The sequence below is a fragment of the Bufo bufo genome, chromosome 1 (genome assembly GCF_905171765.1).
Source record: "Bufo bufo chromosome 1, aBufBuf1.1, whole genome shotgun sequence".
NCBI classification, from domain to species: Eukaryota; Metazoa; Chordata; class Amphibia; order Anura; family Bufonidae; genus Bufo; species Bufo bufo.
Window position 1 is genome coordinate 612752345 of NC_053389.1, and position 288358 is coordinate 613040702.

General features: G+C 42.8%; 1 protein-coding gene across 1 annotated transcript; it reads right to left on the minus strand.

Moving 5' to 3' along the window:
* Positions 1–7623: 7623 nt before the first annotated feature.
* On the minus strand, positions 7624–228092 carry HCN4 (hyperpolarization activated cyclic nucleotide gated potassium channel 4). The gene is made up of 8 exons (XM_040413696.1): positions 227105–228092; positions 79431–79854; positions 79059–79220; positions 63117–63335; positions 48177–48323; positions 36145–36385; positions 15715–15879; positions 7624–10748 (listed from the first exon to the last, which is right to left on the minus strand). Exons 1-8 carry the CDS (start codon positions 227779–227781, stop codon positions 9652–9654), a joined length of 3132 nt encoding a protein of 1043 aa, XP_040269630.1. The 5' UTR covers positions 227782–228092; the 3' UTR covers positions 7624–9651.
* Between the last annotated feature and the right edge of the window lie 60266 nt (positions 228093–288358).

The following is a 288358-nucleotide window of genomic DNA, read 5'->3' on the forward strand; positions in this document are numbered from 1 at the left end:
TCTGCAGCACGCAAATCCTACTCTAGAATACAGGGAGTGCAGAATTATTAAGCAAGTTGTATTTTTGAGGATTAATTTTATTATTGAACAACAACCATGTTCTCAATGAACCCAAAAAACTAATTAATATCAAAGCTGAATATTTTTGGAAGTAGTTTTTAGTTTGTTTTTAGTTTTAGCTATTTTAGGGGGATATCTGTGTGTGCAGGTGACTATTACTGTGCATAATTATTAGGCAACTTAACAAAAAACTAATAAATACCCATTTCAATTATTTATTTTTACCAGTGAAACCAATATAACATCTCAACATTCACAAATATACATTTCTGACATTCAAAAACAAAACAAAAACAAATCAGTGACCAATATAGCCACCTTTCTTTGCAAGGACACTCAAAAGCCTGCCATCCATGGATTCTGTCAGTGTTTTGATCTGTTCACCATCAACATTGCGTGCAGCAGCAACCACAGCCTCCCAGACACTGTTCAGTGAGGTGTACTGTTTTCCCTCCTTGTAAATCTCACATTTGATGATGGACCACAGGTTCTCAATGGGGTTCAGATCAGGTGAACAAGGAGGCCATGTCATTAGATTTTCTTCTTTTATACCCTTTCTTGCCAGCCACGCTGTGGAGTACTTGGACGCGTGTGATGGAGCATTGTCCTGCATGAAAATCATGTTTTTCTTGAAGGATGCAGACTTCTTCCTGTACCACTGCTTGGTAGGTGTCTTCCAGAAACTGGCAGTAGGACTGGGAGTTGAGCTTGACTCCATCCTCAACCCGAAAAGGCCCCACAAGCTCATCTTTGATGATACCAGCCCAAACCAGTACTCCACCTCCACCTTGCTGGCATCTGAGTCGGACTGGAGCTCTCTGCCCTTTACCAATCCAGCCAAGGGCCCATCCATCTGGCCCATCAAGACTCACTCTCATTTCATCAGTCCATAAAACCTTAGAAAAATCAGTCTTGAGATATTTCTTGGCCCAGTCTTGACGTTTCAGCTTGTGTGTCAGCCTTTCTTACCTTGGACATGTCTCTGAGTATTGCACACCTTGTGCTTTTGGGCACTCCAGTGATGTTGCAGCTCTGAAATATGGCCAAACTGGTGGCAAGTGGCATCTTGGCAGCTGCACGCTTGACTGTTCTCAGTTCATGGGCAGTTATTTTGCGCCTTGGTTTTTCCACACGCTTCTTGCGACCCTGTTGACTATTTTGAATGAAACGCTTGATTGTTCGATGATCACGCTTCAGAAGCTTTGCAATTTTAAGAGTGCTGCATCCCTCTGCAAGATATCTCACTATTTTTGACTTTTCTGAGCCTGTCAAGTCCTTCTTTTGACCCATTTTGCCAAAGGAAAGGAAGTTGCCTAATAATTATGCACACCTGATATAGGGTGTTGATGTCATTAGACCACACCCCTTCTCATTACAGAAATGCACATCACCTAATATGCTTAATTGGTAGTAGGCTTTCGAGCCTATACAGCTTGGAGTAAGACAACATGCATAAAGAGGATGATGTGGTCAAAATACTCATTTGCCTAATAATTCTGCACGCAGTGTAGACTTATTTTTAGTCAGGAGATCTGTGATAAACAATGCCCTATCCTCCACTATAGGGACTATTTCGTGGTCCGACCATGCTCCAATCCTTCTGTCACTATTAGAGGCGCACATGAGCCGGCCATTCACCCCATGGCGTAATAATACTTTTCTGATAGAACACCCTGGGTTCTCCTTAGAATTGTCCTCTGCCCTAAAGGAGTATTTTCAGAACAATGAGGGTTCAGCGTCTGACCCCCTCTCACTTTGGTGTGCACATAAAGCCTATATAAGAGGTATATTTATCAAATTAGGTAGTAGAAATAAGAACAAGAGAAACAAAAAAGTAGACGATATTCTAAAAGAAATAAAGACCTTAGAAACATTAAACAAAAATGACATTTCCCAATCACATGTAGACAGACTGAAAACCCTGCGTTTCCAATTGCGGGAATGTCTGATGTATAAACACGAACGTCACTTGAAAGCCATTAAAGCCAATTATTGCTCCCAAGATAATAAAGCGGGGCAATTACTAGCACAACAGTTAAAACAACGGGCAGCTAAGGCGACTTGACACATCCGGTCACTAGCTCCAAAGTTTTGTCTCCACAAGATAAAGCAAACACCTTTGGGGATTTCTATACCGCCTTGTATAATTTAGCTCCCAGCACAAGGTAACCCCCCCTTCTCAAGAGGATATCACTAGTTTTATGAGCAACCTCGATCTAGCCAAAATCTCTGAATCCCATCTACATATTCTTAAAGGGTTTCTACCACCAGAAATACTGTTATGTAGCTGACTGACATTAGCAATGCGCTAATGTCAGCCCTACATAACAGTATGTTTCTAACATTAGTCCCTGCAGCCGTTTTTGTAAAAAAAGCACTTTTGTTATATGCTAATGAGCCTCTAGGTGCTATGTGGGCGTAAAATCAGCACCTAGAGGCTCAGTCTACTCACGCTTTATCCCGCCCTGATCCCCTGTTCTGCCCGGCCAGCTCCTCTTGATTGATGCCACGGTCCACCGCATCGTTGCTGAAATCCTGCGCCTGTGCCGTTCACTTCTGTCTTCGGCGCAGTGAGTGAAGGCCGCTCTCCTGATGCAGGCTTCCTTTCTGTGACGTAGTCGGCGCAGGCGCAGTGAGGAATCTGGCACTAGGAGCGCATCATTCACTCACTGCGCTTGCACTGAAGACAGACGTGAACGGCGCAGGCACAGGATTTCGTCAACGATGCGGTGGACCGTGGCATCAATCAAGAGGAGCTGGGCGGGCAGAACAGGGGACCTAGGCGGGATAAAGCGTGAGTGGACGGAGCTTCTATGGGCTGATTTTACGCCCACATAGCACCTAGAGGCTCATTAGCATATAATAAAAGTGCTTTTTTTACAAAAACGGCTGCAGGGTCTAATGTTAGAAACATACTGTTATGTAGTGCTGACATTAGCGCATGGCTAATATCAGTCAGCTACATAACAGTATTTCTGGTGGTAGAAGCCCTTTAATGCTCCCTTCACAGTCAAGGAGATAGAATCTGTCATTAAATCACTTCCATGTCATAAAGTCCCTGGCCCGCACAGCCATTCAAATATGTACTATAAAACCTTCGCCCACCATCTCTCCCAACACCGGGTACGGACCTTCTAATCCTCAAGGACAACAGGGGCTTTCCCGAAAGAGATGCTGGAAGCAACTATTGTAACAATCCCCAAACCAAGTAAACCCACAGACGACCCTAAAAACTACCGCCCAATCTCCCTTCTAAACACTGACATTAAAATATTTGCAAAGGTCCTAGGTAATAGAATGGCCCCTCTGATCCCCCTTTTAATAGATAAAGACCAGGTAGGCTTTGTAAAGGGTCGACAGATTCAAGAGAACTCGAGTCCTAAACATTCTGGCTCACCTGCAAAGGGTTTGTGTCCCGGCGGTGTTTGTAACCTTGGATGCGGAGAAGGCCTTCGACCGCATCAACTGGTCGTTTGCCTTCTCATTCCTCTCCCAGATGGGGCTGGCCAGACCCATTCTCTCCTCTATCAAGGCACTATATGCAGGCCCGTCTGCAAGGGTGTGGGTGAATGTGGCCTTGTCCCAACCCTTTCAGATAACAAACGGCACCAGACAGGGCTGCCCTTTTTCGCCTTTTATGTTCATCCTGTCGATAGACCCCCTTAGCCCAAGCGATTAGACTGAGCAAAAAAATAACAGCAGTTAGGATAGGAGACCATACTCACTCTTTAAGCCTTTATGCTGATGTTGTGATCCTCACACTCACAAACCCGGAAGACTCCTTAATCTCTGCGTTAAAAACCATCTAAAATTTTGGCCTACTATCCTATTACAAACAAAATACTGCCGAATCCCAAGCCCTACCTATTAACCTAGACTCCCAAGGAGTAAGGATACTAATAGAGTCGTTTAACCTGGATTGGCAAACTGAGGAGGTTAAATACTTGGGCGTGAATCTTAAACCCCTGTAACTTACCTATACAAGGCCGTATCTTCCGCTTTTGACATCTGTTGAGGGGTAACTGGATAACTTAGCTAAGTTTGAGATTTCATGGCTGGGACGCCTAGCTTCCTTTCAAATGTTTGCACTTCCTAAGCTTTACCTGTTCAGAATCCTCCCTATCAAACCTTCCAATTCCTTTTTTAATAAGTGCACCAAACTGTTAAATTCCTTCATCTGGAAGAAAGGAAAACCTAGAATAGCGACAAAATTGCTTCAAACTAGAAGACAGGCGAGAGGGATTGGTCTTCCAGATATCCTTGATTATTATTTGGTGACTCAGGTAGCCCAATTAGAAAGCTGGTGGAAAAGTGACCTCTCTAAGCATTGGGTGCATATGGATTCTAGGGAGGTACCTGCTAATGACCTCAGGACGCGTCTCTGGTTCCTTCATTTAAGAGCCCAGATTTTCCTTAAAACAGCCCTTAATAACTGGATACATTTTCATGGGTCCTGCAATCAGACTGTTTACTCAGCGTGGGTTATTGCTCCTCTGGCCACACTGGAACACCTTGCCCCTGATCTTGGGGTGGGGGGGGGGGGTGGAGAGAGAGGGGGTTAAATATGGTACAGAAATTGTTTCATGGGAAAAAACTACTCTCCTTTGAGCATCACATATAACATATAACATCCCCAACTCAGATTTCTATAAATATCTGAGGATACGACATCTACTGTCCACTGACCCCATACAGGTTAAAGCGAATATTTAACTTTTTGAGCTATGGTACAGGCCCACCAATATCCCGCCCCTTACGCCCTTTATACATAATGCTTAACAATAAGAACACTTTTGTCAAGACTGCCCCTTTAAATTCTTGGGAAAGTGAACTCAATAAAACGTGTACTCCAATACAATGGCGGGGAGCTCTGAGTTTCATGGCAAAACACATTACTTGTGTGACTCATTACGAGTCATTCATGAAAATGACTTTAAGATGGTACTTCACTCCAGAGAGGCTGAGTCACATGTTCCCTGGGGTCTCATATCTATGCTGGAGGGCCTGCGGTCAAAGAGGAAGTCTCACCCACATCTTATGGAACTGCTCGTTAGTTCGACTCTGTGGACAGAGATTTTTTTCTCTGATCTCGGAATTCTTGCGGAATACTATAAATCCATCTCCTGAATTAGCTATCTTCTTAATTGGTATTGATGACATTCCCCTTGGATTCCGGGTAATCATCGCCAATATCCTCCTCTCCACTAAAATTGCTATTACTTCTAAATGGAAGAGTGCGGATGTTCCTTCAAAGGCGGACATGGGGTCCAGGGTGAACCTAGCATGTCTCTTTGAACGTACACTAGCCTTAACTAATCATTCCTATCCCAAGTATGAGAAGCTCTGGAGCGCATGGAGGACCTCCAAATATACACTGCGTGCAGAATTATTAGGCAAATGAGTATTTTGACCACATCATCCTCTTTATGCATGTTGTCTTACTCCAAGCTGTATAGGCTCGAAAGCCTACTACCAATTAAGCATATTAGGTGATGTGCATCTCTGTAATGAGAAGGGGTGTGGTCTAATGACATCAACACCCTATATCAGGTGTGCATATTTATTAGGCAACTTCCTTTCCTTTGGCAAAATGGGTCAAAAGAAGGACTTGACAGGCTCAGAAAAGTCAAAAATAGTGAGATATCTTGCAGAGGGATGCAGCACTCTTAAAATTGCAAAGCTTCTGAAGCGTGATCATCGAACAATCAAGCGTTTCATTCAAAATAGTCAACAGGGTCGCAAGAAGCGTGTGGAAAAACCAAGGCGCAAAATAACTGCCCATGAACTGAGAAAAGTCAAGCGTGCAGCTGCCAAGATGCCACTTGCCACCAATTTGGCCATATTTCAGAGCTGCAACATCACTGGAGTGCCCAAAAGCACAAGGTGTGCAATACTCAGAGACATGGCCAAGGTAAGAAAGGCTGAAAGACGACCACCACTGAACAAGACACACAAGCTGAAACGTCAGGACTGGGCCAAGAAATATCTCAAGACTGATTTTTCTAAGGTTTTATGGACTGATGAAATGAGAGTGAGTCTTGATGGGCCAGATGGATGGGCCCGTGGCTGGATTGGTAAAGGGCAGAGAGCTCCAGTCCGACTCAGACGCCAGCAAGGTGGAGGTGGAGTACTGCTTTGGGCTGGTGTCATCAAAGATGAGCTTGTGGGGCCTTTTCGGGTTGAGGATGTAGTCAAGCTCAACTCCCAGTCCTACTGCCAGTTTCTGGAAGACACCTTCTTCAAGCAGTGGTACAGGAAGAAGTCTGCATCCTTCAAGAAAAACATGATTTTCATGCAGGACAATGCTCCATCACACGCGTCCAAGTACTCCACAGCGTGGCTGGCAAGAAAGGGTATAAAAGAAGAAAATCTAATGACATGGCCTCCTTGTTCACCTGATCTGAACCCCATTGAGAACCTGTGGTCCATCATCAAATGTGAGATTTACAAGGAGGGAAAACAGTAAACCTCTCTGAACAGTGTCTGGGAGGCTGTGGTTGCTGCTGCACACAATGTTGATGGTGAACAGATCAAAACACTGACAGAATCCATGGATGGCAGGCTTTTGAGTGTCCTTGCAAAGAAAGGTGGCTATATTGGTCACTGATTTGTTTTTGTTTTGTTTTTGAATGTCAGAAATGTATATTTGTGAATGTTGAGATGTTATATTGGTTTCACTGGTAAAAATAAATAATTGAAATGGGTATATATTTGTTTTTTGTTAAGTTGCCTAATAATTATGCACAGTAATAGTCACCTGCACACACAGATATCCCCCTAAAATAGCTAAAACTAAAAACAATCTAAAATCTACTTCCAAAAATATTCAGCTTTGATATTAATGAGTTTTTTGGGTTCATTGAGAACATGGTTGTTGTTCAATAATAAAATTAATCCTCAAAAATACAACTTGCCTAATAATTCTGCACTCCCTGTATGATCCCTTCTGCTTGATTTTTATATAGGGTTTATGCTTTATACCCTAAGAGGAAATCCATGTTAGTTTTATTTCTATGTTCTGCTTTATTTGTCAAATCATTGGCAATACTGGAAACTGTTGATGTTGTTTTTGCTTTTCTGAAGACAATAAAAACTATTGATTAAAAAAAAGTTAATAACCAGAAGATGTACAGGACACTGGATGCTCTAGTAGGAGAAGGAGTAGCTGGTAAAAAGAAATATTTGTAATTTACACGTTTTTTACCATTAATAAAATATGCATTTTCAATGTGATGCATATGCCAATGTGATACAATGCTTTTCCTGTTAATATTTGCACAAAATCAACCATATTCCACACATTTTATTCATGAAAATTTATTGAAATCCAGAAATTGTGTGTATATTTATATATATATATAATTATATATATATTAAATAATTTTTTCTTTAAATACTTTAATTAATTTTTACTTATAAAAAAAACAAAGCAGAAACCCCTTTAAAACAAAGAGGTTATTGGCAAATACACGAGAAGTGATGCTTATAGAGAGTTATTTTTCTTTGTAAAGAGCTACCTGCTGCTATAACTGTATGATAATAATCTATTATAAACCATTTATTACTTTTTCTTTATTTTTATTTTTTTTAAACCAAGATATCCTTTAACCTTTTTACTGCCAGAAGAGCGCACAAATAATTTGTCTTCAAGGATTTTTATATCTTCTAGTTACACATGGAAACAAGGAGTTGAAGAGATGCCGTTTTCTGTTTATGATGGAATATAAATATTTTGCTATGAAAACATTGAGAAATAGCCCATATATTCCTCTGTCTAAATGGTTTCTTCTATGTACCTGATTTAGCAAATACAATGTTGCAAAATTTAGTCCAATGGCTAATCAATATTAATAGAGAAGATGCTGGCTTCATTATACTGCAAGTTTTTTCTGGTTTTGAATGGTGAGCAGGAAGGGACCTGGGAGAAGAATGCTGGAGGTAAAATAGTAACAGAGTTTGAAGGAGTACTAGGAAGAAAGGCACGTTTGACCACAACAGAAGATAGGTACAATGACTCCCTAATAGCACAGGATTATAAGGTTATTGTCAAAAAAGCTTATGATTTATGGCAAAAGTAGAGCATTTGACAAAAGACTGGAGATTGGGGAAAGGAGGTAGAAGAGAAGACAAACACAATGATTAAATAGTTCATCCTACTTGAAATTCTTTAACAGTTCCACTGTAGTTAGTCAAGATCTTAGAATCCAAAAGGCTCCTTTGACTTTATCAGTTTAATACGCAAATCCAATAAACTCCTTGCTGCAGCTACAGATTTACAAAGAGAGACAGACCTCTGGCAGAGAAACGGTGAGCAAAGCTTAACTCCTCAATTCCATGTAAATGTAAAAGAAAGTAATGGCTCCAGCATGACAAGTCCCATCCAGTCACATTGCTCCCTGGATTAGGAGCACCACTTGGTGAAGTATAGAGTGCCTGTGCACATAGGAATAAAGCAAAATGCTAGCTGGAAATCACACCGCTGATCTGTAATTCAGCAGCAATAAGGCACTCTCCAATACGAGTGTCTGCATCGCACAACCCATGCCAAGGCAGTGCCTTATTGCAACAAGGAAAGCGCAGATTCTGAAATTGGCATGAGGCTGCAGTTATGGCATTCCCCATGTCACAGATGCCTTTTCTTAGCGGACAGTATGGGGTTCCCCAAGGGTCATACCTGTTCTACTGACTCCATTGGGGAAGTGAAGGCACAAGGACAAAATGTTACATAATATTGCTTATGCAGGCAAGCACTAGGGTACTTGCCTTGATGTCCCTCTAGCTAACCACACAAAACACACACACCAGGTGCAATGAAAGGTGTATACCAATGAATCATGTGCTTTCAAACTCGTGACAAAAACTAGAGAGATCAGACCTCTTGCAGATATCTCTAGTAAATATTGTCTGCGTCCCTGGCAATGACAAGAGGTCACATAGAGTAAGGGACTCTAGCCACGTGCATTTGTCTTCAGCACATAATATTTGATCAAGGCAGAATACTGATGAGAATGGTGTCCAGATAAAGTAGGTGCCTTATTGCAAGGGGCAGGTCATTCCCACCATTAAAAGAGGACACTTGACTTCTACATCTTAAGCACTGTTTATGCCAACTAATACATTCCAGTAACTTAAATCCTTATTTATTGCTAAAAGATCTGCAACGCTGTTTTAATTATAATTTTTTTGCCAAAGTCAAGAGCCTAAGACTAGAGGAATTTGTAGATTGTTGTCAGCTAGAGAAGCATACAGCAGTGTCTTGAATACACACATTTAGCAATTTGAAATCTCCACAGAAAGGCAATATACATTTGCAACCTCATGATGAATTACAGTTAGCTATTTAGTCCTGTAACAGCTTGAGAAACCATATGTTTTGATCATATAGGTGTTGTAATGATCTGAATCATTTGCATTGATTGCACCGATGTTATTAGAATGTGCTGTACAAATGCCAATGACCAAGTCATTGGTGGCAAAATACATATTCAGCCTGCCAGCTACCTTTTCACTGCAGTATACAACCTCAAAAAATATTCTACATGTCTCTTGTTGGGGATTAATTGTTCTGCAGATCTCTAGCAATAGAAAAGGTCAGAGGTTACACTGGAGTTTTGAGTGAAAGGGTAGGTCCTCTACAGCAGCAACACTTGTTCCAAATGAAAATTCTGCAGACCCTTTTTGTGGCAATGTGGTATGGTCTTTTGGATCTGGGCTTCCTTCTCTAGGAAATAAAGTAAAGTCTGGAGTAAACTGCTGGGGAAAGTGTGGTGAGCCTGGTGCTGGCTGAGGCAAAGAAGGCTGGGAAACAGAAATGGGCCGACCATCTTGCCTAAGTCTGTTAAGGGGCAGAGCTATGCAGCTGCTTGGGTGAGACACAATGGGAGCTGTTTGAGGAAGGAGAAGAGACCTGGAAGAACCACAAACCTGAGTGGTTCGGTTTAGACCTGGACTTAGTCTTGAGGCTGAACTCCCAGGAGAGTCTGCTCTCTGAAGTGGAGGTGGTAACACCCATAATGGCTCTGAAGATCCAGGTAAAGGCTGACCCGGTGACTGGGTTTTTAAGCCTTGAGATTGTCTAGAAGAGGGAGTTGGGAGTTGCTGGTCAGATTTTGATAGTCTTGGTTGACAAGAGGAGACTTCTAGTCCTGGAGACCACTGTGATGTGTCAAAAGCAGCAGGGGTTGAACTAGTAGGAAATGGCTGTTGTTTTGGACCCTTGTCAAAGCATGGTATATTAGATGGTGGTCTAGGGCTCACACAAGCTGCTGCAGAGAAACCTGCCAGTTGATGTACATGGTAAGAGGACTGCTGTGACAACTGTGCCTCAGGTCCTGCTATGTGTGAAGAAAAAGTTTGTCTCTGCCTGTATTGGAATTGCCGAGCTGTTATCCCTAATGCAGAATTTGGAGGTCTGAAGATGTTGGCTGGCAGCCGCTGGTGAGTTAAAGGTATGGCAACTGATGTCGTAGCAGCTGCTGCTTGTAATGGTGCTTGAACTAATGGTGTCCATATTACAGGAGTTGGAGGTGTTGGGGCAGAGTCTGTCTCAGAATTTGTGCAGCGGGGTCCCTGGGCCATTTCACGGTCATGCTGCACAATCTGCTGAATAATCTCATTTTCCTGGTAGTTAAGCACCCCTGACTGGAGGTCATGCTGCACCTTATGAAGAAGGATGGAATTCTTTTTACCTGAAAAAACAAAAAACAAAGTTCTATCAATTACTGTTACCAAAATACTATAGACTGGGACCTAGTAGCACTTGTGTTCTGAGTTCACATATAACCAAGGTTCAAAATTGCACAGAGCTTTATACAATGTCTGTAGAGCTCTGCATATGTTGGTGCTATATAGGTACCATAAGATAAAGAAGAAATAACTAACTTTCAGTCGTTCCTCTCTCATTCTCTTCTATTGATTATTGGCAGCACGTCCCTGATTATACAGGTAGATGTGCTGCCAAAATAAGATATCTTTCAGCAGCCGACAAACCTATGAAAGCATTCCGGACTTTTTTCCCATCTAAAATAACAGATCTCAGATAGAAATGGCTAAAATGGATGCAAAATGTGCATAACTGAGCATAATGGATGCTTAAAATACAGCATCCGTTTTTTTGTTTATTTTTCTATTCTTCTTATGGATCAAAAGAACAGAAAACTAAATTGTGATGTTAATCCTATAAAAGGCTTTTAATTCTATTTTCCGAATCACACCTCACCAACTGCATTCACAACCCACTCCCATTGTGCCTCATGCCTCCACCCCCCCCCCCTCCCCCCGCCAAGACCAGACACATCTTCCATTTTTTAGTACATGCATTTTTAAAAGCAATAACTTTTTTTGTCTTTTTTTTGTAAAACATGGGGTTTTATTTTTGCCATTCTTATTTTAGTATTTTTTGTTTTTATTTTTTTATAAAAAGGAATACTGTAAAAAAAAAGGTGGAAATAGCCAGTGTTTAACAGTTTTTTATTTGTTTTTTGTTTATAGCACAACATGTAGCTAAAATATTTTTTTTATTAATTCCCCTTTCCATAATGGTCATTTTGATATACAGTGCTGGCCATAATTATTCATACCCCAGGCAAATTTTGACTTAAAGTTACTTTTATTCAACCAGCAAGTAATTTTTGACGGGAAATCACATAGGTGTCTCCCAAAAGATAATAAGACGATGTACAAGAGGCATTATTGTGGGGAAAAAAAACATTTCTCAGCTTTTATTTACATTTAACCCCTTAAGGACTCGGCCCTATTTCACCTTACGGACTTGGCCATTTTTTGCAAATCTGACCAGTGTCACTTTAAGTGCTGATAACTTTAAAACGCTTTGACTTATCCAGGCCATTCTGAGATAGTTTTTTCGTCACATATTGTACTTCATGACACTGGTAAAATGGAGTAAAAAAAAATTCATTTTTATTTATAAAAAAAATACCAAATTTACCAAAAAATTTTAAACAATTGCAAATTTCCAAGTTTCAATTTCTCTACTTCTATAATACATAGTAATACCTCCAAAAATAGTTATTACTTTACATTCCCCATATGTCTACTTCATGTTTGGATCATTTTGGGAATGATATTTTAATTTTTGGGGATGTTACAAGGCTTAGAAGTTTAATCTTGAAATGTTTCAGAAATTTTCAAAAACCCAATTTTTAGGGACCAGTTCAGGTCTGAAGTCACTTTGCGAGGCTTACATAATAGAAACCACCCAAAAATGACCCCATTCTATAAACTACCCCCTCAAGGTATTCAAAACTGATTTTACAAACCTTGTTAGCCCTTGGAAGGCAGATTTTGCTGGACTGTTTTTTTTGACACCATGTCCCATTTGAAGCCCCCCTGATGCACCCCTAGAGTAGAAACTCCCAAAAAGTGGCCCCATTTTAGAAACTACGGGATAGGGTGGAAGTATTGTTGGTACTAGTTTAGGGTACATATGATTTTTAGTTGCTCTATATTACACATTTTGTGAGGCAAGATAACAAGAAATAGCTGTTTTGGCACCGTTTTTATTTTTTGTTATTTACAATATTCATCTGACAGGTTAGATCATGTGATATTTTTATAGACCAGGTTGTCACGGATGCGGCGATATTTATTTACATTTTATTTATGTATGTTTTACACAATGATTTCTTTTTTGAAGCAAAAAAAAAATCATGTTTTAGTGTTTCCATAGTCTGAGAGCCATAATTTTTTCAGTTTTCGGGCGATTACCTTGGGTAAGGTATGATTTTTGCGGGGTGAGATGACGGTTTTATTGGCACTATTTTGGGGTGCGTGTGACTTTTTGATCGCTTGCTATTACAATTTTTGTGATGTAAGGTGACAAAAAATGGTTATTTAGCACAGTTTTTATTTTAAATTTTTTACGGTGTTCATCTGAGGGGTTAGGTCATGTGATATTTTTATAGAGCCGGTCGATACGGACGCGGAGATACCTAATATGTATGCATTTTTTTTATTTATGCAAGTTTTACACAATAATATCATTTTTGAAAGAAAAAAAAAAAATCATGTTTTAGTGTCTCCATATTCTGAGAGCCATAGTTTTTTTTAGTTTTTGGGCGATTATCTTAGGTAGGGTCTCATTTTTTGCAGGATGAGATTATGGTTTGATTAGCACTATTTTGGGGTGCATATGACTTTTTTTTTCACTTTATTTTTTGTCCCACTTTGGGACTTGAACTTTTGGGGGTCTAATCCTTTACAATGCATTCCAATACTTCTGTATTGGAATGCATTGGCTGTATGAGTAATACTGTGTGTATTACTCATACAGCTTCCGGCCTGTGAGATCCAGGGGGCTGGATCTCACAGGCTCGTCACCGGAAGACAGCGCGATGGCTTCCTTAGACATCGCGCTGCCTTCCATGCCATTTTACGCCAAATGAAGGAAACATCAATGTGACCAAACAAATAAATTTTTGTTTCATCTGACTATAACACAGAAGAGCAGAAGTCGTCTTCTTTGTCCAGATGAGCTTTTGCAAAGGCCAAGCAAGCTTTTGCGTGCCTTATCTGGAGAAGTGGCGTCCTCCTTGGTCTGCATTGTTCAGTGTCCGTTGGCTTGTCTGCCTTGAGACATTGCCACCAGCAGAGCCCAGATTCACCAGGATGGCCTTGGTGATGATCCTTGTATTCTTTTTCACCTCTCTAACTATCCTCCTGGCCAGCACAGGTGTCACTTTTGGCTTCCGACCATGTCCTCTGAGATTTTCCACAGTGCGCAACATCTTTTATTTTTTGCTCAAATGTAAATAAAAGCTGAGAAATGTTTTTTCTCAGCTTTTGGGAGACACCTATGTCATTTCCCGTCAAAAAATTACTTGCTGGTTGAATAAAAGTAACTAAGTCAAAATTTGCCAGGGGTATGAATAATTATGGGCAGCACTGTATAAGATATATGCGTTATGGTGGGTGGGGGAGGGGCTAAAAGCTGTGTTGTTGCCTGTGGTGGCATTTTTTAAATTTATTTATTATAATTTTTTACACTTTGTACCTTATAATGTCATACAAGACCCTAGAGGTTCATTTAAATGTATATATTTCTTATTGCTGTTTTTACCTGTAATATTAGCCCCACTTACTGGGTGAATACAGCCCCCAGAGAGGTTATACAGTGCTGTACAACCTCTCTGCAGAGCTGATCTGGGTCTGCTATGACCTTTGGGACTGGAGCAGGAAGCGGCATTGCTGCTTCCTGATCTCTATATACAGTGCTTATTCAGCGCTGTGTATAGAGCGATGGGGAAGGTGGGGACGGTGAAAAACCATACCTGCCTTCTTTATGGGTAGCTGTTCTGTCACTGACAGCGGACTACCTGCTCCTGCAGCGTGCAGCTACAATCTCTGCACAAATTTTATAAGATCTGTACTCTGCATATTGAGCAGATACAAACCAAATATGCAGAGGGCTCTGTGAAGCACTGCTACACCATCAATGCTTTCAGTAAAGGTTTAGGTCCCCCTCTACAAAAAAGTGATTTAAACAATAGGTTATTTTCTGGTGACACATTACCTTTTATAACAGTGTGCCTCCCAGTTCTAATCTATCTCCTCAATCCCATCACTAACTACCAGTGGCCTCCAATAGGCCCACAACCTTGTTCATATAAACAAAAATCCTTCATTATACACAGAAAACCAAAAATCCCATAATTAAAGGGGTTTTCCGGGTTCAGAGCTGAAACTGGACACCAAGGCAGCCCCCTGATATGAGCATCGGAGCATTTCAGAGCATAATTTGCTTCCTAAAACTAAACATTGAAAAAAACAAATTCAGTATTTTCCCTGTCCAATTCATCCCCTTATTATCAGTCAGAATTAATGGCCCCAATTAGATCCAACTCTCAAGTCCACTTCAATTTCTCCCTGTCTCTAAGACCACATATCCAAACCTCTACCAAACATTTTTGGAACCCACTCAACCTCAAGTTACAAAAAATGAATAAGGAAATGTGAAACTATGAATTCTGATTCAAACTTCTGTTAGGGGAGGTGGACAATCATTAATTTAGTTTTGTCCATGTTGAGTTTTAAGGAAGTGGGAGAGGAACTAATTGGTGTAAATGGCGTAAAAGTAGGTTAATATATACATTAATAAAAAGAAAAGCTTGGGTAGATTAAACATCAGCATAACTAGTCTTGAATTAAAGGGGATGTCTCATCTAAGACATTGGTGGCATATAGCTAGGACCCGCACCTATCTCCAGAATGGGACCCCCGAAGGGAGCGGAGAGCAGCTCTGCATGCATGGCTGCCCTCCATTCATTTCTATGAGAATGTTTAAATTGCCAAGTGCTGGCTTGGCTATCTCTGGCAATCCCACAGCAGTGATTAAAGCGGTGGCTGCACTTACGAGGTGCACTCCAGATAAATTTCTATGGGACTTCCGAAAATAGCCGTGTGCACTGGTTTGGCTACTTTGTAACTCCCATTGAAATGAAGGGAAAGCGGGCTGGGCATGCGCAATGCGCTCTCCTTCACTTTTGGGGGCCATTCTGGAGATAGGTGTGAGTCCCAGAGGTGGGACCTGCACCTATCTCACACTGGTGGCATATCTTAGCCATATGCCCACATTGTCTCAGATGAGACAACCCCTTTAAGAAATATACATAATTAATGTAAAATGGAAAATCATACCAATTCGGTCTAAACGGTCTAGTGCAACACTTTCAAATGCCCGCCTCATCATTGGATACTCTTCAAGAACTTCATTGAAGTGATCTACACTCAGTGTGTACAATCGACAGTACGTGTCAGCTCTTACACTTGCAGTTCTTCTTCCTCGTGTCAGCAGACAGATTTCTGAAATATAGGTTTTAAGGTATATCAGTTAGTTTTGTTTATAGCCTCTATTACTAAACTAAATTGTAACCTTTATTGGTAAGCATAAAAACGCATTCATTTTTTGGAGTAATTCGCCTAGCATTACAAACATTAAAGATAAGAACACTACAGTCCGTGGTTGTGGTGTAGGAGGACCTACTGTCAAATTGTTAGGATTGCCAGGGTGGATTCAGGGAAAGAACAAGACCACCATTTTTTACAATAGGTCCTTCCTTACCATGGTCCGGGTTGCTTGATTGCTTTTTGTTTAGCAGGTTGTTTTGCTAAAACAAATCAGTGAGATGTTATACTTACCAACAGGGTACACATATTGGCCAAGTTTCTAGCCTAATGGCAGAACAAGAAAAATTGGAGTACACAAAAGACACAATTTTGTTGCCTTAGTTGGCCATTTTGTACACCTCCTGTCATAACTGGTAAATTGATTGTACTTAAAGGTGCTGTCTGAGATAATTAAAAATGTAATAGTCTAACATAAGTGAACGTCAGTGCTGCAAAGTACGGCTCTAGGGAAAGAGGGAGTATAAGATGATTTTTTATTTTAGGCTATTGCAAGGCTTGTCTGAGATTTTAAATTTTCTAGGACAACCCCTTTAAACAGGTTTTCCAGGACCCAGAAAGTCCCAGAAATCCCTTTAACCCCTTAAGGACTCAACCCTATTTCACCTTAAGGACTGCAAATCTGACCAGTGTCACTTTAAGTGCTGATAACTTTAAAACGCTTTGACTTATCCAGGCCATTCTGAGACTGTTTTTTCGTCGCATATTGTACTTCATGACACTGGTAAAATGGTAAAAAGACCCCATTTTAGAAACTACGGGATAGGGTGGCAGTATTGTTGGTACTAGTTTAGGGTACATATGATTTTTGGTTGCTCTATATTACACTTTTTGTGAGGCAAGGTAACAAGAAATAGCTTTTTTGGCACCGTTTTTATTTTTTGTTATTTACAACTATCGTCTGACTGGTTATGTCATGTGATATTTTTATAGACCAGGTTGTCACGGATGCTGCGATACCTAATATGTATACTTTTTTTTTATTTATGTAAGTTTTACACAATGATTTCATTTTTGAAGCAAAAAAAATCATGTTTTAGTGTTTCCATAGTCTGAGAGCCATAATTTTTTCAGTTTTTGGGCGATTACCTTGGGTAGGGTATGATTTTTGCGGGATGAGATGACGGTTTTATTGGCACTATTTTGGGGTGCGTGTGACTTTCTGATCGCTTGCTATTACACTTTTGGTGATGTAAGGTGACAAAAAATTGCTTTTTTAACACAGTTTTTATTTTTATTTTTTTACGGTATTCACCTGAGGGGTTAGGTCATGTGATATTTTTATAGAGCAAGTTATTACGGACGCTGCGATACCTAATATGTATACTTTCTGTTTATTTATGTAAGTTTTACACAATGATTTCATTTTTGAAGCAAAAAAAATCATGTTTTAGTGTTTCCATAATCTGAGAGCCATAATTTTTTTAGTTTTTGGGAGATTACCTTGGGTAGCATATGATTTTTGCGGGATGAGATTACGGTTTTATTGGCACTTTTTTGGGGTGCGTGTGACTTTTTGATCGCTTGCTATTTCACTTTTTGTGATGTAAGGTGACAAAAAATGGTTTATTTAGCACAGTTTTAATTTTTTATTTTTTACAGTGTTCATCTGAGGGGTTAGGTCATGTGATATTTTTATAGAGCCGGTCGATGCGGACGCGGCGATACCTAATATGTATACTTTTTTTTTTTATGTAAGTTTTACACAATAACAGCTTTTTTAAAACCAAAAAAATGATGTTTTAGTGTCTCCATATTCTGAGCCATAGTTCTTATATTTTTTGGGCGATTGACTCAGGTCGGGGCTCATTGTTTGCGGGATGAGGTGACGGTTAGATTAGTACTATTTTGGTGGGCAAACGCCTTTTTGATCGCTTGCTGTTGTACTTTTTGTGATGTAAGGTTACAAAAAAATTGTTTATTTAGCACAGTTTGTTTTTTGTTTTTTTACGGTGTTCATCTGAGTGGTTAGGTCATGTGATATGTTTATAGAGCCGGTCAATACGGACACGGCGATACCTAATATGTATACTTTCCCCCCCCCCTATTTTTTACCAATTTTTTTTAACTTTATTTGGGGAAAATTACGTTTTTGTTTATTTTTACTTGAAACTTTTAATTTTTTGGGCGGAAAACTTAATTTTTTAAACTTTTTTTTCACTTTATTTTTTTGTCCCACTTTGGGACTTGAACTTTTGGGGGTCTAATCCCCTTTACAATGCATTCCAATACTTCTGTATTGGAATGCATTGGCTGTATGACTAATACTGTGTGTATTACTCATACAGCTTCCGGCCTGTGAGATCCAGGGGGCTGGATCTCACAGGCTCGTCACCGGAAGGCAGCGCTGATGCCTAAGGAAGGCATCGCGCTGCCTTCCATGCCATCGGGTCCCCCCTACAGCCGCATGGGGACCCGATGGCCGCCGCAAGGTAAAGCCGCAAACCGCAGGTCTGAATTGACCTGCGGTTTGCTGTGATCGCCGATGCGGGGGGGGGTCACATGACCTCCCCCGGCATTGTGACAGGATGCCCGCTGAATGATTTCAGCGGACATCCTGTTCCGATTAACCCCCGCCGCGCCGCAATGTTGTTTTAAAGTTAGGACGTACCGGTACGTCCTGGGTCCTTAAGGACTCGGCAAACATGGCGTACCGGTACATCCTAAGTCCTTAAGGGGTTAAATAAATTACAAATGTTGTTTGAGCTAACATTCTTGTATCTATCTATCTATCTATCTATCTATCTATCTATCTATCTATCTATCTATCTATCTATCGTGATGTGCAGCATATACTGTACTTCACAGCAGGGGAAGACTTGCCATAGACCCTACAGGGAAATTTTCTGGTGGGCCAATGCCCAGGGGGCCACCCAATCCCTCCACATGGCCGCTGGCTGGGTACATATTGATCTGATGCTCTCAGCAATAATTAATGCTAAAAGCATCAGGTACTTATGCCCCTGGCAAGCAGCCGCAGGTGCTTTCCTGAATTCAACTGTATCAATGTCCTCCGTATGGTCATAGGGCAGTATTTTCTTTTCTTTTTAATTTTCTTTTTATTTTAGTGTAACAATTGTCAGATAAAAGACAATACAAGGCATTACATTGAGAGGCAGTATAGTACAATCAACATTGTTTGAATGAGTATCATATAGCGAACATTCAGTCCATTAGCTTTAGTGGACTATAAGTGTAATATTGTAGTCCCGGATTGAATGACGGATTCCAAAGGGCGTTGACTCGTGTAGTCTGAGATGAGTCTTGTTTGCTCTTGTCCTGTATTAGCAGAATTCAGAAGGGCAACCATAGTAACAAAATGAACTGCCTTGTATGCATAAGAGAACAAGTAAAGGAACTTGTACAATAAAAAAAATCATAAATGTGTAATACATATACACTGAGCAAAAATATAAACGCAATACTTTTGGTTTTGCTCCCATTTTTCATGAGCTATACTCAAAGATCTGAAACATTTTGTACATACACAAAAGACCCATTACTCTCAAATATTGTTAACAAATCTGTGAGGCCGGTTGGATGTACTGCCAAACTCTCTTAAACGTCTTTGGAGACGGCTTATGGTATAGAAATGAACATTCATTGCACAGGCAACAGCTCTGGTAGACATTCCTGTAGTCAACATGCCAATTGCATACTCCCTCAAACATTGTGACATCTGTGGCATTGTGCTGTGTGATCAAACTGCACATTTCAAAGTGGACTTTTATTGTGGGAAGTCTAACGCACACCCGTGCAATATTCAGGCTGTGTAATCAGCACCTTGATATGCCACACCTGAATTTTCCAAGTGCTGATTTTATAAGTGCATTGGAGATATTCAGGAGATACTCAGGAGGTAATCTGGAGGTGGATACAATCTAAACAAGTAAGATTTGTTTGTTTCAAATCTTTCCCCTCTTTACAATGGCAGACCTGGTTCTGTGCAGGAATTGTTGTGCTTTTATTTCAGGTTCCACTCTTTGGAGGTTTGGATACGGTCTGATCTGTAGACAGCTCTCCATAATGCAGCAGGAAACAGCCTTTTTGAAATATGAGATTTGTAAATTAACCGTTAAACAAACTCAGGCTGAGAACGTTGCAATGCCACTGCCACAGAGGCCCCCTAGAAATGGAAGATGGGTTACTGCAGGTTCTGGTAGACTGAGAGTTGTGGATAGAAGACATATCCCACAGTCTGTGGCTCTCCATAATTCATTTGCAGCACTTTCAGAGTGCAAGAGCAACATGGAGGATGGCTCAAGCACAGTGGGTGAGGAACAATCATCTCCCATGCCTAAAGTATGCAAGACTACAGCCAAAGACAAAAAGGAAAAGGTGAGGACTGATAGTAAGCAGCTGTGGGTGGGCGATTCCATCATAAGAGGTGTGAAGTTTGAGGAGAATGGTGTTGTGAGATGTCTCCCTGGTGCTACCGCTAGCAGGGATAGATGACGAATCCTTAATATTGTTAGGCAAGCAAAGCAGGAAAGGAAGGTGGATGTTATTGTCCATCTTGGGACAAATGATCTGGCTTGCAATGAGGTTTCAAAGGGGAAAGAAGCTTTTCACACACTTGGAAAGGATATACGGGAGGTTGCATCAACTGTTTCATTCTCTGCAGTTTTGCCTGTGCATAACCTTCAGCATGACAGTAAGATGCGCATTAAGGAATTCAATGTATGGCTTGGTGAATGGTGTCTGCACCAAGGGTTTGGCTTTGTGTCTCATATTAGCTCTTGTTGGAATGGAAAAGAACTGTACAAGAAAGATGGTTTGCATCTTTCTCTCAAGAGAACGAATGTCCTTGGTGAACAATTCCAAGTATTTGCTAAGAAGCATTTAAACTAAGAAATGGGGGCAAAAGAGTGATATTCCAGCAGTCCAACTGCCCCCGGAACAGTGCCAGAAGATGCTAGTAGCACAAAGGTTAAGAAATGACAAGCTCAGATTCTTGTCTACAAATGCTCACAGTTTAGGGAATAAGATCAATGAACTTGAGGCTATAATGGCATCTGAGAATATAGATGTAGTGGCTGTTACTGAGACGTGGTTCAATGGGAGTAATGACTGGGATATAACAATACCAGGGTTCTCTTTATACAGGAAAGACAGAGAAGGCAAGAAGGGGGAGGGGTGGCCCTGTATGTGAAAGATAGCATAAAATCTAATTTGATACAAGTTAGCGAGAACAATTTAGAGTCAGTTTGGGTTACCTTGCAGCTTGATAATCATAAGGTAACTCGTGTAGGTGTGATATATAGACCACCTAGCCAAGTCAAAGAATTAGATGATCTACTAGTTGAGGAAATAGCTAAAATGACATTAAAGGGGGAAGTTATCATTATGGGAGACTTCAATCTTCCTGATGTAAACTGGAAAACCAAAATAGCTAGTTCTGCCTGTTTGTATATATGTGTATATATATCATTCCTTTTCAGGAATATTCCTGAAAAGGAATGATATATATACACATATATACAAACAGTGGACTAATTTGATATTTGTCATTCACAAGAAAGGCACATGTTTGACTGCATTTCTACATTGTGTTACTGATTGATGTGGTTTTAATACTTTGTGTGCAGATATTTTATTATTTTAGTATTTTAGGGATTGCAAATTGTTTTTGTTGTTATTCTGCAGTGAAGATATAAAATTTAATATAATATAACCAAATCACATGGTCCATGTGTGATCCCTTATGTAGAGAGTGCCCCTCTTAATTTTATACACATTGTTCTTTCTACACAGGCCTGGGGTGAGGCCTCTAGAGGTGAGCACCTCGTTCCAAAACCGATAGGTGGGTGTAGCCGCTGTTTGCTACGATATATACAAAAACCATTAACAGATTTATTTAACCAATCACTGGCAACAGGAGTCGTCCCAGAAGATTGGAAATTAGCAAATGTTGTGCCCATTCACAAGAAAAGTAGTAGGGAGGAATCTGGCAACTATAGGCCAGTAAGCCTGACATCAATAGTGGGGAAATTAATGGAAACTATACTTAAGGAGAGGATTGTGAAACATCAAAAATCCCATGGATTGAAAGATGAAAACAGCATGGGTTTACTTCAGGGAGATCATGTCAAACTAATCCTATTGATTTTTTTGATTGGGTGACTAAAATAATAGATGGCGGAGGTGCAGTATATCGCTTATCTAGACTTTAGTAAGGCTTTTGATACTGTCCCACATAGAAGGCTTATCAATAAATTGCAGTCTTTGGGCTTGGACGCCCATATTGTTGAATGGATTAGGCAGTGGTGAGGGACAGACAACAGAGGGTTGTAGTCAATGGAGTATATTCAGACAATGGTCTTGTTACCAGTGGGGTACCTCAGGGATCTGTTCTGGGACCCATATTGTTTAATATCTTTATCAGCGAAATTGCAGAAGGCCTCGATGGCAAGGTGTGTCTTTTTGCTGATGACACGAAGATTTGTAACAGGGTTGATGTTCCTGGAGGGATACACCAAATGGAAAAGGATTTAGGAAAACTAGAGGAATGGTCAAAAATCTGGCAACTAAAATTTAATGTTAATAAGTGCAAGATAATGCACCTGGGGAGTAAAAACCCAAGAGCAGAATATAAAATCAGTGATACAGTCCTAACCTCAGTATCTGAGGAAAGGGATTTAGGGGTCATTATTTCAGAAGACTTAAAGGTAGGCAGACAATGTCATAGAGCAGCAGGAAATGCTAGCAGAATGCTTGGGTGCATAGGGAGAGGAATTACCAGTAGAAAGAGGGAGGTGCTCATGCCGCTCTACAGAGCACTAGTGAGACCTCATTTGGAGTATTGTGCTCAGTACTGGAGACCATATCTCCAGAAGGATATTTATACTTTGGAGAGAGTTCAGAGAAGAGCTACTAAACTGGTACATGGATTGCAGGATTAAACTTACCAGGAAAGATTAAAGGACCTTAACATGTATAGCTTGGAAGAAAGACGAGACAGAGGGGATATGATAAGAAACTTTCAAATACATAAAGGGAATCAATAAGGTAAAAGAGGAGAGAATATTTAAAAGAAGAAAAACTGCTACAAGAGGACATAGTTTTAAATTAGAGGGGCAAAGGTTTAAAAGTAATATCAGGAAGTATTACTTTACTGAGAGAGTAGTGGATGCATGGAATAGCCTTCCTGCAGAAGTGGTAGCTGCAAATACAGTGAAGGAGTTTAAGCATGGCATGGGATAGGCATAAGGCCATCCTTCATATAAGATAGGGCCAGGGGCTATTCATAGTATTCAGTATATTGGGCAGACTAGATGGGCCAAATGGTTCTTATCTGCCGACACATTCTATGTTTCTATGATTATCTCGGCAAAGGAGAAGTGCTCACTAACACAGATTTAGACAGATTTGTGAACAATATTTGAGAGTAATGGGTCTTTTGTGTATGTAGAAAATGTTTCAGATCTTTGAGTTCAGCTCGTTCAAATTGGGAGCAAAACCGAAAGTGTTGTGTTTATATTTTTGCTCAGTGTATATATGAGGGAATGGAACAAAGAGGAGAAAGGAGTGTGGGAGGGGGTGGAGTGTAATCCCGAGACCATTGTCCAATATACGCGGAGGTGTAGAAAGTGAGAGTGTTGCCACTATTGGTTATTTCGTCTCATATACTTCTCATAGCATCCATTTGAGGGTTGATTTTTTTCTGAAATGTGGTTGAGGAAAGGAGTTTAATTGCGATAGGTTACCCATGGGGCCCAAAGTGTCCCAAATCTACTCTTTGTATGTTGAGTTAACCTGATATTCTCTTCAATACCGTATATCTGGTTCACTTTATGTAACCATTGAGGTATTGTGGGGCAAGATGACGTTCTCCACAACGGGGGGATTAGAAGTTTAGCGTCTGCTAGCAGGAATTAAAGTAGGGACTTATTCTGCACATTTTGTCTCTCTTCATTCCAACCCAAGAATATCAAGGTAGGAGAAGGTATAGATTTCAATGAACAGATGTTCTTGATAATCTCTAGGACAGAGCTACAGAACATTGTTAGTATTGAGCAGGACCACCAAATGTGCAAGTATGTCCCTCTTTCTGAGTTACATCTGCAGCAAGTGTCAGGGATAGATGGGTACCAATTATTAGTTTTAACCGGGGTTATATACCATCGCGTCAGTATCTTGTATGAACTTTTTTGTATTCTTATACAAGAGGATGGCCCGTGGGAGCATTTATAAATGTTGGAGATTGCGGTGGGTGATAGATTAATTCCTAAATCTCTTTCCCAGAGGCCTATATAGGCTCACTTTAGTGGAACGGATCTAATTAGTAAAAGGTTATAGAGTTTTGATAGCACCTTGACCGGTGTGTTATTTTGTGCCAGTAGGGTTTCTAGTTGTGTCAGATGTCTGTCGAATTGTCCATGTGATATATAGGAGTGAAGTGCCATTTTGATTTTTTTAAAGTCTAGGAAATTTAGTGGTTTCTCTCTTGTTAAGTTATTTATGTCGGTGAGAGATTTCACTGTTCCATTTTCCATTATGTTTTCTAGTGGTATGTCTTTGGTGTGTAGGTGGTCTGGGAAATCCAGGTGTCGTTGTGCAGTGTATAGCTTCGGTAGGTCCTTCACTGTAGCTAGCGGGGAGGGGCCGGTAGGAGGTGTGTTGCCTGTGCTTTCCACAGGTGTGCTACTTCTTGAGTTAGGGGGTTCTTAAAGGTTATTGTGTCTAAGTAGTCAATTGGCGCCACTAGTAGTGTCTTGAGAGGCATCGGGGAGGAAAATTCCTCTAGTGCTACATGTAATTTTCGCTGTAGCGGGTCTAATCCAGTGTATTATTCTAATGAGCACCGCTGCTGTATGATATAAGGATAGATCTGGTACTCCCAGGCCTCCTAGTTGTTTGGATAGTGTTAGTGTTGAGAAACCTAGTCTGGGTCGTTTATTTTTCCAGATGTATTTAGAAAAAAGTGATCTGGATTTTATAAAAAAAGGTCATGGGTATCTTAATCATTAGCATCTGGAACAGGTAAATTAATTTGGGGAGGATGAGTCCTTTTAGTAAGTTTTTCCTTCCTATCCAGGATATGAAGGGAGCTGTCCAGGATTTTTTTTAAAGAGTTTTGTAGTAGGGGTAGGTAGTTGAGTTTGGTCAAATCTTTCCAATGTGCGCTAAGTTTAATTCCTAAGTATGTTAGGCTACTTTCACACTTGCGGTAGAGTGATCCGACAAGCAGTTCCGTCAATCTGCATGCAAACGGACAGCATTTGTAGATGGATCCAGATCCGTCTTACAAATGCATTGTAAAAACGGATCAGTTTTTACCGGTCTTCAGCCAAAAGAAAGAAATTAGCTGAACAACTTGCTGTCAAGAGAGCAGAAATTGAAATGAAAGCTGCCATCGACGCGCAGCGCCAACTGATGGCTGAAAAGGAAGCTGAAAAGGATGCACAACGCCATCAGATGGAAGCTGAAATCGAGGCACAGCGCCAACAGATGAAAAGTCATTCTAAAGGCAGAAAGAAGTTAAGATCATAGAAGCCAGACTCAGAGTACATGAGGAGGATATGAGTCAGAGTAGTCATAGGTTCAAATCTGTACTAAGTGAAGAAACAGACTCCTACTTTCCTTCATATGCCCAGGAGAATGGAAGGAAATCTCCAGCATGCAGTGAAGAAATAAGTTATTATCCTTCCATCCCTGCTAATAAAAACAAAGAGAGGCCTAGTCCAGTGTTAGGAAAAAGGTGTGTGAATTTACCCTCTATCTCTACCGGAAAAGATGAAGAAAAGGACTCATCTAATTCAGAAGTAAGTGAGAAAATAGAACCGGATGATTCTATTCCTAGATGCCATGGCAATGCTCAGGAGAGTGTTACAACCATTGTCCCAGCAAGACCACAGATTACAGTCCTAGCTAGACTTCTCGTTCCAGAACCCACTGTATTTTCAGGAGATGTACTGAAGTTTATAGAGTGGAAGGCAAGTTTTGAAATGATCATTGAGCATCATTGCTTCAGTCCAGTTGACAAGTTATTCTACCTTCAGAGATATGTTGGTGGAGAAGCCAAGGAAGTTCTTGAAGGTAACTTCTATAGAAAAGACAAAGAAGCCTACAGACAAGCTTGGGAAAACTTGAATGCAAGATATAGTCATTCTTTCTTAGTACAAAGAGCCTTTAGAGAGAAACTGAATAACTGGCCTAAAATAGGTCCTAAAAGAACACTTCAGACTCCAAAAGTATGGTGACTTCCTGCAAGCATACAGCAATGCCATCCCACATGTTCAAGGACTGGAAGCTACCTGAAGAAGTGGCTTCTAGATGGAATTGCTATGTGACTAAACAGATCTAGGTAAGACCTTCCCAAGTTTTAAAGAGTTCTCTGAGTTTGTCAATGAGGAAGCACGGATAGCATGTAATCCAGTAACATCATCTTACCTTAAAATCCTTAGAATAAAGGCCTGCAAGAGAGATAAGACGTGCAAGAGCATCTAGCTTTGCAACAAACACAGCAGCTAAATGTCCAGATACCTACGAGAGCGAGTTGAAAGTCACTACTGAGATCAGTAGAGAGACAGAACTGACAAATCTTCAGACTACCTTCAAGTGTATGTTCTGTGGAGAGAACCACTCCATACACAAGTGCCAACAATTGAAGGAGAAGTCCCCAGATGAAAAGAAAAAATTTGTACCGGATAACCAACTGTGTTTCGGATGCCTAAGAAAAGGCCATGTTACTAAGGAGTGTAAGAAAAAGGCCACATGCAGCATTTGCAAAGGACACCATCCTACACCACTACATGAAGAACGTCCAAAGAAAGATAAATCCTCAATAGCTAAAGATACTGAGGAAAGAAAGAAAGTATCGGTATTCTCTTGCAGAGTGAGGCAAGGAGAAAGCAACTGCACATCAATGGTTGTACCAGTGTGCATTTCAAATCCTAAAAGGAGGAACAAGAAGGTATATGCCTAGATGGGAAGAGATCCCAAATTCAAGCAGGATTATTTGAAATTCATCATGGAAGGCATCCTTGAAGAAGGACATGCAGAGAAAATTAATAACCAACCTAAAGAAGGAGAAGTGTGGTACATCCCACATCAAGGTGTTTACTATCGGGACAATAAATGGCACTGAGGTGGGGGATGGGGGTATAAAATTTTTATTAATGCTTGGTGGTGGGTTTGAAATTATGAAGGGGGAGAGGAGGGGGGTGAGCGGAAAAGGGTTTTTCCTATGACTGTGTGTTTATATCTTTTTTCATCTGTTTATGAAAAAATGAAAGATGAAAAAAGATATAAACACACATTAGTCATGAGACAAACCCTTTTCCGCTCACATCCCCCCCCCTCTCTCCCCCTTCATAATTTCAGACCCACCACCAAGCATTAATCAAATTTCTAAACCCCCATCCCCCACCTCATTGCCATTTATTGTCCCGATAATAGTTATTTCTGTTGCGTACGTAGAAAGAGATTGAGATAAGTCGAGAAATGCGTTTCACAACGATATGTTCCACGCTTATTCTGTATAGATATGTATATATGTATTTTCTACAGAGTATGTTATATATTTATATATGAGCTCTTATATATACTTTTATATATTTATATATAATTCTTTTTTATATATACTTTTTATATCAATTGCCCATTTTTTTATACACATCTCATTTTTTATAAATCTGACTCTTACTTTATCTATTATGTCATTTTATGCTGATAATGCACATTTTTATATATATATCTACTAGCGAACGCTTGGACAAATCATCTAATGATAATCTTGAACCCAATCCTATGGGCTGTGCCTCCCGATTATTAGCATCTCTGCTGCCAGGACAATGGATCATGTGACCGCACAGATGCGATCACGTGATATCCTACTTCACTTACTGCAGCCGTCGGCCCTGAACAGACAGTGGAGCATGCGCCCATCTACAAGTATAGTATCGTGGTGCCTGGCCTCTCCCCCTGTCTTTTTTTCACATGGGGAGGACGGCGATCACTAGAGGATGCTCCTGCTTCCGGTTCCCCGAGTCATGTGACCGCTTATTCTTGCGATCACATGACCGGGAGTTTCATACACAATTAAGAAGATACTATCTGTAATAATGCTCGTTTTTTAATAAATCCAGAATCGATCTTGTGTCCAAGTGATAAGAATAGTTATACATTTATAATACTGTTTGGTTTGAAGAACTCAGGCTGCAATCTGGATGACACCTAAGGGTGGCCCCTCCTCCAGGGGGCGTCACCTAGGTGCATCCTTTTGGAATTTTTTTTGGTATGCTTTATCTATAAATACTGATTTATATACTATATTTATTGTATCATTGTGAAACCTGATGAAGGGGAGACTCTGATCCCCGAAACGCGTTGTTTCTATTAAACAAGAAGAATTCATCCATTAAGACCATCTTCACCAGTTATTTCGCGCCGAGCAGAGCCTCTTTTCTTCCACTAATGTCTCATGAGGTGTCCCCACTGAAGGAGTTTGGGGTTGGACTGTTGATGGGTTAAGATTGGCCTGAGGCCTTGGTGCTGCGAAGGGTGATCACAGGAGGAAGGGGTGAACCCTATGCTGTTTAAGCTGATCTAGGATGGGGTGTTGTAAGCAAGTTTCTGAGAGAAGAATTGGAATTGAAAATAGATGAAGAATATTTTTGGACAGACTCACAAGTTGTCCTAGGATACATAAACAACGAAGCTTGAAGATTCCATATCTTTGTCGCCAACAGAGTTGAGAAAATTCGGGAAATAAATCCAGAACATTGGCATCACATTGACACAAAGCATAACCCAGCAGATCATGCTTCAAGAGGCCTGAATGTAACTGAATTGAAAAATTCTAATTGGTTCACAGGTCCAAAGTTCCTTTGGGAAAAGGAAATCACGCCCAGTCTAGGTTACACAAAATTGTCTATGGGTGATCCAGAAGTAAAAGTTGTACAAACATTGAGCACTGCTGCCAATTGTCAAGATGACATACTTGAAAGACTAGCCAGATGTTCAAAATGGAATACAGTCATAAACGTAGTGGCTCGAATTCAACGTTTGGCAAAGGGAATCAGAAAGAAGGAATTATTGAATGTAGAAGAAAGAATGAAAGCTGAAGAAACAGTCATAAGACTAATTCAACAGAGATTCTACAGTGAAGAGTTGAAGAGACTTAGTCAAGAACCTAAAAGGCTTCCACACAACCACCCAACCACCCATTGTACAAGCTTAATCTTGTTCTGCAGGATGGTATACTGAACGTGGGAGACTGGAAAATGCATTGTTACCTAGCAGAGTGAAGCATCCAGCAATTCTACCCAAAAATTATACCTTCAAAAGATTGATTATTGATCACTACCACAACAAATCCTTGCATCAAGGAAGAAGCTTTACCTAAAGCTGTTTGAGAGAAGGTGGTTACTGGATTGTGAAAGGAAGCAAAGTTATAGCAAAGTATATAAGTAAATGTGCAGTCTGCAGAAAGGCACGTAGACCTACAGAAGAACAAAGAATTGCAGATTTACCGGCAGATCATGTAAACCCATCACCACCATTTCTTTATAGTGGAATGGATTGTTTTGGCCCATTCATCACAAAAGAGAACCGCAAGGAGTACAAGAGATATGGACTAATATTTACATGTCTAAGCTCCAGAGCAATTCAGCACAAAATGTTAGAAGATATGTCAAGTGAAGCATTCATCAATGCCTTAAGATGTTTCATAGCCATTAGAGGTACGGTCAGAGAGCTCAAATCTGACCAAGGATATAATTTTGTCGGAGCAAAGAACGAATTGAAGAAAGCGCTAAAACAGATTGATAAAGAAAAAGTAACTGAGTATTTGTTAGAGAAACAGTGTGATTTTCTCATGAATGCTCCACATGCAAGCCATACAGGAGGAGTTTGGGAAAGACAAATCAGAACTGTGAGAAATGTGTTAAGTTCAGTGTTAAAAAAAAGAACGCCGGAAGAATGGATGATGCTTCACTTAGGACCCTATTCTATGAAGTAATGTCTATTGTTAACAGTCATCCACTTACAGTTAATAACATCAACGATCCAACAAGTGTGGACCCTTTAACTCCCAACCATCTACTTTACCTTAAGTCAAATTGCATACAGCCACCGCCTGGCAAGTTCACCAAAAAGGATTTATATGCTAAAAGGAGATGGCGAAGAGTTCAATATCTATCAGAACAGTTTTGGAATAGATGGAGGAAAGAGTACTTATCCAATCTTATGCTAAGAAGTAAATGGCAAATATTCAGAAGAAATGACCAAGTTGGTAACATAGTGTTAGTAAAAGAACAAGATTTACCTAGAAGTCAATGGAAATTGGCCAAAGTTCTAAAAGTTCAAAAGGATGAAGACAAACTAGCAAGAAGAGTGTTGTTACAAATAGGAGACTCAAAACTTGACAAAAAACGGAAACCGTCTTACTACTCCACTCAAGTTAGAAGTCCTATACAGAAGTTAGTTGTTCTACTTGAGAGTGATAAAAGACACTTGGAAGTTGAGAACCTGATGGAAAATTCCTCAAATTCATGTTCAAGTCCTACCACTAAGAACATAGAATTATAGGTAATTTTGGTGGGAGTGTAGCTGGCCAGCTAAGACCTGTCCTAGGTTGATAATATAGCTTATATGTGTATTCAGCTAGACCTGCCAATAGCCTTATTACAGTTCCTATGTTTATGTGTTAAAGACAAAAGCAGAGTTATTTACTGTGATATCATGTTTTGGATGTTATATAACTGTTATATTCTGTGTTCACAGAAGCAGAAAAAGATAATATGCCTTTAAGATTCATTTTGTAATGTAAGGTAAGCTCAGTGACACAGCAGAAACATCAGAAAGCATAGTGTTATTCTGTTGTTGCTGGGCAGAAGTCTAGACCAATCACAGCCAGCTTCTCACACAGCCTGTCTGGGAATTTCCCCTAGCAGGAGCTGCTGGAATCATTACTCACCAGAGAGAGGAGCTGAACACACAAAGATCCAGCCAGAGTTCAGTTTTATGGAAGCAAAGAGGCCAAAATAGGTATTTAATACAGTTAAATAGTTAGTAGTGTGATTAGAGCTGTATACTGAACTGGTTATATGTGTTTACTTGAAGTTCCACCAATTGCAAATTACAAATAGCAATCCATGCAAATTGCATACAGATCAGTAGAACTATCGGTCAAATCTCAGATATACCTCTCAGAGAGATCATAAAGTGACATTACAGATACTCAAGAGGGAAAGATAGCCACCATTTTATGTTGAATGACAAGATTGAACAGTTGAACCACCATCTTAATCATACCGCCATTTTGTGATATCTTTTCAGCATGTGTTATGTACATGGACTATCTGCTGCGGAGGCAGCAGTATTATATACCGTCCTGATCAAAAGTTTAAGACCACTTGAAAAATTGCAAAAAATCATATTTATCATGGCTGGATCTTAACAAGGTTCCAAGTAGAGCTTCAACATGCAACAAGAAAAAATGGGAGTGAGACAAAACATTTTTTGAGCATTCAATTTAATGAAAACAACGAATAAACTGAAACAGGCTGTTTTTCAGCTGATCAAAAGTTTAGGACCACACCTCCACAAAAAACCTAAACCCCCCAAAACAGAAATCCAACTTCCAAACATGAACTCAGTAATGAGTAGCTCCGCCGTTATTGTTTATCACTTCCAAAATTCGTTTCGGCATGCTTGATGCAAGTGTTTCCATGAGGTGAGTGGGAACATTTCTCCAAGTGGTGAAGACGGCCGCATGAAGGCCACCTACTGTCTGGAACTGTTGTCCATTTTTGTAATCTTCCCTTGCCATCCATCCCCAAAGGTTCTCAATTGTATTTAGATCAGGGGAACACACAGGATGGGCCAAAAGAGTGATGTTATTCTCCTGGAAGAAGTCCCTTGTCCTGCGGGCATTATGTACTGTAGCGTTGTCCTGTTGAAAAACCCAGTCGTTACCACACAGACGAAGGCCCTAAGTCATGAGGAATGCTCTCTGCAACATCTGGACATAGCCAGCGGCCGTTTGACGCCCCTGCACTTCCTGAAGCTCCATTGTTCCACTGAAGGAAAAAGCACCCCAGACCATTATGGTGCCCCCTCCACTGTGGCGTGTAGAAAACATCTTGGGTGGGATCTGCTTGTCATGCCAGTAACGTTGGAAACCATAATTTTTTTCTCATCAGAGAATAAAACTTTCTTCCACCTTTGAATGTCCCATGTTTGGTGCTCTCTTGCAAAGTCCAAACAAGCAGTTCTGTGGCGTTCAACGAGACGAGGTCTTTGAAGACGTTTTTTGTTTTTGAAGCCCTTCAGTCTCAGGTGCCATCTGATGGTTATGGGGCTGCAGTCAGCACCAGTAAGGGCCTTAATTTGGGTCGAGGATCGTCCAGTGTTTTGACGGACAGCCAATTGGATCCTCCGGCTCAGTGCTGAATGATGAATTTTTTTTGGGTCTTCCATTTGACTTTTTTGTTCCATAACCCTCAGGATCATTTAAGAAATTCCAAATGACTGTCTTACTGCGTCCCACCTCAGCAGCGATGGCGCGCTGTGAGAGACCCTGCTTATGCAGTTCAACAACCCGACCACGTTCAAAAAGGGAGAGTTTTTTGACCTTTGCCATCACAACGTGTGACTACCTGACAGAAAATGACAATGAATCCACATCTTTGCACAGATTTGGCTTTTTAAAGGCATGTGGTCCTAAAATTTGGATCAGCTGAAAAACAGCCTGTTTCAGTCGTTATTTTCAATTAATTGAAAGCTCAAAAAATGTTTTGTCTCACTCTCATTTCTTCTTGTTGCATGTTGAAGCTCTACTTAGAACCTTGTTAAGATCCAACAATGTAAAATATGATTTTTTTGCCATTTTTTAAGTGTTCTTAAACTTTTGATCAGGACTGTATGAAGAAAGGTTGAAGTTAATAAAGAAGTTATTTGAAGCGTTTGGTGTGCTCTTTAAATCTACTGTTTCCATAGAACAGCGCTAGAGGAATTACAGAGTAATAGACAGTCTGGTTAGACTAAAAGTCAGAGATATCAAAATTCTTCTAATGCCACAGCGCAAAAGGCACTTCATAGTGCTGTGCCTGCCACAGACGGATCCGGCATTGCTGTATTTTTAATGCCGGACTAATACATTTCAAAGTAAATTAATGCTGGATCCGGCATTCCGGTAAATGATCCGGAATTTTGGATGGAGATTATACCACAGCATGCTGCGGTATTTCCTTTGTCCAAAGCGCCGTTCAGTGACTGAACTGAAGACATCCTGATACAGTACAGACCAAAAGTTTGGACACACCTTCTCATTCAAAGAGTTTTTTTTATTTTCATGACTATGAAGGCATCAAAACTATGAATTAACACATGTGGAATTATATACATAACAAACAAGTGTGAAACAACTGAAAATATGTCATATTCTAGGGTCTTCAAAGTAGCCACCTTTTGCTTTGATTACTGCTTTGCATACTCTTGGCATTCTCTTGATGAGCTTCAAGAGGTAGTCCCCTGAAATGGTCCTCCAACAGTCTTGAAGGAGTTCCCAGAGATGCTTAGCACTTGTTGGCCCTTTTGCCTTCACTCTGCGGTCCAGCTCACCCCAAACCATCTCGATTGGGTTCAGGTCCGGTGACTGTGGAGGCCAGGTCATCTGGCGCAGCACCCCATCACTTTCCTTCATGGTCAAATAGCCCTTACTTTCAAAGTTTTCCCAATTTTTCAGCTGACTGACTGACCTTCATTTCTTAAAGTAATGATGGCCACTCGTTTTTCTTTACTTAGCTGCTTTTTTCTTGCCATAATACAAATTCTAACAGTCTATTTAGTAGGACTATCAGCTGTGTATCCACCTGACTTCTCCTCAACGCAATTGATGGTCCCAACCCCATTTATAAGGCAAGAAATCCCACTTATTAAACCTGACAGGGCACACCTGTGAAGTGAAAACCATTTCAGGGGACTACCTCTTGAAGCTCATCAAGAGAATGCCAAGAGTGTGCAAAGCAGTAATCAAAGCAAAAGGTGGCTACTTTGAAGAACCTAGAATATGACATATTTTCAGTTGTTTCACACTTATTTGTTATGTATATAATTATTCCACATGTGTTAATTCATAGTTTTGATGCCTTCATAGTCATGAAAATTAATAAAACTCTTTGAATGAGAAGGTGTGTCCAAACTTTTGGTCTGTACTGTACATCCTGAACGGATTTTATCCCCATGCATTCTGAATGCTAAAACTGATCAGTTCTTTTCCGGTATTGAGCCCCTATGATAGAACTCAGTGCCGGAAAAGAAAAACGCTAGTGTGAAAGCTCCCTTATATAACTTTTTGGCCATTTAAATGAAAATTGCCTTTCAAGCTTGTTCTTTAGTTTTTGAGAAATATTTATGCCTAGTGCTTCTGATTTTTCAAGGTTTATTTTGAAGTTTGAAAGGGAACCAAATCTGGTGAATGTGTCTAGTACCACTGGTAGCTCTTTTATAAGGTCTGTGAGAATCAAAAGAAGATGGTCAGCGAAGGCTGCCGCTTTATGCTCTACTGCATTGACCTTATATCCTGCTATAGCTGTCTGACGCTTTGAATCAGAGTCTCCATCACTAGGATGAATAGCGAGGAGGACAGAGGGCAGCCTTGCCGAGTACCGTTTAGGATATCAAACAGGTCTGACAGTAGACCATTAACCAGAATTCGTGCATATGGGCGAGAGTATAGCTGGGAGATGGCTTTAATAAAGGGGTCGGGAAAGTGGAAATGTCTTAGGGTTTCAGTCATGAAGGTCCAGTCCACCCTGTCGAACGCTTTCTCTGCATCCATACCTAGGAGGACCAACGGAGAGCGGGATATATTAGCGTGTTGCATGAGATGCAGTAGCCTGATGGAATTGTCCCTGCCTTCTCTACCTTTTACAAAGCCGACTTGTTTAGGGGAGACTAGACTCGGTAACAAGGGGCTTAAACGTTGCTCTACAAGGCCAGCATATATTTTTAGGTCGTTATTAAGAAGGGATATTGGTCTGTAATTACTGCATAGTTCTGGATCTTTCCCTTCTTTGTGTATGAGGGAGATGTGTGCTTCAAGTGCTTGTCTCGGTAGTGCAGAGCCCTGTAGTATAGCGTTACAAAAGCGCAGGAAGAGTGGTTGTAGAGTTTCTCGTAGGGATTTGTAATATGAGACAGGTAGACCTTCAGGGTCAGGGCTCTTTGACAGGATGGACTGGGCCGCCTCCAGTAGAGTAAACGGTTTGTTGATCTCTTTTTGCTGATCCACCGACAATGTTGGGAGACGAAGAGAAGAGAGAAAGTCTTTGATATCTTCCGGTCTCTTTGTTGTTTGAACGTTAGTGTCTTGTGCTCTTAGTTGATATAGGTATTTATAATAATGGCAAAATGCATCGGATATACCTTTGGCATCCATGACACGTGGGCCTAAATGGTGCTTTGTTGAGAGTATGTAGATTCGTGCTTTGCATTTCTTAATGAAGGACATCATTAATTTGGATATTTTGTCTCCATGTATGAAAAGTCTGTTTTTCCATGACATGTAAAATTTAGCTGATTGTACGTTTAGTATGTCTCTCAGTTGTTGTCTTTTGGACACTAGTGTTCGGAGGGTATCCCTAGAGTTAGTCGATTTATGTGTGAGTTCTAGTTGTTGTATCTCACTATATAGTTTCTTTACCGTTTCTTGTCTAGATTTATTGAGGTGTGAAGCTATTGAGATAAATTCACCTCGAATGACTGCTCTATGGGCTTCCCAAATTGTAGTAAAGGGTAGTGTGTCATCTATGTTCCACTGAAAATAGTCTGTTAGGGCGTTTTCTATGCGGCTTTGATATTGTTGGTTGGAGAGGATGGATTCATTCAATCTCCAAGTCATCGAGGATTTTGCAATGTTGCCAAGTGAAGTGCGTAACAGAATGGAGTGGTCTGAATGCATACTGGGTTTCATAGGGCAGTATTTTATGCTGCACTATGGTATTTGGTTTTGATAGGGCAGTATTTTGTGCTGCATTACAGCACTGCTGGACCCACCTACTACTGTTGTCCCTGACTACATTTGGCTTGTTTTGCTTCGCCTTCTGTCAATTTGGACTTGCCTACAACATGGGGCCACTTTTATTATTTTTTTCCAGGGCCACTTTAAGTTCCCAATCCGCCCCTGCTATACATACAGCATCTAAATGTACTTACCACCAAAATAGGATCCATCGGCGAGTTTGGTCTCTTTACTGCCTTTGCTCAAGATACTGACAACACCATGCTGTATAAAGAACATCTTCTTGCCCACAGTTCCCTCTCGAATAAGATAGTCTCCTGGTTGAAATACTTCAAACCGTAGCTTTGTAAGCATTGAAGTTACAAAATTTGGGTCTGCATTGGCAAAAAGTGGCATAGAGGCTACGAGCTTGCGGCAGTTAAAATTAATGATCTCCTATTGAAATAAAAAAAGGTAAAACAGGTAAGGTAAAGTACAATTCATGATAAGCTTTGAAACAGAAATTAAGGCATATTGTTGCTGGTACTGAAAATGTAGCTCAATTATGTTATAATATCAGTAACTGTTATGAGGCGCCTATTTGCTTATGAAAAAGAGGTTCAGCAGCAGCTGTGTATATTATCAGAAATAATTTAGCCCCACTTTACACAATAAAATAACTGGTGATTTGTAATATTCTTATAATTTACAAAAGGAGGTACATTAACCCAGGTATAATTTACTTTATAAATTCTGCAACATATCTTTCAATAGCTTTATTGAAAAGACACAAAACATCATTATTTATGCAGCAGATTATTATTCTGCAGCAGAACACTGGGCAGGGATTGATACTTTTCCACCCCATAGGATTAGATTGGGGAAGACTTTATACAGCGTATTTCTAGCAGATTTTTATGCCATGAGTCCACTTTCCGATCTCCCATCCTGTCCACTTTACAATGTTGAGTGTCATACTGAAATTTCAAACTACAGAGATCCACGGCACAGAGGTCCTCCACACATAATCGAGTGGTGCATGCATGAACAGACTCCAACCTTCAGAGCCTCAAAGGAGCAAGGAACGGTAAAATACAGCGCTCACATGCAATGTGGAAAATAAGTAGAAAACTATATTCTACTAAAACATGTCACATTTCAATCCATAGACAGATCTTTATTCTGTCAACCACCTATAGTTTGCATTGTTGAACACTTCTGTGAATACAGTCTTCCACTTTAATCAAAATTGAAATTCTTGTAGTAAGAGTTTTTTTTTTTTTACAAATTATTTAGTTGAAGATAGTTAATAAAGGAAATTCAATAAACCACAGCATGCATCTTCCACAAGATTCCACTTCAGCAGCACAAAGCACCCACTCTATAAAAGAGCTAACATTTACAAATCCAAGCAAAATCTAGTTTACTGAAATCACCAGTTTACCCTCAGATACAATTGTTCTGCGTCATCTATTTTCCTATTTTTTTTTTATGATGACCTATGAATTTAATGCATTGGGAGTATATAGGAGGATAAATGTCCTCCACAAGTGTGAGTGGCAATCTCTTGTAAAAGCAATGGAACATAGCGAACTTGCTTTCTCATTCCCCTAATGACACAAATTCCATGTACAATTCCATTGAGGGAGGTGAAATAGATATGCGTTTAGGTAATTTATGTACCTTGAGAAATGATGATAGAAGTCAAAGAAAAATCCTCTTTCCAGCTATGTGATGCATGTATGACAAACAGGAGAAGATGGTAGGACACAGGATATGGGCTCACAGAAATGTGTAAAAGGATGAGTGACATAATTAAATATAAAATAAATATGGAAAATGTCGCACTAGAATGAGATGGGGATCCAGCAGAGGTGCACCCACTAACAGACACCACCCGGTCTGATAGTGATAAAGTATATAAACAAATAGAAGTGGGGCACACTCTTAAGTATAGGGATCTTTATTGACACAATAATAATATCACAGTAAATAACAATATATAAAACCGACACAATGTAAGTAAGAAATCAATATATATCAATATATAAACTGACACAATATAATAGCAGTAAAAGAGCAGAATAATGGATAAGATCAGTGGATATTTTGAAAAAACAAGCAATAAATAAGCGAACAATAAAAATAGAATTAAATACACAGTAATGATAGAATGGCAATATAAATAAGATCCCAATAGGTGTATGGGTTTTCGTGGAGAATAATTCAATACTGCTCCTCCATACACTGAAGTCCACTCCGGTACCAGTCCTAATAGCAAATATTTGAAAGAAATTGTAGTTCCAAGTGCATGCCGCAATACAGATTGAGTTGTATAATAGATCGGCAAGTAATGCGAACAGCGGCGTCCCGCTGTATTGGTAAAAAGTGATCACTTTGGATGAATATATGCAGGTCTTACCCGAGGATGCTTGATACTGGACGCTGGCCCCTCGACTCGGCTTGTAGATAATGTCTCCGGTTTCAAGGGGTAATAGCCAGATTTAAATTTCGCGCCTATAGGATTGTTTGGTACACGTGGTAATGTCCGTCTCACGTGGAGTAGCGTCCTAATATAGCGGCGGTTCTCTGGCGGTAAAAAAGTCTTCCAGGCTTCCTCGGAGTTGCAGACCCTCTTCTGTGGATGGGTATCTCCCCATCCACAGAAGAGGGTCTGCAACTCCGAGGAAGCCTGGAAGACTTTTTTACCGCCAGAGAACCGCCGCTATATTAGGACGCTACTCCACGTGAGACGGACATTACCACGTGTACCAAACAATCCTATAGGCGCGAAATTTAAATCTGGCTATTACCCCTTGAGACCGGAGACATTATCTACAAGCCGAGTCGAGGGGCCACCGTCCAGTATCAAGCATCCTCGGGTAAGACCTGCATATATTCATCCAAAGTGATCACTTTTTACCAATACAGCGGGACGCCGCTGTTTGCATTACTTGCCGATCTATTATACAACTCAATCTGTATTGCGGCATGCACTTGGAACTACAATTTCTTTCAAATATTTGCTATTAGGACTGGTACCGGAGTGGACTTCAGTGTATGGAGGAGCAGTATTGAATTATTCTCCACGAAAACCCATACACCTATTGGGATCTTATTTATATTGCCATTCTATCATTACTGTGTATTTAATTCTATTTTTATTGTTCGCTTATTTATTGCTTGTTTTTTCAAAATATCCACTGATCTTATCCATTATTCTGCTCTTTTACTGCTATTATATTGTGTCAGTTTATATATTGATATATATTGATTTCTTACTTACATTGTGTCGGTTTTATATATTGTTATTTACTGTGATATTATTATTGTGTCAATAAAGATCCCTATACTTAAGAGTGTGCCCCACTTCTATTTGTTTATATAATTAAATATAAGCATAGATAACTTCACAAAGCCTAATATAACAATTTGAACTAGATGGCTGCAAAGTATAGTGGTTAAAGGGCCTCTGTCAGCATTATCAACCCTATTAAACCAGGAATATTGCCTGGTAGAATTGATCATGCTGATCAAAACTATTTATGTCTTCTGACGCCTGCATTGTTGAGCATAAATTGAGGAGGTTAGAGAGCCTTTCTTTTGCTTCATAATGTTGAGATTATAGGTTAAAGTGGGTCGTGCAACCAATTTTGAGCAAGTTTTAAAGAAGTTAACTTCAGATGGTTTGTGGCTTTTATATAGGCATACATTGCCCACAATTATCCAGCCTAAATAAAGTCTCTGTGTGTATGAGGCATCGTCTGAACCACTAGGTGCCTTAAGTGGGGATGATGATGTGCAGCTTCTTGAGTAGGCTTTTTTTTAATCTTTCATGCAGTATCTAGTTACATTCAATTAACATTGGTAAGAGTATATGACTATTTCCCTTGATTGAAGAAACAACGTACGCAGTGGGCCTTTTGCCGAAAGTCTCTACAAGACCAGAGCAAGTGTTGAGGGTATATGGTATTGTTTGCCCATTTATATCAAAGATTTTAAAGAATTTAGGTTTTGATAAAGAACTGTTGCTTTGTTCAACTATAATGGCATACATTTTGGTGGCTTTCTCAGGTTGCTCTTCTGGGTAGACTTTGACCTGACACACCTTAGCGCAGCATTTTGGACAAGTCTTTTTCCCACATACTTCCATGCATTAAGAGGAGAAAGTAATTGTAGTTGAATCTTGAACTTGTGGTTTAGTCTCTGGAGGATCTGCTTGCTTGATGCTGGAAGTAACCACTGATAGATCATAATATCTGTTGCTGTGTGGGTAGATCAATGTGGTAGTTCAGAAGTGGCGCTAGCATGTGCAACTTGGAAGTTTTTGTTTTTAACGTAACATCAATGTAGCTAGTAGGTGGCATAGGTAATGATTGCTTTGGGCAGTAATCAGTATAATTAGCTGGATCTTTCAGTTATCCTGGGATGAAGCAGTCCAGATCAGTATCTTGGTGTAATGCTTCTTTGAGAACTTTAAGTGTAGCTAAGGCAGCTGTTTCTTCTTTTTCCATTTGGAGAAATTCTAATTCCCTTACGTCCTACCAGCAGCACAGATGGGGGGGGTTAACTGCCCCTGTGGACTGGTAGGACCGGCGGAATTTTAATGAGCCCAAGAACCAATAAACGATCTTCAGCTCCCTGAAAGGGAGGAGATCACCCCCCAGCCCACCGTGTTTTTTTCTGTCCTCTGGACAGGTGGACTGGCGTGTCGCTCCCTCTCAGGGAGCTGAAGAGTGCTTAGGGGCTCTTTTCCTCCTTAAGCTTAGCTCGCCTTTTCTATGGATCTCAGTGCCTTTATTTTAGGCCTGATCACGGCGATTTCTGTCTGGGGTACCGTCGGGGAGGGGGGTGTCCCCTCCCCTCTTCTTTCATCTCTGTATACGGTGCTTTGTCCCTCCGTTACCGCATGTGTGCGGCGCTATGGGCGCCGCCATTTTCCGGAAGTGACGCGCTCTAGGTGCGCTACGTCACTTACGGTTTTCCGGAGCGATGCGGTGAGGTATAAAAACTCACCATTTCTTTTAAGCTAGCTCCCTATAAAGACATCCTGGACTCAGGATTAATCTGGGGAGACATTTTAGAATAAGTAGAGCCAGTATAGGCTCTGGTTTTTCTTTGGGCTAATTACGTTTCAGGACCCGCCCAGTGGGTGGGGCTTCCTCCTTTTAAGCGCCCAGAGCCCATCAGTCTGTGCTCTGGTTGCGTTGCTTTCACAAGTTAGCTCCAGAGCTCCCTGTATTTTGTGATATTCTTGCAGTATTGCTTTGCTTGGGTTTTGTTGTTCCTCTTCTTTCAGCTCTATTTCTTCTAGTGCTGGTGGGCCCCCTTAAGGTCTGTTTTTCTCCACCTCCTGATATTGTAGGTGTTATGACCTGTTTTGTTTCTTTTCATTACAGACTATGGCTTCCCCTAAGGAACTGGATCAGCGGAAGGCTGGGGCCAAGAGGAAGCATTTGGCATGTTACGAATGTAACACACCCTTAGATGACAGCTGTCCTTACTCCAGATGTGAGAGTTGTCGCACGGCATCCACGGAACCCACGATGCAGGAAATGTTCCAGTGGACAAAGACATACGTGGATGATTCCATTAAGGGAGTAGTTCGGCTGCTTAATGAGAGGTTACCAGGTCCCTCTCAGACTCCCATGGAGGTGGTTGCACCGGTCGAAAGACCTACCCCCTGTTCTGTGGGGTCTTCTTCTGAGGAAGAAGAATCTACTTCTTGCTTTTTCCCTCCAGAAAAGACGCAGAAGTTACTCAAGTCCATCAGGTCGGGGGACCAGGATGTTGACATGGGGGAGTCCTCTGATCCCGCCGGTCGGACACAGCGTGTCTTTAGAGCGGATGAGACCCTCCTCTCTGTGATGCGCACAGAGTGGAAAAAGCCTGAGAAGGGTCCAGTGCTCACCAGAAAATTCAGACTCATGTACCCGATGGCTAAACCCTTGGTGGAATCGTGGGGTTCCGTTCCCAAGGTGGACATGGCTATAGCCAAGTTGTTCCGGCGCACTCTAGTCCCTGCAGACGATGGGTCTAGTCTGCAGGACCCTCTAGACCGGAGGGCAGAGTGCACCCTTAGGAGGAGTTATGCGGCGGCCGCTGCCTCCGCATCAACTTCAATTGCGGCCACAGAGGTAGCCGCCTATCTACGCTCCAAGCTCAATCAAATCCAGACGGACGTGGATCAGAGCGTATCAAGAGACGACATCCTGGCAGCCTTCAAGTCAGCCAATCTGGCTATGGACTTTCTAGTCGATTCCTCCCAGATGCAGCTGAAGCTGGCCGCCAAGACTATGGCCCTAGTTTCAGCTGCCCGCAGACCACTTTGGCTGAAACCGTGGATCGCGGATAACGCATCCAAGTTTAACCTTTGTGGGCTCCCCTTCGAACCGGATAGGCTATTCGGGTCCGAATTGGACAAGATAATGGAGGGGCTCTCCGATAAAAAGGGGAAGAGCCTCCCCCAGCAGCCCTTTCGGGGACGCCCCAGGCAGGAGAAGAAGGGCGGAGGTCGTCCAGGGCAGCAGTCTAGGCGCAGAGATTGGGGGGGACCGTCTCGTAAATATTCGAGACGCTCCCGCAAACCCACCAGGGAGGCAAAACCCTCCTGACTATGGGCCTCTTCGAGGCTCTTGGATAAGCCCTGCTGCCCCTGCAGTATCCTCCCTAGTTTTTCCCGTACCCCTCCCCCAGATTCCCGTGGGGGGTCGTCTTACCCATTTCAAAGACTCTTGGAGCCGGTTGATTGCAGACCCCTGGGTCCAGGACATAGTTTCCGTCGGGTACCGGGTAGATCTTATCTCTCTCCCCCCAGAGAGATTCATCGCCACACGAAACTTCGGGTCTGCCAAACAAATGGTCCTAGAATCTTACATTCAGGACTATATTTCCAAGGGAGCCCTAGAGGAGGTGCCGGCAGGGGAGAGGGGCCTAGGGATTTATTCACCAGTGTTCCTGGTTCCCAAAAAGACGGGAGATCTCCGGATGATCATCGACTTGAGATTTCTCAATCGATTTATAAGGAAAACAAGGTTTCGCATGGAAACCATAAGGTCAGTCAGCCATATCCTCAACCCTGGGGACGTCATGGCTACCCTGGACCTCAAGGATGCGTATTTTCACATTCCGATCCATTCCACGTCCCGGAAACTCCTCAGGATCGAGGTCCAGATTTCAGGGGTTTGCAGGCACTTTCAGTTCGCCGCGCTTCCCTTCGGAATCTCTTCTGCCCCCCTTATCTTCACCAAGGTGGTGGTGTCGGTGGTGGCAGCTTTGAGACTTCAAGGACTGACTATTATTCCTTATCTGGACGATTGGCTTTTCATAGCCTCTTCAGTTCCGATCCTTACCCACCATCTCCAGGTCGCAATCTCTTTTCTCTTCCGCCTAGGCTGGATTATCAACTGGCAGAAGTCAAATGTGAGCCCATCGACTTCAATCCATTACTTAGGATTCGTGGTCGACTCTGTGGAGATGTCCCTCCGGTTGACTCCAGAAAGGAGAGCGCGGATTCAGGACCTGGCAAAGGTCCTTTATGTCCCTCGTCGAGTCTCTATCCGGACTCTCATGAAGATGCTGGGGCTCATGTCAGCGGCTGCGGATGCAGTCCCTTGGGCGCTATGGCACCTCCGTCCTCTTCAGTCGGAGGTCTTACACCTATGGAACGGCAGCCCTGCGGGGCTAGATTCCCTGTGCTCCCTGTCCGGTCAAACCCGGAATTCCCTCAGATGGTGGTTTCAGCTACCACCAGGGAAGTCTATGACCCAACCAGCTTGGGTCATATTGACTACAGAAGCGTCCCTTGTAGGCTGGGGCGCTCACCTGGACGGATCCCCAATTCAGGGATCTTGGTCTCCTCTGGAGCGGCGTCTTTCCTCCAATCTTCGCGAGATGCGAGCTATCCGGCTAGCCCTCCTTCACTTTGCCCCTCAGATCCGGGGCAAAGCAGTGAAAGTCCAGTCAGACAATATGACTGCAGTTCTCTATATAAACAAACAGGGAGGCACAAGATCACTGCCCCTTCTGTCAGAGATCGGGGTAATTCTTCGGTGGGCAGAGACGAACCTTTCCCATCTATCTGCCGTTCATATTCGAGGCTCCCTCAATATGATAGCGGACCGCTTAAGTCGAGGATTACCGACGATGGAGTGGTCTCTGCATCCGGAGATCTTCAGGCAGCTAGCTCACAGATGGGGTATGCCAGAAGTGGATCTCATGGCAACCAGGTTCAACGCCAAGGTGCTGAGGTTCTGTTCCCTCTACAGGGAAGACAACCCCCTGGCGATAGATGCTCTGTCAATACCGTGGAGGTTCAGGCTGGCTTACATCTTTCCTCCGTTTTCCATGATACCGAGGGTATTGATGAAAATCCGTCAGGATCAGGCCTCGGTAATAGCCATCATACCGTTTTGGCCCAGAAGATCCTGGTTTACCCAGCTCATTCAGATGAGTCAGGACCAATACTGGAGACTCCCCCCGGAGCAGACCCTGGTGTCGTGGGACACTCACCTCTGCCCAGATCTGCACAGGTTCAACCTGACAGCCTGGAGGTTGATCAGTCCCTTCCCAACATAGAAGGGCTTTCCGAGTCGGTCCTGAGAACTTTGTCGCATTCCTGAGCAGAGTCTACAAAGAAGGCCTACTCCAGGATCATGAGAATCTTCGTGGCATGGTGTGATTCCAGACAGGTGGCGTCCGCAGATCCGCCCCTTCCTGCGATACTTCAATTTCTTCAAGATGGATTAGATAGAGGCCTATCTCCAGCTTCCTTGAAGGTACAGGTTTATGCCATCTCGGCCTGTCTCAACAGGCCACATTCTCGGGACCCACTCATTAAACGCTTCCTGAAGGGAGCTGAAAGACTAAAGCCTACTATACTGAAACCTATCCCCAGTGGGATCTTTCAGTAGTGCTCAGGGGGCTAGCATCTCCCCCCTTCGAGCCCTTGGAGGAGGTAAATTTCAAATTTTTGACTCTAAAGATGGTCTTTCTTCTGGCTATAGCTTCAGCCAAAAGAATTTCTGAATTGCAGGCTTTCTCTGCAATTCACCCGTACATTATTTTCCTACAGGATAGAGTACTCCTGAAGTTTTTACCCTACTTCAGGCCTAAGGTGCCTACTTTCCAGAATATCAATCAGGTAATCTCTTTACCAGTTTTGTTTACAGCCTCCTCCTCTGATACTCCAGCTAGAGACCCGCTGGATATTTCAAGATGCCTCCAGATCTATGTGGATAGATCTAGAGAGTTCAGGATAGATGAGAATCTTCTTATCCTGTTTGCCGGTAAGTCTAAAGGCCGTAAAGCGTCTAAAGCCACCATTAGTCGCTGGATCAAGGAGGCCATTATGGAAGCTTTCGTCTCCCAATCCTTAGATCCTCCTGAGTTTGTGAGAGCCCATTCTACTAGGGCGGTCTCCACCTCGGTTGCGGAGAGAAGACTCCTCCCCTTAGAGTTGATCTGTAAGGCGGCCTCCTGGAGCTCTGAGTCAACCTTCATCTCCCATTATAGGATAGATGCTAGGATGGCAGAGTTTTCGGCTTTTGGGCAGACTGTTCTGCCAGGCATGAGGACCCTCCCTAGGGGATTCTTCTTGCTATCTCCCCATCTGTGCTGCTGGTAGGACGTAAGGGAATCGTTAATTTCTAACGATAATTTGTTTTCCCTTAGTCCTAACAGCAGCACACAAATATCCCACCCTAGATACATTATGCTTGTTAAAAACACGGTGGGCTGGGGGGTGATCTCCTCCCTTTCAGGGAGCTGAAGATCGTTTATTGGTTCTTGGGCTCATTAAAATTCCGCCGGTCCTACCAGTCCACAGGGGAAGTTAACCCCCCCATCTGTGCTGCTGTTAGGACTAAGGGAAAACAAATTATCGTTAGAAATTAACGATTAGACTTTCCTTTTGTCTTCTTTCTGTGCCATATTTGCTCTCTATGCTTCTTCCTGTGCCATTTTTCCCCTAATCTCTGCTTTCTTCCTAGCTAAGGAGCTTCTAACATTAGTTTCTTCTGCATTTTCACAGAATTCTATTAGTTTGTCACAATGCTGACCATCTGGAAGATGGAGATGTAAATTTGGCTGCAAATGTGCGATGTGGAGTTCTGACTTATCCTTGCCATCTTGTGTTAAAGCATCCTTTCTTTCGAGTTTTTATTTTAGCTACCTCTGCTGAGGCATCATCAATATCAGAATTACTCAGGAATGTGATGTACTTTGCAGACAGTCGCTGATAGTGATCATAGGCAGCAGATCGACAATTCAAGAAAGATACTGTCTCTTTAACCTAGAACTGCAGCTTGCTCACAGGTATAGAACTATGGTTAGTATATGTCCGTGATCTTTCACAAAGATTATGGACAGCTCTAAGCTTATTGCAGACTATGCGTATGCATGCAGACGGTGTAAACTTAGGCTTCCTGACTATGACAATACTTCCTTGACTATACTGTCACCAACGAATGTGAAACAAGTCTCTGTTGAGTGGCCATCTTTGGTAGAAGCAATGGAAGATAGTGAACTTGTTATTACGCCTAGTGACACCAGTTCCATGTAGAACTCCAGTAAATGCAATAGATATGCCTTTAGGTAGTTTATTGACTGTACCTTGAGAAATGATGATACAGGTAAAAAGAAAATCCTCTCTCCTGCTCTATAATGTATGTCTGACAAACAGGAAAAGACTGAAGGGAAATAGGATGTGGGCTCATAAAAGAGGAGAAGTAACAGAATGAATCACATAATGAAATACAATACAACCAAAGATGACTTTGCAAAACTAAATATAAAAATGGGCACTAGATAGCAGTAAAGTAAAAAAGTTAAAGGGTTACTGTCACCTGAAAAATGGGTATCAAGCTGGATGACATTAGCGATGTGCTAATGTCAGCTGAACATAACTATATTAGTGCCATCTCACTGCCTAAAGCCTTTATTGAGAAAAACAATATGCTAATTAGCCTCTAAGAGCAGAGGGGGGCGTTGAACCTGCTCCTAGAGACTCAGTTTGCCCACCTCTTTTTACGCCCTTCTTGACAGGGCCAGGGAAGCACTGCTCTCCTCCCGCCGGCCGTGTCTGCAGTGTAAATCTCGTGCCGTTCAGTATTCGGCGCAGGCGCAGTGAGGGAAGGATGCTCGGCGGCTGCTGGCTTCCTCACTGCACCTGTGCCAAATACTGAACGGTGCGAGATTTACACTGCAGACACGGCCGGCGGGAGGAGAGCAGTGCTGCCCTGGCCCTGTCAATCAAAAGAAGGGAGTGAAAAGAGGTGGGCAAACGGAGCCTCTACGAGCAGGTTCAACGCCCCCCCCCCCCCCCCCCCCCTGCTCCTAGAGTCCTAGGGACAGTGTGAGATTGAGAAACAGCTCTCATTGTTTGAACACTGTTTCTTAAGCATGGATAATAGACTGCAGCTATTTTAATATTCAAAGGAGGTGGGGTTTGAGTACTTGCTAGAAGAAGCAGCAGCCATCTTAGAAGCTAGATGAGACTGACGAACTGTGTGTGAGCAAAGCATCTAATAGATCCAGGTGTGACAGGACCCCTCAGTGACCACAGCTGCAGCTGAGTGAAGCTGATCGTTGTCCAAGACCCAGATCCTGTCCAGGGGAAGGAGGATTGTTTCTAGGAAGGCTGATAAGAGCTGAGGAACAAATCTGCATACCCTGCGGGACCTCATGTTTGCTGGAGAGACTGTTTGTTCGGTTCAGAGTCATTAGGGGATAAAGAGCAGACCCGGGTTGGTAAGATCGTGCACGCACCTCACTGCAGTGTTGGCGCCTAGAGACTGAGACCAGGCCTGTAGTTAGCTAGTTAGGGTCTCTGCTTTGTGTCAGGCCTAAAGTGTTGCTACTGTTACTACAAGGACTCCATTACTTAAAGGGACATTGCACATTTCAGAGCTGATAAACACACCCACAAACTCAATTCAGTTCAGTGTTTTGCTCAGCAGTAAAACTCAAGCACGTGCTAACGGACTAGTTATGGGAACTCCTGTGGAGCCCACCCCGATACACGTCTTATAGCAAGTCAAATGCTTGTTAGCCCAAAGTGTATGGTCAGCTTTAATGATTGCTCACTGCTATATGATTTTTCAGGCTCAGTAGAAAGATGATATAAAATCATCCTCTAGGGAGGAATTCTACTAGTACAGAAGTCTTTTATTTACACCACATTCCTAATTTAAGATTTTGTAAATGTAGATATCATACAGAATTCTGATGTTATATCTGCACGTCTCACCTCCTTCAAAGGTTCACTCAACTCGCCAAGAATACTTTCTTCATCAAACATTTTTCCTTGGTAGCGATGTTCATAGTAGTCATGGATCCGCTGACGCATATCAGCCGGGAGTTTATGAAACGACATGTATTGCTCCACTTGTTTGTACTGAAAATAAAGGGAAAATACATGTATATATGGTACTAGGTAGAAGATTCCCCTTTTCACAGATTTCTAAATTCATCAGTAATATTTCAATATATTCAAAGGCAACCTTCATTTCTGTTAGTAGCGCATATTTATTTTAGGTAGTTCCTGATGAAAACAAGAAGAGAGACCCCTGGGTTTTGGAATGTGTTAGGCAAAGGATATCAAGACAAGTATTCTAGAACAAAAGCATTATCCTTTAAATGCCATTAAAATACAGTATAATGTAATGTTAACCTATGAAATAATTCTCAAGTACAACCAATCAAGAAATATTTTCTCAGACAACACAACCGTGACACAGTGGTCTAGTTAGCGCTGTAAATATCATCTCCTTGTGCCAGCTGTCTAGATAATGATATTTTAAATAAATGGTATTTCTAGTAAGAATTTTACAATAGCAGGAACAATAAATAGTAGGTTACATCTATTAACATCAGTAGGTTTATAAGAAAGAGTGCCGTGGCTATGCACTTACAAGACTTTCTTGCTGACATGGCTCATAAAACAATAGCGTATACAATAGTGTTGGTCGAGCACCAAAGTGCTTGTGTGCTCCAGTAGAACACTTCCCGATGCTCGGGTGCTCTACAGAGCACCCGAGCACAATCGAAGTCAATGGGAGAACCCGAGCATTAAACCAGGCCCTCCCTGCTCTGAAGAGGGGAGGGTGTCGGGACTCTAGTTTGGCTTAGGAGTCCCTGCTCTGACTCCATATATAGCTCTGTCCATATATGGAGTCAGTGCTTGGGGACTCCCAGTGTATTTAAATCTAATTTAGCCTCTATTTCTGAAAGGTTTCTGGTGGGATTCAAACTCACAATCTTCTACATTACAGCTAAGAATCTTATCCACTACACTATAGAGCTGCAGTATAGGAATACTTACTACTAGTAAGAAACTTTTCAGAAATAGAAGCTAAATTTAATTTAAATATATATATTCGTTTTTAGCCATAATATATTTACATATATTATTATATATTTAGAATATATAATTATTATAAATATATGTAAATATATTATGGCTAAAACATCAGTAGTAGTTTCCCACATATTATGCATTCATATATATCAGAAGTTATATATATATATATATACTTGAAAATGGTCCCAGCAAGTGGACCGAAACATTGCACGCATGGGTGAATAAAAGGATCCCACTATTTTCACCTATTGGAAGTGCTGCAGTGTGTTTATTTTTATCAATTTATCACTTTGGTTAAGTGAGATACCACTGGCACCCCTTTAACTGATTATCTTACTAGGTGTGCTGCCCTGAATTTTTGTATCTCTCTCTCTCTCTCTCTCTCTCTCTCTCTCTCTCTCTCTCTCTCTCTCTCTATATATATATATATATATATATTTATATATTAGTAATTGCACATTTTTTACAATTACAAAAAAATATAAAATCTATAAATTAAATTTAGCCTCTATTTCTAAAATGTTTCTGGCAGGATTTTAACTCACAACCTTCTACATCACAGCCAAAAACCTTAACCACTACACTATAGTGTTGATTGCAAATATTCTAATTGCACATTTTTATTGCGAATATTGGCACTTCGAGATTTAGCAAAGATGTAGAATATAGTGCTATCTATACATTTGCAATTGCAAATATTCTAGATTTTTTTTCCATCAGTGCCCTCCCTTCATGCCTGTGGGCTAATGAGAAGGCTGCAATATCTTTGTTAGAGCTTAGCAATATCCCTAGCAACCAATAGGAAAGTTGCCTACCCCTTACTATATAAGAAACTCCCCAGCAGCCATCTTCTGAGAGAGCAGTGACATTGCTGTGCTCTGTGCTTTTATTTGGATCCTATTACTTATCCAATTACATTAGCTAGTTAGTTAGCTCATATATATATAATACAGATAGTTAGTGGGAGATACTCAGTGTAAGTTAGATAGGGATATAGTGTAGCTGATAGGTTCCAGTGCAGGGTGTTAGGTAGTGTGATAGGAATTACTATTTCTCTGCTGTCCATACATACATGCTACAGACATAGTGCTGTGATGTCACAACAATACTTAGTGCACCAATCAGTAATATCTACTCAGACCTGATAAAATGTAAAGTTGCAAATAATGATGAGATTACGAATGCTAGAATTTGCAAATTTATTGCGAATATTATGCGAAAAATTCCCAAAATATCGTGAAAAAGAATATTGCCTATGCCTTTCATCACTACTACACTATAGCGCTGCATGGCCAGTTACTAAAAAAAAAAATTCAATATGAGACTTCTGTTGTATAGGAATACTTACTACTAGTAAGTATTCCTATACAGCAGAAGTCTGATATTTTATTATTATTATTTTTTTGTTAGAGGTTAAATTTGATTTAAATACACTGACTTGAGCACATGCGATATTCGGCCGAGCATAGCGATGCTCGAGCCGAACTTGTGTTCGGCCGAGCATGCTTGCCCGACACCAGTATACAACAGTTGTTTTTCTGTTCACTCACATATAGTAGGTGAGTTAAAGGCAGAATGAACATAAAATAGGAATGAGTTCAGGGTCAAAGAGGAGAAGTTGACAGAGAATATGAAGACCTAGGGTGTCTATGGTCTCATCATGCAGAGAAGGCAATCTAGAGTATTTTGCAAAAAAGTTGAGAATGCCCACAAACATACAGTGGATATAAAAAGTCTACACACCCTTATTAAAATGTCAGGTCTCTGTGATGTAAAAAAAAATGAGACAAAGATAAATCATTTCAGAACTTTTTCCACCTTTAATGTGACCTATAAACTCTACAACTCAATTGAAAAACAAACTGAAATCTTTTAGGTAGAGGGAAGAAAAAAAATAAAAATAAAATAATATGGTTGCATAAGTGTGCACACCCTTAAACTAATACTTTGTTGAAGTACCTTTTGATTTTATTACAGCACTCAGTCTTTTTGGGTATGAGTCTATCAGCATGGCACATTTTGACTTGGCAAGATTTACCCACTCTTCTTTGCAAAAACACTCCAAATCTGTCAGATTGTGAGGGCATCTCCTGTGCACAGCCCGCTTCAGATCACCCCACAGATTTTCAATCGGATTCAGGTCTGGGCTCTGGCTGGACCATTCAAAAACTTTAATCTTCTTCTGGTGAAGCCATTCCTTTGTTGATTTGGATGTATGCTTTGGGTCGTTGTCATGCTGAAAGATCAGCTTTCTAGCAGAAGTCTGAAGGTTTTGTGCCCATATTGACTGGTATTTGGAACTGTTCATAATTCCCTCTAGCTTAACTAAGGCCCCAGTTCCAGCTGAAGAAAAACAGCCCCTTGGTATGATGCTGCCACCACCATGCTTCACTGTGGGTATGGTGTTCTTTTGGTGATGTGCAGTGTTGTTTTTGCACCAAACATATCTTTTGGAATTATGGCCAAAAAGTTCAACTTTGGTTTCATCAGACCATAACACCTTTTCCCACATGCTTTTGGGAGACTTCAGATGCGTTTTTGCAAAATGTAGCATGGCTTGGATGTTTTTCTCCTTAAGAAAAGGCATTCGTCTTGCCACTCTACTCCATAGCCCAGACATATGAAGAATACGGGAGAGTGCTGACACATGTACAACACAGCCAGTACTTGCCAGATAATCCTGCAGCTCCTTTAATGTTGCTGCAGGCCTCTTGGTAGCCTCCCAGACCAATTTTCTTCTCGTCTTTTCATCAATTTTGGAGGGATGTCCAGTTCTTGGTAATGTCACTGTTGTGCCATATTTTCTCCACTTGATGATGACTGTCTTCACTGTGTTCCATCTAATGCCTTGGAAATTCTTTTGTACCCTTCTCCTGGCTGATACCTTTTAACAATGAGATCCCTCTGATGCTTTGGAAGCTCTCTGTGAACCATGGATTTTGCTGTGGGATGCGACTAAGAAAATTTCAGGAAAGACCAACTAGAGCAGCAGAACTTTATTTAGGATTAATCAGAGGCACTTTAAATGATGGCAGGTGTATGCCGACTCCTATTTAACATGATTTTGAATGTGATTGCTAAATTCTGAACACAGCTACATCCCCAGTTATAAGAGGGTAATGCAACAACATTATTTTAGGTTTTTTTTTTTTCTCCCCTCCACCTAAAAGATTTCAGTTTGTTTTTTTGTTGAGTGGTACAGTTTATAGGTCACATTAAAGGTGGAAAAAATTCTGAAATGATTTATCTTTGTCTCATGTTTTTACAGCACAGAAACTTGACATTTTAACAGGGGTGTGTAGACTTTTTATATCCACTGTATATAACATAGGTCAGCGAGGATGCAATGGTTTGATAGGCATATATTTCAGATCTAGTTTAAGAGTTCTTGAGTAGTTCCATCGATTTTATGTCTGCAAGGTGCTGATTAAGGGTGGAATATTGGTCTTTCTCCAAAAAAGAAGTATGCAAGTAGTGGCAGTATTGTATTCAATACCTGATTAATCAGGCATTAAACTGGGGTCCATTAGGAGCATCCCCAAATTATATGGGAAAGTGAACCATCCACGGAGCCATAGGTGGAGGAGGGTTGCATGCGGTGAAGTATGGTCAATACATTAAAGAGAATCTGTCACTAGCGACCTCCCTATCCAACTGTTTGCATAGACACATAGCTGTGGTTCACCTGATTAATACACTGTTATTCTTTTATTAATCCGAGACTCTGTTCCCGAGTTATGATACTTTTTCCTTAATATGCAAATTAAGCCTTTGGTGCAATTAGGGTGTTGCCATTGCTCTTGTTGCACCCAAGCTGCATTCATTTCTGTGACCAGCATCTCTCTCACTGCTTTGATTGACAGGGCCAAGCAGTAGTAAAGCTGCAAGGGAAGGGCTGGCCACAGAAGGGCTTGGTCCACTGGTGACAGATTTCCTTCATGGATCATCTCACATTACAAATACAGATGCATTTTGTAGATTCTATGGGACCTAATAAAAGATCTGAGTACTGGAGGAGTTTAAACGTTCATAAAAAGGAATTTGGATGGAAAGGAGCTATCCACAACTTCTCTATCTCAATTTATTTGCTATATGCATGGTGGGAGGCGCATGATACCAAGTATCAAAGTTACTCTTCTTGATAATGATATCTGGCAGTGAAATACAGCCGTGGGAACCATGAGCAAATAACTGAGATTTAGGCATATAGTAATGTTGGATGTCCAGATAAACTTTGATAAAAAATGCTGGAACTTCAATAAGGCTTTGCGTGGAATTGAGAAAGTGTCTCAAAAGATATAGGAAATTTGGTTGCGCCATCATTTTATATAGGTTGTTTAAGATAACTAAAAATCCAGCCCTTCAATAGCCTAAAGTAAAAAAATAAATAAAAAATCATCTTATATTCACCTCTTTCTCCAGTGCCATTCATTGCAGTGCTGATCCTGTTCTCCTGCTGCTGCTTGTTTACAAACTGCTGTGGTGATGTGCTGGTATATGGCATATATCTGCTGCAGCCAATCACTGTCCTTAGTGGTCTAACACTGAGAACAGTGATTGGCTGCAGCAGTCATGTGTCATACACCTGAACATCACCTACACTGTGACGTGTACAGTGACATACAGGTGTACAGAACATCTCCACTGCAGCCTATCACCGTCCTTAGCCTTAGATTTCTGAGGACAATGATTGGCTGCAGCAGCCACCTGCGTAAACAAAATGCAATATACAGTAACAATCAGATGAGCCTACCTATACCCTGCATTACCAAACACTGTCAGTTCACATGGAAATGTCAGATACGCAGCTGAAGGCATATATGTTGGTCCCATGTTCATACAGTATGTGCCCACATTGCTGAGAAAAATGAAGTTTTAATATATGCAAATGAGTCTCCAGGAGCAACAGGGGCATTGGCGTTACTCTTAGAGCCTCAGCTTTCTCTGGAACTGCCGCACCCTCTCCATTTTGATTGACAGGGCCATCCAGTGTAAACGACATCACTCCTGGTCCTGTCAATCAAAGTGCAGAGGGTGCGGTAGTTGCAGAGAGATCTGAGCCTCTAGATGTAACAGCAACTCCACATTACTCCTAGAGGCTCATTTACATATATTACAACTTTATCTTTCTCAGCAATGTGGTCACATATGAACATGGGACCAACACAGATGTCTTCAGCTGCCAAGCGCACATGTAACAGGTCAGCCAGTCATAGGTACAAGTCTGCTGACAGATGCTCTTTTACAATAACATATTAACCTTGATTGGTCTTCTAGGTAAAAAGAAAAAGAAAAACAGAAATGTATGGTGACACCTCAAATTAAAAGCTATATCCAGAAATTGGCACTGTCCCACAAGTTTCAGGGTACATACAGTAGAAAAGTATGACGGTCTGTCTGCTGTGCATGTCTGCCCTATGAGCTGACAGTGGTGTAGCGGGTGTAGTGTGTCTGCAGTGCGTGCTCCCTTCGGTGTGGTGTATGAGAAGCCAACAGTCAGAACTACATTTTTGTACAAGTTGAAAGAATGTCCAGTTACTCCACTGATGCTGAGTGGTTGTAGAAGAATAGACTGATTGGAACTGGTAGATTGTGACCATACCCTGGTTTGCAACTTTTCAAATACCTGTGCCCTTAAATTTAGGTGTACGACCCGTTTCTGTACCAGTTTCGCTGTGTAAATGAGGATTGAAATCTACTCTAGCTAGGGGCTGGAGTGCATTTCAATATAGGCGCACGGCCTGAGCTTCGTCATATATTAAGCACATCCTCCAGCAGCCCAGCGGGGATCAAAAAACATTGTTAAACACTGGTCTTTGATACATGACCCCCAATATATGTGGTAGAACTAATATATTGATACATTTTGCTACCTACAGTATATCCCTATTCTGTGCCACACTATGATGTTGGAATGATAAGCTATACAGCTACCAACATACATATTATTATTAAGTAAAGTTATACTGTATAGAACTTTTCTGCCATCTGCTTGCATCCTCACAAGCTGTGTGGGTGTGTGAGGTTATACAGACTCACCAGGAGGGTACCCTGCAGTTCCCACAAGCAGTCACTGGGTGGTGGTATGGGATTTGTGAAAGTATTTCCTTCTAGCTAAAGATGGTTGTAGAGCGGCAGTTCTTAGATGCAGTTCTCTATGCATCTATTTATGTATTCCCCCCCCCCCCCTTTCCTTCTAATGACTTACTGCTCATATGGCCTTTTTACCATGATCCAGCAATGTAGTCTTACTTGACACCTACTAGCCATGTTCAGGACATGTCTTTGCAGTGTTAACCATGTGTCATCCTGTTCTTTCACTCTCCTCACTAAGGGTTCATCAGATCCGCGGATCCGCAAAACACGGACAGCGGCAATGTGCATTCCGCATTTTGCGGACCGCACATCGCCGGCACTTAATAGAAAATACCTAATCTGGTATGGACATGCTCTATTTTTTTCGGGAACGGAATTGCGGACCCGGAAGTGCTGATCCGCAATTCTGGATCCGGGCAGCTTATCGTGTGGCCCCATAGAAATGAATGGGTCCGCAATTCCGTTCCGCAAAATGCGGAACAGAATTGCTGACGTGTGAATGGACCCTAAGGCTGTCCCCAGTAATGGATGTCATCGGTCAGAGCCCTGTCAGGTTAGGCCAGGTTCACATCACCGTTATGCATTCCGTTATTGTTTTCCGTTATAAAATGGTTATACAATGCGTTTCTGGGACAGACCAACCCCTTGTCAGGTAAGTACAACAATCTTTTTTTAATCTTAATTTATGAATGTTTATCTTTGTTTAACCCCCTAGTGACTGGCCCACTTTAGTGCCTTAAAGGGGTTGTCCAGATATTTCATATAGATGTTCTATCCATGGGATAAACCATCTGTATCAGATTGTGTAGCAAGAAGTCAGTGCCACAACTACATAGCTCCGTCCACTCTGTAGAGAACGGATCTGGTAACTGCAGCACTGATCCAAGTCACTTCAGTATGAGTGGTGCTGCAGCTACCAGCTCCGTCCACTACATACTGTAATGGATGGAGGTCTGTAGTTCAGGTGCTGAGTGCTGGGTGTCCCCCTCCGATCTGATATTGATAGTCTATCCTGAGGACAAGCCATGAATTTTAAAATCCTGGGAAACCCCCCTCTAATGATAAAGCATTTTATTTATTGCCACATTCTAAGGCTACATTCACACGACCGTATAAATGAGTCCGCATCCATTCCGCAATTTTGTGGAACAGGTGCGGACCCATTCATTTCTATGGGGCTGCAAAAGATGAGGACAGCACACCATGTGCTGTCCGCATCCGTAGTTCCGTGCCGTGGCCCCGCAAAAAAAAAAATAGAACATGTCCTATTCTTGTGAGAAATTGCGGACAAGAATAGGCATTTTCTATGATAGCCGTGGCATGTGCGGTCTGCAAATTGTGGAAAGCAATGGGCCTGTGTCCATGTTTTGCGGATCCGCAAAACACCACATTCGTGTAAATGTAGCCTAAGAGCTATAGTTTTTTTATTTTCCTATTGATCTAGCTTGTTTTTTTTATTTTTTGTGGATGAGTTGTATTTTTAATGGCTTCATTTTGTAATACATCTAGCTATTACATTTTGGGGGTGGGATGGGAAAAATACAGAAAATCTACATTTATTATTTTATTTTGGCTTTTGTTGATATGGCATTTACCATGTTGTATAAATGAGATGTTTCATTTTTGGGTTAATACAATTAACAATTATGGCAATATTCAATTTATGCAGTGTTTGTTGTGTATTACTACTTTTGCAACAATTTCTTTTACCAAGAGCCATACCTGTTTCATTCTCAGCCATACCAGTCGACAGAGCTGTATAAGTGCTCATTTTAGTCCATACAATTTGATTGCTTTCTTCATTTTTTGGGAGGCAGATATAAAAGAGCAATTCTGGCATTGTTTTTTACTTTGTTTACCTTGTTGAATATTTTACATAATAATTTTATAGTTCTAGTCCTTATGACCCAGGAGGTCATTGTTAGTCCTCCAGTTGCTACAACAACCACTGGCACCCTGAACCAAGGAGGTCCTTCCCTTTGAAACTACTGTTATGCCATAGGGATCAAATCATCAAGATCGTGGGATCCTAGCCATTAGTGCTGGAGCTGAGCACATGTTCCACTGGCACAGGAAACCCATGCCTTGCAGAACTTGCAGTGCTGTAAAAAGCATATATTGCAGGTTTAAAGGGGCTGTGCACCTGTGCGGGAGGGGGTTTGACAGCCCCCCTCTTGGGCAGACCTGTGAAGCCTGCTTCCTGTCACTGGCTCCCCACTCCTTCTCTCCGTGGCTTTAATTGCTCTGCTGTGCTCCCAGGATGTCAAATTGCATTTTGATGTAGCTGCAGCCAATCGCTGGCTACAGCGGTGACCTGCTGCCCTTGCATCATGTCAAATGGTCACGTCATGCAAGGCAAGCAGGTCACTGTTGTGTACTGCAGCAACTGGCCACAGCAGCATCAGAATGGACGTTGACATCCTGGGAGTACAGCAGATCAGCAAAGGCCAGGGAGAGAAGAAGAGGGATGCCAGTGCAGAGAAGCAGGTAAGTAGACTTTCCTTCGCAGGTCTGCCTAAGAGGGAGCTTTGCCAACTCCCCCCTCCCACCCAAAGTGCAAGAAGTTAACAGATGTGGACTGGAAGCCCAGTGAAGACAGCCCGGGAGCCAGAACCGAGCAGCAGGGACCACTTGTGTATCAATTTATCCACATGTCCCACTGGACGAGGGGGGAAGGGGGAGATTAAAAAAAGGGGGTTGTCTGGTTTTCTCATATTGATGACCTATCCCTGCCGATCAGCTGTTTGAAGATAGCACGGTGCTCATACGTTCTCTTCACTGTTTATCTCCTCACCGTCCCATGCAGTATAATTATATCTGCTCCGTCCCATTCACTTCAGCACTAGAGCAGTTGTAGTTACACTCCTTTGAATGGGAAGGAGCAGCAGTAATTACACTCTTCAATCAGCTGATCAGCCTGGGTGCTGGGAGTCATACCCCTGCAGTTCTGATATTGATGACCTATCCTAAAAATAAATTATCAATATTAGAAAACCGGACAACCTTTTTAAGTAAATTCACTCTTTGGTGCAATCACACATAGTATCAAATATATTACAAAGACTGTGTTTGTAGTTCCAAACTTAGGCGGTTTGAAACATGTATATAAAGTAGCAAACAGCGGCTACACCCACCAATCGGTTTTGGATAAGAGGTGCTCACCTCTAGAGGCCTCACCCCAGGCCTATATAGAGAGAGAATATTTGTATGGAAATAAGAGGGGCACTCTCTACATACGGGATCACACACAGTCTGTATATTATAAGATTCGATATTTATTATCCTCACTATAATTAATTAAAATGGTAAACTGTTACCCAACCATAAAACACTTCAATTAATCATAAAATACAATTCTAAAATTAATCCACTATACACAACTCCTCCTTAGATTCAAGGAAAGTAAGTCCTTAGATTTGCAGCACTATATTTCTCTGGAAGGGCTATTCAATATATAGCATAATGATACAATTCTCATTTGAGGTGCAATAGTGTAATCAGTTGATGAGAGCAGTCCATACAGCTTTGTGTATCTTATTCCTGTTGTGTTCCGATATCACCATACAGTCAATTCAACCTTGCTGCTCAGTTGAGCTGCGCTAGGTGTATCAGCCAGACGGCTATGTATTGTTTAGTCCGGAGCTACAAGTAAATGTCTCTTACCAGACTCTCGATGTGCCACTCGCCCGCCTCCCAGTAGTCGGTCGTCTCTTACCGGCCTCCCGCTTCACGGCGTTCTCCTCTGCCCTGCTCCTCCTCACCCTTCACACGGCGTCCCGCGTGGTGGTGAAGCAAGCGTCGGCGCAGCGTCTCACGTGATGCGGAAGAGGCGTTCCTTACCGGTCAGCTGGTTATGCTTGCCGGAGGTCCTGGTCGGGCTGAGGCAATTCCTAGACAGGCCTGTCGTTATTGGTCAAGTGTCCTTTGCGTGCACATCAGTTGATTAAGCTCACTTGCTGGGACCAAACGCGTTTCGGGGACAACCCCTTCCTCAGTGGATATCAGTAGTGAGCTTTAATGCTTCTCTTTTATAGGCAGATGCCTGTCAATCAACTTTACTGGTGGTTCATATCCAAAATCCGGACTGGAATCCTTATTGATAGTCTTTCTTATATAGTGCTCAATGTTGTATATGCATACTATCCTCCTCACATATTACAATTATAAAATAGAAAATCAGATCTGTTAAAACATTATGATAATACATAAATAGTTAAAATGCAAATCCTGTTACTAAAATATACAGACAAGTCATTGGGGCAACTCATTATTTGTGGCTAATAAAACGATATAAATGACAATCTACTTATTGGGATAGGAAAGTTTGGTGGGGGGTGTTATTGTTATTCCACTTCTTAGGTGATATTCATACATATATCTCATATCAAGACATGGAGTTAGTGTATCTAAGTCCAGGAAAAGGCTCGAGTGTCGAGTGGGGTGTAGATGGAATAGGAGAAGGGGGCATGCAGGGAGAGGAGATCGGGGTGTCAATAACAAGACCATACTCCGATGTCCCATCCCCAACAGGCCCCCCCCCCCCCTCACAAAATTTGGCTTTTTGTGAGGGGGGGGGGGGGGGGGCCTGTTGGGGATGGGACATCGGAGTATGGTCTTGTTATTGACACCCCGATCTCCTCTCCCTGCATGCCCCCTTCTCCTATTCCATCTACACCCCACTCGACACTCGAGCCTTTTCCTGGACTTAGATACACTAACTCCATGTCTTGATATGAGATATATGTATGAATATCACCTAAGAAGTGGAATAACAATAACACCCCCCACCAAACTTTCCTATCCCAATAAGTAGATTGTCATTTATATCGTTTTATTAGCCACAAATAATGAGTTGCCCCAATGACTTGTCTGTATATTTTAGTAACAGGATTTGCATTTTAACTATTTATGTATTATCATAATGTTTTAACAGATCTGATTTTCTATTTTATAATTGTAATATGTGAGGAGGATAGTATGCATATACAACATTGAGCACTATATAAGAAAGACTATCAATAAGGATTCCAGTCCGGATTTTGGATATGAACCACCAGTAAAGTTGATTGACAGGCATCTGCCTATAAAAGAGAAGCATTAAAGCTCACTACTGATATCCACTGAGGAAGGGGTTGTCCCCGAAACGCGTTTGGTCCCAGCAAGTGAGCTTAATCAACTGATGTGCACGCAAAGGACACTTGACCAATAACGACAGGCCTGTCTAGGAATTGCCTCAGCCCGACCAGGACCTCCGGCAAGCATAACCAGCTGACCGGTAAGGAACGCCTCTTCCGCATCACGTGAGACGCTGCGCCGACGCTTGCTTCACCACCACGCGGGACGCCGTGTGAAGGGTGAGGAGGAGCAGGGCAGAGGAGAACGCCGTGAAGCGGGAGGCCGGTAAGAGACGACCGACTACTGGGAGGCGGGCGAGTGGCACATCGAGAGTCTGGTAAGAGACATTTACTTGTAGCTCCGGACTAAACAATACATAGCCGTCTGGCTGATACACCTAGCGCAGCTCAACTGAGCAGCAAGGTTGAATTGACTGTATGGTGATATCGGAACACAACAGGAATAAGATACACAAAGCTGTATGGACTGCTCTCATCAACTGATTACACTATTGCACCTCAAATGAGAATTGTATCATTATGCTATATATTGAATAGCCCTTCCAGAGAAATATAGTGCTGCAAATCTAAGGACTTACTTTCCTTGAATCTAAGGAGGAGTTGTGTATAGTGGATTAATTTTAGAATTGTATTTTATGATTAATTGAAGTGTTTTATGGTTGGGTAACAGTTTACCATTTTAATTAATTATAGTGAGGATAATAAATATCGAATCTTATAATATACAGACTGTGTGTGATCCCGTATGTAGAGAGTGCCCCTCTTATTTCCATACAAATATTCTCTCTCTCTATAGGTTTGAAACATGTATGTACTAATTCTGCATGTAGTACAGGCACTAGAAAATTCAGGAACACCGTATAAACATTTTTGCTTTTTTTTTTTCTGCGTTCACGTCTATTTTGGAGATCCAACTGCCTGATCCAGTGCAAATGCCAGCTGTTGGCAAGACAAAAAAACATTTCATGCAATGCTTTTTTTTGTCCAGCCGAAACCTGCCATTTATGCTGGGAATCCACTGGATCACAGCTGGACCTCATTGCAGTCAATAGGGATCTGGCTGTGAAGTAGAGGATCTGGTAGGCTGCTCTGTGCCAGGACAGCCTGCTGGATCTCCAAACAGAGATGTGAACAAAGCCTAACCAGATAATGAAACCTATTCCTTTTTCTAATCTGTTTTTATTCCGTTTCTTGCCTGAGCTGTTGTTAACAGCATTTAGTCCAGGCATCCTCAAACTGCGGCCCTCCAGCTGTTGTAAAACTACAACTCCCACAATGCCCTGCTGTAGGCTGATACCTGTAGGCTGTTCGGGCATGCTGGGAGTTGAAGTTTTGCAACAGTTGGAGGGCCGCAGTTTGAGGATGCCTGATTTAGATATACGCTGTACAGCAGCCACATGGACCATAGGCACAATAGAAAGGAGATGTTCATTGACTTCTATGGGAGAGCTTTCTAGGCATGCTTTGGGACCTGTGCAAAAGTCATTGAACAAGGAGGGGGGAGTAGGTAAGTTTTGACAATCACCAATTGTGAATGGTGTTATGTTGCGTTATCTACTAATATATATATATATATATATATATATATATATATATTTATATATTAGGTGTTATCTGGCATTGTAATGCTGCCTGTGATGAGAATGATTGCTGAAAAGTGATCTCAACAGAGCAGGTATTATCAGGGTATTGTAGGATATTTTAAATTCAGATAATGAGATGGCAAATTAAAAATAACGTATCCAGAAATTCTTAAAAATATATTTAACAAAAAAACTTTAAATAGGTCATTTTCTGAGGACACATTTCCTTTTATTCCCACATATCCTAAAATAGCTGTATGTGGGGAAAAAAGAAGGGCATTCTTATAATAAAGCAATTTTGAGGCTGCTAGCTTCAGCAGCGACTGCTGTGTGTTGTGAATAATTAATACATAAATATCTTATGACTATAATTTGTGTACAATATTTCAGTTTCTACCTAAGGCTGCAAAATGGCTAAGCAAACGACTGCAGTAATTAAAGTGCATATCGTATCAGTGATGTGGGCATTTTTTTTTTTTACTTCAAAGTTATTTTAAAATGATATGATACATACACAAGCTTCTCTAAATTCAAAATGCATTTATTCATTGATATATCTTTCTAAATACCGCTCAGTACATACTAAGGGCTCATGCACACAAACGTATTTTCTTTCCATGTCCGTTAAATTTTTTTGGCGGACTGTGTGAGGAACCATTCATTTCAATGGGTCCGCAAAAAAAATTATTATTAGTTATATGTCCGTATTTCCGTTCTGCAAAAAAATCGAACATGTCCTATAATTGTCCGCACAATGGACAAAGATAGGACTGTTCTATTAGGGGCCAGCTGTTCCGTTTCGCAAAATACGGAATGCACATGGGCATCATCTGTATTTTTTGCGGATCTGTGTTTTGCAGATCGCAAAATACATACAATTGTGTGCATGAGCCCTAAAAGTTACATTCTGAATTGATCTATTTGTTCCTTATTGAACAACAGTTTAAAACAATTATAATGGGTCACAAAAAATAAGAGTTATTTTGAGTGAGTGAACATTTAAATCCATGTACCTTTTCCTGATATTGACGCCGTGATGAATCTAGAGATTGAATAAGTGCAGTAGCATGACCAATGAACATGGCATAGCAAGTGGCACCGACAATCATGCTCAGCATAGTAAGCCAGACATCTGACATGCCCACTGGTGCCTGTTGCCCATACCCGATGCACAACATGTGACTCATGGCTTTGAAAAGAGCATAGGAGTATTGCTTTCCCCAAGAGGCATTCTGTAATAGAGAGAAAAGAAAACTGTTTTCCACTTGTAACATCACAAACTAATTAGCTTGTGTAATTCATCATAGTACCATTGTCATGTGGTGAAAGAGTTCATGCACGATCAGATATAGAAGTTGTTTCATTGTCTTGTAGCAACTGGAATAAATGGTCTAATCAAAAACACAGTTTTAATTTTAGCCACAAAATGCATTGATGGTATTTTGATGGTATTCACTGAGGATCTGGAAGCAGCTAATACAAGGCAATCCTTTCTTCATGAGGGTTACTCATAGGTGGTTTGACCTTGTTTGAGCTCTTGTTTGTCTACTTTGGAGTGGTGTACACATGTGTTCTACTTGCTTCCTATTTCATCCCATTTTTTTCATCTTTTCTCTAAATTCCTCTTCCCTAGAGTCGCCACATCTCCCATTTTTTGCTCTTTCTTCTCTTTTCTCTATTTTCTCTAGTCAATGTAGGTACTTTTATGCCTTTTGATTGCCATTCTTTTTAATTTCTGTTTGCTCTTTTGGGGTACCTTTCCTATTAGTTAAAGGGAACCTTTCATCACTTTTATGCTGCTCTCACTCAGAGCAGCATAAATTAGTGACAGAAATGCTGATTTCAGTGGTGTGCCACTCATGAGATGAAAGTAAGTGTTGCCATATTGGGTATGGAGTGCAGGAGATTATGAATAACCATGACTGTTCTCAGGTAGATTTTACTCTTTTCAAGGCCTGGGCTGCAATGATTGTGATACCGGTTCTTGGCAGCCACTTACTATTCGCTCATGAGTGACACACCGCTGACATCAGTGTGTCTGTCACTACTATAGTCTGCTCTGAGTGAGGGCAGCATAAAAGTGATGACAGGTTCCTTTTAAGGTCCCTCACCAACTTGTTTTATCATCCTAGGGGGCGTTGTGGGATCGGATATATTGTTTAATACCTTATCCCTTAGTTTACTTTTATGGTTGTATTATTCATATTCGTTATATAGAGATGTTTGTTTGGCCAGACCTGCATACCAGAGTGGATTTGTTTATACTTATACCCATTTTTTGTTACATCTGTTAAAGAAAAAACTTTACGTAAAGAATGTCCGTGGATCCGCAAAACACACACGGACGTGTGAATGGACCCTAAATTGTATAGCACCAACAAGCAGATTTACACATAAAGCTCCAGGCAAACTCTACACCTCTGTCCAAAACTTAGGTAACTGGGTCGCTCTTAGGGTGCCTTCACATGCAGCAGATTTTGGGACAGAAAACTCCACGTCTGAAAATCAGTTCCATTCACCTTAATGGGTTTTGTAGAAATCAATGTGCTTGTTGCCCCATTCAAATGAATGGAACAGATTTTCAGTCGCCAAATTTTCTGCCACAAAATCTGCCACAAAATCTGCCACGTGTGAAGGCACCCTTATGGACTAAATTCCTTGTTGTCTGTGGGAAATAATCTCCTGAGCTTGGCTAAAAAACTGCTATAGTGCTAAGGGGTACTAAGACCTGATGAATGCAATGTAGAGATCTGCCTCAGAGGCTGACTCCTTCGATTAATAAATAGAAAAAATTGTTTAAAACTATTTTCGGGATTTGGAAAGTTGAAGGATTTTCAGATGGAGGTTGACAATGGCCCTCATGTAAAGTCTTTTACATAGCCAAGACACCAATGCACGCCTCCTGAACAATTAAATCTTTACATTATTAAACCAGTGGATCTGTGTGTATATGAGATGTACTAATGAAACTAAGCTTGGAGAACAGCGAACAATACCTAGTTGTCACAGCCACTATCTCTGGCTGTGACCTTCCGTCCTTGCTCATTCGGCGCTCCTCGCTGAAGTTTTGTTTCTGTGTGTTATTTGTGGTTCTGTATGGGTTAACTCCCCTGTGTTCCTATTAGGAGTTAATCCTCTGTCTGCTCCATGGGTGTGGTCTCTCTGCTGCACCCATGGAACCTGTATATAAGGCTGGGGTTTCCTCAGTTCTGTGTCAGCTCTCCTGGTGTGTGTTGTCTTGTCCTGTCCTGCTCCTGGTTTGTACTCTCTCTCCCATGCTGCTGACCCATGGGATCCGTGTCTGTCTGTCTGTGCTCTGTGGGTTTCCCTACTTGTTCATTGACGTCCTCTTTCCCGTCCTCTTTGATGTCCTCTTTCCTGTGTTTCTGTTATCTGTTCTGTCAGTTATGTTTTAGTTACCTTGTGTGTATTCATGTCTCGGTTCAGCAAGCCCATGCTGCAGCGCGCCTAGCTGCAGAGTGCTATGCGCAAGGCCACGCAGTATACCACTGGTGGAGCAAGTCCTTCTCTACTCATTGTCACTCCTGTTTCCTTGCGATGTACCTCTGCTTGTGTTATTAGTTGCCCTGTTTTGTTTTTGCCTGTCTGTTATGTTTGCCTATGTGCCGTCGGTACCTTCTGGTACCTGTTGTCCATTCGTTCCTGCTGTCACTGTCTAGTTCACGCTCCAGAGTGGACCCTGGCAACTTCCTGCGGCAAAGCCTAACCCTACCTTCTGGGGCCCTAGTGAATACCAGGAGTTGCTTAGTCATGCCCCTCTGGAGTATTACTAGACAGTGGCGCAGTGGGGGTTTTCTCCCACTGTGCTGACGGTACATAGAGCTCATGTTTAGTCTGTACTGCCTTCCCTGGTTTTTGTTTGTGCAATAAACTCTTGTGTGTCTGTACCTGATTTCCGTTTGTTTATTGCTTGACGACGCGGTGGTCTCTCCAGGGACCTCCAACTCGTGACACTAGTATTGAAGATGTTCTGCATGATATTAATGGGGCAACTGTTTTCAGTAAATTGGGTTTGAAATAAGGCTATCCTCAAATTGAAATGCCCCCAGCAAGGGTCATTACATATGAATGCCATTAAGGTCTTTTCAGATGTAAGAGACTGATTTTTGGAGTATTCTCAACATGTGGTTCAGCAAGAGATATTTTGGATTATATTTTTTTGGGGGGTCAAGCACGCATGAGCATAATGGATGACATTGTACAGTACTTGAACACCTAAAGGGGAAAGGTTTGATGCTGAATAAGAAATAATAAATTTTTTTAAATTACTTTCATGTGCGATGATCTGTTACACAAAAGTATTGGTCCATAGGACAGTAAAATCAAAGCTACCTCTGAAGCCATAAATCCTGAAAACCGAGAACAAGTGTACAGTTTTCTTGGGTTAGTGTTTCGGGCAGTGGGTGTGTAACTACCTAATCAACTGACTGGATTTGGGCTAATCCTAAGGGTGTTGTCCTGGCAGTCCCCTGATATTTACCCTTTAACCCCTATACAGGGATCTGGACTTTGCTGAAGGAAATCCACCAGGTTGCTACCTCTTGAAGTACTCCCAGTGTGGCTGACACCTGAGCCACAGAGGTCAGAGACACAGATGCGAGGAAACGATGGATCAGGCAAAAATTGTAGTCAGCAATAGGCCGAGGTCGGGGCAGGCAGAATTTGTGCAAATCCATGAAACTTGTCCAAAGGTCAGGGCAGGCAGCACAGGGTCTGTACGGTGATCAGGCACAAGTCAGGTCAGGTGGCAAAGGGTTAGAATCTGGGAATCAGGCAGAAGTCGGTACATACGCAAACAAGCAGATTATATCACCCTTGCAGGATCTATCAATAGAAAATTAATAAACCTATTGGCCAAGCACCCTCCCACTGGGGAAGGTACCCGAAATACCTGCGTTACCAGCCACTGGCTGGTACAGATTGGGATGCACGTGCTGGCTCTTTAAGAGATGTAAGGAGTGCATGCCCTAATGAGAGGCCTTTCTAGAATGGAGGGATGGCAACCTATCTAGGAAGACAGGCCAGAAGGCTCTCGTGGCTAACCCACTGCAAAGAAGCTGCGAGTAGACGGCAAATCCTGGCTACCTGGAGAACAGCAGCAATGAGGTGAGTAAAGTGGCACCCGTGCCGGCCCCGGATAGCGGAACAGTTAGTAAATCACTGTGTGTAATTCTTTCCAGTGGCAACTGTCAGTGAACTGCTGGGACAATTAACTTGCCTAACAGTTTCATGGAGGAGGGATCCTGCTGAACAGGGTGCATTTAATGAACTAAAGAGACAAATCTGGCCTATTTTGATCCTACTGCACCAACTACTGCACCAACTAAAACTTATTGCTGATGCCAGCCCTGCAGGGTTAGGTGCCATTCTAGTTCAGGGGCAACATACGGCTGACTATGGACTTGTTCAGTATGAAACAAATCTCTTCCTGATGTTGACAGACGTTATTGTTAGACTAAGAAAGAAGCTTTAGCTCTTGTATGGGTATATGAATGATTTCCATACCTTTCCATACCTTTATAGATTTGATTTTGAAATTATAACAGAACCTCCATTGGGGGTCCTTCGATCAAAACTATCGACCAGAATAAAAGATGGGTTCTCTATCTTTTAAAGTATGGGTTTAAAGTGAAATACAGACCTTGGCCTATAGGTGCAGCAGATGCACTTTCATGATTGGCCCATTCTTTAGCACCATCTCATACCTATCGGAGTAGTATAATCACTTTGCTGCTGCTACAGCTATAACCCATGCATTGACTCCGGGTGAGGTTGAGGAATGTTCATCAGCGGATTCAGAAATCTCACAGTTCTGACCATTTATATGGCAAGGGATATGGAGTCATTGCAATCCAGGGTATAAAAAAGTTAAACAAAAGATTTGTATTGCAGGGAAATTCATTCTGCATTAAAAACGAATCTTGATACCTCAGAAATTACAAAAGAAAAACTCTGCATTTGGCCCATGACAAACATCAAGGTATTGTTTGTATCAAACGAGGTAGATGACAAGGTTTGGTGGCCAGGAATTGACATTGATGTGAACCATATGGTATCCTCATGTTAGCTGATGGGCAGCAAACCAGAATTAGTAATTGTGACCAATGTTATATTTTTGGACACATTTATTCCTGGGGACCTGTGAATTTTATAAGTAGACGAAATGTCCTTTGAAGTGATTGCAAAAATTTCTGAAAATGCTGCAGAGACTTTTGTGTTTACAAAGGTGGAAAAAAAAGGTATTCTTCAAGAAGCAGACATTGCTGGTCATTTAGCAAAGCTAAAGAAAGCATTAAGAACTCCTGCACACAACCGTATGGCTTTTTCAGTGTTTTGCATTTCCGGATGTGTTCCGTTTTTTTTTTTGCGGACCTATTGACTTGAATAGAGCCACGGAACGTGATTTGCGGGCAATAATAGGACATGTTCTATCTTTCAACGGAACGGAAAAACGGAAATACGGAAACGGAATGCATACGGAGTACATTCCATTTTTTTTGCAAAACCATTGAAATTAATGGTTCCGTATACGGACCATATACGGAACGCAAAAAAAGGCCCGTAAACTGAAAAAAATAAAACGGTCGTGTGAAAGAGGCCTAAGGTTGATAATTTTCGTAAACTTAAACACCTTAAGAAAAGAGAGGCTAGTTTGATGCTACATGCCTCCACGTTGACTGAATATGTTAAAGTTAAACGATTACTGAGAAGATTGCATAGTCCTTTGTCTTCTATGGTTTTAAAACATGATGTGAATTATCTCCAAAAGTGGTATGCATTATGTAACAGACATTTGCTTGATCTTATGTTGATGATGATTCAACATTTGCAAATGGCCATTAAGAATCTACAGAAAGCGATAGAGGTGTGTGTCACACGTGTTCAGAATGATTTAAATGAACAAAATTGATAAGCTTAAAACTACTATTTTACAAGAGAAAATAAAGAAATTCAATAGAGAAACCCAATATTATTTAAATAACACAGTTTATATGTGGACAGAAGAATGTAGTAGGGACAGAGTGCTGTGTAAGAGTTATTCTAATTTGGCTGAATCTTCTCCAGTGATAAGAGGTTGGGAAATCCAACCGTACGACATTGTGATCGTCAACTAAAAAGGGTAACACCTATGTTTTTTTAGGAGAGGGAGTTGTCACGGACATACCGAGACACACGCACGTTCCCCCGCCAGGTGGCAGGAGATCTGTGAGACTGGCAACACGTGGTTTGATCTGACATGTTTTCCTTTTGGATCAAATGACTACTGTGTTGTTTCTGGTGCTTGCCACACCTTCTCTCCCCAGGTGTGGCTATTGTGGTCATTTAACCTTCTCTATTTATTTTTGTTTCTCCCACTATGCTATGCGGTTTATAGCAGCTGTTGGACTTGTGGTTAGCTTGTGTTTGGTTCTCGGCTGAGTTCCTGGTGCTACCAAAGCTTCATTAAAGATAAGTGTTTCCTTTCCCTTTCGTATTTTGTTTATATATATATGTGTGTGTTGCCTTTCCCTGTTGTTTGTCATTAGGCCTGAGGGAGACTCCTGTTCGTCCTTCCCTTTGGAGGAACAGGTAGACTCAGTCCTGACATTAGTTCCAGGGTCTTATAGGGTGAGATAGGATTCTGGGTATCCGGTGTATGAACTTGCCTTCCTTTGGGGCCTGTTCATACTGGTAGTCAGTTAGGACTGGAGATAAGGATTTCTCTAGGAGGTGTCCATCTTCCTTCTCTAGTTTCCAGGCCTTCTCCCAGTATCCCATTTCCCTCCTATGCTCGGTGTGGTGTTTTCCTCCCACACACGAGCGTGACAGGAGTTTTGTCTGAGGAGGAGGACAGAAAAAACAAAAGGAGCAAAACGGAAGTCTCGCAACCTGAAATTGAATTAAGCAGGCTATCAGTAAACATATCTTCCAGATCTCTTTCTGAGAATGAGCTGGCAATTTTGGATAAAAGACTTGTTTTCATGTTTTCATCCCTATGTATACACAACAGAGGTTTGATTTCTTGGTGAACTTTCACAGATTTTGCCACAATCTCCGAGTTAGGATGCATTTGTTTTATGTCAATAGCTGGAGACATGCCAATGCCACAGAGGTCGCTGTAAGGTTACAAACCCACAGTCTGTTTGATCCCGACGTGGATTCACTTATTATTATTTATTATTAAAGCGCCATTCATTCCATAGCGCTGTACATATGAAAAGGGGTATACATACATACAATACAGACAGTTGCACTAAGCATAAACAAGACGAGTTACAAACTGGTCCAGAAGGAGAGAGGGCCCTGCCCGTGAGGGCTTACAATCTACATGGTATGGGAGAAGGACACAGTAGGAGAGGGTAAAGTTGATCATGGCGGTACAGAGGCAGCAGGGTCACTGGTTGTAGACTTGTCTGAAGAGGTGGGTTTTTAGGTTTCTTTTGAAGGATTCCACTGTAGGTGAGAGTCTGATATGTTGGGGTAGCAAGTTCCAGAGTGTGGGGGATGCGCAGGAGAAATCTTAGAGGTGATTGTGGGAAGAGGCGATAAGAGGAGAAGAGAGAAGGAGGTCTTGTGAGGATCGGAGGTTGCGTGTGGGAATGTATCGGGAAAGTAGCTCAGAGATGTAGGAAGGGGACAGGTTGTGGTTGGCCTTGTATGTATTTGTTAGTATTTTGAACTGAATTCGCTGGGCAATGGGGAGCCAGTGAATGCCACTTATGTTACAATCTTTTCAAAAGTTGATATTAATTAAGTTACTTATAAATGGGACAAAAACTGCTGCATGGTTGTCTAATCTGGTGCGAAGAGAATGGATGCTTTAGAGCCTGAATCATAATGACTCAATAATAATTAAAAAGCTGACAGAGGCAGGACTACCGTCATAATGGACAGGTGTCATTATATAGTAGCGGCTGAATCTCATTTAGCCAATCAGCGGGTGTATCATAAATTGAACAGTGACCCTAGAAGAGCGTTTAAAAAGTAGGTTGATCAACTTCTGTATGATGTATTCAGGGAGTATTATTAGTGACACTGATTTATCAATTCCTTCTGGTCCCCATATTGTATCTATTACCTGAGGTGCACAAAAGTCTGGAGAATCCCGCAGGACATCCTATTGTCTCTGGGTTTAATTTGTTATTACATCCTGTGGCTATTTCTGTGGATAGTTATTTACAGTAATTTATCATAAAAAAGTTGTCTTTTTGTCTAAAAAGTTGTCTAATTGTCTCAAGGACACAAGTGACCTTTTACATAGGACAATGGATATTGATTTGTCAAATGTTACGTGGTTGTGCTCTCTAGACATCAAAAGTTTATCCACTAATTCCTTGGGAAGAAGCAATGGCTGCTTTGCATGAGAAACTTAGTGAAAATCTAGGGTTGTCTAAATCCCACATTGGATTTTTGATGTTGCTTGACGTCATTCTGACTAAAAATTACTTTAGATTTGATTCTGACTTTAATGGGGTCCCCTGAAGCCCCAGGTTTTGCAAATATTTTCATGGCTTCTTTTGAGTCCATCCACGTAACTGCTTGTCTCCATGCCTACCACATAAGTTTGTGGTAGAGGTGTGTGGACAGTTTCATGCTTTGGATGGGCTCTGAGAGACAATTGCTCGAATTCATGCTTTACCTAAATGGACAACTGAATTATTGGAGTTTACTTTGATGAAGGATACTGTAAAATTGCATTATTTAGATGGTAGGTAAGATCAATAGAGTAGGGCAGAAACAAATTACTACCTTGTATGCTAAACCGCCGGAGAAAATAACTTAGACCAGAGTTTTCACGTCCTTAGATCTTTAAGGGAATTCCTAGATCTTTAAGGGAATTCCAAAGAGTTAAATGATTACGGTGAGACACATGTTAAGTGAGGAAGATGAATATCAGAAGAATATGGAGAATATGAATTATTAGTAGAGAAGTAGAACAAGTTAGAAAGTGGCATAAATGATGATAAATCTGCCTCACCATGCCACGATTTTGAAAATTGGCAAAGGCAGTGTAGAGATGCCAATTGTGACTAAATTGACAATTGGGCATACTGAAATCCAACATATCCGACCCTTCTTTCCCCTGATATCTGCTGCCAGGGGACAGGGCCGTCTTTAATATTGATTGGACCCTGGGCAAAAATTTACTTGGGCCCCCTGGATCCCGCCTTCCCACACCTTAGCAGGCAATCACGCCCTCCACCACAACACACACACAAAAAATCCACACATCTGGTAGAGTACAGTGAATGACTGTAAATACTTCCAGTTCTGAAGACTCCAGCGGCTCAGGATCAGTGCTCTGGGCAGCTGGTCTCAGGCTGGAAGTGGGCACCGCTCTGCAGGAAGGAGACCAGGGCTCGGCTCACCCTAGAGTTACAGTGCACCCCAGCACCCCACAGTATGCAGTATAGCACCCTATAGTATACAGAACCACACAGTATGCAGTATAGCACCCCACACTATACAGTACCCCACAGTATATAGTAGAGCAGTATAGCAGCCCACAGTATACAGCACCCCACAGTATACAACACCTCACAGTATAGCACCTCACCGTATACAGGATACAGCTCCCCACACTATACAGCCCCCCACAGTATACAGTACAGCAGTATAGCACTCCACAATATACAGCACCCACAGTATACAGTATACAGCCCCCCACACTATACAGGCCCCCACACTATACAGTAGTTTACAGTATATTAGCATAACAGCCCCTGTCACCTTTTTCTGATGTAATCTTCACAAAAAAAGCTCCACAGTTAAGGCAAACTTCTACAGCAACACTCTTGGTAGAAAGGACCTTGATGACCTCATAGCCATGTGACCAGTAATATTGCTAGGTTACTGGTCACATGGTGATGATGTCATCTAAGGTCCTAGAGAATCACAGCTCTCACAGTACGCTGCCTGGAGTGCCGGCAGGCATGGCAGCACCCCCTGTGTAGCTGACAGCCTGACACCTGGGGCAGTGGCTAGCAGGGCTCAAGAGGCAGCTGCCTTGGGCCCCCCAGGAGAAACTGGGCCCAGGGCAGCTGCCCCTTTTGCCCCTTGTTAAAGATGGCCCTGCCAGGGGAGAGTCTAAACAATCCTATACACATTATATGGTCAGCCAAAATCCACGGACTTGGCTAACATTGACCTAATATGTATGGCCACCAATAGAGGCACAGATGAATTGTGGGCCGCTAGCTGTGGAGACTGGTTCAAGAAAGCCCTTGCTTACAGTGTGTCAGGTATTGGTCAGAATGGATTATTTTAACGACTGACAACTTATTGCAACTGAATCTAATTTCCGTGAAACATATATCTCACCAGGGAAATAGAAGGGTTTCTACAACACATTACACTCAAGGTTGTCACAGAGGACTTTTACAATATGGCATCATCAGCATACATCTGATATTAACCCTTTCATGATCGGCCGGGCCTAAAAAAAGGCCTGAATGACCATGCAATTGTTTTTGATTTTGTGCACGTGGTGGTTTAGTGACCCTAACTTTTTTATTAGTTTGACTAGAAAAATCATTTTTGCTATGTTTTTTACTTGACACTTAGGACTTTTTATTAGTATGTTATTTTTGGAGATTTTTTCCCCTTAAATATTAAAACTGACACAAAATTAATTATTGCAATGGGTTCCCTATTTTGTGATGATTGTTTTGATATATAACAAGTATAGGTTTCAGTGAACGGGGGGACTATGGTGACAGTTTCCGTTAGCGAAGGCATTTAAAAAAAGAAAAATTTACATTATTTTTACATTATTTTTTTCACTGTTTCCACTGTAACTGGGGAATCCACATGAGCCCCAGTTACAGGGGAAAACAGCCCTCTGTGGGTGCATTACACACAGGCAGAGCTGTTCAGGGTCTCCTTAGACCCTGCAGTTTTGCTTTTGCCCTGAAACACCCGGTGGTCATGTGACCACCGGTACTAACAGAGGAAAGCGGCTCGGCCGCTTCCTACTTTCCCTCCCTGCATTCCTGCATCAATCTCCTGCCGCCACAGGAGAAGGCAGAAGCGGTAATAAACCACTTCTGTCTTCTTCTCAGGGTCCCTGCTGTGTCTCACAGGCAGGACCCGACCTGCTTCTGCTAGATTGCAGAAGCAGGAGCTTTAAAGCCCTGCCTGACCGTTTATATATGTGCTGCCTGCATGGGGTATGTGCAGATAGGACGTATATAGCCAGTGGGCAGTCGGGAAGGGGTTAAGGACCAAACCTGCTCATTATGTCATTAAGGGGAAACTGCAACAGAGAATCCTGATCAAATCAACTGCTAGAACACGCAATTGTATATTTAAGGAAGTATTGCCTCCAAATGAAGTTTGGGAAGCTTTGTGTGGTAACTTCAATAACTGGACTCCAGTCTCACAGGTATTACATTTTGAATGTATTCATATTGGATGTATTTCTTAAAGTATTTTTGATGCACATTATTTCTGCTTTAAGCTGTATTGTAGATAGTAGAAATCATAGTTGACATCTTCCCAAAATTACTGCAAATATACCCTGACTGCCATCTGGTTACATGTCAAAATCTGATCAAACCCTTACAACTTTTATGTGAAGTGGTTACTGCTCTCTTTTTTAAATTATGCTTTGAGACTGATCAATGTTTTGCTCTCTTCTTTTAGGCATTTACTAGTGAAGCATATTTTTGTCACTCCTTGATCACTGAAGCCTGTAGCAAATAATGACAATTTTGTCTACCACAAGACAGTGAATGTTTCTTGGAAAGTAAGAGATTCATACAGATATTATAATTAACTTGGCAGGACATTTGACAGAACCTTGGAGAATTTGACAGGCTGAATGGAACACATCTGAAATGGAAATGAGAATTTCTTGAGAACTTCAAAACTATGTCTCCTATTACAATATGTAAATACTCAAATCTGCGAATACTACCCATACTATGCTGAACTTGAAATGTGATGAGAAAACACATTCATGGTTTCAATTTTGTGACAAATTTGGTTCAGCACTTCAATTAGTATGAATTGAGATTGTCTTTATGCCATGAGATACTAGAAGAGTATACGAACCACATCTCAATATATTTCATAAGGCCACTAAGGACTCTAGTCTTTTACATGTTGTTGTATACCGCTCTTAGTGTGCACGCACATCAGAGGAGTAAAACAATTTCCAAAGAGGATGAAACATACAAGCAAAATACAATGAAACAGAACAGTTTATAGTTTAAATTTACATTTATACTGCAGCAGAACAACAACCAAAATAAGGCCAATGTCATTAAGATATATTTTCAGAGTACACTCAAAGAGTCCTGGAAGTGATGATACGGCTCCTGCAGACCCCTTAACTCAACTTTATCGAGTCTGCCTGGGATTACATGGAGAAATAAAGATTTCAGCAAGCCTACATTCACATAAAATCTGTGGTAAGGTCTCCAAGATATTTGGAACAACCTCCCTGCCACGTTCCTTCAAAAACTGTCTGCAAGTTTACCTAGAGAAATTGATGCTGTTTTGAAGGTGAATGGGTGGTCCCAGCAAATATTGTTTTTATTTAGATTCCTCTTTTGTTCATTCACTTTGCACTTTTTTAACTGACAAAAGTAAACTATTAACACTTCTATTTTTTTTAAGCATTCTTACTTTGCAGCATTTTCCCACATCTGCCTTAAACTTTTACACAGTACTGTATATCTAGATTTTAGTAAGGCTTTTGACACTGTCCCACATAGAAGACTTATCAATAAACTGCAGTCATTGAGCATGGACTCCCATATTGTTGAGTGGATTAGGCAGTGGCTGAGTGACAGACAACAGAGGGTTGTAGTCAATGGAGAACATTCAAAACAAGGTAATGTTACCAGTGGGGTTCCACAGGGATCTGTACTGGGACCGATTTTGTTTAATATCTTCATAAGTGATATTGCAAAAGGCCTCGCTGGTAAGGTTTGTCTTTTTGCTGATGACACAAAGATATGTAACAGGGTTGATGTTCCTGGAGGGAAACGCCAAATGGAAAAGGATTTAGGAAAACTAGAAGAATGGTCAGAACTCTGGAAACTGAAATTTAATGTGGATAAGTGCAAGATAATGCACCTGGGGCGTAAAAACCCAAGGGCAGAATATAGAATATTTGACACAGTCCTGACCTCAGTATCTGAGGAAAGGGATTTAGGAGTAATTATTTCAGAAGACTTAAAGGTGGGAAGACAATGTAATAGAGCAGCACGAAATGCCAGCAGAATGCTTGGATGTATAGGGAGAGGTATAAGCAGTAGAAAGAGTGAAGTGCTTATGCCGCTGTACAGAACACTGGTGAGACCTCACTTGGAGTATTGTGCGCAGTACTGGAGGCCATATCTCCAGAAGGATATAGATACTCTAGAGAGAGTTCAGAGAAGAGCTACTAAACTAGTACATGGATTGCAGGATAAAACTTACCAGGAAAGGTTAAAGGACCTTAATATGTATAGCTTGGAAGAAAGAAGAGACAGAGGGGATATGATAGAAACTTTTAAATACATAAAGGGAATCAACTCGGTAAAGGAAGAGAGCATATTTAAAAGAAGAAAAACTACCACAAGAGGACACAGTTTTAAATTAGAGGGGCAAAGGTTTAAAAGTAATATAAGGAAGTATTACTTTACTGAGAGAGTAGTGGATGCATGGAATAGCCTTCCTGCAGAAGTGGTAGCTGCAAATACAGTGAAGGGGTTTAAGCATGCATGGGATAGGCATAAGGCCATCCTTCATATAAGTTAGGGCCGGGGGCTATCCATAGTATTCAGTATATTGGGCAGACTAGATGGGCCAAATGGTTCTTATCTGCCGACACATTCTATGTTTCTATGTTTCTATGTTTCTATGTTTCTATATTGAGAAATTTATCAGCATATAATTTTCTATTTGCAGAATAATAAAAAAATTATAAAAAATAGTTCCCTAGGGTGGACAGTAACATCAAACATACAGTGAGCAGTCATAACATAAAAACGATCTACCTCAGTCCCACTAGTGCTGCCAGAGCAGCTCTGATCTGTCAAGGCATGGACTCCACTAGACCTCCTAAGGTGTCCTGTGGTATTTGCTACCAAAACGTTTGCAGCAGATCCTTTCAGTCCTGTAAATTGAGAGGTGAGGCCTCCATGGTTTGGACTTTGTTTTGCAGCCCACAGATGCTCGATTAGATTGAGAACATGGGAATTTGGAAGCGAAGTCAACATCTTGAATTCTTTTATCAAACAGGATAACATTACCCAAAGCATCAAACTATCTCCTCTAAGTTGTGTTCTTCCCATAGTACATCTTGATTAAATTCCTTACACAGGTAAATGAACCACACCCGCCCATCCACATGATGTAAAGGAAAATGTAACTTATCAGATCAGGCCACCTTCTACTGTTGCTGCTTGGTCCAGTTCTGATGCTAATGTGCCCACTGTAGGCACTTTTGGGTGATGCACAGGTCAGAAGCTATGCAGCCCCATATACAGCAATCTGCTATACATTGTGTTCTGACAGCTTTATATCATAGCCAGCATTAACTTGTTTCAGCAATTTGTGCTACAGTAGCTCTTCCCTGGGATCAGACCAAACAGGGTGGTCTATGATCCCCACGCACATCACCTTAGGCGCCATGACCATGCTGTTGATTCACTGGTTATCTTTCCTTGGACCATGTTTGGTAGGTACTAACTAGAGATGAGCGAATTTCCACTTATGAAATTCATTCACACTTCGTTTGTTGGTGAAAGGTGAATTGCGTTATGGATTCCGTTACCACGGACTATAACACAAATCTATGACGGAATGCATAACGGAATGCCTTTAGAGGCATTCCGTTATTCATTCCGTCATAATAGAAGTCTATGGGCTGCAAAACGGATCCGTCCTGTTTCCGTTATGCAGGGTAGGACTCATCTCTAGTACTAACTTCTACATATAGGGAGCACCCCACAAGGCCTGCCATTTTGGAGATGCTCTGTCCTAAAATACCTATGGCAAAAATGACAATATGGAAAAATTGTAATAGAAAAATGAGTCAGACACAGAAGTATTCCTGTCGGGGCACTCGGCTACTTCTGGCAGTCCCATAGAGTTGAATGGAATGTCAGCGGAAATGTGTGTCATCCACTGCATATAATAAAAAGAACATAGGACCCCCATTTTCATGATTGTTGTGATGATGATAAGACCACCACTGATCAGATACTAATTTCCTATCTGGTGGGAAAGTCCCATCAAGTGAGAAAAATTAGGGTTTGCATGATTGTTTGAGCTTATTGTCAATGGAGACAAACATGCTATATGGACATAATTGGCTACACGTGGGCAACTTAAAACTACCTATGGACATTAGGCCTTCCAATAATTCCTTAAAGTAGATTTAAAAGAAAATGCATTATTGGATTTTTACAAGAATGATACTCCAAGCTTCTTTCAGAAGTACATGCCTTCTTTACTATTATATAAGCATTCAGATTTGGTTGCTTTGCACAAGACACCAGTTAGCACTCACAAGAAAACGATATTATTGTAAGTAGATAGTAGAATTATATATCTACCAGTACCTTCCTTACTCAAAAGTAGAAGTAGAAGTCTATGCTGCTATACCGTATATGGTTTCTTATAGTGGAAATCTGTCCCTTTGATTAGAAACACTTAACAATTTATGCTTTTAAACTTGTCTTAATCCTATATGGTAAATGTTACAATGATAGTGATTGCTAATATTCAATATAAATTTATATAAAATAATGTAAAAATATGATATTTTCCACATTATAAAACATCTTCCATTGGGTAAATTGTTGGAATAAATTATTGTATATAATCTTTCCCATTGTAAAATATCAGAATGCATGTCAGAGTCTTTATGTCTAGGGCCAGCTTTACTGTCAAAATCACGATCAAGAAAACTGTAAATGTAGAAAAAAATCCAACAGTTGCTTTAGTATTATACTCACCTGCATACGGTTCAAAGAAACCCAGCATTTTTCAGGAAATTCCTGCAACATGGGCACTAAAAACTGCAAGCAGCCATCCCAGTGGCAAAGAAGTAACATCATGCCAATTAGATTTACAATGCGTACTACAGCACTTGCCAGGTCATACGTCATGTGAAAGATCTGAAGAGGAAAGTATAAGAATAAAAAAATGGACACCAAGTTAGGATCATAGCATTAATCATAGGTAATATCTTAACAGTACAATTTTTATAACTTTTTAAAGACATTATTAACACCACTGCATTGTTTTAGGCCACATTCTCCAAAGCCAATATTGTAGCAACACTATACTTAAAAATAAAGAGATAATATAGAAATACTTGAACCTACTTCCTCCCACTGGTGAATATAACGGATAAGCCTGGAAAGTCTCAGGAGTCGAAGCAAGCTGAGCACTTTAGTGAAGCGTACAATTCGTAAGGCTCTGGCAGTCTTATAAACCTCTGAGTCAATTCGTGTTTCAACAATAAGAAAAATGTAGTCCACAGGAATAGATGATACAAAGTCCACAAGAAACCAACTTTTTAGATAGCGAATCTTTATACGTTGTGGCTCTAGGATAATTTCTGTGTTGTCCTCTACAACAATCCCTGTGCGAAAATTCAGCACCAGATCCACAAGGAAGAAAGTGTCAGAGACAACATTAAAAACAATCCATGCGGGGGTATTCTCCTCCTTAAAGAAAGTGATGCCCACTGGAATGATAATGAGATTCCCTACCATCAACAGTAACATTGTTAGGTCCCAGTAAAACCTGTAAATGAAAGAATGTAATATTTTAGATTAGTAAGACCAACTTGATAAAGTCTTTTATAATGAATATTGTGAGCATGTCATACAGTTTATAACCAAGTTTCCATGTTTATTCTCATGAGAGTTGTGGTAGACACAGATGATTATCCTTGGTATTCCTTTCCAGTGTGTCCTTCACTTTCAAGGCAAAGACACAAGTGAAGGACACATCAGTTTAAAAGTGTGAGAGCAACATATTAATCATTGAAGAAAACAGAAATCAGAGCATCTGGATTAATAAGCGAGGTCAATAGTTATATAATTGCCTGTATAATACTGAGGGGTTATTTCAAGACAGAAAAATAGGATTTTGCTAACTTTATAAAGCATAAGGATATGCAATGTTTTTTTCCACACCAAAATCTGGTGGAATCCACTTAAAATCTGCCTCCTATTATTTTCAATCTGAGTTGCAGAAAAATAAAACAGCTGTATGGGATTAGCCCCATTGAATATTGCTAATTGCAACTTTGTGGATTCCAACCCTCTTGGCATGTCCTTACCAAGGCTCATTCCCCTCATTATAAGAGTGGCAAATCCCAAATCCTTATCTTTTTCTCACTGATGGTTTAGTAATATGCTCTTTACAATAATCTAGTCTTGTTGCAGGGGAAGTCAGCTCTCTACACACTGACTTCCTGGGGAGCCTGTGTTAGACTTGGGTTTATACACAGCAGCCAATCTGAGGAGGCAGAGCTGTGAAGAGAAGGACAAGAGCAGCAACATAGACCAATGATGAGACAGAAGGCATGTCTAAGACTACCTCAGACTGTGCAGACATTGCAGTTAAGCTGTAGAGTTGGACATAAATTAATGGAGATGAGCAAAAATGCAGCCAAGTAGCAAGCACCAAGGAAAATAAATAGCAGGTGCACATTACTTATGGATACTGCAAATGAATACATATAAACCATTTCCAGTGGTGGGCACTATACCTTACTGGCCACATGCATAACAAAGCCAATCATATACAGTATTGTGCAAAAGTTGTATGCAGGTATGCAGATGTGTAAAAAATGCTGCAAAGTAAGAATGCGTAAGAATGCTTTCAGAACAAGACGTGTTTATAGTTTTATTTTTTATCAATTAACAAAATATAAAGTGAATGAACCAAAGAGAAATGTAAATCAAATCAATATTTGGGGTGAGTACCTTTTGCCTTCAAAACAGCATCAATTCTTCTAGGTACACTTGCACAATGTTTTTGAAGGATCTTGGTAGGTAGGTTGTTCCAAACATCTTGCACAACTAACCACATGTCTTCTGTGAAAAGAAGGCTTGCTGAAATCCTTCTGTCTCTCCATGTAATACCAGAAGAACTCTATGATGTTGAGATCTGAGCTTTATGGGGGGCCAAATCATCACTTCCAGGACTTGTTCTTCTTTACATGGAAGATAGTTCTTAAAGACATTGGTTGTATGCTTTGGGGTCGTTGTCCTGCTTCAGAGTAAATCTGGAGCCAATTGAACCCCTCCCTGATGGTATTGCATGATGGATAAATATCTGCCAGTATTTCTCAGCATTCAGGACACCATTAATCCTCCAACAAGCAACATGTCGTGTATAGACACTTGTTATTGTACCACTCTCCAGGTTTTCAGCAAACAAACTGCCTTCTGTTACAGCCAAATATTTAATTTTTTATTCATTAGTCCAGAGTACCTGCTGCCATTTTTTCCATGCTCGGAAATGCAGGCAGATACTTATCCATCATGCAGTATCAGGAAGGCATCTGACTGGCTCCAAATTTATGCTGTAGCAGGAAGATGACACCAAACATACAGTCAATGTCATTAAGAACTATCTTCAGCGAAAAGAAGCACAAGGAGTCCCAGAAGTGATGATATGGTCACCACAGATCCCTGATCTCAACATTATTGAGTCTATCTGGAAATAAATGAAGAGACCGAAGCATTTGAGCAAGCCTACATCCACAGAAAATCTATTTTTAGTTCTCCAAGATATTTGGAACAACCTCCCTGTCGAGTTTCTTCAAAAACTGAATTGATCCTGTTTTCAAAGCAAAGTGTGGTCACACCAAATATTGACTTGATTTACATTTCTCTTTTGTTTATTCACTTTGCATAGGTTAACTTCTATTTTTGAAAGCATTCTTTCTTTAAAGAATTTTTCCACACATGTCTAACACTTTTGCACAGTACTGTAATGGCAGGTTTACGTAGCTCAATTGTTCCATTGATTATTGGGATCAAACTTTCATATGAATGCTCATTCCAGATAATTGGCCCGTGTAAGGCTACTTTCACACTAGCGTTCGGGGCTCCGCTTGTGAGTTCCGTTTGAAGGGGCTCACAAGCGGCCCCGAACGGATCCGTCCAGCCCTAATGCATTCTGAATGGATGCGGATCCGCTCAGAATGCATCAGTCTGGCTCCGTTTGTCCTCCGCTCCGCTCAGCAGGCGGACACCTGAACGCAGCTTGCAGCGTTCAGGTGTCCGCCTGGCCGTGCGGAGGCAAACGGATCCGTCCAGACTTACAATGTAAGTCAATGGGGACGGATCCGTTTGAAGTTGACACAGTATGGCTCAATTTTCAAACGGATCCGTCTCCCATTGACTTTCAATGTAAAGTCAAAACGGATCCGTTTGCATTATCATGAACAAAAAAAAAAAAAAATTTTTTTTTTTTTTTTTTTTTTGTTCATGGTAATGCAAACGGATCCGTTCTGAACGGATCTAAACGTTTGCATTATAGGTGCGGATCCGTCTGGGCACATACCAGACGGATCCGACCTAAACGCAGGTGTGAAAGTAGCCTAAAGGTGCCACAGATCACCCAATAAACAAGCAAAATGCTGTAGAATCCTGTGTATATGTCACACACAAAGAATAAGTGATATGTATTTGTATTTATGCTTTGAGACAAAAATCACTTGTTTCATATAATGACACATTCAGCTCCTAAAATAACATTCTCAAGCAGTTGACATTTATATAAAGAAACAAAACTAATAAACACAAAATGAAAGGGAAATCATCAATTCCCAAGAAACATGTTGGCTCATGATGCCAGATAATGTTGATTTCTTTAATTAAGACATTTTTAATTAAGACTGAAGCTTGAGTGTAGACAGATTTTAGTATGTGCAAATGAGGACTATTGTTTATACAGCACAGAAACTGCCTTTTTAGCATGACATAACTTGTCTTTTTAGCACTACATGGCAATACAGGTCATCGTGTGCTCCCATATTGTCCTTGTTTTTGTGCTTATGCATAAAAATTATAGATGCGCGAGTCTCTCAAAATATGATTTATGTTCGATTCAGCCAAACTGATTGACTGATTCGATTGGGGCCAAATCAAATTTACCCAATTTGAAAGTACTCCAATTTCCCTGAAAATTTGTGGATAATACTCTGAGGTCTCCTACAACATTTTTCCTCTCCCTTTAACTTCCACCTCCTCTCTCTCCCATATCTGGCAGTCCAAGCACAAGAAATTCAAATCTATGCCAGGTATCAGCTGGTGTAGATTAAAACTGTAATTTACTCCAGTAGCTGGCATAAACTGTAGTAAATCTGGCAGGGCACAGCTGACACCCTCTTTCTCCTGAGCCTCATCCTTTTTCTTGCCACTTTTCAAAATTGGCTAGAAGAGCAAAAAGTCACAAATCATGCCGCAAATATGGTATGTGCCATAATTTGCAACTCCTCAGTGGAGTAAATAATTCAATCTGCCCCACTGTTTATTAAAGTGACCCTCCGGTTAAAGAAACAAAATTCACAATAATCAGAGAACAGATAGAATACTTTACTTGGTAACCTCCATGTTATCTTTTTACTTGCAGATCCACTAAATCTAGGCTTCCTCTTCTGCCATCCAATATGGCCGCACTGGTTCTCAGACTATGTGATGACAGTTTCTACTTGTCCACCCCTACGCTTGGATTGGCCAGCACTGTTCAAGTGAGCAGTGTTGGCCAATTCGATGGCAGCAGGAAGCGTCTTTAGGTACCAAATACACAGTATATAATACTGTGCAAAAGTTTAGGCAGGTGTGGAAAAAAAGGCTGCCAAGTAAAAAAGGCTTTCAAAAATAGAAGTGTTCCTTTTTTTTATCAGTTTACAAAATGCAAAGTTAATGAACAAAAGAGAAATCTAAATCAAATCAGTGGTGTGACCGCACTTTTCCTTCAAGACAACATCAGTTCTTCTAGGTACACTTGCACACAGTTTTTGACGGAACTTAGCAGCAAGGCTATTCCAAAGATCTTGGAGAACTAACCAAATATTTGTGGATTTAGGCTTGCTCAGATCCTTTTGTCTCTTCATGTAATCCCAGACAGACTCTATGATGTTGAGATCAGGGCTCTGTGGGGCCATATTATTACTTCCAGAACTCCTTGTTCTTTTTTACGGTGTGGCTAATGCTTAATGAGATTGGTTGTACGTTTGGGGCTGTTGTCCTGCTTCAGAATAAATTTGTAGCCTATCAGATGCCTCCCAGATGGTACTGCATGATGGATTAATATTTGCTTGTACTTCTCTACATTCAGGACACCATTAATCCTGACTAAATCCCCAGCTCCATTTGCTGAAATGCAGTCCCAAACTTGGAAGGAACTTCCACCATACTTCACTGTTTCCTGCAGGCACTCATTATTGTACCGCTCTCCAGCACTTCAGTAAACAAACTGCCTTCCGTTACAGCCAAATATTTCAAATTTTGACTCATCAGTCCAGAGCATCTGCTGCCATTTTTCTGCACCTATGTTCCTATGTTTTCAAGCAGAGTTTTCATGTCTTAAGTAACTTTTTGGCCCACACTTCTCCAAACAGTAGATGGGTGTACCTGGTTTCCACTACTTTATGCCAGTTCTGAGCCAATGGCACTGTGGAACATCTTCTGATTTCAAAGGGAAGTAAGTAACAGAAGGAAGTTTGTTTGCTGAAGGGCTAGAGATAGCAAAATGCATTTTGAAAGCATTCTTTCTTTGCAACATTTTTTCCACACCTGCCTAAACTTTTGCACCAGAGACTGGTGCACTGAACCATTCGAGACAAGAGACATAAAATTGTTGGGCACATAACTAATTATTATTTTCTGGTCAAACTTTTCATAGCTGAAAGATGGACCAGAATTATGTCGATATTAGGTGAAATATTTCCCCACTTTACCATCACATTTGGGAGGCATCAAACTTAATTCATGAACAATGCTCACTAATAAACCACAAGAAACTGATTCTTGGTCATGCTTCTTTTAGAGATAAACCTATTTTTGCATAACACCCTTTAGTAAACTTCTAGTTTATCATATGGCTCTAGCAGGAGTGTACAGAGATATCAGAGGACCCCACAGCAAAATGTACTATGGGAAACCCCGTCCCACACAGTTTCTCAATAAGCATGCGTCAATCACTCCCAGACAACTCAGAACAAAAGCCACAATGCCCCACTTCTTTGACACATATACATTTTTCTTTTCTTTTAATTTTTTAATTAAATTTTAATTAAAAAATATTGTAATTAAAAACATTGCCCTCCACCTCACCCACTTAATCCAAGATAAAGTGGAACAGGTGCTTCACAACTAATGCTGTTTATTCTGAGCACCAGATATATACATAGGGAGAGACTGATAAAACTGCTTCTCCTCTATTACAAAGCTGTTAGGAATTTATGTACTTGCCATTGATCTCTTTGCACTCTGTGTCTGGTCCCCCCTCCCCCTAGCCCCTTAACAGTTGCATGGTCTGCCTACATTGAAGGTAAGCCACTGGGCTCTAGTATTAGTGCTATAATACTCAATAAAGTTTATCAGCTCACCTGCTGCTAGCAAAAGACGTGCACGGAGCTCCCGGACCAGTAAACTTGCAATAAGAAAAAGAAAAATCCTCCGGCACGGTTGTCCGCTATTAAAATCCAAGTTTTATTCGGAATACATTAATAGTACAGGAACACAAGCCATAACAGGTTGACGCGTTTCGACATCAATTAGTCATAAAGATTTGATATATGTTAATTTTTACATTTACACGGATAAGGACAAGAGGACACAATACATGGTAAGGTCATAACTAGCCCCTTCCTTATGTTACATTTAGGAAACTACTGAGTTGTGGCCTTGTACTTTCATGAGATCACTGATATTGACAAATTCTATCAATAAAATATGCAAGTCTCAAGGATAGTGAATGTGTTCAATAATGTTTACATTGCTAGTGTCAATTCTACCTTGCAGATGTTTAAGCCTGGAAAACAAAAATTCCTTTATTACTAATTTACTATAAAGAAACATATAATAGCCATACAGGTTTTAACCCTTTCTGACGCAGCAATTTTCAGTTTTTGTGTTTTCATTTTCCCATCCCTGTCTTCCCAAAGTCATAACTTTTTTATTTTTCCGATACCCATAATGTTATTTTTTTAATTTTTAATTCTGGTTTTGGGGAAAGGGGGTGTAGTGAATTTTCATATTTTTTTTTTTATATTTTTCAACCTTTTTTAAAAACTTTATTAGGTCCCAAGCATCAGATTGCACAGATTGTACAGAATAATAACCCCATGGACGGGCACCATCCGTGAGGTTGTCTGCATCCAGAGGCACCAAGAGAAATCCCATGGGAGCACACCATAGGGCTTACGTGGGGTTCTATGCCTCCGTTCTGCACTGCTCCTTCCAGATTGCGGACCTATTCAAGTGAATGGGTCCGTATCCATGATACGGTGTGCACAAGGCCGGTGCCCATATATTGCGGACCTGCTGTTTGCAGGTACGGCCTGGCAAAGGCCGTGTGCATGAGCCCCTATTCTGTACAGAAATCACTATATCCCAGTTCATTGCTGCCACCTGCTGACCTGAACTGGAATGTAAAAAAATTTTGCCTGTAAGCCTACTACAGGCTCTGGCTCATTATTAGAACAGGGCTCTTTCCTCGATCTCCGATGGATCAAAGTGCGCCTAACCCGGAAGCGTGTGCTTCTGGGTTTTAGCCCTCTCAGACTCCATAGTCACATTTGACCGTGGCATTGGAGGGTTTAATTGTCCGCAGTCGACATTACTGCTGATCGCGGACATTAGCTGCGGGTTCATGCTGTATGAAACAGCAGGCACCTGGTGGCTATGGCACTCGCTCCAGAGCAGACGCCATCTTCAAAGACCAAACATCCACCATACATATACGGCAGATGTTGGGAAGGAGTTAATACAATATTAAATGGAAAAGGACAGCAGCTTTGTTTTAAGAATTGCTGCCTTTTAACAATTACCTTAAAGGGGTTGTTGAAAAATATTCTAAAGTTTTCAAACCAACACCTGTATCTGAATATCTTTGTATTTGCATGTAATTAAACATTTAGCATAGTCACTGAGTTATATAATAAAATGTATCTGTATAGCACCACCTGCTGTTTGTTTTTATTTCTTTGTCCAGCTCACTGAGATGGCCACAAATGCTCAGTTTCATTCTTCTACTGCGTCCAGAGTTGTGATAGGGCGAGAGCTGCCATAGAATGAACACGCCCCCTTAGCCGCAGCAGAAAAGACACTCCCCTTGAGCTGGCAGCTTGATATAAACCTAGCAGAGCAATGAATGGGGAGATCTCTGGATCCATGTGAGGTATGGGTTTAGCTTTGGTTCTAGCTTTGATAGAAATAGATTGTCATGTACTATAAGATGTCTGGTTTTGATTTTTTACATTAACCCCTTTAATTCTGACTGGATGCAAACCATGAAACTGCTATGGAGCTTGGGGGAGCCCATAGCTGAACTCTATTTTACTCTTTCCAATGTAAAAAAATAAAGAAAAATATTTTCAAGCAGCCACCACTAGGGGGAGATCAGTGTAAACAGATGATTACAGTAACTGTATACGTTCCTATTAGAGTACCCACTATTGGTGGCTGCAGGCAGACAGCTTTGTAATAGAAGGGAAGCAGGAGATTTACAATTTATGTTATTAAAATGTCTGCTGCTTCATAAAAAAAACTAAATTCATCAGAAATCCGGGGTGTTGTGCCTTGCATTCTGCACTGCATGGCAGTTATTCACTCACACCTAAGGGTATTTTCACACTAGCGTTTTTCTTTTCCGGTGCCGAGTTCCGTCCTAGGGGCTCAAATCCGGAAAAGAACTGATCAGTTTTATCCTAATGCATTCTGAATGGAGAGTAATCCATTCAGGATGCATCAGGATGTCTTCAGTTCAGTCTTTTTGACTGATCAGGCTTTTCATAAAACCGTAGCATGTTGTATTTTTACCTCCCGCCAAAAATCCTGAACACTTTGACTGAACACCGGATCCAGTCTTTTTCCCATTGACTTGCATTAACGCCGGATCCGGCGCCGTGTGTTCAGTCAAACCGGATCCGGCTTTTGCATGTTAAACCCGAAAAATGTGAAAAAAAAGTCCATAAATGGCGGATCCGTTTTTTCCAATGCATTTTTTCATTGTGATCAAAATCCTGATCAGGATTCAAATGTAATCCGTTTTCACACGTTTTTCCGGATCCGGCGGGCAGTTCCGGTGTCAGAATTGAACGCCGGATTTAAACAACGCCAGTGTGAAAGTAGCCTAATAGGATACTGGGTGGGGCAGGGGAGCTCATACAAAGTTTTGCTATGGGGCCCTATGAGATATGTGTATGCCCCTGCTGAACAGATAATATCTGCATAGAGATTACCTGTTTTCCCCCTTCATGTATTCTAGTTTCCTGCAACAGCATATTGTCGCTGGCTATAAATCTGGGACAAAAGAGTCTGTGTGCTGTGGCCCCCTCATTGATGTGAACTGTATGTGCAGCGTACTCAAGTTGTGCGTAGTAGGTGTTTCTGGGTGTAGTAGTGCAATATACACTAACCTGGTACAGCTGACTCTCTGCAAGGGCAGGTATAGGTAGGAATAGTTCGTGACGCCAGTGCCAAGTAAACGGTGGCACGCCGTTTGCGGATGCAGGAAATAATTTGAGGAAACGCGGTGTTAAACAGAACTTCAACTTTAGTAGGTTGCAGGCAGAGACAATATTGGAAACGCAGTTCCTCAGCATACAGTCGATTTTGCAATTCGGTCGATGCAGGCAATTCAGTACAGCAGGGTAATTACAGAGTGTTAAACACAGGATTTGCAGCAAAGGAGATTGCACTCTAACTCTGTCTGATCCTGGAATGTAGCAATTCTTCACCAAGGCCCATTAACCTAAGTCTGGCTTTATATCCTTGATTATGGCTTTCATAAATACCTCCTCTGTTTCCTCAATACCTCTGGCTCCTCTGATATTTGCCTCAGTCTCTCCTAGCTTCTGAATGGTTCCTCAGGCTAAGGTATTCCTGCTTCTGCATGTAGGAATTCAGGAGGGAATCTTCTCCTGAACAGCAGGCTTCAGGCCTGGACTTGTCTCAGACATTATCTAATCTCCATCTGTAGATTACAGACACTAGACTCCGTCTGCCTTGCACTTCCCTGTCTGGCCTTATATAAACTAGGGCTCTCTAGCTCCCTCTATGGACTAGAACCTGTAATAACACCCCTAGCAGGCCTGTGCATGCAAGCTTCAGTGACAGGGAAATACACACATTACATTGCATTTTACAAAACTGACATACAACAACTTTCCATAATTAAGAAGGGACAACAGCACACCAAGTGACCTTTGGTAGTAACGGGTATTACAACTCCCGTATACTACATACCCCACTGCTTTAAGCTGAGTACGCCCTCGTACTCCATCATGGGTCGCCCAACTGGAATCTCTACCTGAAATAGAAAAAGACACATGCAGGCATACATATATGCAATTCAACTGCATTTACATCAGGTCCAATTGGCAAAGGTGCAGGGCAGTGACAAGGGGCGTCGTTCTCTTCTCTCAGGATAATGAATGGAACGGGGGCGCTGACCTGGCACAGCGTAACATTAGAACCAGGATAGTCCATGACAATGAATAAGTCCATGATAAAACAGTAGAAAACGGTATAAAAGTTCTTGGAGGCTCAAATAACAAACATGAGTCCGTACCCAGGTTATTTCTTATTAAATCACAGTGGCATATTGTAGCTACTTGGCTCTGCAGGGAGGTATCTTCTGTAGTATTCCTCTACAGGAGGATGGGCCCACATGACTGTATCAGGGGGTAGCTGCAGGGTAAAGGGGCCCCTAATAGGTATTGGCCCCATAGGCCTAGGGGTGAACCCTCTGGTGGGCCGTGCCGGCCCTGGCATGATCACTGCAGGGTGTGACATACTTGGTACCGCCGCAGCAAGCGGTCCGGTGCTCTGGGTGCAGCAATTCACAGCAATCGCGGGTCCGGTCTGGGGCACTGACGGAGCGGTGACAACAGAAGGCGGTCGGCGGGTGGTGACAGGCACCCTTACCTCATCCTTCCTCGGCGGCGTCTGGATCCTGGCGGTGTAGGTCTTACGCAACTCCCGCAACTTCTCCTCCAGCCGGACGATCTGCTCACCGATACTCTCGGTGTCGGAGTCGCTGTTCTCTGCTGGCGCCGCCGGCGCAGGTACAGTCACCGCTGATGCAGACTCGGCCTCTTCAGGTTCTGGACTTGCCTCAGGTCTCCGTCCCATCCGGATGTTCTGGAAGGTAGCACTCAATCCTCTTTGCTGCTCCAGCTCAGATAGTGTCTTCTCCCGACGTGGCAGCTCGGGGGAAGGGTAGGGGCTCACCCATTTCTCCAACACGGTTGGCTGCCAGAAGACGTTCGGCCCAATGAAGGAGCTCCGCTCCTGAAAGGCGTGATGGGCCGGCTCTGGAGAGCGTTCCGGTTCTCGCTCGCAGCCAGAGTAGTCTTCTCCTTCTTCTGCCTCCCAATCCTCAAGTCCTCGTTTGGGACGGGTCACAGCAGTCGCATAAGGGCCTCGCAGGCTCTCGGCAGGGGTGTACTCCACTTCCTCTCCCTCGCGGAGGCTGTGCTGGTACGAAGGGAGGTAGTCTCTCTTGACAGACCTGCGATTCACATAGAGGTCTCTGCCAGTAAGATAGTCCTGAATAAACCCGTAGCCACGGGATTTGTCAAACGACAGCACCACTCCCTTTCTCCTTTCCAGGCGGGGTTGGGTGTGCGTATGTCTTTCATGTATGGTCTTGGTTAGCTCCTCATACACGATCTTAGTCTTGGTATTCCGCTTGATAGCGGCCTCCCGAATCTCCGCCATCAGGGAAGACCATTTAAACGATGGCTGAAAAAAGTCCCTCCATGAGCCATAGTAGGGCTCGGGTTCTTTCTCCCTGGTGCGGCAGGCAGGTTGCTCCGGTCCCGGAGCGTAGGCCGGTGGAGCCTCCTCTGGCTCTACACCGGTGTCGGTCATTTTTCCAATCATAGGTGCGGACGCTGCAGCAACACTCTGCTCACAATCCAACATGCTCGATCCTACTGAGGAGAGCGATAGGGACGCGTCAATTAAAGTAGTCAGCTCCTCCCATTGCACTGGGAGGCCGCCCCCCAGGTATCTCAATATAGGGAAGGCGGTGTCCATGCTGGCAGACATGCAAATGTCCAGATAAGCCGTGGCGCCTGCCCTTGACCTTCTTCCCGCCTTTTCCTCAGAAAGGCGCCAATTTTTCCCGCCTTTTCGGGATGAAGGTGACGCAGCAGTAAATTCAGCCAGCTCAGCGGCCATCTTTAGGTACAAACGCTGTCTGTTCACTGACAGCAAGCAGGAATGTTTAAAGTCCACAAAACCACAATCCAATGCGGCGATTTTCTTCCTCTGGGTAGCGCAACCCTGCACAGCGCTTTTTAGAGGTTTTTGGAACACTTTGGGTACGATCTTCAGTCCACAAAGTCCACTTGAAATAAACAGGCAAATTTGTCACTTTGGTCACAGGGCAACGGTATAAGGCACAAAGTTCACGCTTCTTGCACTATAAAGCGTGCGTATCCTGTTCGTGACGCCAAAAGAGAAGTGCAGCGTACTCAAGTTGTGCGTAGTAGGTGTTTCTGGGTGTAGTAGTGCAATATACACTAACCTGGTACAGCTGACTCTCTGCAAGGGCAGGTATAGGTAGGAATAGTTCGTGACGCCAGTGCCAAGTAAACGGTGGCACGCCGTTTGCGGATGCAGGAAATAATTTGAGGAAACGCGGTGTTAAACAGAACTTCAACTTTAGTAGGTTGCAGGCAGAGACAATATTGGAAACGCAGTTCCTCAGCATACAGTCGATTTTGCAATTCGGTCGATGCAGGCAATTCAGTACAGCAGGGTAATTACAGAGTGTTAAACACAGGATTTGCAGCAAAGGAGATTGCACTCTAACTCTGTCTGATCCTGGAATGTAGCAATTCTTCACCAAGGCCCATTAACCTAAGTCTGGCTTTATATCCTTGATTATGGCTTTCATAAATACCTCCTCTGTTTCCTCAATACCTCTGGCTCCTCTGATATTTGCCTCAGTCTCTCCTAGCTTCTGAATGGTTCCTCAGGCTAAGGTATTCCTGCTTCTGCATGTAGGAATTCAGGAGGGAATCTTCTCCTGAACAGCAGGCTTCAGGCCTGGACTTGTCTCAGACATTATCTAATCTCCATCTGTAGATTACAGACACTAGACTCCGTCTGCCTTGCACTTCCCTGTCTGGCCTTATATAAACTAGGGCTCTCTAGCTCCCTCTATGGACTAGAACCTGTAATAACACCCCTAGCAGGCCTGTGCATGCAAGCTTCAGTGACAGGGAAATACACACATTACATTGCATTTTACAAAACTGACATACAACAACTTTCCATAATTAAGAAGGGACAACAGCACACCAAGTGACCTTTGGTAGTAACGGGTATTACAACTCCCGTATACTACATATGCAGTTCTGTAGATGACAGCATTCAATATAGACTAGTTATTCAACATCTGTAATTCTACGTACTTTTTATACTCTTCTATAAACAATCCTTTCAGCACTCAAGGGGTTACCCATTATTTACCAGTTGTATTATCCATTCCCTGTATTCCCTAGGGCTTTTGGCAAGGCTTAAAGGCTATGTACACCTTTGGGCACAATTTTTTTATGATTGCACTTTACCAATTTGAGGCAAAAAAAAAATAATCACTTTTTCAATTGGTCTTTCTTAAAAATATTAAGCTGTTCTGTCACACAGGGTTAGGCTACTTTCACACTAGCGTTCGGAGCGGATCCGTCTGATGTTTCATCAGACGGATCCGCTCCGATAATGCAGACGTTCGCATCCGTTCAGAACGGATGCGTCTGCATTAAAACTTAGAAAATTTTCTAAGTGTGAAAGTAGCCTGAGCGGATCCGTTCAGACTTTACATTGAAAGTCAATGGGGAACTGATCCGCTTGAAGATTGAGCCATATTGTGTCATCTTCAAGCGGATCCGTCCTCATTGACTTCCATTATAAGTCTGGACGGATCCGCTCGCCTCCGCACGGCCAGGCGGACACCCGAACGCTGCAAGCAGCATTCAGGTGTCCGCTCACTGAGCGGAGCGGAGGCTGAACGCTGGCAGGCGGATGCATTCTCAGTGGATCCGCCTCCACTGAGAATGCATTGGGGCCAGACGGATGCGTTCGGGGCCGCTCGTGAGCCCCTTCAAACGGTGCGCACGAGCGGACACCCGAACGCTAGTGTAAAAGTAGCCTTACCTGTTTTTCTGTGTGACTGGTAGTTTCACTTTGTGCCAGTCATCTAATAAACCTTATCTCTAAGCTACTAAGAGGTCATAAAAACTTATTTAAGCCACATAAGATAAGAACTGAGCTATAATATGTATGTATATATATATATATATATATATATATATATATGTATTTGTTATATCAGAGAGCAGAGATAAGGAGCCAGTCAGATCCCCAACTGACAGAAAAGACAGAAATCCAGAGGCTGCTACTAGAGCATCTCAGCTATGTACTTTACACTAAAAAGGATTCCATTTTTTTTTATAAAGACCAATTTCAAAAATGTTTTTTTTTAACTCATAATGAGTACAATGCACTAATAAAAAAATGTAGCCTTTAATACCCAAATTAAACATTGTTTTATGTTTCAAAAAATACCTAGTTGTTTTTAGAACTACTGTCCTCAATGTTCTTACTATCTAAGTATTCGACAGTATGTTGTGTGTTTACGTCTGTATACTAGACATCCAGTATCAATTAGTGAAAATAAAACATTAATTACTTATACACGCCATGGTTGGCAACTAGCTGTAAAGCCTAGGACTGTGTCAAAATAGGAGACTCGACAAAGTGTTTGTAATAGATAATGTGTCTGCGATTATTTTGAAGCCAAAACCAGAAGTGAATAAGAATAGAGAAGTTGTATGTTTGCTGTATACAATCTCTCCTTGATCCACTAGAAACCTGACCATATGGTCGTAATCCTTAGGCCCCTTTCACACGAGCGAGTATTCCGCGCGGATGCGTTGCGGGAGGTGAACGCATTGCACCCGCACTGCATTCTGACCCATTCATTTCTATGGGGCTGTGCACACGAGCGGTGATTTTCACGCATCACTTGTGCGTTGCGTGAAAATCGCAGCATGCTCCTCTTTGTGCGTTTTTCACGCAACGCAGGCCCCATAGAAGTGAATGGGGTTGCGTGAAAATCGCAAGCATCCGCAAGCAAGTGCGGATGCGGTGCGATTTTCACGCATGGTTGCTAAGTGACAGTCTATAAACTGTATTATTTTCCCTTATAACATGGTTATAAGGGAAAATAATAACATTCTGAATACAGAATGCTTAGTAGGTGATCAATTGAGGGTTAAAAAATAAATAAAAAATTAACTCACCTTCTCCTCTTGTTCGCGTAGCTCCCGGTCTCTTCTTTACTTCTCAAAAGATGAACTATCGGCTAAAGGACCTTTGGTGACGTCAGATCACATGCTCCAATCACATGGTCCATCACCGTGGTGATGGACCATGTGATTGGAGCATGTGATCTGACGTCACCACAGGTCCTAGCCGATAGTTCATCTTTTGAGAAGTAAAGAATAGACCGGGAGCTACGCGAACAAGAGGAGAAGGTGAGTTTATTTTTTTTTAACCCTCAATTGATCATCTACTATGCATTCTGTAATCAGAATGCTATTATTTTCCCGTATAACCATGTTAGAAAGGTAAAATAATAAAATCTACACAACACCTAACCGAAGCCCGAACTTCTGTAAAGAAGTTTGGGTTAGGGTACCAAACATGCGTGATTTTTCTCACGCGAGTGCAAAACGCATTACAATGTTTTGCACTCGCGCGTAAAAATCGCGGGTGTTCCCGCAACGCACCCGCACATTTTCCCGCAACGCCCGTGTGAAAGGGGCCTTAGAGTTTAAGGCCAAAAGGGCGTAAGGCCATACATGGTGGTGAGGCAACCGAAAACCGCAGTGACAAACACGACTGCTGTGGTTTTCAAATTCATAGCTAAGTGTAGATGCTTCAGTTTACCAATGAAACAGCTGCTTCATGGCAAACTGAAGCATCCAGTCAACATTTAATATGAAAACTGCAGTAGCCCCATCATGTTGTGGTCTCTGGCTTTACAGCAGCACCAGGGCCATCCTGTTGGGCCTTAACCTTGGCATGACCACCACTGCTGGATTGCAGGGTGGTCGTAACCATGGAAACGAGCAGATTATAATGTGATGGAAAATTTAATCGAGCCAGCAAAGGAGGCAATATGGACAATCACAATACATTAGCAAGTGCTTTGTATTAACTTCATCTACAAAATAAATGCTAATTGCTGAGGTGAGACAACCCTTTTAATGCTGCAAATATGTTCATATTAATAATATGCGATACAGACAACTATTGTTTACAATCTGTGGGTAAAGACATAGGCTGACTTTTTTTTTTTTTGTTAACCAGTAAAAGCAATGCAAAAGGTTGCCCACTCTGACCCAAATACTAGTGTAATTTTTTTTTTTTTTATAAAGATGACCTTTCACCATAAAATGCTGTACAATCTGCAAGCAGCATGTTATAGTAAAACTTGTAATTTATACATTTGAACTTCATTTTTTTTTCTAATTTTAGACCACCCCTGTGAACAGCTTGCACTACACGCAGGAGGTGTTATCAGTGATTGATAGCATCCTCTGTGTAAGTGTGTATACAGAGATAGCTGTCAGTCACTGATAGATCTACACAGGGCAGGTGTTATCAGTGATTGATAGCATTCTCTGTGTAAGTGTGTATACAGAGATAGCTGTCAGTCACTGACAGCTATACACAGGGGAGGTGTTATCAGTGATTGATAGCATTCTCTGTGTAAGTGTGTATACAGAGATAGCTGTCAGTCACCAACAGCTGTACACAGGGGGGTGCTATCAGTGATTGATAGCATTCTCTGTGTAAGTGTGTATACAGACATAGCTGTCAGTCCCTGACAGCTGTACACACACAGGGGAGGTGTTATCAGTGATTGATAGCATTCTCTGTGTAAGTGTGTATACAGAGATAGCTGTCAGTCAATGTCAGCTATACGCAGGGGAAGTGTTTCTCAGTGATTGGTATCATTCTCTGTGTAAGTGTGTATACAGAGATAGCTGTCAGTCACCAACAGCTGTACACAGGGGGGTGCTATCAGTGATTGATAGCATTCTCTGTGTAAGTGTGTATACAGAGATAGCTGTCAGTCTCTGATAGCTATACACAGAGGAGGTGTTATCAGTGACTGATAATATTCTCTGTGTAAGTGTGTATACAGAGATAGCTATCACTCACTGATAGTTATGTGGTGGCTGTCAGTGGTGGAATCAGCCATATTCTATGGTGTGGTTTGTTCAGGGAGCAGCTTACTGTATCTGTGGCTGAGAGACAGAGATTAGATATGCTCATTAAGAAGGCCAGCTCTGTCCTATGTTGTCCACTTGATCTATTGCAGGAGGTGGGTGACAGAAGAACTTTAGCAAAATTAACATAATTGTTAGACAATGTCTCCCACCCCATGCATGAAGATGGAGAGCTCCTTCAGTGACAGACTGCTGCATCCTAGGTGCACGAAGGAATGTTATCGGAGGACCTTCTTCCCAGCAGCGGTTAGGATTTATAACCACCACTGTTCCCAGAAACCCATTAGTGAATTTTTTTTAAGTAAATTCTGTGTTATGTTTTTCTTGTATTTGACTCTTTAATTTCTAATTACTCTTATTTTGCTCTTGTTGTGAATGTGATTGCTGCTATGCCAAAATTTCCCCACTGAGCGACAATGAAGGGATTTTCTTCTTCTTCTTATACATGGGAGGTGTTATCAGTGATAGCATTCCCTGTGTGTGTATACAGAGATAGCTGTCAGTCACTGATAGATGTACACGGAGGAGGTGTTATAAGTGATTGATAGCATTCTCTGTGTGTAATTGTGTATACAGAGATAGCTGTCAGTCACTGAAAACTGTATAAGGGAATGTGTTATCAGTGATTAATAGCATTCTCTGTGTAAGTGTGCATACATAGCTGTCAGTCACTGATAGCTGTACACAGGGGGGTGTTATCAGTGATTTATAGCATTCTCTGTGTGTAATTGTGTATACAGAGATAGCTGTCAGTCACTGATAACTGTATAAGGGAAGGTGTTATTAGTGATTTATTGCATTCTATGTGTAAGTGTGCATACATAGCTGTCAGTCACTGATAGCTGTACACGGATGAGGTGTTATCAGTGATTAATAGCATTCTTTGTGTAAGTGTGTATTCAGAGATAGCTGTCAGTCACTGATAGCTGTACAAAGGAGAGGTGTTATTAGTGATTTATTGCATTCTCTGTGTAAGTGTGTATACAGAGAAAGCTGTCAGTCACTGATAGCTGTATACATGGGAGGTGTTATCAGTGAATCTGTCAGGAGTTCCCATATCACATCACTGCTCTACCTGCCACCAATCTGCTAAAGCCTCAAATATTATGGATTTTACCAGGTTGCTGCCAGAGGTGATGGGTCAAACACTTCTAGAGGTTCTGGTCACAGACTTAGACATATTAGGTGTTTGGTCTAAAAATACTTTTAGACCCATGTATACCAGCCAGGGTTTAGAAAAGCAGGGCTGGTACAGGCAGTAGCAGCGATGCTCCGGCCTGTACAGCACTCAGCGTGGCCAGAGGGAAATCTGTACTCTAAAACACAGTAGTGTATGATAGTACGGATTCTCTAGCACAATGAGCACCTGCACTTCATGCACCGATTCTGGTAAGAAAAGGAAAAAAAAAATAAAAAAATGTACACTACAAAAATAATTTCCATCACGATTACAACAGGTTTTAATAAGGTGTGTATTAAGGTTTAGGTACACTTTAACCTAACTTTTTAGTAATACCAAATGGACATCAGATTTGTAGTTCTTATTAGAGCACAGATCTTACCAGTTTTATTAGTGTTTTTGGGATAACAAGATTTAATTGGGGATAAGATAGAGATACTGGTTATAGTGTATTTAGTCACTGCAGACAGGCAGTGGAATTTTCTATGTCAGAAGAGAAGCCTCACTTAGTTTTCAATTACAATTCAGGCATCCGCTACTGCTCCCAAGAAGGCACAGCTGAAAGTCTGTTTTATCAGATGGAATTCTATTTGATAAACCTTATTGAATGGAATGACCTAGTTTTCTGCACATCACATTGTACAAAGTAAAAGGATACAAGGTGCATTATGCTATGGACTGTAAATAATAGTATTTTAATATATAAATATCATACAATGTAGCATTCATACAGCAAATATGATATAACAGTAATGTCATTAACAATTCATTGGTAGATGGGGTGCTTTGAAACAGGAATAAGCACAATACCCCACTAGAAATCACCAAGAAAGTTTGTTTCTAAAAATATAAATGGAAGCTTCACTTCTAGTTACCACTGACCCTAGAGTGAGCATTGTTTTGAGATATACACAGTCAAATCATATTATTATGACCACCAGCTAATATCCAGAGTAACCGTGGTGTTCAGCACAGACAGCAGCTGGACGGGCTGGTAGGTATCTGGAGCCATGCTGACTGCAGTGCATCCCACAGCTGCTGGAGGGCCCATGATAGAAACATAGAATGTGTCGGCAGATAAGAACCATTTGGCCCATCTAGTCTAGTCTATCACACACCTTATATACCTACCCAGCCAGCTCACGACACGTGACTTCCTTTATGCGCTACGTGCTGCAGACATGGGCAAGTAGGAAGTAGTCATAATAATGTGTATATATTACCTGTTTAGGACGTTTCCTGTTCACTTTTTTATTTATATCATTATGGGTTACTTGTATAATTGTATCCAGAATTATTGCAAACAAAAACCTTGGTCATTAACACATTCATTTTCAGTGATTATTAACAAATGAGCATTCAAGTCGAGTAGTTTGTAGTATGTATGTACATTATTAAGCAGGTCTGCACAGAGTATTAAAGTGGTTATCTCATGATTATTGTAAAAAAATAAAAATCAGACATCATATAGTACATGATAATGTCTTTCTAGCATAGCTAAAATCAGCCCTGTACCTCACATGGATCCAGAGGTCCATTTATTAAAATTGCTCTGCTAGATTTATTTCAGGCTGGCATCTCAGGAAGTGTGCCCTTTCTCAGGGAGCATGCCCTTTCTGCTACAGCTCTCTCCCTATAACAGTTCAGGGTTGTGTCCTTTCGGCTGCAACTCTCTCGCGTCTAACAGTATATCCAGCTAGTGGAAGTTAAAGGATCGAACTGAGCATGTGCAACCACCTCAGCGATGTTACTGAGGTAGACAGAGAAAAGAACAAACAGCAGGAGGCGCTATACAGATACATTTTAATGAATAACTGATTGGCTATACAACATTTTTAATTACATGCAATTACAAAAGTATTCAGTTCCAAGTGCTGGTTTTAAAAATGTTGAATATTTTTGTAAGACAACTCTTTTAAGTGACCCATATATTTTATTTCCTTATAAATTAAGGGGCATAAGAGAACTAGGAGTCGATGCCAACTTCATGGAGTCTACTGATGCTATTATTATAAGACATTATCACAGTCTAGTGCATAGAGGTACCGTGTGAGGGTTATGATATCATCTGAGTGTCACCACCTACTCCAGTGTAGACCACTGGTAATAAAAGAGTGCTGGGCCCAATATTTTTTAGTTTGCTTTACATGTGCTTATTAATTTATAAGTCATTCAGAACTACAGCCTGCCGTTCCTGCAGTGATGAGTAGAAATCGGAGTCTCACTTCCTTCTGGGATTCACATCCCCACCTATCCCTTGGTTGAAATCGATGGACTTATGTATTTTTTCAACCATAGTAACTATGTTACTATGATGTTAATGATTGGCTGCAGTGGTCATTTGAATGTTATACATGATGTCCTCAATGCATTACAGGAAGGGACCAAAGTGGCATGGTCCAGAGTGGTAGCACTAGAGTAGCAAGGGGTTAAATGGGTTAGTATAGGGTATTTCTTTATTTTATTTCATTGTGTACTGTTAGCCAGACTTTTGAAATTCCCAGAATATTTCTTTAAACAGACACATAATAGCAATTAGAATTTTACATCAATAGCAGCTTGCTGATGGTTTCCAGATAGCAGAATATTTATTTTTAACATGTACAGAGTAAACTCAAACTGAAAAAGAATTGAAATTAAATCTAAATTAGCCTATGTGTTACATTTTATTCAGGTAATGTTCATCAAAGATGGAGCTTCACAATAAACATGTCTTGCTACTGCCAGGTCTTCAGTGTCTGTATGAGGGTTCTGTGTGTGCTAAAGTCTTACAATGAAATTAAAAATGATTTTAACAGTCTGCCAAATGACTTGAACGGCCTCTTCCCTCCCCATCTCTTGCCTTTCATCCCCCTCTCCCCTTCATGTACACCAGAAGTTATAATGTAATTAATGCTGCATATATACATAGTATGTTCTTTCTCACAGACCTTCCTTCAAAGGCTGGATACAAATCAGTTTAACAACTTTCTGTTTAAGGGACCTTTTATATTGACAGCAGCTGCAACTAAGATATCATCACAAATGGCTATTTAGAATTAGTGGTGTAAGTACATTGCATAAAATGGTATATCATACAAAGATATGTTATATATATATATATATATATATATCATAGCAATAGAAAATTAAAAAATAAATTGATGCAACCTAATTCCTGGTAAAATCAATCATCTAAACCATAAACAGGATATAAGGTTACTTAATTTGTTATATTCTCCTTCGATCTTGCACCCAAGCCACAAGTTTACCGAATCGGAATCACGTTTGTCATTGTGACTTCCCCTTCGAGCTGACTCACAGCTGTTCATTCCTACCTAGAAATTTGTTTCAATAAAATACTATTGATACAAAGTACATGGATTCATCTTACTACGCAAAAAGGAGCAAGGTGAAACCATGAAGCACAGATGTGTGGAAACAAAGAATACCAATGCGAGAACCATAGCTGCAGCTATCCCATTGGTAAGCAGTGGGTTAAAGAGCAATAGTGAAATACCTCCAGTCAATGGGGAGGGGGAGCTTTATGAGATAGAGCGGTTGGGGGATGGGAAATATGAAGTAGATTGGGAGCTGTGGATGAGGATTTTCAGAGGGGCTTGAAGGTGCGTTGTGTAACAAGAGGTTACAGCGGAACGATATTTATAGATCTATCACACAGCATTGCATAAAATGTGCAGTAGCGCTATCTCATTTCACTAGATATCATGCAGGTAAACATGTCACATCCGATATTTCAGTTTTCGTAGAAATATGAAGAACTTTTAATTTCTGGATCACAATGTATGTTGCAAATTAGACCTCAGTTTCTATTATATGCACAGGCATTTCAAAAATAAATGGTGCAAAACCACATCATCGATATTTCTGGAATGCAACAGAGACTCGGATGCATTTGGTGCTATGGACAGGATTAACGCTGACAGCTTTTAACTGTCTGCCCCATTCTGCAATATTCTTGAAATGTATGGAGTGTATGGTGAACAGGCTGGGATCCAGTCATCTAGGAGAGAAATGCAATGGTGTCTGCAGTAAAAGCAATTCTTCTAAGGATGGCAAGCCGACATATCTCAGAGTTGCTTCTGCAGTGAGCTGTGCCTGTCAGAGCCCAGCTGTTACCCCTCCCTTACATTTCAGCTGACACAATGCTTGATGAGCAATGCTGGTGGGTGACAATGACATGCAGGACATATGTGTACCATCATGTCCGCATCACACATTGCCCAGTGCTGACCAACTGATGGTTTTTAAGCAGAAGCTCAAAATGTGCAGATATTATAAATGCATTATGTTCAGGACATTACCCACCCATCAGGTACAAACAATGGTTTTGACAGACGCCCTCACCCCAGGATACATTTGTAGTATTTTATATGTCCACCTTTGATCAATGATTTCTATATTTCATCCCAAAAAATCTGGATTGTTCCATTCTTTTATATTCAGATAAATCTGTGTTTACATCCATCATTTGGATGTTTAGCAACGGGAATATATATTGCAATGCAGAATGGGGTTAAATGGGCTGCAGCAGCTGTTATTGCTATTATTTCCATTGCTAACAGCATACAGTCTGCCTTTCTGGTCTTTACACCTATTCCATGGTACATGTACTTTGAAGGTTCAAGGCATCTGCACAAGCAGAGACAATTCACGAGGACTTTCATACCGCTAGTGTCTGCTCAATCTTAACTGTACAATACAGACAGTGAATGTGACTGGTCCCCTGATTACCTATGTGCCAGGCACTACACCAAGCACAGCCCTAAAAGTGACAAACATCACAATGAGGCTATGTTCACACACTGAGCATTCTGCTGACAATGCTCATGAAAGGGGCATCTAATACCTTGTTCTTGCCTTACATACATTTTTCAACTATTGCATACCTTCCACTTTTAGAAGTATACCTATAAGCAGCAATAAACCTTATACCTGTGCTACTAACACATGCCTTATATGAAATCCTATAATATAGACTATTGTAGACCCATCATTATGTGCTCATTATTGTTCATGAGCTAGAATGACCTTGTAACCACAATATTAATCTGGCATAGCTCAGAGTCACCAGGAAAATCTTAAGCAGCAGCAGAATCGCAAAGTAATCTGAAATACCACTGGGGAATACTCAGTATTAGAAGAGCATCCCTAGAGAACAGTACCAGGTTAATCCTAGGCAGTGTTTTATGTGTTAATTATATAATTACCACAGTGACAGGATGTAAGGATTTCATTAGAAAATTATTGTTTTGTAGTTAGCGATCTTTAATTTGCTCACTGTGCTCAATCCTGACGCAGAAATGTATTATGAATAGATGTATTTGTGCTTATTAGGCAGCTGTGTACTGAGAATAGATTGTAACGACTGAATAACCAATATACAGTTGTGTTCAAAATAATAGCAGTCAGACATCACTAACCTAATCAATCACTGTTTTAGGTAGAAAGGATATTTATACATGGCAAATAATTTACTAGTAGGTGTAGTAGAGTAATAGAAATCCAAGAGGTCAGTATGGACCCTTGGTCTATAAAGTCAGTATAGACCCCATGGTCGGTATGTATGCCTACATTGCACAATTATTCAAACAATGCTTACCATTGAAGCAGTGTATATTCCTCCTCCATATACGGGAGAGGTACTGAAGCATGTATTTACCTTTATGGCTGCGTCGCCAAGCGCCCCCACACTTATTGTTGGAGATTTCAACATGATTCTTGACCATAACATGGATAAATTTCACGAGGCTGCTACTTCTGATGAGGTATCATTGTTGAGAAGGCAAAAGTTCTCATGGAGACAGTGTTGCTAGATGTCTGGAGGTTTCATAATCCTAATGTCAGACAATTCTCCTGATATTCTAGTTCCCATAACTCATTGTCTCGAATTGGCCTGGCGGTGGGTAATCAACAGATATTGCAGTTTGTCCATACAGTTGAATATATGCTTTGAAGTATCTCTGATCACTCCTCTATCAGGGTCAAGCTAAGCTTGAACCTCAACTCTGTGAGAAATAGGGGTCTGTGGAAGTTAAATCCTTTATGGCTAACACTACTTAAAGACTCGATGAGTATAATGAAAGAGCTGCAGGAGTTTGTCATTTAATATCGGATCTGCATTATGGATGCTAGTTTGGGATACCTTTACAGCTTTTGTTAGAGGGATATTCATAAAAAATATTCACTGCCACTAAGCCAAAAGCAGGGAACTATTGCAGGCGCTGCAGTCCAGAGTCACTGACACCGAATGCAAATACATAGAAAGCCCCACCGAAGTGAATCGGTCTAATTGGACCGAGGCGCAACAGATCTACAGGGACCATCTATTAGAGGTAGCAGAAGGCAAAAGGCTTTTCTGGAAACAGAAATACTTTGAGGATGGGGGAAAGTGCAGGTCATATGCTGGCCACCATTATAAAAGCCCAACAAGGCCCTTCCTATATAGGGTGTATGCGAGACTTGGAGGGCGGTTTGGTAACGGAAAACCTGGACATCCTTAGGATATTTAGTCATTACTATATATGACTATTGCTCTAGGTTACAGCATAGTGAAGGAGAAATTCAGAGTTTTCTTGCCTCTATACAGCTGTCAGTACTGACGGCAGAACAGAGAGCATGTCTTGAGGAACCTTTGAGTTTAGAAGAACTAGAGGAAGCTGAGAAGGAGCTCCCAAATGAGAAGGCTCCTGGGCGGATGGCCTACCAGGACTTTTGCTTCCTCAACTTCTGGCAGTCTTTGAACAGGCGGAATTGTTGGGCAGACTACCTAACTCCATGGAAGAGGCTATAATAATAGTGTTGCCAAAGCCTGGTAAGGACCCTAAGAGTCGGGACTCCTACTGCCCCATCTCATTATGTACGGATATTAAACTCCTGGCCAAAGTACTGGCTAACAGGTTGTTGAAGTTCATCCTCAGGCGGGTTCACGGTGACCAGACTGGCTTTATGCCGGGCAAGTCCACTGCAATTAACATTAGGAGATTATATCTTAATCTGCAGATGTCTGGGACTGAGGTGGGGGAGCTGTCCTTTCACTCAAAGCTGCAAAAGCTTTTGACAGCGTCGAGTGGAAGTTCTTGTGAGAGGTGCTTGCAGCTTTGAGTTTTGCCCCAGATTTACATCCTGGGTACAACTAGTATTGCTAACCGATGGCCCGTATACGGACAAACGGGCTGCCCGATGCCTTTGCTTTGGAGAGGGACACATGCCAGGGATACCCCTTATCACCCCTGCTCTTTGCATTGGCTATAGAGCCCCTGTCTCAGATTATACGCATGGATATGGGTGTGGTTGGACTAAAATACGGATGCATAGAGGAAAAAAATCGCGCTTTACGCGGAAGTTTTATTTTTGGGTAAGGTAGGACAATGTCTGCCTTATGTCATGAAGCTAATTGAGGATTTTGGTACCTACTCTGGTTTGACCATCAATTGGGATAAATCGTGATGCTACCTCTAGACCCTATGACAGCATTCTTTATGGATAAGATTGCCCCCCTGCAAATGGCTACTACATTCAAATTCTTAGGGGTGCAGGTGTCTTCTAGCCCGCAGGATTACATTAATCTAAATTTGCTCCCCCGACTTGATAAGAGTACTAGGATGTTGACCAGCTGGTGCAAGCTACTACTTTAAGTTATTGGAAGAGCCAACTTAGTAAAGATGGTGTTGATGCCACAGTTTCTTTATATGCTACACAATAGCCCCATATGGATACCAATGTGCCACTTTTATAAAATCCAGGGTTTGTTTCCAGGGCTGTCTTTGCCGCAGGGCAAAAGGGGCAGCTGCCCCGAGCCCAGTTGCTCCTGGGGGCCCAAGGGAGCTCCGTTTCCCGATTCACTATGCAGTCTTCTTCACAACAACTTACAAGCAAGCACGTCGTTGGCGCAGTCACATGGTTGGTAAAGGGTGTGTGTGGAGAGTGGCGCCGCGGCGGAGGAGCCATCAGCAGGGACTAAGTCTCCGCCTCCGGAGCTAAAGGGATTGGGTGGTGAGTCACGGACTCACGTGACCACCAGTGACTCACTCACCTTACACAGGCAGACCTGCCACTGCCGCGCCAAGAGGAGGAGAAGATAGGTAGAGGCTAGAGCTGCACGCATATTGACTTTATTTATATTAGAAATTTAGACCGGTCAGTCGATCAGGTCACCGAATTATTAATTAATAGAAAAAAGGGGTAAGGGAGGACTCACACTATGGCGTCCTGTGCAATTCTTATTAAAATATATTAAAATGGTGATAGCATAGATGATAACACTAGCAACAATAAATAATAGCAGCAATGCAGTAACAATAGCAACGGTAGGAGGTTACCTAAATCTTCCTGGTATGTTAATATAAATAAATATCGACCACTGAGGAAGGGGTGTGGAATCATCCCAAAACGCGTCTGGTAAAAATACATCGAAAATATCTTTGCAATACCTCCATAAAAATCAATGAAAAAGCATGGCCATGCAATCCTAAGGCTATAAGATCCGAATATTGAACTTAATTGCCAAGACCACCGCTGTCTATCAACATTGGGTATACGCCATAAAAGAGAAATCGAAAGTCTTATCTGATCCATCGCGAGACTTGGTTGTTGCCAGTTGGAGACACGTGGAGTGAGACGCTACGGCGTTTCCTGCACCACTCGCACCATCCACCTCCTGGGACCATTCGAAAATAGCCCATTCTGAAAAAACACATACAGAAGGAGGTAAGATTGATCAACCATATTTGATCATTTATAGTCTGAGTCGACTATTGAGTGGGTTGGAGCGCTGATATGTGGCTGCTGCCTTTGCAACTGTATATACTATTTATCAAGTGACACGTGCAGTTAGACGCCACAGCGGCTTCCACAGTTCCCATACCATCCACCTTCTGGGACAGTTTGAAAGTTACCTACTCTGCAATATACAGAAGTAAGATACATAAATTTATTAACTTACACTAAACTGTGTAAAGTAATTAACACTGAAGAGGACAGTATACTACTACAGAGGGATCTGGATAGATTGCAGGCTTGGGCAGATAAGTGGCAGATGAGGTTTAACACTGACAAATGTAAAGTTATGCACATGGGAAGGAATAATGCAAGTCACCCGTACATACTAAATGGTAAAACACTCGGTAACACTGACATGGAACAGGATCTAGGAATTTTAATAAACAGCAAACTAAGCTGCAAAAAACTGTGTCAGGCAGCTGCTGCCAAGGCCAATATAAGATAATGGGTTGCATCCAAAGGGGCATAGATGCCCGTGATGAGAACATATTGCTACTACTTTACAAATCATTAGTCAGACCACAAATGGAGTACTGTGTACAGTTCTGGGCTCCAGTGAACAAGGCAGACATAGCAGAGCTGTAGATGGTCCAAAGGGGGGCAACTAAAGTAATAACTGGAATGGGGCAACTACAGTACCCTTAAAGATTATCAAAATTAGGGTTATTCACGTTAGAAAAAAGACGACAGAGGGGAGACCTAATAACTATGTATAAATATAACAGGGGTCAGTAAAGAGATCTATCCCATCATCTATTTATCCCCAGGACTGTGACTGTGACGAGGGGACATCCTCTGTGTCTGGAGGAAAGAAGGTTTGTACACAAACATAGAAGAGGATTCTTTACGGTAAGAGCAGTGAGACTATGGAACTCTCTGCCTGAGGAGGTGGTGATGGTGAGTACAATAAAGGAATTCAAGAGGGGCCTGGATGTATTTCTGGAGTATAATAATATTACAGGGTATAGCTACTAGAGAAGGGGTCGTTGATCCAGGGAGATATTCTGATTGCCTGATTGGAGTCGGGAAGGAATTTTTTATTCCACCAAAGTGAGGAAAATTGGCTTCTACCTCACAGGGTTTTTTTGCCTTCCTCTGGATCAACTTGCAGGATGACAGGCCGAACTGGATGGACAAATGTCTTTTTTCGGCCTTATGTACTATGTTACTATGTTACTATGTTACAATTCAAAGCCATCAATTAAGAGCCACACTGCACGTTGGGATATGAAGATATAACCGCCACCTTGTGACTGTATACATCAATACATACACTAAATGTACTGGATAATAACTATCAAGCATCAATTCGATTTTTAGATATTTTTACACTAATCACGTGTGACCAGGATCATTGTTGGTATTTTAGAGAATCGCACATCCAATTGTGTTGGAGTCTTTTCACATTTTTATGATTTTTATTTTCATTTTTACATTTTTTGGATTTATATTCACATTTTTTCACTTTTATTTGTTCACCTTTGTACTCTTGGGACTATTAATACTACTTGTCACATTTATCTGATCGATATTTATTTATATTAACATACCAGGAAGATTTAGGCAACCTCCTACAGTTGCTATTGTTACTGCATTGCTGCTATTATTTAATGTTGCTAGTGTTATCATCTATGCTATCACCATTTTAATATACTTTAATAAGATATCTATATCATTATTTTATTAATAAACCAATTGCACAGGACGCCATAGTGTGAGTGCTCGCTTACCCCTTTTTTCTAATAATAATACTTTTTGATTGAGGTAGGGTGTCCTCAAATACAGCTAGTAGCACCTTACCATAACAAATTGGAAGTGAGCCACTCCTGCAAGCATCATTTGAATTATTAATTAACCCTTACCCCATTCATAAATTAGTGGGGGATTATTATAGAGACGGCCCCAACCCCAGGAGACATAAGGGGTTGGGTTCTCTCTGTCTGCTGCTGAACTGTGGCCTGGGGCCACCCGGCCACATTTACTAATCTTCGCTCAGGGCAGGGGGGCCCTCATGGTGTGGTGTGGACTGGTCATTTTTACTAAGGAATATAGTTTAACCATTTATGTGCAAAAGAGAAAATCAGAAGTCAGCTCCAATCAGATATCTGCACATAGACCAAGAGTCTTGGTCTATGTGCAGATATCTGATTGGAGCTGACTTAGTGACTTCTTTTTTTCTCTTTTGGACATAAACGGTTAAACTATATTCCTTAGTAAAAATGACCACTCCACACCACACCATGATGGCCCCCCTGAGCAAAGGGTGACACCAGCTATAGCAACGCCACTGCTTCTATCTGTAAGTCGCTGGTGTGCACGGCAGGCTCGCTTTTCTGAAGGAAGTGGAACTGTGAACTGTCTGAACGGCTGTACAGTCAGTAGTGGCATGTGGCAATAATAATGTGTCTGCTGGCCTGCAGCCTGGTAAAGACCTGTGTCATGTGATGTGCATCCCAATTATGCCATACAAACGTGTGCAGATACTGGTCCTGTGAGGCTGCAAGGCAGGGGTGTGGTGTGGACCACTCCTGAGACTGCATGTGCTTAGGCCTCATGCACACGGCCGTTGTTTCCGCATCCGAGCCGCTGTTTTGGCGGCTCGGATGCGGACCTATTGACTGTGTGTTGTGTGTTGTGGTGGAGGGCGTGATTGCATGCTAGGGTGTGTGAAGGCGGGATCCAGGGGGCCCAAGTAAATTCTTGCCCAGGGTCCAATCAATATTAAAGACGGCCCTGTTTGTTTCTGTCTCTAATATGGAACAAGCAGTCTCCGAGAATCCATCTGGAAACCCTACAAAGGGACAAGGATAGTGGGGGTTTGGCGATACCTAACCCGTGGCTGTATTTTCTGGCTGCATAGGCTGAACAATGTAAAACCTGGGGTCCTATGGATAATATGGGTCTGGTGGGCGCTCTGGTGTCCCACTTGATGGGTGGGAAGCCTCCAGGGTATATACTGGAGCTTGGTTCAGTTATTCGTCCCCCAGACAATGCCCCGAGTGTACGTCTATTTTGCAAAGTCTGGCAGAAGCTGAAGGACATTACTAAACTTTCAGGATGCAGCTCCCTTACCCCACTTTGGAACAATCACAAATTGCCAGAGCTAAAGGGATTATCTGGTTATGGAACATGGGAACGTAAGGGCGTGTACTGGGTGTCACAGTTGTATACCAACGGGACACTTTGAACAACTGAAGGCAGAGTTTGGCCTTCCAAATTCTCTCTTCTACCAGTATTTACAACTTCAACATGCCCTGGTAGCACAGGGCAAGACATTTGATATTACTATACCTACCTCTATGGTGGCGGAGCAGATTAGGAGTGGGGAAGGGATTAAAGGGGTGATTTCTGTTTTTTATAGATTATTGCTCTCATTTTATCAGGAACATTTTCCATTGTCAGTACTGGCGAGCAGTATTAGATGTTATTTTTGCCACTCTACCACATAGCCCAGACATATGAAGAATACGGGAGATTGTTGTCACATGTACCACACAGCCAGTACTTGCCAGATATTCCTGCAGCTCCTTTAATGTTGCTGTAGGCCTCTTGGTAGCCTCCCAAACCAGTTTTCTTCTCATCTTTTCATACATTTTTGAGGGACGTCCAGTTCTTGGTAATGTCACTGTTGTGCCATATTTTCTCCACTTGATGACGTGTCTTCACTGTGTTCCATGGTATATCTAATGCCTTGGAAATGCTTTTGTACCCTTCTCCTGACTGATACCTTTTAACAATGAGATCTCTCTGTGGACCATGGCTTTTGCTGTGGGATGCGACTAAGAAAATTTCAGGAAAGGCCAACTAGAGCAGCTGAACTTTATTTGGGGTTAATCAGAGCCACTTTAAATGATGGCAGGTGTATGCTGACTCCTATTTAACATGATTTTGAATGTGATTGCTTAATTCTGAACACAGCTACATCCCCCGTTATAAGAGGGTGTGCACACTTATGCAACCACATTATTTTTGTTTTTTTTGTTTTCTTCCCTCCACCTAAAAGATTTCAGTTTGTTTTTCAATTGAGTGGTAAGGTTTATAGGTCACATTAAATGTGGAAAAAGTTCTGAAATTATTTATCTTTGTCTAATTTTTTTACATCACAGAAACCTGACATTTTAACAGGGGTGTGTAGAATTTTTATATCCACTGTACAGTATATGTGATAGTGATGCTCGCTTGTGGGTCGGGAAGAGTTGGACCAAAGGCCTAAGTGCGATATGGTGCGGTTCAGGGGTGGGAGGGGGCTTTTGGGTTAGGAAAATTGTTCTGATTTGTTTGTGCCTGTGGCTGTACCCAATTTGGGTCTATGTATACTTTTGCACTTCAATCTGTGTTATCTTTGTTCCTGTATAAATGTCAAAGAAAATCAATAAAAAATTATCTGATTTAAAATCATGGGATAAAGGGTTCTCTAGGCTTTTAGTATTGATGACCTATCCTAGGTCATCAATATCAGATAGGCAAGGGTATGAAATCCGGCACCCCCGCCGATCAGCTATATGATGGGAAGGTGTGCGCAGTGCGCGTGTTCTGTCTCCCTTCTCTCTTCCTGCTCGCTGTAGATATAACAGCAATGAGCAGGAAGAGAGAAAGGAGACGGCATGGGCGCACTGCGTGTGCCTTTCCTTCATACAGCTAACCGGCGGGATGCTGGGGGTTGGACCTCTGTCAATCTGATATTGATGACCTATCCTATTCCTAAGAAATAGCTGAGTGTTTTTGCTTGGCTCTTTTAAGAACTTCCATAGAAGTAAATGACGAACACGTTGCGCAAGTCCAGTGTGCTCTCCTTCGGTTTCGGGCCCCGTTCTAGAGATAGCTGCAAGTCCCAGAGGTGGGACCTTAAAGGTGTTATGCCGTTTATTTAAACTGATAATCTATCCTCTGGATAGATCATCAGCATCTGACCAGCGGGGGTCCCGGGTGTTCACTTGAATGGAGCTTAGCCCCGCCCAGGCCAGTTGATACTAGTTGTGACATCACTGGGCCAGCGGTAAACGGTGAGAAGGCCGCGGCGCTCCTGGAGCTCCGCTGCCTTCTCAAACAGCTGATTGGCGGGGGTCCCAGGTGTCAGACCCCCGCCGGTCAGATGCTGATGATCTATTAAACAAACTGCAGAACCCCTTTAATCTATCTGACTTTGGTGGCATATCCTAGAGATATGCCACCGTGTGAGATGGGCCAACCTCTTTAAATGATACAGCTGTGTAGGAGGCTTAAAACAGGGTGAGGAACAGCCACACTCTGCTACAAAAGTGAGGTTGTGGAAAACGATTTCGCGTCACAAGCTATACAGTCGTGGCCAAAAGTTTTGAGAATTACATAAATATTGGAAATTGGAAAAGTTGCTGCTTAAGTTTTTATAATAGCAATTTGCATATACTCCAGAATGTTATGAAGAGTGATCAGATGAATTGCATAGTCCTTCTTTGCCATGAAAATTAACTTAATCCGAAAAAAAACTTTTCACTGCATTTCATTGCTGTCATTAAAGGACCTGCTGAGATCATTTCAGTAATCGTAAGAAGGCTTCAGGGCGTCCAAGAAAGTCCAGCAAGCTCCAGGATCGTCTCCTAAAGAGGATTCAGCTGCGGGATCGGAGTGCCACCAGTGCAGAGCTTGCTCAGGAATGGCAGCAGGCAGGTGTGAGCGCATCTGCACGAACAGTGAGGCGAAGACTTTTGGAAGATGGCCTGGTGTCAAGAAGGCCAGCAAAGAAGCCACTTCTCTCCAAAAAAAACATCAGGGACAGATTGATCTTCTGCAGAAAGTATGGTGAATGGACTGCTGAGGACTGGGGCAAAGTCATATTCTCTGATGAAGCCTCTTTCCGATTGTTTGGGGGATCTGGAAAAAGGCTTGTCCAGAGAAGAAAAGGTGAGCGCTACCATCAGTCCTGTGTCATGCCAACAGTAAAGCATCCTGAGACCATTCATGTGTGGGGTTGCTTTTCATCCAAGGGAGTGGGCTCACTCACAATTTTGCCCAAAAACACAGCCATGAATAAAGAATGGTACCAAAACACCCTCCAACAGCAACTTCTTCCAACAATCCAACAACAGTTTGGTGAAGAACAATGCATTTTCCAGCACGATGGAGCACCGTGCCATAAGGCAAAAGTGATAACTAAGTGGCTTGGGGACCAAAACGTTGACATTTTGGGTCCATGGCCTGGAAACTCCCCAGATCTTAATCCCATTGAGAACTTGTGGTCAATTCTCAAGAGGCGGGTGGACAAACAAAAACCCACTAATTCTGACAAACTCCAAGAAGTGATTATGAAAGAATGGGTTGCTATCAGTCAGGAATTGGCCCAGAAGTTGATTGAGAGCATGCCCAGTCGAATTGCAGAGGTCCTGAAAAAGAAGGGCCAACACTGCAAATACTGACTCTTTGCATAAATGTCATGTAATTGTCGATAAAAGCCTTTGAAACGTATGAAGTGCGTGTAATTATATTTCACTACATCACAGAAACAACTGAAACAAAGATCAACAAGCAGTTTAGCAGCAAACTTTGTGAAAACTAATATTTGTGTCATTCTCAAAACTTTTGGTCATGACTGTACACCATAGCAAGACTGAGCACAGCAACAAGACACGGCAACAAAGTAGTCATACTGCATCTGCAAGGTCTCTCTCCTGAGTTTCAAAATGTGCTGTTCAGGCTCTTTTGAAGAAACATAGAAACAAGCAATGTTGAGGACTGTAGACAGTGGTTGGAAAAGGTAACAGTACAGCCGATGAAAGACACATTGGGGGACATTTATCAATAATGGCGTAATTTGCGCCCAAAAATACTAACATTACTTGTGGTTGGATCGGCTATCAGAAAGGTGAACCTAACCCATCTAACCCCATCTACAACAAGCAGTTAAATTATGCCATAACTGCTGTGGTAGGGCAGCCTAAAGTGGGCCACCCTAATGTGAAGTGACTGTAAGATGGTGTGGGTGGGTAAAATCAGCTGAATCGGCGTCAGCCTGGGCCCACAGGTGCCTATAAATAGCCTAGTAATCAGCCAGCCTGGGCCCACAGGTACGTATGAATATCCTTGTAATCAGCCTCCCCTCCCACAAATGTAGCAATATCTTGTTTATACAAATCAAAATTGGTGATTTGCTTCACCTCATATATCAAAAGGCGCACGCCACTTTTAAAATGCGACTTTTTTAAATAAAAACTTGATTATCCAGCTATTTCTCTCGATTTGCGACATTTCAACGCCAATATCACTAAAATGCGACTTTTTAAAACTGAAATGCGCCATTTCAGCCAACCCTGCCAGACTGTACTTGCTACTTTTAAAACATACTGTATTTGCAACTTTTAAAGCATATTTGTGACATTTCCAGTGGTAAATTGCGACTTTTGTCTCAGACTCGGGACATTTTTGTTATTTAGTTTTTGTTGAATATCAATTTATTGACAAAACCCTGTTGTTTAGCTCATTCATATTAGATAAAGATAAATGCGTCCTGTTTTAATACTTACCTATCACTTGCTCCCACGACGAGTTGGTTTTCTTTACATAAATGTGACTTTTTACGAAAAACACCACCACATAAGGTGGCTATTAATTATCAGCAACAATTTGAGCCATTTCTGCCGATAAAGAGGATGATAAATGAGGCGTAATATGCACCAATTTGACTGCCCACTTCTAACTCATTTCTGGCATGATGCACTCTTTATGGTGAAAATTCTGGAGAAAATAGTTGATATATTTGGCACAAATAAAAACATCATTCTTTTTGGCGCATTTTACACCATAATTCTGGCGCAACATACTTAGTAAAGTCCCCCATTATGCTTACTTTCCTTCAAAATTCTAAGATATAAAGCAGTGCAAACAGCTCTGAACTGGCAGAAACCAGTAGGACCCAACTACACGCATCTACTGTTTGGAAAAGTCTGTCGAGAACTGGTCCTTAAAGAGGACCTTTCACCTGGAAAAACATTGTGAACTAAGTATCCTGACATATACAGCAGCGCCCAGGGATCTCACTGCACTTACTATTATCCCTGGGCGCCGCTCCGTTCTCCCGTTATGTCCTCCGGTATCTTTGGGGACTTGGTTATAGTTGGCGGAGTCTGCCCTTGTTCTGCTGGGCGTCTCCTTCTCCCAGGCTGTAGCGCTGGCCAATTGCAGCGCAGAGCTCACAGCCTGGGAGAAAAAAACCTCCCAGGCTGTGAGCTGTGCACTGCGATTGGCCAGCGCTACAGCCTAGGAGGAGACGCCCAGCAGAACAAGGGCAGACTCCGCCTACTATAACTTAGTGAGTGAAGATACCAGAGGGCATAACGGGAGAACGGAGCGGCGCCCAGGGATAATAGTAAGTGCAGTGAGATCCCTGGGCGCCGCTGTATATGTCAGGATACTTAGTTCACAATGTTTTTCCAGGTGAAAGGTCCTCTTTAAGGAAGAATCATGGCCAAAAAAGACACACCTTCAACATGGAAACAAGGCCAAGTGACTCATCTTAGCCTCGCTGCATATAGAGCAGATCAACAGAAGGTAACAGTTCTGTTATCGATTTTCACAAAACTGTAACAGTGAGGGCAACTATATTACATTTAGCATTCATTTCTAGATTTAGTGTTCCTTTAACAGTAAAATTGCCTAAGGCCTCTTGCACACGACCGTATGGCTTTTTCTGTATTTTGCGGTCCGTTTTAAACTGATCCGTTTTTCCATTTTTGTTTTGTTTCAGTAGTGTTTCAGCTTCCTTTTTATTTTGCCGTTCCATTTCTCCCATTGGTTTCCGTTTGTGATCCGTTTTTTTGCGGATTGCAAACGGAAACAGAAGCATACAATAATGTTTAAACAGTAAGGCATTAAAAAATTGGGCTGGGCATAAAATTTTCAATAGATGGTTCCAAAAAAACGGAACGGATACGGAAGACATACAGATGCAATCCGTTTTTTTTTGCTGAACTATTGACTTGAATGGAGCCACGGAACGTGATCTGCGGGCAATAATAGGACATGTTCGATCTTTGAATGGAACGGAAATACAGAAATACGGAAAGGGAATGCATACAGAGTACCTTCAGTTGTTTTTGTGGACCCATTGAAGTGAATGGTTCTGCATACGGACCGCAAACGGAACACAAAACGGAAAAAAAAACAATTGTGTGCAAGAGGCCTAAAAAGTAAAATGGCACCTTTCAACAGGACATAAACCTGGTATATATTTTTTATCCCATTATTTTTTACAGAATTGGTTTTATAAACTGAAGCAATGATTAAAGTTGTTAATTCTTTGCTTTTTATTTTCTATATATTTATAGATTTTTTTCTTTTACAATTTTGTAATAATTTATTTATTTATATAACTTTCTTTTTACCTTTTTCCATCCCTTTTTCCACCTAGGGTCCCACATACACGGTCAGGTTTTCATTAGGTTTTGTTCAGATTTTTGATGCAGGTTTTGAAGCCAGAAGAATCTATGCTTTACATACATTTTTTCCCTGTACGATACATGCCTGGTTTTGGAACTGACACGAGTTCAATGCAACCACTGTGGTTCTGAAATTAAATGTTAAATGGATGCCTCAGTTTGCAAGGAAATAGATGTTTCACTCTCAAAACTATGAAGCCTATCAGTACCGTCCGATTTGGCCTTACCCACACAAAACGTAATACAAAACATGAAGAGATGTGGGTACCCTTAGAGGACCTAACGATGAAGTCTGAATCAATCACTTTAATAATTACTGGAGATGTAGACCAGCAGGCCAACTTTTTAATTAAATTAAAGGAGTTATCCCACTAATAAAACAGAATACAGGATAATCGTTTGATTTCTGGGGGCTCAACTGGTCCCCCAGGCAGGCTAGGACTGGCCCACAGGGGTACAGGTGAATCCCCTGGTGGGCCCCTGAGCAAGGTGGGCCCCTAGTCTCCCACCCCCTGCAGAAGTGGTACATAACACAGTAGACTTACTGCACTACATACATATATACAATGTACAGCACATCGACCAGCCTATGTTCATATAAAAAACTTGATAGATTATTGAAGAAACTCCCCAGTGTATTATTATAGACACGATCAGAACTGAGATGACTTTAGTTATAGAGGAAAGCTACCCAGTGTCCTCTTCTCCCCAGGACCTACCTTCTCAAAGCTGCTCCAGGGACCCCCATATTCAATCATCTGGTAGCATCTTGCTGCTGTGTGAGCAGGTAATATTTGAATGTATCCTTACGGTGGGCCCCCAAAATAAATTTTACTGGTGGGCCCTAGGCACCCCAGTACAACACTGCCCCCAGTGACAACAAAATTGAGATCCAGAAATACCACAAGTGTTCCACGAGAATTAAGCAGGGTTATGCTTGCATGACCACCGCCCCATTTACTTCTATGGGACTGCTGTGAGTACTGTACTTGGCAGGCTCATAGATATAAATGGTACTGTGGTCAACCATAAGTACCACCGCTGCATTCTAAAGGAGAACTTGGTGGCGCTTGTGGATCCCCATCCTTGTGATTGCTGGGGGTCTCAGCTGTCGTACCCCACAGCGATCAAACACTTACCTCATATCCTGTGGATATTGTTAATGGGATAACATCTTTAAAGGTGTTGTCTCACTTCAGCAAATGGCTGTAGACAAAGTTAATACAGTCCTGATGAAAAGTTTAAGACCACTTGAAAAATGGCAAAAAATCATATTTAGCATGGCTGGATCTTAACAAGGTTCCAAGTAGAGCGTCAACATGCAACAAGAAGAAATGGGAGTGAGACAAAAAAAATTTGAGCATTCAATTTAATGAAAACAACGAATAAACTGAAACAGGCTGTTTTTCAGCTGATCAAAAGTTTAGGACCACACCTCCCAAAAACATAAACCCCCCCAAAACAGAAATCCAACTTCCAAACATGAACTCAGTAATGAGTAGCTCCGCAGTTATTGTTTATCACTTCCAAAATTTGTTTCGGCATGCTTGATGCAAGCGTTTCCATGAGGTGAGTGGGAACATTTCTCCAAGTGGTGAAGACGGCCGCACGAAGGCCATCTACTGTCTCGAACTGTTGTCCATTTTTGTAAACTTCCCTTGCCATCCATCCCCAAAGGTTCTCAATTGAATTTAGATCAGGATGGGCCAAAAGAGTGATGTTATTCTCCTGGAAAAAGTCCCTTGTCTTGCGGGCATTGTGTACTGTAGCGTTGTCCTGTTTAAAAACCCATTCTTACCACACAGACGAGGGCCCTCAGTCATGATGAATGCTCTCTGCAACATCTGGACATAGCCAGCGGCCGTTTGACGCCCCTGCACTTCCTGAAGCTCCATTGTTCCACTGAAGGAAAAAGCACCCCAGACCATTATGGCGCCCCCTCCACTGTGGCGCGTAGAAAACATCTCAGGTGGGATCTGCTTTTCATGCCAGTAACGTTGGAAACCATCAGGACCATCAAGGTTAAATTTTTTCTCATCAGAGAATAAAACTTTCTTCCACCTTTGAATGTCCCATGTTTGGTGCTCTCTTGCAAAGTCCAAACGAGCAGTTCTGTGGCGTTCAAGGAGACGAGGTCTTTGAAGACGTTTTTTGTTTTTGAAGCCCTTCAGTCTCAGATGCGGTCTCATGGTTATGGGGCTGCAGTCAGCACCAGTAAGGGGATCGTCCAGTGTCTTGACGGACAGCCAATTGGATCCTCCGGCTCAGTGCTGAGGACATTTTTTGGGGTCTTCCACTTGACTTTTTTGTTCCATAACCCTCAGGATCATTTAAAAAAATTCAAAATGACTGTCTTACTGCATCCCACCTCAGTAGCGATGGCGCGCTGTGAGAGTCCCTGCTTATGCAGTTCAACAACCCGACCACGTTCAAAAAGGGAGAGATTTTTTGCCTTTGCCATCACAACGTGTGACTACCTGACAGAAAATGACAATGAATCCACATCTTTGCACAGATTTGGCATTTTAAAGGCATGTGGTCCTAAAATTTTGATCAGCTGAAAAACAGCCTGTTCCAGTTTAATAGTTATTTTCAATTAATTGAATGCTCAAAAAATGTTTTGTCTCACTCTCATTTCTTGTTGCATGTTGAAGCTCTACTTGGAACCTTGTTAAGATCCAACAATGTAAAATAAGATTTTTTGCCATTTTTCAAGTGGTCTTAAAATTTTGATCAGGACTGTACAAGGCACTTACTAATGTATTGTGATTGTTCATATTGCCTCCTTTGCTGGCTGCATTCATTTTTCCATCACATTATACACTGCTCATATCCAGGGGTTATTACCACCCTGCAATCCAGCAGCGGTGGCCATTCTTTTACACTATAGGAAAAAGCACCAGCCTCTTTGGTGGCCAGGACCATGGAAGTGCACATAGGCACGCATCTGCAGCAGCTTCCGGCGACTTCGTATCTGTGCTTCACTGGTGGCCATAACCGCTGTATATGAGCAGTGTATAATGCGATGGAGAAATGAATTTAGCCAGCAATGGAGATAATATGGATAATCACACTACAATAGTAAGTGGCTTGTATTAACTTTCTCTACATAAGGGCTCATGCACACGACCGTATGGCTTTTTCAGTGCTTTGGGGTCCGTTTAATACCGATTGTTCCGTTTTTTTTGTTTCCGTTTTTCCGTTCAGTTTTTCCATATGCCATATACAGTATACAGTAATTACATAGAAAAAATTGTGCTAGCATAACATTTTCAATAGATGGTTCCGCAAAAACGGAACGGATATGGAAGACATACGGATGCATTTCCGTATGTGTTCCATTTTTTTTGCGGACCCATTGACTTGAATGGAGCCAAGCACCGTCATTTGCGGACAAGAATAGGACATGTTCTATCTTTTCACGGTACAGAAATACGGAAATACTGAAACGGAATGCACACGGAGACACTTACGTTTTTTTTGCTGAACCATTGAAATGAAATGAATGGTTCAGTATCTGTACCACATACTGAGCCCTAAAGGTCACTTGCTGAAGTGAGACAACCCCTTTAAGTATACAAAAATGATGACATTAATATTAGAGCAAAAAAAAAAACCTGATGTGTTACAATTCGAGTTAGGTGAATCGGGTTCGGATTGCTGGCCACACAAATAATTAGGCTTGTCTGACACTGCCGTTACATTCTTCTGCCAGGCTGTTCCTGCATGGAGTGCCGGGAATCGGCCAGATGCAGAGGTATTTGTCTGTCCGATTCTCAGCATATTTGCTGGATTTCGGCCAGATGTCCGCTGGACCCCATTATAATGTCCAGCAATGCCGGATAGGGCATGTTGTTCCAGTCTGGAATAGCCTGCCACATCTGTAAACGCAAATGTGAAACAAGCCTTAGCAGATCTTAATAAATATTTCATAATTTCATGACAATTTTGTGAGTGCTACTCCCACTTTACATATGAAAAATCTGCATATTTATGCAGTGTATAAATCTTTAGCTATAGAAGCTGTAGAGTTTGCTGTTAGTGGTTGCTACTTGTTACCACCCATCACCTGTTGCCTGTTTAAAGACCCACTTACACAAGCGACTGCGCAGGCAGTTATCGGGAGCAAGCCCGGAAGTGAGAGCTGCATATACGTGCATGCTGGAATTGATTGTCCCCACATAGATTCATTGTTCCTAGGGAGCAAATCACTGTTTACACAGCACAATCTGCTGCCCGGAAACGATGATCTTGGGAACAGTATCAGCAATGCTTCCACTTGATATGTGACCATTTGCTCGTTCATCAGGTGGTCGGCTGCACCTTTACATGGACTGATTATTGAGTATTCGGACCAATGTTCATTTCCATTAATTGGCCAGTGGAAAGCGAACTTTTGGCTACATTCACACGACACAGGGCTGTTTTCAAAGCCATTTAGGGTGCCTTATATCCAAAACATATAGGGCCAGATTTATCATTACTCTGACAGCTCACTCCACTTTCACATATGGCTAAAGTCAGTTTTAGCCAAGTCAGATTTATGATCGGCCCTTTAAGACTGTAATAAATGTGGTTTTGACGGTAGCAGTTTATTCGTCAGAAGCAGCTTTACAAAAGTCGCACGTCCTTACGAAAAAGTCGCATGTTCTATTAAAAAGTCTCATAAGATAAGCATGGTCCTCACTGGAGTGAAAATGAGCATTTTTTTTGCGACTTTTTTTGCAACTTTTTAAATAGTCCCAATAGTAAATCTGTCTAGAGATTCATTTACATAAGAAAACACGCCCACTTTCAATAAACTGGCGAGCATAGTGCAGAGCATAAAAAAGTCACAAATTTGTGCGCAGTTTTAGCGTTTGCGCATTTTTTGGCGACTTTTTCACTCCATTATTCTGACTTGAGCTAATGATAAATCTGGCCCTATATAGACTTCCCCCATGCTATCCTATGGAACTGAAAGATGTCTATCCCTGTGTTGTATTCCACGTGTGACTGATTTCCTCCATTCAATTCAACGGGAAATTGATTCTGCAGTGGAAAATGCTGTGGAAAAATCTGCAATAAAATCCACACAGATTTTGTTGCAGAGTTTTCAGCAGCTGTTTTTGCTGTGGGTTTGATGCGGTTTTGCCGCAGATCTCACCCTTCATTGGAAAAGGGTTCAAACCGCAGCTAAAACCGCAAACATAATTGACATGCTGCATATTAGTAAATCCGCATGGCAGGTCAATTTCCACACAGAAAAAATCCACAAAGGGTACATGACATTTGTGCAATCTCATACACTTTGCTGGTACTGTACTATGTGTGGTTTTTCTGCACGGAACACACGTATTGCGCAACGTGTGCAGGTGTTCTAAGGCAGCATGCATGCCAATTGTTTGTGCATTCCAACACCATAGACTATCATTATAAAAATTGTTGCGCGACAATGATGCGACATCAATGTTGCGCGACACATGTTGCAGTGTAGTTGTGCCCTATGTGTCGCGCGACACATGTCGTCGTGTAGCCCTAGACTATCTGTTGCTGATTTCACCCTTTGCAATTCAGGTGTAATCTTTGCTGATATACTTCAGCATTTCCATGATTATTTCCACAACAAATTCCGCAACGTGCGATGCAGATTTTGCTGCTGTGGAAGAATCTGGAGCAGACACGCCACATGTGGTTATACCCTTAGGTCTCCTGCACACGACCGTATGTTTTTTTGCGATCCATTTTAAATGGATCCATTTTTCCATTTTTTTGTTTCAGTAGTGTTTCCGTTTCACTTCCGTTCCGTTTTGCCGTTCCGTTTTTCTGTTTGGTTTCCATTATGATCCGTTTTTTGCGGATTGCAAACGGAAACGGAAGCATACAATAATGTTTAAACAGTGAGTACATAAAAAAATTGGGCTGGGCATAACATTCTTAATAGATGGTTCTGCAAAAACGGATACGGAAAAAATAAACGTTCGCATGCAAGAGGCCTAAATATGATGCACCAAATCGTCCTTGCACATTTAAAGTTAAAGGGGTTGTGTCACTTCAGTAAGTGGCATTTATCATGTAGAGAAAGTTAATACAAGCCACTTACTAAGGGCTCGTTCACACGACCGTTGGTGTCCCGTTGCTGTATTGCGCATCCGCAATACACATGCACCGTTCCATTGTCATTCCACATCACGGATGCGGATGCTCTATCTTTTTGAAGAACGGAGGGATCGCGGACCCATTCAAGTGAATGGGTCCGCGATCCCCATGCGCCTGCTTCATGTAAGGTGCTCGTGCATTGCGGACCACAATTTGCGGTTCACAGCACGGGCATGGGACACCAACGGTCGTGTGAACGAGCCCTAATTGTGATTGTCCATATTGTCTCCTTCGCTGGCTGGATTCATTTTTCCATTGTATTAGGCCTCATGCACACGACCGTATGTATTTCGCGGTCCGCAAATAAACGGATCTGCAAAAAATACGTATTTTGCGGAACGGAACAGCTGGCTCTTCATAGAACAGTACTATCCTTGTCCGTAATGCGGACAATAATAGGACATGTTCTATTTTTTTGCGGAACGGAAATACGGACATACAGAAACGGAATGCACACGGAGTAACTTCTGGTTTTTTTGCGGACCCATTGAAATGAATGGTTCCGTATACGGTCCGCAAAAAAAATGTAACGGACACGGAAAGAAAATACGTTTGTGTGCATGAGGCCTTATACATTGCTCGTTTCCATGGATACCCTGCAATCCAACAGCGGTGGTCGCGATGAACACTATAGGAAAAAGTGCCAGCCTTTCTGATGGTCGGGACCAGGGTAGTGCACATAGGCTAGTGCTTTTTCCTATACTGTGCAAGCATGGCCACCACTGATGGATTGCAGGGCGGTTGTAACCATGGATATAAGCAGTGTACTATGTGATGGCAAAATGAATCCAGCCAGCAAAGGAAACAATATGGATTATAACGATACATTAGTAAGTGGCTTGTATTACCGGTAAGTTTCTCTCAATGATAAATGCTATTTGCTGAAGTGAGACAACCCCTTTAACAGGGCTCCAGACAAAAAAAAATCTCAAGAAGCCATTGGCTCCTAATCTGAAAAATTTAGGAGCCAAATGAATTTTTTAGTCGCCAAATGTAAAATACATATAATTATAATAAAAAATAAAAAGACTTGTCTGGCTACAGTGCGGGGAAAGCAGACTGGGGTGACGTTACGCAGTCCGGCATGCTGCCCAGGTGTGGCATGGCACAGTAGGGCCCATCCCTTGCGGCTCTTCAGCGTACGGGGCCCCAGTGAACACTGAACAGACGCGTCCACTCTGGGGTTCACCTGAACCCCTACTACTTTGGTGTAAGAGCGGCTCAGCCCCAGCTGGCTGAGCAAGGCCTACAGCTGAGCCCATATCCGGTAGTTATCCAGGCAGTTAAAGAGAAGGGCAGACTTCATGGGCCCCCTTGTAGGGAGGCTTCCAGTAGGGCCCCTTGGGTTTGTAGTAGGGGGGCTGTAGCCGGTAAGTGGGCCAATAGTTTGGGAAGGGCGGGTGCATGATCAGAGTCCTGCAAGGAGCAGGTGGGCTGCGCGGCTGCCCCTTATATCAGCCTAACGTTACTTTAACGACCGGCAGCCTTAACACCTTCACTGCCAGCCACACCTGAGCCTCCCCAGCGTGGTGGCATCTCCGCATCGTAGGCTGTACAAATGCCAGAGTGCTCCCTCATACCGCTGCACGTGCGCCAACTGATGGAACTGGTCACAATCACACTTATCAGGCTCACACCAGAAAAGGTTCCCCCCCACTTTAGCATAAAATAGGAGATGTGCAGAGAAAGTTAGGTAGGTAGGTAGGCGGGGGGAATACTGGGCAGCAGCAGCCATTAGCAAGTGGTGAGGTGATCATCAGTCATCTCACCACTTGCTAATGTTAAAGGGTTTCTGTCACCCCGCAAAACTCATTTTTTTTTTTTTTGGATAGTTAGATTGCTCATAGTGCGATATAGCAGAATATAATGCTCTTACTTACTTTCATGCGGCCGATTCTTTATAAAACGAACTTTTATAATATGTAAATGAGGGCTCTACCAGCAAGTAGGGCATCTACTTGCTGGTAGCTGCTGCAGAAATCCGCCCCCTCGCCGTGTTGATTGACAGGGCCAGCCGTGATCTCCTCCTCCGGCCGGCCCTGTCAGTAATTCAAAAATCGCGCGCCTCGCGTCATTCGGCGCAGGCGCTCTGAGATGAGGAGGCTCGTATCCTCAGCACTCCCTCAGTGCGCCTGCGCCGATGACGTCTTCTCTTTCGGTGATGTCATCGGCGCAGGCGCACTGAGGGAGTGCTGAGGATACGAGCCTCCTCATCTCAGAGCGTCTGCGCCGAATGACGCGAGGCGCGCGATTTTTGAATTACTGACAGGGCCGGCCGGAGGAGGAGATCACGGCTGGCCCTGTCAATCAACACGGCGAGGGGGCGGATTTCTGCAGCAGCTACCAGCAAGTAGACGCCCTACTTGCTGGTAGAGCCCTCATTTACATATTATAAAAGTTCGTTTTATAAAGAATCGGCCGCATGAAAGTAAGTAAGAGCATTATATTCTGCTATATCGCACTATGAGCAATCTAACTATCCAAAAAAAAAATAATTTGTTTTGCAGGGTGACAGAAACCCTTTAAGTATGTAAAGGGTTAATAGGAGCCCCACGCTGGTCAAGACACTAAAAAGCCAGTGAACCATATCTCTTTCAAAAGTCTTAGGAGGAGGAGATAACCTCCAGGAGATAACCTCTCCTCCTACTAAGCACGGACTATTGAAAGAGATATGGTTCACTGGCTTTTTAGTGTCTTGACCAGCGGCTCCTATTAACCCTTTTATTCCCTTATTAAGAATGTTTGTGAGCCCAGGCAGGGAGCTCACACGGAGCACCAGCAGCGGCCCCTGAGTGTTATCAGGGTTGTAAAGACGATAAGGATTAGCCTTTATCAGCGGCAGCGCAGGGGTGACTGTGACAGTCTGTGGATTGTCCGCTTCTCAAGCGAACCTCTGTTCTATGGAGCAGCTCCCTGTCTTCATGACTCTGAAGCTGCTGCTGTGTTCAGCGCGGGAGAATGGGGGTGTGAGAGGAGCATCCAATGGTACAGCAGCACACTGATACTGACCAATCAGCAGCCTCCTCTCTAATAACAGAGCTCTATACTGTGCGGAGCTCTGTTATTGGATTGCCGCCTGCCTGCTGGATGAAATCCCGTTCTTCTTAAAGCGGCAGAGCAGCGGAGGCTCTAGGCGCAAATGGAGACAAGACTACAAAGTCTTGTCGCCATTTTGCAATTCTAAGTCGCATTGGCGACCATTTTTGTCGCCATCTGGAGCCCTGCTTTAATATATATATATATACAAACATCCGTTTACATTGCCTTTTTTGATATTTAATACAATTTGTCTTTATTTTCCTTACCTTAGGGTACTTTCACACTATCGTTTTTCTTTTCCGGCACTGAGTTCCGTCATGGGGGCTTAATACCGGAAAAGAACTGATCAGTTTTATCCCCATGCATGCGCAGACTAGTAAAAATGTAAAAAAATATATAACATCCGGACAGATCGATCCGTTCTTGCAATGCATTTGTAAGGCGGATCCGCATCCGGATCCGTCTACAAATGCTGTCCGTTAGCATGCAGTATTTCTGCCACTATGTACTAATAGGACAGATGGAATTTTTAATGAATCAAATTAATCACTAATTAAATTGAGATAACTGGGCCTATAAAATGATACCTAGCTCCTCCTACCCTTTGTTTATTATAAAGAAGTAACATACTTAGGGTGTGAAACTTGTGCTGCTCTTAGGACTAAGGGAGAACAGATTAACACTGTAAATCAACTCTTCTCTTACGTCCTACCAACAGTACAATAATGGGGAATTGACAAGAAGTATCCCTATACAGAGGGTCCTCTTATGTGGCGCCGTCTCCTCTGAGAACCGGAAATTCAACATACAGTGCGAGTTCCAAGCTGCATACTAAATCTGATGCAGCAGGATCAGACTTTAATTAGCACAAGAGATGGACACTGCTCTAGCAGAAGTGGCTCTTAACAAAATTAGGTGGATTCGAGTTCTGAACAAAGTAAAGTCTAATGGCAACCATAAAATATCTACCCAGGGTAGGTATGGCAGCTCTTAAGCTCTTTGTTCCTTCTGGAAATTAAGTAATAAATTCTCAACCTCCCTGATCTGTTTACTTAAGGCTAAATAGATCTTAGGACATCCATCAGAGGAAAGCTCAGGTCAGACACTGGAAGGCGATGATCTGATTATAGTTTGCCAAAAAGCAATCCTTCAGATTAAAGTTTGGCAATAACATTTGCAAAAACCCTGTCAGGGAGGAATCTATGCAGATCCACTGATAACAAGGCTAGGATCTCCAGATGTCATGACCAGGAAGTATTTATGTGGGACCTCTTCCAAAGGTTTAAAGGGAGATGAGCTTAACCTTTTTGGACTAAAGCTAAGCATCATTTTTACACAGATCTGAATATTAAAATCCAAGTTTTAGCAAACCTTTCAAGAACCTTTTCCCATCTGTCCAAGTCCACACAAGACAGAAAAATATATATAGGCGATCAGGGGTCTCTATTTAATTCGTAATTTATAAAAAATCCATCCTGCTAGTACACAGGGGCAGAAATACCCCATTATTGTACTGTTGGTTAGGATGTAAGGGAAATGTCTCAGAAGAACCAGGTAGGTATGGAACATAAATGACACATAGAAAACAAGCTCGTCATTTTTCTCTTTTCCAGTCTGGCAGTTAGGAACATGAAGCTGGCAGGTCATTTCTTCCCATGGAGTGGAAGAGATAGCAGGAGATCAGTGAAACATTTATTTCTGTGTTCACTGAAGGCAAAAACAGGTCTGGCAAGGAAATCAGGCAAAGGTAATAGGACCTTGCTCCAATTATCTAAAGCATGATTCAAACCAACAATCAATGTAAACTCCAGTAAGCAGTCTATTGGATTGGTTGTTCAGTCCTACAAAGCTAGTTTGCTGCTCTCCCTTTAATATGGAGCAGCAGTGTATGGTCGTTTTTATGAAAAGTCACAAATGTTTTAAGATTAATAATAAAATGTTAATTTTGTCCACTGTGTGCAAAATGTACACATATCCATTCTGTACACATATCCATATCCAACACCCACATGAACGGCGTCACATGCATGTCCATGTGTCCCCAAACAGCATGTCATATGGTGACATGCCAGTTTGGAAGTTATATTCATATATACCGTATTTTTCACTTTATAACACGCATAAGACCATAAGACATGCCAAGGATTTATAGCAGAAACATAAGATTATTTTTTTTTTCATCAGACCACAGATCAGACCCCCAAAGTTAATCAGACCTCAGACCAGACTCCACCCAATGTTAATCAGACATCAGATCAGACCCCCGCCCCCCCCCCCCATGTTAATCAGACACCCTGAATGTTAATCAGACCTCAGAACAGACAAAAAATAAATAACAGAACTTACCTCTCCTGCCACTCTGAAGATCCAGCGCGCCCTTTCTGCAGCGCTGCACTGTGACCTAACATGGCATAGCGTCAGGTGATAGTGAACTACATCCTGATGCAGTCAGGACACAGCAGAGTGTGGCAATGACAGAAGACCAGGGAGCAGTGAGTAAAGCCAGCACCAGCGGTGCTGTATTCACCACTCCCCGGTCCTACTGTGTACTAGTGAGTGCTTTCATAGTGGAAGCACTCATTAGAGTTTGCTTTTTAAGACACTCCACCATTTTCCCTCCACTTTTGGGAGAAAAAAGAGCGTCTTATAAAGCAAAAAATATGGTATAACTTTAAAACTTGCATGTCCCCCAGCAGTAACATGCTGCCTGGGGACACGTGGACACATCACTGCTGTAGCAAGGGATTGGCACTGGAGGCCTGAAGGAGCAAGAGTACAGTGCTGCAAGAGAGCAGTGGGGAGAATGTTTACTTTAGGTTCAGTGCTGTCCTAAACCCTAGTGAACATGGTCTATGGCTGGAACCATGCTTGCAGTTCTTATGTCAGTTTTTTGGCTAGTGTCACACAGATTTTTTATTTTTTTTCCTTTTTTCAAATTTAATAAGTATTTGCAAGATTTTGGTGCTTATTGTTTTTTCAGGCATTGTTTAGTAGTTTTCATATAAGGTGTGTTTTTGGGCCAATTATGTTTTTTTTATTTTTATTGAAGCATACTCTGGGTCTGGTGTTTTTTTCTTTATTTTCTGGCATTTTTTTAGACATCCATTTTTTTTGCCCTGCTTGTAAGAAAAAAACGGGGCAGTGTGTGGCATTTTTTATATGTTTTTTTCATCTGGTTTTTGTACCAATTTATGTTTTCCATTCCTTAAGATTAGAGAAGTGACATCAGTGGTAACATCAGAAGTGACATCAGAGGTGCATACTTTCCTAGATTAAAATGCAAATTGTGCAAAAAAAACACCATTAAGATACACCAGGTGTGTAAAGGGGTTGTGTCACTTCAGCAAATGGAATTTAGAAAAAGTTAATATAAGGCACTTACTAATGTACTGTGATTGTCTATATTGTATCCTTTGCTGGCTTGATTCATTTTTCCATCGTATTATACACTGCTCGTTTCCACGGCTATGACCTGTAATCCAGCAGTGGTGGTCATGCTTGCACTATAGAAAAAATCCCACTGTCCCAGCCACCAGAGAGACCAGCTCTTTTCCCTGTAAAGTACTAGCACAACCACCACTGCTGGATTACAGGGTGGTCGTAACCCTGGATATGAGCCGTGTATAATGTGATTGAAAAATGTATCAAGCCAGCAAAGGGGACAATATGGACAAGCACAATACAAAGTAAGTGCCTTGTATTAACCTTCTCTACATGATAAATGCCATTTGCTGAAGTGAGACCACCCCTTTAAACACACAAAAAACAAAAATATCATAAAACCCTTCCCCAAAAAATGCTATACAATCGGGCATTTCTGTATGCCTTTTTTGGACAAAAAAAAGCCACAACAACAAAAAACATAGTTTAGCAACATGCTGAGGATCCTTAAACACAAGAATTATTTTTTTTTGGTGCATTTTTTGTGGCCTTTTTGGGCATTTTTTTGCAAACAATGGGGAAGATATATCAATCTCACATTGTCTTGATTTGTGCCAGAACTTGTGGCGCACGCTAGCTGCACCAAATATATGAAGTGTATATAAGTGTGTATAGGTTATACAAAAGTTAATTAATGCTATACTAACCAGACCTATTGTCGGGCAGTGATGAGCGGCAGGGGCAATATTCAAATTTACGATATTTCACGAATATTTGGGTGAATATTCGTCATATATTCGCGAATTCGTGATCTCCAGTCATTATTTTCCTGATTGTGAAAATCGGCAATCGGAAAATTTGCAATAAAGAATTGAGATAAAAATTTTCTGATAAAAATTTGCGATCAACACTACTCCTAAAGATTTTGCAGCCTTCTCATTGGCATGAAGCAGTGAGGGATGATGGGTACTGATTAAAAAAAATCTAGAATATTTGCGATTACAAGATATAGCACTTTATTCTAGATATTCGTGAATTCTCGAAGTGCCAATATTCGCAATAAAAATTTGCTATTAGAATATTTGCGATCAACACTATTGTTGGGCACACCCAGGAATTTCATCTAAACCTACACTCTATATTGGTTTTGGCGCCCATAACAAAAATAATCCACAAAAGAAATTGTGTTGCATAAGTGGGGGACTTTCGTGCAGACAGTGTGTACTTGATGTACTTCTTTTATTGTTCCACTAATTTTTGGCTTGTGGTGCCGGGTCTATATGCGGCCTATTGTGGAGCCGCTCTGTCTACTTATGTGCTCTGATGCTAGATATAAACCACTTGGATATGATGACATTTCATTATTCTTTCTCCCGTTATCTAACATACATTGTATGAGGTTGTAACTGTCTGCATGTGAGTCAGTCCCCCACCCCATTCTCCTACAATCATGTGGATTCCTCTAATTTTAACTTGCTTAATATTGCTAATTTTAATTGAGCTTAATAAAGGAAATATACTTTTATTTCTTTTGTGGATTATTTTTGTTATGGGCTCCAACACCAATATAGAGTGTAGATTTAGAGGTTTTACATTTTTTGTTTTTAGATAACTTTTGTGTTGGATTTTTGTTTGGGCCCACTTTGTGCCTTGTTTTGCCACAGTCTAAGGGCCCCTTTAGGCCTCTTTCACACGAGCGTGACGGATTGGCTCCGGATGCGCTCAGGGTGCGTTCTGTGAAACTCACACCATTTTGCAAGTAAGTTCAGTCAGTTTTGTCTGCGATTGTGTTCAGTTGTTCAGTTTTTTCTGCGCGAGTCTGAGGCGTTTTGATGCGTTTTTCACGCACGTGATAAAAAACTAAAGGTTTACAAACAACATAAAACCCTTAGCAACCATCAGTGAAAAAACGCATTGCATCCGCACTTGCTTGCGGATGCAATGCGTTTTTCACTGAAGCCCCATTCACTTCTATAGGGCCATGGCTGCGTGAAAAATGCAGAATATAGAACATGCTGCGTTTTTCACGCAACGCAGAACTGATGCTTGAAAATAAACACTCATGTACACAGACCAATTGAAATGAATAGGTCAGGATTCAGTGCGGGTGCTATGCGTTCATGTCAAACATTGCACCCGTGCGGAAAACTTGTTCGTGTGAAAGGGGCCTTAGGCCTCTTTCACACGAGCGTCATGTTTTTGGCCCGGATGAGATGCGGGTGCGTCGCGGGAAAATGCACTATTTTTCCGCGCGACTGCAAAACATTTTAATGCATTTGGCACGCGCGTGAGAAAAATCGGCATGTTTGGTACCCAAACCCGAACTTCTTCACAGAAGTTTGGGTTTGGGTTAGGTGTTGTGGAGATTGTATTATTTTCCCTTATAACATGGTTATAAGGGGAAATAATAGAACTCTTAATACAGAATGCATAGTACAATAGGGCTGGAGGGGTTAAAAAAAATAAATAATAATTTAACTCACCTTAATCCATTTGTTCGCGCAGCCCGGCTTCTCTTCTTTCTTCATCTATGCTGTGCAGTAGGAATAGGACCTTTGATGATGTCACTGCGCTCATCACATGGTCCATCACCATGGTGATGGATCATGTGACGGACCATGTGATGAGCACAGTGACGTCATCACAGGTCCTATTCCTACTGCACAGCAAAGATGAAGACAGAAGAGAAGCCGGGCTGCGCAAAGTGGATTAAGGTGAGTTAAATTATTTTTCTTTTTTTTTTTAACCGCTCCAGCCCTATTGTACTATGCATTCTATATTAAGAATGCTATTATTTTCCCTTATAACCATGTTCGTGTGCAGCAGGCCAAAAGCCATAGAAGTCATGTCCAATGCAGAAAACATGCTCTGTGTGTCTCTTTTCACAGGATCACATGGAATTATAATGATTGATAATGCTGTATGTCTCTGCATGACCTTGCTTCTACAGAATTTTACTGACAGCATTATATAAGTCATTCTAATGCCATGCCATCCGGTGAAATGAGCATTGTCCATAACGGTAAATCACACTCACACACAGAGTGTGTTTTCCACACTGGACATGTTCGTCTGAAAGAGGCCAAACAGATGAGGATTCAAAAATAAGGATAAATGGACTTCTCTCTTTTTGGCCTCATGCACTTGAATGGGTCCGCAATTCAGGAGATATGGGGCGGTGCTTCCATGGATTATCTACCCGTGCCTCCGCACCACAAAAAAGTAATGCATGCACAACTTTTTTGTGGTGTGGACCCCATTCAAGTGAAAGGGTCCGCGTCTGCAGACGGTGGCCAAATTGTTGTGTGCATGAGGCTTTATATCCACTCCTGGGGGCACATTTACTGTATCAAGCTCGCCTGGTTTTGGCCATAAAATTAGACAGGCGTATTTCATTTGGCTGTCTTTCTTTTGTCAAATATTTATTAAAAGACGCACAGCCATTGATGAAGGGATCATGCACACGACCGCATGTATTTTGTGGTCCGCAAAAAACGGATCCGCAAAAAATATGGATGACATCAGTGTGCATTCCGTATTTTGCGGGATGAAACAGCTGGTCTCTAATAGAGCAGTACTATCCTTGTCCGTAATGTGGACAATAATAGGACATGTTCTATTTTTTGGCGGAACGGAAATATGGACATATGGAAACAGAATGCACACAGAGTAACTTAATTTTTATTTTTGTGGACCCATTACAATGAATGGTTCCACATACGGTCCGCTAAAAAACAGACACGGAAAGAAAATGCATTTGTGTGCATGAGCCCCTAGGCCTTTCAAACGGGCGTCATGTTTTTGGCCCGGATAAGGTGCGGGTGCATCACGGGAAAATGTGCGATTTTTCCAAGCGAGTACAAAACATTGTAATGCGTTTTGCAAGCGCGTGAGAAAAATCGGCATGTTTGGTACCCAAACCGGTTAGGTGTTGTGTAGATTGTATTATTTTCCCTTATAACATGGTTATACAGGAAGTGCAGAATTATTAGGCAAGTTGTATTTTTAAGGATTAATTTTATTATTGAACAACAACCATGTTCTCAATGAACCTAAAAAACTCATTAATATCAAAGCTGAATATTTTTGGAAGTAGTTTTTAGTTTGTTTTTAGTTTTAGCTATTTTAGGGGGATATCTGTGTGTGCAGGTGACTATTACTGTGCATAATTATTAGGCAACTTAACAAAAAACAAATATATACCCATTTCAATTATTTATTTTTACCAGTGAAACCAATATAACATCTCAACATTCACAAATATACATTTCTGACATTCAAAAACAAAACAAAAACAAATCAGTGACCAATATAGCCACCTTTCTTTGCAAGGACACTCAAAAGCCTGCCATCCATGGATTCTGTCAGTGTTTTGATCTGTTCACCATCAACATTGCGTGCAGCAGCAACCACAGCCTCCCAGACACTGTTCAGAGAGGTGTACTGTTTTCCCTCCTTGTAAATCTCACATTTGATGATGGACCACAGGTTCTCAATGGGGTTCAGATCAGGTGAACAAGGAGGCCATGTCATTAGATTTTCTTCTTTTATACCCTTTCTTGCCAGCCACGCTGTGGAGTACTTGGACGCGTGTGATGGAGCATTGTCCTGCATGAAAATCATGTTTTTCTTGAAGGATGCAGACTTCTTCCTGTACCACTGCTTGAAGAAGGTGTCTTCCAGAAACTGGCAGTAGGACTGGGAGTTGAGCTTGACTCCATCCTCAACCCGAAAAGGCCCCACAAGCTCATCTTTGATGATACCAGCCCAAACCAGTACTCCACCTCCACCTTGCTGGCGTCTGAGTCGGACTGGAGCTCTCTGCCCTTTACCAATCCAGCCACGGGCCCATCCATCTGGCCCATCAAGACTCACTCTCATTTCATCAGTCCATAAAACCTTAGAAAAATCAGTCTTGAGATATTTCTTGGCCCAGTCTTGACGTTTCAGCTTGTGTGTCTTGTTCAGTGGTGGTCGTCTTTCAGCCTTTCTTACCTTGGCCATGTCTCTGAGTATTGCACACCTTGTGCTTTTGGGCACTCCAGTGATGTTGCAGCTCTGAAATATGGCCAAACTGGTGGCAAGTGGCATCTTGGCAGCTGCACACTTGACTTTTCTCAGTTCATGGGCAGTTATTTTGCGCCTTGGTTTTTCCACACGCTTCTTGCAACCCTGTTGACTATTTTGAATGAAACGCTTGATTGTTCGATGATCACGCTTCAGAAGCTTTGCAATTTTAAGAGTGCTGCATCCCTCTGCAAGATATCTCACTATTTTTGACTTTTCTGAGCCTGTCAAGTCCTTCTTTTGACCCATTTTGCCAAAGGAAAGGAAGTTGCCTAATAATTATGCACACCTAATATAGGGTGTTGATGTCATTAGACCACACCCCTTCTCATTACAGAGATGCACATCACCTAATATGCTTAATTGGTAGTAGGCTTTCGAGCCTATACAGCTTGGAGTAAGACAACATGCATAAAGAGGATGATGTGGTCAAAATACTCATTTGCCTAATAATTCTGCACTCCCTGTAAGGGAAAATAATAGCATTCTTAATACAGAATGCATAGTACAATAAGGCTGGAGGAGTTAAAAAAATTAAATAAAATTTAACTCACCTTAATCCACTTGTTCGTGCAGCCCGGCTTCTCTTCTGTCTTCACTGCGGTCATCACATGGTCCATCACATAATCGTTTACAATGGTGATGGATCATGTGACGGACTATGTGATGAGCGTAGTTACGTCACCACAGGTTCTTTTCCTGTGCACAGCAAAGATGAAGACAGAAGAGATGCCGGCTGCGCGAACAAGTGGATTAAGGTGAGTTAAATTATTTTATTTTATTTTTTTAACCCCTCCAGCCCTATTGTAGTATGCATTCTGTATTAAGAATGCTATTATTTTCCCTTATAACCATGTTATAAGGGAAAATAATAATGATCAGGTTTCCATCCCGATCGTATCCTAGCAACCGTGCGTGAAAATCGCACCGCATCCGCACTTGCTTGCGGATGCTTGTGATTTTCACGCAGCCCCATTCACTTCTATGGGGCCTGCGTTGCGTGGAAAACGAACAATATAGAGCATGCTGCGATTTTCACGCAACGCACAAGTGATTCGTGATAATCACTGCTCATCTGCACAGCCCCATAGAAATGAATGGGTCCGGATTCAGGGCGGGTGCAATGCGTTCACCTCATGCATTGCACCACCCGCGCAGAAATCTCGCCCGTGTGAAAGGGGCCTTAGACTAATCGTATTTTTATTAGTCAGACCTCTGGTGTTCCTTTTTCAGTTAGACAGGTTCATATTCACTTAGGCCTCTTTCACACTTGCGTTGTTGGGATCCGGCATGCACTTCCGTTGCCGGAGGTGCCCGCCGGATCCGGAAAAACGCAAGTGTACTGAAAGCATTTGAAGACGGAACCGTCTTCCAAATGCGTTCAGTGTTACTATGGCACCCAGGACGCTATTAAAGTCCTGGTTGCCATAGTAGTAGTGGGGAGCGGGGGAGCGGTATACTTACAGTCCGTGCGGCTCCCGGGGCGCTCCAGAATGACGTCAGAGCGCCCCATGCGCATGGATGACGTGATCCATGTGATCACGTGATCCATGCGCTTGGGGCGCCCTGACGTCACTCTGGAGCGCCCGGGGAGCCGCACGGACGGTAAGTATACTGCTCCCCGCTCCCCACTGCACTTTACCATGGCTGCCAGGACTTTAGCGTCCCGGCAGCCATGGTAACCATTCAGAAAAAGCTAAATGTCGGCTCCGGCAATGCGCCGAAACGACGTTTAGCTTAAGGCCGGATCCGGATCAATGCCTTCCAATGGGCATTAATTCCGGATCCGGCCTTGCGGCAAGTGTTCCGGATTTTTGGCCGGAGCAAAAAGCGCAGCATGCTGCGGTATTTTCTCCGGCCAAAAAACGTTCCGTTCCGGAACTGAAGACATCCTGATGCATCCTGAACGGATTTCTCTCCATTCAGAATGCATTAGGATAATCCTGATCAGGATTCTTCCGGCATAGAGCCCCGACGACAGAACTCTATGCCGGAAGACAATAACGCAGGTGTGAAAGAGCCCCAATGGTCTAAGGGTACTTTCCCACTTGCGTTTTTCCGGCATAGAGTTCCATCCTAGAGGCTCTATACCAGAAAAGAACTGATCAGTTTTATCCTAATGCATTCTGAATGGAGAGCAATCCGTTCAGGATGCATCAGGATGTCTTCAGTTCAGTCTTTTTGACTGATCAGGCAAAAGATAAAACCGCAGCATGCTATGGTTTTATCTCCAGCCAAAAAAACTGAATACTTGCCTGAATGCCGGATCCGGCATTTTTTTCCATAGGAATGCCGGATCTATCCTTCTAGTCTGCGCATGCGCAGACTGAAATAAAGGTGAAGAAAATAAATGCCGGATCCGTTTTTCCGGATGACACCGGAAAGACGGATCCGGCATTACAATGCATTTTTCTGAATGATCAGGATCCTGATCAGTCTTACAAATGCCATCAGTTGGCATACGTTTTGCTTGCCGGATCACTCTGCCGCAAGTGTGAAAGTAGCCTTAGGCTACTTTCACACCTGCGTTTAGGTGCGGATCCGTCTGGTATCTGCACAGACGGATCTGCACCTATAATGCAAACGCTGGTATCCGTTCAGAACGGATCCGTCTGCATTAGGCCTCATGCACACGAACGTTGTTTTGGTCCGCATCCGAGCCGCCGTTTTTGCGTGTGCTGTCCGCATCCGTTGCATCATTCCGTGGCCCCGCAAAAAAAAATATAGCATGCGGATCGCAAAAATACGGCACGGTCGTGTGCATGTAGCCTTACTCTGTCAAAAAAAAGTCTGTCTAAGGCCTCATGCACACAGCGGTCCGTGGTAACCCGGCCGGGATTCCTGCTGACAGCAGGAGCGCACGGCGTCATTGGTTGCTATGACACCGTGTGCTTCATGCCGCCGCTGCTGCTGTACAGTGATACACTCGTATGATCTATACGAGTGTATCACTGTACAGCAGCGGCGGCATGATGCGCACGGCGTCATAGCAACCAATGACGCCGTGTGCTCCTGCTGTCAGCAGGAATCCCGGCCGGGTTACCACGGACCGCTCTCGGCCGCGGAACACGGCCGTGTGCATGAGGCCTAAGGCCTAGTTCACACGAACGTGTGTGACCCGTGCCTGTGCTGCGGCCCGCAAATTGCCCACCAACGAGTTAACTACAGGGGAGGGAGGGGGAGGCCCACTGGCCACCAACGAGTTAACTACAGGGGAGGGAGGGGGGCCGGCCGCACTGGCCACCCACGAGTTAACTACAGGGGAGGGAGGGGGGGCCCACTGGCCACCAACGAGTTAACTACAGGGGAGGGAGGGGGGCCGGCCGCACTGGACAACAAAGAGTTAACTACGAACCGCTTCCGTGGGCTTTTGGGTCTGTGCCTGTGCACCGCAAAAAGATAGAACATGTTCTATCTTGGCCGAAGCTTGCAGATCGTGGACCCATTCAACTCAGAGTGCACATGGCCAGTGCCCGTGCGCTGTGGACCGCTATGCCGCAGCACAGGCACTCAGCCATTACGCTCGTGTGCATGAGCCCTTGCAAAAAAAAACACCTGTTTGTCTTGCATCTAAAGATAGGGTTACACAGCAACACTGGTCAAGCAACACCTGTCGTGGCCAGGATCACTGGGTAGTGGCGATACCATAAAAATTAATGGGATCTCCGCAACAGTCGCAAGAAATCCAGTCGTATTGGATTTCTTGCAACTGCTGTGGCAATCGCATGCATTTCTATAGGATCATCACTACTCAGCCATCCTGGCCGCGACAGATGTCATGCGACCAGTGTCGCCGTGTACTCCTAGCTTAATACTTCCCATATACAGTACAGACCAAAAGTTTGGACACACCTTCTCATTCAAAGAGTTTTATTAATTTTCATGACTATGAAGGCATCAAAACTATGAATTAACACATGTGGAATTATATACATAACAGACAGGTGTGAAACAACTGAAAATATGTCATATTCTAGGTTCTTCAAAGTAGCCACCTTTTGCTTTGATTACTGCTTTGCACACTCTTGGCATTCTCTTGATGAGCTTCAAGAGGTAGTCCCCTGAAATGGTCTTCCAACAGTCTTGAAGGAGTTCCCAGAGATGCTTAGCATTTGTTGGCCCTTTTGCCTTCACTCTGCGGTCCAGCTCACCCCAAACCATCTCGATTGGGTTCAGGTCCGGTGACTGTGGAGGCCAGGTCATCTGGCGCAGCACCCCATCACTCTCCTTCATGGTCAAATAGCCCTTACTTTTAAAGTTTTCCCAATTTTTTCGGCTGACTGACTGACCTTCATTTCTTAAAGTAATGATTACTACTCGTTTTTCTTTACTTAGCTGCTTTTTTCTTGCCATAATACAAATTCTAACAGTCTATTCAGTAGGACTATCAGCTGTGTATCCACCTGACTTCTCCTCAACGCAACTGATGGTCCCAACCCCATTTATAAGGCAAGAAATCCCACTTATTAAACCTGACAGGGCACACCTGTGAAGTGAAAACCATTTCAGGGGACTACCTCTTGAAGCTCATCAAGAGAATGCCAAGAGTTTGCAAAGCAGTAATCAAAGCAAAAGGTGGCTTCTTTGAAGAACCTAGAATATGACATATTTTCTGTTGTTTCACACTTGTTTGTTATGTATATAATTCCATATGTGTTAATTCATAGTTTTGATGCCTTCAGTGTGAATCTACAATTTTCATAGTCATGAAAATAAAGAAAAGTCTTTGAATGAGAAGGTGTGTCCAAGCTTTTGGTCTGTACTGTATATCTGGAGCTAAGTTTTTTGCCTAAAAAAGTGGCAAAAATGCCAACAGAGAAATGTAAACTGAAAAAAACTGTAAAACCCCTCAAACACCAGCAAAAACGTGTGTGAACCCACCCTAAGGCCTCTTTCACACGAGCGTATTGAAATCCATCAGTTTTCTGGCTCTGGATTAGGGCTCATGCACACGACCGTATGTAATTTGCGGTCCACAAAAAATGGATCAGCAAAAAATATGGATGACATCCGTGTGCATTCCGCATTTTGCGGAACTGAACAGGTGGCCCCCAATTTGTAGAAGCATTACACTTACCTGCGAGCTGCGATGTCTGCGTCCGGCCGGGAGCTCCTCCTACTGGTAAGTGACAGGTCTGTGCGGCGCATTGCTTAATGACCTGTCACTTACCAGTAGGAGGAGCTCCCGGCCGGACGCAGACATCGTAGCTCGCAGGTAAGTATAATGCTTCTACAAATTGCTAAGTAACCATGGCAACCGGGACAGCAGTAGCGTCCTGGTTGCCATGGTTACCGATCGGAGCCCCAGCGATTAAACTGGGACTCCGATCGGTACTCTCCGCTGCCACCAATGATAGGGGGGGAGATTTTAATTAGGAGGGGGAGGGAGGGGAGAGGGCCCACTGGTCACCAACGAGTTAACTACAGGGGAGGGAGGGGGGGCCCACTGGCCACCAACGAGTTAACTACAGGGGAGGGAGGGGGGCCGGCCGCACTGGACAACAAAGAGTTAACTACAGGGGAGGGAGGGGGGCCCACTGGCCACCAACGAGTTAACTACAGGGGAGGGAGGGGGGCCGGCTGCACTGGACAACAAAGAGTTAACTACAGGGGAGGGAGGGGGGCCCACTGGTCACCAATGAGTTAACTACAGGGGAGGGAGGGGGGGGGGGGCGGCCGCACTGGCCACCAATGTGTTAACTACAGGGGGGGGGGCTGCCCCCTGCTGCCTGGCAGCACCTGCCAGGCAGCAGGGGGCAGTCATGTACACAGTTCTTTTAGTATATTCTAACCTGAAGCGTCCCCATCACCATGGGAATGCCTATGTGTTAGAATATACTGTCGGATCTGAGTTTTCACGAAGTGAAAACTCAGCTCTGAAAAAGCTTTTATGCAGACGGATCTTCGGATCCGTCTGTATTAAAGTAACCTACGGCCACGGATCACGGACACGGATGCCAATCTTGTGTGCATCCGTGTTCTTTCATGGACCCATTGACTTGAATGGGTCCGTGATCCGTTGTCCGTCAAAAAAATAGGACAGGTCATATTTTTTTGACGGACAAGATACACGAATCATGGTCTCGGCTGCAAAACGGAGCATTTTCCGATTTTTCCACGGACCCATTGAAAGTCAATGGGTCTGCGAAAAAAAACGGAAAACGGCATAACGGCCACGGATGCACACAACGGTCGTGTGCATGAGGCCTAAGCCTCGGTTCACACTTCAGTTATTTGATCAGTTATTTCCATCAGTTAGGGCTCATGCACACAGCCGTTGCCGTATTGTGGCCCGCATACAGCGGGTCTGCAATACACGGGCACCGGCTGTGTGCACCCCGCATCACAGATGCAGACCCATTCCCTTGAATGGGTCTGCTATCCATGAGGATGCGGAGCAGAAGCACGGATTGGAAGTCCACGGAAGCACTACATAGGCTTTCGTGGGTTTTCTGTCCGTTACACTGCACCGAAAAAAAGTAGTGCATGCACTACTTTTTTGCGGTGCGGATCGTCGGATGCGGACCCCATTTTAGTGAATGGGTCCGCGATCCGTATGTGGTGGCCCCACGGTGGGTGCCCATGCATTGTGGTCCACAGCACGGGCCTGGCCTGCACACGGTCGTGTGCATGAGCCCTTATTGTGAACTAAAATCCGCAGTGAAGCCTACATAGAGATAAGGTATAATGGAAAGATCTGCACCTGTTCTGTGTTTTTGACCTGCACCTAGTTTTGGCTCACAATAAGGCCTAGTTCACACGATAATTTTTTTTGCGAGTGTACGGGCCGTTTTTTTGTGTTCCATATACGGTCCGCATACGGAACCATTCATTTGAATGGTTCCGAAAAAAAACTGGAATGTACTCCGTATGCATTCTGTTTCCATATTTCCGTTTTTCCGTTCCGTTGAAAGATAGAACATGTCCTATTATTGCCCGCAAATCACGTTCCGTGGCTCCATTCAAGTCAATGGGCCTGCAAAAAAAACGGAACCCATACGGAAATGCATCCGTATGTCTTCCGTATCCGTTCCGTTTTTGCGGAACCATCTATTGAAAATTTTATGCCCAGCCCAATTTTTTCTATGTTATTACTGTATACTGTATATGCCATACGGAAAAACGGAACGGAAAAACAGAACGGAAACACAACGGAACTGAAAAACTGAACAACGGATCCGTGAAAAACGGACCTCAAAAAACTATAAAAGCCATACGTTCGTGTGAACTAGGCCTAAGGGCCCTTGCACACAACCGTATGCCCTCCGATACATGCAGTCCATATGGCCCATATGTCCCGGAGCGGCATTGATCGTGCGCACGGGAGCGCACAGCGTCATAGATTACAATGATACTGTGCATTTCCGGCCGTCCGCGGTGCTATTGTCCTCCACTCATAAGATCATATGAGTGCAGGACAATAGTCCCGCGGGTGGCCCGATGGTCATATGGTCGTGTGCAAGGGTCCTAACTGATGGAAATAACTGACCAAATAACTGAAGTGTGAACTTAGCCTCATCTTTTTTTATGTGACAACGCCAGGCATGCAAAAGAAATAAGAACAGCACACCATTAAAAAGACCTGGTTTTAAAACACACTATATGGACAAAAACACTATAAAAACACCTAAAAAAAATACACTACAAAAACTGCTGATCAAGTCAGGAGGTTTTTGAGGGATTTTTGGCCCAAAAAAAAACATCAAGACCAAAACTGTGTGCAAAGGAGCCGTCATATAGTGAAAAAAGATAAAGTATTTCCCTATAGTATTAGGTAGCCACATCAGCAGGCTGCACAGGCTACAATTTACAAGCAAGCAGTTTAGAATAGAATATGCTGCATCTGGGAAACAATACAATTAGTGCACAATGAGCACTAAAGCAGGAAATCAATTCATGACATATGCAAAAGCGGATTTCTTTTAAATCCCTGACAACTCACCTATGAAACACAATTTCACAATTACTGAATATAACAGATTTTAAGAAGTATGCTACAACATCAGTCCAATTTTAGCAAAACCATACTCTTGCAAGTAAAATTAAGGCCACCTGCACTCGTACACACGGTTTCCTGCGCAGATTCCTACTCAGAAAAACTCCAGCATACAGTAGTACAGTAACAGTAAAGTGTATAAGATACAGGAATCTCATATACTATTTGCGGATTGTTTCCGTGCAGAAATTCACCTGCATTGTGGATTTCCAAATCCGCAGCATGTCAATTATGTTTATGGGTTTAGATGCAGATTTCACCCTTTGCAACGGAAGGCTAAGAGCTGCAGCAAAGCCGCACCTAATCCGAACCAAAACCCGCAATTAGAAAATGTGGATTTTGATGGCACTAAAAGCTGGCTTCTCCAGTCTCCTACCTGACAGAAGAAGGTTCTGTGCCTAAAAAGTCTGAGCAAGCTATCCCCCTTTCTATCGCAGAAGGCTTGTACTTTGACCAAAGGGCTGGGGGACCAGGGTCTGTGGCAAGCATTTACATCTCAGCGTCTTCTGGTCACTTGTGCAGTCAGGCAGATTCTCTTCGACTAAATATTGGTCCCTCTCTGTACACAACTAGGGGGTCTAACTGCTCTCCTTATATACAGTTTCTAACTGAACTGCGGTAGAACCTTTTAGTGGGAGGGCTGGAGTGTAGAAGCACAACCTAAAAAGAAAGAATGCTGCAATTTCAGTCTGTCCGTATACATTTCCGGTACAAGTCTATGGGAAAGGCTAAGCAGTTTTTCCAGACATAAACAAGTCTTCAAATGTAAACAACAGAGCTAAAGCAGACAGTCAAAAGGTCAGTGTGTCTGTTTTTAACTTTGCATAGTAATTGTGGAAGATGTCTAACTTCTTAGTGCACAGATACAAAGCTCCATAGTCTCTCAGTATTAACTGGCTGTGCATTAACCTTTTCCTCATTACAATGCAGATATAGTGCAAATGAACAGGATAAATTACAATAAACATGTAAAATGCAGCTCAAAAATATGAAACAGTATAAGTAGGGAGTTGGTGGCTTTGCGTAGTAGCAATAGGGGCAACTGTGCACATACATCCATAGTAAAAAGTGCTCTTGCTCCAGGGCACTACGCAATGTGTTTTTTTCTCATTGAATCATAGAGAAAAAATTCTGTATAACAGCAGTGATCATAGAAAAAGATGGTACAGTAGATGGTTTACTGGTATATATGAGCACACTACGGCACTCTTAAAGGGATTCTGTCATGATATTTTACCCCTATAACCTAAACATATGCTCATGTCCGGAGTAATAATAAGAATCCTAAACTGGCATTATTAAACTTCACTGTGGCTCTATTTGCACAAAAAACTGGTCAATCACTGTCAATCACTCACTTAAGGTGCCCAAGGGGAGGTCCGTTAATACAGGGTGCCCGGCTGCACCCCTTGCCGTCCGGTGCCCAGCGCCACATTACCTAGCTCAGCGCCGCCTCCGCAATCCTACCTGTCCCTCTGCCAGATCCCGTTCCTGCGCACTAGGCTCAGCCTGATGCGCCGCGGACTCCTGGCAGCGGCTTCGTTGAGCGAAGGGCTCATATGTAAGTACACAAATTTGGATTGCACTAGATTTTATGGTGAATTAGGGGGAATTAATTCTCCGGGATTTTTATATTGATGGTCTATCCTCAGAATAGGTCATCATTATGAGATTGGCAGGGGTCTGACTCCCAGCATCCCGCTAATCAGCTGCTTCACTCACCTGACACAGCTTACCAAGCACAGCTCCATCCATTGGATAGTCTCTGTGCTTGATATTTTAGCTCAACCCCATTAATTTGAATGGGACTGAGATTCACCTAGGCCATATAACCGATAAACGTGAGATCACATGGCCTACAAAGAGGCCTAAGCACTCACAGAGCGCCACAGCCTTTTTATACAGCTGAGTCAGACCCTGCCTATCTAATATTGATGACTTAGGGCTCATACACATGGCCGTTGCCTGGCCATGCCCTTATTGGGGGGCACCGGCTGTGTGCGCACCACATCATGGATGCAGACCCATTCACTTAAGTGCTTCTGTGGGGTTTCTCTCCATGCCTCCGCACTGCAAAAAAATAGAACATGTTCTATTTTTTTGCAGTGCAGACGGATTATGGACCCATCCATTTTGAATGGGTCTGGATCCATTTGCGGAATCCACAAAGATGTTGCCCGTGCATTGGGGATTGAAAATTGGACAGGTCATTAATATCAAAATCCTGAAGAACCTCTTTAAGAAAGGGGATGTTTTATTTTGCATTGTCAGTTAGTTGGGCATCACTTTTTGACTACATCCAACAGTCCAAAAGTGATGCCCACTTAGTTGCTCAGCAGCTAACCTGACACAGCGGACATGACACCAGGGTGCGGTACCAAGTCAGAAGGTAGAAGACATAGGAAGAGCAGGGGTTGTGGCAGACAGCATATGTTCAGCTAAGGTATACAGGCAGGCAAAATGAAGTGGTCGATAAACAAATCAAGTCAGGATTATAAACTAAATCTATGTGATTTTTTTGCTTGGGACCACAGTGGAGGGGCATCAGGGTATAGACTGGAGCAAAAGTATATTCTGGCCCTTTAAAAATCAGGAATTAGAGCTCATTGAGGTTCATGCAGCGAGTGGAACACTGAAGAGAGGAACCAGGAAGCAGAGAATGGGATGACAACCTGACATAAGAACAACATATCGTGGCTTGTTTAAACTAGGCCCAAAGTGGTGCTGTTAAGGGCTCATGCACACGACCGTATATATTTTGCGGTCTGCAAAAAACGCATCTGCAATGAGCAATGGATGACATCCGTGTGCATTCTGTATTCTGCGGAACGGAACAGCTGGCCCTTTATAGAACAGTACTATCCTTGTCCGTAATGCGGACAATAATATGACGTTCTATTTTTTTGCGGAATGGAAATACGGACATACGGAAACGGAATGCACGAGGAGTAACTTCAGTTTTTTTGCGGACCCATTGAAATGAATGGTTCCACATACAGTACGCAAAAAAAACGGAACGGACACAGAAAGAAAATAAGTTTGTGTGCATGAGCCCTAACAGAGTGCCAATGAATATAAATTGTGGTGTCCTCTGGGTGCCAATTAATAGGATGACTGATTTGTAATTAATGTGTGGGTTCTTCTGGCCACAAAATAGCACAATTAAAAATATGTAATTTATTTAAATTGTGATTTGTTTAAGTTAGAACTGGCCCAAAATTTCAGTTTATTTTCTCCAGTTTCTCTTCTTCCTAACTAATTCTTTATCATTCTACCAGAGTAAGATTATTGTAGGCATGATCAAAAAGCAGTACATCATGCAAGCGTTGAGGATTTTAAATTTGGGGCACTCTTGTTTATATCATCTAAAGTACTTTTCCAGGGAAAAACTGAGCACACAATAAACAAGATTCATAAGCACAAGTTGAATTTCAATCCATCTTTCAACATATCTGATTTATTGGCTTTAGGCCCTTCCATATATTATCCCTCACTTGTACAGTCGAGAGATCTGAATTCAAATCTCCCTTTTAATATGTCGTCTATTTTTATATCTCTGTGCTAATGTGATAATGACATACCCTGGCCAGTGAGATGTCCCTCAAACAAGTAGGGGGCATGTGATGGGATTGGCCAACAGGACTCTTCAGGACAGTGGCATCCATGTCTCTTTACAGGTAATATGCATGTGGTACACACTATGTTAGAACTTTTTTTTTTTATGAGTTATTTTGTCAATAAAAAAATCTAGATAAGGTTTATAATGCTGTGTGCCTCTGCTTGACCTTACTTGACCATAAAACTGTCAGTATGATTCTATAGAAATAAGGTCAAGCAGAGGCACACAGCATTATAAATCATGATAATGCCATGTGCTCCTGCAAGTCCAGAACAGAGGATCACGCTCACACACAGAGTGTGATTTCTCCAATGGACTCACTCGTGTGAAACAGCCCTAAAACTATTCTCCATTAAAGGGGTCTTCTGGTAAAAATTATTTTTTAACAAGTTCCTGCAAGCATGGCCCCTGAAACAGAATATTCATACTTACCAGCTCCACACCACTCCTGTCCTCCACGTTGCCTTCACTGTCTCCATCTTCTGGTCCCGACACTGTTTAGATCGGCTAGCTATGGGCATGGTCAGATGCACTCCTCCAACCACTGACTGGCATCAATGATGATGTGCCGCTTGTGGCGGTGGTGATCAGTAAACCTAGACTTTTAGTAAATAATATTAAAAATAGCAAAACATGTAGTTCATAAATACAGGAGCAGTACACTCTTCTGACATGTTTCTGACCTGCACAGGCCCTTAATCGTAGATGATTAAGGGCCCGTGCGGGCCAGATACGAGTTAGAACAGTACTGCTCCTGTATTTGCTATTTTTAATATGATTTAAAAGTCAAGTTTTACTGACCACAGTGCTGGATCAACTTTCTATATATTTACCTTAGATCAATCTAGTAGAGCCAAGAATCAGGATCTTTGTCATATTTTTAATTTCCAACTTTTCCTTAACAAACCCAGTCTTGTTGGGTTGAATTAATTAAGGAAGTAATAGGATTTCTTAAAACAGTGGTATTTTGTGGGATCCCATTAAATTCTTGCAAATTCAAAATAAATTTTGAATTTCCTTTTGTCAATTGTAGAGGCATACATTTTATGACACTATCACACTCCCTCTGCAAAATAAGGGTTAATGGTTTCTGATAATGAAGGTTTCTTATCCTCTGCAATGATCTGACAAGGATACAGCACAGCTCAGAATCACTAACACAACCAAAAATAGCCTTACAATGCATAATCTTATCAGCCAGAGGCAGAAGGATCTGCAGCCGGGACACACAGGAAACGCACACGCAGAGCCTGCTATGTTGCACGTGAAACTTAGATTCAAGACTGCATCTGCCTTTTCCCTTTCTGTCTTCCTTTTGTGAATCTAAAAACTTTCAAATAAACAGAGATTGAGATGTTTAGCACAACAAAATCTATTAGTTGGGCTAATGCTTAACGTAACTTTTCATTTTCTAAAACTAGAATGGAGCTAGGCAATACTCCATAGTCTCCCAAACACTCCTGAATTTGGTAATTTATGCTCACAACTTCAAACACAGGGATGCCTAGCCCCAGGCCTATATAAAATGGGCCTATCATGTTTGAATTCGGAGGCCTAAACTAAACATCTGCCTTGTCTCTAATCATATTTTAAATTAATGGGAAATACTATTCTCATTACTCGTTACTATTAGGTCTAATGCATGAAATGATAATATGGCTCTGTACAACTTAGTAACTAATACATTTCTCTTCAAATTAAGGATGATCAAAACAGTTTGGACCGAATGAGGGTGGTTGGGTGTTACAGTGTCTGCCAGAAAAAAACGATCTTAGGGAGACAGGGAGAGTGAAAAAAAAACCAATCAGGGATAGTCAGAAATCAATCAAGTTTATTTCCAGATAGAGTGAAGGATACGGCTAGGATTACAAATAAGAATTGTGTGTGTAGAATAGAGAGGCAGGAAAGCTGTCAGCCAGGGAGGAAGGAGTGAGGAGCTGTGGCCACTGGGCCTCCTAGCAGAACTGCAGCTGCTGCAGCGCAGACTTCAAAAGCAGCCACCTGTAAGCAAATACTTTCATTTTTTCCCCCCATTTTGAGAGAAATCCTTTTTTGTGGGGTTAAATTTAATTAAGCAGCATATATATATATACATGAATACTACAGCTATACCCATGGTGTGGCAGCAATCTACCTGTGTGTATTAAGGTGAAATAGAATGACATGCCTTAATTGTCCTTTTACGTATATTCAGTTTCCACACGGTCCCAATGAAAACATTTATTTTTGAGGGGGTTCAATTAAGCTGCATATATAGGTGACTACTGCAGCAATACCCATCAGCAATCTACTAGTGTGTATTAAGGTGAAATTTACCATCAAGCCTCTATCGTCCGTTTAAGTATATTCAGTTTCCACATGGTTGGAATAAAAAAAATTTGGGGGATTGTTAAATTTCATTAAACCAGCATATATATGTGATTACTACAAGACACAGGACATCACAGTGTACATCTGAGAGGCACAAAAATGTCTGGCCTACGGAAGGGTTCTAAACAAAAGAACCAGAGCCAAAACGTGGGTAGTAGCAGCACCAACTATCCGGCCAGAGGTAGTAGTAATAATAATAGTAGCAGTTGTCACTGCTGTCTTCGGAAAGGTGCAACATTATAGTTGAAAAAGAGGATGAGATTGTGGATTGGATGGCTCACTCCTACTCTCAGTTGCAGCAGGATGACGTGGAACTGACCTATGGCAGATAGTCACGTGAGTCTCCCTATTGATGACTTTTGTGAGAGCCCTCGCCATTTGGGCTGCTCTGAGGAAGAGGTTGGGGAGGAGGCTGGTGACCCCATGCATATCTGTGCTGATGATGGTGGTAATAGTGGCACCTGTAGCCACTGCGTTGGTGGTGGGGGCAAAGACATTGGCAGTTGGAGGAAACAAAGAGCAGAGGAGGGGGGCCCAGGAGCTCATCATGATCTCTCACAGTCTTATAATGACAGTAGGCATGGAGAGGACAGGACGTGGGAGCCGGATCGGGGTGCTGAGGAGAAGGGCGGTGGCAGCGACAATAAAGAGCAGAGGCCATGTACCTCCCAAAGAACAGCGAGCCACATCTGCTTCGGGATCTGGTGATGCCGCTGATGCTGTTGGTGGGTTAGGCCCAAAACCTACCAGAGCTAAGCCCAGCTTAGTTGCCTGTAGCTCTGTGCAAGCAACACCTATATGGCACTTTTTCTCAATAAGGCAGGCACACAAAACCACAGCTGTGTGTAAGATCCACAAGATTAAAATAAGCCATGGTCATTTGAACACAATTATAGGTACCAGAGATCTATTGCAGCACAATATCACCGGATCCTTTGGAAAAATACAACTGAACAGCATTCCCAATCAGAACAAGTCTGTCCTTCTTTTCCTGGTTCTTTTTGTGGCAGCCAATACGCATCCCCAAGCAGTACGGTATCTTTGTCATCATCACCTTCATCTTCTCCTGCTAAGATTCCTCCTTGTCCTGAATGTTTGAACATGAAAAAACTTTTCTCCACCAGCAATTACCTTGTCTACAAGCTGAACCCACACTTGGCCACGTTGCTGGCGGTGCATTCGATGTAGTACCATTGTAGTACAGCCTTGTACTCTCACGTGGCAAAGAATGTGGGCCACTCCTTGCGATTATCACTGTGCATCAAGCTGCACTCCACAGTGGACACCTGGAGTGCAGAGACAGTACATGTCTTTCACGGCCCACTGGGTCAATGTTTTTTGTGGCAGTGAAGAGGCAACACCCCAGCAACGTGGGCAGGTCCTTTTGACCCCCTCCCACCATATCATGGGGCTGGCTTCCACAGCAGGCACTTATCTGCCTCCTCCACCTCCTCCTCCATGGACACGATCCCATCCCCAACAGCAGCAGGGCACAGGGTCACTCACACCACCTCTCCTTCCTATCACGTGTCAAGCTTTGCTATGTTGGAGCTGATCGCCCTGGCAGAGAGTAGCCACATCGGTGAGCAGTTTCAGTGAGGGGAGGAGGTGGAGAGATCTGGCTCCTGTGGAACGCTGGCCAAAATGGCATCCTGTAGACTGGCTTGCTTATGCAGTGACAGGCATATTGGTGAGATCAAGCAGTCTGATGATTACTGGATAGCCATGCTTCTAGACCAGTGGAGGCGAACCTATGGCACGGGTGCCAGAGGCGGCACTTTCTGTGTGCACCCATGCCCTCGAAAAAGTCTATGGTGTACCAATATGCCTTAGACTTTTCTCGCAATTCATCAGCGCAGAGCATTGCTTTTAACAGCACAGGCAGTGCACTGAATGTAGGCAGACTATTATAGCTAAATGATAAAGTACATGGAAGATATACTATATTACACTGTAGTATTCAGGTTCAATTGCCGTGTTGACACTTTGCGATAAATAAGCGGATTGTAGGGTTGCAGTCTGGGCACTCTGTCTCTAAAAGGTTCGCCATCACTGTTCTAGACCCTCGATACCAGGGCAAATTAGGGGAATGTTTTCCTCTTGCAGAGAGGGATAGCCAAATTACGTTATTACTAGGAAACACTGTGTACTCAGCTTGCCACAGCTTACGCGAGCAGACTCCCACCACCAGGGTGTCTGAAAGGGAGACCCCTCTTTGTCAGATGAAGATTCACCCCTCTCCTGCTGCCTTGAGCAGCAGAAGCTGCAGCAGCCATTTCAATCTCCTCAACATGATGGATCAGTTTTTCCACATGCCACGCCAGGCAGAGGCGAGTCAGCAAGCCGACAGTTCCCGCATCAACACCTAAACTATGGCCAGTCTCTGTTGCATACCCAGTTCCCTGACTTTCCCTTTGTCAAAATGAACCAAGCCTGGATTCAGGAGTATTTTCACAATCCTCCAGCTGATTCAGATGAATTTACCTCGCCTTGCTGGCGGTGTCCCATCTTGCCACTGTTGCTTCTGTCTGGTTTGCCTAATATCACATTGTGTATAGCTGCTGCCTGTATCATGGCAATGCTGCGACCTGCCAACCATCACGTTCTGTACGGCTACTGCGGCCTGCATCATGCCACTAATGCCTCTCAATCGTCAGTTTCCACACAGTTTAAATTATTTATTTTTTTTATTGGGGGGGGGGGGGTAAATTTAATTAAGTAGCATATGTATGTGATTACCACATCAATACTTACATTTTATCACAGTTCAGGCTAATTCCGATTAATAGACCTCGTCTTGCTGGCGGTGCCCCATCTTGCCACTGTTGCTACCTGTCAGCCTGCCATCATGTTCTCTATGGCTGCATGCTGAGGCCTGCATCATGCCGCTAATGCCTTAATCGTCAGTTTACGTGTGTATTCAGTTTCCACGGGGTTGAAATTTAACATTTTGTGCGTGAGTGCTTGACGGGGGAGTGGGTGTATGTATGTGATTACTGCATCAATACAGACATTTTATCACAGTTAAGGCTAATTCCGATGAATACACCTCGCCTTTGTGGCGGTGCCCCATCTTGCAACTGTTGCTGTCTGTCTGTCTGTCTAACTACTATCATATTCTGTACAGCTGCTGTGGTCTACATCATGCCACTAATGCCTTAATTGTCCATGCTCCTCATGGGCGTAGCTATAGGGGAAGCAAGGGAGCAGCTGCTTTGGCCCCAACTCAGAAGGGGCCCATTCTGGAAGAGGACTAAAAGAGTTTATCGTCTGGGCCCCCTCAACAGTATTATAACATGACACAATAGACATTATATACAGAAACTCCATTGAAAATGGACTGTGCGGCTGCCAGGCCTCGTCTGAGAGAACTTGACTAGCTACAGGAGTGGAGGTTGCACGGGAGGAGTGGGTTGCGCAGAAGTTGCTGGGATGGGTGGTGGGGGGGCCCGTTTCAAAATTTGCTGTAGGGCCCAGTCATTTCTAGTTATGCCACTTCTGCTCCTGCTGTTGCCACTATTACGGCCGCATGTCACTATATCTGTACAGTACTCTTTCCACATGCACACTGCACTGCTGCTGATGCCAATTAAAAGGGATCTTTTTTTGGGCTTTTTCACAACGAGCCACTTTTTCTTCTGACAATCAACACTTGTGTGTGTTGTACGAGCAGGCATTCCAACCCTGTCAAAACATCATTTTTGGACAAAGCATCATTTATGGGAAAATTTGGGTCCCATAAGGATTCAGTCACAAGACCATAGGTCACCCGAGCCTGTGATGTGGACCGCAAATTACGGTTCGCAATGCATGGGCACTGGCTGTGTGAATCCCGTATTGTGGCGCACACCCATTGACTTGAATGGGTCCGCAATCTGCAATATACAGCAAAAATTTTGACTTGTCCTATCTTTTGCGGTGCTGAGGCATGGACCCAGAAGCCCATGTAGTGCTTCTTGCCGATTGCGGACTTATTAAAGTCAATGTGTCAGCATCCGTGATTTACACAAGCAGTGCCCATATATTAAATAGTGGTAGGTTGTGGTGGCTCACTAGCAAGTAGTTAAGGTATGGTGCTGCAAGCTCATATAGAGGGAATCACCCCACCCTCAGTGGAAGGGAGAGTGAATCTACCCGCAACGCGTATGGTGAAACAAGTGATGTACCTGCATTGAAAAGCCTCCGATAATACTGTATGGCCATACAGAAGAAAATCTCTACAGTAAAGGATTAACTATTCTTATCGTCGAAAGCTGCACCAAAGGAAATTGCGGAACAGAGTGGCAACTCCTGCGATCTTTGGAACTCCTGCGAAATTTAAACCAGCTTGCTGTATGGAGCGACTGAATAAGCCGGCAAATATTTAAAGCTCCATTGAAGCAATAGGGAGACAGCAGACGCTAGACGGTAAGCCAAACATCGATTTAAAGTTTTCTCCAATCCAAAGCTCATATCGAGCTTAAAAGGATATGCTATAAGAGACTTTTCACATTATCAGGATTCCTGTGGACACTTTATGAACATATTGCGCTCCCAGTGAATACACCTACAACATTTTTAGTGACATTCAGTTTCCCAAATTGGGATAGAGCGCTAGAAGATAATACCCCCTCTTCCCAAATAACAGCATATACTTGAAGTTTCTTGGTGTGATATATATTATTGAATTTATCGACACTATTGAGTGGTATCGAATATAGTGTTGATCATATCTACCACAATATATGTGATTGTAATGTTGTGTATTATTGCTACATTGTTCTTATAAATTTTATTACTTGTATTTTATGGGGATATAATAAATATTTTCTGCACATGTCAATTTGGTTGCCAAGTGTATGAGTGCTCGCTCATTACTCTATTACTACAAGTGCCCATATATTGAAGACCAGCCATTTGCGATCCCCAATATGGACACAGACGGCCTACGGTCATGTGAATGAGCCCTAACACCATGTGTGTTTAAACATCATCTGATCCCTGATAGCATCCTTTGGAAACTTTGGAATATGAAAACGCATAACACATGTGCCGGCGATATTTTTAAACACGCTGTATGTTAACGCCATCAAACATGTGTTTACCCATAGCTATGTATGTCAGTGTCAATCAGACATCATTTACTATTGTTATCATTGGGTTCCAGAGCTTGGGGAGTGGAGGAGGGAAAAAAACCATAAAAAATGAATTAAAAGAGATAAGTTTTCCTAAAAATTATGGGGGTCATTTATCAATCTGAAAGATGCCTAAATTAGGCGTATTTCATGCGCAGATTTAGAGAGTCTCAAAACATGGTTAGATGAAGAAGAGAGAAAAATATCCAGAAATATGACTACACATGGTTATCCAAAAATATTCGAGTGCTTCTACGTATAAAAAGTATTCCCAAATGTTTCTGTTTCAATAACAACCTCATCTTTTCTTATATTTTAATGAAAGCAGTGGAGCAACAGACATCTGAAGGTCCCTGTGCAAGAAAGGTACATTTGCCCTTGCGCTTGAGTAGCTGGCCATAGAACATCCCTTTTAATTTATGGCATATCCACAAGATATGCCATAAATGTCCCAAATATGCAGATCACACCTGTCCCACCCTGCTTGACTATTTCTGTAACTCCCGTAAAAGTGAATGTAGAGAGTGATGCAAAGAAGAGAAAGGAGCTGATGTAGGTGGTGCCAGTGCTGTTAACACATCCCGTAATATACTAAATTGGCTGAATGTAGATATGGTCCATGTGAACAAGGCCCTGCGTCCAGATGGAGTTCTTAAAGAACATGGTTCAGTTATTGCTGTGCACCTCTTCATAATTTTTTGAGATTCTCTAGTGACTGGCACAGTGACAAACAACGGGCACAAGGAACTTGGTGACCTTATCCCAAAAGGCTCTAGGTCTTCCCCAAGTAATCATACACCAGTAAGCTTAACTTCCATTTTGGGAAAATGTTTGAAGGACTATTAAGGGACTATATACAGGAGTATGTGGCTTTTAATAGTATCATAAGTGATAGCTAGCATAGTTTTACCAAGACTAACCTGATTTATTTTTACGAAGAGATGAGTGGAAGCGGGGTGGTTGTGGATGTAGTGTTCTTGGACTTTGCAAAAACATTTGATGCTGTCCCTCATAGGTGTATATTTCTGTACATTTGTAATTGGATTGAAAACTGGCTGATGAACCGTGTCCAGGAAGTTATGGTCAATGATTCCTATTTTGAATGGTCCCTGTTATATGTGCTGCACTCCAAGGTTCAGTGCTGGGTCTCAAATAATTTAACTTATTTATTAATGATATAGACGATGGGATTAATAACACTTTCTATTTTTACAGATAACACCAACCTATGTAGCACTGTGCAGCCTATGGAAGATGTCCATAAACTACAAACTGACTTGGACACTCTGATTCTTGGAGCATCCACTTGGCAAATGAGATTAAATATGGATAACTGTAAAGTTATGCATCTAGGTACAAATAATTTACATGTATCATATGTCCTAGGGGTAGTAACAATGGGAGAGTCACTTATAGAAAAGGATTTGGGAATACTTGAAGATTATAGCCTAAATAACACCATGCAATGTCAATCAGCAGCTTCTAAGGCAAGAAGGATATTGTCATGTATTAAACGAGGCATTGACTCACGGGACAGGGTTGTAATGTTACCATTTTACAAATCTTTGGCCACAAGGATGCCCTAGAGCTGTAAAAAGTACAAAGAAGAGTGACTAAGCTGATAAAGGGCATGGAGGGTTTTAGTTATGAGGAAAGATTCAAAGAATTAATTTGATTTAGTCTTGATAAAAGGCATCTAAGGGGCGACATATGGATGCCATACGCATTACCACTCTGTTCTCACCGGCACCTAACACTATTAAGCCGGTGTAGGATGTGTTTTTTCATGTTCAGGTAACAACCATATCTAGACCTCCGTATCAGTCCCCTGATGATTTGGACTATCTCCAAGGAGACGTATCGGGTCAGTTTTCCACTCACTGGGACCCATCTGCTGTATACCCTGATTAATTTCTGCAACAAGCTGGGAAGTTACTTGATTCAGAGGGCAAAGCAGGGACTCCTAGTAAATTGTAAGGGACAGCTCAGAGGGGTCGCCCTTATCAGGGCAAGTGCTCCGCTACCTGGGCATAAAGAATAGCTCGGGCCAAATAGGGGCAACTAAAGAAAGAGACCCAGCTCCCTGGTATTGGGGACCCCCAAAGACCACACATCTACGAAGTGGCAAGACCGTTCCATATTTATCTTTTTAAGCACTGGCAATTATCACACAAGTTGTGCATTTACTATTTATCTATCATATGGGCATTATTTTAAATGCATGCATTAAAAGTTAAGTATCATTGCTAGGGCCCCCTTTCTATTTTTTATTCTAATTGATCTTCTGGTTGCCCATCACTGCTATCGCTATAACCATAGACACGTTGGCTGTGTTATTACAACACCTTCATTACACACCCCTATCTCTGGCTGGACTATTTCCAGGCACTTAGCAGAAGGAATTTTGGTGTCACGGCGACTATTGCGTGTCCTGCCATTGATAACCAGCCAATGTCGTCTGCAGTGGTGTTGTGAACAAGAAACCTAGACTGTTATGGTCTGCAGCCTTATTGTTTTAAGAGACTAATCCAGGTTCTGTTTGGTATCTGATGGTAGTTGAATTCGAGTATAAAAGCCTGGTGGTGAACACCTTCAATCCCACATTTGCCGTGGAGCAACACACTGCCCCAACTGATGATCTGCAGAGCCATCTCATACGACAGTCATTCACTCCTAATAGTGATATTAGGGACACTAACAGCTCAGCGATATGTGCAGGACATACTGCAGTCATGTGTTAAATCTCGTGGCAGGGCTTGCAGCTTGCATTTTTCAGAAAGAACATGCTCGACCACACACAGCGAGGGTTTCACAGGAACTTCTCCTCCAGATTGCAACACTTCCTGGGTCTGCCTGGTCACCAGATTTATCGCCAGTTTGCCATTAATTTTCCAGATTCGTCAAACTAAGAATGTGCAGTATCTACAGGCCCATCTGTAACATCTGTGACCAAATGTCCTGGAAGATAACCTACGGAACTAAACTGAAGAGACAAAAATATAATTCTGCTACAAGTAAACATTTTAGTCACAAAGCTGACAACAATGTGTAACTGATCCTCTCAATCTTTTACTAGAAATAATTTCTACAGCTAAAATGGATATTAACATGAAGAAACGTTTATTTATGCCCCTATAGTCACTGATGGCTTTACAAAGGAGAAGTTACAGTATTGCTCTATAATCTTTCATCCTGATTTCACTTGCAGATTCTCCCCTCCAAGCCCTCTATTAGGCTCCATTCACACGTCCGCAAATGGGTCCGCATCCGTTCCGCAAATTTGTGGAACAGGTGTGGACCCATTCATTCTCTATGGGGACGGAATGGATGCGGACAGCACACAGTGTGCTGTCCACATCCGCATTTGCGGAGCGCGGCCCCGATCTTCCAGTCCGCAGCTCCGTAAAAGATAGAACATGTCCTATTCTTGTCTGCAGCTGCGGACAAGAATAGGCATTTCTATAGGGGGTGCCGGCCGGGTGTGTTACGGATCCGCAGTTTGCGGGTCCGCAACACACCACGAACGTGTGAATGGAGCCTTAGACAGACACACACAGAACCAGAAGTTACAACGTCACTGCTGCTGCCTGACCAGAGCTGCACCCCAAATACTGCACTTTTTGCACCATGGTATCATCCTAAAGCTAATATTCTGGACTTTAATAGAATACCAATATCTACGCTCTAGCTCTAAGATTCTAGTCATAGTAAAACACTTAACCCTTTCAACCCCGGGCCAGTTTTCACCTTCCTGCCCAGGTAATTTTTTGCAAATCCGACATGCGTCACTTTATGTGGTAAATACTTTGGAACACATATTTATCCAAGCCATTTTGAGACTGTTTTCTCGTGACACAATGTACTTCATGACAGTCATAAATTAGAGTCAATATATTTCACCTTTATTTATGGCAAAAATCCCAAATTTACCCAAAATTTTTTAAAAATTCACAATTTTCAAAATTTAAAATTTCTGGGCATTTAAAACAGAAAGTGATACCTCATAAAATATTTATTACTTAACATTCCCCATATGTTTACTTTATGTTGACATCATTTTGTAAATGTCATTAAATTTTTTTAGGACGCTTAGAAGGCTTTGAATTTTAGAAGCAATTCTTAAAATTTTTTAAAACATTTCCAAAACCCACTTTTTAAGGACCAGTTCAGGTCTGAAGTCACTTTGTGGGGATTACATAGTGGAAACCTCCCATAAATGATCCCACTGTAGATGGTTGTGGATGTAGTGTTCTACACTCCTCAAGCTACTCAAAACTAATTTTACAAACTTTGTTAATCTTGTATATGTTCCACAAGATTTAAAGGAAAATGGAGATGAAATTTCTAAATTTCACTTTTTGGCAGATTTTCCATTTTAATCCATGTTTTCTTTAACACATCGAGGGTAAACAGCCAAACAAAACTCAATATTTATTACCCTGATTCTGCGGTTTATGCCTTTTTGATCGCTTGCTGTTGCAATGTTTGTGATGTAAGGTGACAAAAATAGCTTTTTTTATACAGTTTTATTTTTTATGGTGTTCACCTGAAGGGTTAAGTCATTGGATATTTTTATAGAGATGGTTGTTACGGACGCGGCAATACCTATTATGTATACTTTTTATTTATTTCACTTTAACACAATAATAGCATATTTGAAACCAGAAAAATTATCTTTTAGTGTCTCATGTTCTGAGAGCTATAGTTTTTTTTATTTTTTGAGCGATTTTCTTATGTAGGGACTCATTTTTTGCGGCATGAGGTGACTGTTTTATTTGTATCATTTTGTGGGACATATGCATTTTTGTTCGCTTGGTGTTGCACTTTTTGCGATGTAAGGTGACAAAAATGGCTTTTTTTGACACAGTTTTTATTTATTTATTATGTGTTTATCAGACGGGGTGGATCATGTGATATATTTATAGAGCCGGTCGTTACGGACACAGCGATACCTAATATGTGTATTAATTATTATTTTTTTTTATTGTAAAATCAGGGGAAAAGGGGCGTTTTTTCTTTTTTCTACTTGAAACTTTATTTTTATTTTTTATTAAAACTTTTTTTTTTTACTTTATTTCTGACTTTAACTTTTGTGGGTTTGATCCCCTCTGCAATGCATTACAATACAACATCTGTATTGTAATGCATTGCCTGTTAGTGTATTAAACTGAGTAATACACTAACAGGTTGCCTAGGAGACCCAGCCTGAAGCTGGATCTCCTGGGCACACGTAGAAGGCAGGTCCTGACACCATGCAAGGCATTGGGCAGCCTCTGCACGGCATCGGGCTGCCTTCTCACCCATCGGGTCCCCACCACAGCAGCGCGGGGACTCGATGGGCTCCTTCACCTGCAGCAAACCCCTTCTATGTCGTGGTCAGCACTGACCGCGGCATAGAAGGGGTTAATGCGCCGGCATCGGTGTTTTCACCGATTCCGGCGCATACAGCAGGGGTCCAGCTAACGGGAACAGCCGGTCCCCTGCAATTGATCGGGCAGGCGCAGCTCCTGCACCCGCCCAATCAGCGGGCCAAAATAGTACGGCGTTGGGCGGCAAGTCACATCCCGCTGCGGTGTACTATTACGGCGCTGGTCGGGAAAGAGGTTAAAGCCATGAAATATTACATACAGCAAAAGAATATTACGTGCAGCAAAGGGTTTTGGTTCAAGGACCATTAATCATAATCCACGTCACAAGAAATAAACATGAAGCCACACATATACTGTTTTACATTGCATGAAGGAAGTCTGTCTTTTCTCAAATTTGATATAAGTAATTGACTCAAATTTGATGCAACATAATTATAATTACGCTGTATAGCTGGTACAGCTAATGGTAATCTACTATACTGTATGCTTTCCTTGAAACCATTTCATTTATTAAAAGGGTTATCCCATGACTAATGTAAAAAATGAAAATCAGTCATGACATAGAACATGACAAACTCTAACAAAGCTAGAACCAGCCCTGTACCTCACATGGATCCAGAGATCTCCCCATTCATTGCTCTGTTAGATTTATATCAAGCTGACAGCTTGAGGGGGGTGTCTTCTCTGCTGCAGCTCAGGGGGCATGTCCTTTCTGCCGAAGCTCTGTCCCTATCTCAGCTCAGGAGGCAGTTGAAGGATGAAATGTGTGTGGTCTTCTGAGTGAAGCGGACAAAGAAACAAGAAAAAGAAGGTGGCGCTATACAGATACATTTTATTGAATAATTCCATGGCTATAATAAACTTTTAATTACTTGCAATTATAATAGTATTCAGATCCAGGTGGTGGTTTGAATACTGTAGAATTTTTTTTTCTGGGATGACTCTTTTAATTTTGTATCCACTTTTTAAGAGCTCCAAGACATACATGTACTGTAATTACTGTAGCTTCTATTACAGATCCTCACTGCAGTCATTCTCACCTTCCTCTTATGCACCAAACACTGGCGTAGCTATAGGGGTCGCAGCGGTCGCAATTTTGACCTGGCCCCTAAGTCAGGGGGGCCCACAGTGCCCCCTCAAGCCAGGAGAGCCACAGTAAAGCGGGCGGCGCGGCCCGCAGCTAAGTTGATAACTAAAATCACAGGGGGCGGAGAGCGGAGGCTGAGAGGCGAGCCCTGCGTCACATGCACTGTGCAGGGCATGCGAAGTGAGGAGGAAGCTGTGTGCTGACCGCCGGTTTGTTTGCAAACTTGCGACGTCTGCGAGTGACTCCTGCGACGCTGCGAGACACTGTTGATACTGAGGTGAGCGCGGCGCCGGCGGCGTGATAAACTGGACCGTCCGACCGGGGTCCAGCCTCCAGGTCCGGTCAAGTGAGTGAGTGACTGTCCCTGAGTCCCCTGACCCGCCTGGTGGCTGACCCAGAGCGCCGGTGAGATAGCGTTCACTGACGGCACGGGCGTGATAAACTGCCAGTCAATTCCCCCTTAGGAAATCTCAGTCTCATCAGATGTGAGAGCAGCAGCGATCGATCAGCCAGGATTAATGTGCACAGTGGGAGGCCCCCCTTAGGCAAGTGATCACATAGAGGAACTGCAGTTTGGCATTACATTTGCTGTAGTTGCTCATTGTAGATGTAGCAGAGCTGAGTTTGTCACTTGCCTAAGACTAGGGAGGGGGGGCAGTTTGTCACTTTCTTAATCGATCGCTTCTGCTCTCACATCTGATGAGAGATTTCCTAAGGGGGTATTGACTGGCATTAGGGACGGGCTGGTGGATGAGGGCAGCCATCCGGCCCTGCCTATGGATCACCCAGTGTGCACTTAGCTATGCCCAGGCCCCATGCCAGGGAGGTCCCTGATGTATTAACTGACCAATAACATGTAGATCCCAGTGCCAGCTGCCTTGCTGGTGGACAATTGGCATATACTTCTGCTGTGGGCCACAGCAGAAGTATATGCCAATCGTCCACCAGCAAGGCAGCTGGCACTGGGATCTCCATGTTATTGGTCCGTTAATACATCAGGGATGTATTAACTGGCGGCGTGATAAACTAACCCCCCCAGTCTGTGACTGTCCCTGCTGGCTGCTGCAGATGGGGAATCTCATCTGTCCCTGCCTCTTGACTGATAGGGCTGGAGGCTGGAGTCTCAGTACATGTGCTGCTACTTCTGGGTTGCAGTGAATGCACAGTCTCTGTTCCAGCAGAGCCTCTGACTCTGAGCACATGCGCCACTACTCAGAGCAGCAGCGCAGGCGTGCAATTGTCCTGGTACGGCGAGATATCCGTCCCTGTCAATCAAGTGGCAGGGGGAGATTCTTTGGCAGCGAGGACAGCCCCCCTGTAACACAGAAGTCACTATGCTGCCACAGACAGTGACTACGGCGGGCCATGGTGACACAGTCGGAGGGTAAGGGGGGCCCAAATTGAACTTATGCACCAGGGCCCATGAGCCTATAGCTACGACCCTGGCACCAAACTTGTAACAGATACCCAGAAAGACTGAAAAGTAGACTCATATCAGAAAAATTTAGCTATTATGAGCGCCATACTTTAGTAAAAGAGCAGTGGGTCTTGGGTGTATTTTTGAATTTTCTACTGCAATAAAAATAACAGTTAATACATGTATGATATTACCAATTAAGATAAATAAAACATCAATAAAACATCAAAAATACTAATGCCAAATAGATATGTTGGGATTCAACACTTTGCATATAGTCCTCTTAATATCCCATCAGACCGCCAAGGTGGTGGTAATTGGACACAAATCTGCTGGTACAAGTGTATTCAGGATATAGTCTTATCCCATATATCAATCCTGTGTCACAAGTAGATAGGAATATACCCAAGGCAATGAACGTATACTGTCCACAGAGTTCTCAAGAGGGCATTCATGGGCTGGACACCTGTAAAAAGTACCTCCGTTACTACTAGCGTGGCCACGCTACGAACATTACAGCTGTAAGACAGAGTAAAGTGTATCGGAACAGATCAACTCGGACCAAAGAGGCTGTTTCTGTATTCCAGCCGGAACGGCAACAGGCACGGACCAACCAAGTTCCGCTCCAATTCCCGCGATAGTTCGGGATAGCCGGCGAGAGACGCTGGAAGCGTGACGCTGAGACTTACCTGCACCGCTCGACTGTCGTTTGGATTAGAAGGAAGGTAAGAGCTAATCCTTCCCAAAAGCACCAATTGAGCAGAGTGATGAATACCTACGGCTATTAAGCCTGGAATTACTTCGGAGATTCAGTCATTTGAATGCCCTCTTGAGAACTCTGTGGACAGTATACGTTCATTGCCTTGGGTATATTCCTATCTACTTGTGACACAGGATTGATATATGGGATAAGACTATATCCTGAATACACTTGTACCAGCAGATTTGTGTCCAATTACCACCACCTTGGCGGTCTGATGGGATATTAAGAGGACTATATGCAAAGTGTTGAATCCCAACATATCTATTTGGCATTAGTATTTTTGATGTTTTATTGATGTTTTATTTATCTTAATTGGTAATATCATACATGTATTAACTGATTTAACAAAATTTTTAGAATAAGTCCAAGTGCCAGAGTGCTCACCTATATCTTACTAATTAATTGTTACACCTGACTAGAGGGTGGGTGTCCCTCTAATTTGGGTTAGCAGCACCTGATTTCCATAGCCCTGCCTGAAGTGAGCCACCATATTGTATAACAATAAAAATAACACATTTAGGTTTTCTATAGTAGAATAGCAATCAAATATTGATACTTTTGTCAATGATGTTCTCCAGTCTTTGTTTCAACACAGAAATCTTAAAACTTTGGTTCGGATTATGAGATTTTTTATATATATTTTTTTAAGCCCAGGATGGGTTTTATAGACTGATCGGAAATAAAAAAAATTTGTTTTATTTCTGGTTTTATAGACTGATCATTCGAAACCACTAAATAATGTCTCACTACTAGTGATGATCGAGTATGCTCGGCCGAGTACCGGTTTGGCTCGAGCATCGCTATGCTCGGCAGATCCGAGCGCTCTGCCGAGTACCACATTTGCTCGAGCGCCATGCTCGAGTCTCCTCCCCGGACGTTTGGCGCCTTCTAAGCAGCCAATAAACATGCTGGTAAGTATTGCCATCACTGTAATGCCATTAGACATGTTTTCTACTGGCATTACAGTGATTGGCTGGCCGGAACACGTCATCGGGTGCTATATAGTAGAGTGTAGAGTGAATTTCATCTCAAACCTTTCAGAGACCCAAAAAGTCCTTTTAAGAACTATTGTTAGAGGTGGCAGCAAAATTTATTTTAGGGGAATTATTTTTTTGTGTCAGGGCGACCGTTAGTGACATACATTTTCTGCATTCTACAAACTCTGCTTGCTGTGACCAGTGAGAAGCAAATCAGCACTGATATCTAGGCCGTGTGTGACGCCTATATTTAATCCAAATTGCAGTTACAGTCAGTTTCTGTATTGTACAAACTCTGCTTGCTGTGACCAGTGAGAAGCAAATCAGCACTGATATCTAGACCGTGTGTGAGGCCTATATTTAATCCACATAGCAGTTACAGTCAGTTTCTGTATTGTTCAAACTCTACTTGCTGTGACCAGTGAGAAGCAAATCTACACTTATTTCTAGACAGTGTGTGAGTCCTATATTTAATCCAAATAGCAGTGACATGCAGTGTCAATATGAAGAAGGCGAGTATTAAGGGACGGGGAAGTGGACGTGATTCTGATGGTTCACGCAGAGGCCGTGTCTCAGGGCGCATTGCAACTATGCCTGCTGCCAGAGCACAAGGAAAACAGTCGCAAGACAACACTCTTGAAGTCAGACCAGTGCGACCAGGTGGTCGGTTGGATTGCAGCAGATAATGCTTCCACTGGGTTAAGCACCACCCTGTCTTCCACCAAGTCCAGTCTCAGTAGCCAACAGTCTGGTCAACAACACAATCCTCACCCTGATCATCCTTCCTCCCACCATGTAGAGTCTGGCCAAACAAGCGATCCGGTACTCGGATGTTCAGAGGAGCTATTTTCACCCCCATCACCTAATTTGGCCCTCTCCCCAAGCACTCTTGAAGAGGGACATGAGATCTTGTGCCCTGATTCTCAACCTCTAGAGCCTTCACACTCACAAGATGATGTGTTTAAGGAGGTGGATGATGACGAGACACAGTTGCCATCAAGTCAACCAAAATTACTGTCTGCAGAGGTGTATAGGGGCGTATTTCAGTACAACAAGAAATATATACATACTGCACTGTTGCAGTTATTTCTGGTGAAAGCGTATAGGGGCCTATTTCAGTCCAACAAGACAAATATATGCTCAGTTCTCTTCTGCAGTTAATTCTGGTGAAAGCGTATAGGGCCCTATTTCAGTAAAATAAGAAAAATATATAAGCGCTGCACTGTTGCAGTTATTTCTGGTGAAAGCGCATAGGGGCGTATTTCAGTAAAATAAGAAAAATATATACGGACTGCACTGTTGCAGTTATTTCTGGTGAAAGCGTATAGGGGCGTATTACAGTACAAAAAGAAAAATATATGCTCAGTTCACTTCTGCAGTTATTTCTGTTGAAATCGTATAGGGGCGTATTACAGTAAAAAAAGAAAAATATATACGCATTTCACTGGTGCACTTAGTTGTGGCAAAAGTGTTCAGTGGACTATTTCAGTACAGAAAGAAAAATATTTACGCACTTCTCTGGTGCATTTATTTCTGCTGAAAGCGTTTACTGGCCTATTTCAGTACAAAAAGAAAAATATATTCTCAGTTCACGTCGGCAGTTATATGTGTTGAAAGCATGGCTGGGAGTCACCAGGGTGGCAGCAGTGGGAGGTCGGGAGCCAAACGTGCCCAGGGTAGAGCACCTGCTTTGCAACAGCCTACCTGCCCGGGAAGTAGTGGTGCAGGGGTTCGAAGAAGTAGCGGCTGTAGCAGTCAGTCAGTGCGGCGGTTATATGTGTTATTTTGTATTTCAATACAAAAAGAAAAATGCATTCTCAGTTCACGTCGGCGGCGGTTAGATGTGTTGAAAGAGTTTAGTGTCCTATTTCAGTACAAACAGAAAAATGCATTCTCAGTTCATGTTGGCGGCGGTTATATGTGTTGAAAGCGTTTAGTGGCCTATTTCAGTACAAACAGAAAAATACATTCTCAGTTCACGGCGATTATATGTGTTGAAAGCGTTTAGTGGCCTATTTCAGTACTAACAGAAAAATGCATTCTCAGTTCACGTCGGCGGCGGTTAGATGTGTTGAAAGCTTTTAGTGGCCTATTTCAGTACAAACAGAAAAATGCATTTTCAGTTCACGTCGACGGCAGTTATATGCGCTGAAAGCATTTAGTGGCCTATTTCAGTACAAACAGAAAAATACATTCTCAGTTCACGGCGGTTATATGTGTTGAAAGCGTTTAGTGGCCAATTTCAGTACAAACAGAAAAATGCATTCTCAGTTCACATCGGTGGCGGTTAGATGTGTTGAAAGCGTTTAGTGGCCTATTTCAGTACAAACAGAAAAATGCATTCTCAGTTCACGTTGGCAAAATATGTGTTGAAAGCATGGCTGGAATTCAGCAGGGTGGCAGCAGTGGGAGATCGGGAGCCAAACGTGCCCGGGGTAGAGCACCTGCTTCGCAGCAGCCTACCTACCTGAGAAGTATCAGGGGTTCACGGAAGTAGCGGCGGTAGCAGTCAGTCTGTGCGGCGGTTAGATGTGGTAAAATCTTTATTGAAGTATTTCGGTCGAAAAACTACATTTATTCAGCGGTCAGCGCTGCAGTTATATGTGGTTAAATCTCCATGATGTCTCCATGATAAATCTGCAGCGTGGGGGCCCCGTGGGGCTTCTACAAACTTTCAAAATAATCCTTCAGCGGAGCGAATAGATGCCAGGTGACCGGGACGCTCCATGACCTTCCCAGGAGCTGCTGTCAGGTTCATTTCTGAGACGTCCGTATAGTACGGGGGAATCCGAAGACCCTTTCCATCTCCGTGCTCCGTTATACAGTACAGACCAAAAGTTTGGACACACCTTCTCATTCAAAGAGTTTTCTTTATTTTCATGACTATGAAGGCATCAAAACTATGAATTAACACATGTGGAATTATATACATACCAAACAAGTGTGAAACAACTTAAAATATGTCATATTCTAGGTTCTTCAAAGTAGCCACCTTTTGCTTTGATTACTGCTTTGCACACTCTTGGCATTCTCTTGATGAGCTTCAAGAGGTAGTCCCCTGAAATGGTCTTCCAACAGTCTTGAAGGAGTTCCCAGAGATGCTTAGCACTTGTTGGCCCTTTTGCCTTCACTCTGCGGTCCAGCTCACCCCAAACCATCTCGATTGGGTTCAGGTCCGGTGACTGTGGAGGCCAGGTCATCTGGCGCAGCACCCCAACACTCTCCTTCATGGTCAAATAGCCCTTACTTTCAAAGTTTTCCCAATTTTTCAGCTGACTGACTAACCTTCATTTCTTAAAGTAATGATGGCCACTCGTTTTTCTTCACTTAGCTGCTTTTTTTCTTGCCATAATACAAATTCTAACAGTCTATTCAGTAGGACTATCAGATGTGTATCCACCTGACTTCTCCTCAACGCAACTGATGGTCCCAACCCCATTTATAAGGCAAGAAATCCCACTTATTAAACCTGACAGGGCACACCTGTAAAGTGAAAACCATTTCAGGGGACTACCTCTTGAAGCTCATCAAGAGAATGCCAAGAGTGTGCAAAGCAGTAATCAAAGCAAAAGGTGGCTACTTTGAAGAACCTAGAATATGACATATTTTCAGTTGTTTCACACTTGTTTGTTATGTATATAATTCCACATGTGTTAATTCATAGTTTTGATGCCTTCAGTGTGAATCTACAATTGTCATAGTCATGAAAATAAAGAAAACTCTTTGAATGAGAAGGTGTGTCCAAACTTTTGGTCTGTACTGTACGTGGAAAAATCTTTATTGAAGTATTTCGGGTGAAAAAAAAATTGTATTCAGCGTTAAGCGCTGCACTTATATGCGGTAAAATCTTTTGTGACTTATTTCGGTGGAAAAAAAATTGTATTCAGCGTTAAGCGCTGCACTTATATGCTGTAAAATCTTTTGTGACTTATTTCAGTGGGGAAAAAATAGCATTCAGCGTTAAGCGCTGCACTTATATGTGGTAAAATCATTTGCGACTTATTTCAGTGAAAAAAAAAATTGTATTCAGCGTTAAGCTCTGCATTTATATGTGGTAAAATCTTTTGTGACTTATTTCGGAGGAAAAACAAATTTCATGCAGTGTTCAGCGCTGCAGTTATAGATGGTAAAATCTTTTGTGACTTATTTCGGTGGGAAAAAAATAGTAGTGTTAAAGGGGTTCTGCAGTTATTTTGAACTGAGGATAGATAATCAGTTTAAAATAACTGAAGAACCCCTTTAAGCGTTGCACTTATATGCGGTAAAACCTTTTGTGACTTATTTCGGTGGAAAAATGAATTTCATGCAGCGTTCAGCGCTGCAGTTATATGTGGTAAAATCTTTTGTGACTTAGTTCGGTGGAAGAAAAATTGTATTCAGCGTTAAGCAGTGCACTTATATGCGGTAAAATCTTTTGTGAATTATTTTGGTGGAAAAACAAATTTCATGGAGCGTTCAGCACTGAATTTATATGTGGTAAAATGTTTTGTGACTTATTTCGGTGGAAAAACAAATTTCATGGAGCGTTCAGCACTGCATTTATATGTGGTAAAATCTTTTGTGAATTATTTCAGTGGAAAACAAATTTCCACCTCCTCCATTACCTTCCTCCTCTCTTCATTCTCATCCTCAACACACACACTGATTTGACCCCCCCCCCCCCAGCTATATATATACCGGTAAGTGGTGCCAGCACCACCTGGGGCGAATAAAGGTAAATGACACTGCCAGCCTGTTAAAGGGAATTACAGCATGATACCACAATACATTTGATATGACATTTAGCAACAGTTTACAGTGCCCACATATAGCACATAGTGGGGCACTGCATCAAGATGAATAAGGCTTGGATCAGCCAGGATTTCCACACACCAATGCCTGATGCATCAGACTAGATCATCCATGCTGCCACGCCAACAATTTGACAAAAGAGACTGGTTTCTTCTGGCTACCTGCCTCAGCTACTATTCTGATGCTGCAACCCGCCTGATGCCACACATCTGATGCCAAGTGCTCCTGTTTGCACCCACCATCGTCAGCGGGTATTGGTATCGCCACCCACCGCCCCACTCTGTTACTGGGTCACTTTGTGGTCTTCTGGTTATCTCCAAACTATGTCACCTTGCCACTCTGTGGCCTCCTTATGCTGCTGCCATATCCACACTGTCACCTTGCCACTCTGTGGTATCCTGATGCTGCCATATCCACACTGTCACCTTACCCCTCTGTGGCGTCTTGATGCTGCTGCCACCTGCAAACTATGTCACCCTGCCACTCTGTGGCCTCCTGATGCTGCTGCTATATCCACACTATGTCACCTTGGCACTATGTGGTCTCATGCTGCTGCCATGTCCATACTATGTCACCTTGCCACTCTGTGGTATCCTGCTGCTGCTGCCATATCCACACTATGTCACCTTGCCACTCTGTGGCCTCCAGATGCTGCCGCCACCTCCAAACTATGTCACCTTGTCACTCTGTGGCCTCCTCATGCTGCTGCCATCTCCACACTATGTCACATTGCCACTTTGTGTTATCCTGCTGCTGCTATATCCACACTATGTCACCTTGCCTCTATGTGGTCTCCTGATGCTGCTGCTACTGCTATCTCCACATTATGTCACCTTGCCTCTCTGTGGTCTCCTCATGCTGCTGCCATCTACAGACTCTGTCATTGTGCCACTTTTTTCGGTAAAAATGATGGCTGAAAAACTCCTTTTGTTGTATGGACCGAATGACGTCGTGTGACGTCTGAAACTGTGAGGAAAATATATATTATGAAACAACAAATATACAAAAAGTACATGAAAACAATGACAACCTCCTGATGCTGCCGCCACCTCTAGACTCTGTCACTGTGCCACTCGGTGGCCTCATCATACTGCTGCCATCTACAGACTCTGTCATTGTGCCACTTGGTGGCCTTCTCATGATGCTGCTGCATCCGCCACCTCCAGACTCTGTCATTTTGCCACTCGGTACTCTTCTCCTGATGCTGCTGCATCCGTCACCTACAGACTCTGTCATTGTGCCACTCGGTGGCCTCCTCATACTGTCGCCACCCCCAGACTCTGTCATTGTGCCACTTAGTGGCCTCCTCATACTGCCGTCACCTCCAGACTCTGTCATTGTGCCACTCGGTGGCCTCCTCATACTGCTGCCAAATCCAGACTCTGACATTGGGCCACTCTGTGGTCTCCTCATGCTGCTTCCACCTCACCACTATGTCATAGGTCCACTCTGTGGACTTTTTTTTTTGCTGTTCCCACCCTCCCCACTGGTCCACTAATTTGCCTTTCGGCCTGGCTGACATCATAATTTATTTGACCTTTATTTGTCAGAAGGAAAGAAAAATGAGACGCACAACAGATCCTGTCTGTGTAGCAGCTGTAAGGCCTGTATGGTCCCATCAGAATTGGCTTGTGATTTAGTAGCCAAAAGCAGAAGTTGGTAGAAAACACAGAAGACATGCAAATATTCCATTCACGTGTCATCTCTATTTTACATCCACTTCTTTTTTTTTTGGGCATTAGCAATACTGATGGATTATCGAGCAAATGCTGACCGAGTGAAGGCGTATGCTCCACAGACAGGATCCGTTTTTTTTGTGGGTTATTGTTCTGACGGATCAGAGGAAGGTCAAATTAATCAGTGACTCTGTCCGGGGGGCTCCACTTGTATACGTGTTTAATAGAACAGGTTCTGTAGACATCTATGTGCAATCAGCTGGCAACAGTGTAAAAGGAGTGCGCTTCTTCTTGGCACTAACATCGACCTGTAAGGCTGAGTTCATACTTGAGTTATTTGGTCAGTTTTGGCACTGTGACTGCCCTAATAAGTGAAGCGTGCAGTGATTCTAAGGCCTCTTTCACACGGGCGTTGCGGGAAAATGTGCGGGTGCGTTGCGGGAACACGCGCGATTTTTCCGCGCGAGTGCAAAACATTGTAATGCGTTTTGCACTCGCGTGAGAAAAATCGCGCATGTTTGGTACCCAAACCCGAACTTCTTCACAGAAGCTCGGGCTTGGGATCGGTGTTCTGTAGATTGTATTATTTTCCCTTATAACATGGTTATAAGGGAAAATAATAGCATTCTGAATACAGAATGCATAGTAAAATAGCACTGGAGGGGTTAAAAAAAATAATAATAATTTAACTCACCTTAATCCACTTGATCGCGCAGCCCGACATCTCCTCCTGTCTTCATCTTAGCTGTGTGCAGGAACATGACCTGTGGTGACGTCACTCCGGTCATCACATGATCCATCACATGATCTTTTACTATGGTGATGGATCATGTGATGACCGGAGTAACGTCACCACAGGTCCTGTTGCTGCACCCAGCTAAGATGAAGACAGAAGGAGATGCCGGGCTGCGCGATCAAGTGGATTAAGGTGAGTTAAATTATTTTTTTAAAATTTTTAACCCCTCCAGCGCTATTTTACTTTGCATTATGTATTCAGAATGCTATTATTTTCCCTTATAACCATGTTATAAGGGAAAATAATAATGATTGGGTCTCCATCCCGATCGTCTCCTAGCAACTGTGCGTGAAAATCGCACCGCATCCGCACTTGCTTGCGGATGCTTGCGATTTTCACGCAACCCCATTCACTTCTATGGGGCCTGCGTTGTGTGAAAAACACAGAATATAGAGCATGCTGCGATTTTCACGCAACAAACAAGTGATGCATGAAAATCACCGCTCATGTGAACAGCCCCATAGAAATGAATGGGTCGGGATTCAGTGCGGGTGCAATGCGTTCAACTCACGCATCGCATCCGCGCGGAATACTCGCCCGTGTGAAAGGGGCCTAAGAGCGGCTCCTGTCATCTGCATGTCATACGGATTCAGAGTTTTATTTCACTACTAAAGCAGACTCCCTATGCGTGTTACTACAAGGCACAGTTTTCTACACCACTATAAAGGCTCTCAGCAGCCAGGAAATAGCCATTTTTTTAACGCGATTACCCGCAAATAAATTCGGATTGAAGCAATTTTTTCCGAACAATTTGGCAAACTGCCCGAATCAAATTTTTGAAAAATTCGCTCATCTCTTAATGAGATGGAAAAGTAAATCAAGCCAGCAAAATAGGCAATATGGACAATCAGAGTACCTTAGTATTAATTTCTATTAACTTTCTCTACATTAAAAATGCCATTTGCTGAAGTGAATCAACCCTTTTAAGGCATAATATAATTCGGTGCTAACAGCCATGTATGTTGTACATTATTTTAACATTCTGGTATATAGACGTATATCAGCTAAAGAGGTTGGCCACTTGCTGGCTATTATTAACCAATGTGTGCATGACTATATGGCACTTACTAATATAGCCTTTGTTGATACAGTGCACCATTATCTATCATTTATAAGCTATTCCCCTTGTTGGCCAAGTCTTTTGTGCTGTTTGCATGGAGATCATGTCCAGATACTGTATGTTATGCCGCATCTTCCATTCAAATACAATGCACCTGCATTTGCTGAGCTGGGTGCTTAGTGCAGATGCATTTTAATGGAGGAGGCTGACTGATGTGCATGGTCACATAATCCCCAATTAGGGGCAATCTTATGGACAGGGCTTTTACGTGGACTGTACAGAATATTTACCCATCAAATATAGCAAATGCACAGAATATCAATAAAGGCTATATTAGTAAGTGCCATATAATCATCTTACATTCCCATTGGTCAACAGTAGCCAGAAAGTGGCCAGTCCCTTTAAACTTATAGTGGCCAGTCCCTTTAAACTTATGACTGCAGGAGTCCACAGGGGTCGTCAAACAGGATCCTGTTCTCCTGAAAATTTAGTGTCTGAGAAGTGAGACCACCCCACCTATACGGCATTTATGCACTTATATATAGCGCTACTATATTCCGCAGCACTTTACAGACATTAGCAACCAACTGTCCCCTATGGGGCTCGCATTCATGATATCTACCACAGTAACAAGCTTCTATGGGCACCTAAGCTGTCTAACACACAATGTCCTGGCAGTAGTCAGTCTTAGGCCTCATGCACACGACCGTTTGTTTTTTGCGGTCTGTATTTCACGGATCCGTTGTTCCATTTTTTGTATCCGTAGTGTTTCCGTATTGTTTCCGTTCCATATTTTCGCAAAAAATCTCCATATGGTTTCCGTATGCCATCCGTTTTTTGCGCATCGCAAACGGAAACAGGAACTTGGTAATCATTTTTGGAACATCCCCTTTTTCACTCCCCCTTTATAACTTGGTCATGTGATTGTTGTTACTCCATTTTATGCAGCTTGTTGCAGCATTGAGAGCTTAGTTGGAATCCTGTGTTTGGCAGACGTTGGTTTCTGGCTACTGTTATCTGTTGTATAATGGATGACGATTCGGAGGAACTGGCTCTCTTGTGCTGAACAGCAGCCAACTATGCTGAATGTGGAACCGAGGAGGAGGCATTGGGTTCACCCAACTGTCTCTCAGCGGTGCAGGAAGGGTCACTTCCACACGCTGTACATGGATCTGCGACAGCATCCTGAGAAATTTTACGGGTTTTTTGTCGTATGTCTGTGAACAGCTTTGACTTTTTGTTAGCGACTCTGCGCCCTGCGCTGCACTTGTCCTGAGGAACGGCTCATCGTGATGTTGAGGTATGTATTTTTATCTTTTTGGTGAATGTGCAAACTATTTAGCTACAATGTGATAATGTGCATATTTAGATTTGGTGTGTATTTTTGGTGTGAGAGTATTTCTGTGTAGCAGTAATAGTTTTGTTTTTTTTTCAGATTTTTGGCAACTGGGAATTCATTTGCATCTCTGCATTTTGAATTCCTGCTGGGATGTCAAAAGTTACTACTTGGCCAATCTGATTAGATTGCACTCAGAAATTCTGAACCCTTATTCCTGTAATCTTGGCTGTCAGATAGTTAATAATTTATGGGACCCCTCAGAATTAGCCAGATTATGGGAGGCCCCGCCTTCGGCTGTTATTGGAGATAATACGTTGAATCCAACATTTGTGGGGGTATATAGGGCCTGGAAGAAATTCTCTTCTCTGCTGGCACTCCCTAGAGCAGTGATGGCGAACCTTTTACAGACCGAGTGCCCAAACTGCAACCCACTTATTTATTGCAAAGTGCTAACAAAGCAATTTAACCTGAATACTACAGTCCAATATAGTATATCCTCTATGTACTTTGTTATTTAGCTATAATAGCCTGTCTACATTCAGTGTGCTGCCTGTGCTGTTCATAGTGCGCCTGCGCTGATGAATGGCAGGAAAAGTATAAAGCATATTGTACACCATAGACTTTTTCCAGAGTGCGGGTGCCCACAAAGAGAGCTCTGAGTGTCGCCTCTGGCACCCGTGCCATAGGTTCGCCATCACTGCCCTAGAGCTTCGGGAATATAGCTGTGGGTGACGTATTGAAGGGCAATATGGTCCCGGAGATACTGAAATTGAAGGAATCCTATAATGTACATAAATGGTCGCATTTGCATTACCTTCATTTCAGTAGAGTATGCACAGACTATCTGAGTAAAGCCCAAAAAGATTATACTCCCTCTTGGTACGACGTCATTCTACAGTCACCCAACCCTAGAAGCAAACTACTCTCATGTCTATATAATAAAATACTTGAACCTCAGGGCAGTAAGAGACCTTCCTATATTACCCAGTGGGAATCTGACCTTGGCATAAGCCTCTCGGATACCGAAGTAGGCAGGATTCTTAACCATTCACACGGTTTTTCCCGATGCATAACTATGCAAGAAAATGCTTTTAAAATAGTAACTAAGTGGTATCGCACACCAGACTTGTTGAATAGGATGTTTCCGGAGGTATCTGCGGATTGTTGGAGATGCTCTGCAGAAAAAGGCACAGCTCTGCATATTTGGTGGTCTTGTCCTGGTATTCGTCCATTTTGGGATGGAGTGGCAAAAGAGATAAAAAAGAATCTGTCCAGCCAGCACCACTATAACATCTACTGCTGTCCTTTTGAATTTGCCAGAACTTTACTGCCCCCTTAGCAAACACTCCTTGCTCTCTCATCTAATAGCAGCGGCCTAGCTACTTATCCCACTAAAATGGCTTTCTGAGCAGGCCCCAACTGTACAAATGTGGAAAGATAAAGTTCAAGAAATCTGCAGATTTGAGGAATTGTCTAGTTGGGAGTCTTTGTCTCATGATAGATACATGACCACCTGGGCCAAATGGCTCGACAAATCTCAAGGGGGTTCCTAGGCCTCTTCTTCAATACTTTGACCCTACATCCCTATAATTCTTACACCTCTTAACCTAGTTCCATTAACCCCCCCCCCCCCCCCCTCAGGTCGACAGCACTAGTACGCTATTGCATTTTTTTTTGGTTTCTAGAGCGACTTTTCAGCTCTATTACTTAGATTTGAGTTTCTCATCAATAAGTGGTTTGGTCATCTCCCTTACACTAATATGCCTAAGTCATCTGTGATTGAACAGTATATGCTTATCTATGGCTCTCTATTAATTTATTATTTGTCATTTGTATATTGCTTTATGATCCAGGGGTATGTTGCCCCTGTATGTTTAAATGTTTATTATTGGATTTACTCTACTTAATAAACAGAAATTTGAAAGAATTCCTGCTGGGAGTCTCAACTATTTCTCGGATAGTTCGTCAAACCTGTGATTTGATTTGGCAGCGACTCCGGGAAGCAGTGATGCCAGAGCCCAAGGCGGAGGATTAGATCCGAATTGCTGAGGGTTTTTATGTCGATGCGCAGTTTCCAAACTGCATTGGGGCACTGGATGGCAAACACATACGTGTTAAGAAGCCGCCTCACTCAGGGTCCCGGTTCTACAATTATAAACAATATTTTTCTTTAGTACTTTTGGCCTTGGCTGACAGTACTTACAAAATTACAATTGTGGATATTGGGGCCTATGGGAGCACTGCAGATGCGCGCATTTTCAGTTCTTCTAGAATGTGTCAGAGACTTCAAGCCAACCAACTTGCCCTCTCAGAACCCAGAAGACTGCCAGGTTCTGCGGGACCACCGGCTCCATTTGTAATTGTGGCTGATAAAGGGTTTGCTTTGTCATATGTAGATAGTGTAGGGACTCACAAGACAAAATGGACCCTTGACGTGGGCTTGTGGGCTGGGGTTAACTGTAGGCAAAACCTAAAAACATCTGTCTGTGTTAATTCATGTTCATTTTTTAAATGTGCATGAGTTTTATTTTTTGCCTACAAAAACCCTCTAATACCTCTTTAATTATATATTTAGGACCTGTTTAATGTTTGATTACGTGCCCACCTGTTTGGTTAGGTTTTAACAACATTTTTTGTTTCTTTAGGCATGCAGAACACTTCAAGACGCTGTCCAAGGTCCCTGCTTTGGAGGTTATCCCAGCACTTAGATCATTTGGAAAATCATTTGGCATATGTATGGTTGTATTAAAGTATATACACAGCCCTAGTTGTAATTAATAAAATAAAGTAATCTAAACTATGTGTATTATTTTTTTATGTTTGCATTTCAATAAAAAAGTAAATGGTGTTATTGTTTGAATGTTATCACATATTTAATAAAAGGCCAGACATTTTAGTTGACATAATTTTATATATGATAAATGAAAAGTAAAAAACAACATTGGTTTATCATTCAGCCACTATAAAAAAAACAACAAAAAATAAAAACAACTTATAAGTCCATAAGATCCCTGATGAAAAGTCCCGGCCCATGTGCAGGAGGGGCAGCTAAATTGCTTGAGTGACGGTATGGCATTCTGGGGCCTTGAAAATACCTCCAGGATCCATATTCATGCTCCTGGAAGTATAGGAAATGTTGTGACAACATGCTGGGCCTAGGTTGTGTTCTGCTGACAACAATAAAGCCCCCTGCTTCATGTTATCAACAGTCCACACCAGCTCCATAGGATCCATAGGTAAATCCATTATTGTGGCAACGGAAGCCATAATGGACACATAAATGCCCTTTTTTTCAAGTGAAAAATTTTGTATAAGCCCCCCTTCTCCGCCATGGCTGTCTCCTGGGTCTTTCTGGGCTGGATGGAAGAGCAGCAGCTCCCTCCAAAGCCGATGACTCCTCCTGACTCTCAGGACGAACCAGGTGCTCCACACTTTTTGCCTCTTCCATCATAGGAGGAGGGGATTCCAGGGGACCAGCAGCTTGCTCTTCCTCGGTAGAGCTGCTCGCATTACCCCCTTGTTCATCCAGGCTATCAACGGTGCTGTGAATGAGATATCATTTTGAATAAACAATGTGTGTAAAGAGTATGACCATAACACATTTAATAACTCACACTGGAAGACAGGGGTCCAGCAGCCTTTTTAAATATTGATGAACTATTTTGAGTATTGCTTGTCAATATTAAAAGGCTAGAGAATCTCTTAATAAAGTGGTTCTTTGGGTTCCGAATTGGCACCCCAAATAAACCCTTCATATCTCATGCAGTCTAAGTAAGTCCATTTTTGGTTAATGTCTTGGTCCATTGTTCCCATTAGCCATGTGCTGCATTGCAGAGGGCAAGGTCTGTTTCAGTACTGGCAGTGATGTACTGTCCTTGTCCACACTATGGTAGACAACGACTTCCGCCTAGCAATGTTGATGAGCTGTTGACGGAACCTGCACAGATGGATGTTCCTTATTGCTCACCCATTTGTGCAGGTCATGTCAGGAGAAACAATGCTAGATGGAAGTCTTCTTCTAGCATGGTCTGGACAAGGGCAGTATATTTCCGGCTGCAAACAAATTGTACCAGTCATGTGCAATCCAGTCCAATGGAGAGCATTGCATCAAAAATTACTTCTATGCTGTTATCATTCATACAAAATAAAAGCCAAACCAAGCATTTATTTGCATGTAGAAAATTATAACAACCACTAAATACATTTGCTACTCACGGCCTAAGATCCAGCACAGGTCCCAAAAACTGTAGATGTTTATTATAGAGATAGGGCTTCTTTCTAAGCCCCCCATCACCACTGTGTCCCTGTGACATGACCAGTTCCTGCCGAAACTGGTCTCAGAATGATTGCCAGCGTGTCTTCACTCGTTGCACTGTAGAAATATAACATAACAACCATTCTAAATGTATATGTACACACACACGTATAAATGCACATGTGTACAAATGGTTAAACAAAATGTATACATGAAAAAAAAATTATGTTGATACCATATACAGTAACATGTACTGTACTAAAATTGTGTTAGTGCTATACACATGTTTTTTACAAATTAGTTGGGGTGTATACATTCAATGGCCCTCTAAACAAACATTTCAGTCTATTTGATTCTAAAGGGGTCAGGTCACCTCAGCAGATAGCAATGAATACAAGCCACTTTATAATATATTTTTATTACCCACATTTCTTCCTACGCTGGCTGGCTTCATTTTAAAATTACTTCCTACACTTTTCATTTCCATGGTTATGAACACCATGAAATCCAGCTGCAGTGACCGTGCTTGCACAGTACAGGAAAAAGAGCAGGACTATCCCAGCTCCAGTGGTCCCAGCCACCGAAGAGGGTGGCACTTTTTCCTATACTGTGCAAGCATGGCCACCGCTGCTGGATAGCAGGGTTGTTGTAACCAGGTACACGTGCCAGTGCTCAAACAGTTGCAAATCATTATATAGTTAAAATACAGGGATGGACAATATACGGCTCTACAGCTGTTTCAAAACTATAACTCCCAGCATGTCCAGACTTAATAAAGCGATCAGTCTTCAGCAGGGCATGGTGGGAATTGTAGTTTTACTACAGCTGGAGAGCCATATGTGGCCATCCCTGATGTAATATATCAATGTATAGTGCTGTTGAAGGTGACAAGGAATATAACTATTTTGGAACATCCTTAAGGTGCCCCTTCCCAAAAAATAACCTAATTTCCCTGCTTTCCCTATATATACGCCAGTGCATCAAAGGTAGACATAAACCATAAACATTTTCAGAGCAAAAAAACATCCGCATGGGTTGGCTTACCTAATTTCTGCTGTTTGGAAGAATTCCCCTTCTCCCACTTTCTGGCCAGCATCTCTCGAGTGACCTCCTCCCATGCCCGCTCCTTAGTAAGCCGCTCATGATAGGCATCGCTGCGGGTGTCCCACAGCTGGGGACGCTCTTCAATGAGTAAAATCAGCCTCTCAACATCCATTGTGTCTCTATCTGTCATCTCAGCCAAGGCAGACAAGTTGGGGCCTATTTCAGCACCTGCACATGTGCTCAGCTAATGTTTGTAAACCCCAAACACATGGGCAAAGCGGGCTGGGCCTAGCATTTCTACAGCATGGATCCGCAAAATACGGATGACATACGGATGTGTTCCGTATTTTTTGCGGACCCATTGACTTGAAAGGAGCCACGGAACATTATTTGCGGGCAATAATAGGACACGTTTTTTTTTTGCCGGAACGGATATACGAAAATACGGAAACGGAACGCAGAAGGATTGACTTTAGTTTTTTCTGAGGACCCATTGAAATGAATGGTTCCGTATAAGGTCCGCAAAAAAACGGAACAGTCACAGAAATAAAATGCGTAAAATGCATGAGGCCTTAGGTCTTAGGATGTTGTTTGTAACTGTGAGTTCCTGATGAGGACATTTTAAAGTTTCAGAAGGATGATACTGAAGGACCCAGAAGACATAAGGAGAGTATACATATTGAGACTAAGTATATTGGGGTATGATCTCAGGTCAGAATTTTTAGGTTGTTTGTGTTTTTTTTTTGAGCCTTTACCATGGTTATCATATCCGATTTGGGTATTGCTCAAGCACAATTATATTATACCATACACTGTTGATTTAGATGTTATTGGTGCTTGACTTGTTTGGTTCCTTTTGTTTACCAATTTTTTTTTTCTGAAGTCTTATAATTAAACGGGTTTTCCAGGATTTTAATATTGATGACCTACCGTCAGGATCATCAAAATCAGAGCGGAGGGGCTCCAACACTCGCCACCCCTGCCACTCCACTTGTTAAAGAGAAGGCCGCGCTCTGTGCGAGCACAGCCTTCCCTTCATTGTTTACCTGCTCGTCGTCAAGGCAGGGGTAAGCAGGTGTAATTACAAGCCGTCCCATTCACTTCTATGGGACGACTCATTCCTATACACTTGAATTGAACGAACTGTTGGTGGGGGTGCCAGGTGTCGGACCCCTGCTGATCTGATATTGATGATCTATCCTGAGGATTGGTCATCAATATTAAAATTCCAGAAAACCCCTTTAAGAGTTCTTGTCTGCGGTTCTACCATTAAGAGATCTCCTCTTGGGTCTCATAATTTAGAGGTGTGCTATGGGGTCCAGCCTTTTCTAGTCCCACTGCAAGAATGCGTTACTGATGTATTAGCATAATGAGAATTGCTTTGATTGGATACAATTTTAGCAAACTTTAAGCTGTGAGAAGTATAAGGGCTCATGCACTTGGCAGAGCTGTGTATGCCTTCGTATAATATCAGACGCATATAGAGGTACAGGAGTAACTTGGACGTTTTACTGAGCTGTTATATGAATGTCTGCATTAGCTCTTATTTCTCCACAAGGTTTCAGCTTCTGGATAAAAGTGAAACTTCCCAAATATTAAAGTATCACAGAAAGTTTAACAACTTTACAGTGTTTTACAATGACCAAGTTTTATTTAAAGGGAGTCTTTCACCTAATCTGAGCATTTTAGACTGCTCAGATCAGGTTATAGACTCTTTGACCCTCATTACAATGCTACCTTTGTTTTCTGTGTCCCTAGTCCAGATATTGAAAAAAACACTTTTTAAACGTATGCAAATTAGCTTCTGAAGGTGCCCAGGGGCGGCGTTACTGGGCGATGTGCCCCAAAAAACAAACCTCTTTCAGCCCTCTGGCCCGCCCTTCTGTCCTATTATTACCTCCTCCTCTGCCTCCAGCCAGCGGACGTCACGAGCGGCAAGAGAAGAAGTCAGGCTGGAAACTGGCCCGCACCTGCTCACTGCTCTGCCCATTATGGGCAGAGGAACAGCTTTTCATATTGCGCATGCGCCGGTCAGCTGTCTTTAGTTGGCCGGCGTATGCGCAATATCAAAAGCTGGAGGCTGGAGGCAGTGGAGGAGGTAATAATAGAACAGAAGGGCGGGCCAGAGGGCTGAAACAGGTGTGTTTTTCTGGGCACATCTCCCAGTAACGCCGCCCCTGGGTACCTTCAGAAGCTAATTTGCATATGTTTAAAAAGTGTTTTTTTCAATATCTGGATGAGGGACACAGAAAACAAAGGTAACATTGTAATGAGGGTCAAAGAGTCTATAACCTGATCTGAGCGGTCTAAAATTCTCAGATTAGGTGAAAGACTCCCTTTAAAGGGCATCTGTCAGCAGATTTGTACCTATGACACTGGCTGACCTGTTACATGTGAGCTTGGCAGCTGAAGACATCTGTGTTGGTCCCATGTTCATATGTGGCTACATTGCTGAGAAAAATGGAAGTTTGAATATATGCAAATGAGCCTTTAGGTGCAACGGGGGCGTTGCCGTTACTCCTAGAGGCTGGTCTCTCTCTGCATCTGCTAGACACTCTCCACTTTGATTGACACGACCAGGTGTGATGACATTTACACTGCATGGCCCTGTAAATCAAAGAGCAGAGGGCGCAGTAGTTTCAGAGAGAGTTAGGCCTCTTTCACATGGGCGAGAATTCTGTGCGGATGCGATGCGTGAGGTGAACGCTTTGCACCCGCACTGAATCCGGACCCATTCACTCCAATGGGGCTGTGCACATGAGCAGAGATTTTCACGCATCACTTGTGCGTTGCATGAAAATCGCAGCATGCTCTATATTGTGCGTTTTTCACGCAACGCAGGCCCCATAGAAGTGAATGGGGCTGCGTGAAAATCACAAGCATCCACAAGCAAGTGCGGATGCGGTGCGATTTTCAGCCATGGTTGCTAGGTGACGATTGGGATAGGGACCCGATCTTTATTATTTTCCCTTATAACAAGAGAAAATAATAGCATTCTTAATACAGAATGCTAAGTAAATTAGGGATGGAGGGGTAAAAATAAATAAATAAATAATTAAACTCATCTCATCCACTTGCTTGCAGCCCGGCTCGTCTTCTTTCTTCTTCTTTGAGGACCTGGGAGGAAAAGGACCTTTGGTGACGTCACTGCGCTCATCACATGGTCCATCAAATAATAAAATCTACACAACACCGATCCCAAACCCGAACTCCTGTGAAGAAGTCCGGGTTCGGGTCTGGGTACCAAACATGCAGATTTTTCTCACGCGCGTGCAAAACGCATTAAAACGGTTTGCACTCGCGCTGAAAAATTGTGCATTTTCCAGCAACGCACCCGCATCTTTTCCCGCAACGCCCGTGTGAGCTCAGCCGTAGGCCTGTTTCACATGAATGTGTGCGCTCTGTGGCCGTACTGCGGACCCGCAATACACGGACACCATCCCGTGTGCATTCCACATCACGGATGTGGACCCATTCACTTCAATGGGTGCACAAATCAGGAGATGCGAAATGGTGTGCAATGGAAGCACGGAACGGAACCCTACAGAAGCACTACGGAGTGCTTCCGTGAGGTTTTGTCCCGTACTTCCGTTCCGCAAAAAGATAGAACATGTCCTTTATTTTTGCGGAACGCCTGGATCGCGGACCCATTAAAGTGATTTTTTTAAAGTGAATTTGCGGGCCGCAGCACGGCCATGGGGCGCACACGTTCGTGTGCAAGAGGCCTTACCCAGATGTCTTCAGCTGCCAAGCACACATGCAACAGATCAGCCAGTTTCATAGGTACAAATCTGCTGACAGATGCCCTTTAAATAACACCAAAAAATATATATTCAACCCATCTAAAGACTATGGTCCTTCAAGTTACAATGGTTTTAGGTTTTGACTGCAAAATACAGCTAATCCACATGGGCATTTCACTGGTAAAACACCCACTTACAGTTTAAAATGGTAATCTTGGAACTAACTAAGATTATAAATTATGGGGCCACAGAAGTCTGGAACATTAGTATTCTATAAACAGTGACATATCATTGTAAAGTTCTTACTATGAGCAGATATGAGTCTTTATCGAAAGCTCTGTATGAGCCGGGCAAGGGGTATTGTTGAGAACATTAATCATCCATATTATGAACTTTTACATCAGGTAGGCGCGATAGTTGTCATAGTTCTCACATGAATAGACTTAAAGTGGATTTACCCAGCCCAATATTCAGGCACATTATCGGGAATGAACGTTTCTGTGAATGCTTGTTCCTGCCTGTCTAAATGTGCCGCCCATCGCCCGATGAACAAGCAAAACGCTCGTTCATCGGGTAATGCTGATGTTTGTGCAGTTTCTGGGCAGAAGATCATGCTGTCTAAACAGTGCAGCTGTATGAGGACGAGTGATCCAGAAACACTGCAGCTGTATGAGGACGAGTGATCCAGAAACACTGCAGCTGTATGAGGACGAGTGATCGCAATAGCTGTGAAGGAGATCACTGCATGTAAATGCATTGCTTCACCTCCACTGAGGGAGCAAACAACTGTTGGGAAGGAACGCATACATCGGGACGTGTAAACCCGCCTTTAGGAAGTTCTTTTTCCAGAATCTGTGATAATGCTGAATTCTGAAATGTCATCTTGCCATTGAAGAGCATTATGCACTGTATTGTATATGTATTTATGTATTGATATTTTTATTAGGAAATAATATTGTTCTTGCATGTCTGGTTGGATGCCGTGTTTCACTGGCTTTGTATTTTTTACTTGCACAAAGTTGAATCTAATCTATTGTATTATATAGTCTCCCTTTAAAATTTACAAGATTTACACATCAGTCCTTTAAGGCTTGCTTCACATCTGCAGCAGGGAAATCCGGCAGGCTGTTTCGGTAGAGAACAGCCTGCTGGAATTCTCCAGATCCAATACTGCCAGATATTACCGCTTTCCCGTCAGACCCCATTGACTTTAATGGTGTCCGACAGAGATCTGGCTGCTACATGGCCAATATGCCAAGAACACCCGGCCTCAGGTGTGAAAGAAGCCTTATAACATCAATAAAGAATGAGCATTACCTCCTCAATAATTACAAAATATGATGCTATCTGGGGGCCAAGTTTATGATCCTAACTGTAATGAAAAAGTTGCGAAATATTACATTCATGTACATTAGTGCAAACAGTAGATTAGTGTGCATCAAGCTAGTTAAAAATGTATTATTAGATAGTATATGAAAATAATCTGTTAGGCCTCATGCAGAAGTCCTTGTCCGTATTTCAGTCCGCAAACCACAGACCCGCAAATACAGATGCCTTCTGTGTGCAATCTGCATTTTTCTTACTCCCATCACTATAAATGACTATTCTTGTATGCTATACGGACAAGAATAGGACATGTTCTATAATTTGCGGAATGGACATATGGATGTGTGCTGTCCATTTCTTGGGGGAACCCATAGAAATGAATTGCTTCGTGTGCAATACGCAAAACATGCAGATGGGACGCGGAGGTAAAAACGGTCATGTGCATGATTCTGTATTATGTAAGTTCTGCAAAAGATTCATTTTAGCTAGACGCAGAGCTATGTGCATGACAATGGTACAGCTTTGTACTTGACAGCCATAGGCACTTTTCTTGGCACTGTGTTGAGCCTCCACAGGGCTATAAAAGTATACTGTTTGTTTTGTTTTTTTGGAAATGTATCCTTTTAGGATTTAGATTAAAATGTTAAAAAGTGTTTTAGCAGCTGGGGCAAAAAGGTGGCAGAAATGTGATGATGCTTTCACATGCACATCTGAGCGAAGAAAAACATTTCATTAAGCACTGTGTCTAGGCCATGTGCTGCAGACCTGGAGAAAATGGAGCGATACTATCAGCTGCTCCAGAAATCAATAAAGAAAAAAGAGATTACCGTACTTTGTGAGTTTGAGCAAGTCATGATTAAACCTTGAGCAGATTTCTTTCTTAGGAACGTTTAAGACATAGAATAATTGTTATGTAAGGTTTAGCAGAGAATGAGGTTGTGATGAAACATTCTTATACAAACTACTTATAATAGCCCATACATGTATTACAGATCTCTGTGTTGCACATCCATAATATGTCACCTGTAAAAAAAGACCCATGCGATACTCCCGTATTTGGGTTCTGAAATTGCAGTACATTTTAAATTTTAAGAAAAGGGGTTTGGATCCAAAACATAAAATAAGGTGGACATCTTGAGAGCTAATGCTTTGTCTAGGATTCTAGTTTGAGAAGAAAATAAAAAGGTAAAAACACAAACAGTAAGTGATTTTCAGATCTTCACAGGTCACTATGGGTCAGATTTACTACTGAAAATGTTCTAGTTCTTTGGCACAATTTGTGCCATAAACACTGGAGTACATGCTTGTTTTAGACACTTTTCTAACTTTTGTACACCTGATCCAACAAAGGGGTGTGGCTTAATGGAAAGGGGCTAGGTTTTGCAGGAAAGAGGCGTGGTTTAAATGTGACTCCATGGGGGCGCTTGCGCGCAGCTCATGAGGAGGACATCCTTCTGCGAGCTCCGCTCCACATGCTGAAGTAATCCCGCTCTTAATGCCGTTTCTACAGCTCCACTAGCAACCCTTATTTGCCTAGGGGACCCTGAGGTTGACCCACACTAAGGGCAAGGCAAAACCTACGTGCGCCCCAACTCCGTTGCAGACACTCCCGGAGATATTCCGACTCACCAGGCACTCCAGCATGGCAGACTCTGTGGCGCCTCCCGCAAGCCGTGCCTCTTCCACTGAAAGTGGTCTCCCGTCTGATCCAGCCATTCCAGACCAAGGTCAGGCAGATTTATACAAGACCATTGCCTCTCTGTTTCGTACTGAACTCCAGCTAACTGTGGCCAGGTTTTTGAATCTCTATTCTTAACAGAGATGTGGAGAGAACATAATGGCAACCAAAGGAGTTATACTTACTATTCTGCGGCACATCATTTATATACCCGTATCGATATGATCTTGCCCCTTACCTCTTGTTTGCCATACTTGCTATACTGCAGGCACATTGTGTCCCTGTGATCTGATCATGATGTAGCGCTAACGGAGTTTGCTTTTTCGAGTCTGGGCTATACTCCATTTTCCGGGAGGCTGAAGGAGTCTCTCTTAACTCGCCCTATTATACATGATTAGCTCCATGCTGAGCTGCAGACCTTCTTTACTGAGAATGTCACTCCAGAGGTAGACCCCATGTTAGCATGGCTCACTCATAAGGCCTTCATGTGAGGAAGAATTATAGGAGTGGCGTCCCGACTTAAAGGGGTTCTCCAGGAATTAAGAAAATGAAAATACTTAAATATTACTTCATTATAAATATATTCCTAAATACCTTACATTAGTTCTAATGGCTCGTTTTATCTAGGGATAAATCATTAGGAGAAACAAAATGGCCGCTGTCCTATTAGTACACACAAAAGCTGTCCTAATCACTAGTGATGAGCGGCAGGGGTCATATTCGAATTCGCGATATTTCGCGAATATTTCGTAGAATATTCATCGAATATTCGCGAATTCGAATATTCGTTATATTCTACATTTTTTTACTCGAAAAATCGGCAAGGTAAAGATCCCTCCCTGCTTCTAGCTTGTTTGCCAATGAAAAGGCTGCAATATCTTTGACTTTAGGAGTAGTGTTGATTGCGAATTTTCGTAATGAGATTTTTCGCAATGAGAATTTTCGTAATGAGAATTAATGAGATTGTGAAAACTCAGATCCGATGGTATATTCTAACCCCCAGGCGTTCCCATGGTGACGGGGACGCTTGTCGGGGAGGAGTATGCCAAAGTGGAACAACTGTATAGATTTTTAGAAAAATACGAATATTCTAAAAAAACTAATATATTTGTTTTTTAGAATATTCGTAATATTCTAAAACAAGAATATATAGCAAATATTCGAAAAAAAACTAATATAGAAAATTTTTGCTAATATAGTGCTATAATCTTCTTTGTCAAATAGTTACAAAAAAATTACAACTATAAAAAAAAAGATTATAGCGCTATATTAGCTAAATTGTTCTACATTTGTTTTTTTCTAATATTCGCTATATCGCTATATATTCTTGTTTTAGAATATTACGAATATATAGCACTATATAGAATATATTTGTTTTTTAGGGCTCTTTCACACTTGCGTTGTTCTGTTCCGGCATAGAGTTCCGTCGTCGGGGCTCTATGCCGGAAGAATCCTGATCAGGATTATCCCCATGCATTCTGAATGGAGAGAAATACGTTCAGGATGCATCAGGATGTCTTCAGTTACGGACCGGAACGTTTTTTGGCCGGAGAAAAACCCGCAGCATGCTGCGCTTTTTGCTGCGTTCAAAAATCCTGAACACTTGCCGCAAGGCCGGATCCGGAATTAATGCCCATTGAAAGGCCTTAAGCTAAACGTCGTTTCGGCGCATTACCGGATCCGACGTTTAGCTTCTTCTGAATGGTTACCATGGCTGCCAAGACGCTAAAGTCCTGTTTGCCATGGTAAAGTGTAGTGGGGAGCGGGGGAGCAGTATACTTACCGTCCGTGCGGCTCCCGGGGCGCTTCAGAGTGACGTCAGGGCGCCCCACGCGCATGGATGACGTGATCGCATGGAGCCGCTCCTCCCCACTACTACTATGGCAACCAGGACTTTAATAGCGTCCTGGCTGCCATAGTAACACTGAACACATTTTGAAGACGGATCAGTCTTCAAATGCTTTCAGTTCACTTGCGGTGTTACGGATCCGGCGGGCACTTCCGGCAAATGGAGTACACGACGTGTGAAAGAGGCCTTAGAATATTCTACTTTTTTTTCCATCTGAAGTCATGATTCCTCCCTGCTTAAGTTACTTAAAGAGGACCTTTCACCGATTCTTCCCCTATGAACTAACTATACAGATATGTAGAGCGGCGCCCGGGGATCTCACTGCACTTACTATTATCCCCGGGCGCCGCTCCGTTCTCCTGCTATGCCCTCCGGTATCTCCGCTCACTAAGTTATAGTAGGCGGAGATACCAGTCCCTAAGTTATGGTAGGCGGAGTCTGCCCTAGCGCTGGCCAATCGCAGCGCAGAGCTCACAGCCTGGGAGGTTATTTTCTCCCAGGCTGTGAGCTCTGCAATGCGATTGGCCAGCGCTAGGGCAGACTCCGCCTACCATAACTTAGGGAACGGAGATACCGGAGGACATAGCAGGAGAACGGAGCGGCGCCCAGGGATAATAGTAAGTGCAGAGAGATCCCCGGGCGCCGCTCTACATATCTGTATACTTAGTTCATAGGGTAAGAATCGGTGAAAGGTCCTCTTTAAGCAGGGAGGAATCATGACTTCAGATGGAAATAAAGACGAATATTCTAAAAAAGAATATATTCGAAATGGTGCTATATATTCGTTTTTTAGAATATTCGTAATATTCTAAAACAAGAATATATAGCAATATAGCGAATATTAAAAAAAACGAATGTAGAGCAATTTAGCTAATATAGTGCTATAATCTTTTTTTTTATAGTTGTAATTTTTTTCCAATCTGAACTTCAGATGAGAAAAAAATTACAACTATTAGACAAAGAAGATTATACCACTATATTAGCTAAATTGCTCTATATTAGTTTTTTTTATATTCGCTATATTGCTATATATTTTTGTTTTAGAATATTACAAATATTCTAAAAAACAAATATATTTGTTTTTTAGAATATTCGTCTTTTTAAAAAAAAATCTGTACAGTTGTTCCACTTTGGCATATTCCTCCCCGACAAGCGTCCCCGTCATCATGGAAACACCTGGGGGTTAGAATATACCATCGGATCTGAGTTTTCACGATCATTGATTCTCATTGCGAAGATTCGCATTACGGAAATTCTCATTACAAAAATTCACATTACGAAAATTTGCAATCAACACTACTCCTAAAGTCAAAGATATTGCAGCCTTCTCATTGGCCCACAGCTAGAAGCAGGGAGGGATCATGTGTACTGATTTAAAAAAAAAAAAAAGAAATTACGAATATATATCACTATATTTTAAATATTTGCGAATTCTCGAAGTGCCGATATTTGCGATAATAATTCGCAATTCGAATATTCGTGATCAACTCTACTAATCACACACCAGGACAAGTTACTTCACAACACTAAGATAAAGAGCTGCCTCATCCTTCTCTCTGCTCTACCTGTCGGGGATTATGATCCTGAATACAGATGTTAAGATCTTTAGCTGAATCTCTGTTGGAACTGAGCAGATGTGGCTAATGAGCAGCAGCACTTGTATGCAGTCTCCATTACCACAGCCCCACATTAGCACAGTCTGTCCTGTCCATCCTTTCTGTACTTCATGTCTCCTCATGAACTCCATTCCCACAAAGATTCAGCTAAATATCATATTAAACTATATTCAGGATCATAATCCCTGACAAGTAGAGCAGAGAGGAGGATGAGGCAGCTCTTTAGCTCAGTGTTGTGAAGTAACTTGTCCTGCTATGTGATTAGGATAGGTGGTGTCTGTGCTAATAGTACAGCGGCCATTTTGTTTCTCTTAATCATTGCTCCATAGACAAAATGAGCCATTATAACTGATGAAAGGTATTTGGGAATATAATTATAATAAAGTAATAATTACATATTTTCATTTTCTTAATTCCCAGAGAACCCCTTTAAGAGGGAACGTAATTCCACTCTGAGCGTTTTGGAATCTAAACTGTGTAGACTGATCTGAACACATCAAAGTGCTCCGTCACTCTACCTTCTCAAAGCGGTAAAGGACACTAAGCTACAATTGAACATGCTGCTTTCCCATAACACTGAAAAGGCTCTTCAATGGACTGCCTCCTACTATTATAAGTATGCCAAAAAAACTGATAAAATGCTGGCCTGTCAGTTGAAAGCTAGACAGAAAATGAATCGGGTTTTCCGAATCCGCACCCGACCGGAACATATTAAATCTAATCCTGATTCTATTTATGATACTTTCCAGGAGTTCTATCAGAAGCCATATACCAAGCCTTCGGTTGGCCCTGGGACCACGGAGGACGACTTTTTAATATCCATCCCACTCCCTCAGGTATCCCCTGACGCGCTGGCTAGTCTTAAAGGAGTGGTCACCGCAGAGGAGTTGGAATACACCATCAAGGTCTTGAAGTTGGGTTAGGCCCCTGGACCTGATGTCACAACCAGACAGTTGAGAAGCTCTGACAGGAGCTTTCCAGATCCTCCTCCTTGAGTTTCTTTGTTTTGGTTAAGTTCCTCATCTCATTAGTCTATCTCAGCTATCATGCAGTTGGACTGATTGCTGCCCTTTAAGTTCCTCCCCAGAATGCAGTAGTGTGCGGCTTATACAACTTCCTGGAGTGTGTGTGCATGCTGTTCCTAGTTCTCAGTCCACAGTCCCCAGTCGTCTGCAAGATAAGTTCTGTTTATGTATTTATGATTTTCTGTTTTCTGGATCCAGGTGACCCTGACTCCCTCCGTGTCTGTGTAGGGAGCCGGTGGTCGTGTCCCCTCACTATTGTAGGGTCATCAGGTGTAAGATAGTCGAGGTACGTGGATATGCGCCCATCCACCTTTGGGGTGGTCGCATAGGCTGAGCAATAAGGGAGAGCGGCAGGTCTCTTGCAGGGGTCTCCCTTTTGTTCCTTAGTTGTGGATCCAGTGAGTCATTGTTCATATTGTATTGTCTTGTTTCCTGTACACCATCCGTGACATTATAAGCCGCCAAAACCGTCTCAAGCATGGATCCGGTTTCTCTTTTGGCTGAGCGCTTCCAGGGTCTTTCATTGGAGGTAGCTGATCTCCGTAAGACTTTTTCTCAGTTTCAAGTGACCGGTTCAGCTTGCGTTCATGGAGTTTGTTTTGAGCCTAAGATCTCGCTCCCGGATACGTTCTCCGGGGGTAGTGAGTATTTTGTGCGTTTTAGAGAGGCTTGCAAACTCCATTTTCGCCTTCTTCCCCATTCCTCTGGTGATGAAGAACGGAGGGTGGGGATCATTATATCGCTGCTCAGAGGTAACGCTCAATCCTGGGCCTTTTCGCTGCCGGAGGGGGCACGGCCCCTCCGTTCAGTGGATGAATTCTTTTTAGCCCTGGGTCAGATATATGATGATCCGGATCGTATTGCTCTGGCTGAGTCTAGACTACGTCTGTTATGCCAGGGTAAACAATCCGCAGAGATATACTGCTCAGAAATTCGGAGATGGGCAGCTGATACTGGTTGGAATGATGCTGCACTCCGAAGTCAATTTTGCCATGGTCTTTCAGAGGGATTGAAAGATGCATTTGCCTTTCATGAGAGACCTACCTCCTTGGATTCTGCTATGTCTCAGGCCGTTCGTATTGACAGGCGTCTTACAGAGAGAGGAGAGATCTCTCCTTCCTGTCATACTCAGTCCAGGGACAGTGCAGCGGTCTCTTTCTGTGCGCAGGGGTCTCAGTCGCTGTCAGTCCCTTCTGAGCAGGAGCCCATGCAGCTGGGGTTGATTGCCTCTGACAATAGAAGATTCAGCCCGCATGGGAGGGTTTGTTTTTGTTGTGGAGGTATAAATCATTTGGCAAATGTTTGTCCCTCTAGGAGATTCAGGCGGTTTTCTGGGAGTAATAAAGAAACAAAAAGGAAAAAATCTTTTAAAAATGTTCCGTCTGTTACTATTGGCAGGGTTGAGGCGGAAATTGAAGGTTTTCCGTTTGCTTATAGTTCCCGTTTTGTCCTGCCTGCTAGGGTGGCGCTAGAGAGCAAGAGCATTTTTTGTGAGATTTTTGTGGATAGTGGAGCAGCTGTCAATCTCATTGATAATCAATTTGCAATAACTCATGGTTTCCAGGTATGCACTTTGGGAAAGGATATTCCTGTTTTTGCTATTGATTCCGCTCCACTTTCTCAGAAATCATTAAAGGGCATAGTTCACAATATCCGTTTAATTGTGAGTGATGCTCATGTTGAGGATGTGTCATGTTTCGTCCTTAGCGGTTTGCCTACTCCTCTAGTGTTGGGGCTACCCTGGCTCACTAAACATAACCCCACCATTGATTGGCAAGCGAGGCAAATAAATGGTTGGAGTGACTTTTGCAGAGAGAATTGCCTCATGACATCTTTTTCTGAGGTTTGTACTAAGACTGTACCACCTTTCCTCTCTGAATTTTCGGATGTCTTCTCTGAGAGTGGAGTTCAGGATTTGCCCCCGCACAGGGAGTACGATTGCCCTTTTAATCTCATCCCAGGCGCCAAGCTGCCTAAATCTCGTTTATACAATCTTTCCCAACCTGAGAGGGTCGCTATGCGTGCTTATATCTCTGAGAGTCTGAGAAAAGGACACATACGACCCTCGAAGTCACCTGTTGCCGCTGTTTTTTTCTTTGTTAAGAAAAAAGATGGTTCTTTAAGACCTTGTCTGGATTTCAGGGAGCTGAACAGTATCACTATTCGTGACCCTTATCCGCTTCCTCTGATCCCGGACCTGTTTAACCAGGTTGTTGGGGCTAAAGTCTTTTCCAAATTAGACCTAAGAGGTGCATACAACCTGGTCAGGGTCAGAGAAGGAGACGAATGGAAGACGGCTTTCAATACCCCTGAGGGCCATTTTGAGAATTTGGTTATGCCTTTTGGTTTGATGAATGCCCCAGCCGTTTTTCAGCATTTCGTGAACAGCATTTTTTATCATTTAATGGGAAAATTTGTATTAGTGTATTTGGATGACATTTTGATTTTTTCTCCTGATTTCAAGACTCATAAGGAACATTTACGTCAGGTCTTGCTCATTCTGCGGGAGAATAAATTATACGCGAAACTGGAAAAATGTGTGTTTGCGGTTCCAGAAATTCAATTTCTGGGGTTTCTTCTCTCCGCTTCTGGTTTTCGCATGGACCCCGAGAAGGTCCGCGCTGTGCTTGAGTGGGAGCTTCCTGAGAATCAGAAGGCGCTGATGCATATTTGGGCTTTGCCAATTATTACAGGAAATTTATTTTGAATTATTCCTCTGTTGTTAAACCACTCACTGATATGACCAGAAAGGGGGTAGATTTTTCTTCCTGGTCGGTAGAGGCGCGTAAGGCCTTTTCTAATATCAAGGAGAGTTTTGCTTCCGCTCCCATCCTGGTACAACCTGATATTTCGTTACCCTTCATAGTTGAGGTTGATGCTTCTGAGGTAGGGGTGGGTGCGGTCTTGTCTCAGGGTTCCTCTCCTGCCAAATGGCAACCGTGTGCCTTTTTCTCAAAGAAACTCTCCTCCGCAGAGAGAAATTATGATGTGGGAGATAGGGAATTGTTGGCCATCAAGTTGGCTTTTGAAGAATGGCGCCATTGGCTAGAGGGAGCCAGACACCCTATTACCGTGTTTACTGACCATAAAAATCTGGCCTACTTGGAGTCAGCCAAGCGTCTGAACCCGAGACAGGCCAGATGGTCTTTGTTCTTTTCAAGGTTTAATTTTGTTGTCACGTTCCGCCCTGGGGTTAAGAATGTGAAGGCAGATGCCCTGTCACGTTTGTTTTCCGGGAGGTGGGAATTTTGAAGACCCGGGTCCCATTTTGGCTGAAGGTGTGGTGGTCTCTGCTCTTTTTCCTGAATTGGAGGCAGAGGTGCAGGCAGCCCAGTCAGAGGCTCCTGATCTTTGTCCTCCTGGGAGGTTGTTTGTGCCTCTCGCTTTGAGACACAAGATTTTTTAAGGAACACCACGATACGGTCCTTGCTCGGCACCCGGGGGCAAGAGCCACACTGGATCTCATCGCTCGGAGATTCTGGTGGCCTGCGCTTCGTAAGTCGGTTGAGGGTTTTGTGGCAGCTTGCGAGACTTGCGCTCGTGCCAAAGTCCCTCATTCACGGCCATCAGGTCCTCTCCTTCCCTTACCCATTCCTTCCCGTCCTTGGACACATCTGTCCATGGACTTCATAACGGACTTGCCTCGTTCCTCGGGGAAGACTGTGATTTTGGTGGTGGTGGACCGTTTTAGCAAAATGGTGCATTTCATCCCTTTTCCTGGTTTGCCCAATGCTAAGACGCTGGCGCAGGCATTTATTGACCACATTGTCAAATTGCATGGTATTCCTTCAGACATAGTCTCTGATAGGGGCACGCAGTTTGTTTCCAGATTCTGGAAGGCTTTCTGTTCTCGCTTGAGGGTTCGGTTGTCATTCTCTTCTGCTTTCCACCCGCAGTCGAATGGCCAGACAGAGCGCGTCAATCAGAATCTGGAGACATATCTGCGCTGTTTTGTGGCGGAGAATCAGGAGGATTGGTGTTCTTTTTTGTCCCTTGCTGAGTTTGCTTTAAATAACCGTCGTCAGGAGTCCTCTGATAAGTCACCATTTTTTGGTGCATATGGGTTTCATCCGCAGTTTGGGACTTTCTTGGGAGAGGGGTCTTCTGGTTTACCTGATGAGGACAGATTCTCCTCGTCTTTTTCATCTATTTGGCAAAAGATTCAGGATAATCTAAAGAGCATGAGTGAGAGATATAAGCGTGTGGCAGATAAGAGACATGTGCCTGGTCCGGACCTGAATGTTGGTGATCTGGTGTGGTTGTCTACTAAGAATATCAAATTGAAGGTTCCCTCCTGGAAGTTGGGTCCTAGGTTTATTGGGCCTTACAAGATCCTGTCTGTCATCAATCCTGTTGCCTACCGTCTTGATCTTCCTCAGACTTGGAAGATCCATAATGTTTTTCATAAGTCCTTATTGAAACCTTATGTTCAACCTATTGTACCCTCGCCTTTGCCTCCTCCTCCGATTATGGTTGATGGAAATCTTGAATTTCAGGTCTCTAGGATTGTGGATTCTCGTCTTGTCCGCGGTTCCCTCCAGTACCTCGTTCATTGGGAGGGTTATGGTCCTGAGGAGAGGATGTGGGTCCCAGTGATGGACATTAAGGCCACTCGTCTCATCAGGGCTTTCCATAGGTCCCATCCTGAGAAGGTGGGCCCTGAGTGTCCGGAGTCCACTCGTAGAGGGAGGGGTACTGTCACAACCAGACAGTTGAGAAGCTCTGACAGGAGCTTTCCAGATCCTCCTCCTTGAGTTTCTTTGTTTTGGTTAAGTTCCTCATCTCGTTAGTCTATCTCAGCTGTCATGCAGTTGGACTGATTGCTGCCCTTTAAGTTCCTCCCCAGAATGCAGTAGTGTGCGGCTTATACAACTTCCTGGAGTGTGTGTGCATGCTGTTCCTAGTTCTCAGTCCACAGTCCCCAGTCGTCTGCAAGATAAGTTCTGTTTATGTATTTATGATTTTCTGAATCCAGGTGACCCTGACTCCCTCCGTGTCTGTGTAGGGAGCCGGTGGTCGTGTCCCCTCACTATTGTAGGGTCATCAGGTGTAAGATAGTCGAGGTACGTGGATATGCGCCCATCCACCTTTGGGGTGGTCGCATAGGCTGAGCATAGGCTGAGCAATAAGGGAGAGCGGCAGGTCTCTTGCAGGGGTCTCCCTTTTGTTCCTTAGTTGTGGATCCAGTGAGTCATTGTTCATATTGTATTGTCTTGTTTCCTGTACACCATCCGTGACACCTGATGGTTTGTCAGCACTGTATTAAAAAAAATTACCCCCCTATTGATTTCACATATAGTTCATTATTACAACCATCTCTTACAAGGAGCTCTGCCGCCCCCCCCCCCCCCCCGAATCTTCACCTCTATCTTGGCTCGCCTACTTAACCGGTTGTTGCCAGACCTTGCACATAAAGATCAGGTTGGCTTTATACCGGGTAGGTAAGCGCTAGATAACATTTAAAAAAAATCTTGAATTTAGTTCAAGAGGCCAATAGGACTCATACCCCACTAGCAGTATTAGCCCTTGATATTAAAAAGGCCTTTGACACCGTGGCTTGGGATTATCTCTCACAAGTTCTAGGTGCTATGGGCATCAGAGGATCTTTTTTGCGGGCAGTTTAATCTTCCTCTCCTGAAGCTTACTTGAAACTCCCTGCAACTCATTTTTCACCTATTCAGATCCAGAGGGGTACGCGCCAAGGCTTCCCCTTATCTCCAGCTTTATTTGCCCTTGCAATAGAACCCCTTGCTATTCACATCAGATCTAACCCTGATATTATTGGTATTTCTATGGGTAACATTAAGCATAAGTTAAATCTTTTTGCTGACGCTCCTCTCCCTCACTAAACCCATCCTGTCATTTCCATATCTGTTGAAGGTGTTGGACTCTTTCTCTGCGGTCTCGGGGCTCTCTATGTACCATTCCAAATCGGAATGATACATAGATCTCTCCTATCGCAAAAGTTCCCATTCCAGATCAAACATAATTATATCCCATATCGGGGAATATTATTGCCCAGTTGATTAGATACGGTACATAAAACTAACTATACTCCTCTTTATCGCAAAATTAGAGAGGGGCTCCGGGACTGGAGATCCCTTCCAGTTTCCTGGATAGGCAGGATTCACATTATTGGAATGGTAGTCCTCTCTAGACTTCTCTATTTATTTAGAACCCTCCCTGTCCCGGTAAACCAGTACAGATCTGAAGGCTTTGCAAGTAGAGGTCCTTAAGTTCATTTGGGCTGATAAGCGTCCTTGTAAATGTCGGCAAACAATGTGTCGCCACAAGTCCCAGGGAGGCCTTTCAGTTCCTGACTTCCTTACGTACTATAAGGTGGCCCGATCGGCACAATAGTTCCTGACACACCTTGAACCAAGGGCCCATTCTCTGTGGATATCTTTGGAGCAATCATTGCTTGGAGGGCCTTGATTTGGTCCCGACCCCAACTACTGTCTATTGTCCACACAAGGTCCCTCTTATCCCATTATTCGCTGCTGCTCTGGCGATCAGTCAGATTTAAGTCCTCCTTACGGTCTGATAACTCCCCATTAGCATTGGGTAATCCAGCTTTCCCTCCCGCACTCCAAGCACAAACATTTGCCTGGTGGACCTCTCATAAATATTTTATACAACTTCTTATCCAGAGGTAAACTTATATCTATGGATGACTTTAAGGAAAAACATGACCTTCCTATGAGGAAACTGTTCAACGTATTGTATACTCTTTATATAAATGAGGTTTGCTGTCTAGGATTTATGGGACACTTAATGCAGTCCTAGAAGGAGCTAAGTTACTGTATATGAAGGCTTGGGAGGAGGACCTGCATCTAGCTTACCCAGCTAGCAGATGGCACTAGCGCTCCCGGACTTTGAAAACAGTTGGAAAACTTCCTTGGCAGAAACATCAATCAAAATACTCAATAGGACCTATATGGTTCCAGCCAAATTACACTGTATACAGTAAATCCAGAAGTCTCTCCTTGGTGTTTCCGTGGATGTGACGAGCAGGGCACAATGCTTCATACATGGTGGACTTGCCCGGTTGTGCACAGGTTCTGGAGCCGAGTTTGTGCCTTGTTGTCCTCTGTGCTAGGATGTTCCTACCCCACATTTCTACCCTTATGTCTCATGGTTGACACTTGCTAAATTCAAGCAATCTTTAGCAATCACAGTGCATACTCTTGGCTGCTCGAATTCATATAGCTTTTAAATGGCGTTCTAATACGCTCAGTTTTCAAGTGGTACTAGATAGAACCAATAAGATACTCTTATATGAAAGACTTAATGCCATCTGCCCAGATACATTTGCCGCCTTCGAGAAGATCTGGGAGCCCTGGCTGTCCTCTCCCTATTCCAGTGATTTTCGCTGTTGTATTACCTTATAGACGACTCACTCATGTGCTATGTTTCTCTGCCACAATAGAAAACTGATCCGTCCCTTATTGACTTTAAATGGAGTTAATGACGGATCCGTCTTGGCAATGTTAAAGATATGTTAAAGATAATACAACCGGATCCGTTCATAACGGAAGCGTTTTTGCTATCAGCAAAAAACGCTAGTGTGAAAGTAGCCTTAGACTAGACAGTCTAAAGCGGTAACAGATTTATCATCCAGCATCAGCCACTGTGAGAAATCTGGCAAAGCTTATGACTGCCTGTCTAAGGCTACCTTCACACTTGCGTTCAGAGCGGGTCCATCTGGTGTCTGCACAGACGGATCCGCTCCTATAATGCAAACGTTGGGATCCGTTCAGAACGGATCTGTCTGCATTATAGTTCAGAAAAAATTCTAAGTGTGAAAGTTAGTCAGACGGATCTGTCCAGACTTTACATTGAAAGTCAATGTGGGACGGATCCGTTTGAAATTGCACCATATTGTGTCAACTTCAAACGGATCCGTCCCCATTGACTTGCATTGTAAGTCTGGACGGATCCGTTTGCCTCCGCACGGCCAGGCGGACACCCGAACGCTGCAAGCTGCGTTCGGATGTCCGCCTGCTGAGCGGAACGGAGGCCAAGCGGAGCCATGCTGATGCATTCTGAGCGGATCCACATCCACTCAGAATGCATTGGTGCTCTACGGATCCGTTCGGGGCCGCTTGTGAGAGCCTTCAAACGGAGCTCACAAGCGGAACCCCGAACGCTAGTGTGAAAGTAGCCTTAGTTTACACTGTCTTAGAAACTCTGCCCCACGTTTTTTTTTTTTTACGTTTTATGCACATATTCACAGAATGAGGGGCATTTATCAATGTGTTTACACCACTACTGTGGCATTAAAGGCAGGGGCGTAGCTATAGGGGGTGCAGAGGTAGCAGTCGCTACCGGGCCCAGGAGCCTGAGGGGGCCCAAAGACCCTTGTTACACTTGTGAAGTTACACTTCTGACTGGAGGAAAGGGGTTGGGTCAAGAATTAGGCGGTGAGGGGAGGGGTTTCAATTTTTGCCTTAGGCTACTTTCACACTAGCATTTTTACTGGATCCAGCAGGGTTCAGCAAAAAACGCTTCCGTTACTGATATTACAACCATCTGCATCCGTTATGAACTGATCCAGTTGTATTATCTTTAACAAGATCCGTCATGAACTCCATTGAAAGTCAATGGGGGCGGATCCGTTTTCTATTGTGGCAGATTGTGGCAGACTTGCATTGGGGTCATGCCGGATCCGTCTTGCTCTGCATCCCAGGACTGAAAGCAAACTATAACATGTTGCGGTTTGCTCTCCGGTATGGGAACGCAACTAAACGGAACGGAATGCATTTTGGTGCACTCCATTCTGTTCATTTCAGTTTTGTTCCCATTGACAATGAATGGGGACAAAACTAAAGCGTTTTTTTTCCGATATTGAGCCCCTATGACGGATCTCAATACCGGAAAACTAAAACACTAGTGTGAAAGTAGCTTTAGGCAGCACAAAGGTTATGTGCTTCCCTGCCCCTGGCCCGAAATCACTGATGGAAAGGGGGCCCAAGCTGAACTCTTGCACCAGGGCCCATGAGCTTTTAGCTACGCCCCTGATTAAAGGGGTTGTGTCACTTCAGCAAATGGCATTTATCATGTAGAGAAAGTTACTACAAGGCACTTACTACTGTATTGTGATTGTCCATATTGTTTCCTTTGCTGGCTTGGTAGGGCTCAGCGGATTTACTATAACTTACGCCAGAAATAAAAAATATAAAAGTTTAAATCATCCCTCTTTCCCCAAAATCAAAATAAACAATTAAAACATCATAAGCACTGGCACATCTGAAAATGTCAGTACTATTAAAATATCACAATATTTATTCCAAACGGTGAATGGAAATTGAAATGGAAAAAAAAAATGGAAAAAAATTATCAAAAAGTCATAAACACTTCAAAATGGTATCACTGATTAGTACAGATTGCTCCACACAGCTCCTTACACATAACTCCCTGCATTTGATTAAGAAAGTTATAAACCTTGTGTTTGCAACTTTTTAGATGACATTGTGGTGAAATATTGTCACAAGTGTCGTTAACATGGTTATAAGGGAAAATAATAGCATTCTGAATACAGAATACTTAGTAAAACAGCGCTGGAGGGGTTAAGCAAAATAATAATAATAATTTAACTCACCTTAGTCCACTTGATCGCGATGTCGGCATCTCCTTCTGTCTCCTTTGCTGAACAGGACCTGTGGTGAGCGTCCATTACAGGTCAAGGACCTTTGATGACGTCACTCCGGTCATCACATGATCCATCACCATGGAAAAAGATCGTGACCGGAGTGACGTCATCAAAGGTCCTGTTCCTGTATTTAATGCTCATCACAGGTCCTATTCAACAAAGGAGACAGAAGGAGATGCCGGGCTACGCGATCAAGTGGACTAAGGTGAGTTAAATTATTTTTTATTTATTTTTTTCCCCTCCAGCGCTGTTTTACTATGCATTCTGTATTCAGAATGCTATTATTTTCCCTTATAACCATGTTATAAGGGAAAATAATAATGATCGGGTCTCCATCCAGATCGTCTCCTAGCAACCGTGCGTGAAAATCACACCGCATCCGCATTTGCTTGCGGATGCTTGCGATTTTCACGCAACCCCATTCACTTCTATGGGGCCTGCGTTGCGTGAAAAACGCAGAATATAGAGCATGCTGCGATTTTCACGCAACGCATAAGTGATGCGTGAAAATCACCACTCATGTGAACAGCCCCATAGAAATGAATGGGTCGGTATTCAGTGCGGGTGCAATGCGTTCACCTCATGCATCGCATCCGCGCGGAATACTCGCCCGTGTGAAAGGGGCCTTAGGGGGTGAATCAAATTCTAGCTTTGGCTCAAAAACTGAAAACTGGCACAAAAACTATTTTTTCCTGATGGCCCCTACACAAATTTTTTTTTTTTTTCCATACCGCATGCGGTTATAATAGAAGTTTTTGAGTGCCATTTTTTAAAACAACTGCATAAGGCCTCTTGCACATGACCATATGGCTTTTTCAGTATTTTGCGGTCCGCAAAAAACGTAATGCACACAGACGTCATCCGTATTTTTTGCGGACCGCAAAATACTGAAAAAGCCATATGGTCATGTGCAAGAGGCCTTATGCGGCCCCTGATAAAACAGTACTATCCTTGTCCATTATGCGGACAATAATAGGACATCGGGATCGTATGATCTATATGAGTGTATTACTATACTGCGGCGGAGGCACAAAGCGCACGGAGTCATAGCAACCAATGACGCCGTGAGCTCCTGCACTAAGAAGGATGCCAGTCCGGTATCTCACGGACCGTGTACCACGGACGTGTGAATGAAGCCTAAGGCCCCTTTCACACAGGCGAGTTTTCTGCGCGGGTGCAATGCGTGAGTTGAACGCATTGCACCCGCACTGAATCAGGACCCATTCATTTCTATGTGGCTGTTCACATGAGCGGTGATTTTCACGCATCACTTGTGCGTTGCGTGAAAATCGCAGCATGCTCTATTTTGTGCGTTTTTCACGCAACGCAGGCCCCATAGAAGTGAATGGGGCTGCGTGAAAATCGCAAGCATCTGCAAGCAAGTGCGGATGCGGTGCGATTTTTACGCACGGTTGCTAGGTGACGATCGGGATGGAGACCCGATCATTATTATTTTCCCTTATAACATGGTTATAAGGGAAAATAATAGCATTCTGAATACAGAATGCATAGTACAATAGGGCTGGAGGGGTTAAAAAAAAAATATATAAATTAAACTCACCTTAACCTCCTCAGGACCGCCGTACGCAGGATTGCGTCTTTGCGGCGGTCCTGTTGTTCTGGGTGGACGCGCTGGCAGGCTGGAGATGTGATTTTTTTAACCCCTAACAGGTATATTAGACGCTGTTTTGATAACAGCGTCTAATATACCTGCTACCTGGTCCTCTGGTGGTCCCTTTTCCTTGGATCGACCACCAGAGGACACAGGCAGCTCAGTAATATGTTGCACCAAGCACCACTACACTACACCCCCCCCCCCCCCCCCGTCACTTATTAACCCCTTATTAGCCCTTGATCACCCCTGATCACCCCATATAGACTCCCTGATCACCCCCCTGTCATTGATTACCCCTCTGTCATTGATCACCCCCCTGTAAAGCTCCATTCAGATGTCCGCATGATTTTTACGGATCCACTGATAGACTGATCGGATCCGTAAAAATCATACGGACGTCTGAATGCAGCCTTACAGGGGAGTGATCAATGACTGTGGTGATCACCCCATATAGACTCCCTGATCACCCCCCTGTCATTGATTACCCCTCTGTCATTGATCACCCCCCTGTAAAGCTCCATTCAGATGTCCGCATGATTTTTACGGATCCACTGATAGACTGATCGGATCCGTAAAAATCATACGGACGTCTGAATGCAGCCTTACAGGGGAGTGATCAATGACTGTGGTGATCACCCCATATAGACTCCCTGATCACCCCCCTGTCATTGATTACCCCTCTGTCATTGATCACCCCCCTGTAAAGCTCCATTCAGATGTCCGCATGATTTTTACGGATCCACTGATAGACTGATCGGATCCGTAAAAATCATACGGACGTCTGAATGCAGCCTTACAGGGGGGTGATCAATGACAGTTGGGTGATCACCCCATATAGACTCCCTGATCACCCCCCTGTCATTGATCACCCCCCCTGTCATTGATCACCCCCCTGTCATTGATCCCCCCCCCCTCTGTAAGGCTGCATTCAGTCTTTTTTTTGGCCCAAGTTAGCGGAATTTTTTTTTTTTTCTTACAAAGTCACATATTCCACTAACTTGTGACAAAAAATAAAATCTCACATGAACTCACCATACCCCTCACGGAATCCAAATGCGTAAATTTTTTTAGACATTTATATTCCAGACTTCTTCTCACGCTTTAGGGCCCCTAGAATGCCAGGGCAGTATAAATACCCCACATGTGACCCCATTTCGGAAAGAAGACACCCCCAGGTATTCCGTGAGGGGCATATTGAGTCCATGAAAGATTGAAATTTTTGTCCCAAGTTAGCGGAACGGGAGACTTTGTGAGAAAAAAATAAAAAATATCAATTTCCGCTAACTTGTGCCAAAAAAAAAAAATTTCTATGAACTCGCCATGCCCCTCATTGAATACCTTGGGGTGTCTTCTTTCCAAAATGGGGTCACATGTGGGGTATTTATACTGCCCTGGCATTCTAGGGGCCCCAAAGCGTGAGAAGAAGTCTGGTATCCAAATGTCTAAAAATGCCCTCCTAAAAGGAATTTGGGCCCCTTTGCGCATCTAGGCTGCAAAAAAGTGTCACACATCTGGTATCGCCGTACTCAGGAGAAGTTGGGCAATGTGTTTTGGGGTGTCATTTTACATATACCCATGCTGGGTGAGATAAATATCTTGGTCAAATGCCAACTTTGTATAAAAAAATGGAAAAAGTTGTCTTTTGCCAAGATATTTCTCTCACCCAGCATGGGTATATGTAAAAAGACACCCCAAAACACATTCCCCAACGTCTCCTGAATACGGCGATACCAGATGTGTGACACTTTTTTGCAGCCTAGGTGGGCAAAGGGGCCCACATTCCAAAGAGCACCTTTCGGATTTCACTGGTCATTTACCTACTTACCACACATTAGGGCCCCTGGAAAATGCCAGGGCAGTATAACTACCCCACAAATGACCCCATTTTGGAAAGAAGACACCCCAAGGTATTCCGTGAGGGGCATGGCGAGTTCCTAGAATTTTTTATTTTTTGTCACAAGTTAGTGGAAAATGATGATTTTTTATTTTTTTTTTTTTTCATACAAAGTCTCATATTCCACTAACTTGTGACAAAAAATAAAAACTTCCATGAACTCACTATGCCCATCAGCGAATACCCTGGGGTCTCTTCTTTCCAAAATGGGGTCACTTGTGGGGTAGTTATACTGCCCTGGCATTCTAGGGGCCCAAATGTGTGGTAAGGAGTTTGAAATCAAATTCTGTAAAAAATGACGAGTGAAATCCGAAAGGTGCTCTTTGGAATATGGGCCCCTTTGCCCACCTAGGCTGCAAAAAAGTGTCACACATCTGGTATCTCCGTACTCAGGAGAAGGTGGGGAATGTGTTTTGGGGTGTCATTTTACATATACCCATGCTGGGTGAGAGAAATATCTTGGCAAAAGACAACTTTTCCCATTTTTTTATACAAAGTTGGCATTTGACCAAGATATTTCTCTCACCCAGCATGGGTATATGTAAAAAGACACCCCAAAACACATTCCCCAACGTCTCCTGAATACGGCGATACCAGATGTGTGACACTTTTTTGCAGCCTAGGTGGGCAAAGGGGCCCACATTCCAAAGAGCACCTTTCGGATTTCACTGGTCATTTACCTACTTACCACACATTAGGGCCCCTGGAAAATGCCAGGGCAGTATAACTACCCCACAAGTGACCCCATTTTGGAAAGAAGACACCCCAAGGTATTCCGTGAGGGGCATGGCGAGTTCCTAGAATTTTTTATTTTTTGTCACAAGTTAGTGGAAAATGATGATTTTTTTTTTTTTTTTTTTTTTCATACAAAGTCTCATATTCCACTAACTTGTGACAAAAAATAAAAACTTCCATGAACTCACTATGCCCATCAGCGAATACCCTGGGGTCTCTTCTTTCCAAAATGGGGTCACTTGTGGGGTAGTTATACTGCCCTGGCATTCTAGGGGCCCAAATGTGTGGTAAGGAGTTTGAAATCAAATTCTGTAAAAAATGACGAGTGAAATCCGAAAGGTGCTCTTTGGAATATGGGCCCCTTTGCCCACCTAGGCTGCAAAAAAGTGTCACACATCTGGTATCTCCGTACTCAGGAGAAGGTGGGGAATGTGTTTTGGGGTGTCATTTTACATATACCCATGCTGGGTGAGAGAAATATCTTGGCAAAAGACAACTTTTCCCATTTTTTTATACAAAGTTGGCATTTGACCAAGATATTTATCTCACCCAGCATGGGTATATGTAAAAAGACACCCCAAAACACATTCCCCAACGTCTCCTGAATACGGCGATACCAGATGTGTGACACTTTTTTGCAGCCTAGGTGGGCAAAGGGGCCCACATTCCAAAGAGCACCTTTCGGATTTCACTGGTCATTTACCTACTTACCACACATTAGGGCCCCTGGAAAATGCCAGGGCAGTATAACTACCCCACAAGTGACCCCATTTTGGAAAGAAGACACCCCAAGGTATTCCGTGAGGGGCATGGCGAGTTCCTAGAATTTTTTATTTTTTGTCACAAGTTAGTGGAAAATGATGATTTTTTTTTTTTTTTTTTTTTTTCATACAAAGTCTCATATTCCACTAACTTGTGACAAAAAATAAAAACTTCCATGAACTCACTATGCCCATCAGCGAATACCCTGGGGTCTCTTCTTTCCAAAATGGGGTCACTTGTGGGGTAGTTATACTGCCCTGGCATTCTAGGGGCCCAAATGTGTGGTAAGGAGTTTGAAATCAAATTCTGTAAAAAATGACGAGTGAAATCCGAAAGGTGCTCTTTGGAATATGGGCCCCTTTGCCCACCTAGGCTGCAAAAAAGTGTCACACATCTGGTATCTCCGTACTCAGGAGAAGGTGGGGAATGTGTTTTGGGGTGTCATTTTACATATACCCATGCTGGGTGAGAGAAATATCTTGGCAAAAGACAACTTTTCCCATTTTTTTATACAAAGTTGGCATTTGACCAAGATATTTATCTCACCCAGCATGGGTATATGTAAAAAGACACCCCAAAACACATTCCCCAACTTCTACTGAATACGGAGATACCAGATGTGTGACACTTTTTTGCAGCCTAGGTGGGCAAAGGGGCCCACATTCCAAAGAGCACCTTTCGGATTTCACTCGTCATTTTTTACAGAATTTGATTTCAAACTCCTTACCACACATTTGGGCCCCTAGAATGCCAGGGCAGTATAACTACCCCACAAGTGACCCCATTTTGGAAAGAAGAGACCCCAAGGTATTTCGTGATGGGCATAGTGAGTTCATGGAAGTTTTTATTTTTTGTCACAAGTTAGTGGAATATGAGACTTTGTAAGAAAAAAAAAAAAAAAGAAAAAAAATCATAATTTTCCGCTAACTTGTGACAAAAAATAAAAAGTTCTATGAACTCACTATGTCCATCAGCGAATACCTTAGGGTGTGTATTTTCCGAAATGGGGTCATTTGTGGGGTGTTTGTACTGTCTGGCCATTGTAGAACCTCAGGAAACATGACAGGTGCTCAGAAAGTCAGAGCTGCTTCAAAAAGCGGAAATTCACATTTTTGTACCATAGTTTGTAAACGCTATAACTTTTACCCAAACCATTTTTTTTTTTTACCCAAACATTTTTTTTTAATCAAAGACATGTAGAACAATAAATTTAGAGCAAAATTTATATATGGATGTCGTTTTTTTTGCAAAATTTTACAACTGAAAGTGAAAAATGTCATTTTTTTGCAAAAAAATCGTTAAATTTCGATTAATAACAAAAAAAGTAAAAATGTCAGCAGCAATGAAATACCACCAAATGAAAGCTCTATTAGTGAGAAGAAAAGGAGGTAAAATTCATTTGGGTGGTAAGTTGCATGACCGAGCAATAAACGGTGAAAGTAGTGTAGGTCAGAAGTGTAAAAAGTGGCCTGGTCTTTCAGGGTGTTTAAGCACTGGGGGCTGAGGTGGTTAATCCACTTGCTCGTGCAGCCTGGCATCTCTTCTGTCTTCATCTTAGCTGTGTGAGGAAAAGGACCTTTGATGACGTCACTCCGGTCATCACATGATCCATCACATGATCTTTTACCATGGTGATGGATCATGTGACGGACCATGTGATGACCGGAGTGACGCCACCACAGGTCCTTTTCCTGCAATCAGCATAGAAGGAGACAGAAGAGAAGCCGGGCTGCGCGATCAAGTGGACTAAGGTGAGTTTAATTATTTATTTATTTTTTTAACCCCTCCAGCCCTATTTTACTATGCATTCTGTATTCAGGATGCTATTATTTTCCCTTATAACCATGTTATAAGGGAAAATAATACAATCTACAGAACACCGATCCCAAGCCCGAACTTCTGTGAAGAAGTTCGGGTTTGGGTACCAAACATGCGCGATTTTTCTCACGCGAGTGCAAAACGCATTACAATGTTTTGCACTCGCGCGGAAAAATCGCGCATGTTCCCGCAACGCACCCGCACCTTTTCCCGCAACGTCCGTGTGAAAGAGGCCTAAAGGTGATCTGCTCCCTAATGCCTTATTCACACTGTCAGTGTTCGGTCAGTGATTTTGAGCCAAATCCAGGTGCGGCTCTAAACACAGAACAGGTGCAGATCTTTCCCTTAGGCCCCTTTCACACGAGCGAGTTTTCCGCGCGGGTGCAATGCGTGATGTGAACGCATAGAACCCGCACTGAATCCTGACCCATTCATTTCAATGGGGCTGTGCACATGAGCGTTGTTTTTCACGCATCAGTTCTGCGTTGCGTGAAAATCGCAGCATGTTCTATATTCTGCGTTTTTCACGCAGCCCTGGCCCCAAAGAAGTGAATAAGGCCGTGTGAAAAATGCATTGCATCCGCAAGCAAGTGCGGGTGTGATGTGTTTTTCATTGATGGTTGCTAAGAGATGTTGTTTGTAAACCTTCAGTTTTTTATCACGCGCGTTAAAAACGCATCAAAACGCATTGCACCCGCGCGGAAAAAACTGAACAACTGAACGCAATCGCAGACAAAACTGACTGAACTTGCTTGCAAAATAGTGCGAGTTTCACTGAACGCACCCTGAACGCATCCGGACCTAATCCGTCACGCCCGTGTGAAATGGGCCTATACCTAATGTCTGTGACGGCTCCAATCCTGACGTGTGAATGAGGCTTAAAAGAGGTGCATTGAGAATTAGCTTTTTTTTTTAGCTTTATAGAATTATGCCAGGTCCAAATGCCCAGCCTACTCTGTTAGCGTAAATCAACTTAATGGAAATTGAATAATTCCATGTGTATTTATATTACCAGCCGAGACTGTTCTCCGCAACAGCCCACACAGACAGAACTTATTATTCATATAATTATGAATGAATAGTTGAATGCGTGGTTCAGACAAATAGAACTTAAGTGCTCTAATGAAAATGGCCCTTGTAAGATACGATTTGGGAAAACAAAATGAAACTTACTATATACAGTATAATTTTCATAACAGGACATACAAATTCAATAAATGCAAACAATAATTGACCATTACAAAACGGAAAGTATGCCTGATGCCTAACATACTGTAAGAGTTTTTGATAGGTCAAAAAATAATGTTGACCTCATGAAGGAGTTAACCCTACCGTGAAACTTATAGTCCCCTTAATAAAGGCAAGTGTTTCCAGATCCTATTCTTGGGTCACACGGCTATTTTTGATGTTCATACATAGTGGATTTCATCCTCAATACGACCTGCAGGGAGACTGGGGGATAGCAGCAGCCCTTTTCTGGTGTTTCTAGAAAATAATTTTCATAGATTCCCTCATGAACAAATTTTCACTCTCTGCAGGGAATGGCCACACGTGGGGGATAAACTGCAGATTTTTCATAGTGGAACAAAGTGGTGAAAGTCTGCAATCAGCAGCATTCATAGTAGCAGCAAAATGGATGAAATTTTAAAAAATCTCATGCTATCCATACATGCTATGGAAAATCTCCCCAACATAACCCACAAATAACTTGACCTGCAGTGCAGGTTTTAAATGTGGAGCATGTTAATTTATGCTTCAGATTTCCATGGTAGATTTCTAGCTATGCTATTGTTATGGATCCACTGAATACGGATAAAGATAGATCAGTGGTAATGTGGAATCACTGTGCCAAGTAACCGGTTTGACGTTGGGCCAAACCCTTAGGCCCCTTTCACACGGGCGAGAATTCCGCGCGGATGCGATGCGTGAGTTGAACGCATTGCACCCGCACTGAATACCGACCCATTCATTTCTATGGGGCTGTTCACATGAGCAGTGATTTTCACGCATCATTTGTGCGTTGCGTAAAAATCGCAGCATGCTCCTCTTTGTGCGTTTTTCACGTAACGCAGGCCCCATAGAAATGAATGGGGTTGCGTAAAAATCACAAGCATCCGCAGGCAAGTGCGGATGCGGTGTGCGATTTTCACTCACGGTTGCTAGGAGACGATCGGGATGGGGACCCGATCACTATTATTTTCCATTATAACATGATTATAAGGGAAAATAATAGCATTCTGAATACAGAATGCATAGTACAATAGGGCTGGAGGGGTTAAAAAAAAAAAAATAATAATAATAATTTAACTCACCTTAATCCACTTGTTCGCGCAGCTGGCATCTCTTCTGTCTTGTTGTGTGAGGAATAGGACCTTTGATGACGTCACTACGTTCATCACATGGTCCGTCACATGATCCATCACCATGGCAAAAGATAATGTGATGGACCATGTGATGAGAGCAGTGATGTCATCAAAGGTCCTATTACTCACACAACAAGACAGAAGAGATGCCGTCTGCGCGAACAAGTGGATTAAGGTGAGTTAAATTTTTTTATTTATTTATTTAACCCCTCCTGCCCTATTGTTCCCATGTCCAAGGGAAAATAATACAATCTACACAACCTTGAACCCAAACCTGAACTTCTGTGAAGAAGTTCGGGTCTGGGTACCACATTCAGTTTTTTATCACACGCGTGCAAAACGCATTGCACCCGCGCGATAAAAACTGAACAACGGAACGCAATCGCAGTCAAAACTGACTGCAATTGCGTACCTACTCGCGCGGGTTTGCTGCAATGCACCGGGACGCATCCGGACACGCTCGTGTGAAAGAGGCATAAGGCCCCTTTAACACGGGCGTTGCGGATTGGGGCCGGATGCGTTCAGATTGCGTTCAGTGAAACTCGCACCACTTTGCAAGTAAGTTCAGTCAGTTTTGTCTGCGATTGCGTTCAGTTGTTCAGTTTTTTCCGCACGGGTGCAATGCGTTTTGATGCGTTTTTCACGCTCGTGATAAAAAACTGAAGGTTTACAAACAACATCTCTTAGCAACCATCAGTGAAAAACGCATCGCACCCGCACTTGCTTGCGGATGCAATGTGTTTTTCACGCAGCCCCTTTCACTTCTATGGGGCCAGGGCTGCGTGAAAAACGCAGAATATAGAACATGCTGCGATTTTTACGCAACGCAGAACTGATGCGTGAAAAACAACGCTCATGTACACAGACCCAGTGAAATTATTCACGTCACGCATTGAACCCGCGCGGAAAACTCGCTCGTGTGAAAGGGGCCTAAGGGCTCATGCACACGGCCGTTTCCCCACCGTGGCTGTATTGTGGACCGGATACAGCGGTCCCCAATTCACAGAACGGCCGCACAATGGCCGTGTGCATGAGCCCTATGGGTGTTATTCTGGGGCCTCCCTGGTATTCAACCTTTAACCCCTATACAGGGATGTGGACTTAGCTGCAGATTACCAACCAGACCACTACCTCCTGGGATGGTCCCGATGCACTTGGCAGATGAGAAGTGGCGGGATACACAGACAGAACAAATAGCTGAGCTCATTAGCCCACAGCACCCACAAGTGCACACAGATAACACAACAAGCAAGAACAATTAACCTCTGCCTTGCTAAACAGGGCATGTTCACACCACAAACACAGAGGTGAATATGGAGTCCTGCACCGACACATAGCCCACCAGTATTCAGCAACCAACCCATATGGCATACAATGGGAGACCAGAAGGACCACATGAAGAGACGTTGTAATAGCTATGCTATGCACAGGGTAAAATCTATGGCAAACCCGTACCATTTACACTATGGATTTCACAACAAAATCATCCAAATGGCTGCTGCAGAATTCAGGCAGATATGCAGTGATAAAAACGCTGTGGATCTGTCACGTCTGAACGTACCATAGAGCCAATTTACCTTAAGGCCATTACATAGTCACTGTACAAACCATTTTTCCATTAATTAAGATTGTATTCAAAGATCATACATTTTTAAATATATAATACGGAACACTATGCCTCTTTCTACACTTATCAGATGCCTCTTTCTCCTGCACTTGGCTAATGTACTAGCTGTGGTTTTTGCATTGGAAAGCCACACCAGCCCTGGAGCTTCTCACTAAAGGATCATATTCCACAGGTAACCTAAATGGCATTCAGAACAAGATGTCACTATGCACAACCTATGCAGAACATTAGCAGCAGAAGTATCACTGTACAAGCACCAAAAAGCGGAAGATCTTGATTGATTAACAATAGACTCAATTGTGAAAATAAACAAGGATAAATCTACTACAGAGTCTAAATGTGCAACGGGCGCCTCCCCCCAGGGCCCTCCTATAATGCGTCCCAGGTGTAGGAATGCCGAGTGGTTTGGTGCGGCCTAAATATCACTTTATGTGTCACGGTGCTCCTACCTGAATACTGCTGGACCCCAGGCTTTGGCTCCGAAGCAATAAAAAGGGGGAATAATTGAGGGATTGGAAAGAACTTGAGTCCAGACCTTGAGATGAAGTTCACCACTCTGGGGTGTTACAAAAGCAGAAGACAAAGATAGGATTCAAGCCTAAGGCCTCCTGCACACAAACTTGTGCGCCCCGTGGTCGTGCTGCGGCCCGCAAATTGCGGGCCGCAATGCACGAACGCCGTCCCTGAGGCAGCCGCAGCGGATTGCGGACCCATTCACTTTAATGGGTCCGCGATCCGGCCGTTCCGCAAAAAGATAGGACATGTTCTATCTTTTTGTGGAACGGAAGTACGGGACGAAACCCCACGGAAGCACTCCGTAGTGCTTCCGTAGGGTTCCGTTCCGTGCTTCCGTTTCGCACCATTCCGCATCTCCGGATTTGCATACCCATTGAAGCGAATGGGTCCGCATCCGTGATGCAGAATGCACACAGAACGGTGCCAGTGTATTGCGGATCCGCAATACGGCCATGGAACGCACACGTTCGTGTGCAGGAGGCCTAACTTGGAACCCTAGAAAACATCACAATATCTATTCAACCCCCCTCACCCCCAATTTTTATTCACCTATATATGAATTTTTATTCATCCATATATGAGAATTCAGCTTAAATTCATAGTCCCTTTTTCAAGCCTGTGAGTTTAGGCTAACATATGATTGAATAAAAAAAACTCTCTTTTTCACTGTAATACCTTGGAAGGCTGCCTTATGTTTGATCCTTTGTATTGCTGTGATGCTACGTTGGTGCCCTAAGGTCTGCACTAAATTGCTGAAGATATGGTGCTGATTTTGCTTTTATCTATCTGTCTAACGAATCTTGGTTTTCCATCAAGCTGTTTTCTATTAACTACATTTATCACCTATTATGAGAATGGGGATCTCCGAGTCCACTGTGTTAATGCAGTGCTGGTGCTCATGCTCCCAGCTATTTCTGGTAGTCCCATAGAAGTGAAAAGAGAGGTGGTCATGCATGCGCATCACCGCACCAGTCAGTCCGGTTTCACACTGCCTTTCGTAGTTCCGACAGAGAACAGCTTACCGGAACTACAAACGGCAGTGTGAAATAGACCTCACTCAGGGAACTTTAAGACCCCTGTTCATGTGATCATTGGAGGTTTTAGCTGTTTGAACCCAGTGACCATACATTGTCACCTATGTACGGAATAAAAGTTGTTAATTGGAAAAACCCCTTTATTTTCTCCTATGCAGTAGTCCAGATAACAGTAATTGTCTGATGCAGAGTGCACACTGCCACTGTGGACAAGTCCTCTTCTGTGTCAGCATTAGGCCTTTTTTCGTTTATGGGCCGTTTTTTTACGGTCCGTATACGGAACCATTCATTTCAATGGTTCCGCAAAAAAACCTGAATGTACTCCGTATGCATCCCGTTTCCGTATTTCCGTTTTTCCGTTCTGTTGAAAGATAGAACATGTCCTATTATTGCCCACAAATCACGTTCCGTGGCTCCATTCAAGGCAATGGGTCTGCAAAAAAAACGGAACACATACGGAAATGCATCCGTATGTTTTTCGTATCCGTTCCGTTTTTGCGGAACCATCTATTGAAAATGTATGCCCAACCCAATTTTTTCTATATAATTACTGTATACTGTATATGCCATACGGAAAAACGGAATGGAAAAACGGAACAGAAACACAATGGAAACAAAAAAAACGGAACAACGGATCCGTGAAAAATGGACAGCAAAACACTGAAAAAGCTATACAGTCATGTGAAAGAGGTCTTAGGCCTCCTGCACACGACCGTTTTTCCTCCCCGTTTACTGGCCGTTTTTTGCGTTCCGTATACGGTCCGTATACGGAACCATTCATTTTAAATACTCCGTATGCATTCCGTATTTCCGTTCCGTTTAAAGATAGAACATGTCCTATTATTGCCCGCAAATGACGTTCCGTGGCTCCATTCAAGTCAATAGGTCCGCAAAAAAACGGAACACATACGGAAATGCATCCGTATGTCTTCCGTTTCCGTTTTTTGCGGAACCATCTATTGAAAATGTTATGCCCAACCCAATTTTATCTATGTAATTACTGTATATGCCATACGGAAAAACGGAACTGAAAAACGGAACAGAAACGGAGACACAACGGAAACAAAAAACGGAACAACGGATCCGTGAAAAACCGACCGAAACACTGAAAAAGACATGCGGTCGTGTGCAGGAGGCCTTAGTCTCATCTCCCTCAAGTAGCGAATGTTCTTATTTTGTTGTTCAATTACTTTTATTAGTAAGATCCGAGAAATTATGTGATACAACATAAACAAACCTCAATTGCAGGTCGAGGCTGTGTACATAAATGAACATTAGGGGTGCACCGAAATTCCGGCGGCCGAAAATGGGCCTAATCCATTTCGGCCGATATTGGTGCATATCGACCGAAAATATGGGGTTTGGGATTTGTCACCCGCGCCGGGCGGGCGGTTTACTTTAAGTCACTGCATCTTTATTTTACCTTACAATCGTGACGCTCCAGTAACAACTCTGCAGGCAGAGCGGAGGGCGGCGTAACGTCACTTACTCACGAGACGCGCCTGCTCCGCCTCCTTCATTCATAAGGTGGGCGGAGCAGGTGTGTCACGTGAGTAAGTGACGTTACGCCGCCCTCCGCTCTGCCTGCAGAGTTGTTACTGGAGCGTCACGATTGTAAGGTAAAATAAAGATGCAGTGAGTGATTAGTCTGCTGTGAGCAGCAGGGCCGGGGCTGTTATGGGTAGGGGGGTCGGTCTATGGCACTGCTATGGGGAGGGGGGATCTGTGCACTGTTATGGGGAAAGGGATCTGTGCACTGTTATGGGGAAAGGGATCTGTGCACTGTTATGCCCATAACAGTGCACATATCCCCTTCCCCATAACAGTGCACATATCCCCCTCTCCATAACAGCGCCACCCACAGATCCCCCTCTCCATAACAGCGCCACCCACAGATCCCCCCTCTCCATAACAGCGCCACCCACAGATCCACCTCTCCATAACAGCGCCACCCACAGATCCCCCTCTCCATAACAGCGCCACCCACAGATCCACCTCTCCATAACAGCGCCACCCACAGATCCACCTCTCCATAACAGCGCCACCCACAGATCCACCTCTCCATAACAGCGCCACCCACAGATCCACCTCTCCATAACAGCGCCACCCACAGATCCACCTCTCCATAACAGCGCCACCCACAGATCCCCCTCTCCATAACAGCGCCACCCACAGATCCACCTCTCCATAACAGCGCCACCCACAGATCCACCTCTCCATAACAGCGCCACCCACAGATCCACCTCTCCATAACAGCGCCACCCACAGATCCACCTCTCCATAACAGCGCCACCCACAGATCCACCTCTCCATAACAGCGCCACCCACAGATCCACCTCTCCATAACAGCGCCACCCACAGATCCCCCTCTCCATAACAGCGCCACCCACAGATCCCCCTCTCCATAACAGCGCCACCCACAGATCCACCTCTCCATAACAGCGCCACCCACAGATCCCCCTCTCCATAACAGCGCCACCCACAGATCCCCCTCTCCATAACAGCGCCACCCACAGATGAATTTCATTCATGAAAAAGAATTATTAATAAAATCATTAAAAAAAAAGTATTTTAAAAGTATTTGGGCAAAAAGGCAGTTTCGGTTTCGGTTTTCGGTCAAGGGCATCCTGAATTTTCGGTTTCGGACAAGAATTTTCATTTCGGTGCACCCCTAACATACTATCAAAGGACCACATATTTAGTAGATGATGAACATTGTCGAGTTATATGACAAGCCGATAAAATCTGCATCAGGTATATATGTGCAATGAAACCCCGACAGGGACAACACGACATAAAAATACAAGACGTTAGACATTAGACACGTAAGGGGGAAGGAGGAAGGGGGGTAAGGATGATTCCTGACTAGCATTGTAGTGAGAGACGGAACCTAAAAATACTAACTCCAATCCTGCTCAATCGTGATTAGAATTCCCTGGAGCTCTCACACAAACTCTCGGGAGTCCTAAAAATAATGTAGAGAAAAATGGTCCTCTTAAGAACTGGCATCAACCCTGCTCAACCAGTTTTGAAATTCACTAGAACCTTTGAACAAAATCCAAGGGGTCCAAATTTTTAAGTATTTGTTGGTATTGCCCGTATCTTCTGCTAAGAGCTCCTCCATTCTGTGAATTTTCTCAAAGGTGTTGAGCCAGTCCTTAAAATGAGGGGCAATAGTGGATTTCCAATATCTAGGTATGACCAGGCGAGCGGCTTGCACAAAGAATCTCAGGAGGCCTTTTTTCAGCGTGGAGGTAGAACCAGGGAACATAGAAAACAACGCTCCCTCCAGGGTCCACCTGGTTGTGCTACCACTGACCCGGTCATAGAGGTCATTGAGGGACTTCCAGAAGGGTGTTAGTCTACTACAGTACCACCAGATGTGTGTCATATTGCCCACCTCCTGGCCACAACGCCAACATGTGCTAGGGCATGAAGGGAGAAAGGAATGTAACAGGTCTGGTGTCCTGTACCATCTGGACAGGATCTTAAATTTTTTTTCCTGGAGTCTGCAACTTACAGACGACTTATCTGATAACTCAAATGCCTTCTCCCATTGGTCTGAAGAGAATGACTTCCCCAGTTCCCTTTCCCATGCCTTTACAAAGGGCAGGGCCGAAACAGAGTTCTTCCTCCCTCTGGAGCAGCCCGTAGATCAGAGACACTAAGTGTGTGGGGGGAGATGATTGGAGGCAAAGCGCTTCAAAGGTAGTGAGGTCTCTAGAAAGACTTTCCTTGGGGCCTAAAGAGGTCAAGAAAGTTTTTAGACTGCCGTAACAGAGCCATGCCCCTCTAGACGACCCCTCCGGGAAGGAAGACAGCGGACGCAAGGAGCCTTTCTCTATAACTAGGGATATAGTAGGGTTGTCTGCACGTTCAATACCCAAAAGTGATTTACGACCTATGCCCAAAGGGAAGTCCGGGTTATCAAGAAGTGGGGTCAAGGCACTAGGGAATTTGGTGAGGCCCAGGGGTATTGCACTTTTATCCCATATTCCTAGGACGTCTAGAGGGAGCCGCGGAGGTCTTTTAGACTTAGAGATCCAGAACAGATTGTGAACTGGAAACCCCACCTCCTGCTTCTCAAATTGAATCTACCTTTTGGAATGTCCATTATGAAACCAGTCCAAAATATATGACTGAAGGATTGCGGCTTTATGATACTTTGGGAGGTCTGGGACCCCCGCGCCTCCCCTTAACCTGTGGCGGACCAAGGATCTCATCCCCAGCCTATGATTAGAGCCTGCCCAGATGAATTTTAGAAACATGGATCTAAGAGCCCTAAAGAAAACGCTTGGCAGGGGTATGGGAATAGTGCAGAAAAGGTACAAGATTCGTGGGAGTATATTCATTTTAAGTGCATGGATCCTACCAAACCAGGATAGCAGTAAACTCTTCCAAACCTGCAAATCTTTCCTAATATCCTCAATAAGGGTGGTAAAGTTTAGTGGGAAGAGATCTGAGGAGTTAGAGGGAATAACCGTGCCCAAGTATACAATATGGCCCTGGGCCCAGCGGAAAGGAAATGAGGATTGCAGAGTATTAACCAGGGCTGACGGCAGAGTGATATTAAGAACCTTAATTATGGAGGTTAACTTTAAAGTTGCTAAGGTCTCCAAAGGTCAAAAATTCCTTCAGAATGTTAGGAAAGCTGACCAATGGGTCTGTACAATAAATAAGGAGATCATCTGCATAAATGGCAATTTTTGACTCCAGTTCTCCCAATCTCAGGCCCCTGATGGACTCATTGGCTCTGAGAGCTCTGGCTAGAAATTCCATAACCATAATGTATAGCAGAGGGGAGAGTGGGCACCCCTGTCTGGTGCCATTACGGATACGGAAGGGTGTCGATAATGAACCGTTGACTCGTACCTGGGCGCTAGAGTCTCGGTATAGAGCAAGTATTCTATCAATCATGCCAGGGCCGAAACTGAACGCCCTCAGGGACTCGCCCAAAAAGGTCCTATCTACGCGATCAAACGCTTTCTCAGCGTCTATCGAGAGAAGGCAGAGAGGGAACCTTGTTTTGTTAGCCCTATTTATGATGGCCAGAGAGTGTATGGTGTTGTCTCTGGTTTCCCTTCCCGGGACAAAACCTGCTTGGTCCACATGGATCAAAGAGGGCATAAATGGCTTCAATCTGTCTGCTAAATGTATTGCGTAGATCTTTACATCCACATTAATCATATTGGACAGTAGTTGCTACAGGCCAAAGGGTCTTTACCTGGCTTAGGGATAACACATATGTGGGCCATCAGGGCCTGAGGAGGGAAAGACGATCCACCTGCCAGGGAGTTACACATGCTGGTGAAGGGGGTGGAAATATCATCCAGGAAATTTTTATAGAAGCGTGGCGTGGGCTCTTGCCAGCTACCAGCCCCTTTATCGTTTTGTGGACCTCAAATACCATTATCTCTCCCTCTAGCCCCTCCCTTTGGTCAGAGGACAGCTTAGGGCCAAGCAGACGAGAGATGTATTCCCTGATCTTCTTAGTTTTGGCATCTAAGGATAAATCAGCGAACTTCCCTCGCAGACTATACAGTTCTTCATAATAGGAGCGAAATTCCTGGAGAATGTCCCCTGTCGCATGTATCCGACCCCCCACCTTACGGTTCAGGGAGGGAATATACGAGGAGTTCACTTTCGGCCGCAACATTCTCGCCAGCATTCTACCACTTTTATCTCCATGACCATAGAAAAGCTTTTGCAGCTTATCCCTAGCGCCCAGGTACTTTTGATCAATTATTTTCCTAACAGCAATGCGAGTCTCACAGAGCTCCTGGAAAACCGCAGTGGAGAGTGACCCTTTATGCTTCTCCTCCAAACCGGCCAATTTCTGCAGCAGTGCTTTTACCTCCCCAGATCAGATTTTCTTAAGTCTAGAAGAATGTAGGATAAGTCTGCCTCTAACTACACATTTTAAAGTTTCCCATTGGATAGTCGGGCTAGAAGGGTCGGATTTGTGAATCACTGCAAAATCAGAGAAGGTGGATCTAATGTCAGCGGCACAGACAGGGTCTCTAAGTATGTTGTCATTAAGTTTCCAGGAACCGGAAGATCTGGTGAAGTCCCCAATGTCTAATGCAATCCAAGTCAGGGAGTGATCTTAAAAATAAGACGGGTTCAATGCCCGCAGCGGGTCGTGAATCAAGCAGAGAGTGAGAAATGAAGATGTAGTCAAGACGGTGATAAGTATTGTGTGAGGCAGAAAAAAACGCGTAGTCCTTGGTAGTGGGGAATAGTATGCGCCAGACGTCCACTAACTTGAGGGTCCGGAGGTGTCTCTTGAAACTACGGGCTACCCCAGAAGAAATAGAGGACCTACCGGAGGAGGCATCCAAGGACACTTCTAGGGGGAAGTTAATATCTCCGCCAAGGATGATCGACATGCCATCAGCAAAGTCATATTAGGAAAACATATTAGAGGCGAATCGGGAATGCCCTGTGTTAGGGAAATAGACATTAGCAATTATTAGAAGCTTGGAAGATAAGCAGACCTTAAGGAAAAGGAAGCGGCCGAAGTTGTCTGATACTGTGTCTATGATTTCACATGGAATTGACTTGTGGAAGGCAATGGACACCCCCTGAGATTTAGACTCTGGGTGTGTACAATGCGACCAGGTCGTGTATTATCGGTTTTTGCAGGAGGGCACTTGTCTGGTTTTGAAGTGGGTCTCCTGCAAAAGAGCTATTGAAATTTTCTGTTTGTGCAGGTTATACAGGATTTGGTTACGTTTGGCATGCTCGTTAAGACCATTTACATTATAGGAGCTAATTCTAACATACGCCATCGTGTGTAGCAGAGGCTATCGACTCTAGTATGTACTGATCAGGAAAGGGAAGGGGAGGAAAAGTACAAATGGGGCGACAGAACATGACTGGGAAGACAAAACAATGACTCACAATGGAAACAGAAGCCAACATCAAGCAGCGTTCTACCCGAGAACTGAACATCTCAGGAGTGTCTCGGCCACCAAAACTAGACAGGTAGGAGAGATGGAAGCCCAAGCTGAGCGGGCACCCCCCCCACCACTCATATAGTAGATAAGAACTGGTAATAAGCTATCTATTAGAGGTACAGTTGCCTCTGCTCTGTCAACGAGAGCAAGGGCGAAGCAAATAAAATAAAGAACGGCATATAACACCCGCATAGGTACATATAAAACATGAGGAAACTAGCTATGTACTAGAGGTAAGTAACTGGACAAACAAACCCAGGTAATAGCGGTTCAAATGCAAGCTACCACTTGGAAAGTGGACAAGTAAATGACAACCATAAATTGAGAAACAGAGGACATCACGGCGTCTTCCTTGATTTCGCTGACCACGGAGATACTCGAGCACCGGCCAATCCGGAAGGGAGACCTTGGGTAAAGAGAATGTCTCTAAGAACTTAGGGAGATCTTCTAGGTCCCGGAACGTAGCCATCTTGCCATCCTTCCTGGCGTGTAGTTGAAACGGGAAACCCCAACTATATATAATGTCCTTTTCTTTCAGCAGGGCAAGAATGGGACGCACCACTCTGTGGAGTTGAAGGATTCTTTTTGATAAATCCGGCAGGATCTGGATCTGAGAGTCTTCAAAAGATAAGTCCTCAGACTGTCATGCAGCTTTCATAATGTCCTCTTTAACTTTATAGAAGTGCACGCGGCAAACAATGTCACACGGTCTGTTAGGGTCCGCTGATTTAGGCCCCAGAGCCCTATGAACACGGTCTAGCTCGATGGGGGTGTTAGCTGACCCTTTCAACAGAGAGCCAAATAGCGTCTGGACAGTGGATTCCAGGTCAGTAGGCAAAATGGTTTCCGCCAGCCCTCTTATCTGGAGGTTGTTTCTCCGGTGACGATTGTCTATGTCGTCAAGGTGGGACAATAGAAGGGATATCTGCATGGAATGTGCAGAGAGCACTTTTTGGTGGTCTTCTAAGTGTTCAAAGACGACCTCCTGTGTCTTTTCAGAGGCCTCTACCCGGTGTCCCAAGTGTATGATTTTCCCCTTTAGTACCTCCATCTCTGTTTTGTAGGTCTGCTCAAGTCGGGAGATCGAATGTCCTCTTTTGTAGGCAGAGCTCGTAGCTGGGCTTGGAGGTCCCATCCGATATCGGAGGTACAAGAAGAGGGACTTCTGGAGTCTTTTTCTGAGGGTGTTGAGCGGGAGCCACGGTCTGGAAGCGGCGTGGAGGTGCCGGCGGCCATCTTGGGAGCTCCATGCTGTCCCACTGTATTTGGCTGGGAACCGAAAAACTTCTGGATGCCAGCTCCGTCCCCTTGCTGATCGGGTTCCGCTTGCCCTTTGGTCGTTTTCCTACCCATTTTGGTCGGGTAAATGTCTTATAGCAGGGAGATAGCTGTTAATGCTGTAGTGGCGGGAGAGCTGCAGCAGTGCGCGTCTTACTCCGCCATGAGCAAGCCACGCCCCCCGCGAATGTTCTTATTTTGTATGAGTGTTTGTAAGTAAGATTTCCTCTATCACATTACCATAGCAATGTATTACCAGTATGTAACATACAGGTAATACTTTGCTAATGACAAAAGTTAATTTCCTTTGCTAAACTTGTATTTCAAAGTAATTGACACTAAATTATGTTGGGAGCTAAGGCTACTTTCACACTTGCGTTTTGTGCGGATCCGTCATGGACAGATCCGTTGAGATAATACATTATCTTTAACATAGCCAAGACGGATTTGTCTTGAACACCACTGAAAGTCAATAGAGGACGGATCCGTTTTCTATTGGGCCAGATTGTGTTAGTTTCATCAGACGGACTCCAAAGCGGAATGGAGACTGAACTGATGCAAACTGATGCATTCTGAGCGGATCCTTTTCCATTCAGAAGCATTCGTATGCAAACTGATCCGTTTTGGACCGATTGTGAGAGCCCTGAACGGATCTCACAAACGGAAAGCCAAAACGCCAGTGTGAAAGTAGACTAAGTGAGAATTTTGCCTTACCCAGCATCATGCCCTGACTTCAAGAGAACAGGATTTTGCTACTTTTCTATCTCCATTTTGAATTGGAAGGGACTCTGCATTTACCTCTCTGGCTCAGTTAGCTACTGGTTTTTGCCACTGGTTTTCTGGTACCTTTATGTGTTAGCATAATTGAAAGAATTTTTTTCTATTGGATTATATTGGTTTTGTTTGCTAAGGATGCACAAGGTGCTTACATTATGTGACATATTATCAGCCACATGATTGAAGCATCTGAATGACCTGCCATAAAAGTACTTTTAAAGGTCTCTTTACATAGGCCAACACTCGGGGCAATTATTGGGAACAAGGTGAAAGAATGGCTGACGCAGTCACCTAAATCATTGTTTCTGGGCAGCAGATCATGCTGTGTAAGCAGGTTCATTGGGTGAAAGCATTACTGATATGGTCACCTAAAGGCCTCTTTTTCACAGGATGATACAACAGGCAATTATCGGGAACAAACCATTCATTCCTAAATATTGGCTGCTCATCAGGGAAGGTGAGAGCTGTATTTCCATGCAGCAATCATTATCTTTGTATGGGGACGAGCGATAGCACGCGCAATCATTAGTCCCCAGATAGAATCATTGTTTCTTGGCAGAAAATACCTGTTTACATGGCACAATTTGCTGCCCGGAACCAATGACGACATCAGCCATGCTTTCAACCTATGAATGAATGGCACCTATAATCAGGGCAATTGTTTCAATCATGTGACAGACAAATGTCTGCCTGTGCAAAAGGACCTTAAATAATTTTTTCTGCTCAGCAGATTGGACTATGTAAACAGTGATCTGCTGTCCAGATTGGGGGATGAGCGATCACAGTAGTGATCGCTAGTCCTCATACAGGGGAGATGATTGTGTCATATAAATGCAGCTCTCACCTCCTCTGATGAGCAGGCTACTATTAGGAGTGCCCCTTTTACTGCACACAATGAGGAAACACATTTTGGTTCAAAGACACGTCTTCTATTCATTTTCACCTATCAGCAGAAAAGAGTATCGTGCCAAGAAAGAAAACTAAAAAGATGTAGCAAACAACTTTGACCTGAGCCTGGGAATGATGCATAAAAAGTTGCGGTGCACCCCTTTCCCTAGTGTATGCTCCGGATCTCAGTATGTTTATTTGCTTCTTGACATGGTATGGAAGAAATGCCATGGCAATTGTTGCATCTGTCACAAAAATGTGACTCAAGCTTTGAGAACTCAATAAATAAAAAGCTTTAGTACTGCATAGATGAACTGCATCTGGTCATTGCATCATTAAGCTCCGAAATGAGTCGAGCATGCGCAATGCTGCTCCAGTCATTCGGGATTGTAGGAAATGGCAAACCAGCCACTCCATTCACTTCAGGGTTTGGGCCCCATTCTTGTGATCAGTGGAGGCCCTAGCTAATAGTTATCCCCTATCATGTGGATATGGATAACTTCTTATAACCGAAAATACCCCTTTAAGGAATAGAAAATGCACAGTATATTCTGCCTATAATGACCTGCAATAAATACTTCAATTAGTAAAACTGAATGAACTTTGCCTACGATTTCTTTGTGTCTCCTTTGTGTCTCACTACTGGTGTCAACAGATGAAGCTTATTCACTGTATAATAAAAAGTTATCCATTTTTACATATACTGTACGTTCTGTATCAACTTCTAACTTTTAGCTCATCACAGGAGGGGTTTGCCCCCATTATTTCCAAACCGTTGGCATTTTTTCTGTCAAATTTTATTTTATTTTTTTTACATTTTCCAGCAATGTAGCTGTATGAATGCTTGTTTTTTTTTAAGCATGAGTTGTATTTTCCAAAGACACAACTGTTTACTACATATAACTTATTGGGGAATGGAAATATTTTACGTTTTACTACTCTTGCCTAATAAGTCTTTTTTGAGGAGTTCCACATGCATTGACACAAAGTATTCTGTTATTAATGGCAGAAAAAGAAGCAATAAAACTAATCTCTTAGATCACTGTAAATATCCCTTTAATATTGGACACAGTCTTGACTGTTGGTTGTCTGAGAATTGATGTGGACTATAGTCTCAGGTTACAAGGAGTAATCTAGATTAAAGCAAACAGTGTAGCACTATATAACATTATTAATGGCTCGCCCCCTCCACAGATAATGGATCTCTTAATCCCCTGAAAAATTAAACCACCATCCGTTTTGTTAATCCCATCGTTTGACTCAAATCTCCTTGATTTAGCATATATGTTTTCTTGTTTCGTTATAATATTCTTATTAGCGCTAAGTTTCACATGTTTCAAAATAATTTGGCTGGGGAGGTCAGAGCCCAATCATACTATAACCAGTAATGTTGAGGTTTAAGGGGAAATTGCACTAAGCCTCTATAATGAACATTCAGCTTACAGCAGCAACAATGTATTTTTTATATTGGCGTTTTTGGTACTTTTTGTACAATTGAGTTTTATTTCAGTGCCGTTAAGAAAATCTAGCAATTGTTAAAGTTAAACAATGCAATCAGCTCTTTGCTAATATATTAAAGCCGTGGAATAAATTGCTATTGTGTGACAGAATCTAACTATTGTACGTGGATGGCTGCACAAGAAGATTACATTTTGACTGTGCTTGTCACAATCTGAAGCAAGCAGTCTTGCTATATTACATTAAGAGTGAGGGTTACATCTGCAGCAGCTGATACGGAACTCCCTACAGCTCAATGCTTCTGTGTCAGAATAGAGAACGGTAACAGGTCCATATTGCACCCAGAAACCTCTGACAATCAACATCATTGTAGATCCATATTTGATAGATTCACTCTGGCTGTATATTCTTTTCCCAGTTAATCATTGGACCTTAAAGTCTGTGTTTCAGTTCCTGTAGTGTCACGGACATGAAATATCACTGTCCCTCTTATTGATCCTTTTGAATAATATCTAGCCTCATTCAAATCATTATACAGTGATTGCATCCGAGCTGGCGATCACAAAATGTAGAGACACTATGACCAAACATAGTATACCTATAGGGCTCCACGAAAATTAGATGTGCAAAATATGACCTTTTATCAAATTTTGTGTGAATTATGCAGTGGAATGACCGCTTTAGGATATTTTTGGGTTGGAAAGCATACAGACAAAGCTCATTAAATATCTGATATCATCTCACGACAACGGTAAATGAATGACAGGATACGTTGTCATTTAATAGAACCTTTCTCACCAGCTGCTTGTCTACAGGCTTTTTCAAATCCAAGACATTTCTGCCACATACACAGTATACAGCAATAAATGTAGCTGACTGTGAGTACGTATAAGCTGTGACACTGCTGTCTCCCTGGTGGTTGAAAAGGTTGGCTGTAGTCTTTATACATTGTAACCAAATTCCCATTTGATTTTAAACCTGTTGCATTTATATGATACAAATTTACTAAAACTAAAAAAAGTCTTCAGGTATCAGCATACAGTTACAACCTATAATGACATTGCAGGAAGGCATAGTCCACCAACACAGCTAAGGGTACTTTCACACTTGCGTTAAACTTTTCCATTATTGAGTTCCGTCCTAGGGGCTCAATACCGGGAAAAAAATTATCAGTTTTATCCCCATGAATTCTGAATGGAGAGCATTCCGTTCAGTATGCATCAGGATGTCTTCAGTTCAGTCACTGTACGGTTTTTGGACAGAGAAAATACCGCAGCATGCGGCAGTATTTTCTCCGTCCTAAATTCCAGAACACTTGCCGGAATGCCGGATCCGACATAATTTAACATTGAAATGCATTAAGGCCGGATCTGGACCCAAGTGTTCTGGCAAAACGGATGCGCAGACCTTTACAAATGTGAAAAAGATAAATACTGGATCCGTTTTTCCGGATGACAAACGGTATCCGTTTGCATACAGATTGCCAGATCTGGCAGACAGTTCTGGCGACGGAACTGCCTGACTGAATCCAGCAAAGCAAGTGTGAAAGTACCCTAATCAGTGATGGCCAGTTCGCATTGTTCGTCCGCGAACATATGCGGGATGCCATCTTTTTTCACAAGTCCGGCGAGGCACAGGTAAACCCTTACCTGTGCCTGTGCGCGAGCCGGTCTGAAAACAAATGCGGTCAGCGGGAGCAGGCAGTTCCGAGAACAGCCACCGGGGGCCATCATCGGGCTGTTCTCGGAACTGCCTGCTCCCGTTGACCGCATTTGTTTTCAGACCGGCTCGTGCACAGGTAAGGGTTTACCTGTGCCTCGCCGGACTTGTGAAAAAAGATGGCAGTCCGCATATGTTCGCGGGCGAACAATGCGAACTGGCCATCACTGATCCTAATTAAAGGGACTACAATTTGTTGCTACTGCAAGACACCATTTCATGTTTGTATGATTCTGAATTCTGTGAAGTCCAAAAAGCTATAATAATATCCTGTATATGCATTTTAAACAGATGCTTTTACAGAACAATTTAGCAGGCATTTATAGTGCCAAGAGTTTGGAGGTCTGTACGCTATAGTCATCAATTGAATAGAGATGATATGATATAGAGTGATATAATCTAGGGGTATGTTCACACAGAAATCTCTCCCATACATCTATTTGGTGTTTCTAACAATCCCATCCATATGTTGCGGAAATAACCCCATTCAGATGCATGGAACAAATTTCTGCCACAAATCTTCCACACGTGAACACACCCAAAAGGATACCCAGCCTGTCAAATGCTCTTGGCTAGTCAGACTCAGCAAAATTAGGCATCATGCACACGAACGTATTTTCTTTCTGTGTCTGTTCCATTTTTTTGTGGACCGTATACGGAACCATTTATTTCAATGGGTCCGCAAAAAATACGGAAGTTACTCTGTGTACATTCCGTTTCCGTATGTCCGTTCCACAAAGGGGTAGAACATGTCCTATTATTGTCCGCATTACGGACAAGGATAGTGCTGTTCTATCAGGGGCCAGCTGTTCCGTTCCACAAAATACAAAATGCACACGGACGTCATCTGTATTTTTTGCGGATCCGTTTTTTACAGACCACAAAATACATACGTTCGTATTCATGAGGCCTTAAAGGGATTCTCAGGGACTTTTATATTGAAGGCCTATCCTTAGGACTGGTGATCAATATCAGATCTGCAGGGGTCTAACTCCTAGCATCCCTGACAATTAGCTGTTCTGCAGTAGCTTCGGTGCTGGAAACAGGCACTAGAAGTTCACAGTGAATGGGAGCAGTGCTGCAGTAACCAGCTCCATCCAATACACAATGGATAGTGTCTGAACAGCTGATCTGTGGGGGTGCCTAAGAATGGGCCATCAATATAAAAGTCTTGGAAAGCCCCTTTAAGGGCACTATTGACAATTGGCTGAAAACTACAGACTTATACTTCTCTTATAACAGCTGGAGCAAACAGACCTGCTGATATAGATTGTCAGGACTGCTGCGCATGCACACAGTCCTCTCCATTATGTTAGCACAGCAAAGCAGTCCTGACAATGTATTTCAACACAACTTTGAGTGCTAACATTGGGGGATCAGAGGCAATAGGAAAATAAAATCTGGAGTACTATTTGTGTAAGACTACAGATAATAGTCCAGAATCAAGGTGACAGATTCTCTTTTAAAGGGGTCTTCCAGAATTACTATGATTTTCAACAGATATGCTCATGTGGTTAATTACCTCATGTACATCTTCCCCTTGCGTTTTTGTTTTTTCAATTTGGCCTCTCCTGACTCATTTTCACAAACCTGGTTTCTATCCTGTATGTAGCACTTCCTGTTGCTGTACCCAACCAAACCCATGATGCACTTCTCCTTTCTTTGCCACAGCTCCAGCACCGCCAAACACTCAACTCGTTTATAGCTCCCAGCTACTTACATGGACACTCCCTTATCACTGCCCCGTTACTGCTTTTACAAGTCCGTGGACATGGCATCACACTAAATAAGAAAGAGGTCACGGACATGGTCATGTGACCACAGCCCAGAATGGAAGATAGGAGCAATAAAAGTAAAGAAATACATTACAGCTACCTTCATAAATGATTGTTTTAAAGGATATTCATGCAAACCTTTAAAGTGCAATGCTGCATGATACTTCAGTAGATAATTATGCCTTGATCACTGTGCCCATATGATACCCTTCTTGGGATCTCTCTGATCCCTTTAAGTTTTTTATTTATTTTAAAGCATTCTGGTCAGCCATTTTGCACAGTACTAATTAAGAGGGCAACAGGTAAAACTATCTATGCAGATGAATCATAGTGAATTAGCTTTGCTCACTACCACTGGTGCTTACAACTAAGTAAAGACCAAAGTGAATACCTTTCTCATGATTAAAAAATTGTGCGCTACACTGCCCTTTAAGCTTCTGAGCGTCTTACTTTTCAATTTACAAAGGTCTGTGGGTTACATGACTGGCAGCTAAATGTTATAGTATTACTCATTTATTTGACAAGAGCTTAAAGGGGCTGTCTCACTTCATAAAATGGCATTTATCATGTAATACAAGGCACTTACTAATGTATTGTGATTGTTCATATTGCCTCCTTTGCTGGCTGCATTCATTTTTCCATCACATTATACACTGCTCGATTCCAGGGGTTATAGCCGTCGCTGCAGCGCAGATACGGGGTGGGTGGGATGACAGATGCTGCGCATGCGTGCCTATGTGCACTCCCCTGGCCACCAGAGAGGCTTGTGCTTTTTCCTATCGTGTACAAGCATGACCACCACTGCTAGATGACATGTTAGTCAAAACCCATGGATACAAGCAGTGTATAATGTGATAGAAGAATGAATCCAGCCAGCAAAGGAAGCAATATGGATAATAATATATTAGTAAGTGCCTTGTATTAACTTTATATGATAAATGCCACTTCCTGAAGCGACACAACCCATTTAATTACTTATTGATGGCATGTAAATATGTAAAGATTCAAAATCAGAAATGTTATTTCAAGGATTGAATTTTTTCCATTCAGTACAAAGCTAAAATGGTAAATTAAGTAAATTGCTAGTTACATTTATTAATGAATATTAATGAAAGGCTGTGAACTGTACACCTATGCCCATATTTTATTCCTGCCATAGTATTGCTTCCGTTGTGGGAAATAGGACTGGAAATCAATATTTCCCCACTTTGCCTCTGACTTTTTATGAGAAGGTGGAAGAATGTACAGTGAACATCAACACTTTTTTACTGTGCACTGATCCATCATACAGGGGCTCCGGCTCGAGATGTGGAGCTTACATTCTCCCTTCCTACCACACTAGGCCCAACCTCTAAAATGATTTCTAATTTGTGGGATTTAATACAGCATAACTACCTCTGTCCCTGCAATCAACAGTTCTCCATGGTGCCTATCTCTATATTCATGAAGGGGTTGCCTCAGTCTAAGAGCTTAAACAATGAAGCTAATTTGGTTTCACAATTGTGACTCCTTCAAGGTTACAGAGAGAAAGCAATGAGACAAAGCTCAGGAGGATCACCCATTTCATAGGTGAAACACAAAGTCTGGAAAATCCCTATAGGAAAAGAAGCCCCAATCCATCCTGTATGTATGCCAAGAAAAGTGACTGATGGCTAGAGAGGCCAAGAGAAGGAATAAGAAGAACTGATCACACTCCTTACACTGGTTTATGGCATTACCTGAAGTCGCTATAAGGGTGAATAATCCAAAATCCTGCAGACTTTACTCGATCTTGCTCTCTTTCTACTGCCTTCTGGCTGCCAAACATCCGCAAGGAAAATTTGTTCACCCCAGGCTGCAAAAGGGCCCCAAATTGTCTGTGCATAAAACTACTCTGCTCCTCGTCCCCTCCAGACAAAATCTGTTCTCTGGCGTCCACCTTCCCAGTACTGCTGTGCTGGTCAGTGCTCCTAGCCTGGGACACTGGGGAGGCTGCCTGGGAAGGGCCTGTACCTGATTCTCCAGGGGCGTCCATTGTAGGGGACTTCTCCTCAGTAGGGCTCAGGTCCACCTCAGAGATAAGCCTTCGCCCTTCGCTGGGGTCTGAATCGTGAAGGTGCCGGCCACAGCTAGCAATGGAGGAGAGACTACCTGTAAACCTCCTGCAGTCTCCATTGCTACTGGTTCTTTGGGATTTACCTACTTCAGTTTCCATAACTAGATGAGCTTCCTTTGCTCCAGGTCGTGGGTCAAGGACCTTAAGAGCTGAGGGTGAGGGTAATGGTTTGAGCTTAATGCTTTTCCTCCAGGTGTCCCTCTCCTCACCTTCCTCTTCATCCATTATAGATGCTTTGGATCCAATGTGCTGCGGGAGACTGTACAGACGCTTCCTCATAGAGGGGTGCAGTCTGTCCATTGTCTGCCAGGATACTCCCCCCACTGAAGGTCCTCTGCAATCAGCCCCTATATGCCACTGTCGGGGGGCATGTCAGCACCTATTGCTCCTGCAGCCAGACATTGACAAGGAGGTCTGTGTTTTAAAAGCATCAGCAGCAATCGCAGCATCCTGCCAGGGCTGGAGGTGCCAGGAGGAGCCTGTGGTCCATGATTGCCAGTCTCTCTTCAGATCCCGAGCTGGGAGATGATGAGGACTTTGCAGGAGGGTATGAAATGCAACAGACGGGCAGGAGACTTCAGTCAGCAGCCGGCCATGGGAGGGACTGGACGGGGGCTGCCCAGAAGAACAAAAGGAACAAATCACAATAAAAAGAGAAAAAGAGAACTCCCTCCCTCTTTTCCTCCCTCCCTGTCTCCTTGACTCTGGCTGCTGCCCATACTAAGCATACTGAGAGGAGCTGCAGCATCAGAGGCTGCTGACATCAGACTGATCACTTATTCCTCACGCAGCCCCTGCTACTGGCAATATTCATGAAGCTATCTGATCTATTGTGTTGCCATAGGAGCCTGGACTGCACACAAGGTGTATCTCCTTCAGCCCTATGGCCAGTGTTTTAACACTTTCCAGGCAGGGTGCTGTGACCCCCCCATTTAGGGCAAGTGAGAGGTCAGAGGGACACACTCCTGTAAGTAGGACGCCAGAGCATGAGAGGGATCCATTGTTGGATAGGAGTACTTGAGAGCAAATTAGTGCAACATGGCAAAGTCTATAAATCAGCAGATGGCTTACTAAAAATGTTTATGTGAGTAAGCAGAAAAAGTGTCAGTCTCATACTTTCCTGCACACCATAGACCTTGTGCCAGATGTGCCGCTTCTGGGAGAGCAGAAGTGTCTACTACCACCATAAACAGCACAGAAATACACATGAAATGGTTCCTGCATAATCTGGCAGTTTCGGGTTTTCAGACTGTATTCCTATAGATGTCATGCTCCGTGGGAATATATTCTAGAGATCTACTACTTTTTCTGAAAGGAAGAAAGCAACTACCTTCTACTTTACTCTTGTGCTGATGAAGATGCTCTTCTTTCAGTGTGAACCAGCTCGTTTTAACACATTTCTATATTTAAATGTCCTATTCGCCATCACTCTTGACAACTTTTATTGCACACACATATCTAAATAAATCCACACAGAGGTAAAGCATGTATGGCTGGTCATATATACGAAAAGGTTTGGTCTTTCAGATGCTCCAGTCTCTGCTTGTTGTAGAGAACAAGATACTGATGTGAACTATGTTTGAAAAGGAGGATTAAGGTTTTACAAAAAAAAATTTATGACACTGTCTTTCAACCTTACGTCGTTATACGAGTCTGATGATAACGTTCTGAGTGCACTTTGACTCCTCCAGAGTAACTGTGATCTGTGACCCGCACCTTGTGTTTGTGTCTGTAATATCAGGTCTCTGCCTCTCTTCTGCTCTCAGCTCGAACATCATAGATCAAAGCCTGCTTGAAGGCCTGCTAGAAAAACCCTGCTCTAAGACACACCATCATTACTGACATCACATCTTCAGGCGAATGAGCAGAACACCGCCCTCAGAGGCAAGGTCATTGATGATGTGATATCTACAGGGCAGGTACCTTAGAACCGTACCCGAGTTCGGTACAAAGGTTTTTTACAGTACAAATTAATTGATAAAGTTATTACCTGAAGTCTCGCGAGACTTTGCAAAGTAATAACTTCGGCTCATCTGAGCCATTACATTCTAATACTGTACAGAGCCACAGTCGCAGAAAATCCGACTTGGATGGATTTTTGGCGACTCTCGCAGCATGTAGCATGTCCCATAGCAACACCATTGACATTCATGACACATGTCGCCATGTGGCTGGACCCTAAATTGTGGCAACCAATAGCCTAAGATAGCACACAACTCCTGCTATACTGACTGTGTGGTAAGTGCAGAAAGAAAGTATCTAACATGGCCACCCCAGGGAAGTTTCATAAGTAAAAATACATAGCTAAAACTCAAAAATTGCCAGATTCTGACGTTGGCATACCTGTATTTGAGAAACTATCTGTGCCTAGCCCGTCATAGGGAGTGGCTTAACAGAAATGAAGTATCTTGATGGACACTTCACTGTAATGGGGCGTGGTCCAATATGAAACAGTTAAGGCGACATTTATCATCCTCTGTGCCCAAGAATACTGGCGCCAAAAAGTCACAAAATTCGGTGCATACTTTGAGAAACTATGCGATCAAAGGGGTATCCCCCGACACACTCTCTCCAACATGTACTGTTTCCTGAACTCTCCTTCGGGTCTCCCCCCTCCAAAATACATGACCCAATGGGAACAAGACCTGGGAGTGACGTTTACGGCCGAGCAGAAAGACAGGATTTATTTGTGCACACATAAGACCTCTATAGCTAGTACCAACCAGACTGAATGCCATATTCCCCACAGTGTCTCCACTATGCTGGCACTGTGGTGAAGCAAGGGGGACCTTGTTGCATATCTTTTGGGAATGTCAGGCACTAACACAATTTTGGGATAAAGTGTGGCAGGTCACGTACAAATTTACCATGGTTGACCTCCCGAAATCACCAGCATTCTTCCTGCTCCACCAGTGTGACCCATCCATGGCGACTATCGTAATGTGATACGTCATTTGGTCAATGCTGCTAGGGCATGTATCCCTTGCCTTTGGAGGCAGACAACTGTGCCTACAATGTCTCTGTGGCTGGGTAAAATTCAGGAAATAATGAAGATGGAGGATCTAACCGCTTCCCTAATGAACACTGAAAATAAGTTTCTTAAGACATGGAAAGGCTTGATGACATTTCAAACTACCCACGACTATAAACTTCTTCTCGCTGCATAGGATATGAGGCTCTTGTGTATCTCTCTTGGCCCTTCTTTCCTTTTTCGGTCTTTCTGGGCTGTTATCTTTCAATTTCTGTCCCCCCCTTCCCCTCCCCCTCTTAACCTGGTCTTTCCTTCCCCCCTGCGAACTATCGGAAGTTTCTTGTTTACTGGGCTGCACCTTTACTGAAGGAATACCCTGATATCGCCCGGCATATGCTAGTATTGTATATTTGCCATTCAATCTTCCTTGGTGCCTTTCTGCTACATATTTTATGTTTACTTTTATAGCACTTTATGTGTTTTCTATTGTATCACTCATGTCTTATGGAGTTAACTCTCTTGGGCTGCGTCCCGAGGTGTCCTCCCCTCGTGATACCTTAATTTTAAATGAAAATTAATAAAAAGAGAATTTACAAAAAAATAATAATAATTCGGTGCATGCTGTAGCTGTACAAAATTATGTGACTTTTTTAGGGTTTTGGACACCGCTCACCACTTTTCAAAGTGGCAGACGGTGGGCGGAGAAGTAGTTGGCCCTTACATTTACTATAATCTACACCAGTTTGCTTGCTGGTGTAGATCTGCGCTTTGGTGCACGGACCTGCAAAGATGTGATGGAAATATTAATGGGGATGTGCCTCTTAATAATTGTTGCATCAAATGTGATCACAGAGAGATTGAGACCAGGGTGCAAAATGTCCCCCTTAATGCCAAAATTGTGCCACAATTTCTAAACTAAGCAAATCAATAGTTGGTATAAAATTAGAGAAAAATACCAGTCATGCACCAGATTTACTATTCAGCTTGAGCCACTGTGATAAGTCTGGTGCAGGTCTAGACATCCGGTCTAAGCTTACGACATCGACAGGATTAGTCAATCTACCCCATTATAGATCATCTCTATAATTAAATCTATTGGAATCTACAGGGTTAACACACATGCTTTATGAGACACGTTATCTAAACTAAATGCAACTAAACGCGTTAAGCAATTGCTTTTCAATGGCTTTTGTTTCAAGATAACGCGATGAGTTAAGAAATTTGAATTAAGAGTGTGTGTGTGTGTGTTACCTATGCTACATCTGTATTTAAATCTTAAATCTATGTGATAAAACTAAATACATACAGTCACTCAAAGCTACTGCACACATGAATGTGTATGAAGCCTTGCAAAGAATGAAATCCGCAATGAAAATCCACACAAAGAATTGACATTCTGCAATTACAAAAAAACACACCACATGCGCAGAAAATGTACGCACTGTAGATGAAATTTTTAAAATCTCATCTACGTAGCTGGTATTGTATTATGCTGCCATGTGTGAGCCCACCCTTAAGATGCTGCCCACACTATGTCTTTTCTGTGTTTCTTGGCCTGTAAGAAAAACTTGCATTTTTTGCAGTGGTGTGTTTTTTAGTCACAAAACTTTTTCAGAGGTTTTCTTTCCTATAGAGAAGTCTGTGCAAACGGTCTTAAACTGCTGCGGTGCACAGGGATCAAGACTGGCGTATGGGAAAGCCAATCTTGATAAATGTCCCTCATTGGCTTCATTTAGATTTTTTGTTTATTATGAACACAAATCCCTGTGATCAAGTGTATAATAAGAAAAAGAATGTAAAAATAACACGAAAAACCACAGCACAGTGGTAACCTACTTGTGTCAGAATAAATAAACCCAAGGTGAAAAAGATAAAAGTGCAGTAACAAGCCTGCAGGTATCTTGGCTACTTGGGTAGTACGCCCCCTGTAGGTTACTATTATGAACTCTTTGCTGATGTGTGTAAGCTGTAAGTGAAGAATTATACTGCGGACATCCTTTGATAAACCTACAGTGTCAGGAGGAACACATATTTCTCTACTTTATTATAAACAAGCAATTCTCACATTCTTGTACAGTAGTTCATCTCTGTAATAAACTGCCAGGGATGCGCCTTCACATACAGGGACTTATAAAAATATTCACTCTCCATCAAACTTTAACATGTCTTATTGTATTTACAATATGTGTCATTTAATTCTCCTTTTTATATTTTTGCATCTGAAAACTATGGGGGTCATTTATCAAACTGGTGTAAAGTAGAACTGGCTTAGTTGCCCATAGCAACCAATCAGATTCCACCTTTCATTTTTCAAAGCAGCTGTCAAAAATGAAAGGTGAAATCCGATTGGTTGCTATGGGCAACTAAGCCAGTTCTACTTTACACCAGTTTGATAAATGACCCCCTATGAGTCCAGATATTCAGTCACAAAAAAGTCATAAAATGCATTTCAGGTGACTTTTCAGAATAAGTTATCAAGTAGTGAAATGAGATCCAAAAGTCTTCTGTGATTTTTCTGTGTATCTCTTTGCCTCTTTCTAAGGCCTCCTGCACATAACCGTATCATTTTTGTGATCTGCAAACTGCAGATCTGCAAAATACGGATGCAATCCATGTGTATCCTGCACGTTTAGCTGGCCTTATTGCAGAAATGGAGATTTTTGTACCCTGTGGGATCCGCACCTATCAGGCATTTATTGCAGGGAATCTGACACAAGGAAATTTACTGTCAAAGGGGTTACCCCACGAAACACATTACTGAGCAATAAATTGGGCATTTCAAATGATGTATTATTACTTCATCACTAATAAAGTCTCAGAAAATCCCTTTAAGTTATTTAGTAGGATACAGGTCTGATAACTGCACTGTAAACTGAAATCTGCCCTACCCTGATGAGTCCATCATGTTACCATGGACAGATTGTTATCCACTGGAAAGACCATAATGCAGAAAGTATATGTTCTAAAAAGCCGGCTGCGCCTGATGTCACAACATCACAGAGAGAAAGCTAAGCGAAGTGCAGGAGCTGCCTGCCCTCTACCCTGTATATCTGGCAAAGTGATGCGCCTGACGGTCCTGCCCTCTCTGGTCTGGAGCTCGTTGAAAAAAATGGACTTCAGTACAGGTACACTTGTCTGCTTAGCCTGAACCCCCCACCCCCAAAGTCTGCAGTAGAGTTCTATGCAACACCCAGATTATCACAGAGAGTTATCACTGTGTTATCTGTGGTGTTACATAGGACTGCAGGTATCCTACTACATTATCTGTACTCAGAGAGTTACCACTGCGTTAGTTGTGGTGTTACATAGGACTGCAGGTGACATCTACTACAAACCACATTATCTGTACTCAGAGAGTTGTCACCGTGTTCTCTGTGCTGTTACATAGGACTGCAGGTGACATACTGTATACTACAACGTAGTAGAAGTATATGTCACCCACAGTCCTATGTAACACCACAGATAACACAGTGATAACTCTCTGAGTACAGATAATGTAGTAGGTTACCTGCAGTCCTATGTAACACCACAGATAACACAGTGATAACTCTCTGTGATAACTTATCTGGGTGTTACATAGAACTGCACTGCAGACTTTGGTGTTTAAGTCCTGCAAACCAGCCCTTTGAAGGTGACCAAGATGCTGATGTGGCCCTTGGTTAAAATGAGAGTGACACCCCTGCTTTAGAGCAAAGCTAAATAGATCTTAGATTCCCAATGATCACATAGAATCTAGGAGGAAAAAAAAGAAAGAAACAGATCTCCTAGACTTTTTTTTAAGTCTTGTAGTTTAAAGGGAACCTGTCAGCAGTTTTATGGTGTCCTAACTAAGGGCAACATAAATAAGTGACTGATTCTCTTAGCACAATGCTGGGTCACTTTCTTTAATTGACCCAGTCAATCTGCCAACATCTTGTATTGAAAAGCTCCAGCTGATAATGAGGAGTCCTGAATATTCATGAGCTCCTGACTCTCCCCGCCCCTCTGCTGCTGATTGACAGTTATTTTCCATATGAATCAGCAGCAGGTGGGCAGGGGAGTGGCTATAGCTCTGAATTAAATATACGCTGGACTCCATGACATCACGCCGGACTCCAATCAGCTCATTAGCATGCGGCATGCGGCATCTTTGTGTGTATATTATGAGATAACCATCTGTCACACCAGTAAGTGAATACATCTAAGGTACTTTTTAGTAGTTAATGATTGTAAATAATTAGTTACATTATAATCAAATATCCACATGACAGGTTCCCTTTAAAGTAAGAGTATGTCCACTTTGGATAAACCTCTTTTGTGCCTTGACAATAGGTTGATCACAGGAGATGCAAGCATTCAGTTCCTCTGCTGTCCCAACAGGGAAAATGAAGCATTGCATGGTACCAACTGGTGAAGGATCCTTCAGGGTGGAAGATGCTCTTCATAGCTGCTTTCTGGCTAATAGATAAGGGATCTGAACGGGAGAGTCCCCTCTATTAACCAATCATGTCACTACTGTGTCTGTCCACATTAATCACCTGACAAAAAAAAGGTTCAATAATATGAAAATAGCAAAATACAACCTAATTTTATTGTCTGTATTACAGCCACACATATTACACATCTGCAGCTGTAATGTGGACACTAAAATGCATTGTAGCCATTTGAATGAAGCCTATGAAAAACATGGACAATATTTGAGTGGGAAAAAGTACCAAAGCAGGAACAAAACCCAACAATACATACTGAACATATATGAAGGACAAATACAAAGCACCTTGCAAATAAAGAAGAAAGTATAACATTCTATTCTATCAGTCTATCTATCAATCCATCTCAGACTACTGCTGTAATGGGTGCCCATAAAATCACATATTACATTAAGAAAACCGCTGATTATTATCAAAGCCAGACACTATTTTAGGGAGCTTTCAATTTGCATGCTATGACAGCAGCATGCATATTTATCAGCCGTGCTTCCCCCGCACCCAAACAGCTCCTATTTCCCAGCCAAGTTTCTAATTACACTCCTTCCTTGTCAAGTTTCTGTGTGCCATCTCTAATTAAAACGATTCCAAAGGGATCAAAGATAGTGATTGGAAAAAAAAAGTGACACTGTTTCCAAATGTGTCTATAACTTCCTGGAAACTCAGCAAATATCTGTTGCCGCTCTAATATTACCCGCTTTATAAATAAACTACTATCATCCTAAGGGTATGTGCACACGGTTTTAAATTTTGATATGCATTTCTTGTGGAATCCGCAGCAGATATCCGAGACTGATCTTCGGATTTCTGCTGTGAATTGTAGTTTGAACGCCAAGGATCCAACAGGGGATTAGCGCAATTCAATGGGGCCAATTCGAATGCGGACATCTGCCAAGTCCCTTCTTGGCATGGATATAAAATGTTAGAAATGTACTACCCTGAGGCAGCCGTATTAAGGGTGGGTTCACATCTGCGTTCTGGATTCCGTTATGGCTTTCCGTTATAAAATGGTTATAACGGAAAATAACGGAATCCATAAGACGAAAGGACGGATCCGTTATGATGCCCATAGACTTGAATTATGACGGAATTCAAACCGGAAGCCTATAAAAGGCATTCCGTTTTGCTTTCCGTCTTAATAGAAGTCTATGGGGAAGCATAACGGATCCGTCTGGTTTCCGTTATGCAGAACGGAGAAAAAAGTCCTGTCGACAGAACTTTGTTTTCCGTCTAGCATAATGGGACCCAGAGGGATCCATTATGATTCCCATAGACTTCTATTAAGACGGATCAAAACGGAATGCCTCTAAAGGCTTCCGTTTTGACTTCCGTCTTATGGATTCCGTTATAACCATGTTATAACAGAAAGCCATAAAGGAATCCAGAACGCAGATGTGAACCCACTCTAAGGCCTCATGCACACGACCGTTGTGTGCATCCGTGGCCGTTGTGCCGTTTTCCGTTTTTTTTCGCGGACCCATTGACTTTCAATGGGTCCGTGGAAAAAACGGAAAATGCACCGTTTGGCGGCCGCATCTGTGAGCCGTGTTTCCTGGCCGTGAAAAAAATATGACCTGTCCTATTTTTTTCACGGCCAACGGTTCACGGACCCATTCAAGTCAATGGGTCCGTGAAAGAACACGGATGCACACAAGATTGGCATCCGTGTCCGTGATCCGTGGCCGTAGGTTAGTTTTTATACAGACGGATCCGAAGATCCGTCTGCATAAAAGCTTTCTCAAAGCTGAGTTTTCACTTCGTGAAAACTCAGAACCGACAGTATATTCTAACACAGAAGCGTTCCCATGGTGATGGGGACGCTTCTAGTTAGAATACACTACAAACTGTGTACAAGACTGCCCCCTGCTGCCTGGCAGCATCTGATCTCTTACAGGGGGCCGTGATCAGCACAATTAACCCCTTCAGGTGCGGCACCTGAAGGGGTTAATTGTGCTGATCACGGCCCCCTGTAAGAGATCAGGGCTGCCAGGCAGCAGGGGGCAGACCCTCCCCCCCCTCCCCAGTTTGAATATCATTGGTGGCCAGTGCGGCCCCCCCCCTCCCTCTATTGTAATAATTCGTTGGTGGCACAGTGTGCGCCCTCCCCTCCCTCCCTCTATTGTAATAATTCGTTGGTGGCACAGTGTGCGCCCCCCATCGGCCCCCCCTCCCTCTATAGCATTAACAACATTGGTGGCCAGTGTGCGGCCTCCCATCTCCCCCCCCCCATCATTGGTGGCAGCGGAGTTCCGATCGGAGTCCCAGTTTAATCGCTGGGGCTCCGATCGGTAACCATGGCAACCGGGACGCTACTACAGTCCTGGTTGCCATGGTTACTTAGCAATAGTACAATAGTAGAAGATTCATACTTACCTGCTGCTGGCTGCTGCTGCGATGTTCGTGTCCGGCCGGGAGCTCCACCTACTGGTAAGTGACAGCCTCAGGTCTGTGCGGCGCATTGCTAAATGAACTGTCACTTACTAGTAGGAGGAGCTCCCGGCCGGACACGAACATCGCAGCTCCCAGGTAAGTATGAATCTTTTACTATTGTACTATTGCTAGTAACCCGCTGCCACCAATGATCGGGGGGGGGGGGGGGAGATGGGAGGCCGCACACTGGCCACCAATGTTGTTAATGCTATAGAGGGAGGGGGGGCCAATGGGGGGCGCACACTGTGCCACCAACGATTTATTACAATAGAGGGAGGAAGGAAGGGGGGGCGCACACTGTGCCACCAACGAATTATTACAATAGAGGGAGGAAGGGGGGGGGGGCGCACACTGTGCCACCAACGAATTATTACAATAGAGGGAGGAAGGGGGGGGGCCGCACTGGCCACCAATGATATTCAAACTGGGGAGGGGGGGGGGTCTGCCCCCTGCTGCCTGGCAGCCCTGATCTCTTACAGGGGGATATGATAGTACAATTAACCCCTTCAGGTGCGGCACCTGAGGGGTTAATTGTGCTGATCACGGCCCCCTGTAAGAGATCGGATGCTGCTAGGCAGCAGGGGGCAGTCATGTACACAGTTTGTAGTATATTCTAAGTAGAAGCGTCCCCATCACCATGGGAATGCCTCTGTGTTAGAATATACTGTCGGAAATGAGGTTTCACGATCTAACTCATATCCGACAGTATATTCTAACATAGAGGAGTTCCCATGGTGATGGGGACGCTTCAAGTTAAAATATACCATCGGATTGGAGAAAACTCCGATCTGATGGTATAAAAGGGACTCCAGACTTTACATTGAAAGTCAATGGGGACGGATCCGTTTGAAATGGCACCATATTGTGTCAACGTCAAACGGATCCGTCCCCATTGACTTGCATTGTAATTCAGGACGGATCCGTTTGGCTCCGCACGGCCAGGCGGACACCAAAACGACTTTTTTTTCATGTCCGTGGATCCTCCAAAAATCAAGGAAGACCCACGGACGAAAAAACGGTCACGGATCACGGGAAAACGGAACCCCGTTTTGCGGACCGCAAAAAAATACGGTCGTGTGCATGAGGCCTAACAGGAATACACATGGGGTTGCTTGTTCCCCACACACCCTCACATATTCCATTTCTGGGTATTGCCCTATATAACATTTTGGCATCAGCTGCGTAATATTTTTGATTGTGAATAAAACCCAGGTCTTTTTAAATATCTGCCTTAGACAAGACAGTGTAAACATTTTTATCCAGTGCCAGCCACTTTGATAAATTAGCCACAAATGTGCCCCAATGTGTTTACATTTTTGTTTTAATGCAGCAGCACACTGAACATTTACTGCCCTGGTGGGATGTAGTTCCTGCATAGCGCCTTAAATGTGCAACACAAGGATGATGTGGGAGCAGGAGATCTGCCAATGCCATCAGCAGTGGGTGTCAGCTAAAACACCAATGGGTTGCCCTGGCAGTTAGTAGCCTAACTAACCACTCCCAGGTCAGCGATGTATGTCTGCCTATTAGACTTTGACAGACATAACACCCCACTATACCGAGTACTGCAGTGTATTCAGTAAGTAATCAAAAGATAGGGAGGTCAAGTCCCATAGTGAGACATAATTTTGTACCTATACCTCCTGCCTTTAGCTAATAAAAAAATGTGTAAAAAACTGCAGTGGAATAAAAATAAAATAAAACGCTGTGTATGAAACCGCCCTAAATACGGCAGGCTTGGATCATTTGATCATTGAGAAAACCCTAGTTTTCTTTGTGATGTGAAACTTTTCAGTGGGCGCAATATTAATAATGTGGGGGGTTCAGTCAGCACAACCCTGTATGCAGGTGCACATCGCTATGGCGAAATACACATACAAACGCAAAAACACAAATGCAATAGCACTCTGCAACCATCACTCTGCCCTGCCTCTATGCTGGATGTTGAATGAGGCATTGGTGTACATTTTGGCCAAAGCGTAATAAGCCACTCACCACGTCAAGGTCGCCTCTTTGGCCAAAATGTACACCAATGCCTCATTCAACATCCAGCATAGAGGCAGGGCAGAGTGCTGGTTGCAGAGTGCTATTGCATTTGTGTTTTTGCAATATTAATAATACCTATTGTATTTTGGTGCCTTTATTACAGCAACTATAGATACCCTAAAAAAAGGTCTGTCTCCACAAGAGATCCCGTTAAAATATTCAATTGTTGTAGCGTATCATGTTTCCCGTGTTGCTGGTATTAAATAATTTAAAGTTGTCAAGCTTATTGTTCTGTTTAAAGAGGATCAATAGTTAGTATGCAGAAAGTAAACCACACACTCGAATCATGCACACCTATGAATGCACTAGTGTCACTTTTATGTTTCAGATGTTCCCCAGATATGATCCCTGGTTTTATTGGAGGTAGGACTGTGGTTTCCCAAAGAGGCTTCTACAGTAATTTCTTCCATGAGGCAGTAGAGTCTTGTTGATCGCTCTGACCCTGTCCAATAAGTGCATCCAGTATCAGAGCAGTATCTCAATGCATGCTCATTGTCTAGGGACAGCGGCTTTGCTGCAATATGCCCACTTTTAGTTGGATACTAATTTGTAGATTACAAGGGGATCAGGGACACATAAATGGCTACTGTGTTGGAACAGATCCTCTTCATTGCAATGTTATCATTCGTGCTGAGTCCTGCTGATCTGTCAGTGAAGCCTGGCCCGGAGAATGCATAGAACATGAACTTGCGAGAGATGTTTTATGGTGGATTATCTTTGCCAAATATAAAACTGTATTTTATAGCATTCCAAATTAAATTTTTAGTTGGATGGTGTGAATTTTTTGTGGAAAAAAAGTTGCTGCTTTGAGCAAATTTTTCAGTTTCTTGAATTTAGTCAATTGCCACATGCAGTATTTAAGTTAATTGCATTAGCCAAGGTACCCAAAGCAGTTTTAAGGTACTTTTATATTGATGATCTATCCTCAGAACAGGCCATCAATATTTGGAACCTACACCTCCCACCCCCACCAATCAGCTGTTCTGCAGCTTTGTTCCTGCTGAAGTGAATAGAAGCAGCGATGCAATATCCAGCATTGTTCACTGCACACAATGGACGGAGCTGTAGTTACAGCGCCAGAGCTACTGTAGAACAGCTGATTGGTGGGAGTGCAGGTTGACGGACCCTCGCCAATCAGAGTTTGATGGCCTATACTGAGGATAGACCATCAATATAAATGGACTGGAAAACCTCTTTAAGGCCCCTTTCACACGGGCGAGAATTCCGCACGGGTGCAATACGTGAGGTGAACGCATTGCACCCGCACTGAATCCGGACCCATTCACTTCAATGGGGCTGTGCAGATGAGCAGTGATTTTCATGTATCACTTGTGCGTTGTGTGAAAATCGCAGCATATTCACGCAACGCATACCCAATAGAAATGAATGGGGATGCGTGAAAATCGCATAGCATCCGCAGGCAAGTGCGGATGCAATGCGATTTTCATGCATGGTTGCTAGGAGATGATGTTGGTAGAAGTCAATTTACTGTATTATTTTCCCTTATAGCATGGTTATAAAGGAAAATAATAGCATTCTTAATACAGAATGCTTCCTAAAATGTTGTTTGAGGGGTTACATTTTTTTTTTATAATTAATTCACCTCATCCACTTGTTCGCGCTGCCGGCATCGTCTTCTTTCTTCATCTCTCAGGACCTGCAAAAGGACCTTTGATGACGTAATCGCGCTCACCATGTGGTGAGCGTGGTGACGTCAGCTCAGGTCCTGCTGAATGAAGATAGAAATCTTATATCTTCATTCAGCAGGACCTGCGCTGACATCACCGCCCTCACCACGTGGTAATCCATTTTTTTGACAGGATCCAGTAAAAAACGGATCCTGTTGCATCAGTTTTTTCAGACGGAAACAAAAGTGCTGCATGCAGTGGCTGCACTTTCATTTCTATGGGACTTCCAAAAATAGCCAAACAAACTGCTCTTTTTGGCAGTCACCTAGAAATAAATGGAGGGTGGCCACACATGCGCCCGCTCTTTTTCATTCTGCAGGCTCGGTTTTAGAGATAGCTGCCGGTCGCAAAGGTGGGACCTGCAGCTATCAGACATTGTGGGCATATCCTAGCGATATGCTCCCAATGTACTAGAAGACACAACCCCTTTAAAAGAATTAATGGAATAAGAGGATTCTTAATTTTTATCCCCATTTGTTATAATTATAATGTTTTTAAAATTAATTTTGATGTTGAATTTTGGGTGAAGAAAGAGATATATTTTTGGGTTGGAAAACTGTTTTTTTTTCCAGATATTACTAGGGTTTGCAAGCTTATTGGAAAATGGTGGAAAATAGTGTTTTGTAATAGTTTTATCGGAAATTCAAGATTTTTTTATTTAGTGCATTAAAATGTAAAAAAACTGTCTCAAAAATTTACAGGTATATGACAAAAGAATAATTTTTTTAAGTTAGTGGTAGAAAAAATTAGAAGATGTACTTGGGACAAATGAGGTGATCGGGCTGTGATTGTAAAAAATGGTATAAAAAAATTAAAATCATTGTTTGGTTCAATTTAATATTATTCACAAATTACACTATACACCACTTTTTTAAATGTAAAGATGTTGGGAAAGGGCAACATTTCTCAAATTTTTGGGAATTCTGGAATGCAACTCATTTGAAACGTGGGATTTTAGGTAATACTTGTATGCTTAATATAAAACCAGAACTTAAGAGCTCTTTCTGATAAGGTGTCTGTTTTTAGCTCGGCTGGCAATGCTCAGGATTTGGCCTTTGGAATTGGTTCCATCAAAGGAGAACTGGTTGAATACAGTTAAAAAGACTTCTGAACATGAAAGAATCCTTTTTACTGCTACAAATCAACTGGGGAGATTTTATAAGATCTGGGATCAATGGTTATAGGTCTTATCCTTTTTTTTACATTTTTTTGAGTGTCCTTTTTCCCCCTCTTCCCTTCTGTCATGTCTGGAGCTACTAGGAAGGGGGGTTGGGCGGTGTCAGGTGTTCATGGGTATTTTATATCTTTAATTTATTGTTTGTATTAAATAAAGATTATTTTAATGTAAAAAAAATTGAGAGGTCTGGCCTGGGATCAAAAATAATTTGAAGGGTCTGGTATAGAGTCTAAATTAATTTTAGAAGTCTATGATTCAACTTAATAAAGGGGACTGGGCATCTGAACTAAATTTATGGTTTTGTGTCAGGATGGGTTTCATAGGATTGAGGTTCTGGTCTGGCATCTGATTAAGTTTAGGGGTTTGTCCTAGAGTCTTAATAATTTTAGAGCTATGGTTGGGGTCATGATTAATTTTAACTGTCTTGATGTACATAGTTCTACAAAGTTTTCAAAATATTAACTGTTGAAACAGGTTGTCCACGTTTTGTTCTTTGTATGTTTCTAACTAAGCAACTGTAAATGGCTTTCAATTCACTTCTACAGTGGCCCTGTTCGACTAGTTAGCTGCGCGTCACATGACCTATGATGTCAGCTTCTCTCCCTGCTTTGATGACATTCACTGTGATGGATGTGCTGGTTGGAGTGATAAGCCATGCCCCCTCTGCACTGCCCGATCTGCTAGCTGAGCTGACTGTGTCTTCCCTCCCACTGGATTTTTCAAGCCACTTAATAATGTATTGTTATTATCCATGTTGCCTCCTTTGCTGGCTGGATTAATTTTTCCATCACATTATACACTGCCGGTTTCCATCGAGATGACCACCTTCCAATCCAGCAGAAGTGGCCGTGCTTGCACACTGTAGGAAAAATCACCAGCCTATGTGTACTCCCACTGTCCCAGCCTCCAAAGGCTGATGCTTTTTCCTACAGTGTGTAAATACAACCACCAATGAGGAATTACAGGGTGGTCGTAACCATGGATATAAGCAGTGTATAATGTGATGGAAAAATGAATCAAACCAGCAAAGGAAGCAATATGGAGAATCACAATACATTAGTAAGTGCCTTGTATTAACTTTCTCCACATGATAAATGCCATTTGCTGAGGTCAGACAACCCCTTTCACCCCTTCTACCATCATCAGTACAGACTTAGGGTTGGAGGCTCTGACTCAGGTACTAAGCAGCTGCAGGGTTGGCTCTTCTCCAGACATTGAAGAGACAAATGTGCACAGGATCCTCCCTCAATCCTCACTCCTGCAAAGGCAGAACTGACAAAGACTGGAGGGGGTCTCTCCTCTGTACTCTTCTGCTGGCTATGAGAAAGTGTCTGCAGAGCATTGCCCAAGAACAGGTAGGGGGAAGATCCTGTGTGTATCAGCACTGTCACTGTACTGTATAGCTGCGACACATACAATATGAGTATACCAGCAGGTATGGCAGCACTTTTCTTCACTCCCTTTGAAGAGCAGGGGGAGGGGAAAGGCAGTCTTTGTTGACAGTCAAAAATATTCATGAGAGAAACCTCAGAAATTGTTGTTACACACCCCACAGCTCTGCAACTGCATGTCAGCAAAGGGCCAGAACAGAACTAGGTACATGAGCAAATATTTATATCTTTTTGCCTAAAACTTGCTTAGCTTATGTATATATTGCTGACCATCAGATTTACAGTGCTTTTTTTTTTACTTAACTCTGACAACCTTTTTAACCCGTTCGGTACCAGCGAAAGGCTAACACAGCGCCCGCTCGCTCGTTAAGCGGGCGTCATGGCCGGCAAGCCTCGGCTTTAGATGCTGTGATCAAGTTAGATCACGGCATCTAAATGCGAAAAAAAACAAAAAAACGGAAGCGCTTCCTACCGACACCCCCTCCGGACAATGGGGGCATCAGTAGTTGCACTGAACACTATCAGCCTCGCTGACGAGGCTGATAGTTTTCATGCTGCAATTCTTATTTTGGCTACTAGATGGCAGGCCAAGATAAGAAATTAGCAATTTTCAGTCCAAACCCCATTTTAAAAATCCCTGAGAGTACAAAATGAAAAACATAATTTATATATGTAAGCTTCAAAATCATCACAATTATTTTTTTTAAATATATATAAAAAAAATAATTCTAAATTTAAATCACCCCCTTTCCGTAGAATTAAAAAATAAATACCTTAATAACAATAAATATAAACATCATGGGTATCACCCATAACGCCCATACTACTAAAATATGATTTTTTTTTCCAATACGGCGAATGGCGTAATGGATAAAAGGGTCAAAATGGCTGATTTGCCATTTTTTCACAGCTTTTCTTACCCAAAAAAATGTAACGTACACTCCCAAATGGTATCAATAAAAACTACGGATTGTGCTGCAAAAAATGAGCCCCTAAACAGCTCAGTAGACATAAGTATAAAAAAGTTATCGGGGTCAGAATATGGTGATATAAAAACTTATCAAAGTTTTATTTTTACACTATTTAGACATAAAAAACCTATACAAATGGGGTATCGTTGTAATCGCACTGACCCAGAGAATGAAGGGCATGGGTCAGTTTTGCCGCAAACGAAACACCGTGGGAAACGCATTTGGAATTTTTTTACCACTTCCCACTACATTTTATGTCATAATTAATGGTGGCATTAACCTCTTAAGGACATAGGGCGTACAGGTACGCCCTTGTGCCCTGGTACTTAAGGACACAGGGCGTACATGTACGCCCTGTGTATTTTCGATCACTGCCGTGCGGCTGGCAGTGATCGGAGCCCGGTGACTGCTCAAATCATTGGGCAGGCACCTAGGCTAAATGCGCGGGGGGGTCCCGTGACCCCCCCATGTCGGCGATCGCGGCAAACCGCAGGTCAATTCAGACCTGCGGTTTGCTGCGATTTCTGCAGTTTCTGGTCCCCGCGGGGATCAGAAACTTTATATGCCTAAAAAAACGTTTTATTCACCCCCCCTGCACCCCCGAATGATTTTATGGTGGCGGGAGGTGCAGGGGGAGGGTTGCGGGCGGTGTAGGCGGTGCGGCAGACGGGATCGCGATCCCCCGCCCGCCTCCCCTTGTATAATCGTTGGTTTCTAGTGGGTATACCAGGGTGCCAGCACATTGCTGGCACCCTGGTATAAATGGCTGACATCTGCGATGCGATGTCAGCCGTTTAACCCTTTCCATACAGCGGTCCGTACGGACCGCTGTATGGAAAAGGTTAACAGCGCAGGGAGCTCCCTCCCTCTCCCATCGGGGGGCTGCTGTGCCTTTGCAGCCCCCCGATGGGGAGGGAGAGAGCCCCCAGACAGCCCCCCGACAGATCCCCTCCTTACCCTTCCCCGTCTGCGAAGTTCTGACCAGAACTGAGCAGACGGGGAAGGTTCCCATGGCAACAGGACGCCTCTCAGGCGTCCTGCTGTCCATGGTGCTGAACAGATCTGTGCTAAAAGGCATAGATCTGTTCAGTGTAAGTAAAATACAGTACAGAACAATATATATTGTACTGTACTGTATTATACAGACATCAGACCCACTGGATCTTCAAGAACCAAGTGGGTCTGGGTCAAAAAAAAGTGAATAAAAGTGAAAAAAAAGTAAAAATCAAAAAACACATTTATCACTGATAAAAAATGAAAAAAATAAAATTCCCTACACATGTTTGGTATCGCCGCGTCCGTAACGACCTGATCTATAAAACGGTCATGTTACTTTACCCGAACGGTGAACGCCATAAAAATAAAAAATAAAAAACTATGATGAAATTGAAATTTTGCCCACCTTACTTCCCAAAAAAGGTAATAAAAGTGATCAAAAAAGTCGCATGTAAGCCAAAATTGTAACAATCAAACCGTCATCTCATCCCGCAAACATCATACCCTACCCAAGATAATCGCCCAAAAACTGAAAAAACTATGGCTCTTAGACTATGGAAACACTAAAACATGATTTTTTTTGTTTCAAAAATGAAATCATTGTGTAAAACTTACATAAATAAAAAAAAAGTATACATATTAGGTATCGCCGCGTCCGTATCACCCGGCTCTATAAAAATATCACATGATCTAACCCCTCAGATGACCACCGTAAAAAAATAAAAATAAAAACGGTGTAAAAAAAAGCAATTTTTTGTCATCTTACGTCACAAAAAGTGTAATAGCAAGCAATCAAAAAGTCATACGCACCCCAAAATGGATGCCAATCAAACCGTCATCTCATCCCGCAAAAAATGAGACCCTACTTAAGATAATCGCCCAAAAACTGAAAAAACTATGGCTCTTAGACTATGGAGACACTAAAACATTTTTTTTGTTTTAAAAATGAAATCATTGTGTAAAACTTACATAAATAAAAAAAAATTGTATACATATTAGGTATCGCCGCGTCCGTGACAACCTGCTCTATAAAATTACCACATGATCTAACCTGTCAGATGAATGTTGTAAATAACAAAAAAAAAAACGGTGCCAAAAAAGCTATTTCTTGTTACCTTGCCGCACAAAAAGTGTAATATAGAGCAACCAAAAATCATATGTACCCTAAACTAGTACCAACAAAACTGCCAACCTATCCCGTAGTTTTTTAAAATGGGGTCACTTTTTTGGAGTTTCTACTCTAGGGGTGCATCAGGGGGGCTTCAAATGGGACATGGTGTAAAAAAAAACTGTCCAGCAAAACCTGCCTTCCAAAAACCGTATGGCATTCCTTTCCTTCTGCGCCCTGCCGTGTGCCCGTACAGTAGTTTACGGCCACATATGGGGTGTTTCTGTAAACTACAGAATTAGGGCCATAAATAATGAGTTTTGTTTGGCTGTTAACCCTTGCTTTGTAACTGGAAAAAAAATATTAAAATGGAAAATCTGCCAAAAAAGTGAAATTTTGAAATTGTATCTCTATTTTCCATTAAATCTTGTGCAACACCTAAAGGGTTAACAAAGTTTGTAAAATCAGTTTTGAATACCTTGAGGGGTGTAGTTTCTTAGATGGGGTCACTTTTATGGAGTTTATAATCTAGGGGTGCATCAGGGGGGCTTCAAATGGGACATGGTGCCAAAAAAACAGTCCAGCAAAATCAGCCCTCCAAAAACCAAACGGCGCACCTTTCACTCTACGCCCCGCTGTGTGCCCGTATAGTAGTTTACGGCCACATATGGGGTGTTTCTGTAAACAGCAGAGTCAGGGCAATAAAGATACAGTCTTGTTTGGCTGTTAACCCTTGCTTTGTTAGTGGAAAAAATGGGTTAAAATGGAAAATTAGGCAAAAAAATGAAATTCTTAAATTTCATCGCCATTTGCCAATAACTCTTGTGCAACACCTAAAGGGTTAACGACGTATGTAAAATCAGTTTTGAATACCTTGAGGGGTGTAGTTTCTTAGATGGGGTCACTTTTAGGGAGTTTCTCCTCTAGGGGTGCATCAGGGGGCTTCAAATGGGACATGGTGTAAATAAACCAGTCCATAAAAATCAGCCTTCCAAAAACCAAACGGCGCACCTTTCACTCTACGCCCCGCTGTGTGGCTGTACAGTAGTTTACGGCCACATATTGGGTGTTTCTGTAAACGGCAGAGTCAGGGCAATAAAGATAAAGTCTTGTTTGGCTGTTAACCCTTGGTTTGTTAGTGGAAAAAATGGGTTAAAATGAAAAATTAGACAAAAAAATGAAATTCTCAAATTTCCTCCCCATTTGCCAATAACTCTTGTGCAACACCTAAAGGGTTAACAACGTATGCAAAATCAGTTTTGAATACCTTGAGGGGTGTAGTTTCTTAGATGGGGTCATTTTTGGGTGGTTTCTATAATGTAAGCCTCGCAAAGTGACTTGAGCCCTGAACTGGTCCCTAAAAATTGAGTTTTTGTAAATTTCTGAAAAATTTCAAGATTTGCTTCTAAACTTCTAAGCCTTATAACATCCCCAAAAAATAAAATATCATTCCCAAAACAATTCAAACATGAAGTAGACATATGGGGAATGTAAAGTCATCACAATTTTTGGGGGTATTACTATGTATTACAGAAGTAGAGAAACTGAAACTTTGAAATTTGCAAATTTTTCCAAATTTTTGTTAAATTAGGTATTTTTTGGTGCAAAAAAATTTTTTTTTTTTACTCCATTTTACCAGTGTCATGAAGTACAATATGTGACGAAAAAACAATCTCAGAACGGCCTGGATAAGTCAAAGCGTTTTAAAGTTATCAGCACTTAAAGGGACTCTGGTCAGATTTTCAAAAAATGGCCTGGTCCTAAGGTGTAAAAAGGCTGTGTCCTTAAGGGGTTAAAAAGTACAACTTGTTCTACAAAAAATAAGCCATCGAACAGCATTGTGAACGGAAATAAAAAAAAGTTATAGCCCAAGGAAGATAGGGAAGAAAAATGAAAACGAAAAAAGGAAAAAAGCTCCGGTATCCTAAGGGTTAAGGAGGGAGTCTATTTTCATTTTTGGATTTGTTGTTTTTCCTCCCCATAGTCTAATAGCCTTAACCTTTTTATTTTTCCATTCACATAGCTATATGAGGGCTTATTTTTTGCAAAACAAGATGCATTATTTTTATGACACCTTTTAATTTACCATGTCTTGTATTGGAAGATGGTAAAAAAAACTCTTTGTGGGGTAGGATTGAAAAAAACACAAAAACAAAAAACACAATTCTGCCAAGGTTTTTGGGGTTTTGACATTATGACATTCAATGTGTGCTAAAAATTACATGACAAGCTTATTCTGCAGCTCAATACAATTACAGTGATTCCAAACTTGTATAGTTATTGTTTTCTTACTTTAAAAAACAAATGAAAACCTTTTGAAAAATATTTTAGATTTTCCTAGCTATAGTGCTGGAAAATATAGATTTTATTAAGGACACGAGGCGAGCATTATGCGTTACTTTCTTTTTACTGAATCTGCAGCTAAAGAGTTAAACATTAATACATGAAAGAAAAAACTTGTTTAGGTACAACCTAGTGTGATTGGACATATGGTAACCAATAAGGATGTACCAGAAAGCATATAAGTAATGTGAGGACAAACTCCGCCCTCTTTCTTTAGTAGTATAACATGGATAAACAGTTAAATAATGAGGGTCACAGGAACAGGAATTTCTCTGCACCAGTTTATATTAGAACTCCGGGCATGGAGAGTAAATGGCAGGAATTCGGAAGATTCTCGTGGAATGCTTTTATTCCGAGGTCAGATAGATGACGGATATTTCCCAGAAGCTTGAATCTTCTTTTCTATTGTTGATAAGTTTAAAAAAATAAATAAATGAGATAAGCGTATAGGGATGGGTTAAATAGGGTGGGATAATGCTCGCCTCGCGACCACACATAGGTGTTCGTTGTGTGGAAAGGCTGGATAGAAGACGGAATTAAGGTTAGTTTTAGTTCGTCTAACTATAGTAAAATGTACACCGTTAGGGGAAAAGGATCTGTTAGAGATCTCCAGTGATTTTACATCAGAAACCCTTTTAATGGATATAAGACATAATAAGACAGTTAGTTTGAAAGACAAAAGTTTTAGAGATAAAGAGTCGTTATCTCCTGAAGATGATATGAGGTCCAGGACAACGTTAATGTCCCAAGTTGATTGGTATTTTGGCAAGGGGGGGGGGCGTCTGAAACGGATGCCCTTAAGTAGTCTACCGACGAGAAGGTATTTTCCAATTGGTAAGGATTGAATAGGAATATAAGATGCAGATATAGCCGAACGATAAAGGTTTATCATGCAGTAAGCTTTACCGGATTCAAAAGAAGCAGAAAGAAAATTTAAGATGTGGGTGAGAGGCATGTACGGGATCCAAGTCCTGTTGACTGCACCAATCAGCCCAAATTTTCCAGTCTGATCCGTAAGCCTTTCTGGTACCTGGAGCCCAGGCTTCAAAAAGGAGATCTTTAGTTGATTGAGAAAGGTTTGGGACGCTTTCGGAAGGCCGGAAATGAGCCATGCTACTAGAGGTAGTTGGTGAGACAGTATTAATGGATGTTGTTCGCCGGAAGGATTGAACAGCAGATCTGGAGAATAAGGGAGAATTCTTGGGAAATCTATAAGCATTCCCAGAATTTGGGGAAACCACGACTGGGTCGGCCACCAAGGGGTAATGAGGATGGTTGTTGATTTCTGAATAGAAATCTGAAAAAGAACTCTGGGAATCAGAGCGAAAGGAGGAAAAGCATAATTTTTGTCTGGAGGCCAAATTTGGAGAAAAGCATCCACTCCTGAGGTTTTGGGGTCGGTACACCAACTGAAGAACCTGGGTACTTGTCGGTTGAGGCGACAAGCAAATAGATCAAGGCGAATAGGTCCCTAAAGAGTATTGAGGATGTGGAAGATGGTCGGATTCAATTGCCAATCGCTCGCATCTATGAGATATCGTGAATTCCAATCCGTAATGGAATTGGATAAACCCGGAACATATTCCGCTTTGAGGACAATATGTCTGATCAGGAAAAAGTGCCAAAATTATTTTGCGATATTGGCCAATATTTCTGATCTCGTGCCGCCCAGGCGATTAATGTATTGGACGGCAGAAATGTTTTCCATCCGGATTATACAACACTGAGATCTGTTGGTTGCGAAGCTCTTGAATGCAAAGAATCCGGCTAGAAGTTCTAAGCAGTTGATATGTAAAGAAGCTTCCGAATGAGACCATTTGCCTCCTGTGGAATTGGAACCGCATCTGGCGCCCCAGCCGGAAAGACTGGCGTCCGATTCTATGATGAGGTCTGGAATGGAGTTGAAGATAGTCTTCCTGTTCCATTTTTGAACATGTTGAAGCCACCAAAGAAGTTCTTCTTTGGCGTCTGACAAGAGGGGAACCTCGTCTGAATAACCCAGACCGTTCTGAAAATGTTGAATTTTCAGTCATTGAAACGCCCTGTAGTGTAAAAGGGCTGGAAATATGGCCTAAATGGAAGCTGATAGAAGGCCGACTATAAGAGCAATGGTTCGAAGGAAAATAATAAGTTTGTTGAGAATCTAACGAATCTCTTTCTGGATTACTTTCAACTTCTTGGAAGGGAGGCTCAACATGGCCGATTGGGTATTGATCATAAAACCCAAAAATTCTACCTCTTGGGAGGGAGTTAACACTGACTTCTCGTAATTGATGAAAAATTCGAGGTCCGTCAAAAGAGTTAATGTCCAATTCATGTGAAGAAGTGCTAGTGATATGGAATCTGCCAGGATCAGAATATCGTCCAAATATATAATGAGGCGTACTCCATGGGAACGGAGGGAAGCTACTACTGGTTTCATTAACTTGGTGAAGCACCAAGGGGCCGAAGAAAGGCCGAAGGGAAGGCAGGTAAACTGCCATCTCTGACCTTCCCAAACGAATTGGAGAAATGGTTGGGAAGAAGGATGGACTGTTGATGAGAACATATTCCTACTACTTTACAAATCATTAGTCAGACCACACATGGAGTACTGTGTACAGTTCTGGGCTCCAGTGAACAAGGCAGACATAGCAGAGCTAGAGAGGGTCCAAAGGAGGGCAACTAAAGTAATAACTGGAATGGGGCAACTACAGTACCCTGAAATATTATCAAAATTAGGGTTATTCACGTTAGAAAAAATACGACTGAGGGGAGATCTAATTACTATGTATAAATATATCAGGGGGCAGTACAGAGATCTATCCCATCATCTATTTATCCCCAGGACTGTGACGAGGGGACATCCTCTGCGTTTGGAGGAAAGAAGGTTTGTACACAAACATAGAAAAGGATTCTTTACGGTAAGAGCAGTGAGACTATGGAACTCTCTGCCTGAGGAGGTGGTGATGGTGAGTACAATAAAGGAATTCAAGAGGGGCCTGGATGTATTTCTGGAGTGTAATAATATTACAGGCTATAGCTACTAGAGAGGGGTCGTTGATCAAGGGAGTTATTCTGATTGCCTGATTGCAGTCGGGAAGGAATTTTTTATTCCCCTAAAGTGAGGAAAATTGGCTTCTACCTCACACGTTTTTTTTGCCTTCCTCTGGATCAACTTGCAGGATAATAGGCCGAACTGGATGGACAAATGTCTTTTTTCGGCCTTATGTACTATGTTATTGTGAGATAGGCATCCTTCAGGTCTATTTTTATTAACCAATAGTTTTTTAGTAAAAGGTCGCGAAGTAAGTGAATCCCTTCCATTTTGAAGTCTCTGTACTGTATGAAATTGTTTACTAGGCGTAAATTTATTACTGGGCGGAATCCGCCTGTCACGGCTTGCCCAGTGAATGTGTGGAGATCTGCCAGGCTGGCTGCACATGTCTGACTCTTCTCTTTGTTTTGTTTTGGGTTTGAGCTGGATCCACCTTCCCTCAGGTGTACTGGGCTAGTGAGGCTATTTATTCCTCCTTCTCCCAGTGGCCTGGTTATAGTTCATTCCTGTGGGCTTTGGATGTGTTGTGGATCGTCTGCTCCAGTTCAGCTCAAGATAAGTCCTCTCTGTTTCTTCCCTTGGTGTCTTTTATCTAGGCCTCTAGGGAGACGCTTGCTTCCTCCTGTTTGAAGAAGCAGGTCGCCTCTTCCATTTTCCCTACTGCTCAGCGTTTGCCCAGGGTGTATAGACTTAGGCACGAGGGCATGTGCATATCCACCATAAGGGTATGCACATGTGCACAGCAGTATAGGGAAAGCCTTAGGGATTGCTAGGAGGTGACCCTTTTCTCCCTAGCTTTTGGGCCTAGTCAATTGTTCTGTTTGCTTTCCCTGTGTTTGGTTATTTCCCTGCTTACCTACCTACCGTGACATTATAACCTGCCATAAAACTGTCATTTCCCTGCTGTTTGCGAAATGGAGGCTTTAGATGCTTTGGTTGATCGCATACAGGGATTATCGCTGGAGGTTGCTGACCTCTCCGCAGTTCTGTTGCACAGTGTCAGAATGCTCTGGCGTCGTTGGAGGAAATCAGGTCTGCTTTGAGACTAAAATCACTCTCCCTGATAGGTTCTCAGGGGGTGGTGATGACTTTATTTGGTTCAGGGAGTCCTGCAGGTTGTATTTTCATCTGCGGCCAATTTCATCTGGTGACGAGAACCAAAGAGTGGGGATCATTATATCTCCGCTCAAATGGTACGCACAGACCTGGGCTTTTTCTCTGTCAACCGATTCACCATCCCTCCGGTCGGTGGATGAATTTTTCAGAGCCTTGGGCTATGCAGAAGTATATTGCCGAGAGTTTTGCAAAGGGACATATTAGGCCATCCAAGTCCCTTGTGGCCGCCGGCTTCTTTTTTGTAAAAAAGAAAGACGGATCCACGTGTTTGGATTTCCGGGAATTGAATCTTATTACGGTCCGTGATCCGTATTCCCTTCCTTTGATTTCTGATCTATTTGATCAAATTGTCGGAGCCAAGGTGTTCTCCAAGTTGGATTTAAGAGGAGCCTATAATTTGATCAGAATAAAGGAAGGAGATGAGTGGAAAACGGCCTTCAAATACACCCGAAGGTCATTTCGAGAATCTTGTCATGCTCTTTGGTTTAACTAATGCACCAGCGGTCTTTCAGCGATTTGTCAATGATATTTTCCATCATTTAGTGGGAAGGTTTGTTGTTATTTATCTTGATGACATACTAATTTACTCAACCAATTTGGAGACCCATCAGGATCACGTGAGACAGGTGTTGTCGATCCTTCGGGAGAATAAATTGTATGCAAAATTGGAAAAATGTGTATTTGCTGTCCAGGAGCTACCGTTTTTGGGATACCTGCTTTCTGACTCTGGTTTTCGTATGGACCCTGAAAAGGTCCGGGCGGTACTGGAATAGGACCGGCCTCAGAATCAGAAATCTCTAAAGCGGTTTTTGGGTTTTACCAATTACTACAGAAAATTAATCTTGAATTATTCCACCATTGTGAAACCTTTGACAGATATAACTAAAAAAGGCGCCGACTTCTCTGTCTGATCGGATGAGGCATTACAGGCCTTTTCTGTTATTAAGAAATGTTTTGCGTCTACTCCCATTCTGATGCAACCTGATGTGTCTCAACCGTTCATCGTGGAGGTTGATGCATCAGAAGTGGGGGTCAGAGCAGTTCTGTCGCAGGGTCCATCCCCTAGCAAATGGCATCCGTGTGCTTTTTTCTCAAAAAACTCTCCGCCGCTGAAAGAAATTATGATGTAGGAGATAGAGAATTACTGGCCATTAAATTGGCCTTTGAAGAATGGCGTCACTGGTCTGGTTGGAAGCGGCTACTCATCCTATTACGGTATATACTGACCACAAGAATTTGGCTTACCTGCAGTCTGCTAAGCGCCTGAATCCTAGACAGGCTAGGTGGTCATAGTTTTTTACTAGGTTAAATTTTGTGGTCACCTTTCGCCCTGGGGTTAAAAACGTCAAGGCATATGCGTTGTCCCAAAGTTTTCCTGGGGAGGGGGGGAGTGATTCGGAGGATCCCGCTCCGATTTTGGCTGATGGTTTCTGCTCTGTACCCCGAGTTGGAGGTGTTGGGGGTGCAGGAGGAGGCTCCTGATTCCTGTCCTCCAGACAAGTTGTTTGTTCCTGCTTAACTGCGATACAAGGTGTTCAAACATCATGATACGGTCCTTGCGGGACATCCTGGAAGCAAATCCACCATAGATCTTATTTCCCGGAGATTCTGGTGGCCAGGGTTGCGCAAGGGTGTGGAGGGTTATGTGGTAGCTTGTGAGACCTGTGCACGGGCGAAGGTGGCTCACACTCGGCCTTTAGGATCCCTTCTTCCTTTGTCCATCCTGTCTCGTCCTTGGACGCATTTGTCCATGGACTTTATTACCGACTTACCGAGTTCCTCTGGGAAAACTGTGATTTTGGTGGTAGTGCACCGCTTCAGTAAGATGGTCCACTTTGTACCATTGCCTAGCTTACCCAATGCCAAAACTCTCGCTCAGGTTTTTATTGATTACATTGTAAAACTACATGGCATTCCCTCTGATGTAGTGTCTGATAGGGGGACGCAATTTGTTTCCAGGTTTTGGAGGGCGTTTTGCTCTCCTCTGGGAATTCAACTGTCTTTCTCTTCGGCTTTTCATCCCCAGTCGAATGGTCAGACAGAGCGCACTAACCAAAACCTGGAGACCTATTTGAGGTGTTTTGTTGCTGAGAACCAGGATGACTGGTCCTCGTTCTTGTCTCTAGCCGAATTTGCCTTGAATAACCGTAGACAGGAGTCCACTGATAAGTCGCCATCTTTTGGCGCATATGGTTTTCACCCACAGTTTGGTACTTTTTCTGGGACTGGATCTTCTGAAATGCCAGAGGAGAGATTCTCTTTTGCCTTGTCATCTATCTAGTGGAAGATCCAAGTTAATTTGGAAAAGATGGGTGAAAGATATAAACGGATGGCTGACAGGAGACGTATGACTGGTCCGGACCTGTGTGTGGGTGATTCAGTGTGGTTGTCCATTAAAAACATTAAGCTCAAGGTACCATCTTGGAAACTGGGTCCAAGATTTATTGGGCCTTACAAAATCTCTGCTGTGGTCAACCTGGTGGCGTTTTGTCTGGATCTTCCGCAGACCTTGAAGATCCATAATGTGTTTCACAGGTCCTTACTGAAGAAATATGTGGAATCATCTCCATTGCGACCTCCCCCTGTCCTGGTGGATGGCAATTTAGAGTTTAAGATCTATAGGATTCTCGACTCACGTGTTCTTCAGGGTTCCCTCCAGTACCTAGTGCACTGGAAGGGATACAGTGCCGAGAAAAGAATGTGGATTCCGGCTTCTGATGTTAGTGCTAGCCGCCTGGTGAGGGCCTTTCACAGGGCTCACCCGGATAAAGTTGGTCAGGGGTGTCCGGAGGTCACCCGTAGAAGGGGGGATACTGTCACGCCTTGCCCTGTGAATGTGCGGAGATGTGCCAGGCTGGCTGCACATTTCTGACTCTTCTCTTTGTTTTGGTTTGAGCTGGATCCACCTTCTCTCAGGTGTACTGGGTTGATTGTTAGCGAGGCTATTTATTCCCCCTTCTCCCAGTCGCCTGTGCGGGTTATAGTTCATTCCTGTGGGCTTTGGATGTGTTGTGGATCGTCTGCTCCAGCTCAGCTCAAGATAAGTCCTCTCTGTTTCTTCCCTTGGTGTCTTTTATCTAGGCCTCTAGGGAGACGCTTGCTTCCTCCTGTTTGAAGCAGGTTGCCTCTTCCCCTTTCCCTACTGCTCTGGGTTTTCCCAGGGTGTATAGACTTAGGCACGAGGGCATGTGCATATCCACCATAAGGGTATGCACATGTGCACAGCAGTATAGGGAAAGCCTTAGGGGTGTTGTGGATCGTCTGCTCCAGCTCAGCTCAAGATAAGTCCTCTCTGTTTCTTCCCTTGGTGTCTTTTATCTAGGCCTCTAGGGAGACGCTTGCTTCCTCCTGTTTGAAGAAGCAGGTTGCCTCTTCCCCTTTCCCTACTGCTCTGGGTTTTCCCACGGTGTATAGACTTAGGCACGAGGGCATGTGCATATCCACCATAAGGGTATGCACATGTGCACAGCAGTATAGGGAAAGCCTTAGGGATCGCTAGGAGGTGACCCTTTTCTCCCTAGCTTTTGGGCCTAGTCAATTGTTCTGTTTACTTTCCCTGTGTTTGGTTATTTGCCTGCTTACCTACCTACCGTGACACCGCCGTCTTTCTTCTTGACCAGAAACAGAGTGCTCAGAAACCCAGAGGAATGCGAGGGGATTTGAATTATTGTCTGTTTGGAATATAATTCATTGATTTCTAGATCTATTAATTATCGATCTTCGGTCGAAAATTGTATGGGATGAGGGAGGTGTGACTGTATTGGATAGGACACAAAGTCTATTTGGAAGCCCTGGACCGTATTGAGGATCCAGCAGTCTGTAGAAATCATAGCCCAATGATGGATAAAATGTCAGAGTCTGCCTCCTAGGGGAATGAGAGAAGAATGGAGTGAGTGTAGACTTACCTAAGCCAGGTGTTCCTGAGCGTGTGAAACCGCGTTGTCCTAGGCCACGCCAGGATCGTCCCCGATAGGGGAAGAACGGTGTTGGTAGGTTACTTGGAGTGGTGAATGCTGTTCTCTCAGGTTGGTAGGAACCTCTGTTATTATATTTCTGGTATGCTCGGCCGGGAAAGCGGCCCCTACTTCCTTTCCCGGCCCGAGAAAAAACCTTATTCTGAAATACCTTCTTCAGGCTGGTTTGTGTCCAGTCAAGAGAGGGAAATAATCCCACATATTTATTAATCTCTTTTATGAACGGTTCTCCGAAGAGAGGGCCGTCTGTGGGAAGTTCTGGTTCTGAAGTAACTAATTGGGACAACTGTGGGTCCAAGCGCATTAGTACTGAACATCGTCTTTCCGCACAGAGAGCGGCATTGGCGTTGCCAAACAGTACCATGGCTCTTTGAGCCCAACCTTTCATGGTAGGTATATCAATAGCAGTTCTAGAGACTGCTGCCTCTTCAGTCAAATTAAGTATTTTGGTAAGAGGTCCCAAAACATCCAGGAGCTTATCTTGGCACACTCGAAACGAGCGATCTATCCCCTTCTTGGTTTTTTCCCCCTTATTTTAACAGGTATTTGATAAGAATGCCATCTATGTGGGGAGTAGCAGCTGTGTTTCCCAGTAATGTAGGTCGTGGGCATTCAGCCTTTAATTTATTTCTAGAGGTACGATCTAGCCCTTTTTTGATCCATAGGGAGATAAACTGTTGGACCTGTGGATTAGGAACCCACTCTCCGGAACGGGGATGTTTAATTAAGGAGGGGTCAAAATAAGGAGTCCCCATGCCATCTAAAATTAGGGATTCTGACAAAGGAGGATCTTGAGAGACATTTTCATCATAATCTGATTCTTCTCCCAGGTCATAATAGCCCTCATTGAAAAAAATAAGGGGTTGGGTCAGCACAACCTGCTGCAGGTGCACACCACTATGGCGAAATACATATACAAACGGAAAATGCAAATGTGATCGCACACTACATCCAGCACTCTGCCCTCCATGCTGGATGAGACATTGGTTTATATTTTGGCCAAAGCATAGTAAGCCACTCACCGCGTCAAGGCTGTCTCATGAGTGGTCCCTAACTCTTGTTCCTACCTGTTCATGGGCCATGACAGCCACATAAAATCCAGGGAATGCAGGTCAGCATGCAAGCCAAGTACACTTTGCTTGTAACCCCGTCCGGTGCCATTACAGCTTTCATCGGATCCAGGGATGCAAGTACCAACATGCATGCTGAACCTACCATATACTTCTCCTGGAGCCAGATGGCTAATGGTAGGTTCTATACAAGCAGACTCAGTTTTATACTGACTTTAAAACCAGCCTCAAGGACAGATTAACTGGTCAGGTGTGCAATGACTCCAAGGAGATCGCCACGCCTCCAATATATACTACAAAGAAAAAAATAAGGGGTTGGGTCAGCACAACCTGCTGCAGGTGCACATCACTATGGCGAAATACATATACAAACGGAAAATGCAAATGTGATCGCACACTACATCCAGCACTCTGCCCTTAACCTGACCAGTTAATCTGTCCTTGAGGCTGGTTTTAAAGTCAGTATAAAACTGAGTCTGCTTGTATAGAACCTACCATTAGCCATCTGGCTCCAGGAGAAGTATATGGTAGGTTCAGCATGCATGTTGGTACTTGCATCCCTGGATCCGATGAAAGCTGTAATGGCACCGGACGGGGTTACAAGCAAAGTGTACTTGGCTTGCATGCTGACCTGCATTCCCTGGATTTTATGTGGCTGTCATGGCCCATGAACAGGTAGGAACAAGAGTTAGGGACCACTCATGAGACAGCCTTGACGCTGTGAGTGGCTTACTATGCTTTGGCCAAAATATAAACCAATGTCTCATCCAGCATGGAGGGCAGAGTGCTGGATGTAGTGTGCGATCACATTTGCATTTTCCGTTCATAATAGCCCTCATTGTCTGAATTATCGGACTGATCTAGAGAAGACCTGTCCGAAGACTCCATATAAGAGTCTGGTTTAAGTCTTTTAACGGCAGTCCGAGCCCGTCTATATGTATCGTCCTCACGGGCAGAGGGTCTTGGATGCATAGCATGAGCATCAGTATGGGTACTGCACAATTGTCGTGAGTCGTCATATATTGCTTGACCTTTCCCTGTATGGGCAGACTTAGTCTGTTTGTTGGGAATATGGTCGTCACCCAGTAAATGCCCGTTTGAGGGCAGGTTTATGTGATATTTTAAAACCTTTAGCCAAATAGGTGTAGAGTCAGTTGTTAACCAAAGCACCTCAGATGGGGTTTGTGGTGTAATTTGAGGGGATTTTTAAGGTTCCGATTGGGCAATTGCCATAGCGACAGACCTGGAAATTGTCTCTTGTACAGATGACATAGCTGAGCGCATAGCCTCCTGTACAGAGCGTGACACAATGTCACGGATGAAGTAGGGGAGAACACCAAAACACAACAAGACGGAAGGGAAAAGACACTAGGCCTCACCGCTAGGGAAGGAAAAGGGTCACCACCTATGAAACCCTGCTCCTGGCCCTAACTCCTATCCGTATGAGCCAACCCAGATGGTAGGAGGGCTCATACTCCGGAACCTCAGGAGCCCTACTAACCCTCAGATGCCCTAGACTTATGACAGGGCAGAGACAACCCGCTCCTTCCCTGGTGAAGGAACCAGCGTCTCACTGAGGCCTAGTAAACAACAGAGGGGGGGGGGGGGGGAATAAAAAACACAACAAGCGGAACACTTAACTTCTAAGGATGATGGATGATCAGGACTTCAACTAGAACCACACTCCAGCTCTTCCAACACCAAATGAAGCTATCCAGAGCAAGGAGTGATGGGTGGAGTCCAACTAAATAGGGGAAGGTAAAAGTCACATGATCCACACCTGAACAGGAGGTGTGGACATACAAGCAACACACAGACAAAGTGAAACCAAAAGATGCTGTCAGATCACTAATGAGCAGATAATCTTTCAGATCTTCTCAAACCTGTCACTGGCGTGACACACAGACTGGCTAACTAAATCTTGGATTTGGTCTCCAGACATAAAGTCTGTATCTTTATCTTGATTTGGGGTAGACATGACTGAAGATATAAAATATATAAGAGGCAATGTAGCCACAAAATTTCACAGTTATAGTGAGGTATTAAAGATAGAGAAATTAACTATCTGTAAAAAAGATATAATATATAAGTGAATACATAAAATATTTTCCACGGAATGGAAGCCCACGGAAGCACTACGGAGTGCTTCTGAGGTGTTTCTGTCCGTGCCTCCTCACCGCAAAAAAAAAAAAATAGAACATGTTCTATTTTTTTACGGTGCAGACGGATCACGGACCCGTTCAAGTTGAATGGGTCTCAATCCGTCCCGGCCGCCGCACAGATATTGCCTGCGCATTGGGGACCGCAAATTGCGGTCCCCAATGCACGGAACGGCCGCACAACGGCCGTGTGCATGAGGCCTAACAGAGATCTATTAGGATGAATGGGATTCAGATGCACTCCCTGCTGAGCTGTGCTTTGTGCACAGCTTAGCAGGAAGCTTACCATGGCAGGCCTGGGAACCTTCAGCAGCTCCAAGGCTGCCATGGTAACCGATTAGAGCCCCGTAATTTCACTGCATGGTCTCCAATTGGAAGGCAGAGGGAGCCCCATCCCTATGCCTAACTCCACAGATGCCTAGATCGCTTTTGAAAGTGGCATCTGAGGGGTTAAATGACAGGGTTCCCCATCATTGTGGCCAGATGCCTGCTGTATTATACAGCAACCACCCACTGTGTATGGCGCAGGCTCACAGCAGCAACCCACTCCATACGATTCAAGGCGCATAATGCCGTACATGTACGGCATTATGCGTAAAAGGGTTAATGAGACATCTTTATTATTGCTTTTCAACTTGGACTTTTATCTGGCTGCAGACTTATGCAAGTGGACCTTTACTAAGGCTGGCTCAGTACCCCTGTGTGAAAGGTTGGCCTGTCCCATGTGCCTCATATAGCCAGCAACATTCTGCAGAACTTTTCTGACTAAGCTGTGTACAGAGATGCACACCTTTTAGTGGGAAACAGTGTTCAATGAGAAGTTAAGTATATATGTGTCACAGTGCACATATATGCATGATTGTAGATATATAGGTTTTTCTTATGTCAAATATATTTTTTTTATATATAAAAAAAAATATTTTTACAGTTTTTTAGTCCCCTGCACTATTCACAGTAATATTTCTGTATTGCTGTGAACAGTTATGTTGCCAACATTCTATTACACCTTGCCAGAGGAGGCGTGCAATAGGATCAGTAACATACAAAGCCTGGGGCCTTCAAAAGGCCCACGACTGCCACTGCAACTATCAGCACCTTATCACTGTGCTGCAAGGCGAGGCAGTAAGAAAAGAGAAGGAGCCCCTGCTCAGATGCCAGGGTCGCTATTGACTGCAGCATTTGAAAAGGTAAACGGCAGTGATCGAAGTTATCACCGATCCCGTTTGCTGCGGGTGTCAGCTCTCACTTCTGTCATGTATGGAGCAGGCACAGCTCATGAGCTCGCACCATACACTCCTCACACACCTCGGGTACACAGTTATTCCCAAGTGCACAAAAGGGGTTAAAGGGAGTCTGTCACCAAGCATTTCAGTATGAAATTAAGCACAATACCTAGTAGGCATTGGTGAGCATATTACAGTAATAGCCTCTTTTATTTTCCCCTCTGTTACTGCATTTGCTGAGAAAAAGACATGTATACCCATATGCAAATAAGCAGTTAAGTGCCCAAAGGGAGGACTGAGCCCTTCAATGCACCCTAGCTCCGCCACTCTCCTTAGCCCACCCCTTTATTGCATGGATGTTTGAGAGAGCCAGGCTTCTGAATCTGTATCTCGTCTGTCCCTGAAATTTCATGCTTGTCCAGTGCATTGTCCCTGCTGGGCAGAAAAGAAGAAAACTGCGCTAAAGATGAAAGAAATGGCAGCTTTTTTGCCAGATTCCACCAACATCGTATGGAATATTAAAAATTGCAATTAGAAAGTACAACTTGTCCTATAAAAACAAGCCATTATACTACAAAAAATAATAACATGTGTACAAAAAATAATAACGTTTTCGCTCTTGGAAGGCAGGTAGTAAAAAACTATATTTATAATGGTTCCATCAGTTTCTACTCCACCAGCAGACTGGAGTGGGCTTACAACTTTTTGTGTGACATTTTAAAATGCCACTAATGCTAAATCTGGTTAAAAATGTACTCTGCCCAAAAATATCTGTGCACCCTTTAGTAAATAACAAATGCTGGCAATAAGGGTCCATTTACACGTCCGTAGTGTATTGCGGATCCGCAATACACCCGGCCGGCACCCCCATGGAACTGCCTATTCATATCCGCAATTGCGGACAAGAATAGAACATGTTCTATTTTTTTCGGGAGCCGCGGACCGGAAGATCGGGGCCGCGCTCTGGAAATGCGGACAGCACACTGTGTGCTGTCTGCATCTCTTCCAGCCCCATAGAGAATGAATGGGTCCGGATTCGTTCCGTAACATTGCGGAACGGATCCGGACCCATTCTACATGTGAATGGACCCTAACACAAACTACATTAAAAAGATTGCAAACCTACATTTATTGCAAAACATGCTTCACTGATAAAACAGTAAATAATATTCTACTCTTCCAGCACAAAGTATTTCATACATTACCTCCTTAACCCCTTAATACAGTGGTCCAGTCCTGTCCGACCAAGGGTGGGGGTGATGCTCACCTGATCCCCACCACTGGATCCGGTCAGTTGGGCTCCCAGGCAGAGGCACAAGTGACTGCTGTAGTCAATCACAGGTTACAACAGTGACCTGATCTTACCTAGGCTTATTTGGTGCCTGGGTAAAAAAAGTTAGCACTCAAAAAACTTTTTAGTGGCAAAATAACCACAGCCTCGAACAGCCCTCTCCAATTAATGCTAAATGACCAATCTATTTAAAGGGTGAAACCCTGTCTAGTTGATTGATAAGCAAAAGTTTTATAAGCTGTAACGGTATTACCTGTTTTAATTGTTGTAGAAAGCTATGTGATTATTGTTTACACCACGTGAAGAGTTGAGTCTATGAATGAATGAATGAAGCAGTTGTAGTTTGCCACTGGAGATAATTGATCAGGTGACCGGAACTGGGGTCATGTGAGAATTTTATGAATGAAAAAGAGGTACATTTAGTAGGAACATCGCAGTGTGAAAGCGCATACAAGAGAGAAGGTTAATATAAGTTGTTTCATGTTGTATATACATATGGTTTTAAAAAAAGTATGGTTTTATGTATAGAGACAGTTTTATGGAACTGTTTTAATTTTGAACAGCGATAAATGCAGATTAAGAGGGCAGGATGCATAATGTGACGCCCTGCCTTTAAATACCACACCTGAGAGGGGTAGTATTATCGCCGCTGACAAAGCTGAATGGCAAAACCTAGGTCGGGTGGATGCATGAGAAAAGCTACTTTTTAGCAGTTTTTATTGTCCATCTTGTAAGTATAATAAACACGTTTTGGAATTGATCCCTTGTGGAACTTCACTATTGTGCACCTAACTTCTTTCCAGGATTTGGGCGTTTGAAAGTGTGCTTTATGTCTGGATTCTGATTGTGTGGTTGCATTGTGAGAAACCTTTGACCTGGAGAACTGATTCCTGATTGGACTTGACAATTGTTGGCAGCGCGAACACCTCTATTTTAGTTTTGGCTATTTAAAGTAAAGATCAATGACCACCAATAAGACCAATATCAGCTGATGCCCAGCTATCTCAGACTCCTAAAAGACAAATCTGGCTAATTACAGAGACACACATGCCTAGGGCCCACATTGTTTGAGAAAGATGTGTTGTCATCATCAGTCATCCAACTTTCGCAGATAGACATTGTTATCAGAATGTGACAGTAAAGTGGTCTGCAGCACATCTCATTTCTATGCTGCTTCTTTGGTATGAGTAACCACCTACCTAACTGAAAGTAATGCCGCTCTAGATGCCCCCACCTTAATGATCAACATTGATTACTAAAGCCTTATGTCTGAGGGTGCTGCCACACATTCACTTTTTGAAGCCAAACCAGGAGTGGATTCAGAAAAGAGAAGGAGTAATATCTGCCTTTAATATTCCTTCTCCTTTTATGATCCACACCTGATTTGAAATTCAAAAACTGCATCAAGACACCTGAACGTGTGGCAGCACCCTTAGGCCCCTTTCAGACGGACTCGCAGCGCAGCACCTGGCCAGACCTTCCAGCTCTGCTGGGGTCGCATAACATTATATTGATTTATGATGCTATGTAACCCTTAGGCCCCTTGCAGACCAGTGTTCTTCCCGCAGCGAGTCTGCATCGCAGCACCCGGCCTGACCTCCCAGCACTGACGGGGTTTACATAGCATTATATTGATTTATGATGCTATGTAGCCCTTACAGTAGCAGCATTATGCCAGTGTTATCCAATACATTCCAGAACTGTAAGGGTTACATAGCATCATAAATCAATATAATGCTATGTGACCCCCGGCAGCGCTGGAATGTCAGGCAGGGAGCTGCATTGCGGACTCGCTGCGGGAGGAACGCTTATCTGCAAGGGGCCTTAGAGGTCTGGAATATATTGGATAACACTGACATAATGTTGTCAGTGTTATCCAATACATTCCAGAACTGTAAGGGTTACATAGCACCATAAATCAATATAATGCTATGTGACCCCAGCAGTGCTGGAAGTTCAGGACAGGTGCTGCGCTGCGAGCCCGCAGCGTGACAACCGATCGTCTGAAAGGGGCCTTAACAGACTTATCAGCCACATTACAGAAAGCTAGTGCCCACCCAATACAGTATCGTGTGTCATCAGCTCTCTGTAGTACTACTGTGTATAATGGAAGGCAACATTCAGTGAGGCAGTGTGTCTGTCTGTTAGAATGCAATATTAAAACTTTTTTTTCTTCCAATATGTTGCCTTAATCCTGAAGTGCAGCGAGTCCCAAATGTGAAGTGGGTCGTATTCACAAACAGCCAAAATATTTCAGTGGACCGCGCAGTCTCTAACAGTAACCACTTCTTTCCAGTCATCCAACTTTATACACACAGGTAAAACATTATTTCCCACAGATGTCTTCCCACCACTAAGAGCCCTGTGGAATGCCAAAAACCGCACTGATAGTGAAGTATTGTGGCCACTATTCACACACATTTGCACAGATTATACTCACAAGCATAGAAGAAAAACGCAGGCACTGTATTAAACATAGAAACATAGAATGTGTCGGCAGATAAGAACCATTTGGCCCATCTAGTCTGCCCAATATACTGAGTACTATGGATAGCCCCTGGCCCTATCTTATATGAAGGATGGCCTTATGCCTATCCCATGCATGCTTAAACTCCTTCACTGTATTTGCAGCTACCACTTCTGCAGGAAGGCTATTCCATGCATCCACTACTCTCTCAGTAAAGTAATACTTCCTGATATTACTTTTAAACCTTTGCCCCTCTAATTTAAAACTATGTCCTCTTGTAGCAGTTTTTCTTCTTTTAAATATTCTCTCCTCTTTTACCTTGTTGATTCCCTTTATGTATTTAAAAGTTTCTATCATATCCCCTCTGTCTCGTCTTTCTTCCAAGCTATACATGTTAAGGTCCTTTAATCTTTCCTGGTAAGTTTTATCCTGCAATCCATGTACCAGTTTAGTAGCTCTTCTCTGAACTCTCTCCAAAGTATCAATATCCTTCTGGAGATATGGTCTCCAATACTGAGCACAATACTCCAAATGAGGTCTCACTAGTGCTCTGTAGAGCGGCATGAGCACCTCCCTCTTTCTACTAGTAATGCCTCTCCCTATACACCCAAGCATTCTGCTAGCATTTCCTGCTGCTCTATGACATTGTCTGCCTACCTTTAAGTCTTCTGAAATAATGACCCCTAAATCCCTTTCCTCAGATACTGAGGTTAGGACTGTATCACTGATTTTATATTCTGCTCTTGGGTTTTTACGCCCCAGGTGCATTATTTTGCACTTATCTACATTAAATTTTAGTTGCCAGATTTTTGACCATTCCTCTAGTTTTCCTAAATCCCTTTCCATTTGGTGTATCCCTCCAGGAACATCAACCCTGTTACAAATCTTTGTGTCATCAGCAAAAAGACACACCTTACCATTGAGGCCTTCTGGAATTTCGCTGATAAGATATTAAACAATATGGGTCCCAGAACAGATCCCTGAGGTACCCCACTGGTAACAAGACCTTGGTCTGAATATACTCCATTGACTACAACCCTCTGTTGCCTGTCCCTCAGCCACTGCCTAATCCATTCAACAATATGGGAGTCCAAGCCCAAAGACTGCAATTTATTGATAAGCCTTCTGTGTGGGACAGTATCGAAAGCCTTACTGAAGTCTAGATAAGCGATGTCTACTGCACCTCCGCCATCTATTGTTTTAGTCACCCAATCAAAAAAATCAATAAGATTAGTTTGACATGATCTCCCTGAAGTAAACCCATGGTGTTTTTCATCTTTCAATCCATGGGATTTTAGATGTTCCACAATCCTCTCCTTAAGTATGGTTTCCATTAATTTCCCCACTATTGATGTCAGGCTTACTGGCCTATAGTTTCCCGATTCCTCCCTACTACCTTTCTTGTGAATCGGCACAACATTTGCTCATTTCCAATCTTCTGGGACGACTCCTGTTGCCAGTGATTGGTTAAAGAAATCTGTTAATGGTTTTGCTAGTTCACCGCTGAGCTCTTTTAATAGCTTTGGGTGTATCCCATCAGGCCCCTGTGACTTATTTGTATTGATTTTAGACAGCTGACTTAGAACCTCTTCCTCTGTAAAGACACATGCATCAAAAGATTCATTAGTCTTCTTTCCTAACTGAGGTCCTTTTCCTTCATTTTCCTTCGTAAAGACTGAACAGAAGTATTCATTGAGGCAGTCAGCTAGTTCTTTATCTTCTTCCATATACCTTCCTTCTTTTGTTTTTAATTTTGTAATTCCTTGTTTTAGTTTCCTTTTTTCATTTATGTATCTGAAGAATGCCTTATCGCCTTTTTTCCCTGACTGAGCTAATTTCTCTTCTGCCTGTGCTTTAGAAGCTCTTATAACTTGTTTGGCCTCTCTCTGCCTAATCTTGTAAATTAGCCTGTCATCCTCGTTTTTTTTTTTTTTTATAATTCCTAAATGCTATCTTTTTGTTTTTAATGATTTTGGCCACTTCTGCTGAGTACCACAGTGGTCTTTTCCTTTTTTTGCTTTTACTGACAAGCCTAATGCAATTTTCTGTTGCCTTCAATAGTGCCTCTTTTAAGTAGTCCCATTTCTCCTGGACTCCAATGAAACTGTTCCAATCTGATAGGGACTCGTATACCACTAATCTAATTTTAGAAAAGCCAGTTTTTCTAAAATCTAAAACTTTTGTTTTTGTGTGGTGTGACTCAGTCACTGTACTTATAGTAAACCACACTGACTGGTGATCACTAGATCCCAAGCTTTCCCCTACATTAATATCATATACCAAATTCCCATTTGTGAATACTAAATCTAAAATGGCCTCCTTCCGGGTTGGCTCATCAACTACTTGCTGTAGAGATAATCCCAGTAGGGAATTTAGAATATCTGTACTCCTGGCAGAACTAGCTATTTTGGTTTTCCAGTTTACATCAGGAAGATTGAAGTCTCCCATAATGATAACTTCCCCCTTCAATGTCATTTTAGCTATTTCCTCAACTAGTAGATCTAATTCTTTGACTTGGATAGGTGGTCTATATATCACACCTACACGAGTTACCTTATGATTATCAAGCTGCAAGGTAACCCAAACTGACTCTAAATTGTTCTCGCTAACTTGTATCAAATTAGATTTTATGCTGTCTTTCACATACAGGGCCACCCCTCCCCCCTTCTTGCCTTCTCTGTCTTTCCTGTATAGAGAGAACCCTGGTATTGATATATCCCAGTCATTACTCCCCTTGAACCACGTCTCAGTAACAGCCACTACATCTATATTCTCAGATGCCATTATAGCCTCAAGTTCATTGATCTTATTCCCTAAGCTGCGAGCATTTGTAGATAAGAATCTGAGCTTGTCATTTCTTAACCTTTGTGCTACTGGCATCTTCTGGCATTGTTCCGGGGGGCAGTCGGACTGCTGGATTATCACTCTTTTGCCCCCCTTTCCTAGTTTAAATGCTCCTTAGCAAATACTTGGAACTATTCACCGAGGACATTCGTTCCTTTGAGAGAAAGATGCAAACCATCTTTCTCGTACAGTTCTTTTCCATTCCAACAAGAGCTAACATGAGACACAAAGCCAAACCCTTGGTTCCGACACCATTCACCAAGCCATACATTGAATTCCTTAATGCGCATCTTCCTGTCATGCTGAAGGTTATGCACAGGCAAAACTGCAGAGAATGAAACAGTTGATGCAACCTCCCGTATATCCTTTCCAAGTGTGTGAAAAGCTTCTTTCACCTTTGAAACCTCATTGCAAGCCAGATCGTTTGTCTCCAGATGGACAATAACATCCACTTCCCTTTCCTGTATTGCTTGCCTAACAATATTAAGGATCCGTCGTCTATCCCTGCTAGCGGTAGCACCAGGGAGACATCTTACAACACCATTCTCCTCAAACTTCACACCTCTTATGATGGAATCGCCCACCAACAGCTGCTTACTATCAGTCCTCACCTTCTCCTTTTTGTCTTTGGCTGCAGTCTTGCATACTTTAGGCATGGGAGATGATTGTTTCTCACCCACTGTGCTTGAGCCATCCGCCATGTTGCTCTTGCACTCTGAAAGTGCTGCAAATGAATTATGGAGAGCCACAGACTGTAGGACATGTCTTCTATCCACAACTCTCAGTCTACCAGAACCTACAGTAACCCATCTTCCATTTCTAGGGGGCCTCTGTGGCAGTGGCATTGCAATGTTCTCAGTCTGGGATTGCTTAATGGTTAAATTACAAATCTCATATTTCAAAAAGATAATTTCCTGTTGCATTATGGAGAGCTGTCTACAGATCAGACAGTATCCAAACCACTGAAGAGTGGAACCTGAAATAAAAGCACAACAATTCCTGCACAGAACCAGGTCTGCCATTGCAAAGAGGGGGGGGGGGGGGGGGAGGAATTTAAACAAACAAATCTTACTTGTTTAGATTGTATCCACCTCCAGATTACCTCCTGAGTATCTCCTGCAAATCTCCAATGCACTTGCAGATCAGCACTTGATTAGACCAGCACTAGATTAGCAGCCTTGAAAAAGCAGCAAGCTATATTAGTGTATTAGTTTCTCTATTCCTTTGTACTTTGCACCCTTTAGTCACCGCTGCAAAGGAAGTGTGCTCCAAATATTGAAGTCCTGTAGGCAATTCTACCGTATAAATATTTATTATACTTAGGCCTCATGCACACGACCGTTGTGTGCGTCCGTTCCGTCATTTTTCACAGTTTAGCGGAGGTCCCATTCATTTCTATGGAGCTGTGAAAAAAAACTGATAGTCTTCCGTTTTTTCTCCGCGTCCGTGATCCGCGATTTCAGTCCGTCAAAAAAATATAACCTGTCCTATTCTTGTCAGTGGAAAACGGAGGACAGACCCATTCAAGTCAATCCAACTGCATTGCTTGGATCCGTGTCTCTCGTCTCTAATTTAAACTGGCGTTCCACGTGTCTATTAGGTCACCGATCCCTTTCCCCGTTAATTCTCTGGGTTTTACTGAAGCACTCCAGATTTTTTGGTTTATTTGATGAAGTTACTTGTCTGCCTCCATGAGAAATCTTTACCAAGGACAACGCAGAGATACAACAAAAACTGGCACCGATCAGGACCAGTAGTCGAAACGAGTGCAATATATGAGCTACAATACGGATATCAAAATCCAGCAGTAGCTTAAGGAAAATATATATCAACAGCAACAGGATTATGTTAATGACGGGAACAGAGAGGTACAGCCCGAGATACAAAGTAGGGTAAAACCAAACAAACAAAATTTTCCCCACCAATCGATAAAGGGAATACAGAGGGGCCCAACATGGGAGGGGAAAGAAAAAAACATCCAGAAAATGATGACACCACAAAAAAAGGTCATTTAGAGGAAAAAGAGGAAGAGCAAAGCACGGGCCCAAACCCCAAAAAGAGCAAGGGGGAATAACAGCCATTTTTTATTTGAGTGCACATGTCCTTACAGAACAAGAGTGCTAGGGAGGGGCTTGAAGTTTGCACCCGTAAAGGGTCTAAATAAGTATGAGTTGGTTCTTGATCTACACAAGTACATAAGAAAGATCAACATAGCTAAATATTTAGCTGAGTAACCAAGCAGCCCCAATTAAAAACGCAGGATTAGATAGTGGGATAATACACACGCAATTACATGAAAAATCTAAGTTTTTCCAGAAAAACAAGAATAATGAGTGCATTGAAGCCTTCAAGAGGGGAGTACTAAAATAAATAGACAGGATGGAGACTAAACCGAGGTTCTATAATATAACTAAAGAAGAAAAGGCAGCACTAAAAAGCTTGGAAGATAACCGCAACATTGTTATAAAACAGCGGATAAGGGGGGAGGGGTAGTTATAATGGATGTCCAGAAATATAATGCAGAAATGCATAGACAACTAGCGGACACAAAAACCTACCTACCTCTCAACAAGAACCCATTACCAGAATTTAAAATGGAATTAGATGGCCTATTGCAAACGGGGTATGAAAATGGTATTATTAGTAAAAAAGAGTTGGATTATTTATCTATTAAGAATCCAGTGACACCAGTGATCTATCATCTACCTAAAGTCCACAAAAGTAGACCTATTGTCTCTTGGATTAATGCCCTGACAAGTAGATTAACCGAATACATTGACTATTTCTTACAAAAATATGTCATTAAGGCTCCATCCTATCTGAAGAATTCAGGGAGTGTAACCGAGTTGATTGCAAATTTTGGACCCTTTGGAGAAGGGATGTGGCTGGCTACGGTGGATGTCACCTCACTATACACCATCATACCAAAAGAGTTGGGACTGAAAGCAATTAGAGAAGAACTTTCCATTGATCCAACAATGTCTGCGAAGCAGGGGAAATTTATCGTAGATTGTGTTGATTTTTGCCTAAGTCACAACTACTTTTGGTTTGATCAAGGCTATTACCTGCAGATGGTCGGAATGGTGATGGGGGCGAAATTCGCCCTCAGTTTCGCCAATCTGTTTATGTCCCTATGGGAAAAGGAGGTGATCAGCCTACACTTACTTAAAACCACCTGATTCAGCAAACTAAATGTTTGGCGCAGGTACATCGACGGCGTCTGCTTGTCTGGGAAGAGGACAAGCAAGGTTTGGAAGATTTAATTGCGGGCCTTAATGTAAATGACTGGAACCTGAAGTTCACTAGCAGTATTAGTAAAGCAGCGGTGAATTTCTTGGATCTAACCATATTTGTGGATGAGGGGGTCTTAAAGACGAAAACCTTTTTCAAAGACAAAGACGTCAATGGGTACATTGACGTGAGTAGCTGTCACTATGGCCCATGGTTAAACAACATACCCAAGGGGCAGTTAAAAAGAATCTTTCGAAATTGTACTGATGTGGCAGACTAAAGGGAACAAAGTAAAGTGATACAAGATCGGTTTATGGAAAAGGGGTATTCGAGGGAAGAGTTATTAGCCCATGGTCAGGATATAGAAAAAGAAGGAAGATCAACAAGAAAAGAGGTAGGGAAAAATAAGGATTTTCAGTTTGCCTTTCTGACACAGTATAACACCTATTCTGGCCCGATCAAGAATGCAATCAGAAAAAATTGGGCAATGCTGAAAAATGGGGAATGAAACCCCGGACGGTCCTGATATTATTTTTATGAAGGCTTCCAACCTTGGTGACCTTTTAGTGCATAGTGCCATCCCCATGGATAGTGGGAAGGGAAAGCAGAACAAATTTCTATGGTGTGGGTTTTGTCTTCCGTGCAGAAACTGAAATAAGGATGAAAAATTGAGAATGACATCTATAATACACTCAAATAAGAGAAATAAAGATTATAAAATGAAAGGCATAATAACGTGTGAAAACTCTGGTGTGGTTTACATGCTGGAGTGCCCTTGTGGCCTCCAGTATGTGGGCCGCACCATGAGAAAGCTTAAAGTGAGGGTGCAAGAGCACATTAGGAATATCAAAAAGGGCCTGGAAACACAAGGGGTGTCGCTGCATTTTAAAATCGCTCATCAGAAGAACCCGAGGGGACTTAAGTTCACTGGAGTGGAGTTAATGAAGAGTAACTGGCGAGGAGAGGACACTGTTGCTAAAATAGATCGACAAGAGGTGAAGTGGATGTACCAATTGGATACCATTCAGCCACAAGGATTAAATGTAGTGTGTGATTTAAAACCATGTTTGACATAATCATACATAATCGTGACTTACCTGAGTTCTCTTGTACTTCGCCGCTGGGAGATAAGGAACGGAGTGAATGAGAAACACGTAATGTCCTCCTAGGATTGGTTAGTAAGAACCACGTGGATGTCTGAGAAAGCATGATGTCATGAACACAATTTATCAATGAAGTCACTGTGAGCATACGGGGATGTGAATAATTGGTGACGTGTTGATGTAAAGAAAAAGATATAGTTTGAAAGAGCTATGGGATTTTAATAGAGATGTTATTTTTGGATGTTTTATTGGTGTTTTTATAATGTATGAGAATCTGGTCTTTGCAATGTGGAAGGGTGGGGGAGAGAAGGGGGAGTAGGGATGGATATATAGAGAACCTGCTAATGACTGAGGTATACGCCCCTGTTGTAGAAATATTAATAGTTGAGGGACGCATGTATCAGCAGATTCTGGAGACCAATGTCCAGGAATCAGTGACAAATCTGAAGCTGCGCCGGGGCTGTATCTTTCAACAAGACAACGACCCTAAACACTGCTCAAAATCCACTAAGGCATTTATGCAGAGGAACAAGTACAACGTTCTGGAATGGCCATCTCAGTCCCCAGACCTGAATATAATTGAAAATCTGTGGTGTGACTTAAAGAGAGCTGTCCATGCTCGGAAGCCATCAAACCTGAATGAACTAAAGAGGAATGGTCCAAAATACCTTCAACCAGAATCCAGATTCTCATTGGAATTTACAGGAGGCGTTTAGAGGCTGTAATTTCTGCAAAAGGAGGATCTACTAAATATTGATTTCATTTATTTTTTGTGGTGCCCAAATTTATGCACCTGCCTAATTTTGTTTAAACAATTATAGCACACTTTCTGTAAATCCAATAAACTTCATTTCACTTCTCAAATATCACTGTGTGTGTCTCCTATATGATATATTTAACTGACATTTTTTATCGTAACAACCAACGATTTATACAGGAAAATCATGACGATTAACAAGGTTGCCCAAACTTTCGCATCCCACTGTACATTCATAATTAGCGCTAGCTTCAGCTGCCTGCTGGACAAGAGTTCTCAATTTAGCAATTTCCACTTTTAAATCATCCACTTCTCCTTCCAAACTCAGCTTCAGCCTACAAGACTCCTGATATTTATCCGCTATCCGCTGTGTTTCCGGTCCATTCGGAACCGGAAAAGGACGGTGATCGGTGGTGTGATTACACACCACCAATCACAGTCCGAGCATTTGGGAGAGGCGGTGCTGGCCGTGGTGCTGATGGCTGCTGTCCATGGTGCTGATTGGTGCGGCGAGAGAGGCGGGAGATTCAAACTCCCGGCGCTCCTCTCTCCCCTCCTCTTCCTGTTTCTGCACCGTCCTCACCAGCTCCTGCGATCCCCCCGTCGGCACCCATCACCCTCCTGCACCCATCACCCTCCAGGTAGGTTAGGGTCAGTGAGGGAGAGGCACCATTAGGCAGGGATAGAAGAGAAAAGTTAGTTAGGAAAAAAAAAAATATATATATCCGATTATTATTATTTTTTAATTCTTTATTTAAATGTATATGGATAACAAACCGTGCATCAGCAAAGTAAATACAGTACATCTAGACATCTTCATATTCCAGTCATCATAACAACGCCTGCTGGCAACTGTAGTATAACATGAGGAACCTCGTTAGAGCAGGATCCAGTTTGACTAATCAAGGGCCCTGTAGAGAGAAATTCGTGAGAACATATTCGTGGTCTCAAAAACTGAAGTACCAGGAAGGATGAAGTAGCATAATTGTAAGAATATTGAAAGATGTAACCACTAGACAAATAACAGAAGGAGAAGAGCAATACTAACAGACAATGAACACAAAAAGGGGGGGGGGGCAATAGAGGGGGGGTACCACAACAGAGTACCGGGTAAGTTCAGCATCTTAGGACAGAAGGTTCCGAAACTCCTGAGATTCCTGAAAAGAAAACCAGGGGGACCAAGAATCAAGGAAAGCTTTATGCTTGGTTCGCAACTGCGAGGTAAGTTCCTCCATTCTCCGGATCTCTTCCACCTTTTGGATCCAGCAACTAATTGTCGGAGGCAAAGAGAGCTTCCACCTCGCAGGGATGCATGACCTAGTCGCTATCACCAGAGAACACAGACAGGACTTACGAAGCACACTCATTGGAAAATCCGAAAGGAATAATAAGAAGAAACCAGGAGTATGTGGTATAGTAAACCGGAAAATTGAGGACAAAGTTTTATGGACCAACTGTCAAAAAGGACTTATTTTTGGACAATCCCAGAAAATGTGTAACATGGAACCCATGGCAGAGTCACAGCTCCAGCAAACAGGGGACGCGGATGGGAACATTTTCTGTAATCTAGTTGGAACATAATACCATCTGGACATTATCTTATAACCAGCCTCCTGGAACCTACTCGCCATGGATGACCTGTAGAGCAGGCAGAAAAGTTTTGACCAGTGATCAGGGGGGATGTCTACTCCCAGGTCTTGAGACCATTTAGCCACATATGGTGGTAGAAAGTCCTGCCGAGGGGCCACCAAAGACTGGTAACATTCAGATAGGGAATGTCTGTAGGCGCTCATCCCAACACAAATTTTCTCAAAAGAGGTAAGAGCCCTGTCAAACCCCGTGGAGGCCGGAATAGAGGATAAAAAAATGTGTCAGTTGTCTGGATCTCCAGAATCCCAAAGGGCAGGGATCTGTTATTTTCGAAATCTCGTCATAAGTGAACCATCTGCCTGATGTACTGAAAAAGGGAGCACGGGACCTACCATTTGCCCGCAATTGCAAAAACGGTCCTCCCCTACAACTTGCTGGGAAATTGGGATTTCCCAAAATGGGGAATAATAGTGAGGGGGAGGGGGAGATCAGAGGATTATCTTTGACTGGTGGGACCAATTGTGGGATGATTAGAAAGAACTGAAGGGAGTTTCAAATCTACCCAGGGCAGGGAGGCCAGCGGACAGTTCAAACAGAGTTGTTCAGTCAATAACCACTGCTTGAGCTGAGTGTGCCGACACCAGTCCACTATCCTTTGGAGCAAGGAGGCTGAGTAATATTTACGAAGGTCAGGTACACCTAGTCCTCCTTTGTCCCTCGGTATGTGCAAAAGAGACCTGGCGAGTCTCGGGCTACCCTTTGCCCAAATAAATCTGAATAGGTCCCCATGGATCCTGTCGAAGAAACTAGAGGGGAGTTTGATGGGGAGGGTCTGAAAGAGGTATAACACCCGTGGGAGGATGTTCATTTTAAAAATAGCACATCGTCCAAACCATGTGTGCAGCCCTTTCGACCACCTCTTAAGATCTTCACTGATCCGGTCCCGGAGAGGGATAAAGTTTCTGTGGTACACCTCCTTCAGATCCGAGGGGATAAATGTACCTAGATATTTCACTTCTCCAGAGGCCCACTTGAATGGGAAGGAAGCGACTAGGTCGAGAAATATTCAACGCCTCTGATTTCTGAAAGTTAATCTTCAGATTAGAGAGGCCGTGAAATTCGGGAAAGAAATCTTGGGGTTAGTCAGTGTAAACATCAGATCATCCGCATAAGCTGCTATCTTAAATTCATTACCCCCAACCAAGAGTCCCGATATATTCGGGTTCTGTCGGATTGTCCTCAGGAGCGGTTCCAGAGTAAGAACAAAGATCAATGGGGAGAGGGGGCATCCCTGGCGGGTCCCATTCCGTATCGCAAAGGATGGAGAAAACACACCATTCACCTTTGCGGCCGCAGAGAGAGACTCATATAAAGCTCGGATCCATGACGCCAAAGGACCGATGTACCGCAACACCGTGAACAACCAAGGCCACTCCACCCTGTCAAAGGCTTTTTCAGCATCCGTGGACAAGAGACAGAGTGGGGTATCTCGGATTCTGGCATGATGAATCAGATTGAGAACCTTAGTGGTATTATCTCTCGCCTCACGCGACGGAATGAAATCCACCTGGTCATTGTGTATGAGATCAGATAGTAGCGGGACCATCCGCGTGGCCAGGATTTTAGCGAACAACTTAAGGTCAACATTTAAGAGTGAAATGGGACGATAGTTACCGCATAGGGTGGGGTCCTTTCCTTCCTTATGTATTACGGTGATATGAGCATGTGACATGTCTGCAGGGAGTGGATGCCCTGTGCTGAGTATATTGAGTGCTTTAGCTAGTGGGGTCTGGAGCAGTGGTAAGAATCTCTTAAAATAGGACGCAGGGAGGCCGTCCGGACGCAGGGCCTTACTGGGTTGCATGTTTTTCAAAGCCTCTGCTATTTCTTCGGTCGAAATCGGCTTGTCTAAGTCTAGGAGGGAGTCTGCAGGTAATCTCGGCATGCCCGAATCCGCAAGATACTGATTCATCACCGAATGCAAAGACCGATTCGCGTCATTGGGTTGTGGGAGATTGTATAAGGATTGGTAATACTGAGCAAAGGCTTCTGCAATCGCTGCAGGGTCATTAAGAGGTGGCCCTCGGGTAGTGGCTATATGGGGAACATAATTCCTTGCTCTTTGCTCCCTGAGTAATCTGGCTAACAGTTTGCCACTTTTGTTTCCAAACTCAAAGAAATATCGGCGGCCTTTAGCCAGAATGGTTTTCGTACGTAAATCCAACTTTTCTTTAAGCTTACTTCTAGCTAATAGGAGGGAAGTGTGTGCAGCCACCGTGTGAGACTTTTTATGGGCCTGTTCAAGGGTAACTATTTCCGCCAAAATCTGTGAGATTTCAGCTGCCCTTTCTTTCTTACGTCTTGCTCCATGTTTGATGAATTCGCCACGAATTACACATTTGTGAGCTGCCCAAACTGAGATAGGTGACATATCATCAGTTTGATTAGTTTCAAAGTATTGAGAGATCTCTGTATGTACCTCCTGAGCCACCACCAAATCCTGCAGTAAGGATTCATTTAATCGCCACTGCCAAGATTTCGGAGCAGGGAGGGGGGAATTCAAAGAAACATGGAGCATCGCGTGGTACGAGAAGGTCAGCGGGTCTATGACCGACAAAGCCAGGAGGGATACCGCCGAGTGTCTTAGTAAAAAGTAGTCTAGTCTGGAATAAGTGTCCCTTGCTGCAGAATAAAACGTGAAGTCCTTGACCTCAGGGTTAAGAACCCGCCAAGCGTCTACTAGCTGATGGGAATGGAGAAGCTTTTTGAAATCTCGGAGATATGAATGGGCAAGGTGAGAGGACCCCCTAGAAACATCCACAACCGGATCTAGTGCCACATTGAGATCCCCCCCGACCAACAGGGTACCCTCTGCAAAATCCTCCAGGCGAGTCAATATCCCAGCTAGGGCCTTGAGTTGTTTGGTGTTGGGCAGGTACACATTTGCTAGGGTGAAAAGCTGCCCTGCTAGACGTCCCTTGAGAAATAGAAAGCGACCATTATCATCAGTGCGAGCATCTAAGAATTCCTATGGAACAGATCTGGCAATGAGTATGCTTACCCCCCTAGACTTTGACCCTGAAAAACAACTATGGTAGGTATCTGGATTAGGGTTGTTGCGGGTATCGAAATTTCGATACCCAATCGATACTTTTGTCCCGGTATCGATACGATACCGGGATTTCCGTTTTTTCGATACTGGGCTGCGCTTCTGCGCAGTCTAGTATCTCTGAACATGAGCGCGCTGCTATCGGCGCGCTCATGTTCTCTCTCAGCAGCACGGGGAGAAGGAAGCTGTCCTCCCTCCCCCTGTGCTGCTGCCGCTGCCACCAATGAGAAGAGAGGGGCGGAGGAGGGGCGGCAATGAGAAGAGAGGGGCGGAGGAGGGGCGGCAATGAGAAGAGAGGGGGTGGAGGAGGGGCGGCAATGAGAAGAGAGGGGCGGAGGAGGGGCGGGCGCACTGCGCCCCCAATGATAGGATTACTATCGGAGCGATGGGAGGAGACATCAGCTTCACTAGTGGGCGTTCCTTTTCCCTGCGCTGCGATTGGACAGCGCTACAGCCAGGGAGAAGGAACGCCCACTAGTGAAGCTGATGTCTCCTCCCATCGCTCCGATAGTAATCAGCAGCATGTGGAGCAGGAGAGGAGACAGTAATGGGGCACTGCGGGCGAACGGAGCGGCGCCCAGGACTAAATGGTGAGTGCTGAGACATCGCTGGGCGCCGCTCTGTGTGGCCTAATAGTGAAAGTCTGGACTCATATACAGTAGTCAGTCTTTAACACATACAGGAGGCGGGTGCCGGCAGCAGAATCGCATTGCCGGCACCCTGCCCCTGACAGGGAGCTGCGATCAGCGGCAGTTAACTGCCGCTGATCTGCTAGTACCCGCCTCCTGTATAAAGGGGTAAAATCATTGGTGGTGCAGTGTGCCCCCCCCCTCAATCCCCCCATCCCATTAAAATCATTGGTGGCACAGTGCGCCGGCCCCTCTCAACCCTCCAGTATTAAAATCATTGGTGGCAGTGGCCACAGGGACCTCTCCACTCCCCCTCATTGGTGGTGCAGTGGCAGCTTCTGATCGGAGCCCCAGCTGTGTAAGCCTGGGGCTCCGATCGGTTACCATGGCAGCCAGGACGCTACAGAAGCCCTGGTTGCCATGGTAACATCCCTGATGCTGTGTGCACAAAGCACAGAGCAGCAGGGACAGTGTGGAGTCCTATTCACCCTGATAGAGATCTATCAGGGTGAATAGGAAAAGGGATGAAAGATCCCAGGTTCTAGCCCCTAAGGGGGGAAATAGTTATTAAATAAAAAGTGAAAAAAAAAAAAAAACACTAAAATATGAAGTATAAATCACCCCCCTTTTCCCAATTTCACATATAAAATATATAAATAAACATATTACATCGCCACGTCAGAAAAGTCCAAACTATTAAAATATAAAAAAAAAATCTAGGTGGTGAATGCCGGAACAGAAAAAATAAAATAAAAACTGCGCGATTCGCCATTTTTAAAAATGAGGAATGCACGTGGCTTTTTTTGTTTATTTTTTTCGCGTGGTATCGAATGGTATCGAGTATCGCAATACTTTTTCATGGTATCGAAACCGAATCAAAAATTTGGTATCGCAACAACTCTAATCTGGATACCTAGGGGATTTAAGCGAAGGCATACCATCCCTGCGGAAATGGGTCTCCTGGATATAAGCTACCTGTACCTTCTTACTCCATAGGAGCCGGAGAATGGAGGAGCGCTTCTCAGGGGTGTTCAGTCCATTGGCATTGATAGACGCAAACTGGACCGTAGTCATGGTTTCAATCTGCTGAGAGAGAGGAGAGTGTAAATATGAACTAACAACAGAGGAAACAAGAGGGAGGGGGAAAGACGAGACAAGACAAATAAACTGTGCAATATAACCCTAACTGGCTAGTCCAGCGAGGGTAAACAAAGCCTGCAGAGAAAAACTCAGCAGAAAAAAGGTGGGAAAAACTCCTACTATGCGATTCTTGGAAGGCTCAAAGGAGTCGACCAATATTCGCTTGCCCTAATTGGAGAGAGGGAGAGCAAACAGAAAAAAACAGATGCGACCCAGTGCCAGTCCCTGGGCCCAGGTCATATGAATCTAAGTGGCAAACAAAAATCAACTAGCTAGTGGAAGGAACAATGACAATAAGCCAACTCGACAGGAGTGAAATAGCGGTACTCAGAGCATACCACACAACGGCCCTGAGAGAACCCATTACTGACTAAGACAGTAGAGGCCTGCAAGCCTCAGCACAAGCCCATCAATCTGGAACAGAGCGGGGCGAACGCTCTCGTCTCCCCCTTGGTGCATCTTGAGGCAATGGCCGGTTGTCACCCACACCTTGAAGACTAGATGAGTCCAGGACAAAAGATGCAGGGATCGGAACGTCCCACCAGTTCGGTAGTGAAACTATAGGTACATCTAAAAAGCGGGATAAGTCCTCTGTCTTATCCGGCGAATGTGGTCCCATTCCTGCGAACAATCAGGTGGAAGGGGTGTCCCCAGCGATACGTGGCTCCAGCTTCAGTGATAATTTGGAGGATCGGCTTCAGGATACGCCTCATCAACAAGGTTCTTCTAGACACATCTGGTAAAATATGGATTTGAGAATCTGCAAAAGGCACCGGGCCTCGTCTCCAGGCTCTCTGGATCAAGTCCTCTTTTTCTCTGAAGAACGACGGGCTGCCGTGGCTGCAGCTGCGGGCCTACTAAATCAGGCGCCATTGCTTCAAAAGGGTTTCCCCCCAGAGTCTCTGAACACTGTGTGGGCGATGCGGACACCTGTGCCAGTCGCATCGCATGACAGGGGGAGTCAGGTGGCAGTCTCACCTCAGTTCCAGTGATCTCTGATGCCGGTGTAGAAGGCAGGGAGACCGCTTGCAGTGAGGGCCATGAGCCGGAGGTGAAAGTAAAAGTGGCCTTTGCAGGCATCATCGGTGCCCCCTCTGAGATCCGGTCTGTGGCGAGCGGAGAACCGGTTTGCAGGGGCTGTAGTCAGGTGGAGACTCGGCTGTTCAGGCGCGTCCGGTCTCGTCGATTCTATCGGCGCCATTTTGGGAGAGCCGCCCAGTGGCACTGACGTCGGCTGCTGGGAGAAATACCGGGCGATCTGTGGTTCTGCTGGCATGAAGCGGGTCCTTCGGCGTCCAGAGCGTCTCACCATACCCACTAGAGGGAAAAAGGGCCACGAGGAGACTTGTAAAAGGTAGGTAAGAGGGCCCAGGTTCCGGGAGCTCTGTAGTCAAGCTGCTCACACGTCCATGCTCAGGCCACGCCCCCCCTTATCTGATTTATTGTTTTCTAGCTGTGAGACCCTAGACCCCCCCCTGCCAAATAAGCCCACCGGAGCCCCCAACCGGTGAACTTAGCTGGTGTCCCCCAGTGGATTTTGAGCCCGAGATTCCGGATTTTGTTGGCAATCCAGGAATCCAGATTCCCACAGTGGGGTTCACTTTTATAGTTTTTTTTTCAGTGACCCATTTGTGAATCTGATGGTGGAGCAGACGAACCTGTACGCCCAACAGTTCGTTGCTCAGCACCCGGGCTCCTTTTTGGCTAGACCCGGTGGCTGGACGCCGGTCAGTGCAGCCGAGATGAGGACATTCTGGGGCCTCGTGCTGCACATGGGCTTATGCAGAAACCCAGTGTCAGGCAATACTGGAGTGGGGACGTCCTCTACCAGACCCCACTCTACAGTATTACCATGACACGCCCCCCGGTTTGAGGCCATCCGGAAATGTCTGCATTATTCAGATAATGCAGCATGCCCTTCCTATCCAATAGAGCGCCTTGATTAGGTGGTACATATAGGTGTGCTGGCTCCTCCTCCCATTGGTTGCTTGATGCACATGGAGGTGACTAGGAGCAGCACACCATATGTGTGGCGTCTGTGCTCCTGAACATAGAAGCCCAATGGCTTAGGTAGGTTTAGCGTAGGACCCGCCTGACCTGAGACCACCTTGGCGCTTGGTAGGCGTGCTTAGATGTGTTTTGATCAAAATATATTGACTAAGTGTCTCAGATATTATCATATCAGAGTGAGGACTTTGTCCATATATAATGCTTGCATCTACTTTACTAAGTGCATTATTATCTTATTTCTGTGGTTTTCTTAAATAATATGGCCAGGGACATCCGCACATTTGTATATCATACCGTGCAGGATGTTTTTATCTTAGTTTTTTCTGTTCCCTACATTAGATAGTCACTCAAAAAAACAAAAACAAACTATAGCTCCCAGGCTATCGAGATATTAAAATAAATTTTTTGGGTTCCTAAAATGATAATAGTGTAAAATCTAAATCAATTTTAAAATGTAGACATATTAGGTATCGCCGCGTCCATAAGAATCTGCCCTATAAAAATAACATTTGACCAACAAAATAAAAACGGTGCCAAAACACCCATTTTTGGGCAAAATTTCCATTTGAATCCTTTTTTTCCCGGTAATAAAGCAAGGGTTAACAGCCAAACAAAACTAAATATTTATTGCCCTGATTCTGTAGTTTGCAGAAACACCCCATATGTGGTCGTAAATGGCTATATAGCCACACGGCAGGGCATAGAACGAAGGGAACGCCATATGGTTTCTGGAAGGCAGATTTTGATGGACTGGTTTATTTACACCATGTCCCATTAGAAGCCCCCCTGATGTAGCCTAGACTAGAAACTCCAAAAAAGTGACCCCATCTAAGAAACTACACCCCTCAAGGTATTCAAAAGTTACTTTACAAACTTTGCTAACCCTTGAGGTGTTCCACAAAACTTAATAGCGAATTTAGAAACTATTTTAGAATTTAATTTTTTTTGTTACCTTGCCTCAAAAAAGTGTAATATAGAGCAACCAAAAATCATATTTACCCTAAAATAGTCCCAAAACAACAACCACCTTATCCCGTAGTTTCCTAGATGGGGTCACTTTTATGGAGTTTCTACTCTAGGGGTGCATCAGGGGGCTTGAAAGGGTACATGGTGTAAATAAACCAGTCCAGCAAAATCTGCCTTCCAAAAACCATATGGCGTTCCCCTTCTTCTATGTCCTGCCGTTTAGCCAAATAGTAGTTTACGACCACATATAGGGTGTTTCTGCAAACTACAGAATCAGGGCAACCCATATTGAGTTTTGTTTGGCTGTTAACCCATTTTTTCCAGTAATAAAGTAAGGGTTAAAATGGAAAATTTTCCCAAAAATATAAATTCCAAAATAGTTTCTCCATCTGCCATTAACTCTTGTGGAACACCTAAAGGGTTAACAAAGTTTGTAAACCCAGTTTTGAATACCTTGAGGGGTGTACTTTCTTAGATGGAGTCACTTTTTTGGAATTTCTATTCTAGGGGTGCAACGGGGGGCTTGAAATGGGACATGGTATAAACAAAACCAGTCCTGCAAAATCTGCCTTCCAAAACCCATATGGCGTTCCCCTCCTTCTATGTCCTCCCGTTTGGCCAAACAGTAGTTTAGGACCACATATGGGGTGTTTTTGCAAACTACAGAATCAGGGCAACCCATATTGAGTTTTGTTTGGCAGTTAACCCTTACTTTATTACTGGAAAAAATGGGTTAAAATGGAAAATCTTCCTAAAAATAGAAATTCATAAATTTTATGTCCATTTGCCATGAAGTCTTGTGGAAGACCTAAAGGGTTAACAAAGTTTGTAAAATCAGTTTTGAATACCTTGAGGGGTGTAGTTTCTAAAATGGGGTCATTTTTGTGTGGTTTCTATTATGTGAGCCTCACAAAGTGACTTCAGATGTGGACTGGTCCATAAAAAGTGGGATTTGGAAAATTTCAGAAAAATTTCTAAATTTGCTTCTAAACTTCTAAGCTATGTAACATCCCCAAAAAATAAAATGGCATTCCCAAAATAATACAAACATGAAGTAGACATATGGGGAATGTAAAGTCATCACAATTTTTGGGGGCATTACTATGTATTACAGAAGTAGAGAAACTGAAACTTTGAAATTTGCAAATTTTTACAAAATTTTTGGTAAATTTGGTATTTTTTTGTTTTTGGACCCAAATTTAGCAGTGTCATGAAGTACAATATGTGACGAAAAAACTATCTCAGAACGGCCTGGGTAAGTTAAAGCATTTTAAAGTTATCAGCACTTAAAGTCCTATTAAAAAATAACTTTTATTTGTCTTTTAATAACTATATTCCAACATAGAAAAAACACACTTTTTAAAAGGTATATGGAGGACATGGACCTGTGGGCTACGAGGATTGTTATATTGTTCAAGGACTTGCTCTTTCCCACATATGTATCGCACATAGGCTACTAGTATTCAGCCCATGTAATTGCGCTTGGGTATCTATAGGTGTCGCCTATTGTCAGGTCTTTGACCCGCAATACCGCACTTGCTGATTATTATGTTTTAGGCTTAGCCCATATGATATGTCCTATACTGCCTATTTACAGGCTGCTTGTCATATTAGCACTCTGGCCCTCAGGGGGATACGGCGTCTGCAGATCGCCGTTCCCTATCCATTCACAGCCTTACCAACTAATTAAAATTGTTAAAGACACAGCTCCCCCAACATGTTTCACCGCATAAGCGGCGTCTTCAGGGGAATGGAGCTACTATCAACACGAGCGTCTGCTAATTCCACCTCTTTATACTAGTAGGGTGGGTCACACTTAAGGATCACCTATCACATCGCAGCCTCGCGTTGACTGATGTCTATTGTGGCCAATCACACATTACTTCCGAGTGAGACGAAATATAATATCATCTGCGCATGCGTCTAGTGTTTGAACATTCTCTCCCGCCGCTGTAAATAGTATGCGCGTGCGTGCCGACATAGACTATTTTCCAACATATATTCTGCGCTTGCGTCCGGTCTTTAGATTTTCTCCCATTACTATGAGTTGGTACGCATGCGTGGCAGCATAGACTATTTCCCAGAATATATTCCACGCATGCGTCCGGTGTTTAACAATTTCTGTCTTGCTATGGGTTGTGCGCATGCGTGGGGAAATAGATATATTGTCAGCTAGAGTTCCTATCATATGCGCATGCTCTGGGACTTGGATTTCCTCGTCTCCCCTGTCTTCTGCGCCTGCGTCCGGTGTTTGTTAATTTTTTACTCTGTGAGTTTATGCGCGTGCGTCGGGACTTTAATTTATGTTCGTACACTCCCGAATTGGAATGACTTTTTCCCTTGTCCTCTGTGCTTGCGCCTGGGGTATTAAGATGCATTTTCGTCTGGTGAGTTTACGCTCATGTGCTGGGAGAAAGGCTCGTTCTTGGTACTAATTTCACCCCCCATCCAGGGGGTATCGGAGCTTAGCCATATCATTCTGTTCTTTCCATTAATGTGCATATATAAATGCTGGTGTTTCTATCCTATTACATTTTGTTACTATCATGCCCCTATCATATTTCAAATCTTTATGGGGCTGTATTTCTACCTATATCACCTCATTTGTATGTACATTACTATACACTATAATATTAGTATTTTTCCCATAGCCCAGCACTAATCCAGATCCACCAGACCACCAGGATAGGGTTCCTCCCGACGACCAGCCATATCCCACACCATAAATCCCCCCCAAAACAGAAAGGAAACGGAGACACCGAACTGCACATGGGCAGACTTCCAACCAACGGGTCAGTACTATATAATATGTTCATATTTTTATTTTTATTTTTTATTTATTTCATTATGGAGACTTTTCCCTTTTTTTTTATTCATGGTTTTTAGATTCGTCTCTCGGATTTTTTTCACCTTTAAATATGTTATGGCCTGTATTTTTTCTGATCAAACCTTTGATCTAATCCTTTTAATCTGTTTATTGTAGTCCTTACCTACAATCTTTCTTTATATCTAAAAAGAGAGATATATGTGGAAGGTATATTCCTATAACCTTCTATCATTTATTGTTTATTTGTTTATTTTGTTTTATTCCCACATTTGAGGTGTCATATGAATGCTGCATATGTGAAGCCCTCATTCAGGCCCACTGGACTCATTGTATTAAGTCGTTGAATCCATCTGGCTTCATTCTGTAGTAGTTTTTTGTCAAGATTGCCTCCCCTAGGGCCCATGGTTACTTTCTCTATGCCCCAGAAACGTAGTACTGATTTATTATTCCCATGTACATATTTTATATGTCTTGCAATGGGTGTATCTTTCTCTGTTTCTATTGAGCTTAGATGACCTGATATCCGCCGTCTCAATTCCTGAGTGGTTTTTCCCACATATAATCTGGGACACGGGCATGATGCTATATACACCACTCCTTGGGTTTTGCATGTGATCAGTTGTCTGATCTCATACACCCTTTTGTCAGCTGGATTAATAAATTTTTTAATTCGTGGGATGTATTTACAAAAGGTGCAGTCTCCACACGGTGATGACCCTTGATACTTCTCTCTATTTTGAATACTACTTGTTCCTTTTTCCTTTAGGTGGCTGTGCACCAATTGATCCTTTAGGTTGGACCCTCTTCTGTATGTTACACTTGGATTACTGGTGAGTATTGGTCTTAAGTCACTGTCTGATTGTATTATATACCAATATTTCTTTAGGATGTTCTGTATCTCTTTATTGTATCCATCGAAGGTACCTATACATCGAATGATATCATTCTTTTTCTGGGGGGAGGGTTTTAAGAGGTCTTCTCTATTTATAGTCCTGGCTCTATTATAAGCTTTTTTTAGGGGGGCAGATGGATATCCCCTCCTTTTAAACCTCTCATAGAGATGTTCACTCTCCCTCTCAAAAGTCCCCTCATCAGAGCAATTCCTACGGGCCCTTAAATATTGGCCCGTAGGTATTCCTCTCCTGAGGGGCTCCGGATGCCAGCTAGTCCAATGCAAGTAACTATTGGTCGAGGTTGGTTTCCTGTACACTTCTGTGTTAAGACGTCCATTCTCCAGAATTTTAATTTTTAAATCGAGGAAGACTATCTCCTTTTCCTGTATTTCATATGTATATCTCATCCCTATATTATTAGTGTTTAATATTTGAGTGAATTCTTTAAATAGTGATTGTCCCCCATCCCACAGGATGAGGATGTCGTCTATATACCTGCCCCAAAAGAGGATGTGGCAGGTATATGACGACATCCCTTCCGTGAACACCAAATCATTTTCCCACCACCCCAAAAATAAATTTGCATAGGTGGGGGCACATGATGTCCCCATCGCGGTTCCATTAATCTGCCTGTAAAAGTGCCCTTGAAAAATAAAAAAATTGTGCTCCAAAACAAATTCTAGCATAGATAGAACAAGGTGATTGTGTTGGTGAAAGTTCCTACTCCTTGTACTGAGGAATTGGTGAACTGCTTTAAGCCCTAGTGAGTGCTCGATATTACTATATAGGGATTCGACATCCAGGCTTGCTAAGATGGTGTTTGACGTTATTGTTATTTCATTGATTTTCAAGAGGAGGTCTTTTGTGTCCTTGATATAAGATGGAAGTGTGGTGACAAAGGGTCTCAGTATCTGGTCAATATATTGACTGATCCCTTGGGTTAAATTGTCATTTCCGGACACTATTGGTCTTCCAGGGGTAGGAATTTTATCTTTATGCACTTTAGGCAGTGCATAGAATGTGGAGATGGTCGGATCTTTCTTAAGAAGGTACAGGAATTCGTCTTTTGATATTAAATCTCTAGATCTGGCATCACAGAGTAGAGTTTTCAATTCATTTGCATAGGTCTTAGTGGGATCGTTCGAGAGTATTTGATATGTTTTTTTGTCCCTCAGCAATCTCAGAACCATTCCAACATAGTCATCCCTGTTTTGGATGACTATGTTTCCACCCTTGTCACTGGGCTTAATTATGATATTTTCATTTTCCTTAAGTTCTTCAAGGGCCTCCAGTTCCTGAGTACTCAAATTGGGTGTAATCTGGTCTTTCCTCATTTTCAGAGATTTAATATCCTGCGTCACCAGATTCACGAAAGTGTCAATCTCCTTAAACTGTACAAAGGAGGGAGTAGTTTTTGACTTAGGTTTAAGAGACGAGAAAGGGGGGTCTGGAGGGATACATTGTCCCTCATTCTCTTTGAGTAGATCTTCCAAGGTCTGGACACATCTCCTTTCATTTTCATACATCTTTTTTAGGTCCCATTCTTCCTGTTTATGGACCTTATGTAATGCCAACTTCCGTGCGAAAAGGTTAACATCCTTTATCCACATGAATTTATCACACTGTGGAACAGGTGAGAATGTCAAGCCTTTTTTAAGGAGTGTTTTCTGTGCCATTGTGAGTACATGCTCAGACAGATTGATAATTTGTCTATCATTCACTTCATCAATTGTTATTTGATCTTCTATTTGCTGTAACCCCATTTTTCTCGATCCCTCAGTTGGATCCCTGCCTGCCCTAAAAAAAGGGGGGCTATTGGTGCACTTGGCTGAGTATTCACCTGTGTTGTCGATG

Excerpts from the sequence above, each read along its gene's own strand:
- HCN4 (XM_040413696.1), bottom strand. The coding sequence starts at position 227,781 with ATGGACAGACTGCACCCCTCTATGAGGAAGCGTCTGTACAGTCTCCCG. Across the intron at positions 63,336-79,058 it reads TTTCTTTGAACCGTATGCAG|AATGCCTCTTGGGGAAAGCA; the intron begins GTGAGTATAATA and ends TCTCTATTACAG. Across the intron at positions 36,386-48,176 it reads TGAGTGAACCTTTGAAGGAG|GAGATCATTAATTTTAACTG; the intron begins GTGAGACGTGCA and ends TTATTTCAATAG.